We start from the raw sequence: 250,946 nt of genomic DNA, 5'->3' as shown, positions 1-250,946 counted from the left end.
AAGACCCGGAAGACCATGGAAAAGAACTGTGGTGGATGACAGAAGAATTATTTCCCTGGTGAAGAAAAACCCCTTCACAACAGTTGGCCAAATCAAGAACACTCTCCAGGAGTCAACAATCAAGAAAAGACTTCACAAGAGTGAATATAGAGGGTTCACCACAAGATGTAAATCATTGGTGAGCCTCAAAAACAGGAAGACCAGATTAGAGTTTGCCAAACAACATCTAAAAAAGCCATTACAGTTCTAGAACAACATCCTATGGACAGATGAGACAAAGATCACTTGAGTGATGGGAAGAGAAGAGTATGGAGAAGGAAAGGAACTGCTCATGATCCAAAACATACCACCTCATCAGTGAAGCATGGTGGTGGTAGTGTCATGGCGTGGGCATGTATGGCTGCCAATGGAACTGGTTCCCTTGTATTTATTGATGATCTGACTGCTGACAAAAGCAGCAGAATGAATTCTGAAGTGTTTTGGGCAATATTATATGCTCATATTCAGTCAAATGCTTCAGAACTCATTGGACGGCGCTTCACAGTGCAGATGGACAATGACTCGAAGCATACTGCAAAAGCAACCAAAGAGTTTTTTAAGGCTAAAAAGTGGAATGTTATGCAATGGTCAAGTCAATTCCCTGACCTGAATCTGATTGAGCATGCATTTCACTTGATGAAGACAAAACTGAATGGAAATGCCCCAAGAACAAGCAGGAACTGAAGACATTTGCAGTAGAGGCCTGGCAGAGCATCACCAGGGATGAAACCCAGCGTCTGGTGATGTCTATGCGTTCCAGACTTCAGGCTGTAATTGCCTGCAAAGGATTTGCAACAAAGTATTAAAAAGTGAAAGTTTGATTTAGGATTGTTTAGTTTGTCCGATTACTTTTGGCCCCTTAAAAAGTGGGAGACACATATAGAAACCATTGTAATTGCTACACCGTTCACCTGATTTGGATGTAATTACCCTCAAATTAAATCTGAAAGTCTGCAGTTAAAGCACATCTTGTTTGTTTCATTTCGAAGCCATTGTGGTGGTGAATAGAGGCCAAAATATGAAAATTCTGTCAATGTCCCAATATTTATGCACCTGACTGTATGTGTGTGTATATATATATATATATATATATATGTATATATACATATATATATATGTGTGTGTGTGTGTATATATATATATATAAATATATATTAAATCCATCATACATAGAATCACATGCATAAACACTGCACATTACACACAGTTGCGCTGTTACCATGACGCACATTAGCGAATGCATAATACCCCGCATGCGAACGCTGTTTATTAACTTCATGCAAACGCATCTGCCCCAAGTTAACTAGCATCTTTTCCCAAACCCCTAATACATACACACTGCACATTCACGTAAAAGGTTCCATAGCTTCAAAATATAAGATTCAAGTTTTATCCATTTATTACTAATGCTGTGAAATAAAAGATTTAGTATCTAAGGTTTAGTACATGATAAGCAAACAGTGTTTGGTCTTATACTGATCGACTCTTTCTCAACAGCTTTCCGGTATCATTGGTGAGAAGATCGCAACCTGCATTCTCAACTTATGAACAGTAGAGAGTTAAAACACTAAAATGTACTTTGTAAAATTAACAGCTTAGATTTGCATGCAGGGGGAATAGAGGAGACAATAGGCTGTCGGAGGCTGACCTGTGTCCATTTGAATCAACCTGTTAAATATCCTGTAACAGATGCACCCGCACTGGGAACCAATGAAACCATGCCAAACTTTTCTATTGTATAGTCTATTTCTGTTAGGGTATAAATATGTGGGTTCTGACCTCAGTCTTCAGTCTTCATGCTGATGCTGTTGATGGAGGTTTTTTGTTGATGCCGGAATCTGGTCCCAGAGCGCGTGCTTATGGTATAACTGTACCTTGGGTCTGTATAATTTCTTTGTGCTAAATTGTACTTAGATCACAGCATGTAACTATCTGTACTTTGCATGAATAATACTTTGTGCTTTGGAAACACATGTTCAAGGTCTGAAGTCTTTATTTTACTGTATAACTGCGTACGCAAATAGCGTCAATATTAGAAGGTATAGACAGGTTTTTAGAAGGTATATGCAGGAGCGTATAGAGGTTTAAATTCAGTAACCTTAATATATAGAAAATGGCAATGTTCCTGTCACTCCACAATGTAGATGGGTTCCTTGCTCTGGTGCCTTCCTAGGAGCAGGCAAGCTCCAATGCACAGAAGTAAAAGAACTGGCGGCACTCATATTTTTTTTTTTTTTAACTTGGTATAGAGGATTGACAACCCTTTTACCAGCTGCTGTTATTTATTACCAATTATTTAGCTGTTGCGCACCTTACTTGGTCTTGCATCGTCTAGTGTGTACCCGGCATAAGAATATTAACTATATTCAGTATTGTACATTGATCTCTGTATTATCTAGTGGGTGGTAACTACTGAGAACTTGAAGTCAAACGTTTTATAATTACACATCTGGTCAAGGCTAAGGAGATTAGAGAGGAGCATTCCTAGCTGTGGAAAGTAAGAAAAGTGATCCTAACAACAGTAAGTAAAGCAGTAGTCAGTTCTGTTGTTGTTGTGCTGTGGTTCTGTTTTGTTTAAGTTTAGTTTTAAATCTGTGATATTATTGATTTGTTGTCATGGTTCCTATCGGGATGTAGTTAGGAAGCCGACGGTCTAAATGCCGACCGCCGGCTTCCCAACTGCCTAATCCTGGCATACCGAATGAAGGTAAGCCGGGCGTGGACAGCCGCGGGGGTGGGGAGGGTTAGGTTTTAGGGCTCCCGGCGGGACTTACGGTTAGGCAGCCCCCCCTGGAGGGTTAGGGCTAGGCTAGGGGAAAGGGGGTTTATGGATAGGCACCCCCTGGGGGAGGTTAGGGTTAGGCACCCCCCCCCCGGGAGACAGGTTTAGGCTGTGGGGAAGGGGGGGTTAGGTTTAGGCACTAGTGAGGTTTGGGTTAGGCACCCCTAAAGGAGGGTTAGGTTAGGGTAGGGAATTAGATTAGCGGTACTTACCTTAATTAGCAATCGGCAGTAATACCTACTACACCCTTTCTGTCTTGTTGTAAGTCCAGAACTCATTTGAGTTTAGTAATGTCATGCCCAGTGTTAACATTTGAATATAATTTCCAGGAACAATATGCTGCTGTCATTACTGAGTTTAGGTAAACCCTACTAAAATCCTGATTATGAGATCTTCACTAAACATGGTTATATTGTACATCTGTGTTGCTACTGGTGAGCACTGGGCTGATTAGCACTTTAAAAAATACTTGTGACCAGGACACCACCTCGATTTGGCCAGGCCTACTGTCCCAATTCATGGATATAAAATGTTGGGAGCAATGTGTCCACAATTAAATACTAGATATCCTGGTGTCCAGTTAAAAAAGATACTGTAATATAATGTAAATATACGTATGTAGGTGGATATCTGTGAAAGCCAGACCGGACCAGCTCCCTGCAGCGACCTCTGCCGCTGAAGAGCTGTGTAAGTGCGTTCCCGTCCGAGGGCTGAATGAGTGACATGCTGAAGCCAGGGAGGGAGAGATTACAGCCACCTTCCCGCACGCTGCTGCTACTGCTGCTCTGGACTGTAAGCCCTGCACAGTAGCGCTGTCCGGGGGGTATTTATCAAAGCCCGATGAGAGATAAAATTGTAAGAGAAAAAGTATTAACCAATCAGCGCCTGTCATTTTTCAAACACCGCTTAAAATGTAAGTTAGAAGCTGTGGCGTAACTAGGGCAGGGCGAGCGGGGTTCGTGCCCTGGGCGCAGTTGGACCGGCGGCGCAGGGGGGTGCTGCCGGCCACGGTACCGGCCCGCCCGCCCTAGATAGCCAGTGTAGCGCCGACCGCAATGAGTGCGGTCAGCGCTACACATTTGCACAGGACCGGCGTTAGGCTTCCAGCGCCGGTCCTGTGCTGCACGCCTGAGCCCGTTCCCTCCCCCTGAGCGCTTGCCCAATAGCGCCAGGAGGCGGGCTGAGGCTGTGCATAGCACACGCATCGCCGCCAGCGCTGGCGGCGATGCGTGTGTTAAACAGCAGCCAATGAGAGTCAGATAGACTCTCATTGACTGCTGCAGCACCCACTGCAAGAGCGGCTCCTGCAGTGGGTAATGGGACTGACGTCATGACGTCTCTCCCATAATGCTGAGCGCGCCAGCCCGGGCGGACTGGAGGGCGGGAGCGGCATCACGGACAGGAGCAGCGTGGAATCAGGTAAGTATATTTTTATATATATATATTTTTAAACCTATCTGCACAACAGGGGAGGGGTTGGCTACTACTGGGGGGGACATCTACTGGGGGTGCCATTGGGAGGACCTCTATTGGGGGGGGCGACTCTACTGGGGACTACTACTTGGGGGGGACTACCACTGGGGGCATTCTAAAAGGGGCCTAGTATTACTAGAGGACTGCACTCGGGGGACCACTACTGGGGGCAATAATAGGAAGGGCCACTACAAGGACCAATGGATAGGGGGGGTCACTACTGGGAGCCTGCATCAGGGGGACCACTACTGGGGGCACTGCATGGGAGGGGGGGCACTATATAAGGGGCTTACTGCTATGGGCACTGCGGGGACCACTACAGGGGGCACTAGATAGGGGGGACCACTACTGGGAAAACTGCATGGGGGGACTACTGCTGGGGGCACTATATAAAAGGGCACTGCATAAGGGGATACCGGTACTGGGCGCACTGCATTGTGGGGACTGCTACTGGGGGCACTGCATAAGGGGGAACACTACGTGGGGCACTGCATTTGGGGGGCCACTACTGGGGGTACTGAGTAAGGGGAACTAATTGGGGGCTGTATAAGAGGGACCACTACTGGAGATACTGTATAAGGGGCACTACTATGGGCTTGCATGAGAGGGACCACAACTGCATACTGGGGGTACTGTATAAGGGGTACTACTGTGGTTAAGGTGCATATGGATAGGAATGTTCAGTTTGAAAATAAAGGGGTGTGTCATGTTGACACGTCCCATTTTTAAGTGACCACGCCCATTTTTTTGCTGTGCGCGCCTTTGGCGCACGCACATGGGGTGCTGGGCCTCCCTTTTCAAATTTGCCCTGGGCTCCAAATACCCTAGTTACGCCACTGCTCTCCAGTCTTCGATAAATACCTCCATCTGTGCGCTGCTGTCACCTGGGGGACACTGTGCAGGGAGACATTATACACAGCCTTGAGTCCTACCTACCCCGGACAGAGGGAGGGAGAGGGGTACAGTGATTGCTGCTGGTGATTACAGCTCATATCTGCTGTATGCACTTTCTGCATAAGGGGGCGGAGGGGGCCAGATGTTTGGATTACTTTATTAGATATAATTAATAATGAATGTTGTTGATGGGATGTTAATGGGTGTAACACTAAAGTGAGTGATTAGGGATGACTATCTTTAAAAAAAACAAACTCAATTTATTGTGCACAACGATGAACTATTGAATATTTTAATAAGCAATTCTGCTAGCTGGAATGTGGCACAGACCACCTTATCGAGCCATTACAGATGCTGACACAGGGCACATACCATCATTTAAGGCCATACCAGGTGCCAAAACAGGGCCCTGACCACCTTAGATAGCCGTTCCAGGTGCCAGAATGGGGTGCTGATCACCTAAAATAGCTGTTCTGGGTGCAGGAATGGGGTACAGACCACCTAAAATAGGTGCAGATCACCTAAGATAACCATTCCGGGTGCCGAAATGGGGCGCTGGCCACCTTAGTTGTTCCGGGTGTGGGAACGGGTCCCTGACCACATTAGATAGCCGGAACAGGGTGCAGACCACCTTAGATAGCTGTACTGGATGCCGGAACAGGGAACTGACCACCTTAGATAGCCGTTCCGGGTGCAGGAACCGGGCACAGGCCAAGTTTATATAGCTGCTTCAGGTGCCGCAACAGGGCGCAGACCAAGTTAGATAGCCAGTCTGGGTGCCGGAATGGGGCACAGACCACCTTATATAGAGGAACAGGGCACAGACTACCTTCGATAGCCATTCCAGGTGCCGGAACTGGGCACAGACCACCTTAAAAAGCCGTTCTGGGTGCCGGAATGGGGTGCTGACCACCTTAAATAACTGTTCTTGGTGCCAGAATGTGGTGCAGAACATGTGAGATAGCCATAGCGGGTGCCGGAACGGGGCGCAGACTACTTAAGAAAGCCTTTCTTAAGTATGGATGGCCGCAGACCAACTTAGCAGAAGTTGAAGGGAAATCGTTAACGATGTTGCATCATTTGCACATAGTCTAGTGTGTCTTTTTTTTTATACGTTATGTATTTTTTTAATGTGCACACAATTGATTTATAAAAAAATATATAGATTTAGTCTAATATAACTGTCCTGTATTAGGTGTTTTTATATTTATTTATTCAGCCAGTGCTGGTAAATGTATGTATGTGTATGTGTGTGTGTGTGTATATATATATATATATATATAATATTCCATAGACAAAAAACCTTACGGTTTCACATATCTCATTGAGGCTGCTTAGACTTGATCTGAAAATTCTCAAAACCTCTTGAATTTCTGCCTCTCAAACTCCAAAAAGCAATGAAATTACGAACATTAAGGCTGATGCCTTCATGGACATGTTCCTTGTGTAATATAGATATGGTATACCATGACATCATATGGTTAACTGCAGATTTAGCACTCTCACAGAGAGAGATTTCTGTCACTCACAAAATGGTGGAGCTGCTAATTCACAGAATTGTGTGCTCATTGGAATACACACATGCAGTCTATGCAGATCTGCGCAGATCTTTGAATTTCAAAAATGGCGCTGAGGTGCCATTTTGTAAAAGGGCACGCTTGGTTCTCACTATTGAAGTAAATGGTGAGAACAGCTCATTGGCTGAGAGGCTGAAGGCTCGCCTCTCTCAGCCAATGAGCGCTCCGCACCAGGACTTCTAGTGTCCTTAGAGGACACTACTAATGTACGAGGGTCCGGGTAATTGCGTTTTGGTTTTTTTGCCAAGACCCTGGATAGCCTGAAGAGGACAGATCCACGCATAGGAGGAGGTGAGTGTTGAATTTTTATTACAGGTACTTCATTGGATTGTCTACTGGAGAAGAGGACATATTGGCTTCAGGGATACCAGGTGAGTATGTGAGATAGTGTGCGTGCATGTGTGAGTACATGTGTGTGTGCATGTATGTTTTAATAAAATTTTTATTTCGTACGGTGCATGTGTTCTGTGGTTTTTGAATATTACTTTTACAGGTACCAGCAGGCCCATAATGCTGATACTTGTGGTTCTCCAAGTACCAGCATGCGGGGGGGGGCTTGTTTTATTAGGTACTTACCTAATAAAACAAACCCCAAGTCTACATTCACCCCCTACCCTGATTTATGCCTTCCCAAAAAAAAACCATAGAGAATAGCAGAAGTGATCCTATTTGAGAATGTCAGCAAAAGTGACAGAGCTTTATATTACTCCTAAATCCTCATATTTTATGTTTTTGCCCTGGCACACAGCACCGAGAGACAATTCTACCCACCTGTGCCAAATATCAGCCCGGTACTTTATATAGCTTTTGAGGTGTAGTCCCTTAAACACCAAGACCCCCGCCTTCGGAATTCTCTATAGATGCAGCCTTAGTATAAGGGCACGACTGTGCCCTTATAATATATATACATACTGTATGTATGTATGTGTGTACATATATATATTATGAATTCCTATTAACCTCTATACCCTAAAGTCGCTGTTTAGCGTTGCGTACGCATATGAAATAATAGCTTTCCAGACTTTGATTGTGGTTCCAAAGCACAAAAGTTATTCACATAAAAAGCATATAGTTACACGCCTTGATCTATAATACAATTAGCGCAAAGGTTATACAAAATACAAGGTACAGTCGATACATACGCATGCGCTCTGGATCCAGATTTCCTGGCATCAACTATGAAACCTCCGCCAACAGAAAGAAAGATGACTAACTACCAGATCTAGAGTGCTTGCATATGTAACCTTGCAGAGATGGGCAATACAATAGAACGAGTTGGCATAATCCCATTGGTTCTCCCTCCTGGTTCTTCTGTTACGATACAGTTCATAGGTCACTTTGTATTGTAATAGTTCAGCCCTCCAACAGCTTTGTGTGTGTTTTCCTGCCGAAGAACAAGTCTAAACTGGCTAATAAACATTACATTACATTTCAATGCCTATCTCTCTATGATCCATAATTCGCAGACGCATGTTGCAATTTCCTTGCCGATTGAACTGGAAGTCTGCAAATAAACAGTAGTTTAGAATGGCACCAAACATGGTCTGCTTATCATGTACTAAACCTTAGATACCAAATATATGTATTTCACAATAGACTTGATAATGTATAAAACCTCTAATATTAACCTTAATGCTTAGGGAACATTTTTATAAATTTTGGTATGTGCAAGTGTAAGGTTATTGCATGTAGTCGCTAATATGCGTGGTGTGTTTTATGTGCAGAGTGTTTTAATAAACAGCGTAACTGTGCACTGTGCATCTTGTATATTATGTGTATGATTTAATGTGCATATGGGGTATGGTAGGACTTTTAACAATATGCGGTAGCAATGCAGTCGCAATGGTTTCATGCTGATGACACAAGATGGCATCGTCAGGGGCAACATAAAATGGCGTCGCCCGATATTAACTTGAGATCTGGGCTCAGCCAATCATCCGGCTTCGACAGTCCACCCTTTGGTAGCAAACAATATGCTATCACACTCTGGTCTTAAATTTATTTTTAGTCTTACACTGTGACATATTATTTAATGTTATATTATGGGATGGCACAAGGTGGTTCTTAAACCATCAATAAGGTGTCTCTGGGAGGGACATAAAACTACCCTTATAAGCACACCGTGGATCTTGGAAGATCATGGGTAAGATGTGGGGATGCTCCTAACCTATAAAGGAAGTCTTGAAGGGGATAGTGACTTACATTATTTAAGATGTTTAAAATAACATTTCATAATCCATTTCATGCATGGCTAAATCTATACATCATCTGATGGTACATTCTAGTTCAGGGTTGTAATGCAGTCCTATATTTACCTCAGTATTCATATTGTTACTACTGACCACCATCATAATTTCATTCCTTCGAATTGCCTTAGTTTTACATTTTCCACATTTCAACACAGCAGGAACACACCTGACACATAATCCCTATTACTAAGATGACAACCAATATGAGGATCAGGAGTTTACCTATTCTAGCAACCATTTGCTGGACCCACTCTCCTAGACCAGAGAACCATTTCACTGGGATCAACCAAGAAACCCATTCTACCTTCTCCTCTACTTCAGCCACTGAAGCATTATGGTTCCTCCGAAATTCCCATTTCAGCTGCAGAATTTCGTCCATCTTCCGGTCTATCACCTCCTTGGGGTCACTAGTATTATTTGTAATATACGTGCAGCACTTGACACCAAATTGGGTGGCCAATGTTACACAAAACCCTCCAGTGACAGCTGTTAAATAATTTAACACTAGCCTATGTTGCACAAGTTCTTTCTTATAAGCTTGTAACTCCCTACCTGTATACCTAAACGTGTCATCATACATCTCGGTGATATCTATTAATTTAGCAAGATCTTGAATATATCTGAAATTCAGAGTACCTCGAGCGATCCTGGTAGGACCTAATGCTACTAAAACTTGAAAGCCGGTTGTTTCACTAATCAACTGTATGGTATGAATACCTAATGATCTATACACCCTAAATGGCGCTTTTTAGAATTATAAGTCGCACAAGAAATAATTGCTTTCCAGACTTTGATTGTGGTTCCAAAGCACAAAAAGATATTATTCACCAAAAAGCAGATAGTTACACGCTGTGATCTAAATACAATTAGAGCAAACAAATTATACAATCACTAGGTACAGTCGAATACATATGCATGCGCTCTGAATGCAGATTCCCGGCATCAACTATGAAACCTCCGTCAACAGCAAAGAAAGATGACTAACTACCAGATCCAGGGTGCTTGCATTTAAACCTTTGCAGAGATAGGCAATACAATAGAACAAGTTGGCATAATCCCATTGGTTCTTCTTCCTGGTTCTTCTGTTATGATACAGTTCATAGGTCAGTTTGTATTGTAATAGTTCAGCCTCCAACAGTTCTTTGCATCCATTTTCCCGCCGAGGAACAAGTCTAAACTGGCTACATTAAAGAGTACATTTCAATGCCTAACTCTCTATGATCCATAATTCCCAGACGCATGTTGCGATTTCCTCGCCGATGGAACCGTAAATCTGCAAATAAACAGTGGTTCAGAATGGCTCCAAACACGGTCTGCTTATCATGTACTAAACCTGAGATCTTAAATACAGTCGCTTTATTACATAATTAGTAATGAATAAAACCTTGGATATTAACCTTAATGCTAGGGAACCGTCCTATGTAAGTGTGCAATGTGTAAGTGTAAGGATATTAAGAAAAGATGCTAGTTAGCATTGTGCATCTACGTTTTTGTGAAGTACACCGTGGAACGTGTTTTGCAGGATTGTTCATATTATGTTTTAGTAAATGTATGTATTTATATAATGAGGACTTTTAATAGTGTTCTTATACGTGGGAATTGCACAACGCTAAATAATATCGCCGTATGTACTGACATTGTGTGAGATTCGCTAAAATGGCGTTGGGCGGCCATTCGCAAAATGACGTCTTGTTGCCATTCGCAAAATGGCATCGTGCAGATTTTAATTTTAACAGAGTCTGTCTCCGCCAATTATTCGGCTTCGACAGTCCACCCTTTGATAGCCAACAACATGCTATCACACTCTGATTTTAAACATTTAATTTAGGCTTACACTGTGACATATTATTTAATGTTATATTATGGGATGGCACAAGGTGGTTCTTAACCCATCAATAATGAGTCTCTAAGTGGGACATAAAACTACCCTTATACGCACACTGCGGATCTTGGGAGATCATGGGAAAGATGTGGGGATGCATCTAACCTATAAAGGAAGTCTTGGAGGGGATAGGGACTTACATTATTTAAGATGTTTAAAATAGCAATTCATAATACATTTCATGCATGTCTAACTGTATACATCATCTGATGGTACATTCTAGTTCAGGGTTGTAATGCAGTCCTATATTTACCTCAGTATTCATATTGTTACTACTAACCACCATCATAATTTCATTCCTTCGATTTACCTTATCTTTAAATTTTCCACATTTCAACACAGTAGGAACACACCTGACATATAATCCAATTGTTAATAATATATATAAATGCAATAAAATTTTGCAATCAATTGTAGGTTTATGTCCTTTATAACACATTTTAACCCTTCACTGTGTGTGTTCTATATATATGTACTTCACTTTTTTATTTTCATTCTTTATATGCAGCTGCAGCTGCTCCTAACTATCTCTTTACATTGCACTTCTCTTACTATGGCGGTGCCCTGGGGCAGCTTGGCTGGGCCAGTTTTTGGGGGTCCTGCGCTCTGGATTTGAACCCTAGTATGTTAGGGACCTACCCGAAAGAGGTTACCTGGATATGGTGGGTAGGCCCATAACCTTGGCCATGATTATGCTAAAAACCTCAATTGATTGCAAAATTTTATTGCATTTATATATATTATTAATTAGAGTTGTGCACCTGAGATTTGTCTGTTTCTGTGCCTGCAATTAGTCTCATCAGGTAGCACCTCCCATCATATATATATAGTCAGGTTGTGCAGTCCACAAATCTTTCCCATATGCTCCATTTAATGTGCTTTACTGCACTTCTGAGGGAAAGGAGACGCCCTCATTCTGGACTAGCACCCTTCCTTATTGGTTTAAAAGCATGGAGTATGGTAATGTATATGCACACTATTAGGCACAATTCTAGGTAAGTCCTACAAGTTATATACTGTAGTGCAACTTTGGTTCATTTTTGGGGCGTGGGTCCCCCTGGATTGTGTTGGCTGATATGTCTCAGGGCACTGCATTATAACACATTTTCCTTTATAACACATTTTAACCCTTCACTGTGTGTGTTTTATATATATGTACTTCACTTTTTTATTTTCATTCTTTATATGCAGCTGCAGCTGCTCCTAACTATCTCTTTACACTGCACTTCTCTTACTATGGCGGTGCCCTGGGGCAGCTTGGCTGGGCCAGTTTTTGGGGGTCCTGCACTCTGGATTTGAACCCTAGTATGTTAGGGACCTACCCGAAAGAGGTTACCTGGATATGGTGGGTAGGCCCATAAACTTGGCCATGATTATGCTAAAAACCTCAATTGATTGCAAAATTTTATTGCATTTATATATATTATTAATAATTTGGAGTTGTGCACCTGAGATTTGTCTGTTTCTATGCCTGCAATTAGTCTCATCAGGTAGCACCTCCCATCATATATATCAGGTTGTGCAGTCCAGAAATCTTTCCCATATAATCCAATTGCTAAGATGACAACCAATATAAGGATCAGGAGTTTACCTATACTAGCAACCATTTCCTGGACCCACTCTCCTAGACCAGAGAACCATTTCACTGGGTTCAACCATGAAACCCATTCCTCTACCTTCTCCTCTTCTTTCTTGTAGGCCTGTAACTCCTTACCTGTGTACCTAAACGTGTCCTCATACTTCTCGGAGATATTATCTATAAATTTAGCAAGATCTTGGATATATCTGAAATTTAGTGTACCCCGGGCGATCCTGGTGGGATCCAATGCGACTAAAACTTGAAAGCCAGTTGTTTCACTAATTAACTGTGTGGCTTTATGTATATCACCAGGTATCATATTTCTTTTGTCTCTATGTTCATACTGTGTGTGAAGATATGGTGAATACCAAGCATTTCACCATGTGTAAGAGTCATAACCTCTGGGAGTACTGTTCCCAGATATCACAAACCTTCGGAACTCGGAAAAAGCCATTTATATGCTTTCCTTCCACATATAAAACATACATCATCGGGGAGAACATAAGGAATAGAATTCATCATGATCATCCAACACATTTCCCTAACAAATGATTCTATCACAGGTTCTCCCATCTGTCTAATACACGTTTCTGGTTATATAACCCTGACACAGTACCCTTCTGGTACTCTGCCAAACATTTCTTTGGTGTCACTTAGTGTGTACCGAAGTGTCTCCCATTTAACCTAATTGTGCGTAACAGTTCAAAATTTATAGGCTCATAATCAGCTCTTAGTAAGAAGGTCATCGTCTGGTTATTCCCAGTGACCTCCCAAGTTCCTGGTTTATTGGAGTTGGTGATGTTCAAACATAAAAGTGATTTATCTACTTGGTACTGGTGGAGTTTAAAATGAGGTGGTTTGGTGTTAAGAAATTTTCCATCCAGCGTCTTCCCTTGTTGTAATTATAAAACCTCAGAGACATTTAATGGAAATGGCACTAACCCTATATTATGCTGTCCCTGAGGCACATGAGAACACGCCCAACAGTCAGTCTGGTTTAAAACTTTGTCCACCATAATATGATAATCCTCTAAAGGATACCCACCCCAATACTGGTTATACTTAGGTTGGCAATGCTGGATGCAATTCTCATCAACTAAGGACCCACAAATATAATAATCTTCAGACGATAGACCTTCACACTGTCTCAGAGTTTCCACAATAGCAGATCTCTTAACAATTACTGTACTGGGTTTGGTCAGATGCCGCCCTTGTGACTGTATTGCTCCTTCTTCCAACTCCACTCCATTGATATCACCATCAGCTCCCCTCTCTGTCCTCCATCACAGAAACCAGAGGTCCCAAAACAACCCAGGATAATAAGAACTCTGGGAGAAAACACAAAGATAACCACAGCAGACCACTCCATTGATGAAAACAATGATCTACAAATTTCTCTAGCTCAGGTATCTCACTGTAACCTTTAACCCTCCCGGAACAGACTCGCAATTGACAGATCTACCTGCCTTGATTCCGCCTTGTCTCTCCACCGGTTGGTTGACCTTCTTACAGTGAGTGGAATGGACCCAGGTATCTCTCTCTGCCACTTTCAAAGAAGTTGTAATTGTCAGCAACACCTGATATGGACCTTCCCACCGATCTGTCAAACAACCTGAATGCAAGAAATTTCTGATCATAACAAATTTTCCAGGTTCAACATCATGACAGTTTGTTTCAGGCATATCATTTGACAACAATTTCAGTTTCTGCTGTTGCTGCTTTAACTGTTTACTCATTGTTATAAGATACCTTACAGTAACCTCGTTGTTACTTTTCAAATCTTCCTGTGGTCTTATAATCAAATGAAGTTGTCTACCAAACAGTATTTCATTTTGCGAATGGCCGCCTAAGCGCCATTTTAGATAAACTCACACTTTAGTACATGTGGCGATATTACTATTAGCATCATGCGATTGCATCTTTCACCATTTCTCATACACACATTAATACGCACAATTGCGCTGTTAACTAGTCGCATATTAGCGAATGCATAAGACCCTGTATGAAAACGTTGAATATTAGCTCCATGCACACTCATCTGCCCCAAGTTAACTAGCGTCTTTACCTCAAACCCCACATACTCACAATTTACATATTCCCGTACAAGGTTCCATAAGCTTTAAGGTATAAGATTTGAGTATGCACATTTATTATCATTGCTAGGAAATAAAGGTTATTTCGTAACTAAGGTTTTATACGTGATAAGTAAGCCATGTTTGGTATTGTACTGATGCGTACTCTCTCAAGAGTATTCCGGTAATATCGATGGAGAGATTGTAACATGCATTCTCAACTTATGGACCGCAGAGACTTCAAGCAACAAAATGTACATTATATGAACAACTGTTAGGATTTGCATGAGGCGGGAAACCAGAGACCACCAGTTGTTAGAGGCTGAATTGTGTCTATTTGAACCAACCTGTTAAATGCCTTGTAACATATGCCCTCTCCTTTAGGACCAATGGTATTAGCAACAAATTTCTCTATTGTGTTGTTTATTCCTGGGGGGTATAAATATGTGTGCTCTGACCCTGGGTTCCTAGTCTTCATGCTGAATGCTGATTGACGAGGGGTTTCTTGCTGATGCCTACATCTGGACCAGAGAGCGCTGCATATGTATAATTGTACTTGGTCCTGTATAATCTCTTTGCGCCAAGATTATATGAGGATCATAGCGTGTAACTGCTGTACTTTTACTTGAATACTTTGTGCTTTGGAACCACAGGTTCTAGGTCTGGAGTCTTTATTTACTGTATGACTGTGTACACAAATTGGCATCATCCTTAGAGGTTTATAGGCAGGATATTAGAAGGTATAGGCAGGGGTATATAGAGGTTCAAAGGCAGTATCGTTAGTTGGGGGCTCGTAGTGAAGTCACTTACCCGCTCACACGGCACTTACGGTTATCGATTTCTCACCAAAGGGTGGAGTGGCCACATGCAGGATTTACCTGCAACCGCTCAGTGCTGAGAGATCACTACCCGGTTTCATGTGAGCCAGGGACGCTGACTAGAATCCAGGGACAAGAGAGGAAAAAGTTTGTTTTCCTTTGTTGATAGAACCTAACATTTAAATGTTGCCGCAGTATTGAACACGCGGCTGAGTCGCAGTTTTGCGCACAGTAAAGACGCACTTTTGTGTACGCAGCTAAAGGTTGTCATACGGTTGTGTGGTAGTCGCATTATTGTGTATGCGACTGGTCGCACAATAGCGTATACGTACTTCCGGTCGTGCTGCCACATGTTTAAACAAAGCCGTTGAGGTTTACATTCTTTTCAATTGTTGTCAATATCTAGGTTAACATGTATTTTTCTGCGCAGGAAAAAAGTGTGTAACAGTGAGTATTTGTTGGTAGGGGTAACTTGTTCCCTAAAGTTAGAGGTACCGTATGACCTTTAAGGGCTAAGTGCTAGCCACTCAGTAAGCGGCTTACCATTCTATACACAGTAGCAGGTGTACATGTTGTCTTTGTTGTAGAAAGGTGCGTGGAAGTAGCCGACTTAAACTTCCATAGGTGTGGAAGTTGCCTTCTTAAATCTTATCCGGGTGTGTGGAGTAGCCTTCTTCAAATCTTCACAGGTGTGTGGGTGCTGCCGTTTAAATCGTCCACAGGTAAGTGAAAGTATCTTGACTGTCTTTCACCAGTTTAAATCTTTATTGAAAAACATAGGAGTTGTCTTAGAATGGGAGCCATGCAAACAATAGAGATGTTAGACAATGATGTGATGCTAATGGAAGCGCCGTTTGGATCGGCCCGTTGTATTATGCATACTAAGTACAGTACTTATGCAATAAGGTATTGAGTTGTATGGTTTAAAATGACGATGAAGAGTGTTAGACCGTTTCCCAGAATTGGTAGTTTTGATAAAGATGTATTAGATAATGTCCGGGATCACATCAGTCTGATGCGCTCCCGAGAGAAAAAGGTCAAATATTATGAATGTTTAAAGTTGTGGCAGCATGAAGGGGATGCGTGGCTTAAAAATGTGCAAGCGACGCAAACTAGCATTGCGAGCGCATTGCCAAAGAATACATCCACGATGCTGAATTGCAATGCGGGCGAGCCGCAAAATGACGTGCACGTGCAGCAAGGTAGCGTTGCGGAAGGTATTGCCAGCAGTTCACGCGCACCACCCCCACCTTATGTGGATGGAGGTGCAAGTACAGTTATCAAAAATACCCATAAAAATGTAACAAGCAATTTGTACCCTCTCTTAAGCAACTATAAAGAAAATGTTCATGATGTGGATGAGGAGCCTATTGTAATGTCTGCCATTTCCCATGCTGTACAAATGATAGATGCTACGCCATGACAATCACGAGTGGTGCCGCCATCTCCATCGGTAACAGCAAGGGAAGTGCTAACACCCTCTGCACCCGTAGAGGAAGTTGTTAATACCATACGTAGCAGCAACAGATTAAACCCCCAGCCAGGTAACAAGGTCAAAGGTAGCAGCGCTACCGGTCTGCATCCCATTTGGACAATAACTGTTCCGAATGGAAATGCAGATGTGAACGGTGTAGTGTACACGAGGGAAGTGGTAATGCATTGTCCTTGGACAAGAGCAGAACTAAATTTCATCATAAATGATTTCCCCGGTCAAAAAAAGGAACTAGCCAAATGTCAGAGATTTTTGAGGAATTTGGGTAGTTCTCATGAGCCAACTAATAAAGATTGGCGTGTGGTGTTAAGGACCTGTCTACCACGCAATACCGACGTGACAAAATTTATCACGGATTGTGTATTGGATGGTGACGTTCCCTTAACGGACCAAGTAAACCAAGGTAACATTCCCGCATTGTAAATCAATTGGGTATATATTTTCCGGTAGTAGTTAACTGGAACAAAAATTTTACCATAAAGCAAAAGGAGAGTGAATCTGCAGAAGAGTATTGTGAGCGGGCTCTGCAGGCTATCACCCAGTACACTGGGATAGAAGATATTAAAGATAGCACTCACCACAGGGGAATGATAGTCACGGTACTCATGGATGGTCTTAAGGAAAACTTAAAGACTCAGGTTCAGACCTCACAACCTGGCTGGAGGGGAGTCACAATAGATACACTCATAGAATCTGCCATAGAACATGATAAGAACATCTCAAAGAAGAGAGAGACCCAGAACGAAAAACTAATGGCTGTCAGCATTCAAGCTCTGGAAGGAATGAAGGTAACATCACAGCCAACAGACACACTTGCATCTACACACACACCTACACCTGAACAGTTATATGCCCTCACTAATCCCACGCAACAGCAAACACAGCTCTATTCTACTAACCCTACACAACCACAGGTCCCACACTACTCACAAACTTCATATCCCCCACAATACCCTTATCCTCCATATCCCTACCCATATCCACCACCTTTTCCCCCTGCTCAAACCTCAAAACAACCCATGTCTTCATCCGATCCATGAATATGTTTTAATTGTAACCAGCCAGGACATTTAAGTAGAACCTGTAGAGTAAAAAGGGTAAGACCCCCAAACCAGAGAGTACCTGGATATCCCCATAAGGGATACGCACAGAGACCAGCAAATATCCAGCAAGCTCCATCTCCAATTGTGGCCGTTAATGCTTTATTGGAGAATGGTAGCCAACACTAGGGGTCAGGTCATACCTGTAGTCTACAGATGGTCAGGTTAACGGGAAGTACTAGGGAAGAACCGGTCATGATGGTTGATGTAGCTGGTACTGAATATCCTTTTCTTGTAGACACAGGGGCGACCAGGTCAGTGATAAAATCTCCCGTTAATTTACAGGTGACCAACGAGACAGTACCAACAATGGGTGTAACAGGTAAAGTGCAACATTATCCTTTAACAATGTCCACAGAGGTTACTATTGGGCTGTTGCATACCAGGCATTCTTTCCTTCTGGCTGCTGTGGCTCTTACTAACCTGCTGGGTAGAGACTTGTTATGTAAGATGGGATGTGTTATATATTGCACCCCTGATGGTGTATTTTTAGATATCCCTGAGAGAGTTGCGCACGAGGTGCAGGATATGTTGGACACTCCCCAAAGGATAATGTATCACTCTACCAGTTTAAATGAAAATCCATCCCAGGTAGATCAAATGTTGTCCCAAATTCCAGATTCCCTTTGGACTAAGGATGGACAGGACACTGGATTAATGGCAAACGTAAGCCCCGTAATGGTAAATTTGAAAAGCGGTAGGCAAGCTCCAAAAATTTCCCAGTACCCACTAAAACAGGAGGTAGAATTAGGGGTTTTTCCAATAATTGAACGATTATTGCAACAGGGAATTTTAGTTCATACAGCAAGTGTAGCCAACAGTCCCATCTTTCCAGTGAAGAAGAGTGGTGGGAGGGGTTATAGGCTGGTACAGGACCTTAGAGGTGTTAATAAGGTAGTAGAGAGCCAATTCCCCGTAGTGCCAAATCCAGCTGTCATTCTTATGCAGATCCCTCCAAACGCAACCCATTTCACTGTCATTGACCTCTGTTCTGCTTTCTTCTCTGTGCCTCTCCACCCTGACTGTCAGTATCTATTCGCATTTACATACAGAGGTGTGCAATATACATGGACACGGTTGCCCCAAGGTTTCATAGACAGCCCCAGTATCTTTTGCGAGGCATTGCACAACTGTTTACAATCTTTTCAACCTGCAAATGGATCTGTTCTAATTCAATATGTGGAAGATTTATTGCTGTGTTCTGAATCGTTTACGTCATGTTTGAATGATACTAAACTTTTGTTGCTTCATCTCTCGCATACAGGACACAAGGTGGCTAAGGACAAACTACAGCTGTGCCAATCCAGAGTTAAATATTTGGGACACTGCCTAACCCAGGGTTTTAAGACATCTCACAAATTATAGAATCCAGGCCATACAGAACATGACACTGCCGCAGAATCAACAGCAAATTCGTACCTTCTTGGGAATGTGTGGATACTGTAGAATGTGGATAGGTTTTTCTATTTTGGCCTTGCCTTTGCAGGACTTAGTCTCTTCCTCAAAGCCTGATCATGTCATACACACAGAGGAATCAGAGCAGGCTTTCCTTAATCTTAAGGATAGTCTGACCAAAGCACCTGCATTGGGAATACCTGATTATGAAAAACCTTTTGATTTGTATTGTACGGAGGCCAATGGTTGTGCTGCAGGTGTCCTTACACAAAAACATGGTAATGCCAGTAGGCCCGTAGCAAACTACAGTGCCCAATTGGACACTGTGGCGAGATCACTCCCGACCTGTTTGAGAAGTGTAGCAGCTACCGCTCTATTGGTGAGTAAAAGTGAGGACGTAGTATTGGGTCATGATATGATTGTCTATACTCCCCACGCTGTATCTGCTCTGCTGAAACCAGACACGTCTCTTCGGCTAGGTTTACCAAATGGGAACTAGCTCTAATCGCACCTGCGAACATCACTGTTAAACGTTGCAGCACGCTGAATCCAGCAACGTATTTACCATATGTACAAGATGATGTACAAAGGGTGGAAGGAGATGAGTTGCTGGCGGAGAGTGAGTTCAGCGGACATAATGATACACACAATTGTATGGAATATCTGAATCAGACTTTTACTGCTAGACCTGACATACACGACACACCTTTAGAGAATGTAGATGTTACTTTTTACACGGATGGGAGTTGTCATAGACAAACAGATACAGGCATATTATGTACAGGTTATGCTGTTGTAAATGATGCAGACATCATAGAAGCCAAACCTCTTGGTCCTCGTCACTCAGCCCAGGTGGCAGAGTTAGTAGCACTAACTAGAGCGTGTGAACTGGAAGCAGGCAAATCTGCTAACATTTACACTGACTCGAGGTACGTGTTCGGGGTGGTGCACGATTTCAGGGCTCTATGGCGTCTGAGAAATTTTATGACCGCAGCAGGCACACCAGTTGCACATTCCCGACACACACAACATCTTTTAGAAGCAATCCAACTGCCCAAAGCGGTGGCAGTAATCAAGCCCATACATGTGAGGATGACCCGGTGTCACTGGGCAACAACAGAGCCGATGAAGCTGCAAAATGGGCGGCAGGGTTAAAAATGTTTTCTCCCACTGAAAAAACTGTCTTTCCAAACAATTGATATGCTGAAATTAATTGAGATGCAAAATTTGTGTTCAATCCAGGAAAAGTCCATTTGGAAGTCCAAGGGATGTGGGCAAGAGTCTGGAGGGACAGACAAGGTAAGCCAGTAGCCCCCAAGGCATATTACCCCAGCCTGGCTGAGGCAGCACACGATCTGACTCATCTGGGAAAGCAAGGTATGTGCAAGTTGGTGAGAGCATACTGGTGCGCACCAGGTTTTTCTTCACAAGCAGAAAAGATAGCAATGTCCTGTCTGACCTGCTTTAGGTAGAACATAGGGAAAGCGATCCCTACCAAAACGTCCCACATTCCACCGACTGATGGACCTTTCCAGGTGATACAAATTGATTTCATAGAAGCACCACCCTGCAGGAATCTTAAGTATGTATTAGTGTGCACTGATGTATTTTCTAATTGGGTTGAGGCCTATCCAGTGGACACTAATACTGCTGCGTTTACTGCCAAGAAAATAGTTCAGGAATTTGTATGCAGATATGGTATCCCTAAAATCATCGAGAGTGACAGGGGTACTCATTTCACAGGTGATGTTTTTCAAAATATGTGTAAGCTGATGGGTATTAATAGCCAACTTCACACCCCCTACCGACCACAAGCCAGTGCCAAGGTAGAGAGGATGAATGGGACTATTAAAAATAAGTTAAGTAAAATCATGGCAGAGACTGGACTAGGTTGGCCAGAAGCATTACCGTTGGTCCTGCATAGTATAAGGACCACTCCCAGACCCCCTCTAAATCTGTCTTCCTTTGAAATACTGTTTGGTAGACAACCTCATTTGATTATAAGTCCACAGGAAGACTTGAAAGGTAACAACGAGGTGACTGTAAAGTATCTTATATCAATGAGTAAGCAGTGCAGTAAGCAGTGAAACAACAGCAGCAGAATCTGAAATTGTTGTCCAATGATATGCCTGAAACTGTCATGATGTTGAACCAGGAGAATATGTTATGATCAGAAATTTCTTGCATTCAGGTTGTTTGACTGATCAGTGGGAAGGTTCATACCAGGTGCTGCTGACAAGCACTACATCATTGAAGGTGGCTGAGAGAGATACCTGGCTCCATTCCACTCACTGCAAAAAGGTCAATCAACCGGTGGAGAAACAAGTCAGAGGCAAGGCTGATAGCGTGGACCTGTCACTCGCGAACTTGTTCCGTGAGGATTGAAAAGGTTGTAGTGAGATACCTGAACTAAAAGAAATCTGCAGGTTTTGTTGTGGCAATGGACAGGCCTGCTGTGTTCATTTTCATGTTCTCTTTTAGAGTGTTCATCATCCTGGTCGGTTCGGGAATGTCCGGTTTCTATGAAGGGGGACCGGTTGTGGAGAGGGGAGTTGATGGCAGTGCTGATGGAGTGGAGTCAGAAGGAGTGCAATGCCAATCAGGGGAGTGTCTGACCAATCTTAGTACTGTTATTGTTAAGAGAGCTGTTATTCTGGATACTCGGGGACGGTGTGGAGGTTTATCGTCTGACGATTCCTGTATTTGTGATCTTTGTGGGTCCCTAGTTGATGAGAATTGTATCCAACGGTGCCAGCCTAAATATAACCCGTACTGGGGTGGGTATCCTTTAGAGGATTATCATAGCATGGTAGGCAAAGTGTTAAATCAAATCGATTGCTGGGTGTGTTCACATGTGCCACAGGGACAGCATAATGTAGGGTTGGTGCCATTTCCGCTGAATATCACGGAAATTTTAGAATTACAGAAAGGGAAAACATTGGATGGAAAATTTCTCTCATCCAAACCACCTCATTTCAAACTCTATCAATTCCAAGTAGATAGATCACTTTTGTGTTTAAACATAACCAACCCCAATAAACCCAGGAGTTGGGAAGTGACAGGGAATAATCAGACGATGACCTTCTCACAAAGAGCTGATAATGAGTCCATAAACCATGATCTGTTATGCTCAATTAAATCTAGTGGGAGACATTTTAGGTAACGGTATGCATTGAGTTCCACCAAAGAAATTATTGATAAGTTGCCAGAGGGTTATTGTGCTAAAATAATACAGCCAGAAACTTGCATGTACCAGATGGAAGACCCAGAAATAGGATTGTTTGCAAGGGAAATGTGCTTAATGATAATGATGCATACTATTCCTTATGTTCTCCCTGATAATGTATATTTTATATGTGGAAGAAAAGCGTAAAAGTGCCTCTCCCCAAGTTCCCGAAGGTTTGTGTTACCTGGGAAGAGTAGTCCCAGAAGTTATGACCCTCACACATGTTGAAATGCTTTGTACACATAAAAACACACCATCACCATATCTTCACACACAATATGAACACAGAGGCAAATGAAATATGATACCTGGTGACGTGCACAAAGCCACTCAGTTAATTACTGAGACAACTGGCTTTCAAGTTTTAGTCGCATTGGATCCTACCAGGATCGCTCGGGGTACATTAAACTTTAGATATATTCAGGAACTTGCTAAATTGATAGGTAATATCACCGAGATGTACGATGACACATTCAGATATACAGGGAGAGAACTGCAAGCGTACAAGAAAGAACTGGTGCAACACAGGCTAGTGTTAAATTATTTAACTGCTGTTACTTGAGGGTATTGCATAACATTTGCCACCCAATTTGGAGTAAAATGTTGCACCTATGTCACCAATGATACCAGCGACCCTAAGGAAGTGATAGACCGGAAGATGGATGAAATTCTGCAGCTAAAATAAGAATTTTGTAAGAACCATAATGCTTCAGTGGCTGAAGTAGGGGAGAAGATAGAAGGATGGGTTTCATGGCTGAATCCAGTGAAATGGTTCTCAGGTCTAGGGGAATGGGTCCAGGGAGTGATCGCCAGCATCAGCAAATTCTTAATCCTTATACTGATTGTCATCTTAATAATTGGCATATGTGTCCGGTGTGTTCCTATTGTGTTGAAGTGTGGAAAATGTAAAAATAGAGTAAAACGAAATAACGAAATTATGATGGTGGTCAGTATGAATACTGAGGTAAATACAGAACTGCATTACAACCCTGAACTAGGAAATACCATCATTTAATGTATTATATTTAGAAATGCATAGAATGCATTATTGAAATGTTATTTTAAAACACCTCAGATAATGTAAAGTCTCAAATTTCCCCTTCAAGACTACCTTTATAGGACTGGTGTATCCCCACACCTTTCACATGATCTTCCAAGATCCGCGGTGTATGTATAATGGTAGTTTTATGTCCCCACTCAGAGACACATTATTGATGGATTAAGAACCACCTTGTGCCATCCCATAATAACACTATAGTATATAAATGTAAGCCTAAATTATATTTTAAAATCAGATTGTGATAGTATGTTGTTCGCTATCAAAGGGTGGACTGTCAAAGTTGGATAATTGGCTGAGACAAGATCAGTTTAAAATTGGATCGCAGCTAAACCATCCTGCGACTGGCCACAAGACGCCATCTTGGAAATGAGATCACAAAACGCCATTTTGCGAATGGCCGCCAAAGCGCCATTTTAGATAAACTCACACTTTAGTACATGTGGCGATATTACTATTAGCATCATGCGATTGCATCTTTCACCATTTCTCATACACACATTAATACGCACAATTGCGCTGTTAACTAGTCGCATATTAGCGAATGCATAAGACCCTGTATGAAAACATTGAATATTAGCTCCATGCACACGCATCTGCCCCAAGTTAACTAGCGTCTTTACATCAAACCCCACATACTCACACATTACATATTCACATACAAGGTTCCATAAGCTTTAAGGTATAAGATTCGAGTATGCACATTTATTATCATTGCTAGGAAATAAAGGTTATTTCGTAACTAAGGTTTTATACGTGATACGTAAGCCATGTTTGGTATTGTACTGATGCGTACTCTCTCAACAGTATTCCGGTAATATCGATGGAGAGATCGCAACATGCATTCTCAACTTATGGACCGCAGAGCCTTCAAACAACAAAATGTACATTATATGAACAACTGTTAGGGTTTGCATGAGGCGGGAAACCACCAGTTGTTAGAGGCTGGATTGTGTCTATTTGAACCAACCTGTTAAATGCCTTGTAACATATGCCCTCTCCTTTAGGACCAATGGTATTAGCAACAAACTTCTCTATTGTGTTGTTTATTCCTGTGGGGTATAAATATGTGTGCTCTGACCCTGGGTTCCTAGTCTTCATGCTGAATGCTGATTGACGAAGGGTTTCTTGCTGATGCCTACATCTGGACCAGAGAGTGCTGCGTATGTATAATTGTACTTGGGTCTGTATAATCTCTTTGTGCTAAGATTATATGAGGATCATAGCGTGTAACTGCTGTACTTTTACTTGAATAATACTTTGTGATTTGGAACCACAGGTTCTAGGTCTGGAGTTTTTATTTACTGTATGACTGCGTACGCAATTAGCGTCATCCTTAGAGGTTTATAGGCAGGATATTAGAAGGTATAGGCAGGGGTATATAGAGGTTCAAAGGCAGTATCGTTAAGGGGTTCTAGGAGCTGTCCTGATACTGTGGAGGACTAGTGGTAGTGCTTCTGGTCACCCTAGTAAAGTTTCTTCCATGATCTTACTTAATTAATTTTTAATAGTACCGTTCATCCTCTCCACCTTGGCACTATCTTGCGGTCGGTAGGGGGTGTGAAGTCTACTATTAATACCCATCAATTTACACGTTTTGGAAAACATCATCTGTGAAATGAGTACCCCTATCACTTTCAATAATTCTAGGGATATCGTATCTGCATACAAACTCCTGAACTATTTTCTTAGCAGTAAACGCAGCAGTATTAGTGGCAGCTGGGCATGCCTCAATTAGAAAACACATTAGTGCACATTAATTCATACTTGAGATTCCTGGAGGGTGGTAATTGGATGAAATCAATTTGAATTACCTAAAAAGGTCCGTCGGTCGGAGGAATGTGGGATGGCTCGGTTGTTTTTCCCATGGTTTTTCCTCAAGCAGGTCAAACAGGACATTGCTCTCTTTTCCGCTTGGGAAAACATCCCGGTGTGCACCAGTATGCTCTCACCAATTTGCACATACATTGCTTTCCCAAGTGAGTCAGACCGTGCTCTGCCTCAGCCAGGCTTGGGTAGTACACCTTGGGAGCAACTGGCTTACCTTGTCCATCTCTCCAGAGTCCAGAGGACTCTTGCCCACATCCCTTGGACCTTCAGACTGCCTTTTTCTGAATGGAACACAAATTTTGCATCTAAATTAATTTCTGCATATCAATCATTCGAAACATCATTTGGTTAATTGGCATGTTCGCTTTTAAACCTGCTGCCCATTTGGCAGCTTCATCTGCCCTGTTATTGCCCAGTGACACCGGATTGTCCTCACATGTATGGACTTAATTACGGCCACTGCCTTAGGCAATTGGATCGCTGTCAGTAATCCTTTTATATGTCTGGAATGTGTGTCTGGTGTGCCTGCTGCTGTCATAAAATTTCTCAGATGCCATAGAGCACTAAAATCATGTACTACCCCGAAGGCGTACCTAGAGTCAGTGTAGATATTAGCAGATTTGCCTTTTGCTAATACACATGCTTTTCTTAGCTCCGCCACTTGGGCCGAGTGAGGTGGACCAAGAGGTTCGGCTTCTATGATGTTTTCGTCATTTACCACAGCATAACCTGTACATAACTTTCCAGTGTCAGTCTGTCTATGACCACTCCCATCCGTGTAAATGTCACATCTACATTTTCTAAAGGTGTATCTCGTATGTCAGGTCTTGCAGTAAAGGTCTGATTCAGATATTCCATTGTGCATCAACATACCTGCAGAACTCCCCTTCCGTCAGCGACTCACCTGTCTCCACCCTTTGTGCATCCTGAGGCACATATGGTAAATACATTGCTGGATTTAATGTACTGCACCGCTTAATGGTGATGTTTGCAGGTGCTATTAGGGCTAGTTCCCATTTTGTGAACCTAGCTGAGGAAACATGTCTGGTTTGGGCAGAACTCAGCAAAGCAGATACAGTATAAACAATCATATCATGGCCTAATACTACATCCTCACTCTTACTGACCAATAGAGCATTGCTGCTACACTTAAACATGTTGGGAGTGATCTTGCCACAGTGTCCAACTGTGCACTGTAGTATGCTACGGGCCTACTGGCATCGCTATGTTTTTGTGTGAGAACACCTGCTGCACAACCATTAGCTTCCGTACAATACAAATCAAAAGGTTTTTCATAATCAGGTATTCCCAATGCAGGTGCTCTTGTCAGACTATCCTTAAGGTTAAGGAAAGCCTGCTCTGTCTCCTCTGTGTGTACGACATGATCGGGCTTTGGGGAAGAGACTAAGGCCCTGATACAGAGCCGGACGCTCTGACAGAGCGCTCGCTCTGAATCAGGGCCATCCCTCTGAATTTTTAGAGCGGCCTCTTGGCCACTCGTATAGCTGTGGATGACAACCCACAGCTATAGCAAGCAGCCAGGAAGATGGTCGCGATGGGCAAGACCATCGCGACCATCGGGCATGCGACAAGACCCTTGTGGTAGGGTCTCGTTGCCGCAAGCCCTGGAGTGCTTTTGGCTCTATCAGAGCCAAAAGCACTCCCACTGACATTACTTGTGATGTCAGTGGGGCTAGCCCCAGACGGTAGGCGTTCCCATGGAAATAGTGATGGCTTGCCCGTCGCTATCCGGGTCTCGCGCATGCGCACGACAGAGCCGCCTCCATCGTGCGCATGTGCAATGGGCTAACATCGACCCACTTGTGAGCGCTCAGCGCTCGCGAGCAGGTCTGAATTAGGCCCTAAGTCCTGTAATGGCAAGGCCAAAATAGAAAAACCTGGGATCCAAATTCTGCAGTATCCACACATTCCCAAGAAGATACAGATTTGCTGTTGGTTACATGGCAGTGTCATGGTCTGTATGGCCTGGATTCTGTCAGTGGTCAGATGTCGTAACCCTTGGGTTAGGCAATGTCCCAAGTATTTAACCCTGGACTGGCATGGCTGTAGTTTTTCCTTAGCAACCTTGTGTCCTGTTTGCAAGAGATGAAGCAATAAAAGTTTAATATCATTTAAACATGACATAAACGAATCAGAACACAACAATAAATCATCCACATATTGTAGAACGGATCCATTGGCAGGTTGAAAAGTTTGTTAATAGTCGTGTAAGGCCTGGGAGAAGATACTGGGGCTGTCTATGAAGCCCTGGGGCAATCATGTCCATGTGTATTGTACCCTCCTGTATGTAAATGCAAATAGGTACTGACAGTCAGAATGAAGAGGGACAGAGAAGAAGGCAGAACAGAGGTCAATGACCATTAAATGGGTTGCATTTAGTGGGATCTGCATGAGGATGACAGCTGGATTCGGCACTACAGGGAATTGGCTTTCTACTACCTTATTAACCCCTCTAAGGTCCTGTACCAGCCTATAACCCCTCCCACCACTATTTTTCACTGGAAAGATGGGATTGTTGTCTACACTCGCTGTACGGACTAAAATTTCCTATTGTAATGACCGCTCAATTAAGGGATAAATCCCTATCTCTACCTCCTATTTTAACAGGTAATGGGGAATTTTGGAGCTTGTCTACCGCTTTCTAGATTTACCATTACGGGAGCTACATTTGCCATCAATCCAGTGTCCTGTCCATCTTTGGTCCAGAGGGACCCCGGTATCTGAGATAAGATATGTTCTACTTGAGATGTATTTTTATCTGAAACAGTAGAGTGAAACATTAACCTTTGGGGAGTGTCCAGTATATCCCTCACCTCGTGCGCAACTCATCCCATTTTACATAACAAATCCCTTCCCATTAGGTTAGTAGGGTTCACTGCTGCCAGGAGAAAGGTGTGCCTGGTATGCAATGGACCGATAGTAACCTCTGCAGATTTGGTTAACGGATAATGTTGCACTTAACCTGATTGACTGTAGACTACATGTATGACCTGACCCCTAGAGCTGACTATCTTCTTCCATCAAAGCATTCACTGCTGTGACATGAGCAGGTGATGGCTGGAATTGTCCTGACTGTTGTGGGAAACCCTTCTGTTGGTATGTCGGTGTTCCCTGGTTTGGTGTTTCCCATTTCTTAGCCTTACAGAACTTACATATATGGCCCTCTTGGTTACACCTATAACACCTTTGTAGTTGATGTGTTATGAAAGGTTGTGGTTGTGTGGGTTGGAGAATGAGGAAATATTGTGGTTGTGTATAGGGATAAGGGTTTGGAGGTTGTATGGAATGAGTGTATTGTGGCTGAGTGTGGTAAGAATGCTGCGGTGTTATTTGCATTCCTTCCAGAGCTTGGATACTAACAGCAATTAGTTTCTCGCTCTGCATTTCTCCCTTCCTCAAGATGTTTTTATCATGTTCAATTGTAGATTCCCTGTGTGTGTCCACTGTAACTCCCCTCCACCCAGGAAGTGAGGTTTGAACCCTGGCTTTTAGAGTGTCCTTAAGACCATCCATAAGCACTGTGATTGTCATTTCCCTGTGATGGGTGTTTTCTTTTATGTCCTCTATACCTGTGTATTGGGTAATAGTCTGCAACGCTCTGGTAAAATAATCTGCTGCAGACTCACTCTCTTTCTGCTTAATCGTGAAGATTTTACTCCAGTTAACAATTAATGGGGAAAATACAGCCAATTGGGTGACAATGTGGGTTATATTGTCCTGATTACCTGCATCAGTTATGGGACTATCTCCATCCAATACAGAGGCCGTGATAAACTTTTTCACATCGGTATTGTGTGGAAGACATGCCTGTAATACCACTCGCCAATCTTTATTGGTTGGCTCATGAGCATTACCTAAATCCTTTAGAAATCTCTGTAACTTTGCTAGTTCTTTCCTAGGGTCAAGGAAATCTGTTATTATGGAACGTAGTTCTGCTCTTGTCCATGGACAATGCATCGCTGCATCCCTTGTGGCTACTACACCATGCGCGTCCAGATTCCCATTGGGAACAGTTATTGTCCGGAAGGCATGGATTCCTGCCATAATGCTACCTTTGGTCTGATTACCTAGTTGAGGGTTCAGCCTACAGCTACTACGTATAGTATTAGTAGTCTCCGCTACTGTTAAAGCGGGGGTTAATACTTCCTGCACTGGTGGGGCTACCTACATTTCTGGTACTAGCAGGGCAGCTACCTGTGCTTGCTGTGGTGGTACATTTAACATTTGTGCAACATGGGAAAGAGCGGATATATCACAACCGGTTCATCATCTGTATCATAAACATGTTCCTTATAGTTACTTAGAAGAGGGTACAAGTTACTTGTTACATTTTTATGATTTTTGAGATCGACTGTACCTACACCCCCATCCACATAGGGCGGTAGTGGTGCGCGTGCACTACTGACATTACCTTCTGCAAAGCTACCTTGCTGTGTGTGTGTGCTACTTTGCGGTTCGCACATAATGCTATTTGCGTGCGCGTTCCCTTGCGTTGTGCACGAGATGCTAGTTTTCATTGCGTACACACCGCTAAACCACATATCCCCCTCGTGCTGCCACAACGTCAAGCAATCATAAAACTTTACTCTTTTCTTCAGAGACTTCACCAAACATATACTGTCTCTGAGATTGTTCAGAACCTCTGAATCGAAGCTACCAATCTTAGGAAAAGGTGTTCTACATTTCTTGGTCATTTTGACCCATATGTCGCAATACCCTGTAGCATACACACCATACTTTTTAAACATAACATACCTGGCCGATCCTAATGGCCCTTCCATCTGCAGCACATCATAGACCATTACTAGAGATGGCTTTGCACCCATCTGGGAAGACGCTTAGCAATTTTTAGAGGATTTTGACTGGTGAATGATTTTCAGAGAGTAAAGTTCACTCACTCCCTCCCGTTATACCCAGCTGACCCGCCTGGCGTTACAGTCGGCCTGCACAACGAGGAGCAGACTAACCACCTATTGTAAATTATTCTACTTGCGGTCATATTAAACCAAGCTTCAGGCACTCGCTCCTTCCCGCTATACCTCACTTCATCTCTACGTTATGATCCGTGTGTGTACATGAGGAGTAAAGTAACCGCCTAGTGAATTATTTTACTTGTGGTAAATTTAACCAAGCTTCACCACTAGCTTCCTACTTTGAGTTTACTCCCACTGGTAGCATCTAAAAGTTCCAATAACCCCTAACCTTGCCAGCAGTTTAGCTCCCACGACACCCACTTCACAATCACAATTTATATAATCATGCGGTCCGATCGCATTGCCTAAGGAACCTAACTGATCAATGTAATTTGCGATTAATGGATGTTCGGACCAAGAAACCCCTTAGTTTCTCGATAACCTAAACCAAAACATCATCATTCCTGGACAAAAGTCCAGGAATGATGATGTTTGTCCATGCAAGATGACGTTTTGCCTCTTTCTGAGTCCCGTTTTTTGGAGAGAAAAATACGAACTCAGCGTGCAAATTCGAACCTATCAGAGCCTGCACATCCCTAGTGAGAGCACACCCAACAGTCAGTTTGGTTTAGAACTTTGCCCACCATGGTATAATAATCCTCTAAAGGATACCCACCCCAATACAGGTTATATTTAGGTTGACACCGCTGGATGCATCTCTCATCGACTAGGGACCTAAAAAACTCACACATACAATAATCCTCAGATGACAGACCTTCACACTGTCTCCGAATTTCCAAAATAACAGATCTCTTAACAATTGCTGTACTGGGTTTGGTCAAATACTCCCCCGATTGGTTTAGCACTCCTCCCAACTACACTCCATCGATATCATCATCTGTCCTCCGTCACAGAAACCAGAAATCACGAAACAAACTAGGATGATGAACACTCTGGAAGAAGACACAAACGTAACCCCAGCATACCACTCCATTGCTGGATCAGTGATCTACAAATTTCTTTAGCTCAGGTGTCTCACTGCAACTTTTAACCCTCCTGGAACAGACTCGCAATTGACAGGTCTACATTATTTGCCTCGACTCCGCTTGTCTCTCCACTGGTTGATTGACCTTCTTTCAGTGAGTGGAATGGACCCAGGTATCTCTCTCTGCCACTTTCAAGGAAGTTGTACTCATCAGCAGCACTTGATATGGACCCTTCCCACTGATCTGTCAAACAACCTGAACGCAAGAAATTCCTGATCATAACAAATTCTCCAGGTTCAACATCATGACAGTTTGTTTTTGGCATATCATGTGACAACAATTTCAGTTTCTGCTGTTGCTGCTTCAACTGTTTACTCATTGTTATAAGATACCTTACAGTTACCTCGTTGATACTTTTCAAATCTTCCTGTGGACTTCTAATCAAATGAGGTTTTTTACCAAACAGTACTTCAAAGGGGGACAGATTAAGAGGGAGTCTGGGAATTGTCGTGATGCTATGAAGGACCAGTGGTAAGGCTTCTGGCCATCCCAGTCCAGTTTCTTCCATGATCTTACTTAATTTATTTTTAATTGTTCCGTTCATCCTCTCCACCTTGGTGATGGCTTGCAGTCAGTAAGGGGTGTGAAATCTACTATTAATACCCATCAACTTACACATGTTCTGGAAGACATCACCTGTGAAATGAGTACCCCTATCACTTTCAATAATTCTAGGGACACCGTATCTGCATACAAACTAATGAACAATCTTTTTAGCATAAACACAGCAGTATTAGTGTCAGCTCTATATGCCTCAACCCAATTAGAAAACACATCTGTACAAACTAATACATACTTGAGATTCCTGCAGGGTGGTAATTGGATGAAATCAATTTGTATTACCTGAAAAGGTCTGTCTGTCGGAGGAACGTGGGATGGCTCAGTTGGTATTGTTTTTCCAACGTTCTTCCTTAAGCATGTCAAACAGGACATTTCCCTCTTTTCAACTTGGGAAGAGAAACCTGGTGCACACCGATACGCCCTGACCAACTTGCAAAAACCTTGCTTTCCCAGGTGAGTCAGACCGTGCGCTGCATCAGCCAAACTTAGGTAGTCCTTGTCCATCTCACCAGAGTCCAGAGGACTCTTGCCCACATCCCTTGGATCTCCAGACTGCCTTTTCCTGAATGGAACACAAATTTTGCATCTCAATTAATTTCTGCATATCAATCGTTTGGAAAACCATCATCATTTGATTAATTGGCATGTTTACTCTTAAACCTGCTGCCCATTTGGCAGCTTCGTCTGCCCTGTTATTGCCCAGTGACACCGGATCTTCACATGTATGGGCTTTACACTTAATGATGGCCACTGCCTTAGGAATTTGGATAGCTGTCAATAGTCCTTTTAAATGTTTTGAGTGTGCGACTGGTGTGCCTGCTGCTGTCATAAAATTTCTCAGATGCCATAGAGCACCAAAATCATGTACTACCTCGAAGGCGTACCTAGAGTCAGTGTAGATATTAGCAGATTTGCCTTTTGCTAATTCACTTGCTCTCCTTAGTTCCACCAGCTCCACCACTTGGGCCGAGTAAGGTGGACCAAGGGGTTTGGCTTCTATGATGTCTTCATCATTTACAACAGCATAACCTGTATATAACTCTCCAGTGTCAGTTTGTCTATGACAACTCCCATCCGTGTAAAATGTCACATCTACATTTTCTAATGGTGTATCACGTATGTCAGGTCTTGCAGTAAAGGTCTGATTTAAATATTCCATACAATCATGTGCATCAGTATACCTGCAAAACTCACCTTCCGCCAGCGACTCACCTCTCTCCACCCTTTGTGCATCTTGAGGCACATATGGTAAATACGTTGCTGGGTTTAACGTACTGCACCATTTAATGGTGATATTTGCAGGTGCTATTAGAGCTAGTTCCCATTTTGTGAACCTAGCTGGGGAAACATGTCTGGTTTGGGCAGAATTCAGCAAAGCAGATACAGCATGGGGTGTATAAACAATCATATCATGGCCTAATACTACATCCTCACTCTTACTGACCAATAGAGCAGTTGCTGCTACACTTCTTAAACACGTTGGGAGTGATCTTGCCACAGTGTCCAATTGTGTCCAATTGTGCACTGTAGTATGCTACGGGCCTACTGTCATCACCATATTTTTGTGTGAGGACACCTGCTGTGCAACCGTCAGCTTCCGTACAATACAAATCAAAAGGTTTTTCATAATTGGGTATTCCCAATGCAGGTGCTCTTGTCAGACTATCCTTAAGATAAAGGAAAGCCTGCTCTGTTTCCTCTGTGTGTACGACATGATCGGGCTTTGAGGAAGAGACTAAGGGCCTGATTCAGAGCCGGAGGCTCTGACCAGAGCACTCGCTCTGAATCAGGGCCCTCCTACCTAAAAATGGAGCGGCCTCCTGGCCGCTCGCATAGCTGTGGGTGACCACCCACAGCTTATGCGAGCGGCCAAAAAGATGGTCCTTTGGAGCTTGCCTACCACTTTTTAGAATTATAATTAGGGAGCTACATTTGCCATCAATCCAGTGTCCTGTCCATCTTTGGACCAAAGTGAACCTGGTATTTGAGATAACATCTGCTCTACCTGAGATGGATTCTTATCTGAAACAGTAGAGTGAAACATTAACCTTTGGGGAGTGTCCAATATATCCCTCACCTCATGCGCAACTCTCTCTGGGATATCTAAAAATATATCATCAGGGGTAAAATAAATGACACGTCCCATTTTACATAGCAAATCCCTTCCCAGTAGGTTAGTATCGGCCGCTGCTGTCAGGAGAAAGGAATGCCTGGTATGCAATGGACCGATAGTAACCTCTGCAGATTTGGTTAACTGATAAAGTTGCACTTTACCTGTTACACCCATTGCTGGTACTGTATTGCTGGTCACCTGTAAAATAGATGGAGATTTTATCACTGATCTGGTTGCCCCTGTGTCTACAAGAAAAGAATGTTTAGTACCAGCTACATCAACTGTCATTACAGGTTCTTCCCTAGTATCCCCCAGTTAACCTGACTGGCTGTAGACTACAGGTGTGACCTGGCCCCTAGAGCTGACTATCTTCTTCCAGCAAAGCATTCACTGCTGCGACATGAGCAGGTGATGGCTGGAATTGTCCTGACTGCTGTGGGTGCCCCTTCTGTGGGTATCTTGGTGTTCCCTGGTTTGGCGTTTCCCACTTCCTGGCCTTACAGAACTTACTTATGTGGCCATCCTTGTTACATCTATAACACCTTCGTGGTTGACGTGTTGTGAAAGGTTGTTGTGTGGGTTGGGGAATGAGGAAAGATTGTGGTTGTGTATAGGGATAAGGGTTTGGAGGTTGTATGGGATGAGTGTATTGTGGCCGAGTGTGATAAGAGTGCTGCGGTGTTATTTGCATTGCTTCCATAGCTTTTAATACTGACCGCCATGAGTGTCCTTAAGACCATCCATAAGCACTGTGATTGTCATTTCCCTGTGATGGGTGTTGTCTTTTATATCCTCTATGCCTGTGTATTGGGTAATAGTCTGCAGCGCTCTGGTAAAAAAAAACTGCTGCAGACTCACTCTCTTTCTGCTTAATCATGAAGATTTTACTCCAGTTAACAATTAATGGGGAAAATACAGCCAATTGGGTGACAATTTGGGTTATATTGTCCTGATTATCTTCATCAGTTATGGGACTATCTCCATCCAATACACAGACCGTGATAAACCTTTTCAGGTCGGTATTGTGTGGAAGACAAATCTTTTACAAATCTCTGGCACTTTGCTAGTTCTTTCCTAGGGTCGGGGAAATCTGTCATTATGGAACGTAGTTCTGCTCTTGTCCATGGACAATGCATCGCTACATTCCTTGTGGCTACTACACCATGTGCATCCGGATTCCCATTTGGAACAGTTATTGTCCGGACGGGTTGGATGCCTGCCACACTGCTACCTTTGACCTTACTACCTGTTTGAGGGTTCAGCCTATTGCTACTACGTATGGTATTAGCAATCTTTGCTATTGTTACAGCGGGTGTTAATACTTCCTGCACTGGTGGGGCTACCTCCATTTCTGGTACTAGCGGGGCAGCTACCTGTGCTTCCTGTGGTGGTACATTTAACATTTGTGCAACATGGGAAAGAGCGGACATCACAACCGGTGCATCATCTGCATCATAAACATGTTCCTTATAGTTACTTAGAAGAGGGTACAAGTTACTTGTTACATTTTTATGATTTTTGAGATCGACGGTACCTTCACCCCCATCCACGTAGGGCGGTGGTGGTGTGCGTGCGCTACTAACATTACCTTCTGCAATGCTACCTTGCTGTGTGTGCGCGCTACTTTGCGGCGTTCACGCAATGCTTTTTGCATGTGCGCAATGCTAGTTTGCATCGCGTGCACACCACTAAGCCACATGTTCCCCTCGTGCTGCCACAACTTCAAGCAATCATTAAACTTTACCCTTTTCTTCAGAGACTTCACTAAACATATACTGTCTCTGAGATTGTTCAGAACCTCAGAATCAAAGCTACCAATCTTAGGAAAAGGTGTTCTACATTTCTTAGTCATTTTGACCGATATGTCGCAGTATGCTGTAGTGTACGCAGCATACGTTTTAAACTTAACATACCTGGCTGATCCAAGCGGCCCTTCCACCAGCAGCGCATCATCGACCATTACTAGAGATGGCTTCGCACCCATCTGAGTAAATGCTTAGCAATTTCTAGAGAGTTTCGATTGGTGAACAATTTTCAGTGAGCTACGTTCACGCACTCCCTCCCATTATACATAGCAGACCCGCCTGGCATTACAGTCGGCTTGTATAATGAGGAGCAGAATAACCACCTATTGAAAATTATTCTACCTGCGACGACATTAACCCAAGCTTCCGCCGCTCGCTTCATACTTTGAGTTTACTCCCACTGGTAGCATCTAGAAGTTCCAATAACTCCTAACCTTGCCAGCAGTTTCACTCCCACGACAACCCACTTCACAATCACAGTTAATATAACCATGCGGTTCGATCGCATTGCCCAAAGAACTCTACTGATCAATGTTTCTCGATAACCACAATGTACCTGCTTTGTACACTGGCCCAGTAGTTTGTACGGCCCTGTCAGGCACCTACCGAGTTTCACTGAGGTTTAACAGACAGTAACCTCCACTATTTAGGCTTAACAGACAGTATCCTTCACAATCACACGTTTCAATTTACATACACCTTTTCTGCACAGAAATAGAACCTTTTCCCTTAATATAGCAGTATAATACAGAGGTTTAACAAGCAATCACGCTATGCATACAATGACCATTTGAACGCGTGGCAGCAATACAGGAAATATGCGTACGCTATTGTGCGACTTCCCCTTTTAACACAAAACTTTATCAACGAAGGAAAACAAACTTTTTCCTTCCTTGTCCCTGGATTCTAATCAGCGCTCTTTGAACTCACACAATAACAGATAGCGGTCTCTCAGCATCAAGTGGTAGCAGGTTTTCGAAGGCAATGCGTTCTTTCCTGCGTATGGCGCCTCCACCCTTTGATGAGAGACTGATAACCGCGTGTTACCGTGTAAATTGGCAGCGTGATCTCACTCTACGAGCCCCGAACTATGAATTCCTATTAACCTCTATACCCTAAAGTCGCTGTTTAGCGTTGCGTACGCATATGAAATAATCGCTTTCCAGACTTTGATTGTGGTTCCAAAGCACAAAAGTTATTATTCACATAAAAAGCATATAGTTACACGCCTTGAGTTATAATACAATTAGCGCAAAGGTTATACAAAATACAAGGTACAGTCGATACATACGCATGTGCTCTGGATCCAGATTTCCCGGCATCAACTATGAAACCTCCGCCAACAGAAAGAAAGATGACTACCAGATCTAGAGTGCTTGCATATGTACCCTTGCAGAGATAGGCAATACAATGGAACGAGTTGGCATAATCCCATTGGTTCTTCCTCCTGGTTCTTCTGTCATGATACAGCTCATAGGTCAGTTTGTATTGTAATAGTTCAGCCCTCCAACAGCTCTTGCCGAAGAACAAGTCTAAACTGGCTAATAAACATTACATTACAGAGTACATTTCAATGCCTATCTCTCTATGATCCATAATTCGCAGACGCATGTTGCAATTTCCTTGCCGATGGAACCGGAAGTCTGCAAATAAACAGTGGTTTAGAATGGCACCAAACATGGTCTGCTTATCATGTGCTAAACCTTAGATACCAAATATATTTCACAAAGCACTTGATAACGTATAAAACCTCTAATATTAACCTTTTTTTAATAAATTTTGGTATGTGTAAGTGTAAGGATATGGTGTGTAGTCGCTAATATGCTTGGTGCGTTTTATGTGCAGAGTGTTTTAATAAACAGCACAACTGTGTGCTGTGCGTCTTGTATATTATATGTATGATTTAATGTGTGTATGGGGTATGGTAGGACTTTTAACAATATGCGGTAGCAATGCAGTCGCACGATGCTAATAGCATATTAGCATCGCACACAATGGTTTCATGCTGACGACGCAAGATATATATTTTTTTTTACCAACTTAGTATAGAGGATTGACAAACCTCTTACCAGCTGCTGTTATTTATTACCAGTTATTTAGCTGTTATTTAGCGCACCTTACTTGGGGGTCTATGTACTAAGCAGTGATAAGAGACAGAGTGAAAAGTGATAAGGTGCCAGCCAATCAGCTCCCAACTGCCATCTCACAGTCTGTGTTTGAAAAATGACAGTTGGGAGCTGACTGGCTGGCACCTTATCACAGACTTATCACTTTTCACTCTGTCTCTTATCACTGCTTAGTACATAGACACCTTGGTCTTTCATCTTCAAGTGTGTACCCGGCATAAGAGTACTAAGTATATTCAGTATTGTACGTTGACCTCTGTGTTATCTAGTGGGTGGTAACTACTGAGAACTTGAAGTCAAACGTTTTATAATTACACATCTGGTCAAGGCTAAGGAGATTAGAGAGGAGCATTCCTAGCTCGGAAAGTAGGAAAAGTGTTGTTGTGCTGTGGTTCTGTTTAAGTTTTGTTTTAAATTTGTGATATTATTGATTTGTTGTCATGGTTTCTGTCTTGTTGTAAGTCCAGAACTCATTTGAGTAATGTCATGCCCAGTGTTAACATTTGAATATAATTTCCAGGAACAATATGCTGCTGTCATTACTGTCTAGGTAAACCCTACTAAAATCCTCATTATGAGATCTTCACTAAACATGGTAATATTGTACATCTGTGTTGCTACTGGTGAGCACTGGGCTGATTAGCACTTTAAGAAATACTTGTGACCAGGACACCTCCTTGATATGGCCAGGCCTACTGCCCCAATTCATGGATATAAAATGTTGGGAGCAGTGTGTCCACAATTAAATACTAGATATCCTGGTGTCCAGTTAAAAAATCTTGATAAAATACTGTAATATAATGTAAATATACGTATGTAGGTGGGTATCTGTGAAAGCCAGACCGGACTAGCTCCATGCAGTGACCTCTGCCGCTGAAGAGCTGTGTAAGTGCGTTCCCGTCCGAGGGGTGAATGAGTGACATGCTGAAGCCAGGGAGGGAGAGATTACAGCCAGCTCCCCGCACGCTGCTGCTACTGCTGCTCTGGACTGTAAGCCCTGCACAGTAGCGCTGTCTGGGGGGTATTTATCAAAGCTTGATGAGAGATAAAATTGAGAGAAAAAGTATTAACCAATCAGCGCCTGTCATTTTTCAAACACAGCTTGTAAAATATAAGTTAGAAGCTGGTTAGTGCTTTATCTCTTAAAATTTTATCTCTCTCCAGTCTTTGATAAATACCTCCATCTGTGCGCTGCTGTCACCTGGGGGACACTGTGCAGGGAGACTTTACGCACTGCCTTGAGTCCTACCTACCCCGGACAGAGGGAGGGATAGGGGCACAGTGATTGCTGCTGGTGATTATAGCTCAAATCTGCTGTATGCACTTTCTGCATAAGAGAGGGGGGGCAGATGTTTGGAATATTTTATTAGATATAATTAATAATGAATGTTGTTGATCGGAGGTTAATGGGTGTAACAATAAACTGAGTGGTTAGGGATGACTATCTTTAAAAAACAAACAAAAGAACTCCATTTATTGTACACAACGATGAACTATTGACTATTTTAATAAGCAATTCTGCTAGCCGGAATGTGGTACAGACCACCTTATCGAGCCATTCCAGATGCTGACACAGGGCACATACCATCTTTCCCAGCCATACAAGGTGCCAAAAAGAGGCCCTGACCACCTTAGATAGCCTTTCCGGGTATCAGAATGGGGTGCTGACCACCTAAAATAGCTGTTCCGGGTGCTGGAATGGGGCACTGACACCCAAGTCATTCTGGGTGCAGGAATGGGGTACAGACCAGGTGCAGATCACCTAAAAAAAACCGTTCCTGGTGCCGAAACAGGGTGCTGGCCACCTTAGATAGTTGTTCCGGGTGTGGGAACGGGGCCCTGACCACATTAGATAGCCGGAACAGGGTGCAGGCCACCTTAGATAGCCATTCTGGGTGCCGGAACAGGGAACTGACCACCTTAGATAGCCGTTCCGGGTGCCGGAACTGGGCACAGACCGGGTTAGATAACTGCTTCAGGTGCCGCAACGGGGCGCAGACCAAATTAGATGGCCATTCTGGGTGCCGGAATGGGATGCAGACCACCTAAGATAGCCATTATGGGTGCCGAAATGGGGCACAGACCACCTTATCGAGCCATTCCAGATGCTGACACAGGGCGCATACCACCTTTTCCAGCCATACCAGGTGCCAAAACGGGGCTCTGACCACCTTAGATAGCCGTTCCGGGTGCCAGAATGGGGTGCTGTCCACCTAAAATAGCTGTTCCGGGTGCTGGAATGGGGCACTGACACCTTAGTTATTCCGGGTGCAGGAATGGGGTACAGACCACCTAAAATAGGTGCAGATCACCTAAGATAACCGTTCCTGGTGCCGAAACAGGGCGCTGGCCACCTTAAATAGTTGTTCCGGGTGTGGGAATGGGGCGCTGACCACGTTATATAGCCGGAACAGGGTGCAGGCCACCTTAGATAGCTGCTCCGGGTGCCGCAACAGGGCACAGACCAAGTTAGATGGCCATTCTTTGTGCCGGAATGGGATGCAGACCACCTAAGATAGCCATTCTGGGTGCCGAAATGGGACACAGACCACCTTAGATAGAGGAACAGGGCAAAGACTACCTTAGATAGCCATTCCAGGTGCCGGAACTGGGCGCAGTCCACCTAAGGTAGCAGTTCTGGGTGCCAGAAAAGGGCGCAGACCACCTTAAAAAGTCATTCTGGGTGACGGAATGGGGTGCTGACCACCTTAGTTAACTATTCTGGGTGCCAGAATGTGGTGCAGACCAAGTTAGATAGCCATATCGGGTGCAGGAACGGGGCGCAGACCATGATAGATAGCCATTCCGGGTGCTGTAATGGGGTGCAGACTACCTAAGATAGCCATTCTGGGGGCCAGGATGGCCGCAGACCACCTTAGATAGCGGAAGTTGAAGGGAAATCGTTAATGATGTTGCATCATTTGCACATCATCTAGTGCAGGGTTAGGGAACATTTTTTCTGCCAAGTGCCATTTTGAGATATATATATATATATATATATATATATATATAACATTATTTGCGGGTCCGGTGCAAGTTACGCCCCCTCCAAGGGACGTCACACGGGGGTGGGGCCACAATTGCCGGTGATTACAGCAATGCCCGGAGTATCCTGAGGATGCTCTGGGGAGCTGTAAGGGTAGCTGTGTGATTGCCTGAAGCATCCTAAGGACACTCCAGGCGGCACTGCTGCATAGATTCTGACTGCAGGGTGCAATTCTAGACACCCTGCCAGCCAGATGAGGCTATCAGGAAAAAGCTCCGAGGGCCAGACCAAATGATTACGCAGGCCTTATACGGCCCCCAGGCCTGAGGTTCCCCATCCTGGTCTAGTGTGTACCCAGCTTAAGAAACATCGCAGTATGATCGGTAGCTTTTTTTTATACGTTATGTATTTTTTTGTAATGTGCACACAATTTATATAGTAGAATAAATCTATATATTTTTTTATATAACTGTACTGTACTAGGTGTTTTATATTTATTTATTCAGCCAGTGCTGGTAAACGTGTGTATATACTATGTATGATGTATGTGTGTATGTATGTATATATATATATATATATATATATATATATATATATATATATAAAAAACATATTTTAGTAACTTAGTATAGAGGATTGACAACCCTTTTACCAGCTGCTGTTATTTATTACCAGTTATTTAGCTGTTGATAGCGCACCTTACTTGGTGTTGCATCGTCTAGTGTGTACCCGGCATAAGAGTACTAAGTATATTCAGTGTTGTACGTTGACCTCTGTGTTATCTAGTGGGTGGTAACTGCTGAGAGCTTGAAGTCAAACATTTTATAATTACACATCTGGTCAAGGCAAAGGAGATTAGAGAGGAGCATTCCTAGCTGTGGAAAGTAAGAAAAGTGACCCTAACAACAGTAAGTAACAAAGCAGTCATCAGTTCTGTTGTTGTGCTGTGGTTCTGTTTAAGTTTTGTTTTAAATCTGTGATATTATTGATTTGTTGTCATGGTTTCTGTCTTGTTGTAAGTCCAGAACTAATTTGAGTTTAGTAATGTCATGCCTAGTGTTAACATTTGAATATAATTTCCAGGAACAATATGCTGCTGTCATTACTGTCTAGGTAAACCCTACTAAAATCCTCATTATGAGATCTTCACTAAACATGGTAATATTGTACATCTGTGTTGCTACTGGTGAGCACTGGGCTGATTAGCACTTTATAAAATACTTGTGACCAGGACACCACCTCGATATGGCCAGGCCTACTGTCCCAATTCATCGATAAAATGTTGGGAGCAGTGTGTCCACAATTAAATACTAGATATCCTGGTGTCCAGTTAAAAAGATCTTGATAAAATACTGTAATATAATGTAAATATACGTATGTAGGTGGGTATCGGTGAAAGCCAGACCGGACCAGCTCCCTGCAGCGACCTCTGCCGCTGAAGAGCTGTGTAAGTGCGTTCCCGTCCGAGGGGTGTATGAGTGACATGCTGAAGCCAGGGAGGGAGAGATTACAGCCAGCTTCCCGCACGCTGCTGCTACTGCTGCTCTGGACTGTAAGCCCTGCACAGTAGCGCTGTCTGGGGGGTATTTATCAAAGCTTAATGAGAGATAAAATTGTGAGAGAAAAAGTATTAACCAATCAGCGCCTGTCATATTTTAAACACAGCTTGTAAAATATAAGTTAGAAGCTGATTGGTTAGTGCTTTATCTCTCACAATTTTATATCTCTCTTGTCTTTGATAAATACCCCTCTCTGTGTGCTGCGCTGGGGAGGGGGAACACAGTAATGGCTGCTGGTGATCTGCTCTATGCACTTTCTGTGTAAGAGGGGGGGGGGAGCAGATGTTTGCAATACTTTATTAGATATAATTAATAATGAATGTTAATGATGGGAGCAGGGGCTGGCTGGCAGCTTTTAGGCTGGGGGGCAAATGCATGCAGGCGGCCCTGGCAGAAGGGTAGCGTGTAGCCAGGGTGCCCGAAGAATGTGCATGCTACGGCGCCCCCCCCCTCAAGTGTTCCAGGGAGGAGGCGGATCCATATGGGATTAATGTAAAGTAAAAATAAAGATTAGGAACAGCCCCGTCGTGGTGCCCATATGCAGTGCCCCCCTGTGCCCCAGGAGAGGATCCCCTTATGCAGGCCTCCAGTAGTGATCCCCCTATGCCGTGCCGCTTATACAGTGCCCCCTGTAGTGGTCCCCCCTGTGCAGTGCCCCTTGTGCCCCCAGTAGTAAGCCCCTTATATAGTGCCCCCATTAATGGTACCCCCTATGCAGTGCTCCTTATATAGTGCCCCCAGTAGCAGTCCACACCCCATGCAGTGCCCCCAATAGTGGTAACCCTTATGCATTGCCCTTTTCAATAGTGGCCCCAGTTGTAGTCTCCCCCCTATGCAGTACCCCCAGTATTGCCCTTTTTATAGAGCCCCCAGCAGTGGTCCCTCGATGCAGTGCCCCTAGTGGTAGTCCTCTCCCCCCTATGTAGTGCCCCTAGTAGTTGCCCCCTCCCCTTGTAGTGCCCCTAGTAGTAGTAGTCCCCCCTTGTAATAGTAGTCCCCCCCTTGTAGTGCCCCCAGTAGTAGTCCCCCCAGTTGTAGTCCTCCCCTTGAAGTGCCCCCAGTTATAATCCCCAGTAGTGGCCCCCCCTGTAGTGCACCCAGTAGTGGTCTCCCCCTTGTAGTACCCCCAGTAGTGGTCTCCCCCTTGTAGTACCCCCAGTAGTGGTCTCCCTCTTGTAGTGCCCCCAGTCCAGTAGTGGTTCCCCCTTTGTAGTGCCGCCAGTAGTCCCCCCCCTTGTAGTGCCCCCAGTAGTAGTCCCCCCCTTGTATTGCCCCCATTAGTAGTAGTTTCCCCCTTGCAGTGCCTCCAGTAGTGGTTCCCCCCTTGTGGTGTACCCAGTAGTGGTCTCCCCCTTGTACTACCAGCCTCCCCCCCAGTAGACACACGTAGTAAAAAAAAACACTTACCTGAATCCCCGCTCCCGCCGTCGCCATCCGCTCCTCCGTCTATCCTTCCCGGGCCGCTCTGCATTATGGGAGAGACGTGATATGACATCATGATGCCTCTCCCATTGCCCACTGCGGGAGCCAGAAGATGGAGCGGCTCCCGCAGTGGGAGCAGCAGCAGCTAATGAGAGTCTGACAGACTCTCATTGGCTGCTGCTTACAACAAACACACAGCTGCCGGAGCCGGCGGCTGTGTGTTTGTCACTTGTGTAGCGCTGACCGAACTCCGTCCGGTCAGCGCTACACACGCGGTGCAGTTTGTGACACAGACTGCACGCGGCCCGCGCCCCGCATGACGCTGCGGCCTGGGGGGCACATGGCACCCTGCCCCCCAGCCCAGCCCGCCACTGGATGGGAGGTTAATGGGTGTAACACTAAACTGAGTGATTAGGGATGACTATCTTTAAAAAAAAAAAAAAAAAAATTAATTTATTGTGCACAACGATGAACTATTGAATATTTTAATAAGCAATTCTGCTAGCCGGAATGTGGCACAGACCACCTTATCGAGCCATTCCAGATGCTGACACAGGGCACATACCATCTTTTCCAGCCATACAAGGTGCCAAAACGGGGCCCTGACTACCGTAGATAGCCGTTCCGGGTGCTGAAACGGGGAGCTGGCCACCTTAGATAGTTGTTCCGGGTGTGGGAACGGGGCACTGACCACATTAGATAGCCGGAACAGGGTGCAGGCCACCTTAGATATCCGTTCTGGGTGCCGGAACAAGGAACTGGCCACCTTAGATAGCTGTTTCAGGTGCCGTAACAAGGTGCAGACCACCTTAGCTGTTCCGGATGCCGGAACCGGACGCAGACCAAGTTAGATAGCCATTCTGAGTGCCGGAATGGGATGCAGACCACCTAAGATAACCGTTCTGGGTGCCGGAATGGGGTGCAGACCACCTTAGATAGAGGAACAGGGCACAGACTACCTTAGCCATTCCAGGTGCTGACCACCTTAGATAACCGTTCTGGGTGGCAGAATGTGGTGCAGACCAAGAAAGATAGCCATATCGGGTGCCAGAATGGGGCGCAGATCAAGATAGATAGCCATTCCGGGTGCCGTAATGGGGTGCAGACTACCTAAGATCGCCGTTCTGGGTGCCAGGATGGCCGCAGACCACCTTAGATAGCGGAACGGGGCACAGACCACGTTAGATAGCCATTCCAGGTGCCAGAACTGGGTGCAGACCAAGTTAGATAGCCGTTCCAGGTGCCAGAACAGGGAACTAACCACCTTAGCCTTTCCGGGTGCCAGAACTGGGCTCTGACCACCTTAGATAGCCATACCAGGTAGAACAATGGGGCGTTGGCCACTTTATTAAGCTGTTTCAGGTGGTAGAACAGGGCACTGGCCACCTTTACATAGCCGTTCCGAGTCTCGGATGGGGCAAAGACCACCTTAGATAGCCTCTTCAGGTATGCCGCCCAAACGCCACAGCATGTCAATCATGCAGCGGCTTGGGGGATCTGTGATCCAGATCGCAGGACCAGTTCTGCACATGCGCAGACCCCGAACAACCAGAGATGTACGTTCATTGTCGAAAAAACATATACCTCTGAATCAGGCCCTATGTCTTGAACGGTGTGTCTGTGAGCACATCTGCTTTTACTGAAATGACCGCAACACTCCCATAACACGTCCCTTCAAGCGCACTTCTAGCCACTTCCCAGTCACCACCCAAGAATGCCAAGTTCGTTTTCACGGCATATCTGATAGCATACGTACTGATCGCAGCTGTGCTTCTATACAAACATCGCATGAGACGCATGCGCTGTAGGTGTTTCTAATAATTTTCGCACATGCGCAGTTTAAAAAAATTACTTAACTACATGAACATCTGCATTATGGCCACTTCTGAATCAGGCCCATAGAGTAGTTATTATACAGCAGTTGAGTTAGAGTGTGAGCTGATCTGGGGGTAAATGCAATAGCCTACGGACTTCAGGAATTGGCCAGTCCCATAAGAGACTGCCTGATGTGTTAAAGTAGCAGTCATTATTACCAGATTGATTTTGCTCTTCAAATGACTGTTACTTTAAAACTTTGGGCAGTCTCGTATGGGACTCGCCAATGCTAGCAGTCCGCAGGCTATTACATATACATAACCGTAGGTATTGCGATTGGGCAAATAACTTCTGAACTAAAAAAAAAAAACAAGCTAGACAAGGCTGCTTCCGCTGTACACTGTAACATGTCAGTATTTCACAGGTCTAGTACTATTTTTGTTTACCAACATATTGGACCTGAAGCAGAGGTGGCCCTAACTGGAAGCAATGCCGATATTTGCACAGTTATGCAATTTTTTTTCTACTGTACATGTGCAAATTATTCTGAAAACCTCTACGGCGCATACGTTACCCTGAGTGCCTGCACAAATTCACTGTTGCGCATGAAGCCGCTGGTATCAGATATGGCAGGGCAAAGCGATGGGGGTTCCAGGGCGATGTATGGGAGATGGCCTGAAGAGAGCAAAAAAATCCATTGTCTGTTTGTGTTATGGGAGTGTCGTGGACATGTTAATGCAAGATGGCTGCGTTCTCAGCCGCAGAGCTTCTTCCATAGAGGCCATGTTCAAATGGAGACACTGCCCTGATTCAGAGATGTACACTAATGCAATCGCAGCTGTGATTTCACACGGATCGCAACTGCGATAACATGCTAATGTTTACAAAGCTTACCCGAGCATAGAGACGCCCACTGCTGTCTTCTCATATCTGTCTGATGTCCTGCTCTTTTGTAAATATCAGGAACATTAACGCACATCGGGCAGCCACGTAGCTTTTGCGGCAAGTCTGTGCTGCCTCAAACACTGCGTCTCTCCTGACACGCAGAGAGTTCTCATGCTGCAAAGGAGATCGCAATGACTAATTTATGCACGCCCATGTAACAGCGTTTAAACGGTCAGACACGCCTGCGTTATTCTAACCACCTTCCGTGACCTCCACAAACTATCTGTCACTCACTTTACGAGTGAATCCTTTGTGTTAGCATAATCGCAAACAATTAATGTGTGTGCAGTGCAGCTTTCCCGCACACGCACTAGCTAAAAATCCCTCCATCTGCGTAAAGATCAGCATTGCATACATCTCTGAATCAAGGCCACAGAAAGGTTCAAGTGTCGATCGTGGTCACGATGCTGAGCCGATGGTGGACTGTTTAGAACCACTAGCGGTGCTACTGTGTACAGGGGCGCAGTAAATGGGTGTCTCAGGACTTGTACATTCTGTTGCACACTAGTACACAGGGGGAATGTTGAAACTAGCATATCATCACATCCTCGACTACGGCATAGGGTGCTAGAGCATACGCAGCATGCTCTAGCAACCTATGCCGTAGTCAAGGATGCGATAATGTTCACCTCTGAACCAGGTCCATGGGCTGATACTGGATTGGTAGCAAGTGGATGTAAGTTACATCTGATATTAGAGCATGTTTTTGCTCCTATGCGAGCTATGATTGAGATTTTTTCCGGTTGGCAAATGCGGTATATGCTCCAATTTTCCTTTTGTAACACATGTCACGTGGGGTGAGGTCAATGGCTGAGGAGGCATACATGTATAAAACACAGTTTTTATATCAAAGCTCTGGAGCATGACAGGGGAGTGAGTATGACAGGGGAGGCTTTGCCTACCCTGACTGCATGTCCCAGCCCCTTACACCTCACTTGCGCTCATGTTTAACTTTACGGTATTATTTATACACCTTAAATCTTCTATAGCAGAAGAAACAACATGACCTACATTCCAACTCCTCAGTCCCAACCCATTACACGCATCCAGGCACAAGCTGCTTTATACATGCGTAATTATAAAAATGCTGGAAATCATTATGGGCACATATGCATCCGCACATTGGACTAGATTCATAGTTGTGCGCAAATGCTGCTGTGAAAACATGCAAATGTTGCAACTGTGTAAATAGTTGCATAATCTGTGTAAAAACACTTTGCGATAATGTACTTGACATGTGCAGTGTGACTTAGACACATGCACAGATTGACGATAATCACTCAACTGTGAAAACATCAGCATAGAGTACAACTATGAATCAGGTCCCCTGTTATAGCCATGTGCACAGTGATTTCACACTATATTCCCATCCTTCTCAGCGTACCATTAATCCTCCCATCAACCGTCATCACTCCCTCCCTTTCTCCTGTGCCCTGTAGAATCCCAGATTGGTCTTTCAGACTTGACTTTATTCATGACTTTTATCTCTGCCTCCTACTACCTCCTCACCATTTCCAAAACCTTTTTTTCCTGATGCTCTCTCAGCCAGGGGCCTCTCCCTCTCCACAACCCATGTTTTAGTGATTGACAAGGTGGTAACGTGGGGGATCCCCTTGGTATCATCCTCCACTTCACACTCTCCTGCACTCCCCACATTCAGGCCATCTCTCAATCCAGCTGCATCCTCCTCTTGACCATTGCCAGAATCTGGCCCTTCCTTGTTCCCAATGCCACTAAAACTGCCATTAATTTCCTACTTAGACTACTGTAACCTCCTCCCTGGCCTCCCTCTCCCTGGCCTCTCCCCACTACAATTTGTTCTCAATCACATTTTGATATCCTGATGAATGCTGTCTACCTCCCTCCTGTGCAACCTGCTTGACATCTCCCAATCTCGCTTAGAGGTCCTCTTTCAATAAATGGCCATGTTTAGACAAATCGCCAATGTTTTGAGATCTGCGCATGTGTAATTGGGGGGCATAGTGGGGGAAGCTAGCATCCCAGAAAATGATGGCATGTGGGCTCCATTTTTCAGGGTGTGCCGAGGCCAGTGGCTGCGATCTGGTCCAATTTCACTGGCTACGGCTGCGTGGAAACACCGGCCAGCCTGAATAACCAGCTCAGCCTCATTTACAAAGCCTTAAACCACTTTTCCCCTTATATCCCTAATCTCCCACTCTCACCCACCCTCTCTGCTCCTCCTTTGACCAAAGCCTCTCCTCCATTCTGTGGTGACTAGTTTAGGGCTGGTTGCTATTATGGCAGGGGGACCCCATACTGTGTGCCCCCCTACTACAGCATCAGCCCCCCTGCTTATTCAGCCTGGTGCTGGTTATAGGGTTTAATCGGAAAGGTCAAAACAGTAGTACAAACCAGACGGAATCAACATCGGGTTTCAATTGAAACGTGACGGATAGTAAATACACGTTTTTTATACAAAAACACGCCGGTTATACCCATTCTTTTGCATTTATTTTGGAAACCATTGAATATCAATGGTTGGTTAATTAGTCCTTCATCTTTAGATGGAAGCAGTTTAAAAGAGGAGAGGGCCCATGTGCAAGGTCCATGTGTACCCATCCTCTCTGGTAACACAGTAAAGTCTGTTTTTGTACAAGTTTCTGGGAACATGACTTATCTATTGCGCATGCATAAAACACCATGAAATTGAATGTCCTAGTGGTTTCTGCTGTACTGCAATGGTAACCGACAAAGGACTTCTGAGAGGTAAGTATAATTATGGTTGTGGGGTGAGCCAAAGGCCCGTGTGCACCGTACATCCTCCATCATACACCAATGTCTTTAGCATCAGTCTATACGAAAGAGATGGAATACACATGGAAAAATTGTATAATTTGCGGGCATTCATGATAATTGCCAATACTCTATGATGGTACTAATAAACACTATATAAACTGAGGTGCAAAACCCACAGTTCACACCTGGCTCTTGAGTGTTAATAAGGTCGTAAATAATGAATTTGAAAGGTATTCTATTGCACAAATACAGCGCTGCAAAACCCGAATAGTCAGTTGCTAATCTGACAAAAGCGGAACACCAAAATTGTTAAGCAAAAAGGTTTGCGCTGCTGTATTGAAAGTGCATTAACCAAAATTGATCCACATATGAAACTTCTCTGAATCAAAAAAACATTTATTAAACACATACAATACTTGACACTTATAATTGACTGTAGTGATAATCCTAAAACTCTCTAAAGAAATAGTAACAGTACATAAAAAAACAGTAATTATAAGATGCTCTTGGAAATCCTATAATTGTATCCAATGTACATATAAAAACAATAATTAGAAAATGCTCTTGAAATTCCTATAATTGTATCCAATGCTGTTTTGGTTCAATTCAGAAGCTCACCACTGAATACTGCATGACAGTAAATAACTCAAATAGTGAGCTGAGCAGGAATTGTCCTTTGATGTTTAACGTGTGTCAGCGTTTATGCTGGGACTTGTGGTGTGCCGGAGCTCCTTAGTATGCAGCCCACTTAGTGTCGTAGGAGAGAGTATAAATAGCAAGCACTCCGCATGCAATTGGCAAAGGTCACTTTGTAGTGGCAGGATCGGGGTAGCGGCTGTGAGGGAGACACATACCTGGCCGACAATACTCTATGATGGTGACAGGGCTTGAATTACTGAAACGTTTGTGACTGGCTACAGCGATTGGTGATTTGTTCATCGCTTGGGGACAGAATATGCTTTTGACAGCGTATTTAAGCAATTACATTTTGGGGGGTTTTCTTAGTGTACACAAGAGAAGAGATGCTTCCTGTCTGTATCTGCAATTACCATGTTCCCAGGCATTAGCCAGCTGAGTAAGCCTCAGTTTACACAGGCTGGCCGGCTCCTGGCTGCTTGCGAGTGTAACCCTAGTTTGGGCTTAGAATAATATTGCCTCCACCCAAGGTAAACTGTGCTGTAATACACTATGGTAGGCTCGCCTGGGTAAGCCTATGTCCTATAATTTACAGTGTTGTGTAGCAAGTATATTTATTACATTTACCAATATACCTTTCTTCTTTCCACAGATTAGAGTGACAGAAATACGATCTCAATCCTCTTCGGTAAGTATAAACATAAATATAGGAGCGTTTTGTCTTATTTATGTCTTAGACACATTTCAACATATAACATAATTTGTTGCACATTACATTTAATGAACACCCCCCTTCATTTACTTATACCCAACAATTGTTAGAGCTAGATGTATCCAAGGTACAAATATTATCTAATAATGTTAGCATCAGTTTCTCGAATGTCTCCTTCTGAGTGAATTCCTGAGTATAGAATCATAAATGTCTACGAAGTATAAATCCTTTTGTGAAGGATTGTCTGTTTTAGCTGGATTCCACAGAATTGGATAGTATGTCCAGTCAGGGCTGCCATCAGAAATTGTGGGGCCCGGTACTGACAAAATAGGCAGGGGATGGGGCAAAGGTGGGCGGAGCTACACTGGGGGGGGGGGGGGGACGGACGACAGCAATTGTTGTGTAAACCAGTGTAAAAATTCTCAGTGTTCGGGCTGTGATTATTATAACCTGTCAAACTATCTTATAATATAATATATGACACTACACAAGAGAAAACTGCTCTAAGCCATACTTACCTGCCTTTTATCATCTCTTCCCGGGAGAAGCCCGGGTAAGAGAAGCAGCAGGGGTCGATTGGGGCGGGGCCTAATGATTCGCGTCATTAAGCCTCGCCCCCTCGCGGCAAAACTGCCGCTGTTGGGTAAAATTTACATAGGGGGCGGGGCCAAATGCTGTGATTCATGCAGAATCACATCTTAAGCCCCGCCCCCTTCACGGAGACCCGCAATCGCCACGGGTATTCTCCTCATTCTGCCCACTTCACTAGGAAGTGGGCAGAATGCGGGAGAAATGCCTACCCTTCCGGGGGTGCGGGGGGTTACCCGAAAAATCGTGAGCCTCCCGCGAAAACCGGGAGGGTAGGCATGTATGCTCTAAGCTTATACACAAAACCAAAATCTATACTAAATATATATAGGGAAAGCAAAGTCGATTCTACAAACACACACACACATATATATATATATATATATATATATATATAGTGCGGGAGTCACATAACATACATTGAAATAGCCAAAACCATGTATAAAAGATCAAAAAACACAAATGCACATAAAATACACTGAAAAAGCCAGATCCATATAAAATACACTGGAATGCTAGATCAACATAAAATACATTGAAAAAACCAGACCCACATTAAAAGCTATAAGGGAAGTGCAGGACAGAGAGAGCTGCACCTATTGGGGGCACAGGGCTGGCTAGACATGGTTGGGGGGGGCACAAAGGACAGGGAAGGCTGTTTGGACTAGGGGGGGCAGGGAAAGCTGTTTGTATTGGGGGGGAGCACAGGGCAGGGAAGGTTGGCTAGACTAGGGTGGGACAGGGCAGGCTGGCGGGACTGGGGTGACAGGGCAGGGAAAGCTGTCTGGGGTTGGGGGAAAATGGAAGAGAGCACAGGGCAAATTCAGGGACTGTAGTGCCTGGTTTAGTTTTTTTTACTTTCTTCAGCCAGCCAGGTGAAAACAATGCCGATGGCTCACTCACTGACCTTGCCCCTCCTCCTGCTTTCCCGGTCACTTCTATCCAGCATCAATCCAGCACCGAATGCATTTCAAATATGGCGCCGGCCGCAAGCCAATCACAGCCAATCAGGAGCGGCTGCCGGTCCGCGAGCTCTGGATGGCTCGCGGCTGGCGTTCTATTTATTCTCCCTGGCTGCTGGTGGAGTACCGCTGCCACCCGGACCCCCTCTCTCTCTGCTCCCTCCGGGCCCAGGACTCGAGGCCCGGAGGTCCCCCCCCTGATGGCAGCCCTGTGTCCAGTTATATGATAGAATGTAATTCTTGTTGCCCTCTGTACTTCTTATACTGAAAGCTGCAGCGCTCCAATTTTACTAATATCATCTTTTTGATAGTCACACGGCTGCTATCCCCTTGATGTATTGATAAATTTCCTTAGAGCTATACTTCTTAATACAGTTTTATTATACTGTAGAAGCCAGAGAAGGATTTAAGAGATATTAGATCGGATACCAATCTCCTGACTACTAGGAAAATCCTTGGAAACTTTATACCAAGTGTCTCCTATAGTGACTGCACTGCTCCCATACAGTTACTTATACTGTAGCTTCTTACCAGTTTCCAGGCAGTGCATATAGTAGGCTGATAATCTCCTCTATTCTATATTAGTTTATGCACCACCATCTTCTATGGGTATTAAGCTGAGTTCCCTTCTTGTAATCACTGAAGGAGTAGCCCTCTTTATACTTTCCCAGTCTGGAATATGTATATTGCATTAGATATTCCCTATTATTCCTCCTCTTATCTGCCTCAGCGTTCTAGTGGCTCTAATGTATAAACAAGTAGGATTTCAACATTTGAACAGGCTGCTTTGCCTGGCCCCGGACCTGCCTCCGGCAGAGGTCAAGAGCAGCTGCCCAACTAGCGCTCCCTGTATGCCGCTGACACTGCCAAGTCCCGCCTCCTGCACCTCCACCGCAGGGGGAACCTCAGACAGCCCTCTCCGGCACCATCAATTGCCTCATGCGGGCTCCGCCTCCTAACCTCCTGGCTACCGCTTAACTACAGACAGCTCCGGTGAGTACCTAGAGAGGAGCGCTGGTGAGGGGAATTGCAGACTGGTGCTAATGCCAGTGCTTCCCCGTTATATACCCTCTCTCTTTCAGCGCGAGGGTCTCCTTCCGCTCACTGCGCGAGTCCTTAGGTGGCTTGTACCGATTCTAGATGCTTCTGAAGGCCCTTAACCTACTATTGGCCCCTTTTCAAGTAAACCCTAACTCCTTACTCTGGGTGTATTAGTAAAATCCTGCTATGGCTGCTACCTCACAGACTGAACATTTTTAAACACATCTTCATAATAACCTCTTTTTTCCAAAGAATAAACATTACATATTTACAGTTTCAGTATTTACATCCCATATGAACTATATAGCAAGAGTATTGGAGTATACTTATACATGGGTGCAAACATTTTTTTTATATATATATAATATATACACACCATCTCCTATATAAGCCATATATTAGCTATGGCTACACTAGGCCAGAAAGTCTGCATCCATGGACGCAGGTTCTGGCCTCAGCACTCCCAAAATACAGGGGTAAGATGCCCCCGTTTCCAGGAACACAGGCCAACCCCCCCTTGCACCGCCCTCCAATCACTTCTGTCTGACAATCAGGCAGAGGCTTGGTGGAACCCAGGGCCTGATTCAGATCCGTTCGGCAGGCTGCGTTTGCACATAGCCTGCCAATGTTTGCAATCTGCACATGCGTATAAGACACAGTACGCGTGTGCGAACTAGTCCATGCGATCGCGAAGCGTTCGCACCCTGTACAGACGCTCGGCAAGAATGAGTGACAGGACGTGCAGTTTGTGGGTGGTGACGGGGTGGTCGATGGTAACGGGGGTGTGGTGGTGCAAACGCAGGCGTGTCTGTGCGTTTGAACACCATTTCAGGGGCATACATAATTAAGACGCGTCGTCAGCATACACGTCACTTGGCTGATTTACACACAGTAGCACTCGCTGTGCTTGCAGTAGGGTATGGTCAGCCACAAGTGCTGCATATGGGTCCGATGTTACCGATTGTTTAATACACTTACTGGACATGACGTAGGTTACTAAGGGAAAGTGGGCGTCTTGTGTCAGGCTGGTGGGCGTATAAATACATACCGCAATTGCACGGCACGACATAGTGAACGTGCTAATGTCTTGCTAGCGATCACGGAATTGGCATACTTTGGCTGCTGATGGCTGCGTGCGAACGGGGCTGAATCAGGCCCCTGTGCTGTATCACAGGATCCGTTCTGCACATGCGCAGAACAGGTGCTGCGCATGCAAAGAGCAGTGAATCAGGCCTTTACTTATTTGTACAAAGTACAGTACCTATGGTTATGTACACTTCCACCTCTTCCATCTTGCCCGTTTCCGTATCTCCATCTGTCTTGCCCCTGTATCTGTCTCCCATTTCCCAGTTCTGTACCTGGCTCCCCACTTTCTCTCTTCTGATCTCTCCTTCCTCATGCTAAATTTCAATCAATGATGCCACCAAACCTATTCCAAACCTATTCTCACCCTACCTTCCTCAATTGGTCTCTCTTCGTAAATAAACCTTTAGTACATTCCTGCCTATAAACCTCTAAGATTCACCTGTCTAGAACCTCTAAGACAAAACCTGCCTATACCTTCTAAAATCACAAGATGTCGCTAATTAGCGCTGTTTAATTATACCATTAATAAAACTCTAAGACAGTTGAATAGCGGTCCAACGCGCTAAAGATTATTATTCAGGTAAAAGTACAGATATTACCACGCTATGACCTAACAATGAGCGCAAAATAAATTGTACAAACATTAGGTCATAAGGTACAGTCAATACATATGCGTGTGCTGTGGGACCAGATACCGGCATCAATAAATAGACCTCCGTCGAACAGCATAACAGGAACACCGCAGACTGGCATCTTGTTTCAGAGCACTCACATATATACCCGTACTGGGATAAGCAATACAATAGACTACGTTGGCAGGTTCTCATTGATTCCTCTTCTTACTTCTTCCGTTACGGTACAATTCATAGGTCAGTGCAAAGACACAACCCAGCCTCTAACAGCCTGATTGTGTTCACCTTCCCGCTGCATAATAAATCTAATCTAACTATGGCATACAACATTTCAAGAAGTTATTCTCTCTAACATTCATATTTCATAGCCGCATGTTCTGATCTTCTCACCGATGCAACCAGAACGCTGTGGGATCAAAGTAGATCAGTACGGCACCAAACACGGTCCAGTTGTCATTTACTAAGCCATAGTTACAGAAAACATTCATTTCTTTATATGCTGACATTGCGATTAAACCAAGTAATAATCATTCCTTTTGCGCTGCGGGACCATTGCTTTTAAATGTATGCGGAGAGAAACAGCTCTGAATTGCGTTGTGCGTCTGAGGGTCGGTGGGGCACTCAGCGAGCAGCACTAAGCTGGAAGGGCATCTATGTGTGTGTGTGGCCATGCCAGTATGATTTTGGGAAGGATCACTAAAAAGCTGACTGTGTTCTGTTTAACATTGTGTGTATGAGTTGCAGGGAATTTTGCTACTTTTCAAATATAAGTCTGTGTGTGATATTATACTCGTAAGTCCATGCATGACGGGCCACATGCACACACATACATACACACATATATATATATATATATATATATATATATACACACACAAGTACACATGCATTTTTCTGATGTTTTTAAACTGCAATTGCAAAATGTGTTTATACAGTGAATTTAGTTCTCATACAGGGTGGAGGCTCCCAGCAGTGCAGTCGGAGTCTCACTCTTTATTCTGCTTGTTTTGGTTGTGGGGATGGACTCAATTGTGTAGCTCCATAGCTAGCCACAGCTCATATATTCTTATGTAAAAATGCTCATAGCACCTACGGTATATTGTGTCGTGTTATGGTATAGGGATTTTCTCCAGTATGGGCTTTGTATAGGATTCCAAATGCTAACAAGTTAGTGTTTATGTGTTAAACACTGTCTGCATGCGTTTGAGGGAAGGCTGACTATATTTTTTTTACAAAATAGTGCTGTGAGATTTTATCATGTTGGGAAGTCATTTTTATGTGTGCTGAAAACTGTCGGTATGTGTTGGGGAAGATTATTAAAAAGCTGTTCATGTTACTTTTTAGAAACTTTGCGTTGTGAGTAGCAAAATTGCTACTTTTATCAATTTTGCACTGTGGATTGTGTACTATGTATTTTTTACAAAATGGCGCTAGTGTAAGCTTTCTTTTCTAAAATGGAGTCTTGCTGCCATTCACAAGATGGCGTCATGCAGGTTTTCCTGATTGCCAAACAGATTCTGTCTTACCCAATTATTCGGTTTCGGCAGTCCATCCTTTGATAGCCAATCAAGCGCTATCACAACCTATTCTGAATCTGTTTAGCCATGCATGAGAATATACCGTTCAATGTGTTATGTTCTGGGTTGCTTGTGGATCCGGGGTGGTAGCAGGAGCGATCACAGAAGCAGATTTGAAAATAAAACTAGGATTTTTAATAAGTGCTTGAGTAGACATATAATGTGGCAGTAAATAAAAGTTCAGGAAAATATAAATGTGCACAAGAGTTCTGTGGTGGGAGCAAAAGGGTTAATGTCCAGGTAGAAACAATTAGAGCAGTCCAGGTGTGCAGGTAGTGAAACTGAAAATAATCAAGCCAGGTTTGTAGGTAGTGAACTGAAAATAATCAAGCCAGGTTTGCAGATAGTGAACTGAAGCGCAGGATGTCAGCAGGCTCAGGCACTCAGGTATGGGCAAGGGTGATGGAGGTAGCGGGGTAGTCCAGTGGGAACTAGGAGCTGACAGGCAGACTGGCAGACAGCGAATTCACAGGAACAGAAAAGCACAGAGAACTCCCTCTCAGCTAGGCTGAGATACACGTTGCACTGGCAAAGAAGGAAGGCACTGACCCTTCCTAAATACCCCATGCCGTGCTGTTACTGGCCGGAGGGAACATGTGACTCACCAGGATTGGCCAGCCTCATCACATGGCCAGAAGGCAAGATGGCGGCGCCCATGCCAAACGGAACGGAGACGCCACCAGACCTCACCAGCGCAGAGTGACAACAGGGCCGCACAACAACGTGCGCAGCCAAAGCCCCCCGCCAGACACCAGCTCCGCCACCAGACAGCCCGCGCCACAACGACCTCACAGGTAACACCCGCCTAGCGCCATGCTGAAATACCCTGGCCGTGACACAATGTTATTATGGTATGACACAGTGTGGTCATTTGAACCATTCAGATAATGCGTCTCCAGGAGGGACATAAAACTGCCCTCATACGCACACCGCGGATCCTTAAGGGATCATGGGAAAGATGTGGGGATGCACCTATCCTATAAGGGGAGCCTTGAAAGGGGTTGGGACTGCATTACCTAAGATGACTTAAAGCAACATAAACGTTATATCCATGCACGACCACTCAAACTCAGGCTACATTGTTATACACTACATCATAACTCAAGATTGTAATACAGTTCTTCCTTATTATTGTTGTTCATATTTTCACAACAATTTACTGTACTGAAATTGGACCGGCACTCCCCTGGTTTGGTATAGCACTCCTCCTCTCGATTTCACTCCATTACACCAGCTCCCGCCTCCTCCATCTATCCTCCGTCACAAGAACCAGGAATCTCCAGATAAACCAATCATGATGGAAATTCTGAAAGAAGAGTACACACATGGACACAGCAGAACAGTTCTTTTGCTGTGACACTGATCTACAATTTTCTTTTAGCTCAGGTTTCTCACTGTCACCTTTTAATTTTCCCGGAACAGGTTTGCAATTGCCAGATCCTCATTATCTGCTTCAACTCTGCCCTGCTTCTCCATCGGTTGATTAACCTTTCTGCAGTGAGTGGCATGGACCCAGGTATCTCTCTCAGCCACCTTCAAGGATGTGGCACTCGTCAACAGCACCTGGTACGGCCCCTCCCATCGATCTATTAGGCAACCTGAGCGTAAAAAATTGCGGAGCATAACATATTCTCCAGGTTTGACATCATGACTGTTTATCTCTGGCATATCGGGTGACAACAATTTCAATTTCTGCTGTTGTTGCTGCAACTGTTTGCTCATTGTTATAAGATACTTAACAGTGACCTCGCCGTTACTCTTCAGGTCTTCCTGTGGGCTTATAATTAAATGAGGTTGTCTACCAAACAGTATTTCAAATGGGGACAGATTAAGTGGAAGTCTAGGAGTGGTCCTTATGCTATGTAGGACCAAAGGTAGTGCTTCTGGCCATGCTAGTCCAGTCTCAGCCATGATCTTATTTAATTTGTTTTTAATAGTGCCGTTCACTCTCTCCACCTTGGCACTGGCTTCGGGTCGATATGGGGTGTGGAGTTTGCTATCAATACCCATCAATTTACACATTATCTGGAAGACGTCCCCGGTGAAATGGGTACCCTATCACTTTCAATCATTCTAGGGATACCATACCTGCATACAAATTCCTGTACAATTTTTTTAGCAGTGAATACAGCAGTATTAGTGGCCGCTGGCTATGCCTCTACCCAATTAGAAAATACATTGGTACAAACTAACACATACTTGAGATTCCTGCAGGGTGGTAATTGGATGAAATCAATTTGTATTACCTGGAAAGGACCGTCAGTCGGGGGAATGTGGGATGGTTTGGTAGGGATAGTTTTCCCTATGTTCTTCCTCAAACAGGTCAGACAGGACATTGCTCTCTTTTCCGCTTGTGAAGAAAAAACCGGTGCGCACCAATATGCCTTCACTAACTTACACATACCTTGTTTTCCCAAGTGAGTCAGTCCGTGCGCTGCCTCTGCCAGGCTTGGGTAATACACCTTAGGTGCCACCGGCTTACCTTGTCCATCCCTCCAGGGGGCTCTTGCCCACATCCCTTAGACTTCCAGGTTGCTTTCTCTTGGGTAGAACACAAATTTTGCATCTCAATTAATTTCTGCATGTCAACTGTTTGGAAAACCATTACTTGTTCTATGGATACATTTGTTTTTAAACCTGCTGCCCACTTGGCAGCTTCATCCGCCCTGTTGTTGCCCAATGATACCGGATCTTCCTCACATGTGTGGGCTTTACACTTTATTACTGCTACCATTTTGGGCAACTGAATTGCTTTTAATAATCCTTTTATGTGTATGGAATGTGCGACTGGTGTGCCTGCTGCTGTCATAAAATTTCTCGGACACCATAGAGCTCCGAAATCGTGAATCACCCCGAACGCATACCTAGAGCCAGTGTAAATGTTGGCAGATTTGCCTGCTGCCAATTCACACGCTTTTCTCAGAGCTACTAACTTCGCCACTTGGGCTGAGTGAGGAGGACCAAGATGTTCAGTTTCTATGATGTCTGTGTCATCTACAACAGCATAACCTGTACATAACTCACCTGTGTCCGTTTGTCTATGGCAACTCCCATCCGTGTAAAATGTCACATCTGCATTCTCTAAAGGTATGTCACGTATGTCAGGTCTAGCAGTAAAGGTCTGGTTAGGATAATCCATACAATCATGCGTATCAATACATTTGCAAAACTCACCTTCTACCAGAGACTCATCCTCCACCCTTTGTGCATTCTTATGCACATATGGTAAGTATGTTGCTGGATTTAACGTATTACACCGCTTTATAGTGATGTTTGAGGGTGCTATTAGAGCTAGTTCCCATTTGGTGAATCTAGCTGAGGATACGTGTCTGGTTTGGGCAGAGTTCAACAGGGTAGACACAGCATGTGGGGTATAGACAATCATATCATGGCCCAATACCACATCCTCACTTTTGCTGACCAATAGAGCCGTTGCTGCTACACTTCTCAAACAGGTTGGGAGTGATCTCACCACAGTGTCCAATTGTGCACTGCAATATGCTACGGGCCTACTGGCATCCCCATGTTTTCGTGTAAGGACACCTGCAGCACAACCATCAGCTTCCGTACAAACAAATCAAAAGGTTTTTCATAATCGGGTATCCCCAATGCAGGAGCTTTTGTCAGACTATCCTTAAGATTAAGGAAAGCCTGCTCTGATTCCTCAGTGTGTATGACACGATCGGGCTTTGAGGAAGAGACTAATTCCTGTAAAGGTAAGGCCAAAATAGAAAAACCTGGGATCCACATTCTACAATATCCACACATTCCCAAGAAGGTACGGATTTGCTGTTGGTTACGTGGCAGTGTCATGTTTTGTATAGCCTGGATTGTATCTGTAGTGAGATGTCGCAACCCCTGGGTTAGGCAGTGTGCTAAGTATTTAACTCTGGATTGGCACGGCTGTAGTTTGTCCTTAGCAACCTTGTGTCCTGTTTGCGAGAGATGAAGCAACAAAAGTTTAGTATCATTCAAACATGACATAAATGAGTCAGAACATAGCAATAAATCGTCTACATATTGAATTAGAACAGATCCATTGGCGGGTTGAAAAGACTGTAAACAATTGTGTAATGCCTGGGAAAAGATACTGGGGCTGTCTATGAAACCCTGGGGTAATCGTGTCCATGTGTATTGTACACCCCTGTATGTGAATGCAAATAGGTACTGACAGTCAGGATGAAGAGGTACAGAGAAGAAAGCAGAACAAAGATCAATGACAGTGAAATGGGTTGCATTTGGTGGAATTTGCATAAGGATGACAGCTTTATTCGGCACTACGGGAAATTGGCTCTCTACCACCTTATTAACCCAAGGTCTTGTACCAGCCTATAACCCCTCCCACCAGCCTTCTTCACTGGAAAAATGGGACTGTTGGCTACACTTGCTGTATGGACTAAAATTCCCTGCTGCAATAACCGCTCAATTATGGGATACACCCCTAACTCTACCTCCTGTTTTAGTCGGTATTGGGGAATTTTTTGGGACTTGCCTTCCGCTTTTTAAATTTACCATTACAGGGCTTACGTTTGCCATTAATCCAGTGTCCTGTCCATCTTTAGTCCAAAGGGAATCTGGAATTAGGGACAACATTTCATCTACCTGTGATGGAGTTTCATTTAAAACTGTAGAGTGATACATTATCCTTTGAGGAGTGTCTAACATATCCCGCACCTCGTATTCCATTCTCTCTGGGATATCTAAAAATACACCATCAGGGGTGCAATATATAACACATCCCATCTTACATAACAAGTCTCTGCCCAGTAGGTTAGTAGGAGCCGCAGCAGCCAGGAGAAAAGAATGCCTGGTATGCAACGGCCCAGTAGTAACCTCTGTGGACTTTGTTAAAGGATAATGTTCCACTTTACCTGTTACACCCATTGTTGGCAAATTAACGGGAGATTTTATCACTGACCTGGTCGCCCCTGTGTCTACAAGAAAAGGATATTCAGTACCAGCTACATCAACCATCATGACCGGTTCTTCCCTAGTACTTCCCGTTAACCTGACCATCTGTAGACTACAGGTATGACCTGACCCCTAGTGTTGGCTACCATTCTCCAATAAAGCATTAACAGCCACAATTGGAGCTGGTGCTTGCTGGATATTTGCTGGTCTCTGTGCGTATCCCTTATGGGGATATCCAGGTACTCTCTGGTTTGGGGGTCTTACCCTTTTTACTCTGCAGGTTCTACTTAAATGTCCTGGCTGGTTACAATTAAAACATATTCGTGGATCGGATGAAGACACAGGTTGTTGTGAGGTTTGAGCAGGGGGAAAAGGTGGTGGATAGGGAGGGTAAGGGTATTGTGGGGGATAAGAAGTTGGTGGATAGCCTGGGACCTGTGGTTGCATCGGGTTAGTGGGATAGAGTTGTGTTTGTTGTTGAATGGGGTTAGTGGGAGCACATACTTGTTCAGAAGTGAGTGTGTGTGCAAGTGCAAGTGTGTCTGTTGGCTGTGATGTCACCGTCATTCCCTCCAGAGCTTGTAAACTGACAGCCATTAGTTTCTCGCTCTGGGCTTCTCTCTTTTTGGAGATGTTCTTATCATGTTCAATGGCGGTTTCTATGAGGGTATCTATTGTAAGTCCCCGCCAGCCAGGCTGTGAGGTCTGAACCCGAGTTTTTAAACTCTCTTTCAGACCGTCCACAAGTACCGTAACTATCATCCCCCTGTGGTGAGTGCTATCTTTAATATCCTCTATCCCAGTGTACTGGGTGATAGCCTGCAGAGCCCGATCGCAGTAATCTTTTGCAGTCTCACTCTCTTTCTGCTTAATGGTGAAAATTTTGTTCCAGTTAACTACTACTGGAAAATATATACCCAATTGAGTTACAATGCGGGAAATGTTACCTTGGTTTACTTGGTCTGTTAAGGGAACGTCATCTTCCAATACACAATCCATGATAAATTTTGTCACGTCGGTATTGCATGGCAGACAGGCCCTTAACACGACACGCCAATCTTTATTAGTGGGTTCATGTGAACTACCCAAATTCCTCAAAAATCATTGACATTTGGCTAATTCCTTTTTGGGATCGGGGAAATCATTTATGATGGAATTTAGTTCTGCTCTTGTCCAAGGACAATGCATTACTACTTCCCTCATGGGCACTATACCGTTTGCGTCTGCATTTCCATTTGGAACAGTTATTGTCCGAATGGGATGCAGACCGGTAGCGCTGCTACCTTTGACCTGGTTACCTGGCTGGGGGTTAGTCTGCTGCTGCTGCGTATGGTATAAACAACTTCCTCGACGGGTGCAGAGGGCATTAACACTTCCCTTGCTGTTACCGATGGAGATGGCGGCACCACTTGTGATTGTGGTGATGCAGCATCTAGCATCTGCACAGCATGGGAAATGGCAGACATTACAATAGGCTTATCATCCGCATCATGAACATTTTCTTTATAATTGCTTAAGAGAGGGTACAAGTTGCTTGTTACATTTTTATGGGTATTTTTTTTATTGACTGCACCTACACCCCCATCCGCATAGGGCGGTGGTGGTGCGCGTGAACCATCTGTACTACCTTCTGCGACGCTACCTTGCAGTGCGTGCACGCTATCAAGCGATGCATCCACGGCGCTATTTAGCGTCACCAGCGCATTGCCCGAGGCTGTGCCTGCGACGCCTGTTTGTGTCGTGGGTACATTCTTCAGCCACATTTCCCCCTCGTGCTGCCACAGTTTTAAACATTCAAAATATTTAACCTTTTTCTCTCGGGAGCGCATCAAACTGATGTGATCCCGGACATTGTCTAACACATTTTTATCAAAACTACCAATTCTGGGAAACGGTCTAATACTCTTCCTCGTCATATTAAACCATAAATCACAATACCTTATTGTATAAGTACCGTACTTGGTATGCATGATACGACGGGCCAATCCGATCGGCGCCTCCATTAGCAGCACATCATTGCCTAACATCTCTACTGTTTGCGTGGCTCCCATTCTGAGACAACTCCTACGCTTTTCAATAAAGATTTAAGCCAGTGAAAGACAATCAAGACACTTTCACTTACCTGTGGACGATTTAAGTTGGCGGCGCCCACACACCTGTATAAGATTTAGTAAGGCAACTTCCACACCTGGATAAGATTTGAAAAAGGCAACTTCCACACCCGGATAAGATTTAGTAAGGCAACTTCCACACCTATGACAGTTTGTATGTCGGCTACTCTCACGCACCTCTCTACAACAAAGACAACATGTACACCTGCTACTGTGTATAGAACGGTAAAGCTGCTTACAGAGCAGCTAGGCTAATCCTTGCACCTAGCCCTTAAGAATCATACGATACCTTTAACTTTGTTCAACAAGTATTCACTGTTACACACTTTTTTCCTGCGCAGAAAAATACACGTTAACCCAGATATTGGAAATAGAAAAAAATATGAAAACCTCAATGGCTTTGTTCAAACACGTGGCAGCACAACCGGAAGTACATGTACGCAATTGTGCGACTAGTCGCATACACAGTGATGCGACCAGGCCCACGTGTTATTATCTTAACGCTATTATGCGACTCCCTCTAAACTTTTATCAACGAGAGAAAATGACTTTTCTCTCCTTGTCCCTGGATTCTGATCAACGCTTCCCCTACACAATAACCGGCAGTACGCTCTCAGCAACACTGTGGTAATGAAAAACTAATGTGTCTCTCAAACGGCGCCTCCACCCTTTTGCTGAGAGAGAACTGACCGAGTGTTACCGTGTATCAGGTAACGTGATAAACCTACAAACCCCCAACTGTTGAATCGTAAATAAACCTTTAGTACATTCCTGCCTATAAACCTCTAAGATTCACCTGCCTAGAACCTCTAAGACAAAACCTGCCTATACCTTCTAAAACCACAAGATGTCGCTAATTAGCGCTGTGTTTAATTATACCATTAATAAAACTCTAAGACAGTTGAATAGGGGTCCAACGCGCTAAAGATTATTATTCAGGTAAAAGTACAGATGTTACCACGCTATGATCTAACAATGAGCGCAAAATAAATTGTACAAACATTAGGTCATAAGGTACAGTCAATACATACGCGTGCGCTTTGGGACCAGATACCGGCATCAATAATGAGACCTCCGTCAAACAGCATAACAGGAACACCGCAGACTGGCATCTTGTTTCAGAGCACTCACATAATTACCCGTACTGGGATAAGCAATACAATAGAATACGTTGGCAGGTTCTCATTGGTTCCTCTTCTTGCTTCTTCCGTTACGGTACAATTCATAGGTCAGTGCAAAGACACAACCCAGCCTCTAACAGCCTGATTGTGTTCACCTTCCCGCTGCATAATAAATCTAATCTAACTATGGCATACAACATTTCAAGAAGTTATTCTCTCTAACATTCATATTTCATAGCCGCATGTTCTGATCTTCTCTCCGATGCCACCGGAACGCTGTGGGAACAAAGTAGATCAGTACGGCACCAAACACGGTCCAATTGTCATTTACTAAGCCATAGTTACAGAAAACATTAATTTCTTTATATGCTAGCATTGCGACTAAACCAAGTAATAATTATCCTTTTTGCGTTACGGGACCATTGCTTTTAAATGTATGTATGCGGGGAGAAACAGCACTGAATTGCGTTGTGCGTCTGAGGGTCGGTGGGGCACTCAGCGAGCAGCACTATGCTGGAAGGGCATCTGTGTGTGTGTGTGTGTGTGTGTGTGTGGCCATGCCAGTATGATTTTGGGAAGGATCACTAAAAAGCTGACTGTGTTCTGTTTAACATTGTGTGTATGAGTTGCAGGGAATTTTGCTACTTTTCAAATATAAGTCTGTGTGTGATATTATACACGTAAGTCCATGCATGATGGGCCACATGCACACACATACATACATATATATACACACACAAGCACACATGCATTTTTCTGATGTTTTTAAACTGCAATTGCAAAATGTGTTTATACAGTGAATTTAGTTCTCATACAGGGTGGAGGCTCCCAGCAGTGCAGTCGGAGCCTCACTCTTTATTCTGCTTGTTTTGATTGTGGGGATGGACTCAATTGTGTAGCTCCATAGCTAGCCACAGCTCATATATTCTTATGTAAAAATGCTCATAGCACCACGATATATTGTGTCGTGTTATGGTATAGGGATTTTATCCAGGATGGGCTTTGTATAGGATTCCAAATGCTAATAAGTTAGTGTTTATGTGTTAAACACTGTCTGCATGTGTTTGAGGGAAGGCTGACTATCTATTTTTTTTACAAAATAGTGCTGTGAGATTTTATCATGTTGGGAAGTCATTTTTATGTGTGCTGAAAACTGTCGGTATGTGTTGGGGAAGATTATTAAAAAGCTGTTCGTGTTACTTTTTAGAAACTTTGCGTTGTGAGTAGCAAAATTGCTACTTTTATCAATTTTGCACTGTGGATTGTGTACTATGTATTTTTTACAAAATGGCGCTAGTGTAAGCTTTCTTTTCTAAAATGGAGTCTTGCTGCCATTCACAAGATGGCGTCGTGCAGGTTTTCCTGATTGCCAAACAGATTCTGTCTTACCCAATTATTCGGTTTCGACACTCTTAAAGGACTTCTACTACCCCCTCCCATCAGTGGCGTTTCTAGAGAGGAGGGGGCCCGTGTGTAGTCTCCAACACGAGCCCTCTCCTCTCTGTCTGGCGGCCGACAGCGCACTGAGCTGTGCGCGGCCAGTGCTGGAGTTATAGACTCTGGGCACTAGAGTGTGACCAGAGTCTATAGTGTATGCACAGGTCACCGGGAAAATGGCCACCGTGGCCATTTTCCAGTCGTTTTACAGCGCCGGACCCCCGCGCCAACGTGGGACCCCGGAGAGGTAAGTAGTAATATGGGTGCAGGGTGTGCAGTGCATGGCCCCCCTGGACCCAGGGGCCCGTGTTCCCCACACAACCTGCACTCATTATAGATACGCCCCTGCCTCCCATAACAATGACCAATTCCTCTACTTGCTTTTACTTATTTTTTGTGCTATACAACAACCTCTCCCTCACTTTGACCACCACCTCCTCTTCTTTAGCATTTTCCTTCCCTTCCTCTGCATGATAAACCTCTCCTCAGCTTCATACTTCACTCTGACCCTCTTTCTCTAAAAATACTCACTTACTGCTTAGCTTCTGTGAAGGAAATCGTGCTCTTGTGCTGACTTCCTCCAATTTAAATTCATGTTCTCTTCCTATAGCTCTGCACATTAATGTGCCAAGCAGTCTAAGTTTAAAACGCTCATCTCCTCCCAATACTCAACCCCATAGCATCTCTTCACCACATTTAACTCCTTTCTCTCCCTTTCACATCTACTCCTGCCCTTATCCACACAATTTTTCTAAACACTTTTCCTCCAAGATCAATTAGATTTGACATCTCCTTGTAAATTCCTCCTCTCACCCTCCCCCACAAACACACACACACACACCCGGCTGCCAACTTTGTTTTCTTTCTGCCCTGCCAGGTGTTGAAGAACATAACCTTCTCTCCTCTTCTTCTTCCTGCACCAGCCCCCTAACTTTCTCACCTCCACTCTTCCTGACTCCTGCTCCCACATGCCTACATACTCAACTTATCCCTCTCATCAGGTACCTTCCCCTATTAATTCTGAAGTTCCATGGTCTCCCCCATTCTTAATAAATCACACCCTAATTTCCCTCTTCAACTACCTCCCCATCTTTCCTCATCCATAGGCCTCCAAACTTCTTGAGCAGGGTGTTTACAAAAGACTCGCCTCATTCTTCTAAACCCAAGCTCTGCTTGATCCCATCTGGTCTTAGACCTCGCCATTTTAGAAAGCCTCCACTCTGTTGACTTCTGTGACACTGCTCTCTTACTGCCTATCCAAGCACTTTTCCTCTCCACACCTCATACTACGTCCCCTTTTCCATTTAACTATTAATGGCCCTTAAGGCTCTGTCCATGGCCCTCTCTTTTCTTTCTACACCCCTTGGTGGGCATCATCTCCTTCAGCATGCAATTTCATCTATATGCCAGTGACACCAAAATGTACCTCTCTTCCCCTGACCTCTCCCCTCCCGTGTCACGCATTCCTCATGGATGTCACACCACTTCTTCTAACTCATCCTCTCTAAAACTTAAGTTATTGTATCTCTCCTCCCTTCCATCTCCATTAACAATATCTTATGTTCCCCCAGTCTGATGTCTAGGTGTCATACTTGCTTCCACCTTCTCCTTCTCTCCTTGTAATCACTCCCCCTCCCAATTATGTCATTTCTTTCTCTCTGGAAGCCACTAAACCCTCATCATCTCTCTCCTTGATTACTGTAATATTTACTCAACCACAGTCTACCGATCTCTTACTTTTTTCCCCTTCAGTGTCTTTTTACCTGCTGCCTGACTTATTTAACTGTCTCACTGACCCACCTGGTTTTCCGAACACTTTTGAAATAATGGCTAAGGTGGTCAGCGCCCCATTCCGGCACCTGGAACAGTTGATTAAGGTGGTCAGCCCCCCATTCCTGCACTCGGAATGGCTGTCTAAGGTGGTCTGCGCCCTTTTCCAGAACAACTGGATAAGGTAAGAGCATTGGGCCTGATTCAGACCCGTTTGCTAGGATGCGTTCGCACGCAGCCACCAGCAGCCAAAGTATGCAAATCCTGCGATCACTAGCAAGACATTAGTACGCCCACTATGTCTTGCCGTGCGATCACGGTTTGTATTTACACACCCACCAGCCTGACACAAGACTTCTACTTTCCCTTAAGGTGCATACACACGGAACGATCTGTACCTCCAACAACTTGAAAGTTATCTTTCAAAAGATATCTTTCAAAGATATCGTTCATAGATCGTTCAAAGATATCTTTCAGTGAGTCATCCTGCTACAGGCAATGTTGACAATATCGTCCAAATGAATGATATGAACGATATATCGTTGAACGATATCGTTATCGTTCATATCGTAACGATATATCGGTCCGTGTGTACGCACCTTTAGTAACATACGTCATGTGCAGTAAGTGTATTAAACAACCATTAACATTGAGTAACATTGGATCCATACACAGCACTTGTGGCTGACCATACCCTACCGCAAGCACTGCGAGTGCTGCTGTGTGTAAATCAGCCATGTGACGTGTATGCTGATGATGCGTCATAATTATGCACACCTCTGAAACGGCGTTGAGACGCACAGACACGCCTGAGTTCGTACCACCACACCCCCATTACATGGACTAGTTCGCGTACACGCACTGCATCTTATACGCATGCGGAGATTGCAAACATCAGCAGGCTATGTACAAACGTAGCCTAGCAAACAGGTCTGAATCATGCACATTGTTCCCATACCTGGAACAGCTATATAAGGTGGTCTGCAGCCTGTTGCGGCATCCAGAATGGCTATCTTAGGTGGTCATCTCCCCGTTCTGGCAGCCGGAATGGTTTTCTAAGGTAGTCAGCACCCCCTTTCCGGCAACCTAGTATAAATTTAACCAAATAAGACTGCGCCATTTAGTTTCTAACACTAAATTTTTCAATGGCAGAAAAATACAGTCAGGGCTCCATATAGTTTGAAAACTAATTTTCCATTTAATCACATAAAAAAGTTAAAACGTCACAATCCACATCAGTACACATATATAATCATACCACTATCGCTTTCTGTAATCTTTTTACTGTCAATACTACATCCTTATATCAACATTGTACTAATAGGAATAAATATATTTCTGAATAGCGTCCCAGAGAAAAATTATGGTATACTAAAGAAACACTTTGTTGCAGTCTTTAGTTTGGTCTACTATAGACTTCCAGTGTAGCGGTATTAAATTCAATTAAGGTAAGATCTGGAAAAATGTCTATAGTTCATGTTTTGCAGAAGCCATCACATTTATTGTCCCAGTTAGTGAACATAAATGAGGCACATACGAACAAATGGACATGCATAATATATGTGTATGTGTATATATATTAGGGGTGTGCACCGGCCACTTTTCGTGTTTTGTGTTTTGGTTTTGGATCTGGATCTTTCTTCGTGTTTTGGATCTGGATTGGTTTTGCCAAAACCACCCTTCCGTGTTTTGGGTTCTGGGTTTTGTGTTTTGGATCTGTATTTTTTTTAAAAAAAGCATAAAAACAGCTAAAATCACAGAATTTGTAGGTTTTTCTGCTCCTATGCTATTATTAACCTCAATAACCTTAATTTCCACTCATTTCCAGTCTATTCTGAACACCTCACACCTCACAATAGTGTTTTTATGTCCAAAACGTTGCACCGAGGTAGCTGGATGACTATGCTAAGCGACACGAGTGGGCGGCACAAACACGTGACCCATCTAGGCGTGAAACTGCAGTGGCAGACAGGATGGCAGTTTGAAAAACTAGGCCCCAAACTGTACATAATGCAAAGAAAAAAAAGAGGTGCAAGATGGAATTGTCCTTGGGCCCTCCCACCCACCCTTATGTTGTATAAACAGGACATGCACACTTTAACAAACCAATCATTTCAGCGCCAGGGTCTGCCACACAACTGTGGCTGAAATGATTGGTTCGTTTGGGCCCCCACAAAACAAGCTGGCAATTAATGTGTCCCTGCACAAACTGGCTCTATGGAGGCAAGATGTCATCCTCATCCTCCTCATCCACCGATTCCTCACCCTCTTCAGTGTGTACATCCTCATCCTCACAAAGTATTAACTCGTCCCCACTTGAATCCACCACCACAGGTCCCTCTGTACCTTCTGGAGGCTGGTCTCCCTGGAAGAGCTGATAATTCATTTTGATGAACATGATCTTCTCCACATTCTGTGGAAGCAACCTCCTACGCCTTTCGCTGACAAGGTTCCCGGCTGCACTAAACACTCTTTCGGAGTACACACTGGAGGGGGGGCAACTCAGGTAAAATAGAGCCAGTTTGTACAGGGGCCTCCAAATTGCCTCTTTTTCCTGCCAGTACAGGTATGGACTGTCTGCCATGCCTACTTGGATGCTGTCACCGATGTAATCCTCCACCATTCTGTCAATGGTGACAGTATCATATGCAGTGACAGTAGACATGTCAGAAATTGTTGCCAGGTCCTTCAGTCCGGACCAGATGTCCAAACTTGGTCCTGCCTGCCCTGCATCACCGCCAGCGGGTTGCTTAGGATACCTAAGTTTTTTCCTGGCAGCCCCAGTTGCAGGAGAAAATGAAGAAGGAGCCGTTGACGTGTCACGTTCCACTTCAGCTGACAGTGTGTTCACCAGCAGGTCTTTGCACCTCTGCAGGCTTGTGTCGGCCGGAAAGAGAGACACCACATAGGCTTTAAACCTAGGATCGAGCACGGTGGCCAAAACGTAGTGGTCTGATTTCAACAGATTGACCACCCTGGAATCCTGGCAAAGCGAATGAAGGGCTTCATCCACAAGTCCCACATGCCGAGCGGAATCGCTCCGTCTTAGCTCCTCCTTCACTTTCTCCAGCTGCTTCTGCAAAAGCCTGATGAGGGGAATGACCTGACTCAAGCTGGCAGTGTCTGAACTGACTTCACGTGTGGCAAGTTCGAAGGGCTGGAGAACCTTGCACAACACGGAAATCATTCTCCACTGCGCTTGAGTCAGGTGCATACCCCCTCCTTTGCCTATGTCATAGGTGGATGTATAGGCTTGTATGGCCTTTTGCTGCTCCTCCATCCTCTGAAGCATATAGAGGGTTGAGTTCCACCGCGTCACAACCTCTTGCTTCAGGTGATGGCGGGGCAGGTTCAAGAGTGTTTGCTGGCGCTCCAGTCTTCGGCACGCAGTCGCTGAATGGCGAAAGTGGCCAGAAATTTTTCGGGCCACCCAAAGCGTCTCCTGCACGCCCCTGTCGCTTTTCAGAAAATTCTGCACCACCAAGTTTATTGTGTGAGCAAAACATGGGACGTGCTGGAATTTGCCCAGATGTAATGCCCGCACAATATTGGTGGCGTTGTCAGATATCACAAATCCCCAGGAGAGTCTAAGTGGGGTAAGCCACTGGGCGATGATTTCCCTCAGTTTCTCTAAGAGGTTGTCGGCGGTGTGCCTCTTACTGAAACCGGTGATACACAGCGTAGCCTGCCTTGTAACGAGCTGGCATTTCTGAGATGCTGCTACTGGTGACGCTGCTGCTGTTGCTGCGTAAGGTGATACATCTACCCAGTGGGCTGTCACAGTCATATAGTCCTTAGTCTGCCCTGTTCCACTTGTCCACATGTCCGTGGTTAAGTGGACATTGTGTACAACGGCATTTTTCAGGACACTGAGGACACTTTTTCTGACGTTTCTGTACAGTCTCGGTATCGCCTGCCTAGTGAAGTGGAATCTAGACGGGATTTGGAACCGGGGACACACTACCTCCATCAATTGTCTAAATCCCACTGCACTAATGGCGGATACCGGACGCACGTCTAACACCAACATAGCAGTCAAGGCCTCAGTTATACGTTTTGCTTCAGGATGACTGCTGTCGTACTTCATCCTCCTCGCTAAGGACTGTTGGAGGGTCAATTGTTTAGTAAAAGTAGTGGTGTTCCTACTTCCTCTCTGGGATGATGAACGACTCCCAGCAGCAGCAACAGCAGCAGCGGCAGCAGTAGGCGTAGCAATGCAGGATCCTCCGGAGGAATCCCGGATAGGAGAGTCAGTCATGCCAGTGACATGGCCTGCAGGACTACTTCCGATCCTAACTAAGGAGGAAATTGACGAGGAGGGAGTTGACGGTGTGGTTTGCAGGCGCTTGGATACAACAGGACAACGGGATTTAGGTGTCCCTGGACTGCTTACGGTCTTAGCCAAAGTTTCTGAACTTGACAGTAACTTTTTATGAACGCGCTGCAGGTGCCGTATAAGGGAGGATGTTCCTAGGTGGTTGACGTCCCTACCCCTACTTATTTCACCTTTACATATGGTACATATGGCAAGACAGTTGTTGTCCGGATTTGGATAGAAATATTGCCAGACCAAAGAGGTGGAATGTTTGGTCTTCTGCCCAGGCATGACCGTGATGGGCTTTTTCATCCCACGGACAACAACTGTCTCCCCCGGAGCCTGATTTAAACAAACCACATCACCATCAGAATCCTCCTCGCCAACTTCCTCCTCAGCGCCAGCTACACCAGTATCCTCATCCTGTTGTACTTCAACAGTGACATCTTCAATTTGCATATCAGCAAGTGGACTGTGGGTGCTCCTTTCAGCACTTGCAGGGGGCGTGCAAATGGTGGAAAGAGCCACCTCTTCCCGTCCAGTGCTGGGAAGGTCAGGCATCGCAACCACCACCACACTTGGACTCTCCTTGGGGATTTGTGATATCTTCTTAGAAAGCACAGTTCTTCGCTGTGCTTTTGCCAGCTTAACTCTTTTGATTTTTTTAGTGGGAGGAGGGCTTCCATCGTCATGTGAAGCTGAACCACTAGTCATGAACATACTAGGGATCGACCTTAGCCGTTCCTTGCCACTCCGTGTCGTAAATGGCATATTGGCAAGTTTACGTTTCTCTTCAGCTGATTTAAATGTCTTTTTCAAGGTCATTTTCCTGAACTTTGCCATTTGGGATTGTATGTGCCCTCTACTATGACATTGGGCATCGGCCTTGGCAGACGACGTTGATGGCATGTTATCGTCTATGTCATGACTAGTGGCAGCAGCTTCAGCACTAGGAGGAAGTGGTTCTTGATCTTTCTCTATTTTATTTTTATCGGAGAAAGTTTGGTCCTCCATTTATGTTATATCGATTTGATATATACGTGCGGCTAAACACAGAAAATAATTTTTTTTTGGGTTTGGACTGGAGTGTACTTTGTGGGTTACAGCACCCTTTAACGGTCAAGCCAGCCGGCCCTTTACTTATGACACAGGCGCACGCTTGGCACTACTTTGTTGATGCACGTGCGGCTACTGCGCACACAATTCACAAACACAGAAAATAATTTTTTTTTGGTTTGGACTGGAGTGTACTTTCGGGGGTTACAGCACCCTTTAACGGTCAAGCCAGCCGGCCCTTTACTTATGACACAGGCGCACGCTTGGCACTACTTTGTTGATGCACGTGCGGCTACTGCGCACACAATTCACAAACACAGAAAATAATTTTTTTTTTGGTTTGGACTGGAGTGTACTTTCGGGGGTTACAGCACCCTTAACGGTCAAGCCAGCCGGCCCTTTACTTATGACACAGGCGCACGCTTGGCACTACTTTGTTGATGCACGTGCGGCTACTGCGCACACAATTCACAAACACAGAAAATAATTTTTTTTTGGTTTGGACTGGAGTGTACTTTCGGGGGTTACAGCACCCTTTAACGGTCAAGCCAGCCGGCCCTTTACTTATGACACAGGCGCACGCTTGGCACTACTTTGTTGATGCACGTGCGGCTACTGCGCACACAATTCACAAACACAGAAAATAATTTTTTTTTTGGTTTGGACTGGAGTGTACTTTGGGGGTTACAGCACCCTTTAACGGTCAAGCCAGCCGGCCCTTTACTTATGACACAGGCGCACGCTTGGCACTACTTTGTTGATGCACGTGCGGCTACTGCGCACACAATTCACAAACACAGAAAATAATTTTTTTTTTGGTTTGGACTGGAGTGTACTTTCGGGGGTTACAGCACCCTTAACGGTCAAGCCAGCCGGCCCTTTACTTATGACACAGGCGCACGCTTGGCACTACTTTGTTGATGCACGTGCGGCTACTGCGCACACAATTCACAAACACAGAAAATAATTTTTTTTTTGGTTTGGACTGGAGTGTACTTTCGGGGGTTACAGCACCCTTAACGGTCAAGCCAGCCGGCCCTTTACTTATGACACAGGTGCACGCTTGGCACTACTTTGTTGATGCACGTGCGGCTACTGCGCACACAATTCACAAACACAGAAAATAATTTTTTTTTTGGTTTGGACTGGAGTGTACTTTCGGGGGTTACAGCACCCTTAACGGTCAAGCCAGCCGGCCCTTTACTTATGACACAGGCGCACGCTTGGCACTACTTTGTTGATGCACGTGCGGCTACTGCGCACACAATTCACAAACACAGAAAATAATTTTTTTTTGGTTTGGACTGGAGTGTACTTTCGGGGGTTACAGCACCCTTAACGGTCAAGCCAGCCGGCCCTTTACTTATGACACAGGCGCACGCTTGGCACTACTTTGTTGATGCACGTGCGGCTACTGCGCACACAATTCACAAACACAGAAAATAATTTTTTTTTTGGTTTGGACTGGAGTGTACTTTTGGGGGTTACAGCACCCTTTAACGGTCAAGCCAGCCGGCCCTTTACTTATGACACAGGCGCACGCTTGGCACTACTTTGTTGATGCACGTGCGGCTACTGCGCACACAATTCACAAACAGAAAATAATTTTTTTTTTGGTTTGGACTGGAGTGTACTTTGGGGGTTACAGCACCCTTTAACGGTCAAGCCAGCCGGCCCTTTACTTATGACACAGGCGCACGCTTGGCACTACTTTGTTGATGCACGTGCGGCTACTGCGCACACAATTCACAAACACAGAAAATAATTTTTTTTTTGGTTTGGACTGGAGTGTACTTTCGGGGGTTACAGCACCCTTAACGGTCAAGCCAGCCGGCCCTTTACTTATGACACAGGTGCACGCTTGGCACTACTTTGTTGATGCACGTGCGGCTACTGCGCACACAATTCACAAACACAGAAAATAATTTTTTTTTTGGTTTGGACTGGAGTGTACTTTCGGGGGTTACAGCACCCTTAACGGTCAAGCCAGCCGGCCCTTTACTTATGACACAGGCGCACGCTTGGCACTACTTTGTTGATGCACGTGCGGCTACTGCGCACACAATTCACAAACACAGAAAATAATTTTTTTTTGGTTTGGACTGGAGTGTACTTTCGGGGGTTACAGCACCCTTAACGGTCAAGCCAGCCGGCCCTTTACTTATGACACAGGCGCACGCTTGGCACTACTTTGTTGATGCACGTGCGGCTACTGCGCACACAATTCACAAACACAGAAAATAATTTTTTTTTTGGTTTGGACTGGAGTGTACTTTCGGGGGTTACAGCACCCTTAACGGTCAAGCCAGCCGGCCCTTTACTTATGACACAGGTGCACGCTTGGCACTACTTTGTTGATGCACGTGCGGCTACTGCGCACACAATTCACAAACACAGAAAATAATTTTTTTTTGGTTTGGACTGGAGTGTACTTTCGGGGGTTACAGCACCCTTAACGGTCAAGCCAGTCGGCCCTTTACTTATGACACAGGCGCACGCTTGGCACTACTTTGTTGATGCACGTGCGGCTACTGCGCACACAATTCACAAACACAGAAAATAATTTTTTTTTTGGTTTGGACTGGAGTGTACTTTCGGGGGTTACAGCACCCTTAACGGTCAAGCCAGCCGGCCCTTTACTTATGACACAGGCGCACGCTTGGCACTACTTTGTTGATGCACGTGCGGCTACTGCGCACACAATTCACAAACACAGAAAATAATTTTTTTTTGGTTTGGACTGGAGTGTACTTTCGGGGGTTACAGCACCCTTTAACGGTCAAGCCAGCCGGCCCTTTACTTATGACACAGGCGCACGCTTGGCACTACTTTGTTGATGCACGTGCGGCTACTGCGCACACAATTCACAAACACAGAAAATATATTATTTTTTTAGCACTTGGGGGGAGCACCCCTGATGGACAGAGCACCCCCTGGACAACACTACAGCACTCCTTTAGGACTGGGACACTGCACAGGACTTTGGAGTGGACACAGCCCCTATGGAGAACTGACTGCACAACACAGTCCAGCCAGCCCCTATGGACTTTGAAGTAGTGGACACAGCCCCTATTAACAACAGCAGCACAGCACAACACAGCCAGCCCCTATGGACTTTGAAGTAGTGGACAACAGCAGCACTACACTACACTACACTACACAGCCCTAACTCCCACCCTCCCTCTTCACTGTCCACAGCCGAGTGAGAAAATGGCGCCGACGCGGGTACCTTATATAGGATCCAAAACCCGCGAGACTCGGAAGGCGGGATGATGACGTTTTGCCTCGATTTCAGATCCGAGTCAGGCGGGAAAAGTCGAGCCTGACTCGGATCGGACTCGGATCGGGGGGGCTCGGGGGGGTTCGGATTTCAGAAATCCGAACCCGCTCACCCCTAATATATATATATATATATATATATATATAAATATATAAGGCCAGTGCTCTGCTGCTTATAGCTCCTGCTGAGTGCATGGTATGCATTGATAGGTGGAGCTTTACACTGGGCTGTCTCTAGGCAGGGCATGGGGAGGGAGAGGCTTCCTTGCCCGCCTGGCGGCTGCTTTGTACACTTTGCAGCCACCGGTGAGGCTTCGCCGGGCTGTCACTAGCAGGGCGGGGAGAGGAAAGATGACAGCGCCGACAGCGCGCTGGTATGTATTTTCACAGTGGCTGCTCTGACCTCTGCAGCCACCGGGTTGTCACTAGCAGGGTGGGGGCAGGAAAGATGATAGCGCCGACGGTGTGCTGGTATGTTCCCTGCGGCTGCTCTGACCTCAGCAGCTGCCAGGTGCGAGTGCCAATGGGCTGCCGCTTGGAGGGCGAGGGAGGGGGACGATAACAGCACCGACAGTGCGCTGTTGGTTTGTATATTCCCAGCAGCTGCTCTTCCTCTCTGTAGTGCTCGGGTGTGGGAGCTGTGGGCGCCAGGCTCTAGCAGGGCTGGGGGAAGGAGAGGAGGCACACAGGGATGATTGAAGAGTGCAGAGGAACCAGAGGGTCCCTCTGAGACAGGCGGCTGCTACAAGATCATCTTCCAGCAGCCGCCCACTGAGCTCTTCTGACTGGTCGTATCAGATACGACCATGTCAGGGAAAGCCCAGTCTGGTATGGTCGTATCTGATACGACCATGCCAGGCAAGTGGTTAAGGACCCAGCAGAGTTAATGAAGATTCTACTGTAATACCTCCATTTTGTTGTGAAAGTTCAAATTCTCTAGTACAGCCTGTCACACTTAGAGGTGCTGACAATTAGGGGGTCCACTGATGTGTTTCGCCCCTTTAGCATAAGGGCTTTCTCAAAGAGTGACTATTATTCATACTAAATGCTCTTATATAGCACCACTATAAGAAGACTATCTAAGGTAGTCTGTGCTCCGTTTCACCACCTGAAGCGGCTATCTAAGGTGGTCCGTTCCCTGTCCGGCACTCGGAACGGCTATCTAAAGTGGGCAGCATTCCATTCTGGCACCTAGAACGGCTATCAAAGGTGGTCTGTGCCTCCTTCCAGCATCTGGAATGGCTGGATAAGGTGGTATGCGCCTAGTTCTGGCACCCGGAATGGCTATCTAAGGTGGTTAGCTCCCTGTTCCGCAAACCCGGAATGGCTATCTAGGGTGATCTGCACCTTGTTCCGGCACCCTGGAACGGCTATCTCAGGTGGTCTGCGCCCCATTCTGGCACCCAGAACCGCTACCTAAGTTGGTCAGCGCCCCATTCCGACACCCAGAACGGTTATCTAGGGTGCTCTGTGCCATGTTCTGGCACACAGAACTGCTATCTTAGATGGCTTGCGCCATGACCTGGCACCCAGATTGGCCATCTAAATTGGTCTGCTCCTCATTCCACTGGGTTGGGTATGAAATCCCGGCAGCTCAATAGCCGCCGGGATGAAATGCTGCGTGCCGGAAGCCCTACAGCGGAGAATCCCGAAGAAGCAGGTAAGTCCCCTAACCTCTCCCCCCCCTAATCTTCCCTTAGGGATGCCTAACCCTAAAACTCCCAGGATGGTGCCTAACCCTAATTCCCCCCCAGGAATGCCTAAACCTAACCCTCCCGAGGGGGGTGCCTAACCCTATCCTCCCCTCAATGTCGCCTAATCCTAACCCCCCCTTCCCCTAGCCTAGCCCTTCCAGGGGGTGCCTAACCCTAATTTCCCCCAGGGGTGCCTAAAGCTAACCCCCGCAACCCACGGCTAAGTGCTAAGGATGGCTGGACTTACCTCGATCGGTCTGGTGTCCTTCGGCATTCAGGCATTGGGATTAAGATAGGCACTGGTATTTCGATGCCTATCTTAAGTCCCTTGTCAGGCTTCTGCTGTCGGGATATAGACTGGCGGCATTTAGTCCACCAGTCTATAAACTACATCCCCACTCCACTATCTAAGGTGGTCAGTGCCCCATTCCGGCACAGCTATACTAGATGGTCAGCATCCCAATTCGGTACCCGGAACTGCTATCTAAAGTGGTCTGTGCCAGCACCCAGAATGCCTGGATAACGTGGTATGCGCCCTGTGTCAGCAACTGGAATGGCTGGATAAGGTGTTCTGTGCCACATTCTGGCTAGCAGTCAATAGTCAACCTGATTAAAATAGCCAAAAGTTTAATTGTGGATCATTGTGCACTATAAATGGAGGTTTTTTTTTTTTAAAACAGCTGGTTGGAATAGGTCTTCTTAATCACTCAGTTTAGGGTTACACCCTTTAACATCCCATCATTAACATTCATTATTAATTATATCTAATACAGTATTCCAAACATGATCAAATGATGGCTGGGCTTCCACTATCGAAACGTTTGACGTGATGGTGAATAACCACTGCACCAAAAGAATTTGACAGAAAAAACTATTCATATGATTTGTGTATGCACAAATAAATCTGACTGTACACACACAAACCCCTGCAGTGTGGCTGGACGGGGGCAGGACTGTGGTAGGGATGGCCACAGGGGCAGAACTATGGGAGACAATGGAGGCACCTGCTGCCAGGCTCCAGCTCTGAAGGGTCACCTCCTTCATTGTCCACAACATATTCACCCACTTAGGGCTGTAATTATCTACCCGGAGTGTACCGTCACAGCCGCCCATTACATGGCACCCCTTCGCGGCACCTGAGAAGCTACCATACACTAGTGGAAAGCTCCATGTCACACCATCAGCTGCTGTCTTCGTCTATCTATAGCCTGTCTGCATGTGAATTGCTACATTACAGTGTCAGCGGCTGTGACTGGGGAGCACCAAATTATAATTTACCTCCGGGCATCTGGGATGAATTTACACCACTGGATAATAATCTGCACAACAATGAAAATGTTTCCGATGTGAAAATAGTTACTTCTAATTGATTTCAGCATGCAAAGAATGAATATAACATTTAAAACTCTCAGTTAGATCTGAGGGCCTGATTCAGAGCCGCTCGTTCGCTCCGAGCGATGTTCGCACATCTGCGCATGCATATGGGTCGTAATGCGCATGCGCCAACCAGTCATTGCGGTCGGAAATCGAGCGCTCGCAAAATAGCGAGTGCCTGCTGATTTGAGTGACAGGATGAGGCGTTTGTGGGTGGTAACAGGGGAAGGTGCTTGAAAACGGGGAGTGGTGATCCGAACGCAGGCGTGCCAAAAGGTCAAAACGGGCGTTTTAAGGGTGTGCATAATTAACAAAGCAGCGTCATCGACCACGTCACTTGGTTGTTTCTTAGCCTGAACTGTTCGCATGATTGCGGTAGGAAAATCCAACCACAAGCACTGTGAGCAGTTCAGACGCCTTTCGATGTACTTGATTAATCTAATAAATAGCGGAGATGACGTAGGATGCGAGCGGCCAGGGGGCGTTTTTAAAAAATAGCGAGCGCATGTTTCGTTCGCTCGTTCAGACATAGAGGCGTCAACAGACCGCAAAGAGCGAGCGCTCAATTTAAATAGCCGGACCCTTTTTCTGAACGAGCGAGCGCAAATAGCGTCCGGCTCTGAATCAGGCCCTGAGTTCCGAGATATAGCCCATTTATGACGATGTAGGGTTATTCCTAGTGAAGTGGGCAGAATGGAGAGAATCTTACCAGCAATCTACGTTCCGTGCAGAGGGGGTGTCGGCCTAATGACCCAATTAAATGAATCAGTTATTTGTCCCCTCCCCTATTCAAATATATGTTATTCACGAGATTACCCACACAAGATAACTGTGGTGCACTGAGTGACAAGCATAGTGAGCGATTCCACCAAGACATTTCAGCAATGGAACAAAGATATCAGGGCAGGTGAATCACTAATGTTGGACAGTGACAAGAGATGCCCCAGAGGAGGAGTACAAGTGACAAGCAAAGAGAAAGCACCCACTATATTAGATAGTACTTTCGTATGCTGTATGTTTGTTTCGTTTTGTGTTCTTATTTGTGATTAATTGAATTAAAACAACCGTTATTTATTTTCTATCAAGAAAAAATCAGATTATTTTAAAATAGCTTTTCACTGTGACTATATTACTAATGTACATACAGTATAGTGCAAGTAGTGTAGCTCAAAAAATAGAGCTAGTAAAAACTGAAATCATTTTAGTTGTTCTTTACCTCAAATTAGTAATGTATGACTATTTTTAGAAAGGAAACAAATTAAAAGTATTACTTTGTTGTACAGTGAATCACTGATGGTTTACGGCCGATGTCGAATGCTTTTACCATTTGTAGCCCACCTTTGCTCTCTCTCTAGTTGGGATAACTTAATTAGTTAGTGCCTTTACCCAAGCTATGTAGCTAGATATGTTTTGTGGGCTTGCTTGGGTAAGCCGTGACTAAATATAGTAGATCACTCTGGTCGAAATATACAATTATTATACCTTAAATTATTATTTACAAGTAAACGACAATTTGCTAACAAAATAATGTCTCTTTATTTGAAATATTTGTCAAAGATGTTCTTCAGTGCTTTCCACACAGGAAGCTTAAATATCACACACGAAAAATGATGTATATTTCAAATATCAACATACATTAAATATAACCCTCACTCCCACTATACACATATACTAGTCGCCACAGTTCCTATGTAGACCTTGGCCCGTATTCAATTAATTTCGCACCCGTGATACTTTTTCGCCTGCCGGACTTTTCGCCTACATCACGTGTTTTTGGTGTGGAAACTTATCGTGCAGTGCGCATCTGTTCACCTGTGTAGGGAGAGCCTGGGGGCTGTCCAGCATCTTGGAGAGTGCTGGGCACGCCCCCCTGTAATGACATAAACGGGGGTTGCCGTGAGTCTCCACAAGCTTTTGGTAAAGCCCTGCCCCTTTTCCCTCTCTGTGGAACACAAAAGTTGGGAGGTATAGTAAGGTTCCGGGACACAGAGCTTAGCTCCACCCCTGACACCCACAAAGCCCCACCCCCAGGTTCTGATTGGCCCACGGGCCAGTTAAATGACAGGGTGACCATCGGTTGGTGAAACAATCGATGGACATCAATTGTAAAGTTGGTTACCATCGATAGCCATTTGCTAAATCGCCATCGATTGTAACCATACCGATGGCCATCTTTAGACTGGAGGCGAGATCAAGGCCGATGACAGGAGCAGTTACTGTGTACCAGCTGCTTCAGAGTGCCGATGCTGTCCTCGCATTCAACTCCCGGGTGTCTTTATTCAGGCCTGGGTGTCTTCATTCAGGCATGGTCGTGCATGGACCCACAGGTCCTGGTCAGACTCCCACAGCAAGGTAATTCCTTGCAACCAGCTATTGTCTATCCAGTCCCTCTGCCCCATTAAACAAAAAGATACCATCGGAACACCATCAAGTCATTACCTTTTGATGGCAGCAAACATCAGGAAGCCATCATCGAATGGTAAAAACACTACCATCAAATCAAAAACATTGATGGTTTAAAACCATCGAAATTCGATATCTATCCATACCCCCAGGTGACAGCAACGCACAGACAGCACTACAGTGCAGGAGTGACAGTCCGGAGCAGCAGCTATAATCTCTCCCTCCTTGACTCACCTGTGACAGCATGTCACTCATACAACCCCCGAATGGGAACGCACTTACACCTCAGTGGCAGAGGTCGTTGCAAGGATCTCGTCCGATCCGGTCCGGCTTTCAACTAATCTTTAGGTGGGTAAAACAGTGGGGTACATACATATTGTAAGTTTAACATGAAATATAAACTTATACCTAAGAATATACCTAAATCCTGCAAAAACCTCATTTTTGTTTAGGATTTAGCTTTTATTGCAGCTTGTGATGTTCAGCGCTCTTTATCCACAGGGGGCTCACTGCAAATGTATCAGGGACAGCAGTGGCACCTGTACTGCCAGCGTCTTCCAAATCTATCTCTCAAGACTGTGATAGCAGGGGGTGAAACAAGAACAAATACCTTATTTAATTAACATTGTTCAATTTCTCTCTCATCTTAAACCCTTTCTTTAAATCTTCTTCCCATAGCTTTCAGGCTCTGGGGTAATATCTTCATATCCGAAGTTACTTACAACCCTCATTAGTTGTGAAACTTGAAGTCCTCTATTCAATGGCTAAGGGTAGAAACTGGGCAGTGATCGCGGTGAGCCAAAAAAATTGTGGGTCCGTGGGACCCCTCACTTTACTAAATTGGGGTCCTACCTGACCTTTTCTGGGTCCCATCAGAATGAAAGTCTTATGAAAATCTAACGAATTAAACAGAAAAAAATAATGAATGCTAAACAGTTTTGTAAAGCATTAGTTAGCTTTATAGTAAAACATTTTGTTAATCTGTATTGCACAATGAGACATTTTTCCATAATAGACTCAGGTGCTGGTAATCAACATTAGCGCTGCCAGTGTTAGCCAACAAAAGTTTTAGGGGCCCATTTATCATTGAATATTTGAGGTAAAATCCCCGAAAACACCAATTTTCAGAGGTTTACGTCAAATATTAAGTTTCCTCCAAATGTATCAAGGAGGGACCGCAGTAGGTATCTCCGATACCCACTGCGATCCCTCCATTCCCGCCGGCAGCCGCCTCCCCCATAGGTTTCTATGGGGGATGCGATGCTGCCAGATTTACCAATATCCGGAATGCGATACATTCCCGACACTGGCCCCCTCAGCTAACACCATTAATAATATTTATTTCACCATCAGCAGGCTTATCATGCAGGCCCATGATATACAAAGAGCCCATCTATAGGAAGCAGAGGCTTCACATCAATGGGAACAACTCCTGGGACTTCCCCCACTACTCCCAGCATCACTAGCAACCCCCCACTACTTCCTGCATTAATAACAAGCCCCCCCACTACTCCCTGCATCAATAACAACACCCTATCCACTACTCCCTGCATCACTAACAACCCTCCTTCACTACGCCCTGCATCAATAACAAACCCCCCACTACTCCCTGAATCAATATCAACCCCCCTCCACTACTCCCAACACTAACAACCCCCTATCCACTACACCCAGCACTACTAACAACCCTCCCACCCACTACACCCTGCATCAATAACAACCCCCCACTACTCCCTGCATCAATTATTACCATACCCCCCTTCCACTACTCCCTGCTTCAATAACAGGCTAACAGCTACCTTCCGTTGCTCTCTGTTATTTCAGATGAGGAGGCAGGAGTGGTGAATCCAGCTAGGCAGGGACAGGAGAAGTGCACCAGGCCCCAACACCCCAGACACCCCTACCTACCAGCGTGATGCTCATGCTCCTAGCAGGTCCCTGGAACAGTAGGAACTGAGGTGCTGTTATGCCATCGTGCAAGACCATGGTGCTAAGGGGCACGCGGCGGCGTGACAGCACCTCCGCTCCTACTGTTCCAGGGACTTGCTAGGAGCATGAGCATCGAAATGCAGTCTGTCTGGCAGTAATTCTCCGTGGCCGCTACAAAGTGCAGGTGGTACTGCCTGCTGCCGCACCACTCCCCACCCGCCGCGCTACCCCTCTTCACAAGTACCTTCAAATCGGGGGGCCAGTGTGTTCACGCCGGGGCGGGGCACAGTATTCGATCTAGGTGGGCCTCCAGGACCAGGCGCAGTGTTCGGGCCGAGGGCCGCCGGGACCAGTCTTCACGCCGGAAGGCCGCTAGGACCAGTCTTCATGCATGGGGGGCCGCCAGGACCAGTCTTCCCACTGGGGGGGGCAGCCGGGACCAGTCTTCACGCTGGGGGCCCGAGCACACTTCTCACTTTTTGGCCCCCGCATCATCAGGCAGCCGCACCAGCCCACGGCACTCAGAACAGCCCTTAAAAATAGCGCTGTCATACAAACCTGGTGCTTTTAGCTCTGTGTGCAGGGCGGCTGGGTCGTGTCCCCAGAGACGCGCTGTGCCTCGGCCAATCCCTGACAGCCTGACACGGATTGACAGCGACACAGCGCGTCCCCGGGGACCCAGCTCTTTTATAAAAGTGAGTCCACAGTCCTTGAAACTGGGTAAAATACGCTCTATAGCGCGTATTTGCGAACACTGCTGGGGTAGAGATTTTGGAAGGTGCGCTCGCCTTATGGGTGCGATGCTAATGTTATCTGTCGTGATCCCTACCCTCCAACATAACCCGTTCCATTAGGTACAAAACACTCTGCTCCTGGACTTACCACCTAATGTATGATTGCAGTCACCTGTGTTGAACTAGGTAATTGATGACACAGGTGTTTCAGCACAGGTGTCTGCAATCATAAATTAAGAGGGAAGTCCAGGAGCAGAGCATTTTGTACCTAATGGAACGGGTCATGTTGGAGGGTCTGCGTGATCTGTGTGTGATCGATGTCGAGTAGGAAGTGATGGGGCGTGGGGGGGAGGGGGTTGGCTGGAATGGAGATGTGGGATGAGGAAATGAAGACAAACAACAGACTTTGTGGCCAAACGATTTATTGGAATAGTCAAAATGCTAATCCTGTTCGGTCCCAGGCAACATAGGGAGGGTTTGCGATGTGGTGGAGGGTGTGGGTGGAGACTGAGGAGGAGGGTGGACCCTTTTAGGGGGCTCCTTTCCGTGCAGTTCAGTTGACCAGCACGTTACCCCTGCTGGACTTTTGGTCAACAGTCTAGGACGTCTCGGGTATTGTGGAGATGGGGGGGGTGATTCAGTTGGCAGCAGGTGTGGCGGTCGTGGATGTGCACCCTGGCGGCGTCCCGCGCAGGGGTCAGAGTCTCGGAGTCACTTACCTACCGGTAGGGTTTGAGTGGTTGTATATTGCGTTGGGTACTGGTAGACGGTGCTTGAAGTTTTCTGTTGCAGGTTCGGCAGTGCTTGGGTTGACTGCTGCAGTGTTAGCGGTAGGAGGATGTTGGTTAGGTGGGATAACAGGTCTGTTTGGGATGGCTGCTTGCTGGTGCACTGCGGTGGTGAGGTTTGCTGCTGCTGCCTGGTGGGTGCCTGTTGGTGGGGATTGCTGCTGGGCGACCAGCTGAGAGTCGAACGGGTGGTGGTCGCTCTCAGGAGGCGGTGGGTGGTCGCCTGGAACTGGCAGATGGAGGAGTGCTCTGGGGGGCTGTGCAGGGCCTTGCTAGGTGTGGTCCTAGCGCGGCCTGCGAGTGGTGGGGGGAGATGAGACTAGAGGGAGCAAGGCCCAACAAAATTCCCCATGGAGATGAGGAGCTCTGGTGGAGGCTTGCTGTGATGCAGGGATGTAGGGTGTCTCCGACGCGTTTCGGCAGGGGCTCTGCCTTCTGCACCTTCCAAAATCTCTACCCCACCCTATCACAACGCAGGACCCGGTACTCCTGTTTTCAGGAAGGTGCAGCACCCCAAAAACAAATACAACATATTCATACCCCATCTGCCCATACAGCAGAGCGCAGTTCTACCCCATCATTTACAATAAGGGTAGAAACTGTCCACCATGATAAGTAAAGCAGCTTCTTTCCTGAATATAGAGGTGGAAAAACAATACAAATTCGTTTGAAATATGCTGTATAAAGCCCATATACAGGAGCTGAAAAGTTAATATGAGGCACAAGTTAAAATTAAAAACAGGTAGAGAACACAGGAATAATAATTACCCACTCAGAGCGGTTGAGACATTAGCAAGCCCACTATGTCTTGGCGTGCGATCACTATGTGTATGCAGACGCCCACAAGCCATTCATAAGATGCCCACTTACGCACGTCATCTCCTGGAAGTGCACGAAACCATCGGATGCGATCACAGCGCTTGAGGTTGACTATACCCTGCCGCAAGCACTGCGATCACTTCAGTGTGAAATACAACCAGGTGACGTGTACTATGAAGCTGCTTGTTAATTATGCTCGCCTCTGAAATGGCATTGAGACACTCGGGCACGCCTGCGTTCACACCTCCACTCCCCCGTTTCTAGTGGCCTGCCCCTGTTACCACCCACAAACGGCCTCTCCCTTCTCTCATTCAGCTGAGCTGTCTATGCCGGGCGAGCGAACGCTTCCCGAAAACTGCATTTTCTGACCTAGGTGCTGGCACACAGCAACATCGCAACCACCCCCCGAGGCACTAATTGCGGATTTCTGCTCGCACTTCAGGAGGGTGAGAGCAGAAATCAGCTAGTCACAGGCAATTGAATAGTTCCGGGCACTCATCCTGGGGAGCTTACCAAGCTTGTGCTGAATTTAAATTCCCCTAATGGTTCATGAAAAGTTTCACTTGCAACATTCCTGACAGGAACTCACTGAGATGCGATCAATCTAATACAGTCAGTCCCGGTTTAAAATTACTCACAATAGAGGCAGTAAGGGCTGTTTGGAAAACAATGAGGCATGAGACACAAGGATGTTACAGGCAGAATGTAAAGATGACAAAGAGACATGAGGATATTTCTGGCAGAATGTACAGATGACAGTGAGGCATAAGGATATCTGGTACTGGAAGCCAATCTCAAGAACAAGGACCAGCAGCAGCCAACAGTGTATAAAGCAGCAAGTTAACTTTTACCTAATACTGATATTCTGGCACCAGTCTAGGGATGAACATCGATATCTGGTATTTCAGAACTATCGATATCAGGCTGATTGGTTGTTGCTGTTTCAGCCTGCCTGATTCCCATGGTATATTGTATGACCTGGTTTTGGAGTAGAGATATATCACTTATTCCAAATTGATTTGTGATAGAATAGTGGGGAGGTGGCCCCAGGTGGCAGGTCTGGTAACTGGAGGGGTAGCTGAGCACACCATGGGGCTGGGGATGTACTATCGGTCCCTGAGCCCTGGAAATATTTGGCGGATTCTAAATGACACCAATCCTGCCGCTTTGTAAATTTAGCCCATTATTTAAGTGAAAGCCAATAGACCTGGTCACTTTCTAACATTTATACACAGATGCACCTATACAAATGTGAATTTCATCGCTTACAGACATTGGAGGTTACAGTATGGCTCATGTGACGTGCCCATTTAATAATGATTAACCATGTAAGTCAGAGGCAAATTATGTTAACATGATTCAACGGGACTTATGCACTAGGGATAGATTGCTTCTCACTGCCAGAAACACATAATTGGAACTTGTGTCAGTAATTTCCACAAGATTTAACACATCTTTAAAAAAACCAACACAAACTACAAGGTGTTTTTTTTTCTGAAACATAAATGATTTGGTGTGGTATAACAAATAAAGTGGCCCATGTGCAATTGTTGTTTTTGGCCCCCTGCACCTCCACCCCAGGATACCTGGCTGCATAATTCCAGTATAGTATTCTCAAATATGGCGTCACCAGATAGCATAGACTCATATTTGTGATGACATTCTGTAAATATTGGGCCACCAGAAGCCTGCAGTGTTGCTACAGAGGGAGAAAAGGTGAACCACAGAGTTGAAGGAGTGTTTTACTACAGAGGTAATGGGGTGGGGTTGTAGTCAATTGTTCAACAATGACAATGTTGACATTGTTAGACTGTCGACATTAGGGTTAGGCTGCGGGGAGGGGGAGGATAGGGTTAGGCATAGTTGCCTACCTTTCAGTTGCTCTTCCCGGGAGAAGCCCGGGTAAGAGAAGCAGCAGGGGGGGTGACGGGGGCGGGGCCTGACAAATCGCGTCATTAAGCCCCACCCCCTCACGGTAAAATTGCCGCGATTGGTTAAAATTTGCATAGGGGCGGGGCCAAACAACGTGATTCATGTAGAATCACGTCTTAAGCCCCACCCCCTACACGGAGACCCGCGATCGCCGCCAGAATTCTCATTCTGCCCACTTCACTAGGAAGTGGGCAGAATGCGGGAGAAATGCCTACCCTTCCGGGGGTGCGGGGGGTTACCCGAAAAATCGGGAGCCTCCCGCGAAAACCGGGAGGGTAGGCATGTATGGGGTTAGGCACTAGAGCAAGGGTTCCCAACCACGGTCCTCAAGGCACACTAACAGTCCAAGTTTTAGGGATAGCCATACTTGAGCACAAGTGACTTAATTAGTACCTCAGTTATATTGATTTAACCATCTGTGCACAATCATGGATATCACTAAAACCAGGACTGTTAGTGTGCCTTGAGAACCAAGGTTGGGAATCACTGCACTTGAGGGAGGGAAAGTGATAGTGATTCACATTGTAATCCTGAACGCTGGAGGATCGGAGGTCTGACCCAGAAGTCACAGTCACATGACTTACGCAATCCAGAAAATGCCGCTGCAGCCTTCGGGAGCAGGTAAGTCACCACTGGGCCACTTGGGGGTGATACGGCAACATTCTAACATGTAGATATTTCATAAATGTCTACATGATGAATGACAACATGGTCAACATGGACATTATGACCATGTTGACATTCTCATGTTCACATGAAGAATGTCGACATGTCATACCCAACCCATTGGGGGATGTGTTACCATAAAGGTAAGGTGGGAAATGTGCTACTACACGGGTGAAGGAGGACATTTGCTGCTAAAATATAACTCCCAACTTAAGGCCCCCATACATCAGCAATTGATTGCAGCAATCGTGCAATTTGCAATCGATTGTGTATAGAAATCTTTCCCTTTTTCAATCGATTGTGGCAATTCTGCAATCGATTGAAAAAGGGAAAGATTTTTATACACAATCGATTGCAAATTGCACGATTGCTGCAATCAATTGCTAATGTATGGGGGCCTTTAGAAAGTTTTTCCACAACATGTACATGGCAATGGGGTTTGACAACACCACCTTGTTTGCTAAGAAATCCCTTGTCTTGTAAATTCCACATTACCACTTGCACCTACGCACCCATTCACATTGCTGCTTACCTTACATCTTAGGGTATAAACAGTATTGCTTTATTATACCAATTCGTGCTGGTTACAGATGTGTGTCCCCATACATCATTGCTCTGCTGTTGTGCTAGATAGCTTCTCTCGGCACACTAGGTCCCATGCTACTCTAAGGCATCTTTTTTGCAGAAAAATGTGTCTTAGTCACAATGTGAGGTGACTAGGACACACCAGGAGACTGTGCAGCTGAGTCTGAATCTATATACGAAATGCTACAATGCAGCAGCCGCAGCTTTTTTCCACGCCAAGTTCCGTTGTGCTTTGTATACAGACTCAGTTGCACACATACATACAAGTGTCACAATAAATTAATCAGCAGTGTTTCCTGGTGCCTCCTAATACATCACATTGTAACTTAGATGCATTTTGGACAAGAGAAGAATCAAAATAAATGTCCAGAGCTAGCAGAGTCACACAGAACCTGGCGGCTCACTCACGCCAGGCATCTCGCGCCATGTGGCGTATTGAGGCTAGATGTATGAGGCCACATCTGTAAATCATTTTTCTTTCTGGTGGAAATGGAGGTGGTTAAATATATGTATAAAAGTTACGTATCTTCTAAACTTGTCTAAATTTTTTTAAAGGGATTTTAAAACACATTGTAATCCTCAAAAAATGGTTAGTCTTACCATTGTCCCAGAAACAGGACTGGCTGATGAGCATATGCAAATTGAAGTCACAGGGCTTCGACCTCAACAACAAGTGACAATCCGTTTAACACTTAAAGATGATAAGGAACAGCTCTTTCAGTCCTGGGCATTTTTTGAAGCTGACAGTGAAGGAAAAATTAGCTTGGAAAAAACAGCTGCTCTGGGAGGAACCTACCAAGGTGTACATCCAATGGGTCTAGCATGGTCCTTGAAGCCACTAACACCATTTGGGAGGCCTGTGAAAAGGCATGTTAAAGCTTCTCCATTCCAGTACACAGTGGACCTGTTTGATTGTCTTTCCTTTGGATTAACTGCTGAGTCACAGTCCACCATCACAAAGACATTTACTAGGTGGCATGCTGCTCCTGCTATCCAAAGGGCCCAGATTCGTGAAGGGAGAATTCGAGGCACTGTATTTTTCCCTACAGGTAAGAGTTAATTATGTTAGAGCAGAGGTTCCCAAACTCTGCCATTCTATATCACGTTTTAAGGATATCCATGTTCGAGCCCGGGTTCCTTAATTAGTACCTCAGTCAATTTGATTTAACCATCTGGACTCAAGCATGGATATCCCCAAAACCTGGATAATGGCGGAGTTTGGGAACCTCTGTGTTAGAGTAAACTTTGGTTTATATTTATATCCAAAAATTGGATTAAATTGGAATTAATTCTCAATAATGCAGCATAACAGCAATATCCTTCTCCAGACCCAGAACAGGAAAGAGGCTTGCTCAGGGTAAATTATAAAGGAACCATACCATTTGTAGCTGCACGCAATTGCCAGTGGTTACTTCATTATTGGCGGGTGTACACAGTTTCCCCACGAGCTACAATTGTTATCCAATACCTTAAATATCAATTGTTTCCCTTACATTGTAAATTCTTTTATAGCAGGGTAATCTTTACTGTGTGTTTCATATCACTGTATGCTATCTATGTGTGTAATGAGCCTCTAATTGTACAGTGTTGTATAACTGTAAATAAGTATGATAAAAAAAAATTTTGTTACACATTTCTCAATCTTGTAAAAACGTTATTGAAATAATCCTAGTTTTAAACTGGGTACACACCTTACAGATAAATCTGCAGCTGATGGTTGTTCATACACATTGAACAACCATCACCTGTCCACTGACCGGGGGTCATGTTGCACCCCCCTCCCCACGGCCTCTGCAGAAAGTGTACAGGTGGTCTACTGACTGCCCGTACACACAGCACAATGCTCCAATATGTCTGCAGATATATCAGGCATCGGCTGTGCAGCACAGCCGATGCGATAGGTCTGTGAACGACATCATTCATGTACATATTGCTGATACACACTGGCCGATGCACAAAAGATATTTTGGCGGATGGATTGATCGGCCAATATAACTGCCATTGTGTTACCCAGCATAAGAGTTAAATTATAACAAATGATATTTACTTAGTGTAAATAGTGAAAGTACTATTTTAATTAAATACACTAGGATGTGCTTCTCACGTACTTGCTGCAGCTGCTACCGTATTTCCATCTCTTCATTTTGACGACTCTCTGTGTCTGTTCTATGGTTTGAACTGTGGCCATTCTGCTGACAGACAGTAAAGAAGCTTATTTGGACAGTGCAGGGAATGATGTATATATTTATGCTTCCTGCTTCTTCCACTTTGGCTTCTTATTGGATTGTAGCTTATTATTGACATTTATTTATATCACACCAGCATATTCCATTGCATTTACAAGAGGGATCTGCTTGTAAACAAACAATCTATAGGGTTAGGAATATTCTACATGAGATACGTCATACTTGCCTACTCTCTCGGGGACTCCTGGATCCCTGGTGGCTCTCCTGGATGCCTGGAAAAATCAGAGTTATGGTAGACTTGCCTAGAGAACTCCTTTTCTTCGAGGTCCATAGAGTCCACAGGAATACCATAGGAATACCATGGGGATATAATGGTTGGAGAGACCAGACACCAAACAATTAAAGCTTTAGCTCCCAGGATGCCTCGGGTCCTCCTCCATATATACCCCACCCCTAGCCATAGGACTTTAGTTTAGTTAACAAGCCTCAAGGCAGGAGAAGGAAGAGCAATCGTACACCATAAACACTCTTGCACAAGATTAGGGAATCTGTGATCGAAATAATAAATTACCCATGCAGCCAGGTGCGTTAGGGTGGGTGCCCTGTGGATCCTATGGACCTCAAAGAAAAGGAGTTATTTCAGTAAGTCCATAACTCTGATTTTCTTCTTCAGGGTCCATAGGGATCCACAGGGATACCATGGGGATGTCCTAAAGCAGTTCCCCTAGGGTCGGGGACACTCCGGAGCAGAAAGGAAAACTCATCGACCAAAGGAAGCATTCTGAGAGGCAAAAGTATCAAAGGCATAGAACCTAAGAAAAGTGTGGACAGACGACCACGTGGCTGCCTTGCATAATTGTTCAGAGGAACCACGACTAAATGCTCACGATGCCTTACAGACCAAGTAGAATGTGCTGTCACAGTGCTTGGAACAGGGAGATCAGCCTGTGTGTGTGTACACCTGAGAGATAGTCATGCATAGCCATCTCGCCAGAGTCTGCTTATTAGCTGGCCATTCTTGTTTGTGTAAACCATATCATACAAAAAGAACATCTGATTTTCTAACAGTTTGTACGCTCCACATAGATACGGAGAGCTCGAACTACATCCTGGGAGGCTTCACCTACAGAAAGATCTGGAGCCTGAAAAGCCGGAACGACAATTTCTTCATTCACATGAAAACAGGACACTACCTTAGGAAAGTAACCCTCCCTTGTACGAACAACAGCTTTATCCTGTTGAAAAATAAAAAATGGGGAGCGACAAGATAGCGCTACCAAATCAGAGACTCTGCGAGCAAAAGAAATAGTGAGAAGAAAACAAGTCTTCGCTGTCAACCACTTCAAATCTACAAAGACTAGAGGTTCAAATGGGGGAGCTTGTAGCCCCTTAAGAGCCAAGGACAAATCCCACGGTGCTACTGGTGGAACAAAAGTAGGCTGAACTCGCAGAACTCCTTGGAAAACAAATCTAACATATGGTAAAGAAGCAATCTTCTTCTGGAACCAGACTGACCGTGCAGAAACTCTGAAAGTGGCCACTATCTAACCCCGCCTGAAGAAAAGCCAGTACCCTGTAAATCTTGAACACCTTATGATCATATTTCCTATGGGAACACCATTGACCAAAAGAATGCCAAACTCTGTAATAGATACGGAACAGAGGCAGGTTTCCGTGCCCTAAGCATTGTTTGAATTACAGAACTGATAAAAAAAACCTTTCGCTCCTAGGACGGAAGTTTGAAGAGCCACGGCATCAAAGCCAGTTGAGGTAAATCCGGATGACGGCAGGCAGGGCTGTAGGGAGGGTGGTGCGGCCAGTGCCTCCGCACAGGGCGGAATCCTCCAGCGGCACCGGCCACACACTTCTCTGCACCGGAGGTCTGCAGGAAGAAACCTACAGCAGTGGTGCATGACGCACAGTGAATGTCGGCGTAGGATCCCGCCCTCCCTCCTCCCCTCGGAAAGAAGGGTAAGCGCTCGGGGGAGGAGGGGGGCGGAGAGTGAGTGAGAGGGGTGGCAGTGCTGCACAGGGCGCACTGCCGTCCAGCTACGGCGCTGACGGCAGGGATCCTGCTTTAGCAGATCCTGCCATAGAGGAAGTGGGTACGAACTGACTACGAACAGATTCTGTATGTTGTTGAACAAATGACGTCTGGGCCAAGCCAAAGCCACCAGTATTACTGTTCCGCCTTCCTGCTTGAATTTCCTGAGAACTCTTGGGAGGAGAGAAATTGGAGGAAAGAGATACGCCAGCTTGAAGTCCCATCTTACTGCCAGTGCATCCTTGAAGGCTGCTGATGGATCTCTGGACCTGGACTGTACCTGAAGACCTTGTGGTTGTGGTGTGATGTCATGAGATCTATCTCTGGTAGACCCCATTTGTTTACCAGGAGCTGATACACTCACGGATGGAGAGACCACTCTCCGGCATGTATGTCGTGGTGACTTAGGAAGTCTGCTTCCCTAATGAGTACTCCCGCAATGAATATTGCCAAGATGGCCGGAAGATGATGTTCTGCCCAAACCAGAACCTTGGTCACTTCTTTCATGGCTGCATAACTTTTCGTGACTCCCTGATGATTGAGGTAGGCCACTGTAGTCACGTTGTTGGACTGGATCTGGACCGGCCTGCCCTGGAGCAGGTCCTGTGCCATGACAAGTGCTTTGTATATTGCTTGCAGTTCCAGAATGTTTATTGGCAGATGAATTTCCTGATTTGTCCATCTTCCCTGAAAGGTGTGATGACCTTTCACTTCCCCCATCCGCAATGAGAAGCACCCAATTTGGAATCCAGAACGGGCGCCCTTTGTTTAGATGCTCCTTTTTTAGCCACCACAGGAGCGAGTGATGAACCTCTGGAGTGAGACTGATTCTCTGAGACCTTATCCACTTGGAGAAAATTTTTTGCAATGGCCTGGAATGAACTGAGCATATCCCACCATGTCAAAGGTGGATACCATTTATCCCAGGACCTGCATCACTATCAGAATGGATATTCTTCACTTGCGAAGCAGCTTGCGTATTCACGATCATAGGCACGCAATCTTGTCCTCTGGCAAAAACACCCTTTGTGCCCGAGAATCCAGAAATGCTCCCAGATGTACCATCTGCTGTGTTGGAGAAAGTGATGATTTCTTCCAATTGATTATCCAGCCGTGCTTTTGTAGGCAGGCTATGGCCAGTTGAAGATGGTTTTGTAAAACAACCGGAGTCTGTGTCAAAATCCAAAGGTCATCCAGATATGGCAGAATTCTGACTCTCTGACGCCTGAGATAGGCCATCATGACTGCCATTATTTTGATAAATACCCGGGGAGCCATAGATAGGCCAAAGAGTAGAGCCTGACATTGGTAATGTTGCTGAAGGACAGCAAACCTAAAAAATTGTTGGTGGGATGGTATAATAGGAACATGCAGATATGCATCCTGAATACCCAGGGAAACCATGTAATCCCCCAACTCAAATGCCAAAATAATTGACTGGAGATTTTCCATACGAAACCTGGGTACATGGATAAACCCCCATTCTGTTTCTGAACCAGAAATAGATTGGAATAATAACCCCTTCCCTGTTGCGACACAGGAACTGGGATTATTACCCCTGCCTGCAGCAGGCAGTGAATGGCTTCTTGGAGGGCCAAGGCCTTGACTGCATCTGCTGGAGGATTTGTGCAACAAAACTTCTGGGGAGGATGGACCCAGGCATCTGTTGTTGTTTGATGCCAATATAACTGAAGAAGTCAGCCTCCCACCCTGGGATCCCCCAGGAGGAGGCCCGCTCCATCAGGCTGAGGGTTTGTCATCTGGTTTAGAAGCTAGACATCTTGCCGGGCCAGACCTCTTAGTTTGTTGCTGATTTGCGAAAACTAGTCGGTTTAGAGGAAGACTGTTCCCTTGCTCATCCCTGAGGACTGAAAAGAAACCTGCTTAGACTTTATAGCCGTGGATGGCAGACCTGCTGATTTTGAAGCCTGCAGAGTAGTTATTATCTTATCCAACTCTGCTCCATAAAAATTTCCAGCACCCTCTTTGAACCTGTATCAGCTTTCCAGGATCTTAACCAGAGGGCTCTGCATGCCACTATTGAAGCTGCTGATGCTTTAGAAGCTAAAATTCCAGCATCTACTGCAGCTTCTCCCAGATACGATCCACAACCTGCTTCATTACCTGGGACAAAGAGGAGACCGAAGATGGCTCTTGTCCAGAGACATGTAGACTGGACTGGTGAGGTGTCTTTTTATAACAGACAACACATAAACCATTCTTTACGTCCTGAGGGGAAACATAGGCCATAAATGATTTACATGAAACCAGCACAGGTGGCTCCCCCTCCTGTTTCCCTTTATTTTTTGACATGTTTAATAAAGGCAATGATTGCAATGTTATGTGATGGCCTTCACAAAATTTTAATGAATGTGAGAAAAACCTCCACCCCAGAGGATGGAGATAAATAACAGTGATAGTTATAATTGAAGGACTGAAATAAGACAGTGTCAATACAGCAGCTAGCAAACAGTCACATACAATGAATATGTAATATAATTACAATCGAGTCTAGATCAACTACACAAACACAAAGGAATGGTAGGATACAGAGCACTATATACCTTAACCAAGGTAGCGGTATATTGGGAGACTAACCCAAACCCTCCTGAGACCAACAGCTACAGAGCGCACTGAGCGTGGACCGTGAGCATCTCAAATACATGTGGAGGGTGGGCGGAGCAACCCAGACGCACAAAACCCTTCGTAGGGACTGCGTCTTGGTTGGGGGAGGAGCTGCCAGGGGATCGCCTACCTCCCCTAAGCTGCGTTAACCAGCCATGTACGCTGGCCTCTTGGCAGCAGAAGCATCTGCTGCCGATCCCCGGCGTCAGACGATAAGGCCCCGGTGGTGTAGTGAGGATGCTGACAATCCCAGGCCCTGACTACAGCGGCTTCTGGTGCGTAACACCAGTAGCAAGGACTGTCGCGCGTGATTCCCTGTTAAGCGAGGAATCACCTTACCTGACATCTCCATGTGTACGGTTTCAGAATAGCTGCTAGCAAGCTCAGCCGTGACCCGCCGGAATCACCAGCCCAGTTACTGGTGTTGCTGCCTGGTGGAGGTAGATGAAGTCATAGTACATACTTCTTAATTCAGACACTTAGTACTGCCAACCTAAAAACATAAAAACAAAATAAAAGCTTAGGACTGCCTGAGCAGTCCCCTGTTACAAAGGTGCGTCTTGATCCTGCCGCACCAAACTAATAACTGAAATCCTATGGCTAGGGGCGGGGTATATATGGAGGAGGACCCGAGGCATCCTGGGAGCTGAAGCTTTAACTGTTTGGTGCCTGGTCTCTCCAACCATAATATCCCCATGGTGTCCCTGTGGATCCCTATGGACCCCAAAGAAGAAAGTAGACAAGTCTCCTGGAGGGCAGCCACTGCCCGCTTCCTTCGGGCAGATTATGATGACTCACACCATCATCCATCATGTGTAAAGCCTTCCTCTTAACAATGTAGGTAATTGCTTCAATGTATAGTGGAGGGCGGGGCCACAATGATGCAGACGAAACCACCCGCTTAGCTGCCCACCTCCCCCCCCCTGCATCACTGACCTGTCAGCGGGGGCATCACAGAAGTCGGCAAGTATGGGATAAATACTAACTATAGAAGGTGCTTTGCAGCTTGTGTGATCCAGTCAGATTGCAGGGGTGAAATCTGTTTAGGGGGAAGATCAATAAGGAGACTATTGCGATCATCAAATGACTGTGTTTGATTAAAATCTGTGGAGGAAATTTTATTTCACTGAAATTGTAATTTTCATGAAATCATCATGAGATGATACAATTTTCTAATGGCTATTTCCAGTAAAATAATGCGTGATTGTGGCCATAAAGGCATCAAAATGGTCAGCATAAATATTTAGTTAGAATGTGGCATTTAATCAATTGTTAGTAAGGATCCCAAAGAAAAGTATTGATCAGCATCAGAGGTGCAATCACAACAGGTTAGTGACTGTCATCAGTGTTTGCTTTGAGAAAAAACAAAATTATATTCCCGCACCAGTTTAACCATTTATTTTCTATTATGTTATGTAAGTTCAGGGGTAAGTGCACTGAAGAAGAAACCCCTTCTTTTTCTTTTTTCCTTCTAATCATAGCGTTTGCACCGGCCCTCAAACACCTGGAAATAATGGCTTGGGTAGTCTCCTTTGTACCTCTTTACTGGTCTGCATCTCTTAACAATTAAGTGAACACGCTCTTGCTGTACTCAGCTATGTTAATCTCCCCTTCGCTCCTTTTTCCCGTCTCTCCAGGGACAAACAGAAGTGTCAGATTCACGCAAATCGTCCTAGCTGCATGTGGTTTGTTTTGTGACCATGCGCAGAGCCATTTTATGCTATGCAAGCTGGTGTAGGGTACCGCTTTATCCTACCTTCTGATTTCCAGCTTAATGAGCCAAATGTAATATGGTGTCTGATTTAGTAACAGCACAAACTAGCGCCTTTTCGCATTTTTTAAAGGTGCGAGTTTGTCCTGCAAATCGCAAATGTAATAGCCTGTGAACTTTTCAGCTTGAGGCTACTACATATGCGAAATTAGGCGAGTTTAGGACTATTGTAACACCTGTTACTAAAGATAGTTAGTGCCTCCACCCAGATTTTGTTTGATAATGCTATCTAGGCTAACCTGGGAAAGCCTAATTGGATACTATGTGTAGCTGTCAGTGCAGGACATAATAATACAATTTAATTTCTATTTTATACTTATCACACTCTTATTTTCTGTTACTTTAGTTTTAGGTTTTCCCCGGTGCTGACCTCTCGTGAACTCTCTTTCCGATAAGTAAATCACACCAGTACAGTTTAATTACTAGTTTATGGGGAAAAAAAAAAAGATAACATATACAATTGTAACTGTACGTATACTTTCTATGACAATCGTTTGGTTTACATACAATATAGTATCTCGTTATGTATACCTATAGTAACCTTCACTACTTATAGATACCTTTAATTTAATTACCTCACCTTATGAGAATATAATTACATTTAAAAAGTAGACTTAAATATCTCGGCAATTACATGTGTATAGCCATATTCTCCTCTCCTCTATCCAAAGTCCAGTATCAAATATCTGTGTAATAGTTCAGGAGAAATCCCTCATTGTCTGTTTTAATGACAGTAGCTCAGTCTAAGCTTTCCATGCAGTGAATCCAATAAATAGTACAGCCCTTTGTTAGTAGATTGCATTACAGCCTTTGGAGAGCTATATGCTATCAATAAAGGCTTGGAACGCCTTCCTCAAAAGTATATATAGTTACAGACTTAAATAAAGAGACAGAAGTCAAAGCACCAAGATTTTATGTGAAATGGTTAATAATCCCTTATCGATGAGCTGCAGAATAGCAACTTTGAATCTATCACAGTCTCTGGTTGTAATTATTCTCCCAAACCATTTATGTTGAAGCTCCTGAATCTTTGGATGCAGAATGAGTTACTCTGTTGCATTATACAGTATAGATATATATGGATACCTTGCATCTGGTTGACGATCTTATGCCTCAGTGCACTGAATACTGATAATACTTCTCCCCCGACTTTCCTATACCCCTTTTACACCGGAGCTAAAACCCGGGTTTTTGAAGGGTTAACCCGGGCAGCTCCCTGGTGTAAAAGGGGAGAGAGTTGGATCGCCGGGTCGAGTGACCCGGCAATCCAACCCAGGTAACTAGCAGGGTTTAACACAGGCGTAGCCCGTGAAACCCTGCTGTGAGAACAGTGCCCTCCGGGTCACGATGACCTGGAGTGCGCTGCTAGCCGGCCGATTGGTTCGGCTTCAGTGGCACTTGGAGATGACGTCATCTCCAAGCGACCACTTTCACTCTGCAAAAGCCGGGTCTATGCAGACCCGACTGCGGTGTGAGCGGCGCTGACTCGGGAATATCCCGAGTCGGCGCTGGCAAAATTTCGGGTTGATCCGGATAGGAACTTTGTTCCAACTCCGGGTCAGACCCGGAATTTAGGTGGAAAAGGGCTATTAGTTTACGCTGACTGACCTAACCTTTGGGTAATATATCCTGTTAACTATAATCAGTGCCGCAAGGGTAGTAAGGAATCCTTTGGACTGTTTCTCCAGCCCACTTCTAATTATTGACTGGCTGCTGGATTTACAACTGCTGCTTGCAGGTGCAGTGTAGGGTTAATTTACTTTCATTCCCTCCGAGAACAGGAATGTTGCACTATAGATCACAGCAGGCTGAAGTCAGTGAGGACATGGACAGTTCAGCTTACTAGCGCTGGCTACCCTGACAACACACTGCTGTCAGCCAGGCTCCTACTGCTGCCGCTTACTGATTTCTCCACTGGCACGCCTCCTTTCCTCTCCAAGCTGCGCGTCACCTCAGGGCAGGGACCGGAGGACATAGGCCTGCCCACACGCTGATATGCCTCTTACTCCTTTCAACACCCGCCGGAGATCAGCAATGGCTGCCAAGGTAACAGCCTACACCAGCCCACTCTGGCTTCAGGTCTAGGGCTCCCGACCACTGCCGTTATTATTGCTTACTCTCAAGCAGCACCGGGGAGTGACCCAGCCTGAGCTCACATGGGGGAACAGCAGTCTTCCCCTTACCGCCGCTGCCTCTGCTCTATCTCACCCTAAATGCCACGCGCCTTGCTCCTCTCCTCTCCCTAAGTCACGAGCCCTGGGTCTCCTCGAGCTCCTTCTAGTACCTTCCTATACCATTAGCCCCTACCCTGTGTGCACAGGCTCAGGCCATGACTTCTGCCTCCCTTTACAAAGTAGACAAATCACATACTGCACATGTCTATATAAATACATCTATACAACCTATGAACATATTAATCTTCATATTTAACTTTATATTTTACTGTGTAGCTAACTTATATCCTATACCCTAACTAAACGCTCCCTATGTTGGTTTTATCATAGATATATGGGGCCATTCCGAATTAACCTCCTGTATACCCAAATAGCCCACTACACTATTATTATTACATTTTATTTATAGGGCGCCACAAGTGGTCTGCATCGCCGTACATACAGTAAAGGGTACACAGAACATTACATTACAATACAGTAACCAAAATATAAACAGAACACAAGTAACATTTAGCAACACAATTCTCCACCCATACACAGTACAGCTCTGAAGGTGAAGGCTGTCATAGAAGTGCTAGAGAAGAAGGCTGTGAGACAGTGGGGAGGTAAACTGGCACCTTTTAATGTGACTAGTGCGAGTTATACAGAAGCCGTCACAGATCAGTCAGATCCGTGATGGCTTCCGTGTGTGTTTAAAAAAAAAAAAAAGTCATGGCTCTAAAAATACAGGGGTAGAAATGCATTGGGGTCCCCCAGTACATTAAGAACTAGCACAGGGCTTTGCTGAGCCGGCCCTAGTTGTGGAAAAACGGGACAAAATGAGTAGAGGTCCCCTGTATCTCCATAACCAGCACTGGACTCTTTCTAGCAGGGGGGGGGGGGTAAATGCCACAGCCAGGGAAAACCTATCACCGGTTTCCCCGCCAAAGTTTTACCCCTGACCGCTAGTCAGCCAAGGCCGGGGATCCCTGGGGAGTTGGGGATCCCAATAAAGGGGTCCCCCTCTCCAGGGCACCCAAGCCTCGGCTGATAGCCTGGGGCTATCCCTGGCACCAGTGGGCAGTGGGTGCCGGGTTGATCAAAGTGTAGTGTAAAATAGTTGTTTAAATATTGTCTTTAGCTGTGGTACTACACGTCCCAGCAAGCCTCCCCCGCATGCTGGTACTTGGAAAACCACAAGTACCAGTATACGGGGCATTACAGGCCCGCTGGTACCTGTAGTTCCACAGCCAAAGAAATACGTGAAAAAACACAACACACAAACCTTTTCAGTAAAAGTTTAATACAACATACATTCACACTCACCATCACACATACTCATCTATTATCCCTGATGCCATCATGTCCACTTATTCAGTAGAATTCCATAGGGGTACCTATAATTAAAAATCCATACTCACCTCCTATGTGTAGTTCAGGTCCTCTTCGTTCCTTGTAGGCATCCAGGGGGTTAAAGAAACAAACCGAAAATACCCGGAACCAAGCCGTAGGGGGAAAGGTATGTGTTTCCACATACGTTTCCTCCTCGCGAATGACTGGGGCCCATGTGTGCCCAGTCATTGTAGGATCCGCCAGCCAATCAGCGGGGCGTCTCCGTCGGAGCAGCTAGCTGACTGGCTGTGTGCGGTCAGCCTGTCTCCTCCATAGACTTCAATGGAGAGAAATCTTCTATGGTGGGAACTGCGACAGGTGAAACCTTGTGGTTACATCATTGGATACTATATAATATATATTCTCCAAACCGGCGGCACTCAGAAAATAAGACTCCACAAGAAATGTGTTCCCACGTTTCAATGCTCTATTGCATTTTCGTCAGGGTGCACCAGACTGTAACTATCTATTCATTGCAAATGTTTGCACATTAGAGGAGTGCCGCTTTCCAGAGTGTGTGTATGTGTGTGTGTATATATATATATATATATATATATAGTAACATGTACAGTCTTGTGTTTTCACAGGAGAGGGCTCCTATCCTGGCATCATTGACATGTTTGGTGGAGGTGGAGGTCTGGCAGAATACAGAGCTAGTCTTCTTGCTAGCCACGGATTTGTGGTTTTTGCTCTGGCATATTTTGGTTATGAAGATCTACCACGTTCATTTAAAAAACTAGACCTGGAGTATTTTGAAGAAGCTACAGATCTGCTACTGAAACATCCAAAGGTACAGCATTGCTTGCACTGAAAAGGGTTCAGACTCATTATAAGGTTTGGTTCACAAAGCTACCCATTGAAAATTAGACCACCTGCACACAATCTATCACTACAGATACATAATGGAAATTTGCAGCTTCCAACTTCAGCCCGTATTCAATTAGAAGCGAAAAGCCGAGATCCGCAAAAAAGTATCGCAGATTACAACTTTTCGCCAGCCGGAAAAGTATCCCCGTATTAAATTCCATCACTTTTTGCGTACGCAAAAACACAATGCAATGTAATAGGCAAAAAAGATTTGCCGCTGAACAGGTGGAGAAAAGTGCAAAATTTTTGTTTGGGGGTGCAAAGGTAGGAAAACCATTCAGAACCCTTGGAACAGGTCCCCAAAGGGCAACTGCGTCCAAAAAAAAAATCTAAAAGAAACTTAAGAACACCCCAAAAAAGAACTTTGTACTTTTTTGCCCCCATATTCAAAGTGGGGGGACAAGTTTGCAAACTAGCGAAATAAGGTTCTGGGGTCACTAAGAAGGGTTCAAGTGTTTTGGGGATTGCAGGTGGATTTTTGGGGGTGCAATCTCACTTTATTTAAAAGTTTACTTTAACGACTTTTAAACATGCTTGCACCCAGTTTCAGGCACCCCAGATTTGTCAGGACTACTTATTTACACCAAAAAACACTGCTTTATACCATTCTTCACCACTTGTGAAAAGACGCTAATTAGTGGTAATTGTGCGAACTTATGCACCCCCAAACAGCTTTATTAGGGCTGTGCAGGCACTACTTCATTGATCCCCAATGTTTCTGTATCTATTTGGGGGGTTCATGCTCATTTTGTCCGATTCTGACACCACTTTTCGCGTCTTTTGACTTTGCGTGAGTCCGTTTTCACGTACTTCCAAATTGAATACGGCGACTAGCGGGCGCGCGCACAAGTTTTACGCTGCTAAAATAAGTGATGTAGGCGAAAACTCCGGCAGGCAAAACTTTATCGTGGGTGCGAAACTAATTGAATACCGCCCTTCAATTAAAAATAGGCACGAGACAAAATCTACATGAGTCGGGTGCATGCATGTATATGGTGTACTGTGGTGAGCTCAGGAAGTAGGAGCACAACATTGCCATTGATCTACAGACTGAGTGCAGGACCACATGATCATTCTGACGTCAGACTCAGGATTGGATAAAAAGATTTATGGGAAAGATAACCAAAACATCCAATAATGCAACATAAGATTTGCCAGTTTCCTAGAATGTTCTGCTACCTTGAAAAGGTCTACCATGATGTAACTGTAAGTAGTTTATCTGCGCTGTTCCTCAAGTGTCAGGGGTTTCAACATCTTTCTATTGCAGCCAATTAGGAGATCAAGTATCTTCACTGTATTAAACATCATGGTGTAGAAACTGATACTAGCATCTAAGCATATATTATATGTTGAAAGGCACTTTTAAGATTTTATATAATATATTTGAAATGTGCTTTATAGCATATCATTTATGCTTCGCTGCTAGTATTGGTTTATACACAATCGAGTTTAATACAGAACCTATGTCTTAATTTGTGCCTGAGGAACATGCTGTATTTAAAAAAAAAAAAAAAATGATGATAGATTTAGCATTGAGAGGCTACTGCAGAGTTGAACACAAGTTGTCTGTATTACTATTTAGTATATACAGGCAGCCGTCATCATTAGTATCGGCACCTGCACTAGTCTCATGCTAGGTGCCAGAGATCCATCAGCACCAGGCTTCCCTTTCCTATACACAAGACTTAAGGCTCATACACAATAGACGATAAATTGAACAATACCGTTATCGTTCAGATCATCCAGTGTGTATGTACAATATCATTAACTATGCGTGCTCCTGCGATTCGTTAACGATGTCTTTCATCGCCCAAACTTGCAGGACAACCAGACGATATCGTCAGGCACTGCAAATTCGGGGATGTGGCAGGTGACGTCACTGAAAGATATCGTTGAGTTTGTGTGCTCAATGTCGTTTCCGACATTGAGCACGGCAGTTCAAGGGATAACACTAAAGCTGCATACACACACACAACGATTTTTTTAATGAACGATTTTAGTAAACGATTTTTTCCCTTGAAAAAATTAACTAAAATAGTTTACTAAAGTTGTTCATTTACTAAATGTAATGAACGATTTTTATGAACTACAAACGATTTTTGCATATTAACTTAATGAAAATCATTGAGTTGACAAGTCTGACTGAACTACAAACTACAAACGTGAATGCGCATGAACAATAATCGTTCATCGTTTGACTCAGAAAGTGAACGATTTTTTCAAACGATTATCGTTTAACGATAATCATTCAAAAAATCGTGTGTGTATGCACCTTAAATGATTATGTTCCATGAGCGATATCGTTAAGTGTGTATGAGCCTTTAGAATCACACACTCCCATGACACTCCCATCAGAAACAGCTGCTTTGTGCATCTTTATAGTCAGCACCCAGAAACCCGTCTCACTTGTCTCCGTTTGTACAAGATGCGTCACACACCTACTTGAGACCCACCATGCAGTGCACATAGGGGTATATTTACTAAAGTGAGTATTTAGAAGTGGAGATGTTGCCCATAGCAATCAGATTCTACTTAACATTTATCTAGCACCTTCTAGAAGATAATAGCTAGAATCTGATTGGTTGCTATGGACATCTCCACTTCTAAAAACTCTCACTTTAGTAAATTTACCCCATAATGTTTTATGATTCTGACCTATACACAGTCAGCTCAAAATCAGGAGATGTGTCTGACCGACTCACAATTACCTCCCTATGTCTTTATCTTCTGTTCTATATCAGATTTGATGGAAATCTACCTTTAAACATATTTTAATTTTAGGTTGCTGGACCAAAACTTGGTGTTGTAGGTGTCTCAAAAGGTGCAGAGACTGCCCTTGCAATTGCTTCCTATCTGCCACAAATTGGAGCTACTGTCAGCATTAATGGAACGTGTAATTTATATGGCGGAACACTGTACCATAAAGGTAAAGTTCTCCTTAAGGGAGCACCCTATAAACAAGAGAAGATGGCGATTACTGGAGAAGGCATGCTAACCATGGCTGGGCTGTATGAGGAGTGCCCTACTTCATGCATACCTGTTGAACAAGCTCATGGTCACATACTTTATGTGGCTGGAGAAGCTGATCAATATTACAATAGCAAACAATTTGCTGCAGCAGCCTTATCAAGAATGAGGAAACATGGGCGGAACAATGGGACATTTATATCCTATCCAGGAGCTGGCCATCTAATAGAACCTCCAGGGTTCCCTTTCTGCTGGGCTTCACACCTCTATGGCCACAGTGCACCTCTCGTATGGGGTGGAGAGATGATTCCTCACTGTAAAGCAGAGAATGCAGTCTGGAGAGAAATGCATGTCTTCTTCCGCCAGCATTTGAGCACTTCTAGCAATCTGTGACTAGTTTATGATGATCATCAAAGACAAGAAAGTACCAGAAGTAAAACACTGAAGTGGATAAACTAAATTGACACAATAGAATGATTATATGAATTATCAACTAAGTGAATAAATATTCTGTAATATTCCTACTGCTACCAAGTAAAAGGGAGCTGTACCTTCTAAAACAAAGAATGGATATTCACTACAAAGGCAGCATGGTCTAAAACGGAAAATAGGATGCAGTAATGGACGAATACACAAATCATTAAATATACTTAATTAACGAGCATAAAAATACCTGTAAAATACAAATAAACTCACATATTAAATCCACAATATGGAGTCATGAATCCTATTTACTAAAACAATTGAAAGTGCCTCAGTGTGTAAATCAGGTATTCCACGTGAGCTGATGATGTCCCAACATCAGGTAAGCCAAGGAATCATTAGCAGCTGTGACTTTGCACTCATTATATAGTGGAATTCTTTACACAAACTCAACAAGCGCCCCTTGGAGCTATTTATATACAGTGCTGTGCAAACGTTTTAGGCAGGTGTGGAAAAAATGTTGCAAAGTAAGTATGCTTAATAATAGTTTGTATTTTGTTAATTGATAAAAATAAAGTGAATGAACAGAAGTGAAATATAAATCAAATCAATATTTGGTGACACAACCCTTTGCCTTCAAAACAGTACCAATTCTTCTAGGTACATTTGCACAGTTTTTGAAGGAAATCGTCAGGTAGGTTGTTCCAAATGGTATCGGTATGAAATACAGTCGGGATCCTGGCAGTCAGAATCCCGCCATGGTTAGCATACCGACACTTGTTGGTCGGTATGCTAACCCTCCCCCTCTCCCTACCCCTTCCTCTTTGGTGCCTAACCCTAACCTCCCCCTCCCCACTCGGTTGTTAGAAATTAAATATATTAATAATAATCCAACATTCATCTTTCCTATCACAGAAAAACATCCTTTTACTTCTGTTCTCATGACACTGTAATTACTGAATAATGTTGTGCTTATTGGTTGTATGCATATGAAACTTGTCTAGCCTGTATCAGTAGCTTGGGATACTTTATTTCCCTTTATCAAAGGGGGAAAAAAAAAATAAAAAAGAATTATTTAATTTTTCAGGTATCTATGGTCCTGCATATACTGTATATCATAAATAATGTACTTTACTGACAAGAACATATCAGATTTTTATTTGTAGCAATTTGCTCAGGTAATACACAATAGGTCTCAACTGTAAAATGGAATATATTGTGCTTCAAAAAGAAAGACCAGACAGAATTAAATGTCCCTTATATAAATGGTTTTCGCTGTTGGATGGAGCCAATGGGTCAGTGAAGATTCACAGCACAATTCTCAGTGTTTGTCACAGGAACTTCTGATGTCTGTTCGTTTGTCTTACTAGTAAATATCTCCTTTATTACATGATCCGCAGGCCTTGGATGTAAGACTCCAGGGTCTGTAAGTATAAAAGATGCAAAACTTGAGATTCACTATCACAGTCTTAACATTGTGCTACTAATCACTGAAGCTGCATACACACACAAAGATTTAGTAAATGAACGATTTTAGTAAACTTTGTTAATTTTTTCAAGGGAAAAATTAACAAAAATAGTTTACTAAAATCGTTCATTTACAATTTGTTTGAACTACAAACGATTTTTGCATATTCCCTTACTGAAAATCGTTGAGTTGGCCAGTCTGACTGAACTACAAATGTGAACGCGCATGAACGATAATCGTTCATCGTATTAACTCAGAAAGTGAACAATTTTTTCAACGATTGAACGATAACTATATAGTTTATCGATAATCGTTCAAAAACTCGTGTGTATGTACCTTTAGAATAATGCTCTACATAAGGTTATTCCACTTATATGACATTCTTGTTATAAAAGGACCACTAAACCAAAAATATAAACTTGGTTTACATAAACTACTAATAACAATCCCAATTATATATGCACACACTTCAAGATATCAGCTGTTTATTTGATAGAAGTTTGTGATTGTGAGAAAAGGTATTTTCCTACACACAGCAAATTTCCAGCCATAAATCTTAATAAACCACAATGCAGTCAGCCTCATTGGGCAAACAAAATGGCCAATTACAAAGAATAGGCAAAATTCAGCTGCAGAGAGAAATGTAAATACAAATGTCATAGGAGTCAATGCAATTTGGTGCAAATTTGCAAAAGCAACTGTTTAATGAACTCACATACATCGCATAAATGAGCGCACCGAGACATGCAAGATCCAACTAGAAATGAAAAATTTGCGGTAGGTGAGGGTGTCCAGATTTTATACAAAATGCGACCTGGGAGAAGTGCATGAAAAAGTGGGGAAACCATCCAGGACCCCGAAAAGGTGACAACTGAGATAGCAGGACCATATAGAAGGCTGTTAGTGGCCATAAGGTAAGTACTGGAGGTTTTTAAAAGGTGTCAAATGGCTGATTTTTGCACTTTTTTTTTAATGGTGGAAAAATGATAGCAAGCATTTTTCAAATTAAAGTCTTTCCAGCATTTTAGGGTACAGAAAATGCTTGTATAGTAATTTTTCAGTGTTTCTATACAGGCTTGTAAAAATATAGTTATGGCAGACTAACCTAGATAACTCCTTTTCTTCGAGGTCCACAGGGATACCATGGGGATATTATGGTTGGAAAACCAAACAGTTAAAGCTTTTGGCTCCCAGAATGCCCCAGGTCCTCCTCCAGATATACCCCACCCCTAGCCATAGGACTTCAGTTTAGTTAACAAGCCTAAAGGCAGGAGGAGAAGGAAAGAGGAGACGGAAGAACAATCGTACACCAGAAACAGTCTTACACAAGATGAGGGAATCTGTGACCAAAAGAAAATCACCCAATAAAGCCAGGTGCGTCAGGGTGGGTGCGCTGTGGACCTCGAAGAAAAAGGAGTTATCCAGATAAGTCTACCATAACTCTATATTTCTTCTTCGGGGTCCATAGGGATCCACAGGGATACCATGGGGACGTCCTAAAGCAGTTCCCTTAGGGTGGGGGCGACGCTCCTTAGCAGAAAGAAGAACTGGTCGCCCAAAGGAAGCATCCTGAGAGGCAAAAGTATCAAAGGCATAGAACCTATAAAAAGTGTGGACAGAAGACCACGTGGCAGCCTTGCATAATTGTTCAGCAGAGGCAACACGACTGAATGCCCACGATGGCCCTACAGACAGAGTAGAATGCGCTATCACCGCAGGAAGATCAGCCTGTGTATACACCTGGGAGATAGTCATGCATAGCCATCTCACCAGAGTCTGTTTACTAGCTGGCCAGCCTCATTTGTGAAAACCATATAAAAAAAAAACAGAATTTGTGCGCTACGCATAAATACAGAGAGCATGAACTACATCCGGGGGGCTTCACCTACAGAAGGATCTGGAGCCTGAAAAGATGTAACAACAATTTTTTCATTCACATGAAAACGGGACACTACCTTAAGAAGATAACCCTCCCTTGTACGAAGAACAGCTTTAATCTGGTGAAAAATCCAAAATGAGCGCGCTGCCAAATTCGAGACTCTGCGAGCAGATGAGATAACAAGAAGAAAAATTGTCTTTGCTGTCAACCACTTCAAATCTATAGAGTCTAAAGGTTCAAATGGGGATGCCTGTAACCCCTTTAGAACCAAAGACAAATCCCACGGTGCTACCGGTTGAACAAAAGGAGGCTGTACCCACAGAATTCCTTGGAAACAAAATTAACATCTGGTAATGAAGCAATCTTCTTCTGGAACCACAAAGTAGCCAGACGGAGACCAAAAGTCTAATCCTGCCTGCAGAAAAGCCAGAATCCTGGAAATTCTGAATACCTTATCATATATTCCTTATGGAAACACCATTGACCAAAGGAATGCAAAACCCTGTAATAGATGCGAACAGAAGCAGGTTTCCTTGCCCGAAGCATCGCCTGAATAACCGAACTGGAAAATTTAGGATGCAAGTTTCAAGAGATACGCCATCGAAGCTAGACAGGGCAAGTCAAGAGTCCTTGCGTTAGCATATCCTGCCACAGAGGAAGAGGATACGGACTGTCTACTGCCAGATTCTGTATGTCGGTGAACCAATAACATCTGGGCCAAGATGAAGCCACCAGTATTACTGTTGCGCCTTCCTGCTTGAATTTCCCGAGAACTCTTGGAAGCAGGAAAATTGGAGGAAAGAGATACGCCAACCTGAAGTCCCTTCTTACTGCCAGTGCATCCACGAAGGCTGCTGATGGGTCTCTGGACCCCTACCTGGGGACCTTGTGGTTGTGGCGCGACACCATGAGATCTCTCTCTGGTAGACCCCATTTGTTTGCCAGGAGCTGAAACACTCCAGGATGGAGAGACCACTCTTCGGCATGTATGTCCTGGCGACTTAGGAAGTCTGCTTCCCAACTGAGTATTCCCGGAAATAATATTGCCGAGATGGCTGGAAGAGGACGTTCTGCCCAAATGAGAACCTTTGTCACTTCTTACATGGCCGCATGACATCTTGTGCCTCCTTGATGTGGGGGTAGGCAACTGTCGTCGCGTTGTCGGACTGGATCTGGACAGGCTTTCCCTGAAGCAGGTCCTCTGCTCTGACAAATGCTTTGTATACTGCGCGCAGTAACAGAATGTTTAGTGACAAATTACTTTCTTGATCTGTCCATCTCCCCAGAAAGGTGCGATGACCTGTCACTGCCCCCCATCTGCGAAGAACGGCGTCCATGGTGAGGAGCACCCAATTTGGAATTCAGAATGGGCGCCCTATGTTTAGATGCTCCTTTTTTAGCCACCACAAGAGGGAGTGACAAACCTTTGCGGTAAGATCATCTGGGACCGTATTGAATGATACTGTCCGTTCCACCTGGAGAGAATCAACATTTGCAGAGGCCTGGAATGGAACTGAGCATAGCCCACCATGTCGAAGGGTGAAATCATTGATCCAAGCATATGCATTGATGACAGAATAGATACGCAGGCAAAGAGTATCAGCTTGTGTATCCGCATGGACAATGCCACAATCTTATCCTCTGGCAGAAACACCTTTTGTGCCTGAGAATCTAGCAACACTCCCAGATGAATCGTCTGCTGTGTTGGAAAAAGTGATGATTTCTTTCAATTGATGATCTAACTGTGCCTTTGTAGGCAGGCTATGGTCAGCTGAAGATGTTGTTGCAACACCCCTGGAGTCTGTGCCAATATCAGAAGGCCGTCCAGATATGGCAGTATTCCGACTCCTTGACGCCTGAGATAGGCAGTCATGACCTCCATTATTTTGGTAAATAATCGGGGAGCCACAGAAAGGCCAAACGGTAGAGCCTGAAATTGGCAATATAGCAAACCTTAAAAAATGCTGGTGGGATGGGATAAATGGAACATGCAGATATGCATCCAGAATAGCCAGGGAAACCATGTAATCTCCCAGCCCCATAGCCAAAATAATTGACCGGAGAGTTTCCATGCGGAATTTGGGAACATGGATAAACCTGAGGGTTTTTAGAATCAATATAGGGCGATATGACCCATTTGGTTTCTGGACCAGAAATAAATTTGAATAATAACCCCTTCCCTGTTGAGAAATAGCTCCAGTCCCTAACACCCCTGCTTGCCACAGGGAGTGAATTGCTTCCTGAAAAGCCAAGGCCCTGCGGCAAAAAAAAAAAAACCTCTGCTGGGGGTGTCTCCTGAAAGTGAGGGTATACCCCTGAGAGACCACTTCTCGGACCCAGGCATCTGTAGTTGCCTGGCCTAGAAGCTGAACGTCTTGTCTGGCCAGACCCCTTAGTTTGTCGTTTTGACTTATGAAAACTAGTCGGTTTAGAGGAAGTCTGTCCTTTAGCTCTTCCCTGAGTACGAAAAGGCTGAAAAGAAACCTGCCTAGTTCTACTATTTGACGTAGATGGCAGACCAGCTGACTTTGAAGCCGCCAGAGCAGAAATTATGTTATCCAACTCTCCTCCAAAGAGTACCTTTTTATAAAAAAGGTAAGACTTCCAGCACCCTTTTTGATACTGTCACAACAAGAAAAGAGAAAGAATGTCCTCTTTGTTGGCGTACTAAGAATGAATATAAAATATAACTTTTATTTGTTAGATTTAAAATGTAAAACTCTTAACGTGACATATAATATGAGATATGGTAAGAACTTACCCTTGTTATCTCTATTTCTACGAAGTCCATAGGGTTCCACAGGATACCTTGGGTATAGGCGATGGCGGCAGACATCCAGGCACCACAGTGTTAAATTTTCAGCCTCCCAGGATGCACTGGGGTCCCTCTCCTATACCCCGCCCCCGAGCCTCAGGCCACTCAGTTTCGTAACAAGCCATAGGCCGGAGCAGGAGCAAAAAAGAGAGAGATGACAGTCTGGAACACACAAGAATCACATTCTCACCAGAAGGAGACGGAGAAACCGGTGACCAGATCAAAGCCCATCTGCAGTACAGGTGCGACAGGGCAGGAGTCCTGTGGAACCCTATGGACTTCGTAGAAATAGAGATAACAAGGGTAAGTTCTTACCATATCTCATATTTTCTACTTCAGGGTCCATAGGGTATCCACAGGATACCTTGGGGATGTCCCAAAGCAGTATCCTTTAAGGGTAGGGACGCTCCTGTGCTGTAAGGAGAATCCGCCGCCGAATGGAAGCATCCTGAGAGGCGAAGGTATCAAAAGTATAATACCTTACAAAAATATGGACAGATGACCACGTGGCTGCCAATCACCGCTGAGGCGCCACGTCGAGCTGCCCACGAAGGACCCACAGACCTAGTGGAAGAGCTTTAATAGAGGATGGAACAGGAAGACCTGTGAATCCATCCTGCTAAAGTTAGCGTAGTGGCAGGCCAACCCTTTTTATGGAAACCAGAAAGGACAAAACCGAGAGTCTGATTTCCTAAATGGACTGGTACGGTCAACTTAAATTCTTAGCGCCCGTACCACAGCCAAATAGGCCTCACCAGCAGACAGGACTGGGGAAGTAAAGACAAGCACTGCCCTGTTCCTAGGAAAGATGAGAAAAAGGGAGGTCTACATGACAGAGCCTCCCATTCTGAGATCCTACTGGCCCAATTAAGAGCTAGAAGGAATACAGTCCTAGCCGTAAGCCATTTGAAATCCACTGAGCCCAGTGGATCAAATGGCGGTCCTCAGAGAGCCCTAAGGACCACAGCCAAATCCCAAGGAGCCACAGGTGGAACAAAGGGATGCTGAATATAACGTACACCCTGCACAAAGGTGCGGACATCAGGAAGAGTAGCAATCCTACACTGAAACCATACTAACAGGGCAGAAACCTGCACCTTCAGGTAAGCAAGGCGAAGACCGTTATCTAAGCCCACCTGTAGGAAAGCCAACCTCTGGATATCCGGAATACCCGAGGAGCCTAGCCTCTAGGGCGACACCTGAAAGAAAGTATACCATACCTAATGGTAAATTCTTGCAGATAAAAACTTCCGAGCTCTTAGCATGGACAGAGCCCCTGTTAACTATAGAGCTGGAAAAACTCCTAGACCTTAAGAGGGCAGTCTCCACCGCCACACCGTCAAGGACAGACAACCCAGGTCTGGGTATCAGCCAGGATCCTGAGACAACAGGTCCGGGCGTAGAGGCAACAGCTTCGGAGTGTCAACTGAGAAGCTCCGAAGATCTGAGTAATAGTGCCATCTGGCCTACGCTGGAGCTATCAGCAGGAGCGTGCCTCCTTCTTGCTATTACTGGAGGAAGAAGGGATAACGGAGGGACGAGGTACACAACTTGGAAGGTCCACTGGACCTACCTACGTCTATCAGAAGAGTCATCTCTGAAAGGCTCCACTTGTTCACCAGAAGATTGAACACCTAATGATAAAGAGGACATTTCCCTGAATGCACGTCTTGACGGCTGAGAAAGCCTGCTTTCCATCTGAGGATTCCTGAATGAACACTGCCGATGACGGCAGTGATATAGCCTTCCACCCAAGCCAGAATTCGGGACACCACTGTTAGTGTCGCCTGACTTCGGGAACCTCCTAGGTGGTTTACATAAGCCATCATGATGGCGTTGTCAGACTGTACCTGCACGGTATTTCCGTGGAGGACCTGTCCTGCATGCTGGATAACCTTGAATACTGCTCAGAGTTCTCAGATGTCTATGGGAAGCGCAAAAACTACTGGTGTCCACCTGCCCTGGAACAAGTGTGGACCCGTCACTGCTTCCCAGCCACGGATACTGGCGTCCGTCGTCAGAAGGACCCTGTCCGCAATCCCAAAGGGGGTGCCCCTTGTTTAGGTGAGCTTTCTGCAGCCACCAGGCCAGAGAGAGACAAACCTCCGGGGAAAGCCTATTGACTTTATCCTATGGGGCAACCCATCCCATCCGGAGAGGATCAAGTTCTTTAGAGTGAAGCTGGGTACTCTCCACCATGTCGAACAGCGACATCCTGGAACCCAGGAACCACATTGCCAAGTGAATAGACACTCGGCGACTCTGCAGGCAACTGCGTACCTTTGCCTGTAATGCAGAGATCTTTTCCTCAATCACAAAGATCCTCAGATGTTGGGATATGGAGCATCCTCTGTGAAGAATCAGAGAGGACCATTTCCAGTTTATCAGTCAGCCCTAACGTAGCAACACAGATATTGTCCGTTGCATATGGCACTGAAGTATTTCTGGAGACCGTGGTAACAACAGGTGGTCACTCGGATAGGGTAACAAGCGGACCCCCTGCATCCGCAGGTGGGCTGCCATAACTACCATGACCCTGGTAAACCGTGAGACGCGGAGGCCAGACCAAGGGGCAATGCCAGAAACTGGAAATGCTTATCGACCACTGCAAACCTGAGGAAAACACTGGTGTGCTAAGAAAAGAGGGATATTCAGGTAGTCACCCTGAATATATCCAACGACACCACAAAATTCCTAGGCTCCATTGAATGATGGAATGCAGGGTCCCCCTCCCGAACCGAGGAACCCTTAAGAATTTGTTGAAGGATTCGAGGTTGAGAATGTCCTGGTAAGACCCATTGGGTGTCTGTACCAGAAAGAGGATGGAGTAATACCTCGTTCCCCTTTGGGGCAACGGAATAGGTACTATAACTCCTGCCTGGAGCATAGAGTGTTACACCCTCAAAAATTACAGGGCCTTGTCCTGAATTGACAGAAGACCTGTAACGAAAAACTGTCTGGGAGGCTTTTACCGGGAGGAGAGGACATACCTTCAAGAAAATACTTCTCTTACCCCAGTGTCCGTGGTGGTCAGACACCAGCACTGGGCGAACTGGAGAAGCTGGCCTCCAACTCTGGGGGCTCCCGAGAGGAGGACCGTCCCGTGAGGCTGAAGGCTTATAGTCCAACTTGGGAGTAGGACGTCTTGTACTCCAAGCCTGTTCTTATGGCTGAGCAGATTTCCTGGCTACTGGCTGTCTTGGAAAGCTGTATTTTAGACTTACCCTGGCCTCACAGGGCCGAAAAGACAAAGCCCCAGACCCTGATGGGACTGTAGCCGATGGCAGACACGCAGACGTAGCTGCTGCCTGCAGGGCCACAATTGCGTCCAGACGAGGGCCAAACAGGACTTGTCCCGTAAAAGGCAAAGCATTCCAAATGGAATCTGCGTCCGCTTTCCAAGAGCGCAACCACAGGGAGCGGCAAGCCGCTACTGCTGCAGAGGAGATTCTGGAAAGGAGTAGGCTATATGTAAGACCGTCTCATTATGAACGTGGCAAAGTCTCTGAGATTTTGCCACTATCCACCTGCTCTGCTGGAGAGTCAGTGTGCAGAGATCCAGTTACCTACTCAGTGTTCCATGGCTCTGGCCCCCCAGCACACGGCCATAGCCGGCCTGGAAGCCCCTCCAGCAAGGGAATATTGGATTTTAGATATATTTGCACCTTGCAATCTGGAACCTCCTTCAAAGAGGACCTGGAGGGCATGGGCAACGTAGCACTCCTCACTAGGCGTGTAACATGAGAATCTACCCGTAAAGGTAACTCCCATTTGGAAATGTATTTATCCGCAAAAGGGGTATGCAAAAGGTCAACCGTTTTTGAGGCTGGAACCGCTTACCCGGATTTTCCACGCCTCCTCTAAATGATCCACCTGACCAGATAGAGGAATTACAGTGGCAACACCCTTATCCTTAAAGAAGGCATATTTGGATTTAGCCACGGGGGATATGTAATAACCAAAGCCACACGGACTGCCCGTAGAAGGCCAGGTATATAGACTTTAGACCCAGACTACGCCTCCTTTGCACTAAGGGGCTCGTGTCTGAAAAAGTCAATAATGTCACCGTCATCAGACGTCATGTCTTTACCCGTCTGAGACCCGAAAGGCCGTTTAGAAGGCCGAAATGGTGACTCCCCCTGTAAAACGTCCATCAGGTGCTATACCATTTGGACAATAAATTCACCCACACAGGCTCCTGCGAGACCTGGGGGGGTGAAAAACAGGATACACTGGGGTACCATCAACTGTCCAGGGACCCCTGCATGTGATGAGACCACCACAGGCTGCGATAACCCGTAAGGGGAAACGCAGGGGGCGTTGCCCACAAAGGCTGTAAGCATCTTAGCCAGCCGAGGGCGGTCTCCTTTTTTGTGCAGGCACAGTGACAGAAATGGGGCGTGATATATAATACAACATGCCCTCCATAAACCCTCAGCGTCTACATATCCCTCCGCTAACTGCACATGATATCAGTACATTATAGCTGGAAGAGGATATCCTCGTTCACTTTCCGACATGAGGAGTGTGAACGGAGCGTATGTGACCTCCCACACAGAAAAACCAAGTTTACTGTGAGGTAATAAACACCCTGCGACACCGCACCGCAAGGGCTGTAGCAGAAGAACAGGGATAGGAAAAGGCTGACAGTAAGAAATGAAAGTACAGGCAAACAGCGCTAGCATTTAAGTCACATACAATGCACAGATCACAACCTGCATTACAAGCACTGCGATCAACTACACAGACCAGAGCCTGGTAGGAAACAGTGCTGCATACACGGACCTTAATTGAAGGAGAGGTATGCGGGGGACCCGGACCGCAATGGCATCTGTATCAGCTTCCAGCAGCGTTTGCCATCCCCAGCACATGTAGTGAGAAAATGGCCACCGAGGAGCAGAGAGAAGGCAGGGCCCGGGGGAGGAGCGCTGACACAGCCCGCTCAGACCGCTGTGGAATGGCACTGTGCAGCGGGGGAGACGCCGGCTGTGAGACAGGGAAGGCGTTCTCCCCTGGCGTGTTATTAACCCCTGGGACGCCGCGCTGTACCGCACATGCTGCGGCCCGCTGTCCCTGGTGGTCTAGTGGAAGGCGCAGGATCAGTACCTGGCCCCACGCGCAGCCGGTCCCCAGGGAGCCCCTGCCTGGGGACCAAACAGGACTGTGTTACCGGCGGGTGCCCACCGCGGGTCCCCGCCGCTTACCTTGTTCCCCGTGCATCCGGCCACAGTCCAGGTAGCCGTGGATCACCGCTAGCTGTGACCCCAGCTACCTACCAGCATCCCCGGATCGGTACCGGCGTTCTGGTACCGGCGGGGTGTAGGAGTGACAGCATGGACGTCAATACTGACTGTCCTATGCTGGAGCACTCTAGTTGTGCAGCCACAGCTGCGAAGAAATATTCAGGGGCCTTAAAAAGACCCCCCTCTGTACGGTGCGACTGGTCCGGCCAGGCACCTACGAAAACTGAGTGGCCTGAGGCTCGGGGGCGGGGTATAGGAGAGGGACCCCAGTGCATCCTGGGAGGCTGAAAATTTAACTCTGTGGTGCCTGGATGTCTGCCGCCATCGCCTATACCCAAGGTATCCTGTGGATACCCTATGGACCCTGAAGTAGAAAAAGAAGGTATTCTGTATTAAGAATATTAAAAATATATTAAATAAGTAATTGTTTCTTGTGTCCCAATTATTACTGTTTATCAAGTGGAATACTAACTCATCCTCATTCTACGTTTATTGTTATGCTTCAAATTTGAATTGGAGTCCTTATGTTAAGAGAAACAGATAATTCAGCAGATATGAAGTGGTACAGCCAGAAACTGGAGTGTGATACTTATAATACAAAGGGCATCTACTAAGTAACATTACTCTAATTGCTAAACAATGTTGCAATTCCAGTAACCACAACTGAGATTTATAAGAACATATCCTTGGCCACTAGATGTCACTATTGGCTAAAAGATCATATATTGCAATGGTACTCGTAATCTGTTGGTAATGTAAATCACTCGAGTCTCTGGAATATCGGTAAGAACACAGCGGCATATATAAATCACCCCTTGATGCAATATTATAATAAAAAAATGTATGGTGGTATGTTTGTGGTTCTTATCTTCTAATATCCAGTGAAATTGTAACATATAATACGATGCAAGATAATAAATTGCACTTCGTGAATATATTATCCACATAGAATTAAGTAATGCAGCAACTGATGACAATATTTCTTTGAATATAATTGCCTGGTAAGATACACTGAATAAATAAAACTCAGTGTACAATTGTGTTACTGTAATAAGACCCAATCCGAATTGTTATTACCAATTCAGACCGCAATTGTATGAACGCAGAAGATATATGAGCATTGATAATAAATATATTGTTCATATAGATGGAATGCAAAATGATCCAAACGCTGTGTTGATAATTTCAAGCCCTAAGTGTTGCATTCATTCAAGGTATATGTTCTAAATAGCCATATAATTTAAGTGTAGGTCAATTTGAGAACTATATTAGCTAATTAAGACCCCAAGCATTAGGTCAGCTCAGGTTTTGAATCCCTCTTGATCCAAGGAGTGTCAGTTAAATCATAAAATAAACCATTGAAATTATTTATTTATAAAACTGACAAGATCCTTGAGGATTAAATATAAGCTTAATGGCTATATTGAGTAGTCAAGGACATTGAGCAATATATCCGCTCAGGATTAGTGTTCCTATCAATCAATACTCCTGGCATACACACTGCATGTTATATTAAGACATGAACTTAACGCTGCTTATTCATTAGTAGGACCAGCAGTATCCATAAGTCTTTAGATACACATGAGCTTAATGGCTTGTATTAGATAATTTGGAACACAGGGCCTGATTCAGAGCCGGACGCTCTGACCAGAGCGCTCGCTCTGAATCAGTGCCCTCCTACCTTAAAATGGAGCGGCCTCCTGGCCGCTCGCATAGCTATGCGAGCGGCCAAAAAGATGGTCGCGATGGTCAAGACCATCGCGACCATCGGGCTTGCGACGAGACCCTTGTGGTAGGGTCTCGTTGCCGCAAGCCCTGGAGTGATTTTGGCTCTATCAGAGCCAAAATCACTCCCACTGACGTCACTAGTGATGTCAGTGGGGCCGGACTCAGACGGTAGGCGTTCCCATGGGAACGCCTCCGTCTGGCAACCACGCCCCCGGCACGCCCACTAAAGGGGGCGTGCTGTCAGTCACCATCGACAGCACGCCCCCTTTAGTGTGAGACCCATAACGATGGCTTGGCCGTCGTTATTTGGGTCTCGCGCATGCGCACGACGGAGCTCCCTCCGTCGTGCGCATGCGCATTGGGGGAACATCGACCCGCTTGCGAGCGTCCTGTGCTCGCGAGCGGGTCTGAATGACCCCCACTGAGCAATATATTAGCTCAAAATTAGTGTTCCTAGCTGACGGTACTGCTGACAAATACACAGCGTATTATGTTAAGATATGCACCAAGCGCTGTTAAATCTAAACAGTGCTATATGACAACATACTGAATAAACAAATAGATCGAGCGCTGTTTGTTCTGAATAGCGCTGCAACATAATAGGATTAGTTAGATAATATGGAACACTGAGCAGTATGTCAGCTCAAAATTTGTGTTCCTAACTGACTGTGCTGCTGGCATACACACAGCGTGTTGTGTAAGGATATACACCAGACGCTGTTTAATCTCAGCAGCACTATATCACGAAAAGGGTAGGTACATCAATTATATTACTGTTGGCGTGCATAATGAATTAACATATAAAATGAACGCTGTTTGTTCTAAATAGCGCTACAGCATAACAAGAATAGGTTGAGCAGTTAAATAATGATACAATTATGTTTGGGAGACACACATCGGAGTAGTGAAAACTACTCCCACCGCCGACGTACATTTCATATTTACAAGTTTTATCAAGGCTTACAAATAATGACATTTGCAAATTGTTAAGTTGAGGTATTTTTGATATTTGATCATTACATACCTACTAGTGCAAAAGTTTTCCTACATCCCCTTCTACCCTTTTTGATGCTGTATCATCTTTCCAAGACATTAACCACAGGGCTCACGTACAACTATGGATGCTGCTGATGCCTTAGAAGCCAAGATTCCAGTATCCACTGCAGCTCCTCCCAGATAGGACGCTGCTTCCTGTATATGGGAAATATTCATCAATTCTCTGGTAACATTTGGTAGGGAATTTTCCAATGCCCCAAATCCATTCTTCAACTGCTTTAGTTACCCAGGCTCCAGCTATAGCCGGACGGGTAACCGCTCCAGATGATGAAAAAAAAAAAAAAAAAATCGCCTTAAGACAAGCTTCAATCATTTTATCTGCGGATTCCTTCAGATAAGAAGCTGATGTAGCTGATGAAGAAGGCAATGTAGCCTTTATCAGATGCGTTACATGAGCATCCACAGTAGGAGGTACCTCCCACTTAGTGCATACCAAAGGTGGGAATGGGTACAATGATTTTATTCTCTTATCAATATAAAATAGCTTATCCGGGTTCCCCCATGTCTCCTCAATAAGCTCAGTGAGCTGTTCAGAATCAGGAAATACCGTTTTGACCACCTTTCAGTGGTGTTTAAACATTGGATGCTGCTTACTATGAGTTGGTTCATCATCCTGAATATCTAGGACTGATCTAACTGTCTTCACCAAAGAAGTAACATCCACAGTCGATGGATGACCTTCCTCTCCAGAAGTAGATCCTGGAGAGGAATCCTGTACATCATCAGACTCCTCTGATGATGCGTCTGAATCCATATGTTGAACAGACTGAGATAAAGACAACTTACGTTTAGGTGCTTTAGTCACTACCGGTCTGTTAGCAACATTAGCTGGCTCCATATTCTGATTAAAATGGCTATCAACATTCTTAATATAGGAATGCCCATGAGGTGAAAACAGATGTGGACACACCATCCAAGGAGGCATCGTTGGAGTAGCCAAATGATCCACCACCTGCATAATAACCTGGGACAAAGAAGCAACGTAAGATGGCTCTTGTCCAACAGGTAAACTGGACTGGTAAGGTGGCTCTTTAAAACAAACAGCACACAAGCTCTCCTTTATGTCCTGTGAGGACACATATGCCGTACATGATTTATATGAAACCAACACAGGTGGGGTGGCTCCCCCTCCTGCTTCCCTTTATCTTTAGACATGCTTAAAGTAAAGGCAACAATCGCAAAGTAATGTGACAGCCTTCACAAATTCTAAATGAGTGTGAAGCACTCAGAAAGAAGTAATAATGACAGTTATAATTGACAGAAAGAAATCATAGTCAGTGAGCAGCTAGCAACAGTCACATACAATGCATATGTAATATAATTACAATGGGCTCAAAATCAACTACAGCAACACAAAGTAATAGTAATAGTAGTAGGATATAGAGAGCTGTATACCTTGACCAAAGGAGAGGTATACAGGGAGACTGATCCAGACCCTCCTGAGACCAACAGCTACCAGGTGCACCCCGTGGACCGTGAGCGTCTCAAACACGTGCAGGGTAGGCGGAGCAACTCAGGCACGCAAAACCTATTTATCAGGGCTGCATCTGGGGGAGAAGCTGCGGGGGAGCTGTATACCTTGACCAAAGGAGAGGTATACAGGGAGACTGATCCAGACCCTCCTGAGACCAACAGCTACCAGGTGCACCCCGTGGACCGTGAGCGTCTCAAACACGTGCAGGGTAGGCGGAGCAACTCAGGCACGCAAAACCTATTTATCAGGGCTGCATCTGGGGGAGAAGCTGCGGGGGAGCGCCTACCTCCCCTAAGCTGCATTAACCAACCGGGTACGCTGGCCTCGTAAAGAACAATAAGTGATTATTCCAAGTATATGTGAATTGGCCAGTACAAAATTAATAAATAATAAGCTTATCTGAACCATATTGTAGCCATGTCCAATATATCAGGAACTATAAATAAGGCCAGTTACCAGTTATCTTTATTGAGAGAAATGTGAAATAAAGGTAACTGCAGATAATAATCCTGCTATATAACAAAAGTATTTAGGAATAGTCACACGTACAATATAGATTTCAGATATCTCATGTGCAAGCTGTAAGGAACAGACACAGCTTCTACAAATCATTTGTCCGGAAACAGAAGTGCTCCACCTTGTGTTGTCATCAAAATGCCATCATGTTGATATCTAGTTGTCCCTACCATTCCACTAGCTATTTCTTTAACTCTAGATGGAGGGACCATTCACCAGGATGAAGAGTTTGTCTGCTGTGGAAAATTTCTTCTGATACGATGGGTGTTAAGTTGGTTGGTTTTGCTCTACCCAACATATGACCCTGCTGTTCTCCCTCATGACCAGGGCACTTTTGGTACTCGTTAGGTTATTTATATATGCAACATCTGAGTATCTCGATTGCTCTTACTTGCAAGAACTGGTGTCTGCCGACCAGAGCATTGAAAAACGCTCTATGCTCCCCCAGTCTTGCAGACTGACATTTATCACTATTGTCCAGGTCCATATAGTAAACATGCGACTACTCTTGAGATAGTCTCCATTCAGCCACAAGCGGAACTATAGACGCACAACTACGGATATAGGGCCTGATTCAGTAAGAAAAACGCAGGCAGCTTTGCAATTGCATCCTTGCAATAATGCAAATGCAGCAGAAAGTGTATGACACCCCCTGCTGCATTTGCGATCCCAGCACTGCGACCTCCTGGGAACACCATCGCGACTATCGGTGATCGATTGTCAGGATCAACATCACGACCATCAGTGATAGATGGTCACGATAGTGGACGGCCGGGCAGCTGAGTAAGCCTCAGCTTACTCAGCCTGGCCGGCTTGCAAGCCCGGGATACTGCATTGATGAATGCAGATCCTGGGCTTGCCACTCCTGAAAAACGGGACAGATACGCCTGCGTTTCTGGGAGCAGTGCCTGACCCCACCACCGCCCCCTTAAATGCATCTGCCTGTAATCAGGCAGAGGCATTTAAGGGCTAGCGTGTGTTAGCAGGAACCATTCTGCACTCGCAGAATGGGTCCTGCGCATGCGCAGATTCCGATAACTACTTGCCTGCACTGATGAATTAGCCCTATAGTTTGGAGAGCTGATTGGTCAAGTGCTGGCGAAAGTTGTTCCACTTTCAAATCAAGAGTATTTAGGCAACTGTAAGAACACCCTCTGCTGACAAGTGTCAAACTAAAGGCCCAAGAAGATCATCCATTGAGAAGGAGTCAGGATGGAGAATCAAACCAAAAGCCTCCAAAAAATTTACAAGAAGGATGTATATTTTTCTTGTATACAGACATCCTCCAGGTAAATAAGGACAGTCTCACCACCCACGGATCCAAGAAAACAGCCATAACTTCCATGAACTTTGTGTATACCCTCTGTACTGTGGCTAGGCCGAATGGTAGGGCCCAAAATTTAAAGTGACAAGATGGAACCGTCAAGCCTGAGCAAACACTGGTGATCCCTCCCACATTGGAACAGGAAATATGCATCAGTATTGACATCTATGAACTCATCCCATTTAATGGTGCAGATAACAGTTAGCATGAGCTCCATCTTGAACTTGTCCACCCTCAATAAGCCATTTAGGTTTTTCAAGTTTAATAGGTTAGGAAAAGAAATCATCTGGTTTCTGATCCAAAAGAGATTTGCGTAAAAATCCAAATCTTTCTTCTTTTTGAGACTGGAGTAACTACTTTGGTGTAAGAAGCAATGGAATGGCTTACCTTAGGGCAAAATGTTGTTTTATCTACGAGAAGACCTGTAAGTGAAAAAGCGCATTGATAGAACTTCAGGAGCTCTCCTGAAAGAGAAACAGATAGGCCACCACAACAGGACACCACCTTCCCATCATGCCAATTGTTTGTAGGAAGGCTTTTGAGCACCTTGCTACAGCCTTCCCCAAAGAGTGGAGTACAGACTCTTCACCTTCTTGCAGGTACGAAAAGGAGTAAAAATGAGGATTGTTTGGTCTAGGAGCACTGACAAGGAGAAAAGAACTCTATCCGCAGTGGCTGGAAAAATTATTTTATCCAGTTCAGGACCAAAAAGGACCTTACCAGAGTATGGAAGGAATACCATAGCCATCTTGGATGTGGACGTCTGCCTACGAAGAATGAGTGCACAGCATACAGAGTCTGCTAAAAATTATATTTAAAGATCTAAAGAAGTCACATATCAAAGGTGGCCTTGCCCAAATACTCAAGAGTTCAAATCCGGCTTGTCAGAACCTAGGCCATGAGCCATTTGTACCAACTATGTCTCCACAACCTTATTGATCCAAGCCAAAGCTAATCTGGGTCTAAGGGAGGCCCCTGCCACAGTGTTAACAGTTTTAAAGCAGCCCTCAATTTTCCAATACATGCTATCCCGTAGGTAGCAGTGTTTGGAATCATAATGTTGGTGGTCTTTGAGATGAAAACTATGAGCATCAACATTAGGCAGCAATCCTCATTTCACCATAACAATGGCAGGTAGAAGACAGAAGTACTGTAATAATATGAGATATGGTAAGAACTTACCCTTGTTATCTCTATTTCTACGAAGTCCATAGGGTTCCACAGGATACCTTGGGGTATAGGTGTGACGTCAGTCGCAGGGCACCAAAGAGTTAAGCTTTCAGCCTCCCAGGATGCACTAGGTCCCCCTCCTATACCCCGCCCCCGGGCCAAGGCACCTCAGTTAGTTACCAAGCCATAGGCCGGAGGAGGAGAAGGAAGAGAGGGAACAAAGATCTGGACACATACAAGAATCACATTCTCACCAGAGGGAGACGGAAAACCGGTGACCAGAGCAAAGCCCATCTGCAGCACAGGTGCGACAGGGCGGGAGTCCTGTGGAACCCTATGGACTTCGTAGAAATAGAGATAACAAGGGTAAGTTCTTACCATATCTCATATTTTCTACTTCAGGGTCCATAGGGTATCCACAGAATACCTTGGGGATGTCCCAAAGCAGTATCCTTTAAGGGTGGGGACGCTCCTGTGCAGAAAGGAGAATCCGCCGCCCGAAGGAAGCATCCTGAGAGGCGAAGGTGTCAAACCTGTAATACCTCACGAAGGTATGGACAGAAGACCACGTAGCAGCCTTGCAGATCTGAACTGCCGAGGCACCACGTCGAGCTGCCCACGAAGGACCCACAGACCTAGTGGAATGAGCCTTCAGAGAAGGAGGGACCGGTAGGCCTTCATGAAGATAAGCTTCAGAAATAGCCATACGGATCCAGGCTGCCAAAGTTTGCTTTGAAGCAGGCCAACCCTTTTTACGGAAGCCATAGAGGACAAACAAAGCGTCCGACTTCCTAAACGAAGAAGTGCGGTCAACATAAGTCCTTAAGGCCCGCACAACATCCAAAGAGGCCTCACCCATGGAAAGACCCGGTGAGTTAAAGGCCGGAACAACTATTTCCTCGTTAACATGAAACTGGGAAACAACTTTGGGAAGAAACTCGGGCCGAGTGCGGAGCACTGCCCTGTTCCCATAAAAAACCAAGAAAGGGGGTCTACAAGAAAGAGCCCCTAACTCAGAAACACGTCTGGCCGAAGCAATGGCCAGAAGGAAAACAGTCTTAGCTGTTAGCCATTTAAGATCCACTGAGCCCAGTGGTTCAAACGGCGGTCCTTGGAGAGCCCTCAGGACCACAGCCAAATCCCAAGGCGCCACAGGTGGAACAAAGAGCGGCTGAATGCGGAGAACACCCTGCATAAAGGTGCGCACATCCAGGATTGTAGCAATCCTACGGTGAAACCAGACAGATAGGGCCGAAACCTGTACCTTCAAAGAAGCAAGGCGAAGCCCATGATCTAGTCCCGCTTGCAGGAAGGCGAGAATCCGAGACAGACGAAACTCCCGCGGTGCATAACCTCTCGGTCGACACCACTGGAAGAACGTATGCCACACGCGATGGTAGATCCTCGCGGAAGACGGTTTCCGAGCTCGTAACATGGTACGCACCACAGAGCTGGAAAACCCCCGGGACCTCAGCATGGCCGTCTCAACAGCCACGCCGTCAAAGACAGCCGAGTCAGGTCCGGGTGAAGGCAAGGACCCTGAGACAGAAGGTCCGGTCGAAGTGGCAACCGCAGAGGACTGTCCACGGACAGACCCTGAAGGTCTGAGAACCAGTGCCGTCTGGGCCACGCGGGAGCTATCAACAGGAGCGTCCCTCCTTCCTGTTTGAATTTCCGGATTACCCGTGGAAGAAGGGAGACCGGAGGGAACAGGTATGCGAACCGGAACGTCCACCGGACGGACAGAGCATCCACCAGAGACGCCCCTTCGTCTCTTGTGCGAGACCCGTACACCGGCAACTTGTTGTTGTGCCGGGACGCCATGAGGTCGATTTCTGGAAGACCCCACCTGTCCACCAGTAGTTGAAAAACGTCCGGGTGCAGGGACCATTCCCCGGGATGAACGTCCTGGCGACTTAGAAAGTCCGCCTCCCAATTTAGCACTCCCGGGATGAAGACCGCTGATATGGCCGGAAGATTGCGCTCCGCCCAAACCAGGATCCGAGAGACCTCTACGAGAGCCGCCCGACTGCGAGTTCCTCCTTGCCTGTTTATGTAGGCCACGGTGGTAGCGTTGTCCGACTGGACCTGCACCGGGCGACCCTGGAGAAACCGCTGTGCCTGCTGGAGAGCATTGAAGACCGCACGGAGTTCCAAGATATTTATTGGAAGCTCCGCTTCTGTTGGCGTCCACCTGCCCTGGAACAAGTGTGGACCCGAAACTGCTCCCCAGCCCCGAAGACTGGCGTCCGTTGTCAACAGGACCCAATTTGGAACCCAGAACGGACGTCCCTTGTTGAGGTGGGTCGTCTGTAACCACCACGCAAGGGACAGGCGAACCTCCTGGGTGAGCACAATCGTCTGGGACTTCAGAGACTGAGGCAGCCCGTTCCACTTGGACAGGATCAGGTGCTGCAGAGGTCTGGAGTGAAACTGGGCGTATTCCACCATGTCGAACACCGACACCATGGAGCCCAGTAACCTCATCGCCGAGTGTAAGGACACCCGGCGGCTGTGCAGGCAACTGCGCACCCTTGACTGTAAAGCCGAGATCTTGTCCTCCGTCACGAAGATCCTTTGCTGTCCCGAGTCCAATAAGGCTCCAAGATGCAGAATCCTCCGAGACGGGATTAGAGTGGACTTCTGCCAGTTGATTAGCCAGCCGAGCCGTTGCAGCAGAGCAATGGTCAGGTCCAAGTGGCGTAACAGGAGCTCTGGAGATCCTGCCACCAATAACAGGTCGTCCAAATACGGCAACATGCGGACTCCCTGCAGCCGCAGAGAAGCCGCCATGACCGCCATCACCTTGGTGAAAACACGTGGTGCTGTTGCCAGGCCAAAAGGTAACGCCCGAAACTGGAAGTGGTCGCAGCGGATTGCAAACCTGAGGAACTGTTGATGGCGCAAAAGAATAGGGACATGCAGGTAAGCGTCCTGTATGTCCAATGACACCAAGTAGTCCCCAGGTTCCAGCGCCAGAATGATGGACCGTAGGGTCTCCATCCGAAACTTCGGGACCCGCAAAGACTTGTTGAGTGCTTTGAGGTTGAGAATCGGACGATATGACCCATTGGGTTTCTGTACCAAAAATAGATTTGAATAGAAACCCTGGCCCCTCTGGGAGAATGGAACAGCCACTATAACTCCAGCCTGGAGCATAGTGTGCAATACCTTCCGCAGCTCCGTAGCCTTGTTCCGGTCTGATGGGAGACCCGTGGTGAAGAAGCGAGCCGGGGGTCTGTGCCGGAAGGAGAGGGCGTATCCGTGGGAAACCACCTCCAGAACCCAAGTGTCTGTCGTAGTGGTCGACCAACACTGGGCGAACTGTAGCAGGCGGCCTCCCACCCTGGGATCCCCCAAAGGGAGGCCCGGACCGTCAGGCCGCAGGCTTGTCATCTGGCTTGGGGGCCGGACGTCTGGTACTCCATGCCTGTTTCCGGGGCTTGACCGATTTCTTAGGGCCAGCCTGTCGAGGAAACGACTGTGGTTTGGGCCTGCCCTGGGCCCTAGATGACCGAAAGGACGATGGTCCCGAACCAGAAGGAGCAGCGGCCGACGGGAGACAAGCAGATTTGGCTGCCGCCAGCGTGGCCACAATCTTATCCAGATCCGGACCGAAGAGAACTTCTCCGGTAAACGGCAACGCTTCCAGACCTTTCTTGGAATCTGCGTCCGCCTTCCAGGATCGCAGCCACAAGGTGCGACGAGCAGCTACCGCTGCTGAAGAAATTCTAGACACCAGAGTACTAATGTCTAGAGCCGCCTCGTTGATGTAGGTGGCCGAATCACGGAGATTGCCAATCAACTCCGCCTGTTCGGCCGGACAGTCGGATTCAAAAGAAGCCTCTAATGAATCCGCCCAGCGCTCCATCGCTCTGGCAACCCAGCAAATGGCCATAGCCGGCCGTGCTGCCCCCCCTGCAAGGGAATAAGCGGACTTCAGGCAGATTTCTACCTTGCGGTCCGTAGCATCCTTAAGGGAGGACATGGATGGCATCGGCAATGTGGCACTACGGACAAGACGGGTCACGTGAGAATCCACCTGTGGAGGGGATTCCCACTTAGCAAAATAATTATCCGCGAACGGATAAGCCACCGCCAGGCGTCTCTGCGGCTGGTATCTTTTGCCAGGTTGTTTCCACGCCTCCTCTAAATGGTCCACCAACTGACCCGAAAGAGGAAAGACTGTGGCATCGCCCTTCACATCTTTGAAAAAGGCATACTTAGATTTAGCCGCTGGGGGAACTTCGTCCTCAATCACCAAGGCTGTGCGGACCGCCCGAATAAGTCCAGGAATATATACTTTGGACTTAGCATCAGCGTCCTTAGTATGGAGAGGTTCCTGATCGTAAGGATCCAGAATCTCCCCATCATCAGCCGTCCCTTCGTCATCCTCATAAGGAGCGGACAGAGACGCCACCGGCCTTTTATGAGGCCGCATTCACAGACTCCCCTTGCAACACATCCGACAAGTGCTGTACAGAACTCGTCAGGGAGTTAACCCACGCTGGCTCCTGAGAACCCGGGAGCGGGGAAATAGGGAGACTGTGGGGTACCACCAATTGTCGTGGGAACCCCTGCATGGGTGACGACACCACAGACTGCTGGGACAAACCCATCGGAGTAAACGCGGGCTGCGGAGCTAACTGGCCCACTAAAGCTGTTAACGCCTGAGCGAAACAAGCCCAGGGCGGCTCCTGTACCGGTGCTGTAACCGTAATAGGCCGCGCCATGGACAAACACTGCCGGCAAAGGCCCTCCGCGCTACCCTCCCCCTCCGCTAATGGTACTTTGCACGTGGTACACTGTAGCCGGAGGGGAAAATCACTTTCAGACATGATGGCACCACGTATGTGACCTCTCTCACCAATTAAGTATTAAATAGGCGAGAGACCACCCTGCAGCACCGCACCACAAGGGCTTTAGCAGAAGAACAGGGACAGTAATAAAGCTGACAGTTTAGAGAAGAAAAGTTACAGGCAGCGCTAGCACAGTCACATACAATGCAGAGAAATAACAATTCCTGCACTAACAGCGCTGATCACTCAACTACACAGACACAGGGCCTGGTAGGACACAGCGCTGCATACACAGACCTGAGCCACAGCGGAGGAGAGGTATGCGGGGGGACCCAGACCACGATGCTTCCGTCCAGCGCTTCCAGCAGCGTTCACCATGCGTTCTTGAGAAGATGGCCGCCGAGGAGCAGAGAGGAGGCTGGCCTGGGGGAGGAGCGCTGCCACAGGACCAGTCGGCAGCATGCAGAGAGGGCTGTGTGCAGCGGGGGAGGCGCCGGCTGTGAGACAGGGAAGGCGCGCTCCCCTGGCATGCATTTAACCCCTGGGACGCCGCAGCGCTACCGCTCTGCTGCGGTCCGCTGTCCCAGGGGGTAGTGGAAGCGCAGGTTGGTCGCCTGGCTCCACGCTGCAGCCAGTCCCCAGGGAGCCCCCTGCCTGGGGACTTAGGACCATGTGATCAGCGGGGACCCACCGCGGGACCCCGCTGCTTACCTCTGTCCCCCTTGAATCCGGCCATGGTCCGGAGCATCTGGGGTCACCGCTAGCTGTGACCCCAGACGCCCACCAGCATCCCCGGATCAGTACCGGCGTTCTGGTACCGGCGGGGTGTAGGGAAGACAGCATGGACGTCAGGACTGACTGTCCATGCTGTTCATCCAGATGTGCAGCTACAGCTGCATGAAGAAAAAGCTTCAGGGGCTCTTCTAGCCCCCACTCCAACAGGTGCACCCGACTCCGGCCGGGCACCAAACTAAACTGAGGTGCCTTGGCCCGGGGGCGGGGTATAGGAGGGGGACCTAGTGCATCCTGGGAGGCTGAAAGCTTAACTCTTTGGTGCCCTGCGACTGACGTCACACCTATACCCCAAGGTATCCTGTGGATACCCTATGGACCCTGAAGTAGAAAGTTAGATACCTGTAGTCTTGGTCCACCTTTCAGCTAGCATGTCCTCCATCTGAGCATTAGATGGAAAATAAATCATTATTATCTGTTTCTATATCTATTTATCCAGTTAAGCGTTTGTAATCTCAAACGCCACAAGGTCCCCGATTTCTAGAGTCTGTCTGACGTACTAGGTCATCCACTCCAGGCTTCATTATTATAAAGCAATTACTATTTAACAGCTATTTGTAATTGCAACAGAGGGTAAAAGTAAAGAAAACAATAATTTACCACTAAGTAGCCATATTTTTTATGTCTCCCCAACATTAAAGTATTTATCTATCTTTATAAAGAGTCATACATCCATTTAGCCAATCAGGTAAACCCACCTTGAAGTCCCATATAGTCATTGCACCGTCAATGCCTGTAGTACAGAACTTGCGGCAGTCAGATTTATCCCCATCATATATAGACACTTGGCTGTGAGGCAGAAATGGAACAGGAATTACAAGATAAGTACATGTTGAAAGATTTCTGTATTCCACATAAAAGTAAAAAAAGTTCATATGCAGTGGTAGCTATCCTTTGATACTAGCTTAGTATCATTCTTTTAATTGTCCGCAATGTGCATTCTTTAATCAGTATTCATGAGATTTGATTTATTATTTAATGAATACCTTTATTTTACAGTAGTCTACAAATTTAGTGCATTACAGCTGTAAAATTAGTCATTAGAAAATAAACACGTTTTATCTTAGCACTGTCACATCACCATAACTCAATCCATAGGAATTGCATGCAGACCTACCAAAAAATAATCCAATACATGGGCTAACCCCTTCATGACCAAGGGTAATATCTACCTTCATGACTAATATTCCATGTTATAGTCTGCTTGTGTCAGTTACACATTACATTTTTTTTTTACCTCAGTGAATTTCATAATGGTTTTTATTTATCTTGGACAGATAGGGTTAAATCAAATAAACATCTTTATTGTAAATGCAGTACACTAATGCTGCGTACACACTATGCAATATGTCATTCCATCAGCAGACAAACGACATATCACATAGTGCATCACTGGGTGTGTATAGAAGAAATGTCTGTGAATGATGTTGTTCAGAATATCTGATCGGCTGTGCAGCACCATATATCGGTACATCTGGCTGTCTGTACGGCTGACCAATCCATATGCTGGCCCAGGAACCGCCGACAATTACGTCACTACTGGTTCCTGTGACCAAACATGTCGGTTCCGTATTGGAAAATGTGTATGTACAATATAGTTTGTGCATACCACTAACCAAACCATTGGATCAGTCAGCCCAATGGGAGGCTGGACGATCAATTACTCCGGTGTGAACCCACCTTAACATAATGGTAATTTTGTAAATGAAACCTTTGAAGGTTAACAAACTATTATTTAAAGACATATCATAATTTAAGTACATACTTGAGAACATCACTATTGGGAAGTAACAGGAATTATTGCAATAGAGGAAATCAAGGCCTCGCCACTGAGCTTATACTGTATAGCGCTAACATTGATTGGATTGCAGATTAATCTGTTCTGTAAAAACAAGCCCCATATTCAGTGCTATTGGTTTCAAAGCAAGAAGAAAAAAGAAAAGAAAAAGATACAAATAAGAATATAGGCAACAACGTGTTACTGCCTTTATAGTTCATGTTCTGTGCAAAACCTAGCTGGATAATCCTAAATGCTTGCGAATTTCAGTCTAATCTTAGGTTATCTTTCAGCCAGAACACTAGTGGTACACTAGTTCAAAATGACCCTCTTCAGTCATACCACCACTTCTTGCTGATTGATAATCCTAGCCAGGGTCATGCGGTCAGGGTAGGCAGAGCTTCCCTGTCATACTCCCTCACCTATCATACTTCCTGTCATGCTCCAGAGTTTTGATATAAAAACTGTGTTTTATACATGTGTGCCTCCCCAGCCATTGACCTCACTGCACGTCAATGGTACTAGCTCTATTACAGGTAAAAACATGGCTTTTCCTTAAGATTCCACTCTCTGCTCCGTTAGTGCCATGGCTAAGTTTTCCTTACCCACTTCACCTATGCCAACTAGTTTAAACCTACGTAATGCTGTTCTGGTGCAGAGTCTCCAGTGCAGTGTTGCGATCCTCTGTAGTTGCTCTCTTGTCCATGTTTCTAAAGCGCTCCATGGCAGAAATATTGCGCTGGGTGCTCTGCTTTGGAATGTCCAGTTTCGAAACAAAGGTTAATGAACCATGGTCATCGTAGGTAAAAAGCATTGGGCAACAATCATGACCCTAAATTAAGAAAATTTAAGTTACACATTTGTAAAAAATAAAACCAAATTCAGAAATCATGTTTCTTAACTTTATTCAAAAGGGTAGAATTTCCATTCCTCCCAGAGATTTCTATAAATTTCTTCAAATCAGACACTGGATTCAATCTTTTCCTACCCTGGTAGACTCGACTGGTACTATGCTCCCCCCAATGTTCTCTCCCGTATATCTTCTTCGGCATCTCGCAAAGGGGGAATATCTTTTTGGTACTCTTATATTGTCGGCAGGAGAACCGGATAAGTCACAACCCATTTTGAAATGGGAACATCATCTGAATATATGTTTAGACTCGCATGTATGGTCCCAACTATTTTTTTCTGTTTTTAAAATGTCTAGATGTATTTCACATATTGAAATGTATATGAAACTGTTCTACCGTATTTACTGGACTCCTGACAGATTGAACAAAATATGCCCTTCTCAATTTAAATTGTGTTGGCGTGCATGTGGCCAAGTTGAAGAGCTTTTACATGTTTTTTGGCATTGCCCAGTTATATGCCTCCTTTGGTTGGAGGTGGAGGATTTAATCCTGAAGGTTACCGGCCTACGGCTGACCCTAACCTCCTCTACTGCTCTCTTACATATATTCCATGATGACATCCCAGTTCAACATAGATATTTTATTAGTCACGTTTTTATTGCTACTACAGCAGCTATTGCTCAGTTTTGGAAGCAGGATAAACCCCCACCCCTTCTGTTGGTTAAGTCCAAGCTTAATTATAGTTTTTTTTGATGGAGACTCTAAACTGCCCTTATTCTTCTTCTGCCAATTCCCCAATTATAAAGTGGTTTAGCTGGCATCAGTTTATTGCGGAGGGCCCATGCCTTCCAGTTAATGCACATTGATACTTTTGTATGTTTGAACTGTATGATAGGTTAAAAGTATTTTCTACCAATTGTGTATGTTATATACGGATTTTGGTCTTTTTATTGTTTTAAATTATTGTTTTGAAGTGCCTATTTATCTGTACCCCCTAACCCTGCCCTGTGTTTTTTTCCCCCTCCCTTTTTCTGTATCCCTTTTTTTTTTTTTTTTTTTTTAAATAAAGAAAACCTCAATAAAAACTAATATTTAAAAAAAAAAAAAAAAAAAAAAGAAGAAGGGTAGAATTAATCAGTTGCAAACTAGGTTGCACAACTTTTTAACATGGATAAAAACAGCCACTATTTTTTCTTATTCAATTAGAAATCCGTTACGTTAACATTGTGGGTTTCAATGGTAGTTCATACGGCTTTTAGCCCCCACCTCCAGAATAGGTGAAAAATCCTAATTCTAATGTAAAAATTACAGAAAATAGTGCAATACCCCAGGGAGGCTGAGTACAAGATCCCAGCGCACACAATACTGGCGCTGGAATGCCGACTAGAAAGAAATCTGCATAGATCACAAAGCTGCCTACATGTCCCCACTCAACTTGAGCAGCCCATTACTATCCATCTAGCCGCAAGTGAAGATGCTTACAACTGTGAATCACTTGTAGATGTGTACGCTCGGTTACAGAGCACACACACAGTGAAAATCACATGACCCGTCTGGGAAACGGACTTGCATGCAAATCTCCATCAGCCCCTATATCTCAAAGCTGGCCAGACATCACTGCATAGAGGTCATACAAAGCATTTCTACTTATAAATATAATAGATTAGCAGCCAGTCAGCCAAATAGTTGTGTGGTTGGATCAAAAATCTGTCAATGTACTGTACGTGAGAAAACGATAAAACAACATTTTACATTAATACTAGGACACTATAGTATTGTAATAAAGTATATATTTTTTTTCTCATTAGTTTCTCTCAGTGATCGCAAATATACTCTACAGCACGCATTTTACCCGGTAGTGTCCATGGGGACGCGCTCCGCTGCGGCTAATCCCTGGCTCCTGAGTCGGCTTAGATGCTGTGGTTTGTAGCCAATAGGAATCTACCCTGTCTACCCCTTCAAAAGCTGGGAGGAAATTTAATTCGCTGCCGCCTCTCCTGCTATTTGGAGGCGGAGCCGGAGAACCAGATCACTTCACAGTCAGGAGCAGAAGCCAGACGGGCTGAGCCGGGGGACAAAGTGACAGATGCACCACTGGCCGGTCCCATTTTAACACCTTGGGCCAGCCACTGTTATCTGCATGGGCTGCGTGTGCTGTCTATTGCCAGAAGTACAGTGCCCCCTCTCTATGTCCAGCCAAAAGCACAGTGGAGACGCGAGGCCCTGCCCGCAGTTTGTCTCCCCTGCCGGAGGACAGCGCGGCCGTAGCCTGAAGCAGTCGTTCCCAAACATTTTTGAATCATGGCACCTAGAGTATCAGCATTGTTTTCACGGCACCCCTAAGTTTAAGTTTTTATTAAGAAATTCAGAAAAAAAAAAAATTAAAAAGTAGTAAAGTGCTTCTGTTTGCCCACATATTTACATTGAATTGACCATAATTTGATTTGGTGCTGGCCCACCAACATGAGGCACCCCAGGGTGCCACGGCAAACAGTTTGGGAACCACTAGCCTAAAGTGTAATCCTCTTTTGGAACAGCCAAGGTGCCTGCTACGAATGAGTCCCTGGCTTTCTGCCTCTAATCCCCGCCTTCCCTCCACCCTAATACCTGGTATCCCCCAGCCCCTTCTGCTGTCCCTGTCTACTCTTCTTGTCCCCAACTCCCCTGCACCTCCTCCTGTATGTAGCTCTCCACCCCCTCTAATACCAGGTGGTACCCAGCCCCTTCGGCTGCCCCCAGCACTCCTCCACCTCCTCCTGTATGTGGCTTCCCACCCCCTCTAATACCCAGTGGCAACCAGCCCCTTTAGCTGTCCCTGCATATCCTTCCTGTTCCTAGCTCCCCTCCACATCCAATATCTGGCACCCAGCCCCTTCTGCTGTCACTGCCTACTCCTCTTGCCCCCAGCTTCCCTCCTCCTGTATGTGGCTCCCCTCCCCCTCTAATACCCAGTGGCACACAACCCCTGTTCCTGTCCCTGCCTACTTCTCTTATCCCCAGCTCACCTCTACCATCTGCAGTATATGGCTTCCCTTCCTCTCTAATATCCGGTGGCACCCAATCCCTTCTCCTGTCCCTGCCTACCCCTACTGCCCATAGCTCCCTTCCCCGAATCCTCCGATCACTGGCTCCTCACTTCCTACTCCTGTTCCCGGCTCCCCACCTCCTACACCTGTCCCCGGCTCCCCGTCTCCTACTCCTGTGCCTGGCTCCTACTCCTGAAGAAGCACAGCTAGAGGCAGATAATTCCTTGAACATTTTTATTGAAAGGTAAGAGAACAAAATCTTTTTAGTATATTTTTAAAATGTATTTATACTATACTATCCAAAACTCATGACAGCTGATAGCCAATAACATTCGGTTTTTAAATCCGAACGGAACCGAGTAGAACCGAATCCGCTCACCCCTAATTTATAGGTTTGTGGTTTTTCATAAAATTATGCTGAAACAATTTTATGTATCAGATTTCACAGATATCTCCTGCAGAAGGCTAACTACCGCAGCAGACTGCAGTGCCCATTATTGTCAATGGGGACTGCAGTCTGATCTCTAGGTAAAAAACCGATGCAATTGGAGTTATAAGATTGGCATTCTAGAGGTATGTGGGCATGTGTGAAGGGCATATGGGGGCTCTAAAGCATAAATTATGATGGGACCCAGAAATGGTCAGGTAGGATCCAATTTTTTTTTAAAGTGGTGGGTCCCTGGGATCCACATACTTACAGCTGCTATCACACTGTTCTCGGACACAAAGATGACACTGAGAAGTGGCAAAAATTCAGTCTTCAGCTGCGATAAACTATAAACAGAAAATTGTATTATATATCCAGTGTATAAACATAGCATTTGTATAAAGAATAATAATGATAAAAAGTGCAGTTTTTAATCTTTCCTTCAACGTTATAAAATTAGCATTTAAAAAAAAAAAAAAAAAAAAGTGAATTACAGAGAACCAATAAATTATAAAAACTAACTTAAATAGTAAACACATGCTAGCATAAGAAGTTTCAGCAACTTAAATAAAAGATGTGGATTGTGCACTAGCTTTTACTTATGCAGCCCACACCCTCTCACATATGAACTCTTGATTGCATAAGTATATTCTTTTGCTACCTATTCTCTACCCTGCTTTTTCACCAGAGTCAGAATATGGTACAAAGTCAGTTTTCTCCAAAGTAAGAACAACAATTTAAGGAAGAAACCATAAACCAACAGGAAAGGCAGCAGTATCAAGAAAAATCAGGATAACAGCTTCTATTAATTAGCAAACCATTGCGGAAAAAGTTACCACATCCACAAAGAAACAGGATAAAGAATACTTTTGCCCAATCACTCACTTTAATACATAAATGCGGAGATTTATCAAATAAAGTACCAATCAATCAGCTCGTAACTGTCATTTTTTCAAATACAGCCTGTAAAAACATAGAAGGTGATTGGTTGCTACTTTATCCCTCTTCAAGGTTTGACAAATCTCCCAAAAAGCCTTTGCAACCTCTTAAAGGAGAGCTGTACTCCATCTACAGGACGTCCCTTCCAAACAACTGAACCAGTTGTGTGATTAGTTGCAGATAGACCCCACTGAGCAAACAGTTGTGACAAAATTAGAATAAAATAGAATATAGCAATATTATAATTTATACCTTTCCATAATTGAATTACCAATACCCTCATTCGCTTACTAGCACAAATCCCATTTTAACAATATTTGATTCCTCCTGTTCCAAGTTTAGCCCCAACCTAAAACAAACTATCACTGCGACCTAAGGAAACAATATAATAAGGAATGCACTGGTCCTACAAATACCTAAATTACACAAATGTTCTCATGGCAGAGCACTTGGACATTAACAGCTTCTCTTGATACATCAACATCAATTTAAATTTTAACTTTATATATCATTGGTTTATATTCACGCCAGTAATAGTCACTTTACAACACAACAACACATATGCCGTAACTACACAACTCGCACATTATGTGGAACTTGCCTCATGTTTTTTGATGCATCCACCACAGACACAATGCTGTCATGGCTGACCCAGGCCAAGCGGTTTCCACTAGCAGAAAAGCTGACACTATGAACCCAGCCTCCGCTGCCAGCTCCTCCAAACTCGGACATTAGCTGCCCGAAAGGCATTTTGGAACCCCAAGGAGTACTGGCCGGCTTCTCATCCACTTCCTTTATGTATGCAGAAAACACCCTGGAAGTAGAAACCACAGACTTTAGGAACAAAATCATGAAAAATGTACCCAAATTCAATTAAACAAAGTAAATAGGAGCATGCTGGATGGATTTTTTGTCTAAATCACATTCGGGATTTCTCCTGAAGTACTCAAAAACCTGTTTGAAATACTGTGCATTAGGGGATATGATATATACAATATATTTCTTAGATCCATTTAGCTTTAATTGTTACCGCATAAGTCACATATGGAAAACTAGTTTATTTCAATAGGGTTCTCCAGCAGTTGCACCCTTTGGAATCAGGTTAATAATGTTCTTGTGTATACAGTAAGTGCATCAGCAACAAAAGCAAAAGCAAATATGCTAAAGACCGATGTTTCCCCAAACATGGATTCCATACAATAAGGGACTGTTCTAGATGTAGTAACAATACATTCAATTTATACTATACCTGGTCTTAAAGTCACAGGACCCTGCTGCCAGCAGAACATTATTGGGGTGCCAGTCCAGACTCAGTACAGTGGAACGAATTGGCTTCTTGATGTGTTTGCTTACCCACCTAGAATTGACAGACAGACATGAATGTTTGAGGTGAAAGGCTGGTAAGATATAATAATTAACAGTTATTTCTGATTAAAAGTTGGTAACAAATACAAAGAGGAACTGGATAATATTCTTTATTTAGAAGATGCCACTGTTACTGCCAGATGCCAAATGAAGCAACTAGCATGCACTCCCCCTTGCTCTAACTCAATGAGCAGCGCTGGTAGGAAGCAGGGGGCAGATGAGGGAGGAACAGAGCATCATTCAATATTTTATTAGTACAGTGATCATGCCATCAACTTGCCCTTCTCCCAAGAAAACAAAAAAAGTGCTTAAGTTTATTTTTATATAATATACAGGAATAACAAAGGGCACTAAAGAAACACTCACCAGTCATTTTCAGACTCAAAGTAACACACAGATATGAGTCTTGCTCCGCTACCCACTGCAAACTTATTCTCCAAAGGAGACCACTTGACAAAGGTTGCTGCTCGGTTTATACGCAGGATAACAAGTGTGGGCTTCCACAGACCATCCTTCTGGCTCCACACATACGCATTGCGATCAGCTCCACAGGTCACTATGCGATCACTTTTAGGAGCCCAATCGATACCTACAGAAGAAAAACAAAGTATGAATGGTGTTAAACTATCCAAACATGTAGTACTGAAGTTTTACATGACAAGGCTAACTTGGCTATATGTCATGAAGCTACAATTTAACATTCAGCTGAAGCGTATTGCCAATTTAAAGACACATTTTAAAGGTCACATCCTAATGAGCAAAAAGTTGACATTCTATGAGTAGATTTACTAAAGCTTCTTTAACAGAATCTGGTTGCTATGAGCAACACCACCACTTTATCACTTTCTAGAATGCAATAGAAAAATGTATCTGATTGGATGCTATGGGCAACATCACCACTTCTCGGTTTTAGAAGCTTTAGTATATTTACCCCTAGATCTTCACAGCTCTTTTCTTCAAGTGACCTCAATTAGGAGTTTTCCTAGAGTCTCCCATTTTATGCCATAGTACGAGCTGTGCTACATCCTGGTGTCATGTCTATGCATTGTATGCTGCTTGCTTGCACTGTTATGTTCCCCTAGTATTCCCTCTCCCTTTACTAGTTTTCCTTCTGTAACTCCTCCAGCCATATATTTTTTTGTTTGAACAGTTCTTAAGAAAAAAATTTTACTCTGTCCAATATCAGTTTGATCACATAGCCATATGTAGTTTTGAAAAGCATAATAGATGAATAAATAAAAATAAATAAATCGCTAGAATTTTATCACTAACTATGGAATTCTCAATTTACTCCACTTACTTACATCCAAAAACAGAAGAGATACTAATGGGTATATTTAATTACATCCAAAGACAGGAGAGATATTAATGGTATATTTACTAACGTGTGGGTTTCCCATAGCAACCATTCAGAATCTGCTTAACATTTATCTAGCACACAAGTTCTCAAACTCGGTCCTCAGGACCCCACACAGTTCACGTTTTCCAGGTCACCCAGCAGGTGCACAGGTGTAATCATTACTTACTGACACTTTTCAAAAGTTCCACAGGTGGAGCTAATTACACAGGTCTGCGATGACAAAGCTTTAACAAATTTGTGTGATACTTGATAGATTTTTGGCTTCTAAACATGAAAATTACTCCCGATTTTGCTTATCACATCATGTTTTTTTCTACAAAACGTGTATTTATGAATAAAGCTGGCCACACATCTAAAGATTATCTGTCCAACCAGCTAACTAGTTGATTGGTTGGAATGAAAATCTGGTAAGGAATGAAAGCAAATGACAATCAGCATTTTGCTCCCAAACGCCGGAAAATAGACCAAAAATGTTGTTTGAACAAATAGTTTAGATCAAACATTTAACAAACTTGTCTGAACGATCATTTTCATCTGTTTTCTGGCATTTAGGAGAAAATTGCTGATCAGTTACTCCCATTCCTTACCAGATTTTCATTCCAACCAATCAACAAGTTGGCTGGTTGGATGTAAGTTGGTCTAGTGTGTGGCCAGCTTAAGTCATTTATTCATATTCTTTAAAGTAATAAATGTATTCTGCCTACATTTATTATAAAACATTGTCTTAAATGAATTCAGTTGGTAGTATAGAACGTTGCAATTCAGTTCTCGTCATAAAACTTCCCCCCACCCAGTGCCAGCTTAAGGTCCACATGGTCCTGGAGCTGAAATATACGAAAGGGCCTAAACCCCATACTGTCTAAAGGAACATTGGGCGCGCGCGCGCGCGCACACACACACACACACACACACACACACACTACAAGGTGATGCAACACAGTTTTGCCCTGTGCCGGCTCATTTTAACTTCTGCCTACCACAACATGCAGTACATATACAGTACACACCACTCATACAGTACAGCTGATTTCAAAATTTTTAGGCAATGTCAAGGATCCAAACTACAAAGAAATTGTCAGGGAAATGCTTAATAGTTACAGAAACCTTGGCAATATGAGTTTAAAAGGTACATTTTTTGAATTCCCATATTGAGCATTTCCCGAATAATCTCGGAGACTACATTGAAGAACAGGGTGAACGGTTCCAGCAAGACGTTAAAACATGTAGAAAGAAGATACCAGGGTTGTTGGGACTTCAGCATGATGGGTGACTACTGCTGGATGATACACAGAGACGACACAGAAAAAGCTTATAAGTAAAAAAGCAACAAAACGAAGTTTGAAGACAAAAAAAAAAACAAGATAGTAACAATTTTTTTCAATAATTATGGTTTTGTTTCTATTATTGTTTGATTTTATCATGTTATTAAGACAAAAACACAGTGATATCATCTACACTTCTTCGTATTTTGCAATAAATATGTCAACAATTAAATTTCTAGATTTTTCTTAAAAATGTATGTAACCACCTTATAGGTGCATGTGATGTGGTAATTTTTTTTATATACTATTTCTTGATGTACACAGGAGTATAATTACGAATATAAAAGTATTATTAAAAAAAGCTTTCAATACCTTAAATTTCACAGACTTGTGTTATATCACTTATGATTCTGTGAGGAGACCTGGAAAACATGAACTGTTTGGGGTCCTGAGGAACAAATTTGAGAACCTGTGATCTAGCACCTTACAGCAGATAATAGATAGCAACCAATCAGATTCTATGGGCAACATCTCCACTTCTAAAAACCTGCACTTTAGTAAATACCACTAAAAATGGGAGTGGGGGATATGGTAAATACCCACCAGTAATGTGTCCGTTATGTTCCTTCAGTTCATGAACCTTCACCCACTGGTTACCGTTTTGTTTGTAGATATGCACCTCATGGTTATTGGGACTTATTGCAATTTCTAGGGAGCAGTATGAACAGCAGAACATAAGCACAAATATCAATTTCAACACGTTTCAATAGCTGAACAAGTATTATTAATCTCTGTAATTGAACAAAACAGGTTAAGAAGTAAAAACAAGTAGCCCTAAAAGGAAGAAAACCTTGCAGTAGTTAAATATTTATGTAGAAGGTCTCACACCTTCACTAAAGGAGTAATATTTTAGCTAGTAATGAGCAAGCACAATAACTAATTAGGTTCTGAATTCTGCAGCCTTGAAATCCAGGTGTCAGACAGAGCCTAAATGATGCTAAAATAAAACAGGCATTTGAGGGCACATCTGGAGGTGAGGAAAAGTTTAGTAAGTCAAGAGGTTCTGCTACCCTCCATTTACTTACAATAGTTTGTCATGCTCCACGTGTCAGGCACAGCCAGGCCGATTCAATAAATTGTTCCAATGCTGTCTTCAGAAAATCTTCTATGAAGAATGGGCAGAGACTTGGTCTAATATTCTCTCTCTAGTAGGGATCAAGATGGAGTAAGGGTATGCAATCGGGAAGTCGGCTGACATTATACCGACAGCCGGCTTCCCGACTGTCATATCCCGGCGAGGGTTAAATGACCGGCGTCTAGATGTAGAGTTAGGTTTAGGGCTCCCAGGGGGGAGGGAGGGTTAGGCACCCCCGGGGGGGACTTAAGGGTTAGAGACCCCAACGGGGGACTCAGGTTTAGGCGGTGGGGAAGGGGGAGGGGGGGGGGGGAAGGTTAGGGTCAGGCACCCTAAAGGAGGGTTCGGGGGTTAGAATTAGGTTAGTGTATAGTCACCTTAGACGATCAGGATTTCCTCCTCTGCCTCCTGGTGTCAGGATTCCAAACGCCGGCCAGGGGACCGGCGGTAATTCATACCGATTCCGGAGTAAGAGTACAGTTTTGATCTATTTCTCTGCCTGCTGGTGGATAGTTTAACTCCCAATAACAAATGGCTGTGTAGTTGCATGCTTTATCAAAAGTGTATTTGGATCTGAATATTCTCTTAATTGGTAAATGTTGTTTTAAAGGATGTTCACTCTCTCTAATCTGACCCCTTCATGTACAGTTCTGCTGAGCTTCATGAGAGAGTGGTGGACAGACTTCCTATTACTGTGTTGTTAGCACAGAAAGGGGAAGATGTAAGAAATGGAGTTATGGGGGTTTAGTGGCATCAAAGCACGTTATGTGCGCGGATACCACTCCCCATGTAGTAAAGTGGGGTTGGGTGTTAAATGACAGGGTGCTCCCCCTTCATTATCAGCGCTGCTATTCACAAGGTAGGGCACCGATGTGCAGCCAAATGTATGAACGGTCAGTGGCACTGAGTGCTATGACAGCTGCAGCTGTCGTTGCCCCACCATAGCAGGAACAGCACTGTCCGTGGCTGCTGGGCTCCAGGCTGTGCACAGGAAATCTTGCGATGCTTGTGAAATCTCACGAATGCCCAGTTGAGCCGGCCAGGAGGTGAGACAGTGCATCAGCACTAGGCTGATGCGCTATGGACTCTGTCAGGGATCGCCGGAGGGGGTAGTTTTACATCACCCCACTCCGGCAGAGGAAATGTTCATTAATTTCGTTGGCACTGCTTCCTGCTTTGCCTCGCTATAATACATCTCCCTCAAAGTTACTGGCTCCTAGCAGCATAGTTGGTTGGGAATACCAGATGAAGGGACTAGCCCTTATTTGTTACATGAGGGGGCGCATTAAACGAAAAGGAATAGTCTACAAATATGAATCTTAACAACAGATTTTTCCAATGAAACCACTTCAGTTTTAAGTTAGCCATAAAAGTATGTATGGAGCTTACGAGAGCGATCTTTATTCCATGCATGGCAGCTGATGGGTTCAAGTAAGAATTGGTGTAGAGACATCCTGGTTTTGCTATTTCTTTACGAAATCTAAATTTAAAAACAAAAAGAAAAACAGGCATTCCGAATATGAAACATTTTGTTTTACAGCAACTTCTGTATCTTTTTAACATGTTGGCACTTGAAAAATCAATTGGCTCGATTCAATTGGCCGCGATGTAAATAGCTCCGTGAGATAGCTCCCAGAGCTATTCAATTGTGCGCGGTGTTTAGTCAGAACGGGAGACGGCGGAAAGGTAAGTATCGAAAAAATCAGGGAATTTTCTGGAAATGTTCCGTGGACTCCCCTAAAGATGTCCAGACATGGGAGATCACTATGGGTACCCCCGTTTTTGCCTGCTGAAGGTAATCGGGGGTTTTAAATAGCTGCAGCAGGTGCATAAATGCGCCTGTGAAGAAGGGGTGCAGAATAGCACATAGCTTTATTTTTTGCATCCAATTTGGGGTACATGAAAATGGGTGTAAGCATATTTTTAAAGTCCCTTAAATGATTTTTAAAAATTCTTAAAAAATGCATCTGCCGCTACCACCCGCAATGAAGAAAACACCTGCCACATACTTGGGAACCCTCTGGAATCTATTTTGCTACTTTAGGATTTTGTCCCCCATAATTATTATTTTTTTTACCCCAAAATTCAAGTAAATTTTTTGGGATGTCCTGATTTTTTTTTTTAATAACTTTTTTTGACACATTAATTTGAGGGGACATTCCCAGGGGTGCAGGCTATTTTTTTTTTCAATCCTGCACCCCTAAACCCCAATTCTGCACTTTTTTTCGCCACCTATTGTGTGGAGAAAAGTTATCCCTGTTTTTTTTTACAAAGACTTTTCGCACCGGCATTGAAATTGAATACGAGGATAATTAAAACAGGCAAAAATTACGTCATCGGCGATATATTATCGCAGATAACGGGTTTTCGCCTCAAATTGAATTCCGCCCTACGACTTATGAGACCCAATCATCAGCAATTAATTGGGGCAATTCCCCGTTTTATAGATGATTGTGTGAAAATATCTGCAATGTACGGGGCTCTCCGATTCCAAAGAGAAAGTGATCGGAAACGGTAAATCAGGTTGTTCAACTTGTTGGATTTCACCGACCAATCAGGCTGCAGATTGCCTAGTGTATGTGAACGATCAGCCGATTAGGCGACCGCTATTAGTAAAATGATGATCCTTTCACGATTACCAGATCTACTATTTGTTGAAAATTATTTCCAAATAACAAAAAAAAAAAAAAAAACATCTGTAATGTATGGGTGCATATTAGTGGATTGGAGAATCGTGAAATCATGAAGAAAAAAAAAATGCAGAAATTGTTAAAAAAAATTTCTTATTGCTGTTTTATGGGCCCCATAATTCATCATAAATGACCATTTACAGGTTAGATTCAATAGACATTGTTGCCTCACAGTGCTGGGGTCATGGATTTGAAATTCACCAATGTTTACAAGAATTCTCATGGGTACTCTGCTATGTACGGTACTTACAGCATTTAACTCTAAGTTCAATATAATAAGATATATTATGTCTGAATTAGTATATTTTTATAGCCTATGGAATTAATAATGGAATACCTACAAATCTGATGTTTTGTAACAAATTATCCAAGGCTAGGTACACACATGGGTCTTCAACCTTTGGCCCTTCAGCTGCTGTAGAACTATAGATCCCAGGATGCCCTGACAGTTTTAGAATGCTGTTATATCAAAACGGTGGCAGGGCATGCTGGGATGTGTAGTTCCACAGCAGCTAGAGGGCCAAAGGTTGAAGACCCTAATGCGACGCCAAATGATACGACTGAACGATGTATCGGGTGGTCAGTACACACTGCACGATCCAGTGAACCGCCCGATATATCATTCGCCTGCACCATGCACCTTACTGGCGTCGGCAGCCGGGTCGCTCCGTCGGCTGTCAGAAGGACACTGATGTCGGCGCTCTGGAGTGCATAATGCACACACACACACTAGTTGATCCTGTGGATACGTCGGTCCAATCTGGCCAATCACACTATCGTATGCGACCCGCGGGAGAGCACAATCAGGCATATACACTGCACGATATGTCATTCCGATTTGACTCTAAACAACAAATTGTTCAATTTATCGTGTAGTGTCTGCCCAGCCTGAAGTTGATTCCTTTGCACCCATTCCCAAAACTTGTACATTTTGTAGCTTGTGCAAGTTTTCTAGGCAATAATATTTTTTGGACCCGCAACAAAATGGTGTAACCAACTTTTATTTTAATTTGCAGATAATGGGCAGGATTAGGGACAGTTTATTTTTGAATCTCCCACTAAATTAGAATGCGGTAACAATGATTTTAACGGCCAACACCCTTTAGCATATAGTTTGCGCTTTAAACTGATTTTGGAATGACTGACAAGAAAAGCAGTGTGTAATGTCATTGAAATATTATTATTATTATTATTATTGCATGCAAATGCTAGAAACATCAGTGTACCAGCATTAAAAAGACATAGCTGAAATGCCAGGTATCACCTTTAGTAATATAACAGTATGCATTCAGGCACTATGTTGAAATTAGGGTTATCTTAAAAAAGGATTGTTAACTTTGTAACCATGCTGACATTTCATCAGTGTTGACACTCTGCATGCCAACATTATCATCAGGCCAATATAGGTGACTGCTGACAATTTCCCAAACCAACATCATTGCGCTGTACAAAGCTACACAGTCACTGACAGGGTCTTGATGAATGAAGTTTCACCATCACTGGGAAGAGCATGTCAGCATCATTAACATAGAAAGCATAAAAAACAGCCTGCATCTCTGGAACAAGTGGCTGACATGGAAATAGTAATAGGTTGCTATGTAGCAATGCTCTAGTACAGTGGTCTCCAACCTGTAGGTCGCGGGCTTAATTTTGGTAGGTCACCTAGCTGCAGTACTGCTGAGTCAACTAGGAGGAAGTGACCTCTGACATGTGCTCCCCCGTGGCATCAATGCTACGGAAGGAGCCACAGGGCAGCACGACAGGTGATCGCCGCAGCCTCTACAGCAATCACCTGACCTGCATCCCCGTGGTTCCACCCACAGCGTCTACGCTACAGCGGAGCGAGTGACTCCCACCCAGTCCTGATGGAAAATTACACAGCAGCCCTGCCTATATCCTTTGCTACTCTACTGCACGTACCTCCTTGGAGCCGGTAATTGACAGTAAAATGTGCCTGTGCTTAAATTTTATTTGCAAACTACAACACTATCACTAATAATTAAATGCATTTTTATTTAGTACGAAAAAAAAAATTTTCCACTTAAATGACCTTCAATTGTTCGGTTATTAGCCCAAAAAAATGTTTTCTACAATTTTAGTAGCTCTTCAGGTTTCATTTTTCTAAAGCAGCTCACACCTCAATTCTCGTTGGAGACCACTGCTCTAGTACATGATACAGGGCAGACATTACTAGTCACAACCCGGAAGCTACCTTGGGCACGGCCCTTACTCCGGAGCCTTAGCCCTGAATTGTTGAATTAAATATTTGTCACCCCATATATCACAACACACCCGCTCGCAAGGCTGCCGCCGGATTACTCTAACTGCGGTTACCGAGAACGTCACTTACCAGGAGGAATTGATTCGCGGACTCTGGTCAGTCAACGCGAACCCGGCAGCAAAGGAACGGAGGTGACTGACTGCAAGAGGAAGGAGAGCTAAGCTAAGAGTTTCAACAACGCGCATGCGTAGTGTGACGGGCGGGCCGCCGCAAAGTTCAGCAGCAATGTGCGCATGCGTACCACTGAAAGAACGCACTTGACGTAACAATGGTATTCTCAGAAAATAATCACCTGAGCAACATTGATTATAGTGCATAGACAGATTGATGATATCAGTTTTCAGGCTAGTGATTGCCAGCAGTTATTATATGCGCAAAGTTTACAACTGTCACATTCTCTGTGTGCCTTGTAAATAGGCTTTGTAGATTATCCTGAATTATTTACATGCCTTTAGATATTTATTTTCAGCACTAATTTAGCTGGAAGTCAAAGCGATGAGCGAATTCTTCTTAAGGTGGCCATACATCAGAGACAGGATTTAGTGATCCGGCGATGCGATGGGAAGTGCCGGCGTTTCCGTGTGGAAACGCCAACCTCCCACCATCGATGTTGTGCGATCTGTCGCCGGATCGCAGACATTTTCCATGTTAAATGTCATCGATTTGACGATCGCGATCATTTTTTGATCGCGATCGTCAAATCGGGAAAATCCAACATGTTGGATTTCTGCAATCCTGCGATGGAGGGTTGCCGCATTGCAGGATCGTGGCAATCCATCGCTGATGGATGGTCCCCATTACACGGAATGCCAGTATTATTCTGCTGTGTTGTTGGTGATGCAGACCCTCCAATGACCCGTTCCATTAGGTACAAAATGCTCTGCTCCTGGACTTCCCACCTAATGTATGATTGCAGCCACCTGTGGTGAAATACCTGCCTCATCAATTACCTAGCTCAACACAGGTGACTGCAATCATACATTAGGTGGGAAGTCCAGGGACAGAGCATTTTGTACCTAATGGAACGGGTCATGTTGGAGGGTAGGGTGATGGTGAGTGATGGATAATGTAACTCCCCCAAGCTTATTCACTATCTCAGTGGTACTCAAACTCGGTCCTCAGGACCCCACACAGTTCACGTTTTGTAGATCACCCAGCAGGTGCACAGCTGTATTCATTACTCACTGACACATTTTAAAAGATCCACAGATAGAGCTCATTATTTCACTTTAGATTCTGTGAGGAGACCTGGAAAACATGCACTGTTTGTGGTCTTGAGGACCGAGTTTGAGGACCTGTGCACTTTCTTATAGTTGCAAGGCGAGTCAGGACCAGGTAACTACTCATGATTAGGCAATCACCACGCCCTTCCAGGTGTTTATAAGGTGCAGGACAGGTGTGGCAATTTGTCAGTGCTGTGCTGTTGTTGGGCAGAGTGTGCTGGTTAGGTAAGAACTCAGTTGCCTGGTTCAAGTCAGGGTTTTGTTTGGTGGGGGTGTCCGTCTGCTAAACACTAATTTTCAGCACAGATATTTGATCTGGGTACATGTATATATTTGCTTGTCACATTTTATCTACATGTCTCCTCAATTGTACCAGGAGCTGCATCTTGCCAAACCTTGCTTATTTTAGTACAAAAATAACTTTGTTCCTGGTCAAATTCCCTGTAAAACTTTGCTTTTAAAATTGTGGTAATTATATAACTGAAGTGCTAACAAAACGTCAAATTCAAAGCTGAAAAGGAAGTACTATCTGGCCAGGTTACGGGAAAAAAAAGCGAGAATCAAAGAGTGGAAGCCCTAAAGCTTAACAACAAAGATTTCTCTGTAAACAGGCTGTTGCAAACAAAAAAAAAGTGGAAACACTGCTGCATCCCAGGGAAGCCAAAGTGGAAACACTGAACAAAGACAAATTGCTAATTTCTTCTTTGCTTCTAAATTGGTGCAAAATAACCTAGCCCCCACCATCTTATGTGAAGGTTGCAAGTCTTATGTGCCTACATGGTTTTTTTTTTTTTTTGTTTGTTTTTAGTTGAGAAAATATATATTTGTGTGTGTGTGTGTGTGTGTGTGTCCATATTCAATTTGAGCTGTCCTGGGCTTTTTGCCTGTTTTGTAGGTGGAAAAGTACTGCGCGTGTGCCCGCTTTACCCCAAATTCAATTTGAAAGTACGTGAAAATGGGACCTGGCGAAACTTTAACAGACGGAAAGTACTGTCAGTTTTGGGGAAATCAGACTGACACCCCCCAAAAGATGCAATAACATGGGGCTTCACAATGGTACCCCCCGATTTGGCTTGCAGAAGGTATTTGGGGTTTTTAAACGGGCTAAATAGCGTATTTCTATATGTGATGCAGAATAGTATTCAGGAGTATTTCAAGAAAATAAGTATTCCAGCATATTGTAAAGTTGCTAAAGTGAAGTTGTAAAAAAACTCGTGAAAAATTCACCTTCCGCAAGCACCTGCAATCCAAAAAACACCTGGGGCATACTTGGGGATGCCCCCAGTGTCAAGTTCTCGAGTTTTTAACTTTGTACCCTAACATTTCTTCCCTTTTTTTTTTTTTTTTGGTTCCTGCAATGTTGCACCCCAAAACCGCAATTCTGCACTTTTTCCCGCCTGCTAATCATAGGTGAAACTTTTTTGCCGATTACATTGCATTGACTTTCTGCCTAGGCGGAAAGTCTTTCAAATTGAATACGAGGTAAAAGCAAAACAGGCGAATATGACGTCATCGGTGAAAAAGTATTGCGGATCTGGACTTTTTGCTTCAAATTGAATATGTGCCATAGAGGTCTGCTTGAAGGGTTTATTTAAATAAAATTAATATTAAACCTAAATTTGTTAATTATCCTATAGCAATGTAATGTGACCCATCTAGTGCTGACTTTTCTGGTAATGGGGTGTTGGGTGCTAGCCCATCTTGTGTTTGTAAATAACTTTTTTTTTTTTTTTTTTAAGGTGCCCATCCACTAGACTAGTGGTTCTCAAACTCTGTCCTCAGGACCCCACACAGTTCATGTTTTTCAGGTCACCAGCAGGTGCACAGGTGTAATCATTACTCAGTGACAGATTTTAAAAGGTCCACAGATGGAGCTAATTATTTCACTTGACTCAGTGTGGAGACATGAAAAACATGCACTGTTTGGGGGTCCTGAGGACAGAGTTTGAGGACCTGTGCACTAGACAGGCAAAAGACTGCATTATTACAACATTGTCATCGTGCAGTCGTCTGTCTGTCATGTGCCTACACTGAACAAGCAGTCGTTCAGTGAAGGCACGCCAATCATCTGTAAACATGTTGAACCTGACAATATAGTCAGGTTGTCCAGTATGTTTGCCCGATGATGGATGTCTAAACGACCAGTGGGAGTGCGTGTCGCTGGTCGTTTAGATTGTTTTAAAAAAAAAAAAAAAATCTGCAAATGATTTTCAAACTTATCGAGCAATGATCGAATGATAACGTTATCGTTCAATCGCTCGATTAAATCTTCTAGTGGATGGGCACCTTTAGACTTAAGCTAGCCATCCACTATACAATTTTCTGTCACATATCGTCCAATCTGGCTGGTTGGAATGAAAACCTAGTAATGTATGGGAGCAAATGACAATGGTCCATTTGCTCACAAAAAATGGAAAATAGCCAAAAATGTTTGTTCAGACAAATTGGTTAAAACTCACATATTTAACCAATTTTAACAAATATTTTTTTTATATTTTTTTGTGTTTAAAACCATATGATCAACTGTCATTTGCTCCCATACATTACCAGGTTTTCATTCCAACCAGCCAGATAGGACACATATCTGACAGAAAATTGTATAGTGGATGGCCAGCTTTATTCTCCTCCAGCACATACTATAAATATCAAATCTTTAACAAAAATAATGACCTAGTGCTAGAAAGATGGAGGCAATGAGGAAATGAAAGAGGATGGCAATCCAGAGATGACTCTAAATGGAAAGTTTTTTAAAAACATGTCATATCAGTGATGTTTCAGGCAGACAAAACAATGTCTTTCTGCAGTGTTATGCTGCATACACACGTAAAGATTTTCTATCCAACTAGTAGATTGGTTAGAATGAAAATCTGGTAAGGCATGGCAGTAACTGATCAGCAATTTGCTCCTAAATGCCAGAGAACAGATGAAAATGGTTGTTCAGACAAGTTTGTTAAATGTTTGATTTGAACAAATTGTTTATATCAAAGTTTTTGCCCATTTTCTGGTGTTTGGGAGCAAATTGCTGATTGTCATTTGCTTTCATACCTTACCAGACTTTTATTCCAATCAACTAGTTGGATGGTTGGACAAATCTTTAAGTGTACCCAGCCTTACTGATATGACATGCTGATTAAACCTTTTTTCTATTAGCATCATCTACTAAAGTGGTGAACTCTCATCTCTCAACACTAATCTCCTCTTGCACAATCATAATGGTTACATACATAAATTTACTTATCCAACACCGTTCTTTAGCAGATGTTAAATGGCTTTCATTTCAATAGTCTATCTGCTCTGCCAGCATAATTTCTAATTACAGAACTAATATCAGATTACAATATTACATAGTGGTTAGTGGAGTGCTGCAGTATCACACATGGATTACATTTTTCTCCTGTCACTATCTCTGAGATGCAAGGAGAGAGTACCTAGATGCAGTTTCCTAAACCAGGGACTCTTTTGTTACCATGCTCGTGACCGTTCCATAAACCAGGAACTCTCTCCTGTAGCTCAGTGTCCCTCTACCACCCCACACTCCTCATGGTATTGGAGTGTTTAAGGCTGTTTTCCTTTGCTGCTGCACACACAACTCAATTATAATCCAGTGACTCAACCATGTTGCAGCTGGCACTCTCCCAACAGAGTTGGGTTTCTATAGGCAGCTGCTTCACACTGTACCAATATCCAAAGACTAACCACCCTTCTGTGAGACCTCTCATATTAAGGTTTTTTTTTTGTTTTTTTTCCAAAAGAATGGGGTGACTTCTCTCCCTCCTCTGTATTTGTGTCTGAATATTTGATAGCATCAGTGATTTCACAATAAGGTTACATAAAAAAAATGTATGTATTAAACTGGTTTGTTTGTCAGATACTAGGGTTTGTTAGCTCTAACTCCTGAAGTAATAGGCTATATATTGCTGTATTTAAGTGTTTCCTGTTTTTAAAAGATCGCTGCTTGTGATTGGTCTTTCCACTCTCTCAGCCACCACTAAAACATGGTGAGCTTTATAGCTGTTTTGTATTGTATGGTTACATGTTGCCAGGGCTGGTGGAAGCAGAGTGAGCACTGCAGGTGACAACCCCACTTGTTCTAGAAACACAAAATTTGATGGCAAGTTAGAACAATTTGGTCCATCTAGTCTGCCCCCCCCCTTTTTTTTTTTTTTTTTTTGTTAACCTCAACCCTGTTTGATCCTTATTTCTTTGTAAAGATATTCTTATGCCTATCCTGAGCATGTTTAAATTGCTCTATGGTCTTAGGGGTAAATTTACTAATATGAGAATTTAATTTTTTTTTAGAAGTGGAGCTGTTGCCCATGGCACCCAATCAGATTCCACTTAACATTTAACTAGCACCTTCTAGAAGATAATGGCTAGAATCTGACTGATTGCTATGGGCAACATCTCCACTTCTAAACTCACTTTAGTAAATTTACCCCTTAACATCTACCATTACTGGGAGACTATTCCACTAACCTTTCTGTGAAGTAATTTTTCCTCAAATTTCCTTTGAACCTCCCTCCTGTTTCACTGTGTCCTCGTGTTTTAATACTCTTCTTTCTTTGAAGAATGTCTCCCTCCTGTACCTTGTTAAAACCCTTGATATTTGAAAGGTTCCTGTCCCTCTATACTTTCTCTGCTTCAAACTATACTTAAGGTCTTTTAGTCTTTCTGGGTGATCTTTGTGATGTAGGCCATGCACCATTTTAGTTGCCCTTCTTTGTACAGTCTTGTGTGTTTATGGTGTTCAGTTCTGGAGGCCATACCTCCAGAAGGATATATTCTAGATGAGGCCATACCAATAACCTATGCAGGGACATCCCTTTCTGCTACTGACTCCTCTCCCTGTGCAACCAAGCATCTGACTTGACTTTTTTTTTTTTTTTTTTTTTGCATTGCTTACAAGGCTTTGTCACCTGAAATGGTGACTCCTAGATTCTTTTCCTCAGTAGTTGCCATTAATACTAAATTTAGACGGGTTGGGTATGAAATCCTGGCTGTCGGGATGCTGCTGATTAGAATACCGACAACTGCATCCTGACTGCCAGAATCCTGAATCCTGACACCCATAGGAAGTAACGGTAGGTATTTTTCTAACCCCTAAAACTAACCTCCCTCTCCCCGCACCCTAAATATAACACTCCCTACCCAGTGCCTAATCCCTAACCCTGCTACCTAACTCTAACCTCCTCCTAACACCCAAATACTTGCCGTTGGGATACTGGTGCCTGGTTCCCGACCTGTTGATTTCAGCATCGGTATTCAGACAGTCAGCGTCCCGCACGCCGGGATGCCGACTACATCCCGGCGTGCGGGATACATTTGTTTTTTTTTTTTAAACCAGAGTGCATGATTTAGCATTTTTCTGGTGTTAAACTGTAGTTGCCACGTTCTTGACCATTTCTCTAGTCTATCTAGATCCTTAATCATTTGTTTCACTGGTCCTGGTGTGTCTACCCTATTGCATACCTTTTTGTGTCATTTGCAAAAAGACATACTTCTTCATCCAAAGCCTCTCGTACCCTTAAATGGTTACAGCAAAGTTTTTACGAATGGGGAGACAAAGCTGACGCCATCCTTGCACGTAAGCTTTCCAACTAAACAAACTAAAAATAGAATTATGCACATTAAAGATTCATCTGGTAAAACACACTATGACCCGAAATGCATAGCAAATGGCTTTAAAGATTTTTACTCCTCTCTACGGCCTTCGGAATCATGAGTTATCACCTTCCTCCCTTTTGGATGCTACTAGGGAATCTCTCCTCTTGTGATCTACCCCATCTCTCTTCCTTGCAACTGTCCGCTCTTAATGAAGCGGTTACTGCCGAGGAACTTGAAAGTGCTGTGAACTCCATGAAATCCTCTTCTGCTCCTGGCCCAGATGGCTTTCCTGCGGCCTTCTATAAGAAATTTATTTCTTCTGTCTCCCCTGTTATTGAACCTTTTCAATTCAATTTTGTCTGGCCGGAAGTTTGACTAGGCCACCACCAGGGCGGAAATAGTGGTCATACACAAAGAAAGCAGAGAACCCAGTCTGTGCTCTAGCTACCAGCCAATCTCCCTTCTAAATGTGGATTTAAAAATCTTTGCTAACATTCTTGCCGCCCGTCTGGCATTAGTCATCCCTTACCTGGTTCATTTAAATCAAGTGGGTTTTATACCGGGTCGACAGGCCTCCGATAATACGCGTAAAATTATTGATCTTATCAATTTTGCAACACTAAATCACTCTCTGCCCTGTTGGTGGCCTTAGATACGGAGAAGGCCTTTGGCAGGGTTGACTGGACCACCTTGAGATCTACTTTGCACGCATTTGGCTTCCACAGAGATTTTCTAAATGGAGTGGCCTCTCTATACTATAATTCCTCTGCCCTAGTTTTAGCTAATGGATTTGCTCCCCCCCCCCCCTTTCGATATCCAAAATGGTACTCGACAAGGAAGCCCCTTATCACCTCTCCTCTTAGCTTTAATTATGGAACCTTTGGCAGCTAAGCTCAGAGGTAATCCTACTGTTACAGGTATCAAAGTAGGTCAAACAAATCACACCATAGCCTTGTATGATGACGTTCTGCTTACATTGACTAATCCCTTATCTTCTCTCCCTGCAGTTTTTGATGAAATCCAAACATACGGACGTTTATCGAACTTCAAAATTAATAGCGATAAAATTTAAATTTTACCTCTATTTGTAGAACCTAATACAATAGCTCAACTGCGCAGATCTTATAATTTTCGTTGGTGCTCCCGTTCCTTGAAGTACCTAGGGATCCAACTAACTGATTCTTATGATAAATTATTTTCTGCCTCTTTGATAAGATACACCGTGATCTTAATTCATGGGGGACACATTTTATTTCATAGATAGGGCACGTTAACACTATTAAAATGAACGTACTCCCAAGATTCCTATATCTCTTTCAAACCCTCCCAGTTTGAGTTCCTTCCAACTTCTTAATTTCTCTTCAGCAGCAAGTTTCCAGATTTATTTGGGCGAGTCGCAAACCCAGAGTTAGATTTCATACTCTCTGCTATCATATCAAGGAGGGAGGTTTAGGCTTGCCTAGTTTCCACAAATACTACTTGGCGGTTCATTTATCCCAGACTGTCCTTGCATACTCTGCTGCACACACTAGAGACTGGGTAGATCTGGAAGCTCAACTACTTAACTTTCTTTCTCCTTACTCCCTTTTTTTGGATGGAACATAAACACAGACCACATTTCTCCTGCATCCCTCCCACTCTTCAATTCTCCCTATCTATATGGGATTATTGCAAAAGAACTTTTTCTCTAAAAAGGTTCTTTTGCTCCGTGGGTCTCCCATAACATTAAGTTTCTAAGGGATATTGCCCCCTATGCCCATTCCCAGAATTCTGAGTTGCAAGACAGACTTAATTTACCAACGAGATGTTTTCATCAGTATCTTCAAATCCGAAATCTTTTTTTCCTCAACTATCGGCTCTAAGTCTCATCCGTCATACTCTCCCTTAGAGTCCCTCTGCCTACATAGATCTACCTCCAGAGGCCTTATTTCTACCCTTTATAATTTATTAATTGTTCACAATCTCCCTCTTAAAGATCCACATGAGTTGGCTTGGGAGAAGGATATAGGGGAGTCCCTGGAACCTAGGGAGTGGTCCAAAATTTGCGAGCTGGCGGCAAAAGCTTCAATATGTGTCAGAATAGAAGAAAATACTTATAAGAGGTTATATAGATGGTATCTGGTTCCCACACATATCCGAGCCATTTTTCCGCAGGCCTCCAGCACATGTTGGAGAGGCTGTGGGGTAGAAGAGGGCACCTTTGCACATATTTGGTGGCACTGTCCCAAGATTAAGATATTTTGGGCAAAAATTCATCGCCTAAATCTTTCGATCGCCAATATCACTATCCCCTCTTGCATGTCTTATTTTACTCCCGAGACCTATCCATAATTGTGACAAATATACCCAAGCCCTCATAAGACACATTATTAACTCAGCTAATTGTGTAATTGCGTCCTCTTGGAAGAAAACAGACCCACCCTCCCCACACTGCTTTGATTAATACCATTTGGCATGTGCACAGTTTGGAATAGATCACTAGCCAAATACATGAAAGCCCTAATAAATTTACTGAAATTTGGTCCCCTTGGCTAGGTTACCATGAGACACTTTCTTGATTTTGATTTGTTTCTCAGTGGACACTGTTTACCTCCTTCCCCCTCTTTGCCATCCCCTTACCAGTCTTCCCTTACAAACATTCCCCAATATCCCGCCTATTGTGGTTCCTCTCCCTTTTCTACCCGTACTGTTTTCTCAACCCTTCTTAAAATTACCGGGTATTATATGCCCTTCTAAGCAGAGGTATATTCCTTTAATGTTTATACTGTCTGTTTGGTTTTATAACAATTTGTGTAGATTTGTATATGTTGAAGGATGTACTTTATATTCTGTACGCGGAGAAAATTTAATAAAAATTTTTCTCAAAAAAAAAAGGCAGCCTTCTTCAGGGTTGATAGGGATCCACAGGGATACCATGGGGGGAATATAATGGTTGGAGACCAGACACCAACAGTTAAAGCTTCAGCTCACAGGATGCCTCGGGGTCATCCTCCATATATACCCTGCCCCTAGCCATAGGACTTCAGTTATTTAATTTGGTGCAGCAGGATCAAGAAGCACCTTTGTAACAGGACTGCTCTGGCAGTCCTAAGCTTTTATTTTGTGTTATTTTATGTTATGTTTTTGGGTTGGCAGTAGTAAGCGTCTGAATTAAGATGCATATACAGCGACTCATCTACCTCAACACCAGTAATTGGGCTGGTGATTTCGGCGGGTCGCAGTTAAGCTTGCTAGCTGCAATTCTGTGACCTGGACTGCGACCGGACGCATGGAGATGTCAGGTAAGGAGATTGTATTTACTCTTATTTCTGCCTGTCAATTATGGCTTATTTGTCCCTCGGGACATTAAGAATGGTTTATTTGTCAGCCACCTAACCAGTCCAGTTTACCTGTTCCAGGACAAGATTGGGTAGCCTTTGTCCCAGGTAATGAAGCAGTTTGGATCATATTGCTGCTCTCACTATGCCACCTTGGATGTGGTATTAATAGCAGGCTATGTTTGCGCCTCCTATACATTTTTCCTGTAAGGATGTTGATGGCCATTTTAGTCAGTTTGGCACCATCTAATGTTGATAGCAGACTGGTAGTTATTAAGGCGCCTAAGCGCCAGCTAGCTTTTTATCAGTCTGCTCAACATATGGATTCGGACGCATCATCTGGTGTTCAGATGATGCACAAAGTTGCTCTCCAGGGTCTAGCTTGGGGGATGAGGACAATCCGTCTATATAGTGGATGTTCCTTCTTTGAAGGCTGTTAAATCAATCTTAGACATTTTTAGGATGATTAACAAGCTCACAGTAAGAACAGTGCTCGAAGTGTGCCGTTATACAACGGTATGACATATGGGCACTTCAAGCACTAGTTGTGTTTTTATTGTTTTTTCACAGAACTGAAAGAGGCGTGGCTTGAGAGTGCAGTGACAGTTTCACTCAAGCACACTTCGGAGCCCTGCTGTGCCGCATCTCCTCCCGATACCCTGACAGCCAATCAGCAACTGGGCTGGTGGGCAAGGTGACAGATGGCCCCTGGGCCTGTCCAATTTCCAACACACTGGGCCCGCTGGTCCCCACAGTGCTGCGGAATGGCAGTGTCCGGTCAGTAGGAATAATGCAGACGTGTGGCCCTACCCCCTTTCTGTGCTTCTCTCCTCCCCTGCCTGCTTTCTGAGGGCAGGCGCCGCGGCCATGCATTGCTCCTTCAATATCAGCCTGTTACTGAATGGCCAGCCTGTTCCTGCTCCAGGGAGAATATACTGGCACCAGCAGTACCCTCACTGACTTTAATGCCAGGCTCACGCTTCCTCCTGTCCCTGGCTCCACCTCTAAAACCCAGCTCTCCTCCTTCTCCTAGGCGGGCTACTCTCCTTTACCCAGCTCTCGTCTGCTCCTGGTCCCGACTCCTTTTTACCCCTAATACACGGGACAGTCACAGTAACTGGCTTCCTTTTGTGTCCTGTCCCAGCCTACAACAACTGTCCCCGGCTCATCTATTACCCAGCACCCCTCCAGTTGCTTCATAAGGGTGGGTCAACTGAGCTGGGGCATGTGTGCCAGCAAGGGGGGTACCAGTACTGGAGCTTTGATTGGTGATAGAGGGGCTTGTGGTCAGAGATGGACCAGACATGGCACCATGCCATACTTTTCAACAGGAGCATATCACCCCCTTCCATTTGAGAATCTCCCTATTATGGTGCATTCAGCAGAGCAGCTGCACCTATGACTCACGGTAAAGACTAGTTCCACTTCAGTTATTGTATCTGGAAGTGATGTGCTCTGAGGGCGGAAGTGTAGTTTCCTGCCCACACAGTGCACTAAAATAAGGTTAACCCCTCGTGGGCTCACTTTGCTCGCCACACTTCTGGCATGGTGGCTCGCTATGCTCGCCACATGGTTATATTCCCCCTCTATGCCCACTTGGATTGTAGGGAATGACGTAGGACACTGCTGATGACATCATCAGCAATCTACGGACGGGGATCTAGCTGTTACCTATGACTCACCCGGCAGCAGCATGCACAGGAAGTGCTGATGACTCATGCATGCTGCCGGCCAGAGAGGAGGACCCGAGGAGCTGTCAGACTGAGGATGGAATCAAAGAAGGAATAAAGGAGGCCCTTCTTTTTTGGTAAATAAACTACTGGCCCTGGAGGGAGAACTAATGGAATATGGATAGGGGAGTGGGAGCCCTGTAAGGGGGAGGGGGCTGATGAGGAGCAAATATTAAGGAACATGCGGTTGGAGGGAATGGGGTTGAGTCACACAGGAACATCAAGGAGAGGGGAGGGCATGTTTAAGGAGATCAGTTAACATAATAGAGATGGGAAGGGTCACTATAGGGAATATACAGACCAGGACTGCACTGTAAGAAAAATACAAATGTGGAGGAGGTCACTATAAGGAAAATACATACAAGGGTTGCACTATACAGAAAATTCAAGGGGGACCACAAGATAGTTTTCAGGGGGCTGCATTTTTTTATTTGATCATGATTCCTGACACCCCCTTTGCAGCAGTGCATTCATTCATTCATTCATTCATGCATTTAGCACAATGGGAGCTGAGAATGCACTTGCATAAACTTCACACTACATGCCTTCCTTAGGCTATACTTTTCTTTTGCGGTCACCTCCCACAGCTACAGTATGCTCCAGCTGTGCTGGATGGATGCAATCAGAGGAGAGGGAGCCAGCTGTGGTTTCACCTTGGTGAACATGTACAGGGGTATTCAATATGGGAGCGAAAAGTCCGTGCTGAACTTTTCGCTCCACATCGGAGATTTTCCTGGGATAAAGTATCGGGCGCGCACCTGCTTTATCCCCGTATGCAATATGACACCTACGACAACGGGAAGGTGCGAAGTGGGATCTGCGTAAAATGTATTTATTTTTTTTCCTGGAATATATTGTAGGACCCCCCCCCCTAAAGTTGTAAAAACATGGGGGATCACTATGGGTACCCCCGTCTTAGCCTGCAAATGAAAGTCGGGGATTTAAATAGCTGCAGCAGGTGTTTTTTCCCGACATTGAAGAAGTGTTGCAAAAGAGCACTTAGTTTTTTTTTAAGTGGTCCCATCAAATTTGGGGTACATGAAAATGGGTACTAGCATATTTTTATGTCCCTAAAGTAAGTTTTTAAAAATTCTGCAACTTTGCACCTGCCGCTAATAACCTATTCTAGAAAACACCTGCTGCATACTTGCAGAATAGCCCTGAACCCATTTCCCTATTTTTAAACACTTTTTTTTTTTTTTTTTTTTTATAAGCCTGCACCCCTAAACCCCAATCCTACACTTTTTTTCACCACCTATTCAGTGGTGAAAAGTTATCCCTGTTTTTTGGGGGGTTTTTTTCGAACCTGTGAAAAGTCTTCGAAATTTAATACGGTGTAAAACCAAAACCTCCAAAAATGACGTCATTGGTGCAAAAACTGAGTTTTCGCTCCATATTGAATACCCCAGTAGTATGAAAAATTCATTAATAGTAAGAAGCTGCTTAGTGTACTTAATTTTATTCAAGGGTTTCAGGAACCCTACCACCTTAATGAGGTGGGGACCAGAGAGGTTAAGTGTATATATTTTTTAAGAGATCGAAATGTTTACTGTCCCCCTTGTGTTGTGGGGCAACATAAAGATCACAGCCTAAAACTTTGGGATATTCTGCCCTTTAGCTGCTTAACATGTCACATTTCCTAATGTTTGCTATTTTTAATAATATTATGGACTAAAACGAGAATGAAATTCCATATACTTTTTTAAGATACAGTAAAAGCTACTTTTTTTTTTTTTTTTTCCTGCAAAATATTGAATTTGTTTAAAAGCCTAAAACAAAAATGGTTACTCCACCGGGTGGTGAAGTGGTTAATTAAACCATAATGTCTGTAAAGCTGCCCACACACATAGCGATATTTTACCCGATCTGGCTGATTCCAATGCATTGGAACGACAGATCGTGTAAAATATGCCGAAATCGTGAGTCCCCACTCAATCACGATGCAGTCCACATCCCTGCAGGTCGCACATCGCATCTTCAGATCTGCCGTGCTGTAGGGCAGATCTGACCATCTCAAGTCAGGATGAACTGGAGTAGTTAGGAGGCACGATAGATCGTGTGTCACATTGGCAGCTTTTTCATACTAAATTGTGTGCAGGACTGCCGGGGAGAGTTCAGGGGGAATCGTGTACATCGGCTGATCGGGAACACATCACTGTGTGGGCACCTTTTTAGATTGTCACTGTGTCCTTTACCACCCCTGTGTGCCTCTGTCTATAGTATTCAGTGACAGTCTATATGGAGTGAGAGGCGCAGGGAGTGAGAAAGGGAATGAGGTTGTAAGAGGTACCAGGGGTCAGAAAAGGAAGTAGGCAGTGAGGGATGCAGGAGGTTACAAAGAGGGAGGAACTAGTGAGATGTGCAGAGGCAAGAAAGGGAAGGAGGTAGTGAGGTGCAAAGGGTGAGATGGATGCTGACCATTTTGAGTGGCCAAGCCCCTTGTTATGTGAGGCCACACTCCTCGTGACATGTGGCCACACCCATTTCCCCAGATGCACAACCAAATAGTTCCTCCATACCCCCACTTCAAAATTCCCACTTCGACCACTGAGTAAGAAGGCTCCAGTGTTTAACCACCACTGGAAGTGGTCAGAATGGAGTTTGCGGTATTTGAATAGCTCACAGAACTTATGGATGAGGCATGGGCTAACCCTGACAAACTGTTTTATGTGAATAAGAGAATAACATCATTGTATCTTTTCCTGGCTTCTGTATGTACTAAGTGGGAGGTACCTCCTACTGTGGATGCTCATGTGACGCATTTAATGAGAAATGCTACAATGCCTATTCCCTCGACATCTTCCCTGAAGGATGCCACGGATAAAAAGTTTGAAGCATGTCTTAAAACTCTTCATTATCTGGAGCTGTTGCTTGTCCAGCTATGGCTGGAGCCTGGATAACCAAAGCTGTTGAAGAATGGATGGGAGCATTGGAAAATATTCTAACAAATGCTACCAGAGAGCGATTATTTAAATCTCCCATATACGGGAAGCTGTTTCATATCTGGGAGGAGCTGCAGTAGACGCTGGAATTTTAGCTTCTAAAGCATCAGCAGCTTCAATAGTGGCATGCAGGGCCCTTTGGTTAAGTTCCTGGAAAGCTGATACCAGACCAAAGAAGGTGCTGGATGTTTTACCTTTTTATGGGAAAGTACTTTTTAGAGCAGAGTTGGATAAAATGGCTACCCTGGCAGCTTCAAAGTCAGCAGGTCTGCCATCTACGGCGACTATAAAGTCTAGGCAGGTTTCTTTTCAGTCCTTCCATTCTCAGGGACAAGCAAGGGAACAGCCTTTCTCTAAGATGTCTAGTTTTCGCAAAATATCATGGCGACAACCCAAGGTCTAGCCCAGCAAGATTTCCAGCTTATAAACTGGAACGACAAACTCTCTGCCTGATGAGGCGGGCCTCCTCCTGGGGGATCCCAGGGTGGTAGGTCAACTTCAGTTTGAGGGTTGGTGGCATCAAATAACAGATGCCTGGGTCCGAAAAGTGGTCTCTCAGGGGTATGGCCTCTTTCAGGAGGCATCCTCCCCAGAAGGGGTGTTGTGTTTTTTTTTTGTGTTTTTTTGCACAGATCCTCCAGCAGATGCAGTGAAGGTTTTGGTTTTGGCCCTTCAGGAAGCCATTCACTCCCTGCTGCAGGTGGGGGTAATAGTCCCGGTTCCTGTGTCTCAACAGAGAAGGGTTTATTACTCCAAATTGGTTCAGAAACCAAATGGGGCTTATTGTCCTATATTAAATCTATAAACACTCACATGTTGATCCATGTACCCAAGTTTCGTATGGAAACTCTCCGATCAATTATTTTGGCAATGGGGGGGGGGGGGGGGCTAAATGGTTTCCCTGGAGATTCAGGATGCATATCTGCATGTTCCTATTATACCATCCCACCAGCAATTTTTACAGTTAGCTGTCCTTCAGCAACATTACCAATGTCAGGCTCTACCCTTTGGCCTATCTCAGGCTTCAGTTAGTCAAATTTCTGCCATATCTGGATGACCTTCTGATAATTGCACAGACTCCGGTTGTTTACATAACCATCTTCATCTGACCATAGCCTACTTGCAAAAGCACAAATGGATCATCAATTGGATCCATCAAGATTGTGGCCTTATCGTTGCAAATACGCAAGCTGCTTCGAAAGTGAAGGGTATCCATACTGTTAGCAATGCAGGTCCTGGGATCAGTGGGATCCACTTTCAACATGGTGAGGTATGCTCCGTTCCATTCCAGCCCTCTGCAATGATTGATTCTCTCCAAGTGCAACGGACAGTATCATTTAAAGTCCCAGAGGATCATTCTTACTCCAGAGGCTCGTCACTCAGTCCTGTGGTGGCTGAGAAAGGGTCATCTGAACAAAGGGTGCCCATTCTGGATTCCAAACTGGGTGCTGCTTACCACAGACACCAGTCTTCGCAGATGGGGAGTAGTGACAGGCCGTCGCACCTTGCAGGAAAGATGGGCAAATCTGGAAAGTAATCTAATAAACATTCTGGAACTACGAGCGGTAAACAAAGCACAGGACCTGCTCCAGGGCAAGCTTATCCAGATCTAGTCTGACAATGCAACAAGTGGCCTACCTCAATCAGGGAGGCACAATAAGTTACGTAGCCATGAAAGAAGTGACAAGGCTTCTGATTTGGGCAGTATGTCATCTTCTGGCCATTTCAGCAATGTTCATACTGGGAGTACTCAATTCGGAAGCAGACTTCCTAAGTCTCCAGGACAAACATGCCAGTGTTCTCTCCATCCAGGAGTGTTTCAGCTCTTGGTATACCAATGGGGTCTACCAGAGATCTCATGGCATCACATTGCAACCGCAAGGTCCCCAGGTACGGGTCCAGGTCCAAAGACCCATCGGCAACCTTTGTGGACGCACTGGCAGTAAGATGGGACTTCAAGCTTGCATCTTTCCTATGATTTCTCGGCTTCCAAGAGTTCTCAAAAAATTAAAGCAGGAAGGTGGAACAGTAATACTGGTGGCTCTGGCTTGGCCCCGACGTCATTGGCTCACTGACATACAGAATCTGTCAATAGGCAGTCTGTATCCTCTTCCTCTATGGCAGGGTCCCTACAGGCATCTGGACTTAGCTCTTGAATCTTCTATCCTAAGAGCAAAAGGTTTTTCCAATTCTGTAATTCAAAGGGTGCTTGGGGCACAGAAGCCTGCCTCTGCCAGCGTATATTATGAAGTCTGGCATGGTTTTGGTCAATGGTGTTCTCACAAAGTATGATCCGACTGTTTAGAATTTCTAGGATACTGGCTCTTCTCCACGCAGGTTTAGACCATGGTCTCCGCCTGGCTACTTTTGAGAGTTTCTGCAGTCAGTCTTTTTCCAGAGAGAGATTGCCTCATCAGATGGTTAGACTTTTTTTTTTTTTTTTTTTTTTTGAGGACTGCAAGTTCAGCTTACTCTTGTTCCACCAGTAGCACTGTGGTATTTGCCTTTTGGTTCTTAAGGGGCTACAAGCTCCACCATTTGAACCTCCTAGACTGTAGATTTGAAGTGGGCGACAGTGAAGACCCTCCTCCCTTTTTTTTTTTTTTTTTCACCAGCATAAAGCTATTCTTCATACAAGGGAAGGGTTACCTACCTAAGGTAGTGTCCCATTTTCATGTAAATTAAGAAATTGTAGTTCCAGCTTTTCAGGCTCCAGATCAGGGGTTCCCAACAACTGTCCTCAAGGCACACTAACAGTCCAGGTTTTAAGGATAGCCATAATTAGTGACTCAGTTATTTTGATTTAACCATCTGTGATCAAGCATGGCGATCACTAAAACCAGGACTGTTGGTGTGCCTTGAGGACTGAAGTTGGGAATCACTGATCCAGATCATTCTGTAGGTGAAGCCTCCCTGGATGTGGTTCATGCTCTTGTTTCTGTGTTGAGCGCATGAGCTTTTAGAAAATCAGATGCTCTTCTTGTATTATATGGTTTTCACAAACTGGGATGGCCAGCTAATAAGCAGACTCTGGCAAGATAGCTATGCATGACTATCTCTCAGGTGTACTACTGTCTGTAGGGCCGTCATGGTCATTTAGTCATGGTGCCTCTGCTGAACAATTGTGTAAGGCAGCAAAGTGGTCTTCTGTCCACACTTCTGTTAGGTTTTATGCCTTTGATACTTTTGCCTCTCGGGATGCTTCCTTTTGGATGACAAGTTGCTCTGGAGCGTCCCCCACCCTAGGGAACTTCTTTAGGACATCTCCATAGTTTCCCTGTGGATCCTTATGGACCCTGAAGAAGAAAATGTACTTATGGTAGACTTGCCAAGATAACTTTTTTTTTTTTTTTTTTTTTTATTCTAGGTCCATAGGGCACTCACCCTGACGCACCTGTCTGCATTGGGTATTTTTTCTTTCGGTCAGATTCCCTCATTTTGTGTAAGTTTCTGGTGTACAATTGCTTTTCCTTCTCCTGTCTTGAGGCATGTTTACTAAACTGAAGTCCTATGGCTAGGGTTGGGGTATATGGAGAAGGTCCCAGAGGCATCCTGGGAGCTGAAGCTTTATCTGTTTGGTGCCTGGTCTCTAACCATAATATTCCCCCCCCATGGTAACCCTATGGACACTATATGGATCTTGAAGAAAAGGAGTAATCTAGGGAAGTCTACATAACTCCAATTTTCCCTCCTGATACCATTTGCAATGTCCCTAACAAAGATTAAAAAGCTCTGGTCCAAGTACATAACTAATAACCTTTCCCTCCTGAGACTGTACTCCATTTACTACAACCCTGTTTCCTATCTTGCAACCAGGTTCTTGTACATGCAACAAGTCTTAAACTCGAAAGCATGGGATTGAATTCTATTTGGCAATGGTCGACCATGTCAGTCATTACTAAAGACTAGATGAGCTAAATTGACTGCCCTCCATCTATCAATAGGATCTGTTTGGCATGGTATACCCCCAGTAAACCCATGCTGTTTGGGATTCTTTAAATTCAGTCACAGTACAGTCTCAGTTCAATAACAACCACCGGGCGGTGTGCACAATCTCCTACCAAGCGGCAAAGCTGCAAGCCAGAATCGGCGTGAGGTGGAAGAATGATCACTGTCTTCCAAGCGACAATACTGCAAGCCGAAATCAGACTGAAGTGGAATAGTCAATCTGTTAACGCGTTTCATCCCACGGAATGCCAGGACTGTACTGTGACACAGCTCCATCCCCGCTCTCACGCCTGGCCACATCACTTGCAGGTACAAGACTCTGGGACCTAGGAATCTCCATAAGCGTGAGTACGCTTACCATCAGCTGATGGTGTTAAAGATACATTTTCGCCACTGCTATTACATTCTGCTACAAAGTAGCTAAAGGCACAGGAGCCTTTGCTGATCGGGACCCTCCGCAGTGTGATTACAGTACTGACCAGTGGAAGGGTGATTATTGAGCTTTATATTCACCTGCAGGGGACATATCAGTGATTCTGGACGGCATTATTTGTATGCACTGGGTCGCCAGTGATATAGATCAGTCCGAATTTGTTGCCCTACATATATCAACACACTGGCTATGCCTGATTGAACTTTAATAGCTGTTTCAGGATTTTTGCTACACTATATTGTTGCAGATTGCAAAGATAGTGTCCTAGCATTTACTAATATTCTTTCTGCACATCTCTTACCAGGATCCAATCTCTATCAATAGTCTTAAGGGGGGTATCCACTAGACGATAAAGTTGAACGATAATGAAAAAATAGTTCAATAATCATTTGAACATCATTTGCAAATCGTGCAGTAATTGTTTATAACTATGTACGATGCGCGCTCCCGCTAGTTGTTTGATCGTCTCCTCCATCGACTGAACATGCAGGTCAATTTCACTTGATTGCTTACAAATCGTTTACACATCGTTCACGCTGAACGATCAAACGATGAACCACTATCTGCCCACTATAGCTGAAAGCTCTCAATCACAGATTGAAACAACATAGTTTATCGTTAAATCTTTTGCAAATTGTTCAGAGTGGAAGATCAAATTTCAAGGGAAACTTCAAGGGAAAATCGCTAAGAGGTTGGACAGGGATAAAATCGTCTAGTGGATGCCCCCCATAAATTTAAGAATATGATTGCTGCTATATACATATTTGTGATATGATATTGGGTCATAGGTTCATTGATTAGTATAGCTCTTATTGTGTTCTAAATGTATTGTGGGATATTATCTCTAACAATTTTATTTAGTATATTTTATTGATATTTCATATATATCTTAATTTATACATTTTGCATGTGTATAGAAATAACAGAAGTATAGTAATTTTTGCACACTGTTTACCACATGGGAAACTGTATTTTAATTATGATAGCAGCTGCACCTATCAGCGACCAGCCTGATCAGTAATTGTAAATATTGGAAGAAAGTGCTGTGCTTATCTTGTGTAGTATAGTGCACGACATATCCTGTTTGATGGTTAAACCAGGCAGTTTAAATAGGATGGTCTAATTACCTGACACTTGATACAGAGTCAAACAGTAATACATTTTTACTTGTAAATACAAATTCTAAATACACAAAAAACATGAAATGTAATGAGACACATTAATAAAATCGTACATTAAACTTGTGCCAGTATTGACATAAAATGTATGTGTAATCAATAGGAGTTAACTCCTTTCTGATTGGTGGCTGATGTTATACTCTCTGGCAATTATTCAAAAGGAAGTTTTGTTTTTTGTTTTTTTTATATAGTATATGTAGCCAGGGGGCATTTGTTGTCCTTTTTTTAAGAATGATCCGTCCAGGCTTACTTCTTAATTCAATCGTCTGAATATAATCCACATGTAAAAGTACATAAATGTCACACAAATATTCCGTATAATGCTCAATGTACTCAAAATCAAATTGGTGAAGATGGAGACTGAAGAAATTAGTGATCACACAGTGCTCCCAGAGGAGCACTGCGTGAGTACTGCATGATGTCATGTGGTCGTCACGCCTCCAGTCCCAGAGAGCCCTGCACAGAGCTCTCGGAGGGACTGTTTGTGCCCACCTGCGGAAAGGAGGATGTGCTTCGTCCCCAGGTCACCTTGTCCGCCGCCCTGTGGCTCCCATCAATCATCCACCCTAGCAACCACTCTACTAGCCAGCCTTCCAGGCCCACCAGCAGTAAATGGCAACAGCTGTCTCTCTCTCTCTGTCTCTCGTAAGGGGCATGAATCAGGAACTCTCATATAGTGCTGTGGATTGCTTGAGGGAGGGGGTGCCCCTAACTGGTATCTTGCCTAGGGCCCCATGAGGTCTAAATCCGGCTTTGAGCGTGGTGGTAAAGTGGGCGTGTACTGCTACATCTGAGAGGGGTGCCAGAAAACTGAGTTGCTTCCAAATGTAATTGTGCCTCAAAGCAGTTAGTAATATCTACTTGTTGATGAAAACAGATACTTTTCAGAAAATGCATATGAATCAGAGCACCTTAACCAATGCATGGAAATTATGTGTGATTTTTTTGTTTTAGTCAGGTGCATAAATATTTGGACATTGACAGAATTTTCATATTTTGGCCTCTATTCACCACCACAATAGCTTTGAAATGAAACAAACAAGATGTGCTTTGACTGCAGACTTTCAGATTTAATTTTGAGGGTAATTACATCCAAATCAGGTGAACGGTGTAGGAATTGCAACTGTTTCTATATGTGCCTCCCACTTTTTAAGGGGCCAAAAGTAATGGGACAAACTAAACAATCCTAAATCTAACTTTCACTTTTTAATACTTTGTTGCAATTACTGCCTGAAGTCTGGAACGCATAGACATCACCAGATGCTGGGCTTCATCCCTGGTTATGCTCTGCCAGGCCTCTACTGCAAATGTCTTCAGTTCCTGCTTGTTCTTGGGGCATTTTCCCTTCAGTTTTGTCTTCATCAAGTGAAATGCATGCTCAATCGGATTCAGGTCAGGGGATTGACTTGGCCATTGCATAACATTCCACTTTTTAGCCTTAAACTCTTTGGTTGCTTTTGCAGTATGCTTCGGGTCATTGTCCATCTGCACTGTGAAGCGCCGTCCAATGAATTCTGAAGCATTTGACTGAATCTGAGCATATAATATTGCCCAAAACACTTCAGAATTCATTCTGCTGCTTTTGTCAGCAGTCACATCAATAAATACAAGGGAACCAGTTCCATTGGCAGCCATACATGTCCACGCCATGACACTACTACCACCACCATGCTTCACTGATGAGGTGGTATGTTTTGGATCATGAGCAGTTCCTTTCCTTCTCCATACTCTTCTCTTCCCATCACTCTGGTACAAGTTGATCTTTGTCTCATCTGTCCATAGGATGTTGTTCCAGAACTGTAATTGCTTTTTTAGATGTTTGGCAAACTCTAATCTGGTCTTTCTGTTTTTGAGGCTCACCAATGGTTTACATCTTGTGGTGAACCCTCTATTTTCACTCTTGTGAAGTCTTCTCTTGATTGTTGACTTTGACACATATACATCTACCTCCTGGAGTATTCTTGATTTGGCCAACTGTTGTGAAGGGGTTTTTCTTCAGGCTGTAATTGCCTGCAAAGGATTTGCAACAAAGTATTAAAAAGTGAAAGTTAGATTTTAGGATTGTTTAGTTTGTCCCATTACTTTTGGCCCCATAAAAAGTGGGAGGCACATATAGAAACAGCTGCAATTCCTACACCGTTCACCTGATTTGGATGTAATCACAATCAAATTAAATCTGAAAGTCTGCAGTTAAAGCACATCTTGTTTAATTTCAAAGCTATTGTGGTGGTGAATAGAGGCCATAATATGAAAATTATATCAATGTCCCAATATTTGTGTGTCAGTCAGTCACTTGGCTTTGTAGATTTAAAATTTAGTTTCAGGGAGATTTGTGAATTTCGGCATGCCGCAGAGGGGGTGTGACAAACTCCGCCCAAAGGGTGTGTCTAGCTCCACCTGTGGGCATACTTATTGCTACTCAGGGGCTGTGGCGTAACTAGGGCAGGGTGCGTGCCCTGGGACCGGCCCGCCCGCCCTAGTTAGCCAGTTTATCGCCGACCGCAATGAGTATGGTCAGCGCTACACATTTACACAGGACCGGCGCTAGGTTTCCAGCGCCGGTCCTGTGCTACACAGATGAGCCAGTTCCCTCCCCCTGAGCGCTTGCCCAATAGCGCTAGGAGGCGGGCTTAGGCTGTGCATAACACACGTGTGTGTTAAACAGCAGCCAATGAGAGTCATACTCTCATTGACTGCTGCAGCACCCACTGCAAGAGAGGGGCTTCCGTCTGGCTCCTGCAGTGGGTAATGGGACAGACGTCATGACGTCTGTCCCATAATGCTGAGCGCGCCAGCCTGGGAGGACTGGATAGGGGGAATCACTACTGGGTGCCTGCATAAGGGGGGCACTATATAAAGGGCACTGCATAGGGGGGGACTACTACTGGGGGCACTATATAAGGGCACGGCATAAGGGGATACCGCTACTGGGCACACTGCATTGTGGGGACTGCTACTGGGGGCACTGCATAAGGGTGAACACTACATGGGGCACTGCATTTGGGGGGGTACTGAGTAAGGGGAATTTATTGGGGGCTGTATAAGGGGGACCAGTACTGGGGATACTGTATAAGGGGCACTACTATGGGCCTGCATAAGAGTGACCACAACTGCACACTGGAGGTACTGTATAAAGGGGTACTACTGGGGTTATGGTGCATATGGATAGGAATGTTCAGTGTGAAAATGAAGGGGTCTGTCATGTTGACACGCCCCATTTTTAAGTGACCATGCCCATTTTTTTTGCCATGTGCACATCGGGAGGGGGGGCTCCCTTTTCAAATTTACCCTGGGCTCCAAATACCCTAGTTACACCACTGCTCAGGGGTGTGTCCTGCAGTGGAAGTTGAAAACTAAGAAGCATACTGCCAGAGCAAGTTTCCCCACACACTGTGCTCCCCTTCCCTTATGCACATCCCATACTGTGCAGCCCTTCTCCTCCCCCCCCCCCCAGTCATATCCCACACAATGCTCCCCTTCCCCTATTCATATCCCACACTGCTCCCCACTGTGATTACTGCTCCCCTTCTCCAAAATGCCTTACTGTGCTCCCCTCCCCTTCCCCGCTTACTAATCCTATAGCTCAGAGTAGCCCCCACAGCAGCCGCAGTTCCTCCTCTTTGTGGTGCACTTAACTTTCATAGAAGTGACTGGCTGGAAAGATAAAGTTGACCCGGGGTGCTGCTGGCTTCTGCTGGGCTTCCCAGCCCCTGGCGCTGCTACCGCAGACGCTGCTGTCAGTCACTGACTCCAGGAGAGGCTGCCACTGTTGCAGTCTCTGACTCTGGGAAAGGCAGCCGCAGTATCTGAGACTGCGTGCTGATGCTGGACTAGCTGAGCTGCTGGGTGGCTATCGCGGGGTTGTGGGTAACGGTGGCCACCTAGTGAATGACTAGCGTGTTGTGACATCTTTCAGTAAGGCCCCATCCCTACCAACTTGCGCATGCCCAGTGTGTAGGTTTGACGGGGCAGCGAGAAAAACCGGGGGAACCTACATGCTTTCCGGGGTTGCGGGAGCTCTCTGCTTATACCGGGAGGGTAGGCAAGTGTGCATTATTGTCAATGGGGACTACAATCTGACCCCCATGTACCAAATTCCAAAAAGCAAAGCTATTTGGAGTATGACCCTGGGAGTTTACATCGTCTTTAGACTGTGTAAATTGATTTTAAATCTATGGAGGCTTAGGAGCAGGAGAGATCTTTCGATCCATCTCTCGCAGCCTTCAGTTTGTTCCAAAAGCCAACACTGCGCATGTGCCGTGTCAGCTTCTCCCAGGGAAATCTTTCACTAAGACTTCTACAATCATTGTCCCTGCGAGTTCCCCTTTGTGCATAGCAGGGCTGTTTTTCATTACAATTGAAAATATCCCCTGTGATATGGTTACTTAACAATCTCAGAAGTTCCACGATTATTAGTACGTAGACTCCGGTGTCTTTTAAATGTGGTGACACTACAAGTCTAAACATAACTTTGGCTGGGACTTTGCAGTGTTCTTCTCAATACCACTTAATACCTGTTCTCATTGAGACAAAGAGGTGATATACAGGGAGTAGATAGATATCTATATCTATCTATCTCTAATTTCTTTCTCTCTGTGTAGTGAGTTGTAGATCAATTCTTGTTTGCAGTGCTCATTGCTAATTATGCATCTCACCAATCTCCTTTCCTTCCCTTCTAGTATATTATCCTAGTTCCTGCCCCCGTCCCCCCACCGTCACATCTGCGTCGGTTTCTTCCCTGTTGTCCAGTCTCCCCACTGGATTATGAAGTGACGGACATTTTTTAGAGAGGAGGGGGCCCGTGTGCAGTCTCCGACACTGGCTTCCTCCTCTGTCCGGAAGCGCACTGAGGTGTGCACGGTCAGCGCTTTAGATAGACTCTGGGCACTAGAGTGCGCCAAGTCTATAAATTATGGCCACCGGGAAAATGGGCGCAGTGGAAATTTCACCTGTACTGCGCATAAGATGGGAAAATGGCCCCGGCGCCCATTTTCCAGCTGTTAGAGCACCGGACCCCCGCACCGATGTGGGACTCCGGAGAGGTAAGTATGCCATGGGTGCAGGGCCCATGTGCCCCGCACACCCTGCACCCATTATAGATACGTGGGACCTCGGAGAGGTAAGTTTTTTTTTTTTTTTTTTTTTTTTTTTTAATAGATAGATATTATGGGTGTGTGGTGTGGGCCGCCCTGAATGTCTTGACAAAGTGTGAATTAAATGAGGAACTTTTTTTTTTTTTGTTAAACCTATATAACAGTGGAGATTCATCATGAAGCTTAATAATGTGTATATATAATTCATATTTCTGATTTCTTCTATATGATGGAGACTTTTGGATCTAAAAGGGCCAATATTTGATGCTTTCATTAGTCTTTAACATTTGAGATTTGTAAAATGTACAATTTTCTATAGTCTTCTATTAGACCTTGGCTATGGCTGAGCAAGTTTGACCATTTAAGCCTTTATACAGTATAACTCTTGTGTTTTTTTTTTTTTTTTTTAAACTGTCTGAGCCTTTGTTTATCACCAGTTTGTGTTTGTATAGTTGGTCCATACTTGCCTACTCTGCCGGAAGCCTCCCAAAAATCGGGTGCTGCTCCCAGCACCCCGCAAGAGTAGGCAGGCCCCCTGGAATGGCGGCCGGCCCTCCACACCTGCTGCAGTAGTGGGTGGTCCTGGGGTGCAATGACTATTTGCACTGAATTGCATAATCATAGCCCCGCCCTCTGCTTTATAATGGCAGTAATATTGACGCTCCGCCAACTGACACCTCCACCACACTCCCTAATGCACCAACCTGGCAGCCCCTTCCCGGAGGGGCTGCCAAAATGTCGGTAAGTATGAGTTGGTCTATGTCAACGCTTTCTGCATGTTTTGACATATGAAACAGTGGTGGGTGTGCCTCAGGGGCATATAATGGGTGCAGGGTATGCAGTGGACACTGGCCCCTGGGTCCAAGGGGGCGCACACCCTGCACCCATTATAAGTCTGTCTTCTTGCCTGTCCATGGTCTCCAGTGTGCTGCTCTGCAGCACCGGGCCGGCCAACTTCCCAGTGACTGAAAAGAAAAAATCGTGGTTCAATGCGCTCTTAAACAGAAAGCTAAATAGGAAGCTACTGCTCATATATATATATATATATATATATATATATATATATATATATATATATATTATATATATATATTTTTTTTTTTTTTTTTTTTAGGTTGTTTTAATTCCTAGTGCTGCTTCAAATGTGTGTGGATTTCCTGTGCCACTGTGGACTCAAATGGTAATTGTAGTGCATGTGAGGCGCAAATAGGAATTAATAATTTTAATCAATAAAATAAAAAGGGTGAACATAATGAAAATACAATTGTGAATATCAATGAATATTAAAAAATATTATGAATAATCTAAAAAATATTATAACTTTAGTTTAATCCTAAATGTTAGAACAGCATGATTATAAAATTAAGCTAAATGTGGTTAGCATTGCAATTATAACATTTAGGCACCTCAGAAAGACAGTTCCGTGCATTCCCAATAATTGCATCAATGTGTATGCAGCAACATCACATAATAGTCCATTTTAGCTGTTACAGGATAAATTCAAAAGCTTGTTTTAAATAACGTGAGTCAATATAACAAATTGTCCTTCACCATAGCAGGTGGATGAGTGGGTGTTAAAAATGCAGGTTTCCCAAAGTGGATATGGTAAGGTAATGCAGTCTCCAGTCTTTATCTTAAACTCTCTCCGTGTTAGAAAAATATTGACTTTCCAGATGGTCTGAATGAGTGGGGCGGTGCGCGCACCTCCTACCTTTATGTTCGTGCTGATGTCTGTTAAATGTAGTGTCGTCTCCGTCTGGTTGTTAACCGGGTACTGATGATAGAGTTGGAGACCCGTTCTCGGTGGGTCTCATGGTGCAGCAGCCGGATCACAAGTGTCAGTTGCCGCTGAGTGTGAGGAAGAGCCGGCAGTGAGCGTGCACGCCTGTGTTAGTCAGGTCCCTTCTTCCGGGTAGCGTTCCTTCCAGGGGGCATGGCCAATGCGTTTCGCCCGTCCAATCAAATGCAGGCTTCGTCAGGGCTGTGTTTCAATGTCTTTCCCTATGGTTCCTTATAAGGGTGTCAATCTTTCTCCTCTATATTTTTTAACTCCTTAGTTGCCTGTTTATGGTCTATATTCAAATGATGATGAACTTCTTGTGCAGATAATGTGGCATAAACTTGGATAGACCAGCGATTCTGTGATATTATATAATAAATTACTGTGATTGGTTAAAGAGAATTTAATGTTAAAAACAAGATGATAAATACATAAATTAAAAAAAAGCGCGGAACTGTCTTTTTTTTTTTTCTGAGGTGCCTAAATGTTAGCATTGCAATTATAACCACATTTAGCTTAATTTTATAATCATGCTGTTCTAACATTTAGGATTAAGCTAGTTATAATATTTTTTAGATTCATAATTCATTAATCATTTTTAATATTCATTGATGATCTCAATTGTATTTTCCTACTGTTCACCCTTTTTTATTTTATTGACTTATTAAAATCATTAATTCCTATTTGCACATCCCAGTGACTTGTGCATGCGTAGTACTGCTGTCCCGGGAAAATGGCATGGGTGCCATTTTCTGGAGATGCACACAGAATTCTGGCATTTAGTCAGAATCTACTGCACCCTCAGCTGCCATGGCACCGCTGAAGAGAGGAGGGAGCCTGTCCTGAGTCTGCACACAAGCCCCCTACTCTCTTAAAATGCCCCTGGTGACTGGAGATTCAATTGGCAGGGTTGGTTAATGCGTTGGAAAACATATGGTTTACCATGCTGGGAAAATGCCATTTAATTGAATAGCATGGGTCATTAGCTGCTAGGCAAACCTCGCAGTTAACTTAATACTCTTTGGCTGCCTCAAATGGCTCAATGTGTGTTTTGCACATCGAACAGCATCGCTCTATTCACATTGTCATTTTCTTAGATTTGTCTTGTATACCTTCCAGTTTCAGCTACTCTATGCTGATTGGTTACAGGTGTGGATTTGCCAGTTCTTTGCATTACCCCCTCAGTGATCTATTGGGCTGTGTATATACAGCTATGTAAAATTGGCCTCACTCGTTGATCCTTTTCTAAAGCTTAGGTACTGTGTACAATCATACACGTGATGCATTTGTTTTTACAGATGAACATGCAAATTCATATGTAAACACCTTTTTACAATCAGTTATCATCCTCCTCTCAATCATCTGCTGAAAAGCTCAACCGCAGCTTCTACCCTCTTGTATGAGAAGGGGCTGCTGCTGCCTGAACTGAACATGCGCAAAACACCTGGCTTCTAGGAACTGCATCAGCTGCAGCCCCTAGAAGCTGGGTAGGCTGCCCGAAAGATGGGAGTGGCTTCCCAATGGAAGCACGGTCTCTGTTAATCACAGCCTGGACTGGCAGTCCCAGCAGGAGAAAAACACCTGGCCACTGCCAGTTAGTGTAGCCTGTGCAGTCAAGTACTAAAACTGGTTCACTGAGGTGGCTGACTTTACTGGGGGGGGCAGCACCTAGTTAAAATCCACCACAGGGAAAGATTGTGATTGGAGGAGCATCAGTAGCAAACATACTGTTATATTAAATTTATATTATTCTATTCTCCGAGTGGCTGTGCTGCTGACGGAAGGGAGACCTGACTCTCGTGTCGCCGCTCAGTCCCCCCCCTGCTGGGCCGTAACGCTGGTGTGGGTACTGGTGCTTTAAGCGGGCTTAGCCAGCCCAGGACTGCAACTGGGAACATTGGGAGTGCAGGTAAGGGGTTCCCCATGGCCACTGACGTGGGGGACCATGTGTGGCAGTCCGTGCCTCCGGCAGTGGAGACCCGCCGGAGGACGCTGTAGTGCAACGCTATGTGTAAACTGTCTCTGGCACTAGACCACTGGAACATGAGATCTTGACAGCCAGGGGCTTGATGGAGGTGGCCATGTCTGTGTGCCAGGTGGATCTGTACAGCATAAGGGGAGGTACGCTATTCCCTTGCAGCCCCTCCCCCGACCTGGATACTGGTTCAGTTGTAAAACTTCCCGCGTCCTGGTTACTCCTCCCAGCCTCCTATAAGAGTCAGCCAGAGAGCACTCGTGCTCTTGGTGGCTAGGTTCTCAGGGGGTTGAGCCAGGCTCCCTGTATTCCTCTCTACAGTGATCAGGTCATACAGAGCTCAATACACTACTGGGGCTATATGGTAGTTGTTAAAGGCTTGGTGCATATAGTATGACTTTTTGAAATCTGTTATGCTGCCTTTTTTTTTTTTTTTTTTTTTTTGAATAACTGTCAGTCATCTATCACTGTTTCTCCTCATTAAACACTCTACAGCAGGTGTGGGATATATTGGGTGTGAAACATTGTTACATTTGTGCTCAGACTCAGCATATCAATAGCACCTGTGCTGGTGTCATGTATGGCCTGTAAAGCAGGGTTGTCTCCACAGGATTTCATATAGGATGGATTATGTGGCCACTGTGTTAAGGAGTCGCCACATCAGTCTAACTTACCAGCTTCTGGGCAGGAGCCCCCATGGAGTTCATTTACCCAGATTATGGCACAGGTTGTTGATTGGTAGCCCCTGGGCCAGCTGCAGCCTGGTAAGTTTTTTTTTTTTTTTTTTTTTTTTTTTTTTTTACCCCCCCATATCCTGGTTGGACATGTATGCTCACTCAAGTCAGAATGTGGCTTCCTCTTTAGCAGCTTTTCAGGAGCCTAAACAGATGACTAAGCCAGTACAGCCAAAGTCTAGGAGGCGGTCAGTTTCACACTGTCCAGCCTCAGATTCTGGTACATCTGATGAGGGGGGAAACACAGGGTTCCTCTCAGGAATCCCCCTCAGACGAGGAAGACCGTTTTCCAGTGGCAGATGTTCCTTATCTGATTTAGGGCGGTCAAGGCGGTGCTAAACATTGACTAGGAGGAGCCAGTGCAAAGAGAGGATCCAGGATTTAAACCTGAGTTTCCCAGATCTGAGCATCTTTCAGATCTTTTGGGGGAAGCATGGAAGTTGCCAGATGGAAATTCCATATTACTAGAAAAGTTGAGGCCTTATACCGCTTTCCAGTGGATCAGTGCGCTAAATGGGAGGTTCCTCGGTCAGTGGAGGCACATGCCTATACCATCTGCATCCTTGCTTAATTGTACCACAGATGGGGAAACTTGAAGCCTGTCTTAAGGCAATATTTTCTGTCGGGTGCTGTTACTCGCTCAGCCATGGCTACAGCTTGGGTCTCAAAGGCCATTGAGGAATGGATGAAAACCCTGAAATGCTCTTCCAGAACTTTCCAGGGAACAGCTGACAATTATCTCCTATGTTTAGGAGGCAGCATCCTACTTGGGAGAAGCAACTTTGGATGCTGGTATATTATCCTCTAAAGCATCAGCAGTCTCAGTTGTGGCTCGGAGAGCACTTTGGCTGAGGTACTGGAAAGAAGATGCAGGATTTAAGAGCCCTGGAATACCTTCTGTTGGGGGGAGGGGGGGGAGAGCATTTTGTTTCTAACAGTTAGACAAGATTGTTGCAACGGTGGCAGCCTCTAAAACAGCTGGTCTACGTTTAGTATCCACTGCTAGACCTAAGCGGTCAGCCTTTCCGCTGCAGGGGAAAGCAAGAGGTCAGTCTTCCGCTAGAGCCAGTTTTAATAGGAAGCCACAGTCTAAGAACTCCTGGCCAAACAGACGTCCGGCTGTCAGGTCTAACAAAAAGCCTGCAGCTTGATGGTATGGGCCTACCTCTGGGGGATCCCAGGGTAGGAGGCTGACTTCAGTATTCAGATGCCTGGCATCTTGTGACAAAAGATGCCTGGGTTCAGGAGGTAGTCTCCCAGGGGTATGCCCTTACTTTCTGGAGAAGTCCCTCACAAAAGTTTTTCAGCACAACTCCGGCAGTGGATTCTGTGAAATCCTTGGCCCTCCAGCAGGCTATACACTCTGCTGGTGTCAGAGGTAATAATCCCGGTTTCAGTGAATCAACTAGGAAATGGATATTCTAACCTTCTTTTTTCAAAAACCCAATGGGTCTCGCGACCCTATTTTAAACCTAAAGGGTCTCAAGTTTATCAAGGTGCCCAGGTTTTGCATGGAAACTGCTGTCGATTGTGTTGGCCATGGAACTAGGGGATTTCATGTTATCCTTGGATATTCAAGATGCATATCTTCATGTACCAATTGCACTGTCCCACCAACAACTGCTGCGATTCAGTCAAGCAGGAGCATTTCCAATTTCAGGCACTGCCTTTTGGCTATTAACGGCCCTCGAGTGTTTACCAAAATCATGGCAGGAATGACTGCCTGCCTCAGTCAACAGGCAGTCAGGATTCTGCCATAACTGGATGACCTCCTGATATTGGGTCAGTCATCACAAGAATTGCAGCATCTCTGACAGTAGCATGTCTACACAGACATGGGTGGATTGTAAATTGGAAAGTCATTTCTTCTTCTTCTTCTTCCAGTACAGCAGATGGTGCATTTAGGGGAAAGGTTGGATGCTCTGGCTCAAAGGATATATCTGCCAGAAGACAAGATTGCAGTCCTTCAGCTGCGGATATCCAGGCTTCTTCACAGCCGAGCGGTATCTATTCATACAGCAATGCAAGTACTGGGATCCATGGTGTCTACCTTCAACATGGTGGAATTTGCCCAGTTCCACTCCAGACCATTGCAGGGGTTAATCCTCTCACTGGAACAGGGAGTACCACTCAAGGGCACAGACAATCCATCTCTCGCCAGAACTGCGACTGTCCCTGTCTTTGTGGTTGCAGACGTGTCGACTCAACAGGGGTCGCCCATTCTGGATTCCAGATTGGGTACTCCTCACGACCGATGCCAGCCTCCGAGACTGGGGTGCAGTGACGGGTCATCGCACATTTCAAGGAAAATGGACAGCAAGGGAAAGTATTCTATCCATATGTACTGGAATTAAGGGCAGTATGCAGAGCGCTTGTTTAGGCTCAGGAAATATTAAAGGACAGGCCTGTTCAGGTACAATCAGACAACGCCACCGCAGTAGCCTACCTCCAATCATCAGGGAGGCACGCGGAGCCAGGCTACCATGACGGAAGTGTCAAACATTCTGGTCTGGGCAGAATGTCACCTTCCAGCAATATCGGCGGTGTTCATACCAGGAGTACTAAATTGGGAAGCAGACTTCCTGAGTTGGCAAGATATACACACCGGAGAGTGAGCTTTTCATCCACAGGTATTTCAGAGCCTGGCGGACAGATGGGGTCTTCCAAAGGTAGACCTCAAGGCACAATCACAGGGTTCACAGGTATGGTGCTAGAACAGTGTTGGCTAACCTTGACACTCGAGCTGTTGTGGAACTATATATCCCAGCATGCCCTGCCACAGTTTTAGCATGCCCTAATAGCATAAATGTAGCAGTGCATGCTGGGTTATGTAGTTCCATAACAGCTGGAGTGTCAAGGTTAGCCAACACTGGTCTAGAACCAGGGATCCTGTGGCCGACTCTTTGGCAATGTGGTGGAACTTCAGACTGGCGTATCTGTTTCCTCCATTTTCCCTTCTTCCCAGGGTCATCAGGAAGGTTAAACAGGAAAGCAGTACAGTAATACTGATGGCTCCAGCTTGGCCCAGATGCCATTGGTTCACCGACCTACAGTCTCTCCATAGACACTCCGTGGCCTCTTCCTTTGAGGCCATACCTGTTAATACAGGGTCCCTGCCTGTATCCAGATCTTCCTAGTCTGTCTGATGGCTTGTGAAGTCTCAGTCTTAAGGGCAAAGGGGTTCTCCAATTTGGTAATTCAGACAATGTTGAAGGCACGGGAAAACCTTCCTCAGCCCGTATGTATTACAGAATTTGGCACTCGTGTTTTTCAGTGGTGTGAACTGAGTAAATATGACCCTAAATTGTTTAGGGTCTTGAGTGCTTTCTTTTACTCCAGGCTGGTTTTTAGACTGAGGTCTCCGTCTGGCCCCCCTGAGGGTTCAGGCTTCTGCACTTTCAGATTGGTTTCAGAGAAGGATTGCCCCATTGCCTGATGTAAGAATATTTTTTTTTTCAGGGTGGTCTGAGGGTTCAGCCTCCCCTTGTAGCCCTGTGGGATTTGACATTGGCGGGAGCCTCGAAAGCCCTAAGCACCAATCAGTAGCCCTAAAGTGGTTGACAATGAAGACAGGGGTGTGTGTTTGTTTTTTTTTGTTTTTTTTAATGAAGAGATATTTGTTCCGGCTTTACAAGCATCTGACCTTTCGGCTGGTGAAGCATCACTGGATATTGTCCGTGCACTACGTATTTATGTAGATCACACCAACTCCATTAGAAAGTCAGATTCTTTATTTGTGTTGTATGGCTGTCATAAGCGAGGCTGGCCAGCTACCAAACAGACTTTTGCCTGATGGTTGCATATGACAATTTCTCAAGCTTACACACAAGCTGATCTTTATGTTACAGCACATTCCACAAGATCTGGGGGACAATCGTGGGCGGTGCAGCAGGGTGCCTCTGCTGAACAGATTTGCAAGGCAGCCACGTGGTCTTCTGTCCACACCTTTTGTTAAATTTTATGCATCTGACAAGTTTGCGCCTCAGGATGCTTCCTTTTGGGCATAGGATTCTCCTTTATACTGAGACACAGGAGCATCCCCACCCCTAGGAGGAACTACTTTGGGACATCCCAAGGCAATGGACCCTATGGAACCCGAGGTAGAAAATAAATTCTGGTATAACATACCTTTTTTTGTTAAAAAATTTTTTTTTTTTTCTGCAAGGTCCATAGGGTCCACAGAGCACCCACCCTAACGCACCTGTTGGGAAATTCTTTTCTGTTGTATTTCTGATTCCCTCCTCTTACAGTGTCTGGAATGCAAGGGTCCTTCCTTCCTTTTCAATATTTTCTTTCCTGCTTGGGCTTGATAACTGTCTGTGGCCAGGGGCGGGGTATGTATGGAGGAGGACCCAGGGCATCCTGGGAGCTAAAGCTTGACTGTTTGTTGCCTGGATCAGGCCAGCTACATACCCAAGGTAATTTCTGTGGCCCTTATGGACCTCAAAGAGTTAAAAGGTATGTTATACCATAACTCTTATTTTATTCACTGTCATGAGTGCTTGAGGGCAGCCTGGCATGTCCGTAAGTGTCGGACACTCCCAAGAGTGATGAAAAGGGTGCGACTTAAAGACACAGCCCTTTTCTTATGGCCATGCCCCCTTTTCAGGAACGCACTTTTGGTGCATGCAGAAGTGCCCATTTCTATGTCTGGCGCCGGACCTAGAATGAACACTACAGACACTCTGCCTCTCTTTTGGCCCTGGCATGAACACTGGGCCTGATTCAGAGCCGGATGCTATTTGCGGACGGTAGTTCCAGAAAAGGGGCCGGCTATTCAAATTGAGCGCTCGCTCATTGCGGTTTGTTGACGCCTCTGTCTATGTTGAACAAAAAATGCGCTCGCTATTTTGTAAAGACGCCCCTTTGCCGTTCGCATCACACGTCATCTCCGGTATTTATTAGATTAATCGGATACATCGAAAGGCATCTGAACTGCTCGTAGTAGGTTTTTCCTACTGCAATCACTGCGAGCAGTTCAGGCTAAAAGACAACCAAGTGACGTGGTCGATGACGCTCCTTTACTAATTATGCACTCCCATTAAACACCCTTTTGACCGTTAGGCACACCTGCGTTCGGATCTCCACTCCCCTGTTTTCAAGCACCTTCCCCTGTTACCACCCACAAACTGTACATTCTGTCAATCAAATTAGCAGCACCTCGCTGTTTTGCGAGCGCTCCATTTCCGACCGCAATGACTGGTTTGCGCATTAAGACCCATATGCATGCGCAGTTGTGCGAATGAGCGGCCGCTTACGAGCGGCTCTGAATCAGGCCCACTATTTGTAAGTAACAAGAAAGCAAAACTATGACTATTCAGAAGTATATGGAAAAGATTTCTGGACTGCACAACCTGACTATATATACAATGGGAGGTGCTACCTGATGAGACTAATTGCAGGCACAGAAACAGACAAATCTCAGGTGCACAACTCCAAATCATCAATAATATATATAAATGCAATAAAATTTTGTAATCAATAGAGGTTTTTAGCATAATCATGGCCAAGCTTATGGGCATACCCACCATATCCAGGTAACCTCTTTCGGGTAGGTCCCTAACATACTAAGGTTCAAATCCAGAGCGCAGGACCCCCCAAAACCATCCAGGCCAAGCCACCCCAGGGCGCCACCATAGTAAGAAATAGTATTGATTGCAAAATTTTATTGCATATATATATATAATATATATATTGATGATTTGGAGTTGTGCACCTGAGATTTTGTCTGTTTCTATTGTTCAGAAGTGTCAAACTAACAAATTCTGAAAATGGTAAAACTGGGATCACCCATTATCTGATCTCTAGTTTTGCTTACGATGGCTAGTAGTGCTTACACACTTTCAGGTTTGTCAGACATTGGACAATCTGGTCTCAAGTTATAGGACTCCTGTAAAACCAGATCAGCAGATGAGACTGGTTTTTCTCAAGAGGAAAAAAAATTGTCTTTTGGTGTGTACACATTTACAATATCTCAGAGGTTGTGAATCTTAAGATTTGTGAGACAATATATAGATGTCTACTTAGGGAAATTGTTTTGAATTTTAGTAAATAACTAGTATTTAGTGACACATGGCATCTATCATGTGACTGCGTTCTTTGTGGGGAATTAAATTGTACAATGTCATGCCAGAATATTGCGCCTGTCTGCACTACTGTAACTTGCCAATATGTGTGCAGCCAGGCATCGCAACGATGCAGACTGCACACCTCGTAGGACAAATAAGGATGGGGGATTCAAAATTGAAGGGTTCAAAAGTGACTTTTTTAATTTTCCTTTTCTTTACAATAGATCTGTTAGTCTATGGAGAGTTAAATTCCTGACCTCGTCCTGATGTGCTGCTCCCATAGAAGTGCAATGCAATGGAATACTTGCAATGTTGGCTGTACTGCAATTGACCAATGTGTGTAGCCAGACACTGCGGTGATGTCTGGCAGCACTTCCTACAGAGTTTATCCCCCCCCTCCCCCCCATATGTGAAGTGTTTACATATTATGTATTTCACTCACCTTTGCTGAATTCCTGCTGTCTCTTGTGCTAGTTAACTTCATAGGTGGTCTTTGGGTTTGCTTACTTGTGGCAATACTTGAGGATGGTGCCTACAGCACCATCCTCAAGGATTAATTTTTTTGTTCTGCATGCTGCTGCTGACAGGAAGCGTTTCCCCTCTGTTCCCTGGTGGCACTTATAAGTAAGCTTAACAATTAAAGAAGCACTTATGTGCCGGTGGCACCAATTGGCACTGATTATTTGGTTGCTGAGGCCCTGCTGCTTGTATTATGCAGCAATGTTTATAAACTATGTCCCTGTCCTGCATTGTATTACTATTAACTGTTTTTTTCGTGTGCTCATTTACGTACTGTGTAAGGCGCTGCGGAATCTTTGTGGCGCCATATAAATAAAGGATGATTATAACTGGGAACTGAGGGGACACTCTTCCCATCAGCAGTAAGTAACATGCATCGGCAGGTGCAGAAAGTGCTGCTGGAAACACAGCCCGAGGGACCGGCGGGGATCAAGAGCCGTCGGGAACCAAAGCCCGCGGGACCTGTGTGGAGAAAGGGACGCTGGAGCCCGAGGGACATGTCTGAGGGAGCTGAGACCCGAAGCAGGAGCAACCTGGAGTACCTAGCCAATGGAGGGACCTGGAGGAGGGAGTTGAAAACTTAAGTACTGTCCCTTGCCTACATAAGCTGCTGTGATGACGGCAGCTTGTGTACACTATCAGGGGCTATATGCTACCTGCGGCTGGCTTATAGTAACACCATAAAATACATACATTTCAGAATTTGATGGATGGCTTAATTTGGCTGGATGGCTAAAGCATGGGGAGTGTGGAAATTAACAGACTGACATAATGCAGGAGATAACATCTCCTGGTTAAGTGTTAATGAATACTAAAAAACAGTAATTAAGAAAATGTTTTTTTTTTAAACTGTTGGTTTGGTGTTGATGGATAGGCCCCATAGTGAGTACTGATTTTTATGTAATAACCATGTGTGTAATGTTTCCTACTGCTTACAGTACAGGACCTTATCAAAACTAGATAGACTTGATTTACTGCATATCTGAAACCATATCTTAGGTTGTGCCTTTCTTATCCCCGTTTCACAGGCGTGCAGACTACAAAGAAAGATGCCAACCACAAATGAAACGGATGATCGTATGAAAAAGTTTAAAAATAAGGGTAAAGATACAGCAGTAAGTACACTTGATTGTTATCGTTACAACAATCTTTCATTCTATACATACCTTATCTGCAACAACTAGGAGAAATTGCTGAATAACTATAAAACTCTCCTGGAATGTTCTTGGTACAAATTTGGAGGGCTCTCCCTGATTCCAAAGATTGGGCCAACCTTTTGCATGCCATCCACTTCCCCAGTTTTGATTCAATGTAAATTGTGTCATCAAAAGGGGGCAAATGGCAAAATGAAGTTTCTATATATCTTTACCTCCTTAGTGGACATAACATGAACACTCCATAAAACCAGAGAAAACTGAGTTACACAACCTTCTATTTACATTTTTGAATTCCAATGAAAACTGATTTTTAGTCAGTGGAAGAGCTATTTTCAAATGCTCCAGGATGTTTAATGAGTGAGGGGGTGTTTGTCTGTTCCTGACAAGTCATAGCCACAATTACACGAATTAAGCGAAGTTCAAGGAAAGGGGGTTTGTTTGCCTTCTAAAGGGTGCCTATTTAGGTCTGCATAGTACGATGAGCAGGCAAATAGTGCTGTGATCACTAAAGAGAATAGAACAGCCTTGGCAGTGAGCATCTTCATCCTAAAGTTTAGCCACATCTCCCAAAACCGAAGACTGTGCATTTTAATGGTGAGCAGTATTAGAGTTGGATATTGTTTGCAGGGACTGTGGCAGGTAAGATCTATGCATAATATTTTACTCCTAAAGACTTTACAAAATTCTTGACAAACAGGCAATCTCTCATACTAGTGGTCTGTATGCTGTATGGAGCCTGTACTATACCACAACTTCTACTTATTGCACCTATATCTTTTCTCTGGTATCAATCTGTCATCTGGGAGCGAGTATCCATGTGACACCACATGAGAAATTTCTTAAATTGGAGGTTTGGCGCTACTGTAATTCTAGGCACAGCTATACCCGTGCCTCCTAACAAGGCATGCCCCTTCCACTGGTAAACTTAAACGTATGCTTCTATTCCCACTACTTCATTTCCACTGAGGGCTCTTATAGTTTCATTGTGCTGTTAAAAATGTTTGTAACTTTGAGTGGTCCCCTAGACTCCATTTAGGGAAGGGAGTATTGATATATCCTGTTTCACCTTAAACAATCTTTATAGATACTGCAAGTATGTTGGTAAAATGTTTTGTGGATGGTAGTGCATTTAATCTGAGAATATAATCTTGTGTTGAAGCTACATATTTGAATATTTCTACATTTTAGGGTAGTGTTTCTTACCCAGTAGTGCAAGACTTTTCTGGTGGTGAGATTTGTTATGTAAGATTTTTAACAGATAATAATTTGAAATGCCTAGATATGTAGATCGTGTAAGTGACCTTAATTCCATGAGTTGTGGTATTTCATGGATCTCATTTTATTGAATCAAGTCAATGGGTCAAATGTACGAAGATCTGGAAAGTGATAAATTGGTTGGCAGTTTATCAACCTCCAATCAGCTCCTGTCATTTCTTCAGGGTCCACAGGAATTGCCTTGTGGGTACGTGGTTGGAGTGATCCAGGCCAGAAGCGGATTTAGACCTCATAGGACCCTAGGCAAGACACCGGTTTTGGGCCCCCCCTCCCTCAAACAAGCCATAGCACTATATTTTTGTTTCTGATTCATGCCCCCTATTTTATTTGTTGATTTTCCTCCATATATACAACCTTTTAAAGTTTTAAACCTAAAAACACAGTACAAAATAATTGATTTCAACTTTTAAACCCTGATATCGTAGAAAGTGCAATCAATGTATGTAAAAATAAAGAGCCCTGGGCCATAGCTATCGTATTGTGGGCCTGATTCCGAGCCGGACGCTCTGACCAGAGCGCTCGCTCTGAATCAGGGCCCTCCTACATGAAAATGGAGCGGCCTTATGGACGCTCGCATAGCTGCGGGTGACCACCCACAGCTGATGCGAGCGTCCATGATGATGGTCAAGACCATCGCGACCATCGGGCTTGCGACGGAGACCCTGCGGTAGGGTCTCGCTGCCGCAAGCCCAGGAGTGATTTTGGCTCTATCGGAGCCAAAATCACTCCCACTGACATCACTAGTGATGTCAGTGGGGCCGGCTTGAGATGGAGGCATTCCCATGGGAATGCCTCCGTCTGGCAGCCACGCCCACCAAAGGGGGCGTGCTGTCAATCAACATCGACAGCACGCCCCCTTTGGTGCAAGACCCGGAGCGACTGAGCCCGTCGCTATCCGGGTCTCGCACATGCGCACGACGGAGCTCCCTCCGTCGTGCGCATGCGCAGTGGGGCAACATCGACCCGCTTGAGAGCGTCCTGCACTCGCGAGCGGGTCTGATTGACCCCCTCAGTCTGCTCTTTCCAAAATAATAGATATAAAACAGCAAGGATTCACACTTGCATTTATCATAGGTATAGACCACGCTAGACAATAAGATTCACAAACTCATCAGAGCCAGGCTTCATGGAAATTGATAATTTACTTACTGTACTTAGGGCTCGCAGCCCACCTACATTAGATTAGCCCTCACTCTATTATATTACTTTCCCCATTCACTAATTGCACCATATCCCCTAACCTTCTAATTCCCATTATTACACCCTAACTCACTGACTTTATTATTACTTTCCCTTCACTGATTGTACCAGACCCCCATCCCCCCTAATTACTATTATTATAAAGTACCCCCACTCACTGATTACGGATGCCCGAACGAGGTAAGTCCGGGTGCCTGTCCACTTAGCTCTGGGGAGGGGGGGGGGGGAGGGTTAGGGCATTTAGCGGATTTAGTGTTAGGGGGAAGCAATCGGGAAGCCGACTGCCTAAATACCAGCAGCCGGCTTCCCGAATGTCATAAACCGGCAAGGGTGAAATGCCGGGCGTCTAGATCGGTGCCTGGCATCCCGATCGTAGTGATGCCGGGTGCCGCGAGCGGACAGCCGCGGGGGGGGGAGGGTTAGGTTTAGGGCTCCTGGGGGGGACTTGGGGTTAGGCACCCCCCCCAGGAGGGTTAGGCTCGGGGGAGGGAGGGTTAGGGTTAGGCACCCCCCGGGGGACTTAGGTTTAGGCAGTGGGGAAGGGGGAAGTTAGGGTTAGGCACCCCTAAGGAGGGTTAGGGGGGTTAGGTTAGTAGATACTTGCCTATCCACGATCAGGATTTCCAGCGCTGTTGGGCTTGCGCTGCTTCTAACTCTGCTCTTGTCGGGCTGCTGCTGACGGGAAGCAAACCGCCTGCCATGCGGCCGGCGGTATTTCATTCCCATTCCGTGTTAGGTTTTAGGGGGGTTTAGGCCTCCCTAGGGAGGAGTATTATGGTCAGACACCACTGGGGGGGTTAGGTTTAGGCAATAAGGGGGAGGGCTTGCTTTAGGCCTGAAGGAGGGGGGCTTGGGTTCAGGAACTAATAGGGATGGTTAGGGTTAGGGTACGGGGTGGGGAGGGTTAGACTACCAGAAGGGAGAGGTAAGTATACTCACCTGACCCCTGTCTGGATACCAACCATCGGGATGCCACTGTCTGTATTCTGACAGGAGGCATCCCGACAGCCTGCATATCATACCGATTCCATTGCATCATATACGTCTCTAATTTCCACTATTATACCACTCAGTTACCACATTTGGAATCAGTGACCCCCCCCCCCCCCTCACTGATTGTAGCAGGCACCCATCCATTATAATACTTATCACACCCATTAGTGACTGCCTTATACATCAGTTTCTCCCCCTCCCCCCCCCCCCCCCCTCTCTGATTGTAGCAGGCATTCAACCCCGTATAATACTTATTATTAGTATTACACCTATTAGTGACCGTGTCATCATCCCCCCCCCCCCCCCCCTTCTCTACTCACTGATTGTAGCAGGCACCCATCCCTTAATACTTATTGTTACACCCAGGGCCATTAGTGACCGCTCTATATATTAGAGACCCCCCCCCCCCCCCCCGATTTTCATAATACTTTATTAACTTAAAAATATATTCCCTAGTTTTTAATTTAACAAATGATTCCACAGAAGACAAGTAAAGAAATACAGAGTCAGTCAAAACACATTGTCCGTCTCAGGAATAAAAAACGCACACATTGTCCACCACGGGAAACAAATACACACAGAATGTCCACCAGTGGAAACAAAAACACGCACACATTGTCCGTCACTGGTAAACAAAAACACACACACATTGTCCACCACGGGAAACAAAAGCACACACACATTGTCCGTCACAGGGAAACAAATACACGCACACATTGTCCACCACTGGAAACAAAAGCACACACACATTGTTTGGCAACGGAAATTAAACACACATAATTGTCACCACAGAAAAAATAAAATAAAACCTACTGTACATTCATTTATTGCCCCCAAAGGAAAAAAACGTACATTAATTCTTTGTCCCCCACCCATCCCAGAAAACTGAGTGACCTCCCCTCACAGAGCTGCAGGGAAAGTTGCAAGAGGCGCTCCATAGTGACCCATAGGCTCAGTGACCAGTCATCCGGTCCCCTACTAGCCTTCACCCCACCGTGCCCCCGGCACACAGCAGCAGCCTCAGTAATTAGTCACTGGCTGCATCTCCACTGTGAGTGCGGGCTGGACAGCGGAGCGGCAGTATGATGTAAGAAATCACGTCGACGCCTATAGGTCACACACAGCCTGCATCTGAGCTACCCAGGAGAGCCCAGGGGCAGGAATTTGCAAAAAGGCACACTAGCCATGATTCCTGCAATGCCGTCGCAGATTCTGGAGGACATGGAGAGCAGATTCTGGAGGACATGGAGACCTGGGCATAGCAGCGCTCCACCATATATATCACGGCAGCTGCATTGTGCCTTTTGGCTTCTCCACAAGAAGGGCTCTCGAGTCGGCCCTGCTGATTGTAGCAGGCAGTGGCATTCATCCCTTATTACTTATTGTTACACCCATGGCGTGTTTTTAGTGATTGTAGCAGGCAATGGTCACTGATGGCCCTGGACCCTGGGTGTAAAGTATTAAGGGATGGGTTCCCTAATAGCAGCCAGGTATTCAGGGCCATCCATCCTCCCCCATATAATAGCAGACCCCCATCTCCTATACAGTTTAACAGCAGCCAGGTATTCAGCGCCACCCAGGGGCAAATGCAGGTTTTTTTGGGGGGGGTTTCCATAAGGGTGCGGGCTGGGACACTGGGAGGGGTTACAGAGAGGGTGGGGACATTGAGGGGGTTTCAGGGAGGTTGAGAGCAGTGCCACTGAGGCAGGGGTGACAGGGAGGTTGTGGGCAGGGACACTGAGGGTAGGTTACAGGGAGGCCGAGGGCAGGGATATTAAGGGTGGGTTACAGGAGGGTGAGAGCAGGGACACTGAGGGAGGGGTCTCATTCATTGTTACTAGTGTGTTTGAATCATGTCAGCAGGGACAGTGCTGCCATAATGAACACAGTCTACAAACTGTCACACGCAGTAGGGTAAATAACATATTCCAATACTGGAAAACGAAGTGCACACTCACCTTAGCTTTTGGTGGTTCCTCCTCTCCTCCAGCGTCTAGGACTGTGGACATTCAGCTGTTGCATCGGATCCGCGGCATCCTCCTCCTCGGCACTTCAAGACAGCTCTACACAGCTGCAGGTACAAAGATAACATGCCGGCGATGTGATGTCATCACGTCCCATTCATGGAGTACCCAGCTGTGTATAGAGCCGGGGGGAGGCGGAGCTCTGAGGTGACTGTCCACAGGCATCAGCAGCAGCCGCGTGGGGGGTAATGAGAGAAGCAAATTCTACAAGCCAACTAAGCTAATGGATGGTCAGGTGCTCACCCCGACCACTCTTTAGTTTCACCTATACCGCTGATTGTGCGGAGACTGAGACAAGGCTGTCTCCGTCTCTGAAAACAAAAATTGGTTGGTCAGGGGGGGTTTCTGGGTACTCAGAACCCCCCCCCCGCGTGCGCTAGTGCCACCCAGCTGCCCACCCTCCCCTATATAATAGCATGCTCCCATCTCCTATAAGGTTTAATAGCAGCCAGTTATACAGCGCCACCCAGCTGCCCACTCTCCCCCTCCCTTATTAAATTGTATAGGAGATGGGGGCCTGCTATTATATAACAGCCGACAGCACGCCCCTTGCTGCTCATCACTACTAGTCCCGATGCGGGCGGCTGGCTCCTCTCTCCAGGCGTGTGACGTCATACGCCCTTGCGTTATGGCATCACATGCACAGCAGAAGAGAGCAGCGTGCGCCCCCTGGAGCCGGCAGTGTACCTGGCAGTCTGTCAGTGCACCATTAAGACAGCAGCCGTAGTCGTCAGCCAGCGCGGCGCACCCTGTGACATTTTCGGCAGAGCCTGTTATCCTCCGGAAATGCCCCGCACACAACCTTGGCCACGGGCCCCCTGGGACCCGCCGGGCCCTAAGCGGGTGCCTTTGTTGCCTAGCGGGAAATCCGCCCCTGATCCAGGCACCAAACTGGTAAAAGCTGTAGTTCCTAGGATGCACTGAGTCCTCCATATATACCCCTGCCGCAACACCAGTGTGGGAGCTGGTGTTTTTGGTGGGAGTCAGCGGAGTGAGCGCTGAGCCCAGGACTGCAGCTGGAGACATCGGACAAAGGTAAGGTGGTTCCCTGCTGGCTGCTGATGGCAGGAAACCATGTGGCAGTCTGTGCCTCCGGCAGTCGAGACCTGCCGGGGCCGCTGTAGTGAGGAACCAGGGTAGACTGCTTCCCCCACTAGACCACCGGGGCAGGAAATTCTGGCAGCCATGTATGTTAGTAGATCCATACAGCCTAGGGGAGGTAGGCTTTCCCCGGTGGCCCCTACCCTAACCCAGATGCTGGTCCAGAGAGGTTTCCCGTGTCTGGGTTGCTCTTTCCTGTATGAGACTGGCATAGACACCTCCTCAGGTGCTCTCGGTGGCTGTAAATATCAGGTGGATTGGCCAGTCTCCCTGTATACCTCTCCTTAGGTGGACAGGGTATACAGAACTCTATATCCTACTTGGCCTTTGTGCTGTGTGTAGTTGACTAAGAGGTGTGTGTGTGTGTATATTTCTCTTACACAAGTCAAAATGCAAAAAATATCTATCACACAGCAGACTTACACAAGTCATATAATGCAAAAAAATTATATATTTTATAATCACTTTTTTTTTGCATTGACTTGTGCAAGTCTGTGGGTTATACTGCATCTTCTTATTCCTGAATAACTGTTATAACTATCACTGCTGTTTCTCCTTATAACCCTCTGCTACAGGTGTGTGGGTTATTTTGGGGGTGAACACTGTCGCATTGTATTCTCTTACTTCGTATAACTTTGTGGGTATTATGTCCAAAGAAAAGCAGGAGGCAAATGCCCCTGTGCTGGTTTCATGTATGGCCTGTAAGGTGGGGTTGTCCCCTCAGGATTTCATACAGAATGGATTGTGGGCACTGTTAAATAGTCACCACATCAGTCAAATCTACCAGCTCCTGGGCAGGAACCCCCTTGGGCTTCCTTTTCCCAGATCATGGCACAGGTTGTAAACTGATTATCTGCTCCTACGCCGGACCCTACCATGCGGTACCCTCAGCAGCTATAACCTACTATGTTTATGCATCTGTCCTGGATGGCTGTATATGCCCACTTAAGTCAGAGTATGGCTCTGTCCCCTGCTTCATTTCAGCAAAACTCTGCAAGTAGCCAGGCCGGTACAGCCTAAAACTAGAAGGCCGGTCTGCTTCCACCTATCACTCCGTCCAGCCTGCAGACTCTGATGCATCTTCAGATGAGTGTGAGGACATACAGGGCTCCTCAAGAGTGTCTCTCAGGAGAGGACCATTTTCCAACAGCAGATGTTCCCTCCTTGATTTAAGGTGGTCAAAGCTGTTTTAAACATGGATAATGAAGAGCCAGAGCTTAAGAAGGCTCTGATATTCAAACGCCAGAAGGTTGTTAAGGCTGAATCTGAGCATCTCTCGGAACTTATGGGGAAAACATGACGTTTACCAGATAGACTATTCCATGTTACAAGAAAAGGTTACAGCTTTATACCCCCTCCCACCGGACGAATGCGCTAGGTGGGAAGTTCTGCCGACTGTAGATGCTCACGTGGCACATCTGGTCAGGAGTGCCACATTACCCATATCATCTGCATCCTACCTTAAAGATTCCACAGATAGAAGACTTGAAGCCTGTCTAAAGGCAGTCTTTTCTCTGTCGGGGGCTGTTACCCACCCAGCTATGGCCACGGCCTTGGTATCTTTGGCCGTTTAACAATGGAAGGGCACTGGAAAATACTCTTCCAGAGAACAGCTGACTATTATCTCCTATATCAAGGAGGCAGCCTCCTACCTGGGAGAGTCTGCATTAGATGCAGGTATTCTGACTTCTAAGGCATCAGCTGCCTCCGTTGTTGCTCAGAGCCCTATGGTTAAGGGCCTGGAAAGCAGATGCAGGGCTCTGGAATCCCTTTACCGGAGGCATTCTGTTTGGCACAGAATTTGATAAAATTGTAGCTACGTTGGCAGCCTCCAAAGCGGCTGGTCTGCCTTCAATGTCTACTCCTAGACCTAGGAGGTAGTCCTTTCGGCCACAAGGAACAGCAAAGGGTCAGTCTTCCTCCTAGAACCAGTTCTCATAGGAGATTTTGGGCAAATAGATGTCCGGCTTCCATGTCAGATGATAAACCCACAGCCTGGTGGGGCGGGCCTCCCCCTGGGGAATCCCAGGGTGGGAGGCCAACTTCTTCGGTTTTCAGATACCTGGCATCTTGCAACAGATGCCTGGGTTCAGAAGGTGGTCTCTCGAGGGTATGCCCTGTCTTTCTGGAGAAGTCCCCAGTAAAGGTTTTTCTGCACAACTCCTCTGGCAGTCTGCAAAGGCCTTGGCTCTCCAGCAGGCCATTAATTTCCTGCTGTATTAAAGGGTAATATTCAGGGTTCCAGTGGATCAACAAAAAGGGGGTTGTTCAAATCCTATTTTGATTCAAAACAAAAAACCCAATTTGTCTCACCAGCCTATCCTGAATCTGAAGGGTCTCAGCACATTTATCAGTTTGCCCAAGTTCCATATGGAAACCCTTTGGTCAATTGTTTTGGCAATGGAACAGAGGGATTTTATGGTGTCCTTGGACATTCAGGACTCATATCTGCATGTACCAATTACACCTTCCCACCAAAGGTTTCTGCTGTTTGTGGTTCTGCAGCAACCTTTCCAATTTCAGGCGCTGCCTTTTGGTTTGGCAGCCCCCAACCCTGTGGGTCTTTAGCAAAATGACTGCCTGCATCAGGGAGTCTGGATTCTGCCATACTTGGCCGATCTCCTGATGTTGGCACAATCTCCACAGGTTTTGCATATCATCTTAGACCGACTATTGCTTGTCTACACAGACACACGGCTGGATCATAAATTGGAAAAAGTAATCATTCTCCAGTACAGCAGATGGTGCGTGCCTGGATTCTCTGGCACAAAGGATATTTCTGCCAGAAGATAAGATTGTGGCCCTTCAATTGCGGATTCGCAGATTTCTCAAGTCAGTATCTGTCCACTCAGCAAAGCAGGTTCTGGGGTCCATGGTGTCCACCTTCGACATGGTGGAATATGCTCAGTTCCACTCCAGAACACTGCAACAGTTGATCCCCTCTGGTGGAATGGGAAGTGCCAGTTGAGAAGGTCAGATGATCAGTCTTTCTCCAGAGGTTCGGCTGTCCCTCTCATGGTAGTTCTGGGTTCCAGATTAGGTGCTCCTCACTACTGATGCCAACCTCCGCGGATGGGACACAGTGAAAGGTCGGCACATTTCAGGCACAATGGCCAACCAAGGAGGGTCTCATGTCCGTAAACATTCTGTAACTACATGCAGTATTCAGAGCACTTGTTCAGGCACAGGACATACTGAAGGGTAGGCCTGTCCAGGTACAGTCTGACAATGCAACCACAGTAGCCTACCTCAACCATCATGGAGGCATGCGAAGCTGGGATGCCATGGCAAAATTGACAAACATTCTGGTCTGGGCAGAATGTCATCTTCCAGCATCTCTGCAGTATTCATACCAGGAGTCCTCAACTGGGAAGCGGACTTTCTGAGTCAGCAGCATATACACGCCGGGAAGTGGGCTCTTCATCCATATGTATTTCAGAGCCTAGTGGACAGATGGGGACTACCAGAGGTAGGTCTCAGGCCACAACCACAGGGTCCCCAGGTACGGGTTCAGAACCAGGGATCCCTCAGCTGATTTTTGTGGCTGCTCTAGCTGTGAGGTGGAACTTCAAGCTAGTGTATCTTTCCTCTGTTCTCCCTCCTCCCAAGGGTCATCAGGAAATTCAAGCAGGAGGGTGGAACAGTAATACTGATGGCCCCTGCTTGGCCCAGGCACCATTGGTTCACCGACCTTGTGTCTCTCCATAGACACTCCATGGCCTCTTCCTCTATGGCCGGACCTGTTAACACAGGGTCCCTGCCTGCATCCGGACCTTCCCTGTCTGTCTTTGACGGCATGGCTCTTAAATCTTCCATTTAACCACTTGCCTGGCATGGTCGTATCAGATACGACCATACCAGACTGGGCTTTCCCTGACATGGTCGTATCTGATACGACCAGTCAGAAAAGCACTGTCGGCGGCTGCTGTAAAATCATTTTCTAGTAGCCGCCAATCAGAGACCTCCTGGTCCCTCTGCACACTTTGTCCCTCCCCGTGGGCCGATCACTGCAGTGATTGGCCAGCCCAGCGCCAGCGCACCCACCCCCTCCCCCGGGCGCTGCCGAGAGGACAGGGCAGAGAAGGCAGCACTGATGGCGCTGTCCTTCTCTCCCTATTCTGCATAGCAGCAGTGGGTGCTGACAGGGCAGAGAAGGCAGCGCTGTCCTTCACTCCCTACTCCGGAGAACAGCAGCCCAGCGGCTGCTGACAGGGCAGAGATGGCAGCGCTGACAGCGCTGTCCTTCTCTCCCTCCAACTCTGGCTAGCAGCAGATGCCGGGAAGGTAGCGCTATCAGCGCTGTCCTTCCCTCACTCCACCCCTGCTATCAGCAGCCTCTCCCCCATTGTGGAAAGCCCCACCCCCATGAGTAAATCAGAGCCCTGGCCATTATTTATATAATAGATGGCAGCCCCCAACCGATGTTAAGGAAACATCGGCAGCTGTGGTCACAATCTGTTTCTATCGATGGCCATCAGTACTAGTGTATACCATAAAAATTGCCATTGTGTTCACAGCCTTTGATTATTCACATAGAAGATCCTGGCTGTAACCTGACCCAGGAAGCGGGGAAAGTAATCTCTATACAAAAGCTGATGGTGTGTGAGAGTGACTAGGTCATCTTGTATGTTAAATGGAAACAAGTAAAACTGGTTTCTAGTCACTGAATGACAGTATCTGCGAATCCTAAATGGTGAATAATATTTCTCCTGTAACAATATTTGATTGGAAAATGTGCCTCAGGTGTAAGGAGTTGTCCATACTTTACAGCAGGATTCTACATTTATACCATGGAAAGTCCCCTTTTGTCTCCTGGCAGTGGAAAACTAGACCCAATTTGTTGCCTTGCAGAGTGCATTTAGGAGTCCATTAAGGGATATGTAACTCTTCCTAAAGTGTCATAGTACTACTGTGCTCTGTAAAGTGGCTGAATCATCTTTTGTCTTGAAATTATTAATTTTTTTTTTCTGCAGAAATGGGAATGACTGGCCACAGAACAACATATTTTCGTTTAAAATTGCCAATTTGTAGACTAAGATAATGAACAAAGTGGAATGCTAAGATCTAGGCATAAGTTATGTGATTATTTTTTTACTTTTTTTCTACCCTTGCAAAACAAAAAAAAATCTGTATGGACCACCAAACATGTGAGATTTATTTAAATATTCTGCATTGTAGGAGCTAAGAAGGCGAAGAGTAGAAGTCAGTGTGGAGCTCAGGAAGGCAAAAAAAGATGAGCAGATACTGAAGAGGAGGAATGTAACTTCATTTCCTGAAGATCAGGCTCTCTCCCCTGAGCAACAGAAAAATCACCAGGTGGTTAGTAGATTTATTTTTACCCAGCCAAACAGCTGTATGTGAAACTAGTATTATGGACCTGTCATATACAGGTTTGAATTAGGGGTGTGCACCGGCCACTTTTCATGTTTTTGTGTTTTGGTTTTGGATCTGGATCTTTCTTCGTGTTTTGGATCTGGATTGGTTTTGCCAAAACCACCCTTCCGTGTTTTGGGTTCTGGGTTTTGTGTTTTGGATCTGTATTTTTTTGAAAAAAAGCATAAAAACAGCTAAAATCACAGAATTTGTAGGTTTTTCTGCTCCTATGCTATTAACCTCAATAACCTTAATTTCCACTCATTTCCAGTCTATTCTGAATACCTCACACCTCACAAGTGTTTTTATGTCCAAAAGGTTGCACCGAGGTAGCTGGATGACTATGCTAAGCGACACGAGTGGGCGGCACAAACACGTGACCCATCTAGGCGTGAAACTGCAGTGGCAGACAGGATGGCATTGAAAAACTAGGCCCCAAACTGTACATAATGCAAAGAAAAAAAAGAGGTGCAAGATGGAATTGTCCTTGGGCCCTCCCACCCACCCTTATGTTGTATAAACAGGATATGCACACTTTAACAAACCAATCATTTCAGCGCCAGGGTCTGCCACACAACTGTGGCTGAAATGATTGGTTCGTTTGGGCCCCCACAAAACAAGCTGGCAATTAATCTGTCCCTGCACAAACTGGCTCTACGGAGGCAAGATGTCATCCTCATCCTCCTCATCCACCGATTCCTCACCCTCTTCAGTGTGTACATCCTCATCCTCACAGAGTATTAATTCGTCCCTGCTGGAACCACAGGTCCCTCTGTATGTTCTGGAGGCTGGTCTCCCTGGAAGAGTTGATAATTCATTTTATGAACATCATCTTCTCCACATTTTGTGGAAGCAACCTCCTACGCCTTTCGCTGACAAGGTTCCCGGCTGCACTAAACACTCTTTCGGAGTACACACTGGAGGGGGGGCAACTCAGGTAAAATAGAGCCAGTTTGTACAGGGACCTCCAAATTGCTTCTTTTTCCTGCCAGTACAGGTACGGACTGTCTGACATGCCTACTTGGATGCTGTCACCGATGTAATCCTTTAACAGACAGACGCACGCTTGTCGCTGCTGCTTTGAGGATTCAAGTGCGGCTACATCGCACACAAGTCACAAACACATTAAAAAAATAGTTTTTTATTTTTTGGAGCACTTTGAGAGTTACACCACCCCTTAACAGACAGACGCACGCTTGTTGCTGCTGCTTTAAGGATGCAGGTGCGGCTACAGCCCACACATTTCACAAAGACCGAAAAAAAAAGAACAATATTTTAATTGTTTGTGTAGCACACTTTGAGGGTGTCACCACCCTTTAACAGACAGACAGACGCACGCTTGTCGGTGCTGCTTTGAGGATGCAGGTGGAATCTAGACGGGATTTGGAACCGAGGACACACTACCTCCATCAATTGTCTAAATCCCACTGCACTAATGTCGGATACCGGACGCACGTCTAACACCAACATAGCAGTCAAGGCCTCAGTTATACGTTTTGCTTCAGGATGACTGCTGTCGTACTTCATCCTCATCGCTAGGGACTGTTGGAGGGTCAATTGTTTAGTAAAAGTAGTGATGTTCCTACTTCCTCTCTGGGATGATGAACAACTCCCAGCAGCAGCAACAGCACTAGGAGGAAGTGGTTCTTGATCTTTCCCTATTTTATTTTTATCGGAGAAAGTTTGGTCCTCCATTTATGTTATATTGATATATATACGTGCGGCTAAAGCGCACACAAACACAGAAAATTTTTTTTTTTGGACTGGAGTGTACTTTGGGGGTTACAGCACCCTTTAACGGTCAAGCCAGCCGGCCCTTTACTTATGACACAGGCGCACGCTTGGCACTACTTTGTTGATGCACATGCGGCTACTGCGCACACAATTCACAAACACAGAAAATATATTATTTTTTTAGCACTTGGGGGGAGCACCCCTGATGGACAGAGCACCCCCTGGACAACACTACAGCACCCCTTTAGGACTGGGACACTGCACAGGACTTTGGAGTGGACACAGCCCCTATGGAGAACTGACTGCACAACACAGTCCAGCCAGCCCCTATAGACTTTGAAGTAGTGGACACAGCCCCTATTAACAACAGCAGCACAACACAGCCAGCCCCTATGGACTTTGAAGTAGTGGACAACAGCAGCACTACACTACACTACACAGCCCTAACTCCCACCCTCCCTCTTCACTGTCCACAGCCAAGTGAGAAAATGGCGCCGACGCGGGTACCATATATAGGATCCAAAACCCGCGAGACTCGGAAGGCGGGATGATGACGTTTTGCCTCGATTTCAGATCCGAGTCGGGCGGGAAAAGTCGAGCCTGATTCGGATCGGACTCGGATCGGGGGGGTTCGGATTTCAGAAATCTGAACCCGCTCACCCCTAGTTTGAATCCATGGGAGCTGTTGGGTGGGCGCGAGTCGTGTCTGCAGCCAATTACTGTACCTTGCTCCCAGTGCATAAGACAGAAGGGACAGGTCACCATTGATATTATATAGAGAAGGTTTCAAAATGAGGACTGTGTAAATGACTAATTTGAGATTGCCAGTTAGACTTCTAATATGATCTTCTGTAATCAAGGAGTGCTGAACTACTGTTAAACACCTTTTACTGTACATGAATGCACTGAATTAAATCCATATAGCGCACACTCTCATTGTGATTGGAGGGATGGTGGTTTATTATCCTCATACAACTATTTGTGTTTTGATTAAAATACCATAACTTCCCCACTAGTGATTTACTTGTCCAACATTCGCTTCAAACTTTGCAAATGGGTCCCATGACCCTAGCTCTACCCCATCCTCTGTGATTAGTGAAGAGGGGGCATAAATCTAAAAAACAGACCAACAGTGCTTCACCCATAATACCTAGTATTGACCGATGCTAGTCGGTTAGGATGGGGAGCACATGTATCAACATGTGACACAAGGTCGCTGGACTCCACAGGAAAAGCTATTTTCTTCAAATCTAATTGAAATGAGGGCTGTGTGGAAAGTGATGCAGTATTTCCAGGAACAACTGAAAGGAGCTCACGTAAGTGTATTCTTAGACCACATGACAGTGGTCACATACATAAATAGTCAACGTGGTACCAGCAGTCCGATCCTCATGAGAGGTTTTGAAAATAATAAACTGGGTGGAAAAGTACTTTTCCTTTCAGCACTCAAGGAAAATGTGATGGCGGACTTCCTGAGCAGGAAACAATCTTCCGGGAGAATGGGAATTGAATATAGATATTCTAAGAAACGAGAAGATTTGGATGTCCAGAAGTGGATCTAATGGCGACAAATGCAAACACTACTACCTCCGTTCTTTTCAAGAAATCATGTACCAGGGACAATCTGATGTCTTCTCACAAAAATGGAAGTTTCGCCTAGCATATGTCTTTCCACCTTTCCCGCTGATATATCCGATGTATAGAGACTATCAACCAGTAGCAAGTGGAGGTAATGACGAACTTACCCCATTGACCCAGAAAAGCCTGGTTCTCACCCGCATTAGAGATGATGGAGGAACCATGGTTGTTACTGGTGAGACAAGACAGGTTCCATTATTACATCAGAACCCAGCAGTACTCGATATAGCGGTCTGGATATTGAGAGGAAGATATTAAAGCAGAAAGGGCTTTCAGAGCAGGTGATACAGACCCTGTTACAGGCAAGAGAATAATTCTTTACAGATATTACAGGATTTGGAGAACGTTTATTTCATTTATGGGAAATGAAGGTGCAGATATTGCAATTTCTACATGGATTCATATAAAGGGCTGACAGTCTCAACAATCAAAGTACAAATATCTGCTCTGTGTACTTCTGGATAAGAAATTATCAGAGAATTAATTGCTTGACAGAACCTCTTCACTAGTTAAAAGAATTTGTCCACGTTAAATCTGTCACAGCTCCGTGGGACTTAAATTTAGTCCTGAGAACATTAATGCTGACACCATTTGAGCCTCTAGAAGAGGTGTCTCTTAAACATTTTAACATTGAAAGTAATTTTCCTAATTGAAATAACATCAGCAAGATGAGTGAGTGAATTCCAGGCCTTATGGACAGAGGAGCCATATTTGAATATTAGGCCAGACAGTCAAATCCAGAGTTAGTGCCAAAAGTGGTTTCATCTTTTCACCTCAATCAAGACATTGTTACTAGCTTTTTACCATCAACCAAAAGACAAGGAGAAAGGAATTGCATACATTGAAGATTGTTTCTCTGGATCTTGTCAGATATTTTAATAATTTCAGGAAAACAAAATTTGTTTTACCATATGGAATTAGACCAGGTCATATTCCTACTAAACAGACCATCCTAAGATAGAGAAGTTATCTTTGTTTACAATAAAGGGCTCAAAGTGCTGGAGATCCTTAGAGTACACGCCAACTAGGGCTGTAGCTACTACTTGGGCAAAGAAGGCAATAGCTTCAGTGGAAGAAATTTTGTAAAGCTGTGGCATGGTCATCAGTACATGCATTCACCTCTCACTATGCATTGGATTTGTCAAATTCTTGTTTTGGAAATAAGGTGCTTCAGGAAGCACTTAAATGAATGATGTGCAGAAATATTAAGGTTTGGTTATTGCCCCCCTGTATTTTTAGCTTTGGTATGTCCCAAGGAGTAGGCTGCCCCCACTGGACAACTCTCCCTCCCTCTGAATTTCTCCATAAAAACTTTCGGCTTAGGGGTGCCGTGAAAACAAAGCTGATACTCCTAGGACGCTGTGATTCTAAAAAGTTTGGGAACCACTGAACTAGACACGAATTGTGTGCTACTTATTGGCCATTTCTATTTCTTCCAAAGGCATGGATAAACAGGAGGCTAATGCCCCTGTGCTGGTTACATGCAAATCCTGTTTTGCGGGCTTGCCTTATCAGGATTTCATACAGGATGGTCTGTGTTAATTGTTATAAATCTGCTCCAGTCCACCTTACCAGCCCCTGTATATGAGCCACCTTGGGTGTCCTCCTTATCCCAGGTTATGACACAGCTAGTGGAATGTTTATTAACTCCCATGCTGCCTCCCACCATAGGGTACACACAGCTATTACAGCCTACTAATGTCTGTATCCATTATGCATCCTCCATGGATGGATGTTTAGGCCCACTCTGGTGGCAGACGTTTGAGCCATATTCTGAACAAAGCAGAGGTAGACTATCTTCCTCCCAGTCTACCTAGCTTTTGGATTCTGATACATCTGAGGATGTAGATGATGCACAAGGCTCTCTCTCCGAGTTGCACTTGGCTGAGTAGCACTGTCAATCGGCAGTGGATGTTGCTGCTTTTGGGAGGGTGGGTAAATCAATCCTGAGTATAGATGATGAATTGTCCCCTAAACCTAAAACCCCAATGTTTAAATGTCAAGATGGTTAAGGCTGAATTCCCTCAATCAGGACAGCTCGCTGAGCTCATGTGAGAATTTTGGGGCACTCCTGGCAAGCGGTTCCAAGTCCCAAAGAGACTAGTGACTTTTTACCCTCTCCCTATTAAGGAGTGTACTAAGCAGGAAGTCCCTCCCACTGTTGGTTCACATGTGGCACACTTAGTCAGAACCTCCTATGCTGCTTTAACAATCTACAGCCTCCTTTAAAGTTTCCACGGATAGAAAGCTAGAAACTTGCGTCGAGTCAGTCTACTCTTTATGGCACTATCACTAGGCCAGCTATGGCTGCGGCCTGGGTGGTTAAAGCTGTCAAAGGATGGGCAGAGGCACTGGAAGAGCCTACCATCAGATGCTACCAAGGAATGACTGGCTTACATCTCCCATATCGGGAACCGGCCTCTTATTTGGGAGAAGCTGTGTTGGATACTGGACTCCTTGCCTCGATCTGTGACCTCAGTAGTCGCCTGCTGGGTCCTTTTGGCTATGGTCCTGGAAGGTGAACACTGGTTCCAAGAAGGCACTCAAATCCTTACCCTTCTCTTGAGATGGGCTGTTCGGCGCAGAGTTAGGTATTGATGCTGCTACAGTAGCAACAATCTTGTCTGTCTTTCTGCCATCAGCAGCTGCCCCTAAGCCTAGGCTGTCATATTCTGTCCTTTTGCCCCCAGGGTAAGGCAAGAGGACTGTCCTTTCCTAGGCAGTATAGTTCGCACAAGACCACCAAGCCATGAGTCAAGCCATTTTGGTTGACCAGATATCCGGCTTCCAAGTTGGACAACAAACACTCTGCCTGATGAGGCGGGGATCTTCCTGGGGTGGGGGCACGACTCCTTCGATTTGCCGACTCTTGGCATCAAACCATAAGATGCCTGGATCCGAGAAATGGTCTCTCAGGGGTATGCTCTTGCCTTCCCAGCAATTTTTTTTTTTTTTTTTTGTACAGGTCCACCCCCATCAGACCCTATCAAGGCCTTGGCACTCCAGAAGGCTATTAACTCCCTGCTGAGTTCAAAATTGATACTTTTTTCCTTCAGCTCAGAGAGGAACTGGTTTTTATTCAACTTTTTGATTCAGAAGCTGAGTGATAAATTTGTGATTTGAGATTCAGAATAGGCTGATGAGACCCAGTGTGCCCAAGTTCTGCTTGGAAACTTTACGATCAATTGTCCTGGCATTAGAGCCTGGGGATTTTATGGTTTCTTTGGACATTCAGGATGCATACCTGCATGTACCTATTACTCCAATCCACCAGTGGCTCCTATGGTTTGCTGTTCTGCAGCAACATTACCAATTTCTGGCACTGCCCTTTGGTCTGTCAACAGCCCTTTGGGTCTTTACCAAAATAATGGTGGTGATGGCTGCACACCTCAGGCACCAGGGATTCTGAATCCAGCCATACCTAGATGATCTCTTAATCTTGGCACACTCACTAGTTGTGTTACAATGCCATCTCCAGCTGACCATGGACTGTCTGCAAATACCTAGCTGGATCATCAATTGGAAAAAGCCTCTCTATCTCTGACCCAGTGGATGATACACCTGGGGGCACTCCTAGATTCTCAAATACTGAGGATCTTTCTGCCAGCAGACAAGATTTTGTCACTACACTTGCGTGTGCGAAGCTTGCTCCACAATTGGAGGGTATCCATTCACTCAGCAATGCAGGTCCTGGGGTCCATGGTATCCACCTTCAATATGGTGGAATACACCCTATTCAACTCCAGGCCCCTTCAACTGATTCTCTCCCAGTGGAACGAACAGTATCATCTGATCCGGTGCCAGATGATACTCCTCTCTGGAGGCTGTTTTTCCTCCATGGTGGCTACAGACTTCCCATCTGGACAAGTCACCCCTTCTGGATTCCAGATTGGGAACTTCTCATGACTGATGCCAGCCTTTACCAAAGTTGTCCGCCGTCCCTGAAAGGTATGATGACAGATTACTGCAAAGTCTCCTGCCCATAAACATCCTGGAGCTTCGAGCAGTGTACAGAGCACCTGCTCAAGTGCAAGATCTTCTCCTGGGCAGGCCGGTCCAGATCCAGTCTGACCACTCAACTGTGGTAGCATACTTCAACCATCAGGAGGCACGCGAAGTCAGGCAGTCATGCGAGAAGTGGCAAACATCCTGGTCTGGGCCGAATGTCCTCTCCTGGCAATCTCTGCAGTGTTCAATCCCAGAGTCCTCAACTGGGAAATGGACTTCCTAAGCCATCAGGACATACACACCGGAGAGTGGGCTCTCCATCCAGATGTCTTTCAAATCCTGATGGACAAATGGGGCCTGCCAGACAGATCTCATGGCTTCACGTCACAACCACAAGGTCCCCAGGTACTGGTCCAGGACAAGAGACCCCCTCAGCCACCTTCATGGACACTCTGGCAGTGAGGTGGGACTTCACTCTTGCATACTGCTTACCTCCACTCTCTGAGGGTTCTTTGAAAGTTTAAGCAAGAAGGTGGCACAGTAATACGAATAGCCCCAGCCTGGCCCAGGTGACATTGGTTCACTGACCTTATGGAGTCTCTCCATAGACACTCCCTTTCCACTTCCTCTACAGCAGTACCTGTTGACACTGGGCCCTTGCCTGCACATGGACCTACTTCAGCTGTCTTTTGATGGCATGGCTCTTGAGTCATCCCTCTTAAAGGTGAAGTTTCTTTAGCTGTGTGGTCTAGACTATGCTCGGGGCATGTAAGCCTGCCTCGGCCTGCATCTATTACAGTTTGTCACACTTTCTTTCCATGGTGCTCCTCCAGAGGCTATGACACTACAGTGTATGCCCAATCCGTTATTTGAATCGTACCATTTGCTGTGCTGCACATTAGTTATGACTATTCCATGGCCAACACTGTTAAATACAGCATGCCACAATGCATTGTCCTTGTATGGTGGATCGCATAGTGTGTATGGCAATGCATCACTGGGTTGCACAGTGTGGTGTGTAACCAGCTTTAATGCTTGAGGATTGCTCCTCAGGCGTCTGTGTTGGTGGGTCCCCCACCTAACTATAACATTAGGAGAAAGTGATTTATTATACTTGGTACATCCTGAGGCGGGATACAGAAAAAAATAAGGGAAAAACAGGATGTTGTATACAATGTTCGACATCACTAAAACTGGCCAGCAAATACAGGTAGTTGCACAATCCTTAAGGGTTTTTTTTTTAAGAATTTATCGCCCATTGTGGCAATTTTGATATGCATATTGGAGTTTGCACTAACTTAAATTATTGACTTTAAGTATACTGTTACCGATTACCACAAGTATAGTCCCCTCCAGTGATGTGAGGTGAGGCAGAGCCTTTCCTGTCATACTTGGGTATACTCCAGTTTTTACTATAAAGATTCTAAGAAGAATTTAAAGAAAATATTATTATTAATTTTTTTTTTAATTCTAACTTTTATAGTCAAAACTCTGGAGTAAAGTGTATGGCTTATGAGGCCCTGCCTACCTTTACTGCACATCCATGATCAAAACTTCCAGCACTATATACAGTGCTGCACCTTTTGGATAATGCCCACATGAACCCTCAGGTATATATATGGTATCTGTAAATTTGGCTCTGGTACTAGCCAGTACCTCCCCAGCCTCTTGAGTACCTCATGTCACTGCTCACCTCTTTAAAGTGAATGTTTAAGAAAACTTGATCGGCACCAGTGAAGACTGCAAAGATATGGCTAAAGAAGCTACATCTGTCCTTACAAGTTTATTGGGACTTTACAACCAGCTAAGTAGTTTTCCATTTGAGTATGTTTAGAACTGGTTGGGTATGAAATCCCAGCTGTCTGGATGGCACTGGTCAGAAAACAGACAGTGGAATCCTGGCACCCATAGAAAGTAATGGTAAGGCACTAACCTCCCCCCTAACACCCCGATACTTACCATTGGGATACTTGTGCCAGGATCCCGACCTGTTGGGATTTCAGTGCCAGTATTCAGATCGTCTGCATCCTGCACACTGGGATGCCGACTACATCCTGTTTAGAAGTGGATGCAATCGGGAAACCGGCAGTCTTAATCCCGACAGCCGGCTTCCCGATTGCTTTATCCCGGCGAGGGTGAAATGCCCGGTGTCTAAATGTAGACGCCATTCATTTAACAGACGCCGGGAGACAGGCGCCCGGCATCCCGATCGAAGGGATGCCAGCTGCGGGGGGGGGGGGGAGGTTTAGGGTACCCGGGGGGACTTGGGGTTAGGCACCTCCCCCGGGAGAGTTAGGGTTAGGCTAGGGGGAGGGAGGGTTAGGCACCCCTCGGGGGGGGGGGGGGGGGGGGGACTTAGGTTTAGGCAGTGGGGAAGGGGGGGGTGGGGGTTAGGCAAGTAAGGAACTGTGTAAGGTCATCTAACTTTTATGCATATTTATTTATTTTTTAATAGGTTCCATTACTGTCCCTGGATGAAATAGTGCAAGGAATTAATTCTGGAAACCCAGACTTGGAAATGACCTGTACACAGGCTGCAAGGTGACCTAATGTAGAGGTTATCTATCAATCTCCCCTCCCCTTCAATTGAAAACAGTCTTTGTAAAATGCAGTGCATCGTATTACTTTTTGTGGTTTCTGTGTGATCATTAGTGTTAATACTAACCTCAGTTATTTCTGGAGACCTAGTGAACTGAGATTTTGTCCCACCAACATTGTAAGTGATTATCTGACCTCTTATATCCGTTCTTTTGCAGGAAAATGTTGTCAAGGGAGCGTAATCCTCCATTAAACGATATAATTGAGGCTGGGTTAATACCAAAACTTGTGGATTTCTTGAGCTACCATGATAACAGTACTTTACAGTTTGAAGCAGCCTGGGCACTTACAAATATAGCATCTGGCACTTCCGATCAAACTAAATCCGTGGTAGATGGAGGAGCTATTCCTGCCTTTATATCGCTGATAACCTCACCACACCTGCAAATCAGTGAGCAGGCGGTGTGGGCTCTGGGAAACATTGCTGGTAAGGAGCTATTCCTGCCTTTATCTCTGATAACCTCACCACACCTGCAAATCATTGAGCAGGCAGTGTGGGCTCTGGGAAACATTGCTGGTAGGACTTGTCTGGCCTTTTGACCGATCTGGTATTCAGGGGAATTGTCTTTTCAATTTTCCAGAAGTCTTGATGGATGTTTCAGTTCTGATGTAAGTATGTAGAATCAGCCATTTTCATGCCTAATAAATTAAAAGGGCTAATCCTGAAGAGTAATGAATAATTTCTAGGTAAATCCAATTCTTTTTGATTTACACTAATTAGTGTTTCCAAAACTGCCTTCAGCATGCTTGAGCACAGATGAGTAATCAAAATGACTGAGGTATGAAGTCACCTGCCCTTCAAGCATGAATATCCTAAAAACCTGGTCTGTTAGAACCTTTAAGGACAGCGTTTAGGGAAACACTGCGCTAGATTGTTTTACGTATGCAGCACCCTAGAGTTGGTGGGGAAATATGGTATTAAAGGGAATAATTATAAACCATTGTGGGACTTCTATAGTGAGGGGCATGGAGATTTGTGGAAGGGAATCCAGTGCAGTATTTACAAGTGTGACTGTGTAAAAAATGTTGTTTTGTACACCAGAACGGAAGGTTGCTGCCTTGTCTGCAATTCAAACAAGTACACTTACACTTTTATCATAGTACTGTAGGTGTAATGTTTAGAGCAGCCTATGGGAATGGGTAAGGAGAAAATTAAATACTGGTTAATGGACTAAAAGGGCATGCACTTAGGGAGTGATCTAGGAAGAAACTAATGTATATTCACCCAGGGTTGGTGCAGTGCAGCTAAGCATTGCAAGGGGTGCCAGGCTAGAGGCACAATTTTCGCTGCTTGCATTCTGAGAGCTTTTACAGCTGCACCTGTGACAGGCAGGCTGTTGTAACCGTGTCCATATGCAGGCCTGGCAGGGTAAAACTAAGGGGTGAACAGGGTGGCCAGACCTAAATTACATTTAAATTCCAGCAGATTGGCGGTCTGGACTACACATTAGCCAGATAACCGATATGCTTGAATTTAAATGTCATTTGTCCTCAGCCGCCTGGTCAGGAACGGATTTCATTGCTAGCAGAGCTAGTTTGTTCCCCTGCCTTGTCAAGTTGTTATAAGCAGTGCCAGTGATAGCATGTAAACCAGCAGTTGTCATTGCGTGCGACACACGTGTATTTACTGCGTGCACACCAGCGCTCTGGTGTGCTGTGCCTACAAAGAGTGGCAACGGAGGAGCTGCACAGCACCAGGAGGAGGACCCGCCGAACAGTGAGGCAATTGCCTGTCCCTGACTGAGGTGAGGAAGGTGCAAATTGTATAAAGTGGTACTCTTGTCATGTTTTGGGCATTAAGAAAATTTAAGACCTAGGAGACACTGGGGGAAAAAAACTATTTTGCGTGGCTGTAACTGTGTGCTTGATGGAGCAATTTGTTACTCCAATTGGTAGTGAGTGCCTACTTCTGCTATCATTTGCTTGCGATAAGTAATGGGAGCCTGTCAGTTGCACCCATTTGGCATATCAATTGAATTCCGGGTGACAGGCACCCATTAGTTATGGGCATCCAAAAACTATTAAATAGCCCCAATGAGTCTCAGTAAAGTGTAGGTAGATCTTCCATACATATCATGCTGTAGCTGCAATTGGGTAATGGTCGCCCTGTGTGTGTGTGTATGTGTGTGTATATTATATTATATTATATTCCTGAATGTATAGTTGCAATTGGATATCCAAGCTCTTAATTTCATCAGCTAGATAAAATTCCTGGCTTTTATTATCTTGTCAAATCAAGCATGTTTTATGCAGAAGCGAGGGAAAGTGTCATTTATTGGTTTGCTTTTTCAAGGTCAGGTTTGTTTCTACAGGTGATGGTCCGATGTACAGAGATGCACTGATCAATTGCAACGTGATCCCACCGCTACTATCCTTGGTGACTCCACAGACACCGGTATTTCACTTTTTTTTTTTTTTTTTTTTTTATGTGCTTTACACTTTCCACATAACAAAATAACCTTTATAGTGGATAACTGTTGTGATGTAATATTTGTCTACCATTCCATGCAATGAAGAGAGCATATTTTTTTTTTTATGGTTCTAGGAACCCATACTAACCATCTTTATACATGTACCATTTGGGTTTCAAATATACTGGTCATGAGATGGGAACTCATGTTTCTCATAAGGTTGAATTTTTTTCTTTTCCCTATTCTGCATAAATATATATAATATAATTTTTTTTTTTTTTCCCCCCAGTATTTGTACTTTTCCACAGTGTTTGTTTGGATTGCTGGAATCTATTGGCACTTTCATCTACTACTGTAGTAATGTTATCCTGTCTTTGTGTTGTGCCAGTCTCCATTTCCTACTATGCGGTATCTCACGATTGTCTACCTATGGTCTATTAATGCTGAGCGAATGGTAAAAGTGCATTCTGTTTTTTGTTTTTTTGTTTGTTTTTTTAGTGGTCCAGGCTATGTCCTCTCTAATGGTTAGCCAAGCCAGTGTAGGCTGGCCACACCCCTAAGTACGGACCCCTATTACTGGATTCCCCTGGTGGGCCCTTCATGCCCCAGTCCGACACTGCTCAAGACCAATATATTTGAAACACAAATGGTATATGTAAAAAGATGGCTAGTATGGTTAGTTTATTTTGTATAAAATGACCTGCAGACTGTGTATAAAAGGTGTATATAAAACATAAATGCATTCTATGTTTAGATTTGGGTCGCATTCCCAAGATATTTCATTATGGTATGCACATATTCCAAAATATGGAATATTCCGATATCCAAACTACCCCTGGTCCCAAGCATTTTGGATATGGGAGACTCTACCTGTTTAAAATGCATTCCATATAAATGATAAAAAATAATTGTGGAGCTAGCAAAGTTTCTCTAAAACACCTAGGATCCACAATTTTCAGATAAATCATTGCTATTCCATAGCATTCCTTCTGCACAAAGACTTAAATATGTCTGTCAGTCTAACATGAATCACACGGGACACTTCAATAGTGCATTAGGAATCTAAAATCCAGTATGCATGGTAAGTGGCACCATTTAGTGTGAATTCAGTTGAATGCATTGTGCTGCTGGGCATCGCGGTGATGTCATGCTATGCAAATATTGCAGTTATGCTAGTGCCAACTTCACAAGTTTAGCCTTGTGCCTCTATGGGGTGCAAACTAAAACTTGTATTTTTGGCCTCAATGGGTGACTGTAACCACCACGCACAATTCAATTCCCCTGTTTGACAGCACATTTAATCTGTGAACCTGATCCTCTTTTTGGATATGGTGACAGCTGGGACCAATAGGAGCCAAAGGAAGAGTAGTTAATAGTGACTTACCATGTACCTATGTGTCTCGTCACAGCAAGTCTTTGTGACCAAGCCACGTAAGGCAGGTGAACTATGTCAAGCTGTACTGAGCATTGAGCTTAAATTGTCAGCATGCTAGGTTTTTAGTACAGTCACATTATATGATGCAGTGATCTGTTAGTTAACCCATTGGGCACAACAGCACTATAGTGATTTAGCCCATATTTGTTTCTATTTAGTTACTACAGAACACTGTTTTTAGTTAGGATTCCAATCAGCGCATGGCATGTGAAACGCAAGCAGTGACTGCTGCAGAGTATTATGTAACTGTGCCATAACAGGGAGGCACAGAGTGCCATGTGCTGCCCCACCTCCAGACATATCGCACTGAGCGAGCAGGGCCACCAACATTGCGAAATACAGCAGTATAGAGTAAAACCTAAGGGGGTGCATGTGAAAGATGTCTAAGCTGTAATATTGATACACCTCTGATCTTATCAAGAAATCAATTAACTGTCCTAGACCAAAAGGAGAAGGCGGAAATGGAGAGTCCAGGTAGAAAATCATGGTTATGCCAGGCCGGGATTAGAGGGGAGGTAGTTGGGGCTATGGAGCAATACATCTGCACCACATTGATGGAAGCAAGCTTTAGGGGTCAGTTGGAGCACGGGGGATCAGAGGATTGTAGAGGGCAAGGATGTGGAGAGAACAGCTGACTGTCCACCCCTTTTTTGAAGTTGGAGACCCAAACAACCACAAGACCCCGGACCCAATCCTTGGCCTCTTACCAACCCAAACAAATGAGCTAGTCAGGCATTGAAGGGTGTGAGGAAAAAGTGGAGGGACATTAGCAGGCAAAGTCTGAGATGGGTAGAGAATCCTTATTAATTCAAAGGGAAAAAAAAACAAGAAAATGGTTTAACCCGGTGCACCTAATGTATCGGAGTAAACTATTTGCTTGCCTTTTTTCTTAGTGAATTGATAATTTTTAAGAATCAACAGTAGCACCTCCTATGAAAAGTTATTGATGATAAATACATTGAAAATATATTACCAAACATAAGTTTGGGTTAATATTTCTCTTGATAAAAAATTCAATTTTACATTTTTACCGTTGCGGGATCACAATTTGTTTGAGGGTAGAGAACCCTAGTGAGAACTAGCCGTTTGGCAGCCATAATAAGACCAGGCCAAGCAATAGTTTGTTCCAGGATTTAAGAGCTGTGGAGTATAGTTTGCTTTATAAAGAGGCTGTAGCACTAGTAACATAAATCCCTAAATATTTAATCCTGACTGGTTGTCAGCAGAAGTAAAAGTTGAGAACCAGGAGCTTTTTAATCAGCTGATGAAGGAAGAAGTCCAATATTTTCTCTGGGGTGATTTTAAAGCTGGAAAATGAGCCAAATTGGATGGTCTAGCTGATCTATGTTCGGAAGTGAGGTAAGCTATTTGATGAGCAAAAACCTCAGCATAAATGGCAACTTTATGCTCTTGGCGACCAACTCTAACACTGGAAATATCAGGGTTACGCTGTAGATCTGCCAGGGTTTCCATGATGAGAGCAAATATCAGTGGGTGGTGGGGGGGGGGCCTGGGGCCCGGGAACAAAAGCCAACTTTGTCAGGATTAATGACTGTATTCAGCCTGTTGGCCAAAAGCTTGATGGTTATCGTAGCTGCCCCAAAAGAGGGGCCCTCCCTAATGGCATTAAAGAAAGCAGTGGGTCTAGGAGAATGGACACCAGAGAATTTTTTGTAATATTGAGCGGATAAGTCATCCAGGCCAGCAACCAAGGTTGACTTAATAGGCTTGATGGTAGACTGGACTTCTTCCTCTGTAAACTGAGCATTAAGAACTTTAACAGTGGTTGGGGGGACGGCATGTAGCAAGATCAGACTCTGGGGGAGGGGGTTCAGTAATATATACAGGTCATGATGATAAAGATTTAAATTTGGCTTTAATGGCCCAGGGCTCAATACAGATGAGCCCCTGCAGTTTGAATGGAGGCAATGGCATTACAGGAGTGTTTCCCTAAATCATGTACAGTATTTTATTACAGGCACCAAACTAAGGTTGGAGATATCCAGTGCAGTAAATGTGCCTGCAAATGAGGCCAGGCCTCATGGAGATGAGAGTGTGGCCTCATTGCACACCCCAATTTTCATCAGTGACCAGGAGCCGGATGCTGTGGTGTTATCGTGCAGCTCCTGGCTTCTGTAATTTTGGTGTCACCAGGTGCAGTTCGCATCCCTGTGTGACGCCACTACATGCACTTCTAGTGCTGCAAACTAAAATGTGCCATTGCCAGCATTCCATTGGCACATCTTGGGCATCGCATGCAGTTCACCCCTAATTGAATGGACCACAGTGAATAAAACTGCACTTTGTATACTCATCACTTGTTAATGCTGTTTAAATGGACTTGTTAGGTATCTTATAACCAAACAATCCTATTTGATGCAAACCTCTTACCTGTTGCACAGGTGGAAGTGCATATCAAGGAATTGAGGCTCTGCCACCAACCTTATATTTTAATCTCTGAATATAGATTGGACTAGAGTGTAACCCACTGTTTTTATATCAAACCATTTAATATAATCTGTGTATTCAGATGTAAAATACTTTTAAGCTTTGATATTGATATCTAGAGCATGGCACCCTAATAGGTAAAAATATATAAAATAAACAGTTGCAACATTTTAATATATATAATGGGAGGTGCTACCTGTTGAGACTATTGTTGCAGACACAAAGAAAAGGTACAAGTGCATAACTCCAACATTGCTAATTATATAGAATACATTTTGCAATAGAGGTTTTAGCATAATCATGGCCAAGGATAAGGGCCTACTCACCGTGTCCAGGTAACCTTTTAGGGTAGGTCCCTCCATACTGGGGTTGAAATCTAGAGCACAGGACCCCCCCAAACCAGCCCAGCTGAGCCACCCCAGGGCATCACTATAATGAGATAAAGTGAGGTGTAGAAAAGTTAGACCTACTGCTGCATATATTAGTAGTAAGGTGAATAATAATTTGAAATTACATACAGATGGCTTTGGATAGGTGAAGTAATTAAGACTATGCTATGGGAAGAGATTCTTTCAGCGCTCCATGTGACAGGCTTTCTCAGCAGAAAGACTAATCTCCCAGGAGAACTGAATGCACAGATGTTTCTGGCCCTAGTGAAAGGTTTGGTTCGCCAGATACCTAATGGTGGCAGACCTATATACAAAACTATTCCCCACCCTCCCAAGGAATGGTCTTACTGGGTCACAGGGCGTAGATGCTCTCACTAAGACTGCACTTCCATCTAGGTTGTGTTCCATCCATTTCCCCTTATAAGTCTTACTTTGGAGAAAATCTGGGACGAACAAGTGGAAGTGGTAGCAATACTGGCCTAGAAGAGCTTTTTTTTTTTTTTTTTTTTTCCCCCCCCCCCCAAACCACTCTGAGTGATTTGTAGGCCCTGACATATCATATTACCACTTATCCTGCGTATACCCCTTATAATCAATCAAAAGCTGTTACCATCTTCACATCAGAAATTCAGCTGATCATCCAATCCAAATTGTAGACCTCTGTTTTCAAAGACCTACAGTAAATCCTGTAGGCAAGGGTTTGTTTTAAAATACTTGAAATTATATCTGATTATAAATAAACATCCCTCCATGATAAAAGTATGTAGCCTTCAGGGTTCCAAACATCTTGTCTCTACTGTTAATGGCATGGATATATTGGTTTTTGATATAGCATAACTGCATGACAGGGTTTTGAACTGATATAGTCATAGGTCACTAGTTTAGAACTAGTCCTTGATACCAATTGTCTTTCATGTGACTGTTACATTTTTCTGTAGGTAATGAGTGGGGCAGGGGGCTGTGTACAGTGAGTTTTCTCTGTAATTAACATATTTACAGTTGAGGTAATGTTTGATATAAATTGTCTGGAGTGTAGTTTTTAAATGTTCTTAAAGTGATAAAATAAAACTGACTGATGGTGAAATGGTAGGACACCATACAGTTTGCCACCCTCACTGCATTGAGAACTGTACCTTTCTGTACTCCTGGTAACTGTTCCACACAAGCTATAATCTGACTTCCTGTATCACGGCAAGCCTTCAATTTTAGCAATTTAACTTGTAACTTTTTTTTTTTCTTATTTACTAAAGTTTTGCATACTAAACTCATGAATACAAATTCTCCAATTATCATGCAGTTTTACATATGCTAAAGACCAGGTTAGCAGAGTGGTTCAATATCCCATAATCTAGTTCTAGTGATCTGGTAACTGGTATCTCTGTACTAGTCTGACCCAGCTTATGTGTTGTGGGTTTTTTTTTTAATGTTGCCCATGTACTATGGTTTCTAAATATGTAGTTTAATGCACATGTCCACAATTCTATGGCATTTTAATTACTACCTGAGTTTCTTTGCAATTATGTAAGTTTATTCCCATTATACACTTGGCTATTTTGTTTCTTTTCTTTTATACCTTAGATTGGTTTTCTCAGGAACATTACATGGACCCTATCTAACTTATGTCGAAATAAAAACCCATACCCCCCAATGACTGCTATTCTTCACATCCTGCCAGTACTGATGCAACTCCTGCACCATGAGGACAAGGACATCTTATCTGATACGTGTTGGGCTATGTCCTACCTCACAGATGGAGCCAATGATAGAATTGATGTGGTGGTGAAAACTGGGGCTGTTGACAGACTTGTACATTTAATGTCCAGTGATGAACCTGGCATTTTGGTGAGTGAGCCTAAAGTTAAGGTTTCTACAAAGGCTAAAGTAATGGTTTGTTGTGTTATATCCACAATTAATAGCTGTGAAGATAAAGGTGGTTAGAAACTAACCACTGTATAAGTGTGTATACCTGTAGATTTAGGATGTGCAAAGGGTACGCATAGACTGATGGTGAACTTGGTCAATTTCAAAGGAACATTTCTGTCCTACACGCATGAGAATGCCGTCCCTAGAGGCCTAGGCTAATAGTCTGCACATGTTGACAGTGTAGGCCCCCCCCCCCGAACCTTACAGGTAGGAGCTGCCGCTGCTCCCCTCCCTATCATGTTGGCTTGGCAAACTGCCACTTTAGCTTTAGGTTGATGCACAAGCTCATTTAGTATCAATCTAGTAAAACATGAGCTATATCCGTGTTTAACTACCTAACTGGCAAATGTTGGACAGTTTTTTTTAAGAGCTAATATCTCTGTGCCAGGACTTCAGGGAGGATAGTCTAATGGTAGTACCATAAGAACTCACGCATGCAGTTGGCTGAGTGTTGCCTGGCATTATTGTGCAGCAATTCAATGCCTGTTTGCAACAATCCAGGTAGTTTTCGACAAATTGACCTCCGCAACCGGCTCAGTGTCACAATAGTGAAGAGCGTTCACTGTGCTTCTTGATTTTCTCATCAAGCGAGATAATCTCCTCGTGGTTCCAAAACATGGTTGCCTTGATCATCATCTTTGCTGATGAAGTTGTTAAATTTCTTAGAAGGTTGGACAGATGTGTTTTTTCATATCATGGATGCTTGCTTAGTTTGTCACATGATGCACCCACGTTTCATCCCCTGTAACTGTGCTGCAGGATCTGCACTCCCTTCTCCATAGTAGTGTCAAGTACACGAGCGACAATCCCATCCTATTGGTTTTGTGAACTTCTGTGAGTTACTTCAATACACAGCGTGAGTTTTTTATTTTTTAACTTACCCAAGTTGCTCATAAATTATGTTCACAGTACCCATGAAGATGTTAAGTTAGTCATCAATATCGCTATCTCAAATGAGTCTTTCCTCCTGAATGGGACCGTCCATGCAGCACAAATTGTTCTGTTGTCAGCTGTTGATAGACCATGTTTCTGCGAGCAGTACCATCTTACAACTGGTAGTATGACCTGAGGCATGGCCTAATGGCTGTGAGGGGAAGCATTGGTCTCCCTGGTCTGGCCTGGTGGGAAATTTTACTGAAATAGAGAACATTTCACACGTGCGAGTTCTTTGTACTTTGCTTATTGGAACACACTTGTATAGAATAGTGGGGTAATAGAAAGAATTGTACAATAGTATATAATCAGTCTTAAATTTTTATTTTTTCAAACCCTCTCAGACACCAGCCCTTCGTACTATTGGGAACATAGTCACAGGGACAGACAAACAGACCCAAGTAGCCATTGATGCTGGGGTCCTGTCTATCCTTCCACAGCTCTTGCGGCATCACAAGCCAAGTGTGCAGAGGGAAGCAGCATGGGCTCTTAGTAACATTGCAGCAGGACCAGCTCCACAGATTCAACAGCTAATCACCTGTGGCCTCCTTCCTCCACTTGTGGATCTTCTCAAGAAGGTAAATAGTCCAGAAGGCTTGCCTGCATGGTCTGACTGCTTCTTTGTACAATTACCTGGTTAGTCATACCTTTATTCAGTGTGTGTGTGTGGGGGTTGCACTCCTTTCTTGATTTTATATTTTATTGACATTACCAGCTCTTGTTTCTCCAGAATATAAATTTGTGTATCTGGGAGGTTCCTGCGTGATTGCAACCATGGCCCAGCTACACAATGTTGAAATTACCGGCGTTCTGCAGCATGGGTGGGGCGACGATGACTCGAATTGTGGCATCTGCTCTCCCATCCATCTGCTTGTATAAGTGGGCAGCTGTAGGGGGAAGTGGACCCCCCCCTCTATTAAAGTCCACAGATCTTTTAATGGATTTTCTTAGTGTGGTTTTATTTTTATGTTTTTTAGGGTGACTTTAAGGCTCAGAAGGAAGCTGTATGGGCAGTGACAAACTACACAAGTGGAGGCACTGTAGAGCAAGTAGTACAATTGGTGCATTGTGGAGTGCTGGAACCACTACTCAACCTACTTATTGTTAAGGACAGTAAGACCATTTTGGTCATCCTAGATGCGATTACAAATATATTCCTGGTAAGTTTGCCAAGATTTAAACAGCATATTTTCAAAACTCTTGATTACAATGGTCTTTTACACTTTTAGTACTTAAAGAGTTGGTTGCTATTAAATCCAAACACAGTACCACATTCATACTTATTAATATTTGGCACACTTCCGATTTAGGTTATTCAGTATGAATTATTTGATTTTAAAGCGGTCATTCACTCTTGGGAACCTCCCGCTACAATTTCTCATTTCATTGCTCTGATACAACACCGTATTCGTTAGAAACATTAGTAACTGTATCTATCATAACTGGCTGTATCTAATTGTAATGTTACAAGCAGAGTTTGTATAAAGAACTTCATCTTGCCGCCTTAGATTTTTTTTTTTTTTTTTTTTTTAATCTATCAACCTCTATCTGTTGCAGGCTGCTGAGAAGCTGGGTGAATTGGACAAACTCTGCCTAGTAGTTGAGGAGCTGGGGGGCTTAGAGAAGATAGAGGCTCTCCAGACTCATGACAATCATATGGTTTATCATGCTGCTTTGGCTCTGATAGAGAAATACTTCTCAGGCGAGGTATGGAATGGTCTGTTTTTTTTTTTTTTTGTTTGTTTTTTTATCTTTTAGTGGATTTCTATACAATTTTCAGTTGGTTTCTTTAAAATTGTGTATTCAAGATAAATGCTTGACTGTTTATGGTATCTTCCTATTTTGGTTACTGAAAGAACTTTAAAAGTGGAGTAACAAGATCACTATTCAGACATTATCTGAGTGTAGAGGTAAAAAAAAAATGTATTTACTTAAAGCGGTACTATCGTGAACAATTCGCCGTACCTAGGGCATTCCCCAAAGCCCCAGTTACAGCTCTGTGCAGAGGTTTCTCCACTAAATGCCTCACCAGGAGAATGTGAGCACGAGGTGCAATCGCCCTACAATTTCACAGATGTGGATTCTGATTGGTCCTGCTGCGCACAGTTAAAGTCCCACACTCCAGCCATTTAATGGGTGTGCAGAAATAACTCCCAGAATGACTTGGGAGTGCAGCTATTTAATATTGTGTTCCACTTTAGTGTGTTCTAACTGTTAGTTTTTAGTCATCACATAACACAACTTCCAAAAAGGGTACAAAGTGTTAGGGATCATTGTTTTTGCCATGTTAAACACCATCTAAAATCAACAGGTCGCTACCAGTTGATGGGTGAAAAAACTGGTAGTGATTTTGTTCAGAGAAGCCTGGTGGTCTCCTATATATCTATTGGACTATTTTGGACCACTTATGATCCACGGTATGATTGCCTACCATTATCACTAGCTCTACAATCGCCCAATCGGGTAAACATGACACTTAAAATGTGTGGCAAGATATATTCCTAGTCTGCTTCCATAGGATGTAGCTTTGTTATAACCAAGCAATAAACATTTGGATGTATGTTGATGTGGTGTACCTAATGAATGCACATATGTGCTGTATAATAACTGGCTAGCATTTCTGACAATTCTTTTTATATAAAACAAGATTTTTCTTCTTTTCCAACTTCTTGAACAACTGGAAATAAAATGCTGGTAGTATGTCCTGCCCCACACCCTTTAACTATTCTGATGCATGTATTCTACAGTTGCATGGTAAATGTCAGTGTACTGTACTGAGTGACTAGGGTGCTTGTGTAACCATTGACTCCTTTAATATCTTATGCTTGCTGCTATTCTGGTAACAGCTGCTCCTTCCTGTGCTGTGGTGGCAGTATCAGGAGTAATAAGGTATAAGCAGAGCTGCTGATAAATGGGACATTGGGTCATCTAGTATTCTCTTCTGTAATCAGAAAAGGAGGATGATCTATTTCTAGATCATGCGTCAGTAATGTGCAGGGGTTTTTTTTTTTTTTTCAGTTTCTGGAAAGGAGTTTATATAAAAGTTAATAACCCTACTGAGGAACAGCATGACCACATGCACATAGGGAATTGATCGGATTTATTCTGTGTATACATACTGTGTTTTCTCCTAAATACATAAAGCCCCAGAAAACACTGAATTCAAACCCCCATGAGCTGTGATGGTTGATATGCAGAATGGCTTATCTGTTTTGTAGTGGAAACACCATTATTCAGACCCTTTTTTAAAAATCTTAATCTGATTATTTTGCTTTTGTGTTTGGTTTCTCCTTAGGAGCTGGATGAAATGGCTGAATTTGAGCCAGAAGCTACAAAGGAAGGTTACACATTTCAAGCTCCCAATGTGCAGAAAGAGGCTTTCGATTTCTGATTGTTTACAGCATGGTTAATAGAAGGAAATATGGTTAAAATAATAATACAACCTTTGTAAGGCACTTGAAGTTGACCCTAGTCATTAATAACTCAATAAAGCAACACTTCAAGAATTTGTCTTGGAACATACAATGTTGGTTTGTTTTAATTATTTTAAGCTTTTTAGAACTCATTGCCTCTTGGCAATACTCAGAGGGCTCTGTCCTTCGTGTGGAGCCAGCAGTGCAATGCATTCACAACAAGACCCCTGGATGTGCCTGTTTTTTAATTGATGAAGGTACTTGAAATACTTATCTTGAAAATTCAAATATTTCTAAAATACTACACCAGAGCGCCTTTTATCACCTCCTTTTTTAGATACTCTACTACTATTTGAGACGATACAGCAACAGTCTCTCAGGAGCAAATTGGCGGCCACCTGTCACACGGGGAGTGTATTTTTGGAAGAATTCATTTTAAAAGACTTAAACACAGATAATTCTTGGTGTAGCACTATTAACAGTACCCTTGAGATAGAGCTAGATAGATATAGATATATATCTCCTCACAATGCAGAGGAACTTCGTCTAACAAAGCCATGGGTGCTGCGTCGTGGCATTCTGTATACAAATTCAGGCTCATTTGTACACTGATAACAGTGTTGCATATCAAATTTCACTGCAGGATCGTTAAGGGGTTGTTTGGTAAGCTCTCTAGTACCATGGTTTACTAAACTGCATATTTTCCTGATCTCCTCACATTATCACAAGTGAAATAATTAGCTCCACCTGTGTATCTTTTCAAATGTTAAATCATTTTCCACACCACCTAGCAGGTGCACAGGTGTATTCATTACTCACTGTTGGTAGCTCTCGAGGACCGAGGTTGGCTACCCCTGGTATGTAGTTTATAAGTAGAATGGAAGATGTTGGTAGTATGTTTTATAGTAGGTAGGGTGTAAGTAAGAATTATGTAGGTAGTATGTAAGTTGTATAACATATATGTAGGTAATATGTAATTGTATGTAGGTTGGATGTAACAGTTTGTAGGTACAGATGTAGCACACAGGTAAGATGTGGACACAAGTAGTGGTAAACAACCCATGAGCACTGTGTGACTCTGTAGCACCAAGGGTCTTTGATGGGACTCTCAAGCAGCTTCTGCGAGTGGCTGTGACACTAATGTAGCATTTGCATGCAGATACACCCGCAGTCACACACAACATAGGCATGCCGCATATCTTTATAATAGAAGCTGCTTGTGCATTCTATTTGCATCACTTTGAGCATATTTTAGTGTTCCTTTTTAAGCTTCAAATGAGTCTTATTCGCAGTGATAGTTGTGCTACATCGCGAGTAGAAGGGCTGTATAGCGCTCAAGAAAGTAAGATGTATGTAAACTTCTGTAGGTATGAAATATGGAGGAATATTGTGGGTAGTAAGTATGTATGAAGCATGATGTATGCAGTTAAAGTTCAAAGAAGGTAATAAGTACTATGGTGTGTGTGTGTGTTTGTTAATAAAATCTATATATATTATAAAAAAAATTGTATTTATTGCATGTAAATAATATGAAGTATTTCAGTAGTATTAAGTAAATGGTATAGATGTTGTATAATTGGTATGTAAGTATTATGTAGTGTATAAATAGGCACATGTACACAACCACTACCTACCACATACATACTAAGACTATGGGTGCAACTGCTATGGGGCCCAGAGCGGAGGCCCCCAAATCTTCCTTGTCAAAGTTGCATGTGGTTTTATATAATTTTTTCATCCTTGGGTGGTACATATGGGCCTTTACAAACACTTGCTATGGGGTCTTTAAATAGTTATGCCCCTACTTGTGTAGTATGTCAGCCGGCGCACCTGAGAACCTGGCAATCGCTAATATCTTTGACACCATGACAGAGGCAAGTGTAGTGGAATTTCCCTTTTTGCCGACACAATGATCACACTTTATATTATTGTAGCTCAAGTGATACAATGTACAGAGTTGCAGCATTACATTTTAAAGTTGCAATCTGTGTACTTTCCCAGGCTCAAATCCATTCAAGACATTGTTAGTTTTCATTGTATCAAGAAGCTTGAAACACTAATTTACAAGAAGTAATAATTTTGACACTGCTGACAGGGATCTGATGAGTCAACCCATGATTATGAAATGGTCAGCCTCAGCTGGCTGCGAACATGTAATAAAAGCATAAACCAAAGCTTGCTACCATTGCAAACTGCCAGGAATATGACAGAGCATAGCCACTACAAAACAGCGTCTAGTGGTATGAATAGACACATGTAGAGATGGAATAAAGCAGACCTAGCAAGTTGGTGTACACATCCATAATATTATGGGTATCAGGCCTCAGACAATAGAAATGCAGCTTAATGAGTGTTGCTCCCAAGTGATAGTACAGCAATGTCTCTACAAAGCAGACTTTGGGGCCTATTCATTAAGCGTAAAAATTCAATTAAGATAATTAGCTTTAGAACTCTCATGGAGTTCTAGCTAATTATAGGTGGAATTCATCATTCCACCTCTCCATAAGTATCTATTCCGAAAAGCTGTCATTTTTGCAATGACAGCTTTTCGGGAAATAGATACTTTTCCCTGCCTACACTACCTTATCGCATCTGGAAACAGTGCTGCGCATGCGCTGTTACATCTGTAAAACCAGTGCATGCGCAGCACTGCCTACAGATGTGTTAAGTTTTGTACCCCCACTCTTTCCCAACCCCCCCCCCCTTCCGCTGACCTTCCCCTTTTTTTTTTATAAACTTTCTTGTGCTCTGCTGGGGAGCACACATGACAGACCAGCCTCCGGAGCCTGAGGACGGAGCAGAGCGCCGGAGGGACTTGTCGGGGGACCTGCACACGCTGATACAGGTAAGTTTCACCTGCTATTCGCCACCTCACAGTGGCGAATAGTAACTGCATCAAATTCCGAAAGTTGATAATTTTTGGAATTTGAAGAATACCACAATTTCCACATCCCCATACTAATGTATGGGGAGTGTGGAAATTAACGCAGGGGAACTTAGCACAGGAGATATCTCCTTGCTAAGTGGCTATATGAATACCAAAATAACGTTATTTAAGGAAAATGTCCTTTAAAAACGTTATTTTAGTGTTGAGGAATAGGCCCCTTTAACAGGTTGGCACACACATTATCTAGTATTGAATGAAGTGAACTTTAAGAAAAAAAAAATTATTATTTGGAATGTATGTGGTGTTTTCAAAGAAAGGCCTGGCAGCGTCTAGGTAGCATAACAGGTGTGTGCACACAAGCAATAATATGCGGTCGGACTTTAGCAGGTATTGATGAAACAATGGCCCTGATTCAGAGCTGGACGCTCTGAATCAGGGCCCACCTCCATTAATATGGAGAGTCCTCCTGGACGCTCGTATAGCTGTGGGTCACCACCCACAGCATATACGAGCGTGCAGGATGATGGTCGCGATGGTCTTGACCATCGAAACTGCGAGCAAAAGCCTGCGGTTGAGTGTTTCAACCGCAAGGCCAGGAGTGATTTTGGCTCTCAGAGCCAAAATCACTCCCACTGACATGACTAGTGATGTCAGTGGGGCCGGCTTCAGACTGGCAGGCACGACCCTGGCATGCCCACCAAAGGGGGCGTGCTGGCAGTCAACATTGACAGCACGCCCCCTTTGATGAGACACTCCGAGTGAAGGAAAGTCCTTCGCTCGTCGCGTCTCGCGCATGCGCACGACGGTGCTCCCTCCGTCGTGCGCATGTGCAGTGTGGACCATCGACCCACTTCCGAGCGGACAGCTGCTCGCAAGTGGGTCTGAATGAGGGCCAATGTCTCTATGCAGATAGCTTGGCAGCTATGTGCACTCACAATGACTTTGAGAAATAACAGTTCATCTACCTGAATGTGCTGTTTTCCAGAAGAAATAGCTGGCAGAGTCCCTATGCAACAGGTTAGTGAGAGCACACACAATGGTGGGAAAAAGTATGTAACCAACTTTTATGCAATAACCATTCAGGTGAGTGTGATGCTTTCCAAAAAGACCTGGCAGTGTCTCCTTATGCAGAATACCTGGGGAAGGTACACATGGGTAAAAAATGCAGCCTAGTTTATCACACAGCATTGCATTAAATCACCACTTTGCATAAAATCTTTGCAGATTGAGTGCAGTAACATCAAATTACTAATAATGCAAGTTCAATTGGCATAAAACATTTTATATCAACACAGCATTGCTGTAAATCACCACTTTGCATGGAACATTTGCAGATTTAAGCATAGTGACATTTAATGACCAATAATGCAATGTCTACTAACAATGAGCATAAAACACTTGCAGGGCCCAGATCCACACCTAACAAATTACTAACAACGCTGCATGGCGGCAGTGTAAACTCCAAATAAGAATCCTACCAAGATGGCCAACCAAAAGCTTCAACAAAAGGGGAGACCAAACTGTTAAAACAGTTTGAGGATAAAAAAAAGGGGCAGGGTGTTATTTTAGTGTTTATTATTATTACACTGAAGGGCCCCTAAAGGGATAAGGGTATCAATTCTAATCACTTGCAGGGGATCTTCTGCCCAAATTGACTCCTGAGAAACAGCAGCTGCAGGCCTGGGATGCAAGGCACCACCCCAGGCCTTGCTATGTCTGTGGGCACGTGAGCTGGATTCCCTGCTCCTCAGAATATGGTGCTGGTACTATACCCAGAGCTTAGTAGGGGGTCACCAGCAGCAGGAGATGACGGCCTCCGCTATGGGTGGTGGATCTTTAGGGGGCTCCTTCCTACTCTCCGTGATGACAGGTCGTCCAGTGGTCCACACAGCAGCAGTCCTCTTCACAGGGACCAGCAGCAGTGCACCTCCTCCGGTGGTGATGTACTCTGTAGAGCAGGTAGGCAGCAGCGACGGCTGTGGGACGGGGGCGATGACCACTGGGTACCAAGTGCCCAGACTTGCTGGAGGGTCCTGGCTGGGCTCCTGGTCTGATGCCACACTCTCCTACCTGTCAGCAGTCCAGCACATGCTGCTGTGTGCTGGGTTGCAGTGGGATACTGCCCGCTGCTGCTGAGAAGCAGCAGAAGTCTCCTGTCTGTGGCGGGGGGGGTGTGTGATCACACCGATCGTCCGTCTCCCCCCCCCCCCCCCACCTCTGGATTTCACCAGGGTGGGGGCTCACAGCTCCCCCCTCCCTGGTGTGCGACAAAGTCTTTTTCTGAGGAGGCGTGGCTATGCTTCCTGCAAATAAGCCACACCCACTTCACCTGGCTTTCTACGGTCATGATGCTGGCAGCACAAAAGATGACACTGAGGTCCTCAGGCTCTTCTCAGCTGATAGGGTCTGGGTGGTGCGGCTCCTCTTACCAATTTCTTGGTATAGCCATTTTCAGCCAGGTAGGGCAGATGAGTGAGCAGTGTTTAGTAGGGTGGGGTTTCTGCAGACGAGCAGCACCCCCCCTTTCCGAGCTCGGGGACATAACGGCGAGTCCTCCGGTGAGTGTCTACTGCATCCTCCTCTTTTATGTCATTCCCACCTGGACTGCGCTATTATCCCCTCTCCCCCCCCCCACTTGTTCTAGCTCCCCTTTTACATTGGCCAGGGGCACCAGCAACAGCCCTCCCCCCCCCAGCAGGACCAATAGATGGGGAGCTTTTTTCCCGAGCTCCCTGTGTTGCTGGCCAGCTAGCAGATAATCCTCCCTAAGATGCACAGGTTCAGTATCCCCAGCTAAAGTTTACCAGCCCAGCAATTACACCAGCATTATGTTATGTAGAATGCAGGGAACTATCTTGCATGTAGTATGAAGCTAGTAAGCAATATTAAGTTAGTAGAATTAATGTATGTATATTCTATATATTTAGGTAGTATATATGTGTAATATGTAGTTAGAATGTAGAGTAGTATTTAGGTACATGTGACAGTCACTAGTATGTATGTATATTTCAGAATAACTACAAAATGTCTAACTTCTAGACCAGGCCTAGCCAACCTGTGGCTCTCCATCTGTTGTGAAACTACAAGTCCCAGCATGCCCTCCCATGGTTTTGCTATTAGGAAATGTTAAAACTGGGACAGGGCATGCTGGGACTTGTGAAACTATAACAGCTGGTGAGCCACAGGTTGGCCAGGCCTGTTCTAGACCGAATAACCAGATTGCAACATATTTGGACTTAAATCTATATAATAAGCGAGAAAGCGTTTGTCCTTTATGCACGACCAGAGTTTTCGACCTAGCTCCATCAAATTTGATATGGTGGTATAGTTTGTCACACAAACAGAGACAAAAACTTAATCCTAGTCAGTGTGTAGCCCTGACTAAATTCAATTCCTAAAAATGGGGACACTTAATTTACACAGATTCTGGGGCTGGGTCAAAAACCTGAGAGCTACAAAAGTAACCTTTTAACCTCAGTCTGAGCAAATGTCAATCTTTAAGACTCATGCAAGTTCATATTAAATCCAGAGTTAGGGGTATATTTACTAAAGTGTGGGTTTTTAAAAGTGGAGATTTTGCCCATAGCAGCCGATCAGATTCTACTAAACCTTTTATCTAGCACCTTCTACAAGATAATAGCTAGAATCTGATTAGTTGATATGGGCAACAACTCCACTTGTAAAACCCCACAGTTTAGTAAATATACCCCTTAGTCCTTTTTAAAGTGACCATACACGAGTATATTGGTCAGCCCTGTGCAAGGGCATAACTAGAACTTTGGGGGCCACATAGCAAGATCTTAAAAGGGTCCCCCAGAGGTAAAATAACACCTCATAAATTTGCCCCCACACAGAGCCCATTTAGGTTAAGCCCAGTGGCGTCACAAGGGGGGTGCAGTGGGTGCGGGCCGCACCGAGTGTCACCCTCCAAGGGGGTGACACCAAAATCCGACTCATCCCCGCCCCCCGCTCAGCAGAGCCTGCACTGCAGGGAGACGCCAGGCTGGAGAGGCGCTCTCCCTGCAGCAGCTGCTGAGACAGCTTTTACTTCTGCCGGCTGCCGCTGCGCCTGTCACACTGAGACAGCCAGCGGCAGCCTACCATACAGTAAGTGGCAAGTGCGGCTGTGCTCTTCATACAGTCCCCTACATGGGGGGGGTGGAGGAGCGCTAGAGGCACGGGGCTGATTACCTACTGTCAGTGTAAAGACGATCAGCCTGACTGAAGCCGCCGGGGTGGATCATGGCAGCTGAGCTCCTGTTCCTCCTCTCTTCAGTGAGTCCGCTCCCTCCCTGTCTGACAGATCGTCACGCTGGAAGCAGGCAGGGACAGTCTACAAAACATTTGGCAGTTTACAAGTGTATTCAAATACTGTTGATTACACTTGAATACTGACAAGTAGTTTGTACACTGTCCCTGCTTCTTCCCAGCGTGACCCTCTGACCTCCCAGTCAGAGAGGATGAGAAGGAGCTGGGAGACAGCACTGCAGTACAGCAGCAGCCAGCACAGTGACTATGGTCTAATGTATACAGTAGGTGTAATGGGAAGTAACTAATTCAGTGAGGAGAGAGTGTCTATGCTGGGGATGGTGTATTAATGTATGTGCGTGGTTATACTCATTGTGTTTCTGTGTGTATAAGGGGTGTATTCATGTTATGTGTTATATGTGGGTCAATGATGGTCTCTGCATTATCTTGCGGTTACTACAATGCTCTCTGTATTATCTGGCTGTTACTACAATGCTCTCTGTATTATCTGGCGGTTACCATGACGCTCTCTGCATTATCTGGCGGTTACTACAATGCTCTCTGTATTATCTGGCGGTTACCATGACGCTCTCTGTATTATCTGGCGGTTACTACAATGCTCTCTGTATCTGGCTGTTACTACAATGCTCTCTGTATTATCTGGCTGTTACTACAATGCTCTCTGTATTATCTGGCGGTTACCATGACGCTCTCTGCATTATCTGGCGGTTACTACGACGCTCTCTGCATTATCTGGCGGTTACTACGATGCATTATCTGGCGGTTACTACAATGCTCTCTGTATTATCTGGCTGTTACTACAATGCTCTCTGTATTATCTGGCTGTTACTACAATGCTCTCTGTATTATCTGGCTGTTACTACAATGCTCTCTGTATTATCTGGCGGTTACCATGACGCTCTCTGCATTATCTGGCGGTTACTACGATGCTCTCTGCATTATCTGGCGGTTACTACAATGCTCTCTGCATTATCTGGCGGTTACTACAATGCTCTCTGCATTATCTGGCGGTTACTACAATGCTCTCTGTATTATCTGGCTGTTACTACAATGCTCTCTGCATTATCTGGCGGTTACTACAATGCTCTCTGCATTATCTGGCGGTTACTACAATGCTCTCTGTATTATCTGGCTGTTACTACGATGCTCTCTGTATTATCTGCCGGTTACTACGATGCATTATCTGGCGGTTACTACAATGCTCTCTGTATTATCTGGCGGTTACTACGATGCATTATCTGGCGGTTACTACAATGCTCTCTGTATTATCTGGCGGTTACTATGATGCTCTCTGCATTATCTGGCGGTTACTACAATGCTCTCTGTATTATCTGGCGGTTACTATGATGCTCTCTGCATTATCTGGCGGTTACTACAATGCTCTCTGTATTATCTGGCGGTTACTATGATGCTCTCTGCATTATCTGGCGGTTACTACAATGATCTCTGCATTATCTGGCAGTTACTACAATGCTCTCTGAATTATCTGGCGGTTTCCATGACGCTCTCTGCATTATCTGGCGGTTACTACGATGCTCTCTGTATTATCTGGCTGTTACTACAATGCTCTCTGTATTATCTGGCGGTTACCATGACGCTCTCTGTATTATCTGGCGGTTACTACAATGCTCTCTGTATCTGGCGGTTACTACAATGCTCTCTGTATTATCTGGCTGTTACTACAATGCTCTCTGTATTATCTGGCGGTTACCATGACGCTCTCTGTATTATCTGGCGGTTACTACAATGCTCTCTGCATTATCTGGCGGTTACTACGATGCATTATCTTGCGGTTACTACAATGCTCTCTGTATTATCTGGCTGTTACTACAATGCTCTCTGTATTATCTGGCTGTTACCATGACGCTCTCTGTATTATCTGGCGGTTACTACAATGCTCTCTGTATTATCTGGCTGTTACTACAATGCTCTCTGTATTATCTGGCGGTTACCATGACGCTCTCTGCATTATCTGGCGGTTACTACAATGCTCTCTGCATTATCTGGCGGTTACTACGATGCATTATCTGGCGGTTACTACAATGCTCTCTGTATTATCTGGCTGTTACTACAATGCTCTCTGTATTATCTGGCTGTTACCATGACGCTCTCTGTATTATCTGGCGGTTACTACAATGCTCTCTGTATTATCTGGCTGTTACTACAATGCTCTCTGTATTATCTGGCGGTTACTACGACGCTCTCTGCATTATCTGGCGGTTACTACGATGCATTATCTGGCGGTTACTACAATGCTCTCTGTATTATCTGGCGGTTACTACAATGCTCTCTGCATTATCTGCCGGTTACTATAATGCTCTCTGCATTATCTGCCGGTTACTACGATGCATTATCTGGCGGTTACTACAATGCTCTCTGTATTATCTGGCGGTTACTATGATGCTCTCTGCATTATCTGGCGGTTACTACAATGCTCTCTGTATTATCTGGCGGTTACTATGATGCTCTCTGCATTATCTGGCGGTTACTACAATGATCTCTGCATTATCTGGCAGTTACTACAATGCTCTCTGAATTATCTGGCGGTTACCATGACGCTCTCTGCATTATCTGGCGGTTACTACGATGCTCTCTGTATTATCTGGTGGTTACTACAATGCTCTTTTCATTATCTGGCGGTTACTACGACGCTTTCTGTATTATCTGGCTGTTACTATGATGCTCTCTGTATTGTCTGGCGGTTACTACGATGCTCTCTGTATTATCTGGCAGTTACCATGATGCTCTCTGCATTATCTGGCAGTCACTGTTACACTCTATGCAATACAATAGGGGGCATTACTTCTGGGGGTAATATTATAGGGGGCATTACCACTGCCATTGTGGGCACTATTAGGGGGCATTACTAATGGGGGCACTACTACAGGGAGCATTACTTTTGATGGCACTACTACAGGGGGCATTACTACTGAAGGCATTACTACTAGGGGCATTTCTGCTGAGGGCATTAATACTGGGGTCACTACTATAGGGGGCACTAATACTATAGAGGGCACTACTATAAGGGGCATTACCACTACCGCTGGGGCCACTATTAGGGGGCATTACCACTGGGGACATTGCATAGGGGCACTGCATAAGGGGCACCACTACTGTGGGCACTACATACGGGGCACCACTACTGGGGGCATTGTGTAAATGTGTCTGCTGGACTGGTGTTTGGGGAGAGTTTGCGGATCTGCGCATCAATTTATTTATTTTTTTTGGTGGGGGGGGGTGTCACCTTGAGTTATAGCACCAGGTGACACCAACACTAGTGACGCCTCTGGTTAAGCCACACAGTAGTTAGTGCCCTTTACAGATTATGCTGCATAGTAGTAGTGCCCCATATAACACATTGTTCCACACAATAGTAGTGCCCCTTACACATTATGCCGACCCCCAGCAACTCTCCTTCCCGTGTCCCTCCAGCAGCCTCTTGCCTCACCCAGTATGCCATCAGCAGCCAGCAGGTGTGGATTTGGGGCCAGTCCACCAACTAATTACAGCTGGCACACTGGCAGGAAGTGACAGACAGCGCCGGTGCAAGTTGAATCTGGCGCCGGTCACGAACCAATCTGAGTTCGAGAACTGGCAGCCAATCTGGAGCCTCTACTGCTGATTGGCTGCCGGTCTGCTAGCACTGATTGTCTAGCATCCGGCGGCGCTCTCTCTCCATGTTTGCCTGCTGCTGCACCAGCTGTAATCAGCTGCCGGTCTGGCACCAAATCAACACCCCTGACACCCAGGCCCCCCTCGGTGACCCTGAGTGTATTGGCCCATCTTGTGTGCATGACTGGGGGCAGCGGAAGCGGCGGGACACAGAGGCAGCTTGGGCACCATAGCAGCCACACCCCTTGCACCCACGGTAGTTACTCTACTGTCTGCATGCATGTTGGCAAACAGTGGGGTCCTTTTTCAGGATCAATGGAATAGGGTATTAGGTAAGGACCATGTAAATAAACAAAGGCTGCAGGTGTACTTCAGGGTCTAGTCTTCAACCTGGGCAATGCCGGATATTCTAGCTAATAATATATACTGTATATTCTTATAATTGCCACTATATATATGCATATGAGCAACGGCTCATAAAAGTATTTCTTCAATTTGCTACAAATTTAGGTCTGTGATATTAATGTAAAATGTGGGGGGGGGTTTACATGTTTTATAATTGTGCAATGGCCATATGCTTTTAACCAAATTATGTATTACTATAATTTATTTATATAGCTCCACAAGTGTTCCGCAGCACCTTACGAAGTACATAAATAAATTGCTGACAAGCGACTTACAGAATAATACAATACGGGACCAGGACATGGATAATATATATTGCTTCATTAGTGACCATAACACCCAGATAAGCAACAGAACATAAGCAACCAAGTGTTCGGTGCCCTAGTGGTGAGTAAGAAATAGATGAAACTAAAGTAGGGAGAAGCACAAGAGGGTAGAGGGCCCTGCTCATAAGAGCTTACATGCTGAAAGGGAGGGGAAGACAAACCGGTTTGACACAGATGGGGAGGAAAGAGCATGTAGCAGGGAGTTAGAATGATAGCTGTAAGGCTTTGATGAAGTAGTGGGTCTTCAGAGCCCGTTTGAAGGATTGCAAAGTGGTGGAGAGTCTGATGGGGAGTGGGTGAGAGTTCCAGGGGTGGGGAGCAGTGCGGGCAAAATCATGGAGTGGGAGGAAGTAATCAGTTAGCAAGAAAGGCGGCGTGCATTAGTTGAGCGGAGAGGAGAGTGAAGGGAGATTAGATCAGAGATGTATATGGGAGAAGATTGGGTGAGGGCTTTGTAAGCAAGCAAGAGAACCTTAAATTGGGTTCTAAAAGGGAAGGGGAGGCAAATGTAGAGTGTTTGGAGAGGAAGATAAGCCATGCAGCAGCATTAAGGACAGACTGAAGAGGGGAGAGATGGGATTTGGGGAGGCCAGATAGGCGGTTACAGTAGTCCAATCTGGAGATGACCAGTGAGTGTATGAGGGTTTTAGTAGCAACCTGGGTGAGCGAGGGTCTGATCTTGGAAATATTTTTGAGATGGAAACGACAGGACTGCAAAAGGTTCTGGATATGTGGTTTGAAGGGGAGGGATGAGTCCAGGATATCTCCAAGACAGCGCACCCTGGGACTAGATGAGATAGTTATGCAATCAATTGATAAAGAAATAGCGGGAAGTGAGGTTATGTGGGAGGGTGGGAAGACTATCAGCTCTGTCTTAGACATATTAAGTTTAAGAAATTGCTGGGACATCCAGGAAGAGATAGCAGAGAGACAGTTAGAGATACGAGTCAGTAGAGAGGGGGAAAGATCAGGTGAGGAAAGGTAGATGTGAGTATCATCAGCATAGAGATGATAATGGAGATCAAAAGAGCTGATGAGTTCACCTAGAGAGGGAGAATAGGAGAGGTCCAAGAACAGAACCTTGGGGAACACATACTGTAAGAGGCTGTGGGGAGGGGTGTCATGAGAGGAAGCCAAGAAAGATCAGTCAGAGAGGTAGGAGGACAGCCAGGAGAGGGCAGTGTCACGTAGACCAAGGGAGTGAAGGATATGCAGCAGGTGAGGGTGGTCCACAGTGTCAAAAGCAGCAGAGAGATCATGGAGAATGAGCAGAGAGTAGTGGCCTTTGGATTTGGCAGCAAGGAGATCATTGAAACTGCCCTCACGAAAGTCAGCAACGGAGTGGAGAAACCAGAAGCCGGACTGAAAAGGGTCAAGGAGGGAGTGGGAGGACAGAAAAGTGGAAAGGCAGTTGTAGACAATCCGCTCAAGGAGTTTGGAGGCAAAAGGGAGGAGAGAGATGGGTCAGTAGTTAGAAGGTTTGGATCAAGGGTAGGTTTTTTAAGAATGGGGGAGACAAGGGCATACTTGAATGCAGAAGGAACAGTGCCTGATGGGAGGGAGAGGTTAATGAGGTGGGCAAGATGGGAGCAGGCAGGAGAGAGGTAGCAGAGGAGGCAGGAGGGGATAGGATCAAGGGGGGAGGTGGAAGGAGAGGAGGACCGGATGAGGGCCATGACTTCCTCTCCAGATACAGGGGAGAAGGATGTTAGAGTTGGTAAAGTTGATGGGGAGGGATGATCTGGGAAAGGAGGAGGTGGAGAGCTGGGGGACTGGTTGTATATGATGTCCTGATGTATGGAATCAATTTTAGATGCAAAGTCAAGGGCAGAGAGCAAGGAGGGGAGACGAGGAGGGGGTGGGTGAAGGAGGGAGTTGAAAGTGGTGAAGAGATGCTGGGGATTAGAGGACTGAGAGGAGATGAGGATCTTGAAATATGACTGTTTAGAGAGGGAAAGAGCAGCACTATAGGATGAGAGCATACATTTGAAATGGAGAAAATCTGCCTTAGAGCGTGATCTTCTCCACTGTTGCTCAGTGTTTTGTGAACACTTTTGCAGGTACCTGGTGCATTTGGAATGCCAGGGTTGAGGAGTAGATCTGCGAGTGTGAGTAGTGATCGCTGGAGCAACAGAGTCTAGAGCAGAAGTAAGGGAGGCATTGTATAGGGAAGCAGCTTGTTCAGGACAGGAGAGCGAGAGAGAAGCGAGTCAAGCAGGGAAGAAAAGGAAACTGTGTCGATAGCCTCAATGTTACGCTTCGTGATGGTGGCTTTTTGAGGTAGAGGAGGGGAAGGAGAGAGGGACAGGTTAAAAGAGAGAAGGTGATGGTCAAAAAGGGGGAATGGGGAATTGGAGTAATCAGATATATCATAACAGTGAGTGAAGACCAGATCAAGCAAATGGTCACTCACATGGGATGGTGAGGAGGTCCATTGGGAGAGACCAAATGAAGATGTGAGGAGTTTGGAGGCAGAGGATTCTGTGGGGATATCAACTTGAATATTGAAGTCACCTAGGATAATGGAAGGAAGGTCTGAGGAGAGAAAGTGAGGGAGCCAGGAAGCAAAGTTGTTCATTTTATTATTTATTTTTTCCTTATACTGACTGTTTTAAAGATGTGGGAGGGAGCACTGTCATATACTACAGCCTGCCAGAAATAGCAGGCAGACTTGGTAGCTTCATCAAAGTGGGGGAGGCCCATGACCCTTTTCCCTACTGCCCCAATACACATTTACATACTGGGATTCAAATCCACCCAATCCCTGCACTGGGCTAAGGGATGAAAAGCTCCTCCAGGGACTCTGTTTTTTGTCCTTGTGGTGCAACAGTTGTACTGTAGCTGGTGTATAAAGCTGGTCTTATACCAGACAAACTTTCCTCCATCCATCCAACTAGTTGGTTGGTTGGAATGAAAGTCCAGTAACGCATGGGAGCAAATGACAGTCGCCCATTTACTCCCAAACATCGGAAAACAGATGAAAGCTGTTGTTCAGAAAGTTGTTTAAATCAAACAGATTTAACCAACTTGCTTGAACTACCTTTTTCATGTTTTCTGGTATTTGGGAGCAAATGGCTGATTGTCATTTGCTCCCATAAATTGCTGGATTTTCATTCCAACCAACCAACTAGTTGGATGGTTGGAGGAAAGTTGGTCTGGTGTATGGCCAGCTGAAGACTCAGCCGGCAATGAACTTCTCAAAACTGAGATACGTGGTGAAAGGTACACTGTCAAAGCATATACTACATTGGGAGCTGTCCATAGGGCAGTGGACCTAGTGTACCCCACAGATGGGGGCTGACTACCACTCTGGTAGAAGAGACAAGCCGAACATTTGGGATCAACAAGTTGCAGGTTCAGCGGCCAGGATTCGGATAAGATGCTAACTGAGATGCGAGAAGTTGCTCAGCAGGAACTCGCAGCGTGAAGTCGCTCATCAGGATCTTGCAGTAGTGACTGGTCTGTGCCTATGCTCCTTCAGACCAACTAAGGTGAATATTGACTAACTAGAGGGTCCTTTCTGTCATTTTTCCCGGCTCTAGAATTCCAACAAGCATAGTTAGGGTTAATATCAGTTATATATTGCAAGCATTGGACAGAATATTGCAGAGTACATTGCAGCTGGGAAGCATGCTGAGGAGGATTCCAGTAAGCAAGGAAGTGTTTTCTGTAGAGTAGTGGCAAAGAGAAAGACCAGTGAGTGCAGGATTGTGGTTTATAAAGCCCTCCAACTGCACTCCCAAATGTCTTTGCAGCCATGTGCAGATGGCAACATAGTTGACCAAACGTGGAATAATGTTACTAAAGGTGCGTACACACTAGACCAGCTACAACTAGTGTGCCGCGAGCGGTTGTCAAGTGTGCCACGGAGGTCAGCTCAGCGCACTTGTATTGTAGTGTGTTTTATTCCTGTGGAGGCCAATATGTGTATATATTTTTATGTGGGAGCCAATGTGTATGTCTTTTCATTGGTCACGCATGCCGCATCGCCTTGGCAATTTTAAAATCTTGTGTAGTGTGCCTCAAGGTGAAAAAGGTTGAAAATCACTGCACTAGAAAATATTGCATCAGAACGACAAATCGTGTAAAATATGTCCAAATTGTGAGTGTCTACTCACGATCACGATGCACATACCCACAGTTCGTCCGTTGCATCTTCAGATCTTACCTACAGCAGGCAAGATCTTCCAATCTCGTTTGACGTACTGGAAATCGTTAAGGAAACACGATAGATCGTTGGTCAGATTGGACACTTTTTAGCACGATATCATGTTCAAGGGAAATCGCTCACAATATCGCATTATGAGCACATCATCTAGTGTTTATGCACCTTAACCCCTTTAGGCTGCAAAGATGTCACAAGATAACTTCAGGTTCAGGGGTTTCTGTTTTTATGTCTGTGTCATCATATACAAGTGCCTGCCTTCATGCTGCACTATACTGTGTATTTTTCAAGAATTTCAGCTCATTCTTGGAATGGTGATTGAAAGTGTCAAAGGTAATAGTGCATTATCTTGATGATTTCTTGCTAGCAGGTCCAGTACAGTCAGGGCTTTATGGCTATTTGTTGTGAAAGTGAGTTTGGTGTCCGGATTGAAAATGGAAGGGCCCAAGGGATTAATATTCTACTTGGGCATACATACTGACACCAAAAAGCTTGCGTGCAGAACTCCCTTTAGACAAAATAGAAGAGCTGAGAAAAGAGACTAGCTTCTGCACAAGAAAGTTACATAAAGTTAGATGCATCCTTGCTAAGCATGCTCAACTTTGCTTGTTGAGTGATAAGCCATGTACAGTCAGGTGCATAAATATTGGGACATTGACAGAATTTTCATATGTTGGCCTCTATTCACCACCACAATGGCTTTGAAATGAAACAAACAAGATGTGCTTTAACTGCAGACTTTCAGATTTAATTTGAGGGTAATTACATCCAAATCAGGTGAACGGTGTAGGAATTACAACGGTTTCTATATGTGCCTCCCACTTTTTAAGGGGCCAAAAGTAATGGGACTATCAACTCAAAAGCTATTTCATGGACAGGCGTGGGCTATTCCCTCGTTATTTCATTATCAATTAAGCAGGTAAAAGGTCTGGAGTTGATTCTAGGTGTGACATTTGCATTTGGAATCAGTTGCTGTCGACTCTCAATGTGAGATCCAAAGAGCTGTCACTATCAGTGAAGCAAGCCATCATTAGGTTGAAAAATCAAAACAAACCCATCAGCAAGATAGCAAAAACATTAGGTGTGGCCAAATCAACTGTTTGGAACATTCTTAAAAAGAAAGAACGCACCGGAGAGCTCAGTAACACCAAAAGACCCGGAAGACCACGGAAAACAACTGTGGTGGATGACAGAAGAATTATTTCCCTGGTGAAGAAAAACCCCTTCACAACAGTTGGCCAAATCAAGAACACTCTCCAGGGGGTAGGTGTATGTGCGTGAAAGTCAACAATCAAGAGAAGACTTCACAAGAGTGAATATAGAGGGTTCACCACAAGATGTAAACCATTGGTGAGCCACAAAAACAGGAAGACCAGATTAGAGTTTGCCAAACAACATCTAAAAAAGCCATTACAGTTCTGGAACAACATCCTATGGTCAGATGAGACAAAGATCAACTTGTACCAGAGTGATGGGAAGAGAAGAGTATGGAGAAGGAAAGGAACTGCTCATGATCCAAAACATACCACCTCATCAGTGAAGCATGGTGGTGGTAGTGTCATGGCGTGGGCATGTATGGCTGCCAATGGAACTGGTTCCCTTGCATTTCCTGCACCACCAACCGCCAAAAGCACAGACTTATTGTGTTAGTTTAAAGATTTCTTGTAAAAGAGGACGATGATTCTGTGCATCAGCCTTTTGTCCTTCCAAGCTGCCTCACCTTACATGCCTGTTGGGCCTCCCTTGTCTTGTAAGTCTACCTTTTAATCCTGCAGTAACTGTCCCCTGACACACTAATCATTACTTCCTCTCCTGTGCACTACAGACAGCCGAACAACTCTTATACACTATCCCCACAATCCTACAGCGCTTATCTGCATCAGGATCATTCTCAGAAGACCCCTAGAACAGGCACAGCATATGTAAACAAAAAAAGGCATTACTTTATGCACATTGCCAAGGAATATAGGGAGTGTATGGGCTTTGAGGCATTTTTGAGGGGAGAATGGTGAGCATAACCACGGCCAGCTTGATGGGTAGATAAAGAATTGTTCCCAATAGCAGTGGCATACACTTTTTTTCGTGTGTTAACCTGGAAGTGGGGCATAGCATAAATATTCAGTATGCTTCATACATGCCAGTCATCGGGGTATAGGCAACATATCAAACGAAGCACATATGTGGAGAGCAGAACATGACAGCAGATGCACTTTAGCGTCAGAAGTATGAGAAAATTATAGCACCAATGCTGCAAGTGTAAATCACAGGTATAGAATGTCCCTCCTATCTGTGGCAGATAGTTGGGCCAGTCTAAGTAGGCTGGTGGAGCAGTCAAAGACCTGGACAGCTTATAAGGCAGCCAGGGAAAAGTGGCAACAGTTTCAGTCAGTAAGAAAACCATAGGGTAAGGAACAGCAATTGTTGGCATTTTTAAACCAGCTAAGAGGAAAGGGCACCCAGCACCAAGATTAATACTGTGTTGTCCGGCATTTTTTTTTCCCCTTTAAGCTGCAAGACAAGGGTGACGAGACCAAAGTCCTGATGGTGCACACTATAATGAAGGGGTACGTCAGATAAAGAAAGCCAAATGCCAAAGAGCCCATGAAAGATTGAAAAAGCTGGTGACTATAATATCAACAGTGTGTAGCAATGAAGGTGAGAAAACATTGTTCAAAATGGCTCTCATCATTACTGACAGCGGAACATTTAAGGTGGGTGTGCTAGTAATGAAATCAAGGAAGTCGCTGGACACCAGGTTGGTGCATAGAAACGTGATCATGTCTAAGGGCATGGTACTCTGCAATATACATAGGTCCATGATGGATCAGAGCTTACTGGGTCTTCGGACCTATAAGTGTACTCAGAAGTGGCAGTCAAAATATTTACATGAATTAGGGTGGTACGAGTTTTCATGTCCATGGTAATGTGTCTGTGTAACCAGTGGGTTAAATAATTAATTTCTACATAGGCATATAAGTTGTAACACACAACCTGTGCTAGACCCCATTGAGGATTGTATTCATGCAGTCTATGCATAGACTGGTCAAATTCACCTTTTACTGTCAAACAAGATATATATTGAGAGGCCCTAACTTGTACCTGTCATTATTCAGGGCTGCCATCAGAAATGATGGGGCCCGGTATTGATAAAATAGGCAAGGCCCCCCTCCCCGGGATGGGGGCACAGCTGGGAAGGCTGGCTGGACTAGGTGGGGGGGGCACAGGGCTGGGAAGATTGGCTGGACTAGGGGGGTACAGGGCTGGGTAGGCTGACTGGACTAGGGAGGTCACAGAGCTGGGAAGGGTGGCTGGTAAAGGGGGGACACAGGGCAGGGAAGGCTGGCTGGACTAGGGGGGGCACAGGGCTGGGAAGAATGGCTGGACTAGGGGGGGCACAGGGAGGGCTGGCTGTAGTAGAGGGGGAAAGGACAGACAAGGATGGCTGGACTGGGAAGGGTGTGCAAGGAAGGCTGGCAGGACTATAAAGCGAGTGCAGGGAAGTGTCAGTTTGCTTTCCTGTCACTGGCAGCCAGTCAGGCATGGAGGAAACTGGGCCAAGATGTCAGCATTGTGGATTGCATCGGCAGCCAGAGAGAAGAAACCGCGCCGGCGTAATTTTAAATACGGAGTCTGCCGCGAGCCAATCACAGCTCGTGGACCGGCAGCCAATCAGGAGAGGCCGCTGCTGATTGGCTGCTCGTGACCCGGCAGCCAATCAGGAGCGGCTGCTCCTGATTGGCTGCCGGTCCACGAGTGGTGATTGGCTTGCGGCTGGCAAGTTATGGAATGCTGCCTGCGCGCTATTTCTTCTCCCTGGCTGCCAGTAAATTAATGATTGATCCCCACCGCTGACATCCGGGCCCCCTCTCTCTCTGGGCCCGGGACTACAGGTCCAGCAGTTCCCCCCTGATGGCAGCCCTGTCATTAGTAGATGTATAATGAGCCATTCATAGCTTATATGGTGTTATCAGTAAACAGTTAGCCACATTCCAGTGGGGTGACCATTGTAGGATGTGTAGAGATGCTAAGCATTATGGGTTATTCTACACAAAGGGGCTTTGAGAGTTTATATTCAGACATTAGGACCCGTCATTATTGTATTTCTTTGGTAGTATATGTTAGTGCTTACAGAGCATGTGCATGATGTAAGAATGGTCCATGCTATGTTGTACCAATCAGTGCTTGGTACCCAGTAACTAATATGGGCTTAATATCCAGAAAGCCAACTCCCATACTATGGTATATAAATCAGGACATAGACAAAGGCTCTTTGCCTCATGCATGGACCTGAGACTGCAGCAGGGAGCCTGCAATGTATATTGAATGACCTGGGCGTTATTGAAATGAGGGCTCCCCAGATGAAGATGAAGTACATCTTATGTTGAAGATGATGAACTACTGGTGTCATCTGAATACCTAGACAAAAGTTGAGTATACTGTATACTTTATATGTTAATTGTTTTTTACTTGTAAATAAAGTGTGTTAATTTGTACTCACTCAAATGGTCACGTGTAACCATTTATTTAGATCAGAAGGAAACCCACGATTATGCAGTCTGAATTAAGTAAGTTTCAGTTCATGGTCATGTTTAAAAGATGCATAAAACCCTCCTGAAGTAGTGGTAAACTGGTATGTATGCATAGTAATCAGCCAGCACAGATTTGCAGAATTACCTAAGGAGGATGGTTGCATCCCAAGGCGGGGCCCAACCACCACACAGGGCTGTCGCTTCCATTAGGCAGCTGCCTAGGGCGCTGGAAGCAGAGGTTGTGCTCACAGAGGGGGTGCCCTTTACTCACTGACACATTTTAAAATATCCACAGGTGGAGATAATTTCAATTGTGTTTCCGTGAAGAAATCTGGAAAACATGCACTGTTTGGGGTTCTGAGGACCGAGTTTGAAAACCTGTGCCCTTGTACTGCAAATTAAATCTGCTGTGGTCCTGATAAGCCTCCAAACCTCTCCATGTCCCTGCACTGCACTCTCTGCTGTTAATGACATGGAAGAACATGCAGGCAGCATGGTGGTCACTCCTTAGTGAATTGGTTATTCAGTGCTGGGTGGGAGGTGTTACTGGGTGAATAGGTTGGTGGGTGCTGTGTGGGAAGATCTTTATGAGAGCTGATAGGGTGGATGAAAGTGTTGATGGGTGCAATGATAATGGAATGGAGAGGAACAGGCTAATGTATTTTATTGGGGTATTAATGGGTTCTAGAGGGAATGGTTTAATGGGGGGGGGGTTAATTGATTAATTGATTCTAGAGGGTGATGGGGGGGAATTAATGGTTGATAAATGTGTTTGTGGGTGCTGACAAATGGATTAATAGGTTTTTATGGGGTTGGAGGTGAATGGGCATATTGAGTGCTTTGAGTATACAGCAATGTCTAATAGATTTACAGACAGGATGTTGGGCCCACAGGTAGTGTATCAGGTGCTGTACAATGTTTTCCTAAAGGACATGCCTCAGTTGTTTGAATGATTTAATGATTTAAAGTAGGGGTGAGCGGGTTCGGATTTCTGAAATCCGAACCCCCCCGAGCCCCCCCGATCCGAGTCCGATCCGAATCAGGCTCGACTTTTCCCGCCTGACTCGGATCTGAAATCGAGGCAAAACGTCATCATCCCGCCTTCCGAGTCTCGCGGGTTTTGGATCCTATATAAGGTACCCGCGTCGGCGCTATTTTCTCACTCGGCTGTGGACAGTGAAGAGGGAGGGTGGGAGTTAGGGCTGTGTAGTGTAGTGTAGTGTATTGCTGCTGTTGTCCACTACTTAAAAGTCCATAGGGGCTGGCTGTGTTGTGCTGTGCTGCTGTTGTTAATAGGGGCTGTGTCCGCTACTTCAAAGTCCATAGGGGCTGGCTGGACTGTGTTGTGCAGTCAGTTCTCCATAGGGGCTGTGTCCACTCCAAAGTCCTGTGCAGTGTCCCAGTCCTAAAGGGGTTCTGTAGTGTTGTCCAGGGGGTGCTCTGTCCATCAGGGGTGCTCCCCCCAAGTGCTAAAAAAATAATATATTTTCTGTGTTTGTGAATTGTGTGCGCAGTAGCCGCACGTGCATCAACAAAGTAGTGCCAAGCGTGCGCCTGTGTCATAAGTAAAGGGCCGGCTGGCTTGACCGTTAAAGGGTTCTGTAACCCCCAAAGTACACTCCAAACCAAAAAAATATATATTTTCTGTGTTTGTGACTTGTGTGCACTGTGGCTGCACGTGCATCAACAAAGGAGCAGCGCCAAGCGTGCGCCTGTGTCCCATAAGTAAAGAGCGAGCCGGCTGGCTCATTTCTTAAAGGGTGGTGTAACCCACAAAGAGCACTACTCTCCAGCAAAAATAAAAAAATATTTTCTGTGTTTGTGTGCGCTTTAGCCGCACGTATATATATCAATATAACATAAATGGAGGACCAAACTTTCTCCGATAAAAATAAAATAGGGAAAGATCAAGAACCACTTCCTCCTAGTGCTGTTGCTGCTGCTGGGAGTTGTTCATCATCCCAGAGAGGAAGTAGGAACATCACTACTTTTACTAAACAATTGACCTTCCAACAGTCCCTAGCGATGAGGATGAAGTACGACAGCAGTCATCCTGAAGCAAAACATATAACTGAGGCCTTGACTGCTATGTTGGTGTTAGACGTGCGTCCGGTATCCGACATTAGTGCAGTGGGATTTAGACAATTGATGGAGGTAGTGTGTCCTCGGTTCCAAATCCCGTCTAGATTCCACCTGCATCCTCAAAGCAGCACCGACAAGCGTGCGTCTGTCTGTTAAAGGGTGGTGACACCCTCAAAGTGTGCTACACAAACAATAAAAATATTCTTCTTCTTTTTTCTGTCTTTGTGAATTGTGTGGGCTGTAGCCGCACCTGCATCCTTAAAGCAGCAGCGACAAGCGTGCATCTGTCTGTTAAAGGGTGGTGACACCCTCACAGTGTGCTACACAAACAATTAAAATATTGTTCTTTTTTTTTCGGTCTTTGTGAAATGTGTGGGCTGTAGCCGCACCTGCATCCTTAAAGCAGCAGCGACAAGCGTGCGTCTGTCTGTTAAAGGGTGGTGACACCCTCAAAGTGTGCTACACAAACAATAAAAATATTCTTCTTCTTTTTTCTGTCTTTGTGAATTGTGTGGGCTGTAGCCGCACCTGCATCCTTAAAGCAGCAGCGACAAGCGTGCGTCTGTCTGTTAAAGGGTGGTGACACCCTCACAGTGTGCTACACAAACAATTAAAATATTGTTCTTTTTTTTTCGGTCTTTGTGAAATGTGTGGGCTGTAGCCGCACCTGCATCCTTAAAGCAGCAGCGACAAGCGTGCGTCTGTCTGTTAAAGGGTGGTGTAACTCTCAAAGTGCTCCAAAAAATAAAAAACTATTTTTTTAATGTGTTTGTGACTTGTGTGCGATGTAGCCGCACTTGCATCCTCAAAGCAGCAGCGACAAGCGTGCGTCTGTCTGTTAAAGGGTGGTGACACCCTCAAAGTGTGCTACACAAACAATAAAAATATTGTTCTTTTTTCTGTCTTTGTGAAATGTGTGGGCTGTAGCCGCACCTGCATCCTTAAAGCAGCAGCGACAAGCGTGCGTCTGTCTGTTAAAGGGTGGTGACACCCTCAAAGTGTGCTACACAAACAATAAAAATATTCTTCTTCTTTTTTCTGTCTTTGTGAATTGTGTGGGCTGTAGCCGCACTTGCATCCTCAAAGCAGCAGCGACAAGCGTGCGTCTGTCTGTTAAAGGGTGGTGTAACCCTCAAAGTGTGCTCCACAAACAATAAAAATATTCTTTTTTTTTTTCTGTCTTTGTGAATTGTGTGGGCTGTAGCCGCACTTGAATCCTCAAAGCAGCAGCGACAAGCGTGCGTCTGTCTGTTAAAGGATTACATCGGTGACAGCATCCAAGTAGGCATGTCAGACAGTCCGTACCTGTACTGGCAGGAAAAAGAAGCAATTTGGAGGTCCCTGCACAAACTGGCTCTATTTTACCTGAGTTGCCCCCCCTCCAGTGTGTACTCCGAAAGAGTGTTTAGTGCAGCCGGGAACCTTGTCAGCGAAAGGCGTAGGAGGTTGCTTCCACAAAATGTGGAGAAGATGATGTTCATAAAATGAATTATCAACTCTTCCAGGGAGACCAGCCTCCAGAACGTACAGAGGGACCTGTGGTTCCAGCAGGGACGAATTAATACTCTGTGAGGATGAGGATGTACACACTGAAGAGGGTGAGGAATCGGTGGATGAGGAGGATGAGGATGACATCTTGCCTCCGTAGAGCCAGTTTGTGCAGGGACAGATTAATTGCCAGCTTGTTTTGTGGGGGCCCAAACGAACCAATCATTTCAGCCACAGTTGTGTGGCAGACCCTGGCGCTGAAATGATTGGTTTGTTAAAGTGTGCATGTCCTGTTTATACAACATAAGGGTGGGTGGGAGGGCCCAAGGACAATTCCATCTTGCACCTCTTTTTTTTCTTTGCATTATGTACAGTTTGGGGCCTAGTTTTTCAATGCCATCCTGTCTGCCACTGCAGTTTCACGCCTAGATGGGTCACGTGTTTGTGCCGCCCACTCGTGTCGCTTAGCATAGTCATCCAGCTACCTCGGTGCAACCTTTTGGACATAAAAACACTATTGTGAGGTGTGAGGTATTCAGAATAGACTGGAAATGAGTGGAAATTAAGGTTATTGAGGTTAATAATAGCATAGGAGCAGAAAAACCTACAAATTCTGTGATTTTAGCTGTTTTTATGCTTTTTTTAAAAAAAATACAGATCCAAAACACAAAACCCAGAACCCAAAACACGGAAGGGTGGTTTTGGCAAAACCAATCCAGATCCAAAACACGAAGAAAGATCCAGATCCAAAACCAAAACACGAAAAGTGGCCGGTGCACACCCCTAATTTAAAGATTTAGGGTAGCCTTGTCCACTGCTTTATTTCTTTCATTGTCTCCATTTTAATGTTGTAGAAAAAATAAAAGTGTGACCATTTTTTACCCAAGCACAGGCCTTTGAGAGATTAATGCTTAAGGCATGTTGGATGTGAAAGAACTGCAAAATGGTGCTGATAAAGAGGAGGGGCATCAGGGTGCCCATGGGCCAGCGCACAAAGATAAGAGGGACAAGTAATTAAGCCCTCCACAGCTTCCAGTGCTATAAGTGGCTGTACACATTTCCAATTATTATGGAAGGAAAAACATTCTTGTTTTTGTGCTTCTACCTCTATATGACATAAGCAGGGTATTCCTGCCCTAATATCCCGCATAGTATTTGCGTGCAAGTTTCTAATATATTGAATCTGATCCTGGACGCGTCGGCGGGTGTGTACCAGTGATATTTCTGTGAACAACGTTGTTCACAGACATATTGCGTCGGCTGTGCAGCCAACCGCCCATACACTGACGGGAAGGAATCTGGAGGATCCCTCTCTGGTAAAAATATGCTTTACAGTAGCCCATACTTGTCTACATTTGGTTTCTCCTCTCCGGGAGAAGCCCAGAGAGGAGACACAGTTGACCACTTTAGGTGTGGTGGGGCCTCTAGCATCTCACGGGGGAATGCCCCTGAATGAGTTACATCATTAAACAAAGACGTCAAGGTTGAAAATAGATGACCTGGAATTGTCATAGAAAAGTCATTAATAAAATCAACTGGTCCCTGCGCTTTCCCACGAGGGAGAACCCTATTAGCGGTCTCCACCTCTTGTGAAGTCCAGGGAGCAGTTAAATAAGTCAATTGGTCATCTGACAAAGAAGGTAAACAAATAGTCGATAGGAAGGATTTAATAGAAGAAATTGAAGGTTGAGAAATAGAAGGATCCAAGAATAAGTTATATAGTTGAGAGTAATAACTGGCAAACTGATTAGCAATTTCAAAAGGGTTAGCGATCTTGGTACCTGTGGGGAAAACAAGATGTTTTATCCTATTCCTAGTTTTTAACCCGAAGTTTAGAGGCCGAAAGCTTCAAGCTCAATTACCCGCAAAATAGAACTTCTGCCTCATTCCATTAAGAGCAGCAGAGTACGTGCCATGAGAAGCTTCGGGAGGTGACTTCTAATAGCAGACAGCTCTTTTGGGAGTTCTTCAGAGGAATGTAGTTTATTACGCTCATCCTACTCCGTGATCTTAGCTTTCAGATCCACTTGTAACTGAATATTTTGCCGCTTAAGTCTAGCATCTGCCTGAATAGCAAAACCACGAATAACAACCTTAAGAGAACACCAAAAAACTGGGAGAGAGGTATCAGAAAGGAAATTAGTATCCAAATATATTGTTAAACTATCGGCAATAGATTGTTTACTAATAGCGTCCGACAAATGAGAAGACAATTTCCAAAGACGAGGGGCATACGGTTATAATCCCAGGACCGCAATAACGGAGAATGGTCAGACCAAGTGATAGGTAAAATGTCCAATTACCCTGAGTGTTGTAACGTCCACTTGTCAGTCAGAAGAAGGTTAATGCGTGAGTAGGTGTTATGTACAGGTGAATAATACGAATAATACGTATAATCCTGTCCAGTTGGATTCCGCAACTGCCACACATCATACAAATCAAATTCAGCCAGGAAGTTACGAAATGCAAGTTGTTACAAGTCGCAGTCACGACTTGTCTCCTTCGAGTAGTTTACCCAACCAGGATGGGGTTACTCCAGTTTCTCCTGTTGCTAGGCGATCGGCACGCCTATAGCGTATCTGTGAGTTCCATCGGCTTGACTGCATGGTCAGCATTCTGCTCCTCCTTGTGGTGCAGATTTTTTTTTCTTCCCAAAGTGGCCTTTGTGCTACCTCTGGCTCTCCAGATTCTTCTACAGCTTCCAAGCTGAACCTACACCACCGTACTGCCATCGGCTCTCCAAGCCTCAGCATTTCCATTGACTGTATACCAATGGCTATTGCCGCACCATTGGCACACAAACCACATCATCGGCACATTTGCTGCACCATCGGCTCGGAAAAGCCACAGCATTACTTTTGACTGTCTACCATCAGCTATTGCCGCACCACTGGTACATTTGCTGCACCATCGGCTCCCAAAGCCACAACATTACTATTAACTGTCTATCACCGGCTATTGCCACACCATCAGCACATTTGCTGCACCATCGGCACAGTAGCTGCACCATCCGCTCCCAAGCCGCATCTCTCCAGCTGTATCATCTGCTCTTCCTGTACAAGACTCTTTCCTTTCATCTCAGGATTCCAGTCGACACTCCTGTAAGCTGCTACTACTCCGAGCAGTAAGTCCAGGTGGCCGCCTAAGTACCGGTGAGCTATTAATCTCTAAGGGAACATCAGGCGGTTGTTAGTGGCGGAAGACCTCACAGCCTGAGTTCTAGACAGCTTACTAGGAGGGGTCACTGGAGATCGTAACATTATAGTCTGCCCGCATTATAGTGAAAGAAATAGTTGTATCCGACTGATAGCTTCAGCTGATATGGAGCAAGGGCAGAATCCTGCCCAAATGCTTGCAGCTCAAATTCAAGCTCTCGCCCAGAAGGTCCAGGAGCTCTCCTTATGTGTTGAAGAGAGCCGTTCTCCTGTTCTTCCAGTTCCTCTCCTTGAACCAAAAATTAACATGCCAGATCAGTTTTCTGGGGATCGCCGACAATTTTTAAACTTCCGCCAGAGTTGCAAACTTTATTTCAGACTTCAGGGACACAGTTGCAATGAGTGGGACTGGTAATCTTTCTCCTTCAGGGGGATCTCCAGACTTGGGCTTTTGGATTGCCTTCAACCCATGCTGCATTACAGACCATTGACGCCTTCTTCATAGCATTGGGCCTGTTGTATGATGACCCGGACCAGACTGCTCTGGCAGAGTCTAAATTGCGTTCCCTCAAACAGGGTAGGAAGGCGGTGGAGGACTACTTCTCAGAATTCCGTAGATGGGCAACCGACTCTGGTTGGAACAATCCAGCTCTACGCAGCCAATTCCGTCTTGGTCTTTCTGAGGCCATCAAGGACATTGTCTTCAACATTCTACTTCTGAGTCCTTGGATGACCTCATGCAACAGGCCATTAGGAGTGACCGGCATCTACGGGAATGAAGACAAGAGCAGAACCTTCCCACCAGGTCACCTTGTTCTCACACTTACGTTTCACCTTCGGACACAGAGGAACCAATGCAGATTGGTGCGTCTTGCCTATCGCCTGAAGAGAGATGCAGAAGACAGTCTCTAGGCCTCTATATGTATTGCAGTGACAAGGGGTATACCGTGAATAATTGTCCGCTCAGACCGGTAAAAGGCAAGGTCTAGGTGTTCGGGAGGATTTGCACTTAGGCCTCGCTCCCATTTCCTCCAAAAACTCAATACTAGTTCCAGCAGCCATCCAACTTGCTGACTCCACTCTGATTACTTCGGCATTTCTGGATAGCGGGGCGGCTGGTAACTTCATGGATTTTCATTTCTTCCACACTCTGGGTATACCAGCTGTTTCTTTGGATCAGAGAATCCCAATCTGTGGTCTGGATGGAGGATTGATTTCATCAGGTCATATTAAGTTTAAAATGCCTCCTCTCTGATTCGCAGTCAGAATTTTGCACTTGGAGACTTTAGTCCTCATTCAGACCCTGAACAACATAGCCTGTCTCAACACATTCATCATTGTCAGAATAGCAAAATGGACAATATTTTTGCTACAGTTATAGAAAAGATCAACTGTACGTCAAGAGGGGGGGACAAATATAGCCTCCTGTGCAAATGTGAATCATATAGGATCTTTAAACTCGACACTTTATCTCCCAAAGGTCTTAATGACATGGTGGAACTCAACCATTGTTAATGTACATGGTAGTGCCCTTTTTTCTCAGATCACAGGTCCCTGTGGGTGAGACCACTCTGCTACATTATTTGTGGTATTACATGCAGCAATAGATGGATGTTATCCTGGGCTTGCAGCACCAGATCTAGAGCCATTTCACAAGACTACTTATCATTGTGGTGCACCACTGGCCCATCTGATATCTCACTGACTGGATGGGTCACTGTTGCACCTCACGTTCTCTTCTTCTTTGTTTACTCACTTGTCATATCACATGACACCTTGTCGCCACTTGCACTTTTATATGTTCTTCATTTATTTCCTATTACCATTCTTTATGAATTTGTTTGGGTCCATCATTAATTGGTGATTCATTTTATATTTATATTAATTTAATAAGCCATAGATAATGATTTTTCTATCACTTGAGCCTCTGTTTAATTAAGCATTGAGGTTATTTTTCTTTCAGTTTATATAAAAAATATTTTGATAGATTTATATGTGGTGATATTATATATATATTTTTTATAATTCTTACTCTTTATCATTATCGGGATATATTTAACTTTTTGTCTATATTATCATGTTTAATTCACTATTTGTAAAGTTATCTGTACTTATTTAGTACATTGAAACCATTCATCTATACTGAATTTTAAATATACCTGTATCATATATATGAGTGTTGATTCACTTATCCGATAATGTAAGTTTATTATTTATATAGATTTATTTTATATTTATATGGGGGGTATGACTAATATTAAATTTTCATGTGTACACTTTTTATGTGTATTAATTTATAAATATATATATATATATATATATATATATATATGTATATGTGTTTTTTTTTTTTTTACTTGTTTATGTAATTGGATATCATTTAATTGGTACAATAATTTATTAACTGTTTGACCATTATGTTATGTTTAAGTCAAATGGTACAGACTTATTTATTATCATTTACTATTTATTAATTTATTTTTTTAATTACTATAGGTTAAGACAATATGTATTGAATGTAACAACATGTAGCGATGTAGGTGTTTTTAAATGATAGCAGATGCTGACAATCTGACAATCACAGCAATTAAGCTAACACCTGTTATTATTAGTTTCATCAATTAACAACCCTATATCTGACAGGTCTGGCATAGTGAGATACATTGCCTCTGAGGACATGCCCAGCTTTGTGGGCCGAGAAACGCGTTAGGATTCTCACTACCAGACCACTTTGATTGCAAGAACCATCATCATCCACATCCCGCCAACTGCAGTCTCCCATACAACCTTGAAACAACTCTGAAATTACACAAGTGCCAGGAGATCGGCAGACGCGGCAGGACTTTCTACACACTATAGCCGCCCCTACTGCTCACAGCCACTGCCTGACCGCTACGACTCCTGAGCTCCTGCACGGCCAGTGCACGGGCTGTGGGAGACCGCTCTACAGTGTTGGGACAGCACGGACAGTGCATATGTCGCGGGATACGCGGTATACCAGGCAGCTTGTTGGATCCCTATAGAGCAGCTTTTTCCGTGGTACCATCCATTGTTGGCACATGACACACACCTGACACATTTGGGACAAGCTGCTCAATTATTTCCGTCATCAGCTCCGTTGAGACTCATCATCTCATTGTATTACCGCTACAAGTTACCTAAGTGGTACATTTTTTATTTTTATTCATTTTTCAATATTCTTCCCGGCCGGGATGAACTGTGACTTTCAAGCAATTGCCACTTCAAATTGATCAGTAGCATTTATATTACATCTATTATCATGATTTGTCTCAGTATTCATTTATGATTATCATCTTATTAATTGTTGATATTATTGTTCCAATACCAGTGTTTTTGCACTATATCAGATTCTTTATTTTCCATATATATATTTATTTATTTAATTCATGTGCTTACATCAATTTCATTAAGTTATTAAATATATAATTTTTTATTTCATAAAGGTTCATCATTGCATCACTCATTTAGTGCTCCCTTCTTTTTTGTTTCTTTGCCAGTATATAGGATTAGCCTATCCTTAGGTGAGCTGCTGGTTGTATGCACACATTTACCATTTGGTGCGCCCCATATTGTGTGTTTTTTTTCTCTCATTCAGCCCCGGTCGCAAGCGCTGAGTGCTCGCAACCGGGTCGATGTTTAGGCCCTGCGCAAGCGCAGTGGCCGCACTGCGCATGAGCAAGCCCCGGAGTGAGAGAGAAACTCTCTCGCTCCGGAGCTCACTACAAAAGGGCCGGCTGTCGATGTTGATAGACAGCTGGGCCCATTTTGTAGGCGTGGCGGGGGAGTGGTTTCACAAACGGAGGCGTTCCTTAAGGAATGCCTGCCGTTTTGTGGGCGGCCGCACTGACATCAGCAGTGATGTCAGTGGGGAGCTTCCTGCTTGATTAGAGCAGGAAGCTCCCTGGGGCTTGAGGTTGCTGAGACCCAACCTTAGGGTCTCGTCGCAAGCCCCGATGATCTTGACCATCAACCT

At 44.8% G+C, this 250,946-nt stretch overlaps 3 protein-coding genes across 6 annotated transcripts; 2 read left to right on the top strand and 1 right to left on the bottom strand.

The window, feature by feature from the left end:
- The first annotated feature begins 90,278 nt into the window (after positions 1-90,278).
- LOC148534476 (acyl-coenzyme A amino acid N-acyltransferase 1-like) lies at positions 90,279-106,364 on the top strand. The gene is made up of 3 exons (XM_088466876.1): positions 90,279-90,741; positions 102,451-102,653; positions 105,512-106,364. Exons 1-3 carry the CDS (start codon positions 90,279-90,281, stop codon positions 106,088-106,090), a joined length of 1,245 nt encoding a protein of 414 aa, XP_088323002.1. The 3' UTR covers positions 106,091-106,364.
- An 898-nt stretch (positions 106,365-107,262) lies between these two features.
- Positions 107,263-147,710, bottom strand: ARPC1A (actin related protein 2/3 complex subunit 1A). Its single transcript, XM_088466686.1, has 10 exons — positions 147,567-147,710; positions 143,916-144,006; positions 141,995-142,099; positions 139,136-139,358; positions 138,654-138,761; positions 138,006-138,218; positions 136,737-136,812; positions 132,800-132,993; positions 131,083-131,173; positions 107,263-107,544 (listed from the first exon to the last, which is right to left on the bottom strand). Exons 2-10 carry the CDS (start codon positions 143,977-143,979, stop codon positions 107,506-107,508), a joined length of 1,113 nt encoding a protein of 370 aa, XP_088322812.1. The 5' UTR covers positions 143,980-144,006; positions 147,567-147,710; the 3' UTR covers positions 107,263-107,505.
- A 1,034-nt stretch (positions 147,711-148,744) lies between these two features.
- On the top strand, positions 148,745-221,018 carry KPNA7 (karyopherin subunit alpha 7). 4 transcript variants are annotated; one of them, XM_088466685.1, is made up of 11 exons: positions 148,745-148,832; positions 185,070-185,156; positions 196,970-197,110; positions 206,940-207,025; positions 207,241-207,509; positions 209,395-209,477; positions 215,344-215,607; positions 216,966-217,199; positions 217,599-217,781; positions 218,179-218,328; positions 219,917-221,018. In XM_088466685.1, exons 2-11 carry the CDS (start codon positions 185,091-185,093, stop codon positions 220,010-220,012), a joined length of 1,572 nt encoding a protein of 523 aa, XP_088322811.1. In that variant the 5' UTR covers positions 148,745-148,832; positions 185,070-185,090; the 3' UTR covers positions 220,013-221,018. The 4 variants fall into 4 exon arrangements, with proteins under 4 accessions (XP_088322811.1, XP_088322809.1, XP_088322808.1 ...); XM_088466683.1 differs by lacking the exon at positions 148,745-148,832 and adding an exon at positions 148,853-148,945; XM_088466682.1 differs by lacking the exon at positions 148,745-148,832 and adding an exon at positions 149,616-149,802 and having other exon boundaries at positions 196,970-197,107.
- The last annotated feature ends 29,928 nt before the right edge of the window (positions 221,019-250,946 follow it).

Source organism: Taudactylus pleione, unplaced genomic scaffold (genome assembly GCF_031769625.1).
Source record: "Taudactylus pleione unplaced genomic scaffold, aTauple2 ptg000066l, whole genome shotgun sequence".
Classification (NCBI taxonomy): domain Eukaryota; kingdom Metazoa; phylum Chordata; class Amphibia; order Anura; family Myobatrachidae; genus Taudactylus; species Taudactylus pleione.
Note: the sequence above shows the minus strand (reverse complement) of the source record. Positions and strands in the feature narration are given on the sequence as shown.

Coding starts and splice junctions, on each gene's coding strand:
- LOC148534476 (XM_088466876.1), top strand. CDS start 90,279: ATGGTTAGTCTTACCATTGTCCCAGAAACAGGACTGGCTGATGAGCAT. Junction 90,742..102,450: donor CACTGTATTTTTCCCTACAG/GTAAGAGTTAAT, acceptor GTGTTTTCACAG/GAGAGGGCTCCTATCCTGGC. Junction 102,654..105,511: donor TGCTACTGAAACATCCAAAG/GTACAGCATTGC, acceptor TTTTAATTTTAG/GTTGCTGGACCAAAACTTGG.
- ARPC1A (XM_088466686.1), bottom strand. CDS start 143,979: ATGTCTCTACACCAATTCTTACTTGAACCCATCAGCTGCCATGCATGG. Junction 142,100..143,915: donor ATGGAATAAAGATCGCTCTC/GTAAGCTCCATA, acceptor ACTGCTCCCTAG/AAATTGCAATAAGTCCCAAT. Junction 132,994..136,736: donor AGAACAGTGTGATAGCAGCT/GTAAGTATGTGG, acceptor TTCTTAATTTAG/GGTCATGATTGTTGCCCAAT.
- KPNA7 (XM_088466681.1), top strand. CDS start 149,761: ATGGGGCTTCACAATGGTACCCCCCGATTTGGCTTGCAGAAG. Junction 149,803..185,069: donor CCCGATTTGGCTTGCAGAAG/GTATTTGGGGTT, acceptor CCCGTTTCACAG/GCGTGCAGACTACAAAGAAA. Junction 207,026..207,240: donor ACCTGTACACAGGCTGCAAG/GTGACCTAATGT, acceptor GTTCTTTTGCAG/GAAAATGTTGTCAAGGGAGC.